At 41.6% G+C, this 288358-nt stretch overlaps 2 protein-coding genes across 3 annotated transcripts; one reads left to right on the top strand and one right to left on the bottom strand.

The window, feature by feature from the left end:
• Window positions 1–5699: 5699 nt before the first annotated feature.
• ASXL3 (ASXL transcriptional regulator 3) lies at window positions 5700–105596 on the top strand. Its single transcript, XM_035125483.2, has 12 exons — window positions 5700–5765; window positions 27251–27333; window positions 57813–57921; window positions 59061–59172; window positions 66007–66128; window positions 76692–76809; window positions 77742–77861; window positions 80615–80778; window positions 89347–89443; window positions 90465–90570; window positions 91971–93879; window positions 94980–105596. Exons 1-12 carry the CDS (start codon window positions 5712–5714, stop codon window positions 98619–98621), a joined length of 6636 nt encoding a protein of 2211 aa, XP_034981374.2. The 5' UTR covers window positions 5700–5711; the 3' UTR covers window positions 98622–105596.
• Window positions 105597–134005: 28409 nt separating this feature from the next.
• On the bottom strand, window positions 134006–262138 carry NOL4 (nucleolar protein 4). 2 transcript variants are annotated; one of them, XM_060277847.1, is made up of 11 exons: window positions 260494–262138; window positions 225106–225255; window positions 217388–217499; window positions 215817–215929; window positions 211631–211763; window positions 173853–174136; window positions 158242–158421; window positions 157335–157526; window positions 145257–145370; window positions 139164–139344; window positions 134006–135065 (listed from the first exon to the last, which is right to left on the bottom strand). In XM_060277847.1, exons 1-11 carry the CDS (start codon window positions 260779–260781, stop codon window positions 134872–134874), a joined length of 1941 nt encoding a protein of 646 aa, XP_060133830.1. In that variant the 5' UTR covers window positions 260782–262138; the 3' UTR covers window positions 134006–134871. The 2 variants fall into 2 exon arrangements, with proteins under 2 accessions (XP_060133830.1, XP_060133829.1); XM_060277846.1 differs by lacking the exon at window positions 157335–157526.
• Between the last annotated feature and the right edge of the window lie 26220 nt (window positions 262139–288358).

The following is a 288358-nucleotide window of genomic DNA, read 5'->3' as shown; positions in this document are numbered from 1 at the left end:
AAGAATACTGGTATGCACAGGATCCTTGCACTCATTTTGTTTTACTTGCAGTATGGCATGGCAATAATTTACTATTAAGTTGATAACATTATATTAATAATTTATTATCTTAAGATAGCACACTATAAATATCTTCAATATGTATAAATATCTAAGAGAGTGATTTTAGCACTATTTTCTCCATAAGATACTCAATTCTGCATGCTCTTTCCTTGATACAGATAGACATTTGGTCTTAATGAATTCAGAGCAGACATGAACCATGAAGTAGATTATTTTTTTACTGTCCATTTTTAATAATTATGTCTGATACACTTTACTTATCATAAATGATAGCATAATTGAGGGATAACAAAATAATTTTAATAATTCCAACTTGCCAAATGAGTTGACAAAGCCAGGAGGCTATAAAAGCAATATTATCTTTTTTAATAGGCATTAGAAATCTTTTATTCCCCAAAACAGCCTTTCTAACAGGTTTTTATTCTAATTAGTGAGTCTAACCTAATAGCCAGTTGTTTGAATAATTGACCTATAAAGCCTACAGCCCACAAACCTTTATTACTTGTTATATACTCTCTTACAATATACCTTATAGTTTTGTCTTCCTGTCCTTGCTATAACCCCTAAGACCCTAGAAAAGGAATCATATAATACAATCACTGAATTGTAGCGTAAGCTGCTACATTTAAAAACATATTTTTACTGGCTGATATAAATTGTTACCATCAAAATTGTTTTAATAATTATTCCAAGTGAAAGACTAACTTTATACAAATGTATACAATTAAATGTTTGTATTTATATTTTCTTCGTGAAGCAGGTAATACACTAAACATGTATCATTTGAAGTGTAATTAAATAATGGGGTTGACTATACCCACGGCCTTCCTGCAGGAGATTTACTCTAAGACCCCTATTACTCAGCGTCTATGCCCATGCACAATGAATGAAATAGAGGACTTCATACATTTCTTTTTCTACTGCCCCATTTATGAGCCAATAAAATCTAAGCTCCTCCTCTTGATCCCGTCCACCATTACATCTAAGGAAGACTGTTTGAAATCGCTTCTTGTGGACGCTAATCCCCAAATTTCACGTGGGGTGGCAATCTTCATAGTGCAGGCTCTGAAACTCAGGGCTACCCTGACAGGGTAGTGTGTCCTATGCCTGGACCTGTTTTAATGCTCTCTTTTATATTTTTAACTCAATGTCTCGAGCCTATTTTGGGCTATTTTATGCTTCACATATACAGGTATCCGCATATTAGATTTTTGGGGCTGGCACCTAAACCTTTGCATCATTGTCTTAGGGTAATTTAAATGCTATTACGCCAACAATACCGCCTTAAATTATGTTTCATTGCTGGTCTCTGGCATGTTTGTATTGTTTTATTTTGCTATGGCTGTATGCTAACGCAATAAAGATTTGATTTGATTTGGGGTTGACTATACAAATATACAAAAATGATACTGTGTCTTCATAGGTACAAGAAGTATGCTTTCAAATGTAAGTTCAAGTTGTTCAATTATATTATATTGAACAACTGCTGAGGACTAAGGCATTGGTTCCCAACCCCTCCCCGCTCCCCAGTCCACTTGAAAATTGCTGAGTCTTGGTGGACCACTTAGTGTTTTCTTTGCCTGTTATAGCAATTGTAATATGTAGTGCTAGGTGCTGTGTGATTTTTAATTGTATTTTTATTGCTTCTTTTATTTCTTACATTGTATTTTACTGTACTGCAACTAGAATTCCTTAGACTTCGTTAAAATTCAAATTGTAGCTGTTTTCATGAGACACATTGCGAACCACCTGAATAAAGCTTGCCATGAACCCTAGTTTGGAAACCCCTGGGCTAGGCCATACCAAGGATGACTTGTAGAAGGTTGGGGGTAATAGTCACATTTCTTATTTACATCAGCAGACATGCTGCTTCTATTTTCTAACTTTTTGTCTGATATCTGAAGTAACGCAGTGGGGGCTCATTAGCCAAACAGGCCAATAATAATAATCACATGTTTAAAGGTAAAAGTAAAGGACCCCTGACTGTTAAGTCCAGTTGCGGACGACTCTGGGGTTGCAGCGCTCATCTCGCTCTATAGGCCGAGGGAGCCGGTGTACAGCTTCCGGGTCATGTAGCATGACAAAGCCGCTTCTGGTGAACCAGAGCAGCGCATGGAAACACTGTTTACCTTCCCGCTGGAGTGGTACCTATTTATCTACTTGCCCTTTGACATGCTTTCAAACTGCTAGGTGGGCAGGAGCAGGGACTGAACAACAGGAGATCACCCTGTCGCAGGGATTCGAACCGCCAACCTTCTGATCGGCAAGACCTAGGCTCAGTGGTTTAAACCACAGCGCTACCTGCGTCCCTTCAATAACATGTTTACACAACCAAATTAATAAAGACTTTTAGTTCATTTTTAATTGTATTTTTATTGCTTCTTTTGGTCAAACTCATGTTTGTAGCTTTGAGAACACTGTCCAACCATCTCATCCTCTGTCGTTCCCTTCTCCTAGTGCCCTCAATCTTTCCCAACATCAGGGTCTTTTCCAGGGAGTCTTCTCTTCTCATGAGATGGCCAAAGTATTGGAATGGAGGCAGTAAGAGATTTTACTTTCTTGGGCTTCTTGATCACTGCAGATGGTGACAGCAGTCACAAAATTAAAAGGCGCCTGCTTCTTGGGAGAAAAGCAATGACAAACCTAGACAGCATCTTAAAAAGCAGAGACATCACCTTGCCTACAAAGGTCCATATAGTTAAAGCTATGGTTTTCCCAGTAGTGATGTATGGAAGTGAGAGCTGGACCATAAAGAAGGCTGATCGCTGAAGAATTGATGCTTTTGAATTATGGTGCTGGAGGAGACTCTTGAGAGTCCCATGGACTGCAAGAAGATCAAACCTATCCATTCCGAAGGAAATCAGCCCTGAGTGCTCACTGGAGGAACAGATTGTGAAGCTGAGGCTCCAATACTTTGGCCACCTCATGAGAAGAGAAGACTCCCTGGAAAAGACCCTGATGTTGGGAAAGACTGAGGGCACTAGGAGAAGGGGACGACAGAGGACAAGATGGTTGGACAGTGTTCTCAAAGCTACGAACATGAGTTTGACCAAACTGCGGGAGGCAGTGGAAGACAGGAGTGCCTGGCGTGCTAAGGTCCATGGGGTCACGAAGAGTCGGACACGACTAAACAACAAAAGTTCATTAACTAGGGTGCTTTAATTTATTAATATTTAGAAGACCAATTAAACAATTAAAGATTGAGTGCTAGAAAATCTCATTATTGGATATTTGTAATAAATTCTGACCCCAGAGATCTTGCTCTTCTTCATTCTTGAAGGACTGTATCCATATGGTTCTAAAACTATTTCATACTGGTGGGTGCCATATCCTCAACTCTCCCCATCTTTCACATAGGAAAAGTCAAAGCAGGCACAAAATATAATTTCTTCTGCCAGCCTGTTGAAGGTTGAAACAACTTCCAATAGGAGGAGCACAAAATCAAAGCAGCTTTGGTCAAGTGGTCCCAGTGAAAATAGAATAGGGTTGAAAGCATTGATCAGTTAATCAGTGAGATTAATGCTATGATTGGAATTTTAAATACAAACTCCAATCATAGCATTAATCTCACTGATTAACTGACCAATGCTTTCAGACCTAGCATAACCAACTTTTTTCAAAAGCTAACAATCAGTCCTTGCGATCCATTCCATTGAAATTATTATGCCCCCACAGCATTTGGCTGTGATCCTAAAAGCATTTACTCATAATTACAGCACACTTCCTCAGCACTTTTGTCTGAAACGGATTTCCACACACCTCAATTTTCATATATGTTTAATTTTTACTTACCTAGTCTTCAAGGCAATATATAAAAACAAATTGCAAAATTATCTAGCATTAAAATGTTTGTGTAAAAGTTGCTGCCATAAATAGATCTAGGTATATAGAAATAACATTTATTGTGCAATTGTATAGTTTTGGATGTGCTGCAATTCCTTTGTTTACCTATTACCCTTGTATTGGGCTGTTGACTAGGCACCTTTAGGAAACACCTGGTGTATAAGGAAAAGCAGTGGGAAGCAACCACTAAATGGTGACTGGAATGGCACTGGAACCGCCTCTGAAAAGTGAGTAACACAGCACTGCCTTGACACATGAGAATGCCCACTGAAATGTATTCATCACAGGAGGGCACTGAGCTCTTTCAATGCAATACTGTACTGGGATGTATTAAGGCTTACTAAAAATAGGGGCAGGCAAGGGAGAGGAATAGAGATAAGCACAGCAAGGAAGAGTGAATGCCAAGAGAAAAAGGCTGGTTCCGTGCAAATGAGGTACGTACAGTAACTGGCTTTTCCCTCCACTTTAGCTCCAAGGGACGAGGGAAATGTTTGTGATCTTACTCTTCCCACAAACACACCAAGCGACTCTAGGGCCGTTGGGGGAGGAAGCTGTGGCAGAGCACCTGCTTTGCGTGCAGAAGAAAAACGCCTGGTTCGATCCCATTCCCTGCCATTTCCAGGAGAAAGCCCAGAGAGCCACTGCCAGGCAGTGCGGACACAGTAGACAATACTGAGCAGAATGGACCACTGGTCTGACTCAGTAGAAGGCAATAGCTTCCTATGTTCCTAGAGTAGCTGGGGGCGGGGTAGGCACCAAGGCCTCCCCGGTTCTGCGTACGCGTGTGTCCCATGTCAATGTGGCCAGCAGCAGCCCCTTGCAGCTGGAACCTGTTCCTTGCTCCATCCCTCTTCTGCTCACCTGTCCCCTCCCTCAGGACGGGGATCTCCCAGGGACCGCAGAATCGTGGCGGCTACAAGGAAGCTCCTGCCAGGGGCAAGGGGGGGGGAGCCCCCCGAGAGCCGTCCCAAGCGCCGCGCCATCACAAGAGAGCCAAAAGTGCCCAGGTGAGCAGGCAAAGGCAGCGACCACTCCTCGCAACGGCTTCCCGGGCTACGAGGCGAGGAGCAGCCCCACTGCCTCCGCCTTCTTGCCTGCGCTCGCTTTGTGGGCGGCCCGGCAGCTGGGACTACTAGGCTCGCGGCGCAGGGGGCGAGGACGGAGGGACAAAAACCCGATCCCGGCTGGGACTGGGAGTTTCTTTCTGACTACAAATCCCGGGATGCAAGATGCTGGCTTTAAGAACAAAAGGAAAGGAAAACGTACCAAGAGCAGCCGCGGTGCACCTTGGGACATGTAGTCTTGTTTCCCGCTCTATGTGCAAAGCGAAAGAGGGCGGGGGGAGCTTGAAAGGGAAAGCGGCGGAGGGGATTGGGAGTGGGTCGAAGCGAGGGTCTCCGGCAGCTCTCGCGAGATCTCGGGCAGCCCTTTCTTCCCTGTGCGCGTCTCGTGCGCTTTGCTCGCGAGCTCGACGGCCTCGGCTGGGATGTTTTGTGCAGTCGCCATTCCCTGGCGTGACGTCATAGTGCATTGTTGTGACTTGCGTAGCGGAGCATCCCTCAAGCTGTCAGCTGTGTCGCCGCCGCCGCCGCTGCGGGAGCGCGAGCCCGAGCCCGAGCCCGAGCCTGCCCAGCCCCCCGCCCGCTCGCCGTCCCCGCGCCCCTCCCTCGGGGGTTCTCGGACTCCACGTCACCGCCTCGTTGTCTGTGCGGGACCCTCGGGCTCCCCCGCCCTCCCCCCGCCCCGTCCCCGCACGTTCCGTCCCGCCCCCGCCCCCCCTAGAACCATCTCAATGAGATGCAAACATGAAAGACAAGAGGAAGAAGAAGGACCGCACCTGGGCCGAGGCTGCCCGCCTGGTAGGTGCGACCGGAGCTTTGTGCATGCGGGGCCTGCCCGTCCGGCTGCTGTTCCTGCGGGCGAGCCGGGGAGGCGCCTGGCGCAGCCAGCCAGCCAGCCCCCCCTCCCGACCCGAGCGCCTTCACATTGTTGCCGTCGGCGGCAGGGGATGCTGCGCTACGCGCGGGGAGTGTTGGAGGCGCGGACGAGACGGGAAGCGGAGGCTGCGTTCTCGTGGAACAATGTTCCGTGCAGAAGAAGTCTCTGCGGAGCGGCTGTGCTCGGGGAGCTACTTTGTTCGTGGACTGCCTGACTGCATGCCACGTCCCGTAGTGAGTTAGTCTACCGCCAGCCTGGAGGGAAGACCCTCCTCCGTCCGGTGTAAGAAGGCCGTACGGCGAAGGGCCACAGGCGGGCGGAGAGGGGATCTACGAAACACGCACATTACCGGACTCATAGTTTCTGAATAGAGATGTCGAGCTTCTTCCGCCTGCCCCCTCCCCACCTCACTTGGTCAAGCCATAAGCACTCCTGGTTATTGATGTAATGTAACCTCACACTGATCTGGAAAATTGGGGAAGAAGGAGAATTTCTTCCTCACCTGGACAGTAACTAGAGCGAGGGGCAGTGTCTCTCACCCCGTTAGAACTCCTCCATAGTGCTTCTTTCATTCATTATCGTCGGGATTCGTGTGTGTCTCTGTGTAGTTGACAGCCTGCAATAGATGTACTCTACTTCATTCTTAATAATGGGTATGAAAGCTGTGATCATTTAATTTGTATGTATGTGCAAACAAAACCCGATATTTTTCGTGGGGCAACTCCCTTTGTACAGCACGTGTGTAACAGAGTAGTGTTTGTGTGTGTGTGTGATGGTCAGAATTTACTTCCATAGCATGTATATGTATTACAAGCAGTGTTTACTGCTATATGTGTATGTGTGTGACTTTGGTTAGAGAAATTTCTCCATGTGTATGAAAGTGAGAGGAGAATTGAGAGTCCTGTATGCACTTTTTCACTCTGTAGAAAGAGATAGTATGCTGCTGGCCAAAATGTTCTAAGAATCTTCCTCCCCATGTTATGTATTAATGAATTTAAGTATCAAATGATTGTACCTACATTTTGGCATGCTTGTGTTAAATGTGAGGGGTTTGCTTGTGCACCGTATAGTTTCCCATCCACCGTTCTTAGAAAATACCTGATTATACTATTCCTCAAAAGCCTACTGTGTTTCTAAGGACACCAGTATTCATTGGCAAAATAAATATTTCTATTCCTTCCCACCCGTTTCTGTGTCCACTGTACTGTTTTAGTGCACATTTTAAAAAATCCTTTCCAAGCTTTGAATTGTCTGTGTTTTGTAATCTTGCAAATTAAGACTGCATTTACCTGGAAGTAAGTCTCATTGGACTCGATAGAGCTTGCCTCCGAGTTGACATGTATAGGATTGCATTGTAAATTGGCTCTGCAACATTGCTGCATGCAGTAAGATGTGTGTTGCTGTACAGTATTGTGTATGTGTTTTGTGAAGTTTCACACTCTGTTCAGTGCAGCAATGTAAATGTCTGTGTGGACTGCTTGAAGGACTGGCTGCTGGCTATATAGCTTGACTTTTGAATCTGTTTTGCTGCCTTCTATTCGATACTTAATTGGTAAATGTGTCTGCGACTATGTTCATTTTTTGTTGCTGTTTCATGTCTGCTGCAAAGCACATTCTTTTCAAAAAGGTGGTTTTGTACTGTGTTTGGTGGGACTATAAGGCACTGCCACTGTAGTTTGATCTTCTGCACATAACTCATATAAAGACAACAAAGTCTTGTGACACTTTAAAAGCTAACAAATTATTATAGGCTTTCATGGACTCAGGTCTGCTTTGTCAAATATATGAGCAGTTATCCTGAACTGCTGGAGCGTAGTATCTCTCTCAGTGTGAAAAAGCAAACAATGAGATCAGAAGCAAATTAAATTTAAAATTGTAACTTATGCTAAAATTACTTATGCTATTGACAGTGACCATTCTACAAGGCAATGTTGGTGATTACACAAACACCCTAGCATTGGTTAACTAATTAGCAAATGTAGCCTGAGAGGAATCCCTGATCTTCATTTGAGCCAAAAGTGATACTATTGAACCTTCTGATAAATTAAATCAATGGTTTCACACTGTAGCCTCAGTTTTGAAGTTTCTTTGTTTGGGAGTAGCCACTTGGAGGTCAGTGGCAGAGTATCCTTGGAGACTGAAAGGTTCCTTTATTGGCTTTTGAATATTACCATATCTGGGGTCAAATTTGTGTCCACTTATTCTTTTGTGCAGAATCTGTAATTGTAACACTTTAGCAACTGGTGTTAATGCAGTGTATACATCATGATATAAACTTGAGCTTTTGTATCAACCACAGTAAGTGTATAGAATAATTGCAGCACACCATTTGTTGTAACAGTGAAATACAGTAATATATGATGCCATAAAACATAGGAAAACAGGAAACACTTTGCTCAACTCAAAATGCTTAAGATTGCAGTCATACGCTCACCTACCTGGGAGTTAGCCCTGTTGAATGCAGTGAGATTTGTTTCCAAGATGGATAGGGTGGATTGTATCATGTGTTTTTCCACTATGATACTATGAATCCTTTCCCCAATGAGTGAATATGTAGTGTTCACTAACTGCCATCTCTAGACTAGGTGAAGCAGCCCCCAGATAGGGACTTTTGAAACCCTGTAACAGAGATGGGAAATACGTGGTCCTTCTTCAGAGTTTGCTGGTCTACAACCATTATTCCTGACCATTGGCTGTGGTGGCTGGGGCTGATGGGGGTTGTAGTTCAGCAGCCTCCTGTTCCCCATCCCTGCACTATAACATATTATCAGTATTTGGTATCTGAAGAAGTATACATGCACACGAAAGCTTATACAAAGAACAAACTTAGTTGGTCTCTAAGGTGCTACTGGACAATTTATATTTTTAAAAATACATTTTGATATTATCAGTATATAATAATAATAATAATAATAATAATAATAATAATAATAATAATAATAATATATTATTTATACCCCGCCCATCTGGCTGGGTTTCCCCAGCCACTCTGGGCGGCTTCCAACCGAATATTAAAACAGTACATAATAATAATAATAATAATAATAATTTATTATTTATACCCCGCCCATCTGGCCGGGTTCCCCCAGCCACTCTGGGCGGCTTCCAACAAAACAGAAATTCTAAAATACAGAAATCCATCAAACATTAAAATACAGAAATCCATTAAACATTAAAAGCTTCCCTAAACAGGGCTGCCTTGAGATGCCTTCTAAAGGTCTGGTAATTGTTGTTCTCTTTGACCTCTAGTGGGAGGGCATTCCACAGGGTGGGTGCCACTACCGAGAAGGCCCTCTGCCTGGTTCCCTGTAACTTGGCTTCTCGTAGTGAGGGAACCGCCAGAAGGCCCTCGGAGCTGGACCTCAGTGTCCGGGCAGAATGATGGAGGTGGAGACGCTCCTTCAGGTATACCGGACCGAGGCCGTTTAGGGCTTTAAAGGTCAACACCAACACTTTGAATTGTGCTCGGAAACGTACTGGGAGCCAATGTAGGTCTTTCAGGACCGGTGTTATGTGGTCTCGGCGGCCGCTCCCAGTCACCAGTCTAGCTGCCGCATTCTGGATTAGTTGTAGTTTCCGGGTCACCTTCAAAGGTAGCCCCACGTAGAGCGCATTGCAGTAGTCCAAGCGAGAGATAACTAGAGCATGCACCACTCTGGAGAGACAGTCAGTGGGCAGGTAGGGACTCAGCCTGCGTACCAGATGGAGCTGATAAACAGCTGCCCTGGACACAGAGTTGACCTGTGCCTCCATGGACAGCTGTGAGTCTAAGATGACTCCCAGGCTGCGCACCTGGTCTTTCAGGGGCACAGTTACCCCATTCAGGACCAGGGAGTCCTCCACACTCGCCCGCCTCCTGTCCCCCACAAACAGTACTTCTGTCTTGTCAGGATTCAATCTCAATCTGTTAGCCGCCATCCATCCTCCAACCGCCTCCAAGCACTCACACAGGACCTTCACCGCCTTCACTGGTTCTGATTTAAAAGAGAGGTAGAGCTGGGTATCATCAGCATACTGATGGACACCCAGCCCAAACCCCCTGATGATCTCTCCCAGCGGCTGCATATAGATGTTAAAAAGCATGGGGGAGAGGACAGAACCCTGAGGCACCCCACAAGTGAGAGCCCAGGGGTCTGAACACTCATCCCCCACCACCACTTTCTGAACACGGCCCAGGAGGAAGGAGCAGAACCACTGCATGACAGTGCCCCCAGCTCCCAAGCCCTCTAGACGGTCCAGAAGGATGTTATGGTCGATGGTGTCAAAAGCCGCTGAGAGATCCAGCAGAACAAGGAAACAGCTCTTACCTTTGTCCCTAGCCCGCCGGAGATCATCGACCAGTGCGACCAAGGCAGTTTCAGTCCCATGATGAGGCCTGAATCCTGACTGGAAGGGATCCAAATGGTCCGCTTCTTCCAGGCGTGCCTGAAGTTGTTCAGCAACCACTCGCTCAATCATCTTGCCCAAGAATGGAAGATTTGAGACTGGGCGATAGTTGGCCATATTGGCCGGATCTAAAGATGGTTTTTTAAGAAGCGGTTTAATAACCGCCTCTTTCAGCGGGTCTGGGAAGGCTCCCTCATGGAGAGAAGCATTTACCAACCCACGAAGCCCATCGCCCAGCCCTTCCCGGCTAGCTTTTATAAGCCAGGATGGGCAAGGATCAAGGAGACAGGTGGTTGGTTTCACTCGTCGAAGCAGCCTGTCCACATCCTCGGAGGTAACAGATTGAAATTGATCCCACAAAACTTGACTAGACAGGACTCTAGCACTCCCCCGCCCCGGCCCTGCTCCCACGGTGGAGTCTACCTCTTCCCGAATCTGAGCGACTTTATCTGCAAAAAACTTTGCAAAATCATTGCAGGAGATCATGTGGCCCGTACTGGGCCCGGATGGAGCAGGTGGTTCCGCTAAATTGCGAACCACCTGGAAGAGTCTCCTGCTGCTGTTTTCTGCAGATGCGATGGAGACGGTGAAGAAGGTCCTCTTCGCCGTCGCCATTGCCACTTGGTAGGCTCGAAGTTGAGCTCTAGCCCGTGTCCGGTCTGATTCAAAATGAGTTTTCCGCCACCGGCGCTCTAGCCGTCTCAACAGCATTAAATATTAAAAACTTCCCTAAACAGGGCCGCCTTCAGTTGTCTTCTAAAAGTAAAATAGTTACTTATTGCCTTGACATCTGCTGGGAGGGCGTTCCACAGGACGGGTGCCACTACCGAGAAGGCCCTCTGTCTGGTTCCCTGTAAACTCACTTCTTGCAATGAGGGAACCGCCAGAAGGCCCTCGGTGCTGGATCTCAGTGTCCGGGCTGAATGGTGGGGGTGGAGACGCTCCTTCAGGTATACAGGACCGAGGCCGTTTAGGGATTTAAAGGCCAGTACCAACACTGAATTGTGCTCGGAAACGTACTGGGAGCCAGTGTAGATCTCTCAGGACCGGTGTTATGTGGTCCCGGCGGCCACTCCCAGTCACTAGTCTAGCTGCCGCATTCTGGATTAATTGCAGTTTCCGGGTCACCTTCAAAGGTAGACCCACGTAGAGCGCACTGCAGTAGTCCAAGTGGGAGATAACCAGAGCATGCACCACTCTGGCGAGACAGTCTGCGGGCAGGTAGGGTCTCAGCCTGTGTACCAGATGGAGCTGGTAGACAGCCGCCCTGGACATAGAATTAACCTGTGCCTCCATGGACAGCTGTGAGTCCAAAATGACTCCTAGGCTGCGCTCCTGGTCCTTCAGGGGCACAGTTACCCCATTCAAGACCAGGGAGTCCTCCACACCTGCCCGCCTCCTGTCCCCCCAAAATAGTACTTCTGTCTTGTCAGGATTCAACTTCAATCCGTTAGCTGCCATCCATCCTCCAACCGCCTCCAGGCACTCACACAGGACCTTCACCGCCTTCACTGGTTCTGATTTAAAAGAGAGGTAGAGCTGGGTGTCATCTGCTTACTGATGGACACCCAGCCCAAACCCCCTGATGATCTCTCCCAGCAGCTTCATATAGATATTAAAAAGCATGGGGAAGAGAACGGAACCCTGAGGCACCCCACAAGTGAGTGCCCAGGGGTCTGAACACTCATCCCCCACCACCACTTTCTGAACACGGCCCAGGAGGAAGGAGCGGAACCACTCTATAACAGTGCCCCCAGCTCCCAAGCCCTCTAGACGGTCCAGAAGGATGTTATGGTTGATGGTGTCAAAGGCCGCTGAGAGATCCAGCAGAACTAGGAAGCAGCTCTCACCTTTGTCCCTAGCTTGCCGGAGATCATCGACCAGCGCGACCAAGGCAGTTTCATTCCCATGGTGAGACCTGAAACCCGATTGGAAGGGATCCAAATGGTCCGCTTCTTCCAGGCGTGCTTGATTGATACCAATTTCATATCCTTTGCTTGCAAAATACATGCCAAATTGTTTGTGTGCCACATTGCTTTCTGCTTCTGATGCCCAATATTCTCCAGAGGGCTGCCTCCCAAAATGTTGCATTATTAGATCTCATCCAATCTATGAATTCCACAGAAGCATGACTATTACTGGGTTCATCAGGGATTTGTATAGCTGAAAGGGAGTTGCATTGTAAGGCTAGAGGTGTTGCTATAACTTAGTGGTACAGCATGCCCTCGGCATGTATGAAGCTCACTTTTCCAACAAACTCTAGCTAGGGGATTGTGAGTAGAAGAAAGGGGATGTACTTATATCAGAAGTACAGGAGCAGTCTGGGACATTTTATGGCTTTAGGCACCTCATATGACCACCACTGCACCCTGCCATGCTGCCCTGCCCCCTCCTCCTCCACAGGCATGCCCTGCCACCACATCACCCCTGGTGCTGCCTCCTCCGTGGGTGCCCCCTTGCCAGGGGCAGCGGTAGGGCCCACCCATGGCACAGGAGAAGGCAGAGCAGCAGCAAGCAGTGTGTCCTTCCGGTCAGATCTGCTGCCTGCGTCCATCGCCTCACCTTGCCTCTGGCCCTGTAGAAGTATATCTACTGCTGCCAGTCAGGTTCGAAATTTGGGTCTAAATGTATGGTCTGCAACAAAACACCTAGTGATCTTCTATTCCCAGGTTAGTTTGAATCTACAGAACAACAAATAATGTGGTGTGGACTTCTAAACAGCAGTGTGTTACATGGAATTTAACAGTCTGATCTCTTATTCAACTCAAAGGCAAGATCCTTAATACGCAATACTTTAGACAGAAAGCAGGAACAACACATATCATCGCTTCCACTGGCTCTGGTATTGTAGTTGAATTAGAGTTTAATCTGAAATCTCTCAAGGCATGATGACGCCACAAAGTGTTCACTGGTAAGCATTTCGCCAGTTTGTTATTCTGCTCTCTTGGGATTCATCAATATTTTATTTCTGGCCTTACTGAATCAATTTCAGTGACAAGCAAACAGTTGAGACCTAATATGTTCTCAAGCAATGACTCCTGTGATAGCTTGATCAATGTTCACACTACAGAATTCCATGAGTACTGAGTTACCAAATGCTTAATCTTCCATGGGCAGGGCAGAGTAACACAAATATTTTAACCATTCATTGTGGCAATGTCATCCCTCAATATAAAGCCACCGTATACTATTAGAGTGTAAAAGGATGTACAGTAGAGTACTCAGAAATGGTAGTTAAAGTTGTCAGTGCAGGTATAACTGCCTTTTGAAGTGTGGCTATGCATATACATTTTAATACATATTTTAATATGCAGGATTTTTCTGCAGGATCTCTTACGCAAATTGGACAACTGTTGAACATTAACTCTGTTTGTAGCCCGATGTCTTGTTTGCACTACACCTCCCATTGACTAATAAATGTTTCCCTTTTATTCTCTTTCCCATTGTGCTATTTGAAATAGTATCAGTGCATTGCAGATAAAAATAGGTTTAGCTTTACAGCTTTATTTGAATTATTAGTTACATTTTGTATATACCAGAACTGAGGCAAAAATTATAGGCCTTGTATGAGAACACAACCCAGTCCTTAGAAGACTTCTGTATCTTTAGGAGGCACTCATATATTTACTTGGGGTGGGGCTGTAGCTCAGTGGGCACAGCTCCTGCTTTGCATGCAGGAGACTCTTGGTTTAAACACTGGCAATTCTAGGTAAGTTTTGGAAAGATGTCTTTCTGAAATCCTGGAGAGCCACTGTCAGTCCATAGACAATACTGACCCAGATTGGGGAATGATCTGACTTGATATAAGGCAGGCAGGCATGGCTATAATAATCACACATAACCCTAATGTTATGCTAATAAGAATAATTAGCTTCACCTTTAACTCCTAAGACATGAAGGAATCAGGGCTCAACAGGATGACAAATGGGGGAGGAAATAAAAAAAATGTTTACGTAAACTAATGTTTATTAAAGATCCCAACGTGTTTCAAGCCCCCGTTCTTTTAGGGGACAAAAATCTTTTAAAATAATCTGTACATACGTACACCAGACATGTACATTAAGTGCAGCAGGCCTTACTTTTTGTACAAAGATAGTTTTGCTCTCTGGATATACTCAAAAAGGAGAAGCAGAGGTGGTCTGTTTTTAAACAAAGTGTTCTTCTTTGGGTTTGGGGTGTTAGGTTGTTTGTTTGTTTGTTTGTTTGTTTTGGTACAATATGCATCTCTGGATCATGTAGGGAAGCTTTTTAAATTATTTCCATGAAGAACAGCTGAGGCTTAAGGTCCTTAGGATCTTCTCATAACCATTAGTTTGAAGTATTCTGTAGCATTGTGATTCTCTATTGTCCCTTCCTCATATGTTAATTCATCAATTGGTGCTCAGCTCCACTTTATTCCTTCAGGCAAACATCCTTCAATTTGTATTGTTGAATGCTTTGGAAACATCATAGACTGTACATCCCAAACATACTATTGCACACCCTATGTTTCTAAGGATTATGAAGCATCTGTCATTGGTGAGCTACTGTGTGACTCAGAATGCTCAGTTGCCAAAAGTACTAAACAGCTCAAAGTCCAGTTTCTGTGAGGGAATGGAAGGTTGTCCATTTGACTGGCATTAAGAGTGAGACCATGGGGCCACGAAGAGTTGGACATGACTAAACGACTAAACAACAAGAGTGAGACAATTGGCCTCTGCTGGCTGATAGTCTTACCTACTCATGTTCTTCCAACATACCACAGACTATGCTATTGGGAGAGACAGCTGAATGAGCGAACAGGCAGAGAGAATACTGACAAAGGTCATGTGCTCTAGTACGTATTATGCAAGCACTACTAATCAACATGATGCATGCCAGTACTGCTTCTGCTCAATTGTACCATTTGTTTGAATAGGCAGAGAACAGGTGCCAGGTAGAGTGGTGAGTGAGATCAATGGCAACTGTAGGGTTTTTTTGTTTTGTTTGGAAAGGGGGTCTATCTAGTGTAAGCTAGACATTCTGACAGGGGGAATGTTAATGCTAAGATAATCAGCTTTTAATAAAGCTGCTGAGCAAACATACTTGTTTTCCATTCCATACAGTATTTTATGGGCAATCTATAGTGTTTTAAAAGGTTAACCTGTATATGCTGACTCAGGCAATCAGTTTGAATACATAACTAAAACTTGACTATATGCAATCTGCTGAACTGTGTCCATGAAATAACATTTTAAATATAAAATAAGATTTGTGCCTTAAGCTGTCTGTGTTTGCATAGGATGGTTAGGGGAGAGAGGCCATATTGGTGCAAGGAGAATGTAAGCCACATGGGACTCATGCACAATCTATATTGAGAGAATTGAGAGAATTATGGGTTGTGTGCTGGCAAAACAGGCAGCTTGAAGGAAGGAGTAGCTCTACACATCATCATGTCTTTTCTTGTGGGTTGCTTTCTGCTCTTTTGGCATTTTGCTAAGGCTGGAATTGTGTGGGTAAACATACTGTGTGGTTACACCCTAATTGGTTGACTTTCCCTAGGGCAGTAGATTTTAATAGATTTACAATCCATTGTTCTCTTTAATTCTCAGTGTGGCTTGCAGTTCTGAAAGGTGACAATAAGACCAAACACTGAGCAATAAAGAAAAGATATTCTAAAAGCAGCAGTAGGAGCAAAATATAAGTAAGCAGGTTTTAGCAAAGGCCCCATGCAGCAAAAATGCTTCTAACCTGGTGCCAAACAATAACAATGTAGGTGCCTGCAGTGGCGGACTTGAGGCTCTCAAATTTCAGTGGCACCCTGTGCAGCTTTAAAACTATTGTGATCTGTTTGACACCATTGTTGCAGTGCCCCCCTGTGGTACCCAGTGCAGCCAAACTACCCTAAAAATGACCTCTGGTGCCTGGTAAATAATCACTGGGAAGGGTGTTGCAAGGTCTGACACCATTACATAAATGGCTTTGCTTCTAGCTGCTACTGGTGCCTAAATTCCAAAGCAGAAATGGGTGTGGGGCATCAGTAAGAAGAAGGTTTCCAATGGTAGTGGAAGGGCATGTTTATGCAAGAGATGACAGTTCAGACACCCAAGACCCAGATTTTTAAACACTTTATAGGTCAAAACCTGCAGTACTAATATTCTCCAGTAAGTGAAAAAGAAACAATGCTCGCATGTCAACACCACACTAGTATGATATATTTGAGCTCCTCAGCTTAGGATCAGTCTAGTACCTTCTGGAGTTGCTTATGTTGGTTTCTGAGTACATGGTGACAGCAGCAATTCCTGTCAAGACATCAACATCTGAAGTTATTGGTGTCCAAACATTCTTTTGTTGTCTCATCTTCCCAAGTATCTTTTGGCATCTTTGTTATTTGTTTGTTTCGCAGATTTTTGTTCTGCCTCTTCAACACAGGGGTTCCCCAGGTGGTTAAAAATCAGAATTGCAATAAAAGATTAGAATTGGTGAATAAAAATGGTTAAGAACAACCCAGGAACAAAAACAGCAGAATATGGTCATAGGAAGTAGGAAGCCCGAGGAAGTCATAGTGTTAATGACAGTGTGTCCATCAAATGAAGACTATCAGTTATGGGAAATTCCCGGTTGTATGTGTATGATTATTATTATTTTTGCGCCCCACCCCCCAAAAGCACTTCTTCAAAAATAAAATAAAAGCTCATTGCAGACTAACTCTGCATGGCATTGTAAAGCAGCCATTTCAAAACAGATGTATGCAGCCCCAGCTGCTCAGTGACATGGGTGGGGGTACAGCAGGCATCCCCAAACGTCGGCTCTCCAGATGTTTTGGACTACAGTTCCCATCTTCCCCGACCACTGGTCCTGTTAGCTAGGGATCATGGGAGTTGTAGGCCAAAGCATCTGGAGGGCCGCACTTTGGGGATGCCTGGGGTACAGTATACCTAGATTGCAATAACTGCTTCTTTCCTCATTCACATGGGGCATGTGTGAAGAGGAAAAGGCATGGATAACCTAATCAAAGATCTAGAATGAATCTGGATTCAAAGTAGCATGTTGAAGATGATCGTGAACGATTACAGTTTGAGTTAAAACTAGGTTGGGGGTTGTATTTGTATTTGTTTTTGCTATGAGTGGATTAGCAATTTAGGAAGAAAAGAGGGGAAATGGGTTGGGGGACGTCCAGTGAAGTTATCTATCCCTACAGGCAGAGTAATGAAGATCTACAAAGCATGCATGGCTGTATGCATGCATATGCTTCCACCTCTGCCCACCACACTTTATTTATACACCTTGAGATCTATCCTTGCACTGTGCTCAGTTTTGGCAAATATTGATGTATATACTAACAATAGTATCTCCTTCAGTAGACCATGAGCAACATTCAATGCAATGCAGCAGAAAGCATGTGATTTTCATTCATGATTAAAATACAGTAACCTGTAACTTAAAGATACCCATTAAGGTTGATAAGCAGTTTTTTAAAAAACAAAAACAAAAACAAACAAACACTAATTGCAAGACAGAGAGACAGAGACCGGCGCATTTACCAGTTAATATATCTAGCTTTTCAAACCCAAATGCAATTTCCTCCCTTCTCTGTTTTGCTGAGATAGTACAGTTGAACTAAATCATATAGTAGTGAGGGAATATTTCACGCTGTGTCTTCATATTTGAAGGCCACGAACGACACCAAAAATCAGTATCATAACTTATGTATAGCTAGAGCTTTGACTTTAATCCCTTTGACTTTTATCTCAAGTGTTGACTCTTGCTACTATAAATAGAATTTAAACTATTGTAAAAGAGTTTCATGCTGTTATAAAATAGGGATTTGATTTGACTTTGTTTAACTACACTAAGGACTTCTTTGTGGCTGGCTTAACACAGACCTTCCATTATTTCCATATTTGTTCTAAATTAATTCTCTTTTAGACATGTAGAAACGCTGCTGCTTTAGGAGGTTTTGATGGCCTTTCTCTTTGATCCGCAATCAAGGCAGCTTTGAAGAGCTGTATTCTATTTTATTATTGTATTTTTTGCCTCAGGGTTTCCTCAGATTTGTTTTATAAGGCTATCTTTGTATTTGTTTGGCATGGTAGTATGTGTGATATTTCTTTACAATGCATAGCTGAAGAAAGACAGAAATTCCTGTTTTGTAATAATTGAGTTTGGTTTGTGATGCTTTGAAGATATTTAATCTGAATTGTGACATATAAGTAGAAGGGCCATTGAATTTTGTCATCTGTATATGCGCTCCAGATCTTGACTGGGTAAAACTCACCTTCCAGAAAATAATCAGATCATGTCCTATTTCTTCTGTATGAATTTGTGAGATGCTGCTGTAGGTACGACTCTTTTTGAAACAGTAGTTCTCAAACATTCTTGTAGTGAACCATTTTCAGTTAAATGGGTTGGGGACACCCTGTGGTATTTTAAGCTAAAGGAGGAGGTACCCTGGTAAGGGGGATAACTAGAGCAAAATAATGATGTCTCATTAGCTGCCTAAGTTCACGTTTGTCCCATAGCTGGAGGCTGGCAACCTGAAAGCAAAGATAATGAGTTGGATCCTGTGGACTTTCCATATGATTAAAAGAACACGAATGAGGGATCACAGGAAACAGTCTGATCAACCCCCCCCCCCTGGACTTCTGATTGGAAAGAGTGGGAAGGGATTTGAATCTGCCCTGCTTTGTGCCCCAGTTCAGACAGGAATCTTTCCCAGCCCTTTCTGCAGATGCCACATATTGAACCTTCCTTTTGCATGCAGATCATGTGCTCTATCTACTACAGAGCTTTAGCCCTTCTCTAAAAAGCACCTCCACCACACACTAGTTTCAGGGATGGTGCAAAGTATTATATGTAGTTTATTGCGCAAGATTTGTATCCCAATTTTCCATCCAAGCAGAAAAGTCAAAGTAGATTACACCCTTAGAAATCATCAGCATAAAACACAATGAAACAGTGCATTAAAACAAAAAACAGAAAACAAACTTTATAATAGAAATGCTACTTCCTTCTGCTCCTGGTCTTGGATATGTGAAATGTGTAATCAAATTTCATATCGTTGATTTTTTAAAAACAGGAGCAGGGACCATGATCTGAATTAGGGCTGTGATACAGGGAAGGGAGAGTTAAGGGGCCCCATGTCATTTCTGCTCCATGCTACTATTTGCTTCATAAGGAAATCTACTATTTGGGCCCATAGCAGTTCCAATGTAAGGCAAATAACAGCTTTTACACACTTAGTGTTGTGATCTCAATCTGGCCCCTATACAGTTTGGAAATATTAAGAGATGAAAAAACAACTACACACTTTATGTACACACCAGTTTAACCCCTTGAGGGTTTTTTTATTAAAAAATCATTTTATATAGTGCCTTTTAAATTATCAGTCCCGTCCTGGAAAAACACTAGTTGTGTGGATGCATTGCATGCTTACATCTCTTCTACCTTCATAAACATTTATATTCATCAACACATTTAGAATCTGGCTATAAGTGGGTTTCTTTCCAAGATGTGCAGCCCTTGCCCATGTTTTATGTGCCATGCCATTCTACACAAAGAATGATGCATGTTTTGTTAGAATGATACATTTTAATGGCCTTCATTTCTATGATAAAAAACAGTTAAAAGGTTGGAAGAAGCATGAAAGGGATAAAAGAGCTGAACTGCACAATCATGCAAAGCCAATATACTTTGACTTTTTAAAAGTTAAGATGCTACTTTTATTCCTGCTTGAGAACTAATTTGAGTAGTTCACAGCTGTGTGTTTGTGGATAATGCATTGGTTGCAAACATAGCTACTTAGAGGGTATGGCTATGCTTTGGGATGCTGTCTCTCATTCCATGTACTGTAGATACTGATTTATCTCCTATGACATTAATCGTCTCATAGCAAGCGATGGAATAACTTGCAGATGCCCTTCCTCTCCTCATTTATGAAGATAAATGTCATAACATGATGGCTGATCTTTGTTATGACACTAACCATTATAACATTTAACAAACGTAGCAAAAAATACCACTGACAGCAAGCAAGAGCATCTGTGTATGTGCGGAGTGTTCTTGCCGCTCGTGCCTCTAGCTCAGAACCCTGACTTGTCATGTTTAGTTTCTGGAATACTTTTAAGTAATAGATTTGGTCTGAGTCAGCAAACAAATATAATTGACTGGCGATACAGTGTTACAATTATATTACTTAATGACCAATAGTTCAATGGTGCTGTGGCTCGAGGGCATAGGAATGAGAGAGAAGACACTCTAGGATACTGAAGAGAGGGGAGAACAGTGGGTCTGTGCTTTTGAGACATCAGAAGTATGGCTTCCATAGTAAGCAAAATCATGGCGCAGCCTTAGCTCAACACATCTGGTTGGAGATGAAATCCAGACGTTTGTCTCACAAGATAAGACAAGCAGAAGTGTAACCGTACGAAGAATCTGCGGGGAAACAGCAGCTATAGCCCTACATATTATATATTTGGAAGGGTCTCTAATTTTTTGTTTTGTGCTCAGATCCCTCCCACAAAAAAATGGCCATTTGCATCTGTCTCATTTTGGATGCCCAGAGAATACTTGGATTAGGCAAAAGGAGGAAAGGGAGTCCAAAGTGATTGTGAACCCTGCTCCTTTTATCCAGAGGGTCTGGGAACATCATAGCCTGAGCAGTTGCCAGGTCTGCATCTGGATCACTCCAAAAACTGTCTAGCATTCATGTTGTATGTTATGAAGCAAGAAACCAAAAGTATTCCCTCCTGCTGGTATTCCAAGATAGAACAACATCCTTTCTTAAACCGGAGGCAAATATTTCATTTCTTTGTGAGCAGATCTTCCTATTTTCTTCTCATGGTCCATGGCTAATGCCCATGAGAATAAAAAATGAAACATTTGTTATCATCATCATCATCATCATCATCATCATCATCCATAACAGGAAGCTTTCCTTCTAGTTTCAGTTTCTCTCCTCACTGTTTTCATATGTAAATTAGGCTTTTCATATAGACAACAAACATGCCTTGGATATCAGTATTTTCTGAGGTGTTCAAATTAAGTCTTTCTTCACAGTTCACTAGCAATATTCCTGCTAGAATTGATCAAGACACAGAACATGTCATGTTTTATGAATTAAGTGAGTAACCCCAGTCCAGAATTGCTATTCTAACAAGCCCTATTTGGACGTTCATTTTATACTGTACATGTGTAAACAAATGCATGAAGGGGGGAGTGGTGGCACACTGCCAAGACCCAACCCTCTTGGTCCACCTTTTAACCCTTCACAAGGCTCAGGCAAAAGTCTGAAGCAGGGAGCCACATTCCCATGTGATTTAGAATTCTGTACATCATGGTTCTTCTGTACAGCACAGGGAACTTCCATGGATGGAAGAGGCTTCCTGCTTCAGACCTTCACCCTCCAATCTATGGAGTACTGAAAAGAGGGTGAAGGTTATGCACCTTAATGGGTGGTGCTTAGTAGCACTCCACCACTCTCCATCTGTTCACAAGTGAGTAAACTGAACACCAAAATAGGGCATATAGTAGGGCATTATTTGATATTGCAGGGATGGAAACTCCCCCAATTGCTGGTCATTATTATTATTATTATTATTATTATTATTATTATTATTATTTTAAATTTGTATACCGTCCTTCATCCATAGATCTCTGTAGACTTTTTAAAAAACAAACAAACCAAGATACAGTAAACTACGGATGTGTTAGCTTAACTTTAGGTGAATTTGTAGAAAGCCAAGAATGAATAGCATTTCTCCACTGAAGAGGAACAGTAGACAACAAAAGGACTGGGTCCCCTGCTAACATGTATGCAGAAGAGTAAAGGTGTGATTTATACATGTGCACTTTTATAATGATTACAAACCTTAATTAAGCAGCTTTACATTAATGATGACCTCTACATTCTGTGATCTAGAGATGTAATATATCCTGCAATTTCTGTCCGTGATCAGCTAGCAGCCCCCACCCACCACTCAGGTGAACATTGCTATACTCCTGATTCCATTGCTGTCCTTAATCTTCTGGAAGTAGTAGCATATGGAAATAATTTTTGTAGGCATCCTCTGATTTAGTAGCCTGTGGCCCTTTCTCCCACATTCAGCACCATCATTATTGCATTTGATGCCTTCTGATTTGATGACTGCAAAGTTCTTAATGTGGGGAGTGCCCTTGAAGACTGTTCAGAAGCTGCAGATAATGTTGAACACAGCTGCCCTAATTTGGCAGGAGCACATTGCACTGTTGCTTCAGAAACTGCACGGACTTCATATAGTATTTGGCCCACACTTCTAAGTGCTAGTTTAAATTTCTGAAATCCTAAACAACTTGAACCCAATATACCTCTGAGACTGACCCCTTCCTTGTTTTCCATACTAAAGTGACATCTCAGTGGTAACCTCTGAATGGCAGCAGTCTGTTTTCAAATCCCCTTCCCACCCTCGCCCCAGATTCCTGTGGTCTTACACTAAATGTCTTCTGGAATTAATATAAAATCTTTTCTTCTTCTATGTGAACATTTTTGTGGGGGTGATTGGGGAGTTGGCGGGGTTTTTCTTTTAGTATCTCTTCTGTTTCTTGTATGAGATGTTGTGCTTGGCTTTGGATAAGCATGCTGCTAATTGTTTCCTGATATATGACTTTCAGGAGAGAATAGGCTAAACATCCAAGTAATAAAGTCTATTGAGGTTGAATATAAGAGTTTTGGTACAAGACCCAAACTCTTATAGTTCAGCAGTGATGCCATGGCAGTGCATTTGTGGCTGAAATATAAGGTGTTCTGCATTTTTAGTCATTATCCACTGTGGTTCCTCCAGTTCTTCAAGAAAGGTCTGAAACCTAATGAGTCTTTTGGTAGGAACACCCTTGAAGTTTCAGGAATTACTTAATGTAGTACACTGTACTATAGACAGTGGCAGAGGAAGCCGCTTGGGCGCCTGGGGTGGCGCGCCCAGGGGCGGGGCAAGCTGCCCATAGGGGTGGGCTGCACCGCGGGGCCTCTGGAGTCTGCCTGCCTCCTTGCACTCAGCCACCCTACAGCTGAGGGGGGAGGCAGGCAGTGGGCGGACCGTTTGGGCAGCGCAGAGCCTGCGTGTGCCCAAGCCATTGGCTCGGCACGCTGCAGGTTCTGCGGTGAGTGCCGCCTGGCATTTCTTCATCCCCCTCAGTGGTGACACCCGGGGCAGACTTCACCTACCGCACCCTCTTTCCTCCGCCCCTGACTATAGAACATATAGGGCACAGACATGAGCACTGAAAACTGCCATCTCCTGTCCCTTAGGGAAAAATTATATTTACCACTTGCCCTTTTAACACTAGTGACAAGATTTGAAGTTGTGAGGGTACTAATTTGTCTTGCTTTTTGAAACTTTTTATTTATTTATAAAAGTTATATTTATTCAGCATTGTCAGGATTATCGTTATTTCATTTATATCCTCAATCTGACTGGGAAGCCTTCAAAATGGAAGTATGCTGGCAATTTTTTGAAAGTGGGGGATGCATATTTTTTCACTCTGTTTTACTAAATGTAGGGCAACATTTTCTTTATCTCACCAGTTTTTGTAGTCTAATGTGATGCATTTTAGCTTGTCATTCCTCATTTTAGATTCAATAAAATTGAAGGGAAAGGGTGCTGGAAAGGGGGAGGTAGGAAGTGTTGTGACTTTTGTTGTTGTTTAGTCGTTTAGTTGTGTCCAACTCTTCGTGACCCCATGGATCAGAGCATGCCAGGCACTCCTGTCTTCTACTGCCTCCCGCAGTTTGGTCAGACTCATGTTCGTAGCTTCGAGAACACTGTCCACGATTGTCTTTGTCCATTGTGTTTTCTTGGCAGGGATACTGGAGTGGCTTGCCAGTTCCTTCTCCAGGTGGATCATGTTTAGTCAAAACTCTCCACTATGACCTGTCCATCTTGGGTGTCCCTGCACGGCATAGCTCATAGCTTCTCTGAGTTGTTCAAGCCCCTTCACCACGACAAGGCAGTGATACATGACTGACTTTTAGTATCAGACATCTGGCCAATATTGTCCTGGTCTATCTTGTCCACTTCAACACCATTTGAAATATCACTGAAATGTCTTAAGCTTTTATTTTCTTTCATAAGCATCTTTTTAAGCTACGTAGATGTTTCAGTTCTCTTTAAAAAGCTGTCTCACTTAATGAATTATATGAGTTGGCTCAGATTACACACAACACTGAGCAAACCATGGGGTTTTTTGGTGAACATGTCAGTATGCAGGTTCCCAGGAAGATTCCCAGAAGGGTTCCCAGTGGTTTACCCGCTGCCTCACTATATGAGACTAAGCCATGGTTTGTCTGAGTATGTCATCCTCATAAAACAATGAGCTGCAAACCAAACAAAATTTGGTTATAACTTATGGTTTGTCTGGGCTTAGTCTTGAATAGCTTGGTAGCAAGAGGACTGGGGGAAGAGGGCAGTGTATGATCTCCTCTCCAAGAATCTGCACACTCCCATATTTGAGCTAAGCCATGCTTTGGCTTAGCATTACATGCAAACTGGGTAACCTTTGTTCTTTCCAAAGAAACTACATGACTCCAGGTTGTTTTTTAAAATGTTCAGAATCAAGAAATGACTCTTGCTGTGGGAAAGCAATGCTTCCCCCTTTCTTTCTTTCTTTCTTTCTTTCTTTCTTTCTTTCTTTCTCTTTCTTTGGCATGGGTGTGTGTGGAAACTTTTTTTTAAGGATTGGATGAATAAAATTCACAATTCAGCAAGATATTTGAAACTCCTGCCCACACTAGTGTATGCAATAACAAGTAATTGACGCAACACGCTATTAATTTGCTCTTTCATATTCAGCCTTTGTGCATCCTGGGATACTGTTGAGTCCTGCCCTGTTTGTTTCCTACTGTAGTGGCTGTAATGGTGCCTTGTTTGATCAAAATCTGTGTGCCGTGTGTGTTGCTTTGTTAGCTTGATTTTTGTTTTGTGCTGTGTCTTTTGTAATGATGCTATTCCGTCTCCATCCCTGTGTCTACCCACTGTTTCCTGCACCAGTTCAGTGCAGCTTCTACCCTACTTCTCCCTTTTTCATGGTCAAGGTGGACATGAGATTGCCTTTCCCTTTCCATCCAAATGTGCTGTAACACCTCACATTACAACTTCCTCTAGAGAATAGGCTGTGATGTCATAGAGAAGGGGACAGGGCTACCCAAATTCTCTCAATTTCAGGGAGGAGCTGCCCAGGTGTGCTGAGGGCCCATACGCGGGAAGAGAAACAGGGAGTCCTCCACAGTGAGTAACCCCACCTTCGAGTGTACCCAATATCCTTCATAGCCTTGTCCAGTACAGTATAGTTCCCTCCCCTCCGTGACCATTTTGAAGTCTATTCAGTTTAAACTCTGGAATATTTCCAGTTCAGCTTGAGTTTCTTTCTTCTTGCCTTATCCTCCATTTCATCTTCCTTCTTCTTGTTTTTCTTCTTCTTCTAAATCTTTTTAAATTTTACTGAGGTCTTAAATCCACTTTATACGTTTACTGCCCGATCTGCAACTAACCTTTTTTGTTTTGTTTTATTTTATCTGAAATTTGTTTCTTTGGAAGCATGGTTTGGATCCCAAAGCTTCTGTGTGGTTTTTAATCTCTGGATTTCACTCCTCTAATGGGTAAGGATCCAAACCGTGATGGGATACTATGATGGGCAGTGGATTGGTATGTGGTCTTGTGAGTTTAAAAGGGGAGAACAGGAAATTTTGAAAAATAAAAGAGTATTTTTATATATCTGAATGGAATGAGACTGCCTTTTACTGCAGCCAATATTAAGGGGGAAGTATTGTTTTCATCTGCAATTTCTTTGGTCTCTGATCTTCAAGTTTTGGAGCACAGCTGTTGCTGGGGAATTGCATTTGCAGCCTTAACAATTCATTGTATTGTAACATGACACACTTGCGAAAGCTCAGCATGATTGGCATGCATCTTTGTAAAATTGTTATACTAGGGCAGCAGTGGAGGACCTGTGCATTCCAACTCCCATCAGCACTAGTCAGCATGGCTAATGATCAGGAATGAGGGGAGGAACACAGATTCTGCATCTCCTGCTATGCAGTGACAACAGACATGACATCTGGAATATGGTGGTTGTGGTGGATCAGCAGCACTTCCTTGAGTAATTGGGGAGTCATAGTCAGTACTTGTTTAAAGAAATCCCTGACCTCTTCTCCAGTTATTAAAGTTCAGTAATTTTTGGTATGACACCATTTATTCCTGGTGGGCAGCTGTTCTAATGATTGTCGTGACATTCCCGGGAGAGCAGCTTAGGAGTGATTGGGTATGGATGATGAGCTAATTGCCTATTTCTCATTGTAGAAAGGCAAGTTATAATAGTGCTAAGTTGGTAATATCCTTAGATATAGTCTATATGCTGTCACCATTGCCTGTACTTGGTTGATTGAATTCCTAGGACCGGAAGTATGACTAAGAAGAAAAATATGGAGGAGGGCATCAACTAGAAGGATAGTAAAAGAGGCAGAAGCCTTCATACCAGTTAGACGAAATGGAAGAATATTAATTGGGACTTCATAAAAGGCAAAGGAGTGGAAAACTTAGCTGAACTGGAAAGTATATTTCAGCAACCAATTATGATGGTTTCTGACGCCTCATTTTCCCATGTTAAGAATTTTTTCATTCTTTAACATTCTGAAATCTAGCATGTTCTTCTAAGAGCTCTGCAAATGGAAGGGTTCCCTGAAAGTGCACTATTAGTGACGATAAACAGTCCAAACAGTAGCAAAATTTACCACCCTTCTCTCCCCGCCTTACAGGAAATTGTTTCTTGCATTTGTAATAATAAATAATAGGACTTGTTCTTCTAGTTCTCTGCCATGTAAGAGTCTGTGCATTTTGTGAGGTTTTCACCCATGATTATCAGTTTAAACCTGTTGTTAGCTAAGGTTGCTTGTTCGGCAGTTGATAAGAGACCCCAGTCTTGACATGACAACTTCCCACTTTTTACACAGCATTATGCAAAGTGCATGACACAAAATCATTTAAATGTATGCAATAATGATTTTTTACCTTCTTACACATATATTTCTTTTTAGGCACTGGAAAAACATCCCAACTCACCAATGACTGCAAAGCAGATATTGGAAGTTATTCAGAAAGAAGGGCTGAAAGAAACAAGGTCAGTATTTATATGATATTTGCCTTTACAATATTTGCCTTTACAGAAACAAAATTTAAGGAAAATATCTAAATTGAGGTTGGTATGTTGTTCATAATTCAGTAAATAGCACTCTGTGTTTGAGCCTATGATTACAGAGGAAACCTAAATATATAATAAATAGATATTAGGAGGGGAAATCAGAGAGAACAATATGGCTGCAATGCTATACATTGGAGTGGAGAAGCATTTATTTTGTCACTGTACCAGATTCCAATATAGTCAACACTTAGGCCATTTTAAACATTCTGCCACTTTTGTAAATTTAAACTAATTTTAAAACAGAATCTCTAACCCCCATAGCAAATCAATGACACACTCTCCCAGACCACCATGCCCAGATTGCTTTGCTCTGAGAAAGGACCCCTGTTGCTCAGAGCAAGACAGAGAGGAATGTAGGAAGTGGACTAATAATGGCACATCTAGGTCAGCATTGTCTACAGCAGGCATAGGCAACCTTGGCTCTCCAGAACTACAACTCCCATGATCCCTAGCTATCAGGGCCAGTGGTCAGGGATCATGGGAGTTGTAGTTCCAAAACACCTGGAGAGCCAAGGTTGCCTATGCCTGGTCTACACTGACTGAGAGAAGCTCTCCAGGGTTTCAGACAGGAGTCTCCCTTAGCCTTATGTAGAAATGCCAGAAACTTCTACTTACAAGCAACTACTCTACCAATGAGCTGTGGCTCTTCTACAGGACAGAGGTGGAAAGCCCTGCGAGAGTTTTGTGTGGCTGCAGCAGCCTCAGCAGTAGCCAGTGAGAGAGATTAGTGAGCAGGGGCCCATATAGTGCTAATCCTTTACATTCACTGCCTGATACATTTGCCCAAGTTTCTCTCATGGAACTACTGGCCCTACTTGTGCATAGCCAGCAAAGCCAACTTCATATAAAAACTATGTATTTGTCCTGTCCTCTCCTTGGCACAGGTCATTAGCTGCAGCACCACGGATAGCTCCGAGTGATCAACTTGCTCCAAAGAAGTCAAGAGTGAACTGAAAACCTTTTATGCTCACAGGGCCAGATTACTTGGAGCCTAGAACTCCTCCTTTCTGGCAAGTTTTTTCATGTGAGCTGCCTGTGTTGATGTGGTGAATTGAGAATGTGAGCTTCAGATGTGGAGGCAGTCAGTTTCTCAAGGAGTGCCGGCTCAGAGGTTACAGACTCCAGAGGGCCTGCCTCTTGTGGTCTCAGATTCCAGAACCTTTGCTTTGTTAGGCTTAGGCTGTGACTCAGCCTTTGGCATGATATGGGGGCCTGGATTATCCTTTGGTGCTGCTGGACTAACGTATCATGTTGGCCTGTCTGAGTCGAGACCCAGGCTGCTGCTCCAGATGCCAGCAGACCCAACCATTTCCCCATCTTTGAGTGTAGACTGATACTTTGAACAGGGGTCCCGAGAGCTTTATAGACGTATGGAAGAATATGGGATTCCTTCTGGATCCCGGCAAAGAAAGGATCACAACCTCCTCACCAGTTGAAGTTGGTAGGACTCCTGTCCATCTGCTGCTTGCAACCTGTATTCAGACACAGCAGTTGATTGCGAAAGCCTTACTAGAGGCTTTGTACTACCTACAAGCCACAGTGGGTGATCCCTCAAGTGTCTGGCGATTAATGTCTTCCAGAAATCATTATAGCTTTTAGCTGAAGCCAGCAGTGTTCAGTTTGTGTGTATGTGTTGCCCCATTCATGGGACACAGGTACATAAGAAGCTGTCTTCTACTGAATCATTGGTCCATCCAACTCAGTAGTCTCTGCTCTGATAGGCTGCAGCCTTCTACAGCTCAGATCTGGATCTTTCTCAGTCCTATCTGAAGATGCCATTGGGTAAATAGTGATGGCCTACATGAAAAACCTATTCTGTACCACTTCTGGGCAGTTCTTCTCAAGGCTTGAGTTCCCTCCCTCATTAACCAGAAGAAATTAACAGAGAGAGGTAGAGAGAGAAAGTGTGTTGTGTTTGCTTTGCATATAGCACCACTTTCTAAGAAAGAATGCAGATCATTTGCAGTTCTACTTGTATTCAGTATAGGTGTGTGTAATAAAATATAATGGGTGAGTTCCTAGAAGGCAACTAAGCACTGTAAGAAGTCACAGTTGTTATATATAGAAGTAAAGATAAAATTGTGCCAAGATTCTTAAAATAGAGTCAGTATAGACAGATGCTTGGTGCAAGTGCCAAATAATTTGGGGAAGAAAAGTTCAGCAAAAAATAATAATAATTAAAATGTAGCTACTGAGTTATAAATAAGCAGACAAGAAAATCAAATGTTGTGCCACAATCATTTCAATTGTTTTGAACTCTTCTCCACTGCTGTTCCTTTCTTATGTCTTTTGAAGTGATTGAACTCTGACTTCTGATACTGTTATTATTATTCATAATAAAAAACAGCCCTCTTGATTATTATACTGTCTTCATCATATTTATTCCCACAGATTTGTATTATTGTACCATTGGAGAGACTGGGTAGTGGAAAAATGGCAAAAAAAAAACCCCACCAAAGTAATTGGAATAAGAAATAAAGGAAACCTTTAACTTTTTTTTTCAAAGAAAAAGCCTCTAGAAAAAAAGCACTGCAGCTAGCTTAAATGGCCCATTCTGTGCTGTAAAAAATGAAAGATAAAAATCAATGCAGTGGAAACGCATAAACTGCCAGTGACAAGTGTAAAAGGAAAAACTGTTTACTCTTGCATGAATTGTATTATAGTGCACTATTGTGTTGTAAACTTGTATACAAATGTATCTGTAAAGTTCAGCACTTACTTTAAGAAATGGTGTTGCTGGATAACTCTGAGATAGAATGGAGAGATTTATGTTTGAACTGAAGAAGCAATGAGGTTGTTGCTATACTAGAGTGTTTTAGCACTGCTGAGGCAGTGCTTTTCTACAATGAGCTGGTTAAAATGGAGGTTTCACAGCACTTTAAATAGTGCTATATTATTCAAAAATTCCCTTGCCTATGGCCATTATCTTTCTATGATGTTTATTCATAGGTGTCCTGTTAAACAAAGGCCCCTTCCAACATTAATTAGAAGTAACCTGCTTGCATGTTCTGACCACTTAATAGTTTCATGTTGGGTGTGGCAGTGGAATTATGGAAGCATAACTTCTTAGCTGCTTCCTGTTGTCAGTTTCCATTCCTGTGGTTGGGGGAGGCTGTAATCACCTAGTTACTTTTTACTAGTTTTCATTTCTATAAAATAAAAGAGCAGTATTTTTCAATATAATAATTAAATGGAAAAAATATTTACTAATATATAAGTAATTAAAGTTTGTCCCCTTGCCCTAATACAGATACCGATAATAAGGGACAATTAAGAGAGCTGTTTCAATAGGAAATTAACAGGCTATTCAGCAGTAATCTTACTCTGCACCTAACAAGAAGCAATAAAGCCGGCAGAACCTACAAACAGGAAACACTTAATTAAAGGTACAAAAGCCTTGAAAGATTTGTTCAATAGCCCTTTGTCTGTCTACACAGGACAGGCTGGTGCTACAATTGCATTTAAAAAATCACAAACTTAAGTTTGAAAAAAACACAGGAGGCCAGTGCAGGAAATAGTGGAACACAATTATTTGTCCATATCTTTGTCTGAATTTTCTATATACAAAGGGTGACTATTGTATTGTATTATTTAAGGCATTTATATGCCGCTTATTCAGTAGCATTTTTAAGCTGTGTGCATAAAAAATAACCATGCAGGGAATAAAACATTGAAAATTAATCATAAAGCCAAGCCTAAATTCAAACTACAGTACATTAAAATGCCTGCTGGAATAAGAAAGTCTTTATCATACACCTGAAGTTGAGCAAAGAGGTTTCCTGTCTACTTTCAGTTGGGAGAGAGTTCCAAAGGCTTGGCCCCACAACACTGAATACACAGCTTCTAGTAGTTTTGAGTTGTACACCTGACCCTTGGGGGACTATCAACAGAGACTCTCCCAAATATCTCATTGATTGGGCGGGGATATAAGGGATCAGACAGTCCTTAAGATATCTTGGACCCAAGGCCCTTGTAAATCAATACAAGATCTTAGAATCTGCCCCAGTAACAAAAGCCAGTGCAAGCTCAGGTCAATCACTGGAGTCCGTCTGGAGCAGCCAACAAGCAATATTGTTCAGAAATGCGTCTGAAGAAAGGAGCAAAAATGAAACAAAGGGACTGGAATCAAAGAGACTGAAGTGGGTGCAAGGAGATGTCTAAGTCTACTCGCACCCACTTCAGCCTCTTTGGTTCCAGTCCCTTATCAGCAGGGAAGGAAAGCAGTAATAGGGTTCCTTACATGAGGCACCAGAGCTTGAGAAGCTGGCCAGAAATCTACAGGTTGACATTTGTCTGTCTTAGGAGTACGACCGTGCAGCAAGACAACTATGTTGTATTAGAGATGCATGTCTACTGTACAGCTAAGGTCAATCAAGGGAACATACAAGAGTCTTATCTGGAAAAGGATCCCTGATTCAAATCATAGCATCCCATTCAGTTTTCTCTGCACAGCAAAGCTGCCCATTATAGTGGGTGACTGGGGCAGTCCTTGTGGGCACTGGGTAGCTCTCAGAAAGTAGCTCTCAAAGGAAAAATGCTACAGAACAAAATGTTTCGCTTCTTCAAAAAGTGAATTGTAAGGAGGGAATCAAAAAGCTGATTGTAAGGAGGCCTGGGTTTAGGCAGACTCTTGACTGGAATGTGCCTGGAAACAACTCTGCTGTGCAAGAAGGATAAAATCTAGCTTTCAGTTTGCTCAGTGTTATGTGTATGAAATCTTCAAGAACTTCCTGCAGAATTTGCCTAGCACATACCCATCTGTCGGTCTATCTATCTCTGTGTGTATACACACTAACCCCCCAACCCATGTGTGTAGTGGGGGGGGCAGCAGGGTTCATAGCCCCGGGTGTAAATTCAGAAGGGTGCAACTAGGCCACAGCGGTCCCAAAGGTGCCATGCATCCACATCAGTCCTGTAAAATTTTAAACAGCAAAAATGTAGCAGCCCATGAGTTCATTAAGATGTGTGAAACCATTATGTGTGTAGAATTTTAGGAAATTAAAATTGCATTACACTTCCAAGAAATAAATGTGATGGAGGACAGGTTTTGGGGGGCTTTTTTATTTGGCTTGTTTCTGCCCTACAGAAAGACTTTAAACAGGGGTTCAAAGAAAGCTATGGTTTCCATAGTACAATTGGTTTCATACAGCCCGGATATGAGATTCAGCTTCACGTTGAATGCAAGCTTAGAATTTGTCTATATGGGAATATTAAGTAATCCTCAGGCAATAGATTCCTTTTTTTTTTAGGGAGGAGAAATTAACTTTGAGAAACGATTGCTTCTACATCTCTGTTGTTGAATGTCTTATTCACATTCTGCTCAAAGAGTAATGCCACTGGCTTACACACTAAAATCAAAACTGAGGGAGGGAGGAATGACTTGTGCACTATGCAGGACCAGCCCTGCCATTATGCAGAGTGAAGCAGCTGCCTTTGGTGGTAAATACTAGGAGATGGGGGTGGTGTTACCCTCCATTGGTTCTCATCATCCTGAGCTGTGTGCTGGCAGTGGTGATGCTTGCTTTTTGTTGTCCTTGGCTGTCTGGCTGTCTCATCTAGTCACATTTTCCCTCATAGGCAATACCAATGGAAAAGGGCTCTGACTGAGTGGACAGGCAGGGGAGCAGCTATTCCAGATCATTCATTCCAGGAGGCACTGCATATGCATGTACTGTATATTCCTGCGTATAAGACTACTTTTTAACCCAGGAAAGTCTTCTCAAAAGTCGGGGGACGTCTTATATGCCAGGTCGTATTTCTTATATGGCGAGTATATCCCAAACTCTATATTTTAACTGGAAAAGTTGGGGGGCGTCTTATATGCCCAGTTGTCTTATACGCCGGAATATAGGGAGACACGGATGGCGCTGTGGTCTAAACCACTGAGCCTCTTGGAAGGTCGGCGGTTTGAATCCGTGCGATGGGGTGAGCTCCCGTTGCCCTGTCTCAGCTTCTGCCAGCCTAGCAGTTCGAAAGCATGCCAGTGCAAGTACTGTAGATAAATAGGTACCACTACAGTAGGAAGGTAAACAGCATTTTTATGAGCTCCAACACTTGTCACCGTGCCAGTAATGGTTTAGTTATGCTGGCCACATGACTCGGAAAGCTGTCTGTGGACAAATGCCGGCTCCCTCGGCCTGAAAGTGAGATAAGCGCCACAACCCCATAGTTGCCTTTGACTGGACTTAACCATCCAGGGGTCCTTTACCCTTGACCTTACCTTACATTGGTCATCTAATGCACTGGCATGATGGATGCTGAATGTGATAATGCCAGAAGGATAGTGTCATTATGCAAATCTATGCTGAAATCACATTTTTAATATTGTGTACAGTTTTGGATCCTGCACCTTAAAAAGGATATTGTAGAGCTGGAAAAGAGGGCAGTGAAATAACCAAGGGCTCAACTATAACTCTCATAATTGAAGACCATTGGCCAAGCTGGCTGATGAAGACTGGAATCCAACAACATTTATAAGATTATAGGTTGCCCGTCTCTGACTTAATATTTAGAAATGCAATTCAGTGTAAGCAAGTGCAAAGTGATGCACAATGGGGCAAAATTCTAACTCCACACATATGCAAATATGAATTTGTGGTGATTGACCAAGGAATGTGACCTTTGGATTGTAGCGGATAGCTCAATGGGGATTTTGATCCAGTGTGCAGCACCTGCGGAAAATGCAAATTCTATGCTAGAGATCAAGGAGCTCCTTCTTGGGCTCCTTGATCACTGCAGATGGTGACAGCAGTCACGAAATTAAAAGACGCCTGCTTCTTGGGAGAAAAGCAATGACAAACCTAGACAGCATCTTAAAAAGCAGAGAAATCACCTTGCCGACAAAGGTCCGTATAGTTAAAGCTATGGTTTTCCCAGTAGTGATGTATGGAAGTGAGAGCTGGACCATAAAGAAGGCTGATCGCCAAAGAATTGATGCTTTTGAATTGTGGTGCTGGAGGAGACTCTTGAGAGTCCCATGGACTGCAAGAAGATCAAACCTATCCATTCTGAAGGAAATCAGCCCTGAGTGCTCACTGGAAGGACAGATCCTGAAGCTGAGGCTCCAATACTTTGGCTACCTCATGAGAAGAGAAGAATCCTTGGAAAAGACCCTGATGTTGGGAAAGATTGAGGGCACTAGGAGAAGATTGAGGGCACTAGGAGAAGGGGACGTCAGAGGACAAGATGGTTGGACAGTGTTCTCAAAGCTACGAACATGAGTTTGACCAAACTGCGGGAGGCAGTGCAAGACAGGAGTGCCTGGCGTGCTATGGTCCATGGGGTCACGAAGAGTCGGACACGACTAAACGACTAAACAACAAATGCTAGAGATTGTTAAGAAAGGGATTGAAACCAAAACTACCAATATTATAAAGATATTTTACAAATTTATGTTGAGTTTGCACTTGGTATACTGTGTATAGTTCTGGTGACCTTACCTGAAAAAGGATATTGTACAGTAGGAGAAGGTTCAGGAAGGGACAGCCAAAATGATCAAGGGGAAGAAGAAACTCTTCTATGAGTAAAGGTTACAAGATTTGGGGGTGTTTAGTTTAGGATGCATCTAAACTAGAGGCACCTCTTTTGCTGAATTTATATTGTTCTCTCCATTTTGAATGGTTTTATAATTGTGATGGTTTTATCTACTTTTATAATTTATATTTCATTGTAACCCTGGAACCTGGAAATTATACAGAGTGTGGTGAATATGGATCGAGAGAAGTTTTTCTTTCTCACACACAGGGCTATCTAGTGAAGCTGAATGCTAGGAGATTCAAAACAGATGTAATTCTTAGTTAAAACTTTAGAATTTGCAGTTATTATGCTCTTAATATTTATTTGAGTGGGTAGTAAACAGGGGGGGGGGTTGTGAATGAGCAGTGATAAGGTGTTGGGAGACAGAACTACCTGTGCTATATAGCCTGCCCTGTGACCTTCTTAGGTCACCTTCTGCCTTTGGGTGTGATGGAGGATGTTGTCCCATCACCCGTGTTGAAGTACAATTCACATGTCAGTTCAGCTGGCTTATGTGTGTGGAACTGGTAGAAGGAACTGTCCTTCGCCTCTGGAGGCAAAATATCTTAGACCTCCTCTTGGGGAACAGACAACTACTTGAACCTCTTGAAGGTCTTCATTTGCTGGCTTGGTTGTGAAGCGAAGGAGGAGAAACTGAGTTTAGGGATAAGACATGCAATGAACATAACCACTAGACCTAAAGTAATGAAAATAGATCCTAGCACAATTCAAATTCTGTTTTTAAAAGGCTTCTTAATTTTTTGAAAAATGGTGGATTGACAATCTCCAAAGCTCAATGTTTTGCCTACTGCATCTGTTTTCTGGGGCAGACCGCCCTCCATTTAGTACTACAACTTTAATTGTAACCTCATCATTCTATAGTTAGTTAAGTAATCATAGTGAAAAATGCATAAAGGTTAAGCCAGCATGCACTGAACATATTTGGCTTGTTTGCACATAAACCATAGCTTGGTGTTGGAGGAGCCTCAGTGAGCTTGAGCGAAGCATCAGACTTGTGCACTCCTCCTCCCTTCTATGCAGCTAGGAAGAGGATTTCTGAAAAGATTGCATTCAGTTTCAGATAATCTTGATTTAGTATTATTTGCAAATAGGAATCCTAGTTAAAAAAACAAAAAATAGGTAAACAAGAGAACTTAAAGTTGGATTGTTTAGCGACTCACCATTGTTTGTTGGTTTGTGTGTAAAGCTAAACTGAGATTCTTTGAAAGTGAAAGTAATTTTGATAGATGTCCTATTCCTATCCACACAGGTGAAGGACAGGGGATGAGGACCATATGAGTCCAACATTTTGCTTGGTCTCACTAAGTATTATCTGAAAAGCACTAAACCATGGTTTTGAATTTTGTGAGAACCAGCCCAATTGTTGTCAGCAGCCGAAGGTGATCACCAACTTGTCATTGATCCCTGAAGAGCTTTCGGCTTGCATTGATTTGAAAGGTTTCATCTCAGAAAACTAATAATAGGTTTTGGTACTTTTATTCACCCATGCAATAATTTTAGGTGGGCTTATCATAGAAATCTCTCCCTAACTATATGTTATCTTGGCTAAAGTTTATTCACTGTAATTATTTTTAAGAAGCTGAAGGTCCCAATTTTAATTTAGAATAATTGGGCTTAGATATTAGAAATTACATTATTTTTGTTCAAAGTCAAATTGTAGCATGAATCTGCCAGACTTTATGGTTCACAAGTTTGTTTCTCTCTCATATCATTAAAGCATTCAGTTCCTCAGATGATTGATTCTTTCTCCATGCCTCAAATATGAGTGCAGCAGGGAGAAAATTAAAAAAGAAAAAAGACTATAAGCCAAAATAAAACCCATACATTAGCATGGACATAATATTTGTTGGAAAATGCACACACATGATAGATCTATATTGTCTGAGACACACGTTTCAGGTTGTGTTGTTGTTGTTGTTGTTGTTGTTGTTTTAAAAAATATATTTCCTGCTGCGACAATCAGTTGTAAAAAGATCCTCATCTGGCCAATTCTCTTCTCAGTATCTGGAAAGAAAAACAGCTTTTAAGGTAAACAGTTTTGGGACTATAAAAGATTGGTGCTCTTTTTTAACTTTGCAAAAAATGTGCTTGGAATTTGAGAAGATGGTAAGAATGAAGAAAGTTCTTTGTAGAACAGATCAGGTCTACCAGGTTCAGGTCTACCAGAGTTCAGCTGTGGAAAAGGAAATGCTGGTAATTTACCTGGCACAAAGTATACAGTGGCCCGATCCTGCTAAACTTCAGACAGCCATACTTCCAAACAAATGTGTATCAGTCTGGATCATAAGTCCTGCTGAAATCAGCTGAAGAACTTAGTTGTAACTGATGTGTTCCATTGCTTTGAATGGGAATTTGTCACAATTAACTAGCATGCTACGAACAGTGTGTTGCAGTGGTAGAAGACTGGCCGGTCTGCCTGTGTGCTTGGAAGCTCCTTCTGCCCATATCATAGCTGCCAAGTTTTCCCTTTTCTCACGAGGAAGCCTATTCAGCATAAGGGAAAATCCCTTTAAAAAAGGGATAACTTGGCAGCTATGCCATATTCATCTGGATGTGACCACAGCACAGCAGGGTTACACTGGCATCTGTGGCTCTGATAGGACCAAAAGGACCACTAGATACTACACAAATAAATCCTTAGGACCTCTACTGCTGCTTTTTGTGCCATTACTCCGTGACAACAAAAGTAGCAAGAGGCCCACCTCAGTGGCATGATTTATGGATATGAAGCAATCACGTATTTCTATGTGTGGTGAAAAAGGCAGAAAGTTGTGTAGCTATTCTTGTGCAAATATTAAACTGTACAGCTCTGAAAGTATGGACTATATTATAGTATGGAGTATAATGAATCTATATGTATCTATTTGTCTTAGGTGTGTGGGTGTGTGCACGTGCATGTAAAATTAAAATTTGATCTATAGTCCATTATATATTAGAGTGATCTGATTTATGTTTCAGCTTTGTAGACTTATTATGCTACTTCAAATCCATGCTCTTCAAGTGACTTTTGCTTTTTTTTTGGTTGCATTTGGTTAATAATATTTGTAGCAGCAAAAGAACAATCATACTGGCATTTCATGAATCCTGTAATTGTCAGCAGCACAAATTGCTACCATTACTATTATTGCTGCTCCTTTCAAGGATGGGTTTTTTCATGATTTTTTTTAAAAAATATACTTCAGAAGAAGGGGAAGAGAACCTAATATCTGTACGGTGCTGATGGGCCAATGTCGGGTGAATATAGCACAGGGATCCCCAAACTTCGGCCCTCCAGATGTTTTGGACCACAATTCCCATCATCCCTGACCACTGGTCCTCTTAGCTAGGGATCATGGGAGTTGTAGGCCAAAACATCTGGAGGGCCGCAGTTTGGGGATGCCTGATATAGCACATGTGGTATATTATAGTATTTGGGTACAAAATCTCGGGTACTTAAGGCACAATATTTATTTTATTTACTTCCTAATTGATTACACATTTTTTGTGAATTTCAAGGCAACATATATGGGCTTCCACATACAGGGCAAACTCAGACCTGCTAAGGTTTAAGCAACTTGCTTCATCATGCACATTCGAGTTCTGTGGGAAAAGGATGATAATTGATAGCTGCTATATGGTAACTTTAGTAGTTGCATGGTTATTTTATTGTGACAATTACAACATATTTCTGAGAAATGTTAGCCAATGCCATCAAAATTAACATAACCACCAACTATCTTCTTGGTTGCTATGGAGGGTTGAGCATATGAAGCTGGCATGCCAGTTCATTTCTCTCTCTAGCCCATTGTTGTCTACTCTGACCAGCACTCACTATCCAGGGTCTCGGGAAAGGGTTTTTCTCAGCTCTTCTACCTCTAAGAACCATTTAACTGGAAATGCTGGGGACCATATGCCCATGTACTGTACTGCTGAGCCAAGACCCCTCTGTGGAAGGTGAACACAAAGACAAAAAGAGTAAGAGTTGTCACTACGTGAATTTCAGATGCTGGCAATATTTTCAGGCTTTTCTTCTTGCTATCCATTTCCTCTTCATTATTAAAGCAGCAACCTGTTTTTACTTTTTCATAATATTTTTTAAAAAAACCTAATACTATCTCAGAAACCAAGAGGGACCACCACCCTACAGATTTGGGGAGGCAGCCTGTTGTTTCTGTTTGGTTCCTTCCTCCTGCTTTGCTCTGTATGTGGAACAATGGTGCAAGATAATTTTGAATGCACACTCTTATTAATTATACACTAGTGGCCAAAATTGTGGAAACCTTTTGGGAAAAGTGTATTTCTGAGATTTGATGGCTCATAACACCTGATTGGCTCTCTAAACACTCATGCTCATCGGCTACATTCAAATGAAGGAAAGCCACTGCATATCATCCTAAGCATGTTGTGTTTCTTTTTTCTGGTTATTTGGGTATAACTTTTGATAGAATTGAGATAATTGAACAAACGTTGTTGCATTGCATTCGTCATTAAATTATGTTTCCATTGATATATAATTATATGGTACTGTATTACTAAAAAAAAAAAGCTGGTGTTATGATCCACCAGACCTCGGAAATACACTTTTTCAAAAAGGTTTCCACAATTTTGGCCGCTAGTGTATAATCTTTTGAGTGGTCACAAGAGATAAGCAATGTCTAAATATTATATATTCTCAGTCTGCAAAATATCAGGTGATAAGGTGACCTGGTTGGTTCAGTGAATCTTGGAACAGGTTGCCCTGATATGATGCAATAAATGAAGCTCAGTGCTGTTCCATGTGGGAAGCTGCTTCACAGAAACACTTTCTCCATGGTGTTATCCTCCCACACAGTTTAATTTTGGGGGCATCAATGCACAACAAGTGAGCATATGAATTTGGGTTTAAGGTCTATTATTTTAACCAACCAAAGAGTTTATTGTATTAACCAAAGGCGACAACAATTTCATTACAATTTGCCAAACTGCAGACCATAACATGCAGCATACAGCAATTACATAATACAAGGCATCAATGATTTAAAGAAAGGGAGTCAGAATTCATAAGTATTGTCTGCTACCTCATCCCTAGCTTAACTTCCTTAGACCTCTGAATCTCCAGCGCAACTTATTGCAATATCATCTTGCTCTCTCTTTCTAATCTTTCTTGCAGCCAGAGCATTAAGCACCACTTTATGTGTCATAAATCTGTTTGGGTCGCACAAAAGAAAGTGAAAGTATTCCTGCCATAGTAAGCCTGCTTCCAGGAATTAGCAAAGGTTTCAGGAAACAATCTCTTGGATCCCCATTTAATGGGGAGATTAGCAAGTAATGTACAGTGTCTTCCACTTGAGGTTGGCCACATATGCAGAGTCTGTCATCATATGGAACCTTATTGTAGCAGCCATCCGAGATGCTGTGGGCATCACTTGGAATATGTGCTCCATAAAGGCATTTCTTAATGCAGCTGGCATGAGTCTGTTCAAATAACATGCTCTGAGATGCTCCATTTTCAGAAATGGGAACCATGACAAGAATCTATAATTCCTGATTAAATGCAAATCCCTTCTGGATTCTATCCAGAAGAGCCAATCCTGAAGTTGTCTCTTATTCATGGTCAGAGCAGAATTCAAGTCTCAAAAGTGATAACTATAAAGTTTTGACATACGGACTTCCAGTGTTGATTTTTACTCCATTTCATATAAAGCAAAGGCAGGAAAATGTTCAGTTGGAAGAGTTGCAATTTGCGGTAACTTAGGTGGGCACAGTCAGCTCTTGCCTTGATTGTTTCCCATCCAGATTCTGTACATGAGAGAACTCTGGAGATTGCTGAAGGGAAGGAATTGTTTCAGAAGCCATGTCTATTATTCAGATGAGGAGGGTGGGGCAGGGTGTGTGTTAAACCTTGTAGTGATGTGGGCTCCTTGTGTCATGTGGAAGAATGTGACAGGTTTGAGCCAGTTAAAGTGATTGTGTTTCGAGATAATTGCATGAAAAAGAAAGTGTAAAGAAGCTTGGGGTTGACCCAAGAAAGCAGAGAGTTTTATCCCATTACCAGTTCTGATACAGCTGCTGAATCTAAGGATGGTTGGGGACTCTGTGCCCCATCTGCTTAACTTAATCATTGATTGATTTCTGAGCTTTTATCTGTTTCAGATGTTTCTTGATATCCAAGGCAGCAGAAATCCTTCAGAATTGCTTCAGTTGAAGAAAACTTACCACATTTATGATAAGTCTCTTGTGTAGGAACTATTGAAGACAGCAGCTTAAATGATCAAGTTTACCTAGCACTAGGTCAGGCACCGGCAACCTCCAGCCCATGGAGACCGTTTATCTGGCCCACGGGCCGCCCATGAACCGAGCCACCCGCTCGGCAAGTCCCCCGTGCGCTGCAGCAAACCGGCATAGCACGGTGCGGGGACTCGCCGAGCAGCGCCGGAAATCGCATCTATGCAGCCGCAGAAGTGATTTCTGGCGCTGCGGACATTTTGGAAATGGACAGCCAGCACCGGAAATTGCTCCTGCGCAACCGGGGACATGCGCAGAAGCGATTTCTGGTGCTGCGTTGCCCATTTCCAAAATGTTCGCAGCGCCACCGGAAATCGCTTCTGCGCCTGTGCGGCCCATGTCCGGTCTATGGACGGTAGTCTGTGGGAATCCTCCGACCCACAAGCAGAAAAGGTTGCCAATGCCTGCACTAGGTCATGATTTGAGAAAGACTGTTTAGCTCAAACTAGAGGGTCCCTGCCTGTTGTCTTTGTCCATGGAGTTTTCTTGGCAGGGATACTGGAGTGGCTTGCCAGTTCCTTCTCCAGGTGGATCACATTTAGTCAAAACTCTCCACTATGACCTGTCCATCTTGGGTGGCCCTGCATGGCATAGCTCATAGCTTCTCTGAGTTATTCAAGCCCCTTCGCCACGACAAGGCATTGATCCATGAAGGTTTTCCCAGTAGTGATGTATGGAAGTGAGAGCTGGACCATAAAGAAGGCTGATCGCCGAAGAATTGATGCTTTTGAATTATGGTGCTGGAGGAGACTCTTGAGAGTCCCATGGACTGCTAGAAGATCAAACCTATCCATTCTTAAGGAAATCAGCCCTGAGTGCTCCCTGGAAGGACAGATCGTGAAGCTGAGGCTCCAATACTTTGGCCACCTCATGAGAAGAGAAGAATCCTTGGAAAAGACCCTGATGTTGGGAAAGATTGAGGGCACTAGGAGAAGGGGACGACAGAGGACAAGATGGTTGGACAGTGTTCTCGAAGCTACGAACATGAGTTTGACCAAACTACGGGAGGCAGTGGAAGACAGGAGTGCCTGGCGTGCTATGGTCCATGGGGTCACGAAGAGTCGGACACGACTAAACGACTAAACAACAACAAGAGGGTCCCTGAACATAAGATTGCAGCTGTTGTAATCCTCCTCCAGTCCTCCTGCTGCTGCTGCTGCACTGCCTTGAACTAAGCCATAATTTGACTTAATATGTCATCCAAACCTGGGCTCATGCTTTATCTCCTCCAGACAAACCATGAGCTGTGGTTTGCCTGGAGTGAAACAAACCATAAGCCTGGGTTCTAACAGCATGCTAATACAAAACATGTTTAGCTTATGTCAATACAATGGAACCAGAGAAAGGACTATATTTGTGTGTGTTAGTGTTATGCCATGGCTTTGGCTTAGCATGATGTGAGAACCAAACATCAGCCTCATTTCAGTTTCCTGATGCCAGGCATGATCTGAATCAGCTGCTGCACAACTCACTGGCACCAGCCCTCCTCTGCATGCTCAAGCAAGCAACGAGTCTTTGGTGGTAAGAGCTGGGAGACAGTGGTGATTACGGTAGGTTGCTGGGCAGTGATGGCAGCAAATATTTTGTAAGGGGCTGCAGATTACTCACTTGACAAGGAGGAAGGAGCAGGAAGGGAAACAGGACCAGTAACTGCCAGTGCTGTCTGGGGAAAACAGATGTTGAAAAGCAGAGAGCCGAGAGACCAGACCAGTCCCATAATGGTGGTATTCATCCCTGCTCTTACGCTGTTGTGGGACGACATGAACTGGTGCTAGGCCCATGCAGAGGTGAGAGCAGCCAGGTACACTTGCCCCAGGCATTGGAGTACTAAGCTGGCTGGGGGAGGGGGTGCTGGATTTATGCTGTCATGCCAAGAATGCTCCATGCTTCCCAGCCAACCAGGGACTTAATGGGCAAAATGGCCATGGGAGATATGCCCATGCTTGTCTGTATGTACTGCAAGGCTTTGATAGTAAAATGTGAACCTGCATTATTGCATACTAGTGTGCAGAGTTTGATCAGATTAGGTGGCGGTGCTGCGGTGCTGCATCTCGTGAACAAGACTCTCTCCAAGCCTCGGACAAGCTTGGCATGGGCCTGTCTGATGCAGTGGGCTTTTTTCATGTTCTTATGTTCTTTTAATTTCTTTTTTTAAAAATAAACAAATCACTAATCCCAGAGCAGTTAACTTTCAACAATATTATGTACAAGATGGAAAAGCCTTGTTTTTATTTTAATGTCCTTTTCAAATCTACAAATATATAGAGAAGTGATGTAGTACAAAAACAAAACAAACCCCAGTTGTGGACTAATAAAATTGTGGGAATATTTGCAGTGCTGCCCCAGCAGATTTCTTTTCTCCTCTTGACCAGATTTCAGGACAAGGAGTGCTAGACCTAATTTAATCATGGCCAATGATTTTGATAGGTCTACTCTGAGTAACACTAGCATTGAATAACACCCTAAGTAAATGTATAGGACACACACACACACATATGAATGACACTGCGTTGTGAAGATGTGACCTTAAAAGTAGCCTGGTAATATAATAGATAGAATTTTAAAAGATACTAAAACCCTACCGAATCCTAACATTTAATGCAGTGAATGGAAATGTAGATAAACACTGAGTTGGATCTTGACTTCTCTACCATTGAGATGGTTCCAAAGCAATGGGAGGGGGTGTTGTTGTGAGGTGCAGGATGGGGGGCAAGATATGAAATGGGAGGCAGTTCCAAATGGCAGGGGTCCCCACACAAAATGCCCAGTTCCTAAATTGTACACCAAAGGTCGCCAGTCTTTTTTTAGCCAGTGGGCACATTGGTGCCAGTCACAAAATAAAACAAAATAGCTGCCACACCGAAAAGAACAGAAAAGGAGATGGGAGCACAAAATGGTGCAGGCATCCCCCCGCCCCATATAATGGTAAATAAGGCAGCTACACCAGCCACTGCCACACTCGGAAAGAGAAGCTCTTTGCATCTCTCCTTAGTTCATAATAGAAAGCAGGGTGGGTGACCAATCGTGGAATCAAGTGAAATGTGGACATATTTCAGAGGGTTCTGTACCATGTAGGAGAGGCTAAGCCAGTGGAAACAGGGACTGAGCAGGGAGAGCAAACAGTGAGAAGAAACAGTGCATTGTAGATTTTTGAGAGGATATTTACAGAAGTTTTATGGGCAACATAAGAGCCAGTGGTGGACACACTATTGTTTGCAGGTGCTATCCTGCAGAGCACATCAGTTGGGTATATAAGAGGTGAGACAATCTTTTAGTCAAGGGCATTGCGTCTCGTTTCACCGCTTGAGGTGAAACGGGAAGTACCGTCCTGCCCAGCCACTGCCACCACTGCCCTCTCTTTGCCTCCTTTGGAGAAGCAGTGCTAGCATTAGCACTGTTTTCCTTCCTGTGAGATCTCACTGATTTCCAGCAAGATCTCATCTCACTGAAATCTCACAAGATCTCGCTGGAAACTGGCGCCAACGCCAGTGCCGCTTTCCCACTGGCACCATTTCTCCACCAGCCCCACTTCTCCTGCAGTAGAGGTGGCAGGGCAGGCGGGCCTTCTCAAGGGCTTCTGCCACCTCAAGGGCTTCTGCCACCCTGCCTTATGGTTGGGCTGGGCCTGCTTTTAGGTATGATAACAATATTTATTAATTAAAAGAAACTTCTAATTGATTTTCTTGATCTGTAGATCAATCAACAGTAAAACTGATTAGTGTGAATAAACTGTGATATTTTAAATATATAAACATGCTCCCCCCCCCAAATTTAGGAAAGTTAAAAACTAAAAGGAACAAAATTTAGCTCATTTTAAAGGTTTTAGACGTTTAAAGCCTTTCTTTACAGAATTAACTTTAAAAATGAATGCAGGACTGCTCAGCAAAAGGATATTGATATGGATGATATGCACTTCCAACTTTCAGCGTAAATGAGACACTTTAAATGCTTGTTACATTTAAAGCTTGCTACTGGGGATATTCATATTACTCCCTGAATTTTACAGCTGGTTTTCTTTCTTGCTGTGAGATCAAATTGCTGTAGCTTCTCTTTGCTTATTCTGGAGCGGGAAAGCATTGCTGAGAACTTGCTGAGAACAATTTTCCTTAATTCTGTGCAGGATATTATTGGAAGCAAGTAATTTTTAGATGAACTGTGTAGAAATCTCCATCTTTCTTGTACAGTGAACAGTTTGACATACCTGTTGCATCATTTTAGTCTGAACTTTTAATTTTAAAAAGTACTTGGGAAACAAAGGGGTTAGTCCAACAGGCAAAAATGAAAACATCCTTCCTTGCTGGATAATACAATACCTTGATTCTACACCCATAGCTGCTTTAAACTTCATGTGCCTTAGAAACAATAATTCACTAATCCTGAAAAGAAATATATAGCTTATTATTACTGCTTATTGGAGTGTTTGAGCGTTGGATGGGGAAGATGTTATTAAGGTCATTGCAAGTTTAAAAGACACTGTAATATATCTGCTACTGATAAGTCAAACAAAACTTGTTGAACTGGAATATGAATTAGATATCTTACTTTCATATACATGCATACTATTCATCTGAGTTTTACTTCAGCGGCTTTGTTCATATAGCCCACACCACCCATCCAGCCCTCTTGCCAAAATTACTTCCCTCCCCTTAGAGTTCACCCAAAGCCTCTTATTATCCTCCTTCTCCTCCCCTTACCCATGCGGAAGTGTAAAGGAGAAGGGCAGGGAGGAGCATGAATAGCTTAGACTTTCTTGTGGCAGCTGATTAGAATAGTCAATCTTGCAGGAGGAGGTGCAGGGGGGAAGGGAGGCCGCCAGAGGCAGTGTGGGTGAGCCAGTGGCGGCAGCTGCAGCAGTGGACGACCAGATTGACCGGCTGCCGCTTCTGCCCACTTTCACCATTCCTGCGCTTTTACCTTCCCGCCGCAGCGGTTCCTTTTTATCTACTTGCGCAGGTATGCTTTCGAAGCACTAGGTTGGCCGAAGCTGGGACAGGGCAACAGGAGCTCACCCTATCGTGTGGATTCGAACCGCCGACCTTCCGATCAGCAAGCCCAAGTGGTTTAGACGACAGCGCCACCTGTGTCCCTCTGAGGCAAATAGTAGCACTGGCCAGTCTGGGGATCTGGATCCTGGAGGCAGGAGCCCCAGGGCTGGCTGACTGGCTAGCTGGCTGAGAAGCCAGCGGAGCTAATGGGGCAGGCTGCTGCAGCCTGTTATGGCTTTGCCTCTGCGACTCACCTGGGCTGCCCATCCACCACATCTTGTCACTCTGTAGTTTGCAGTGCCACCTGTCTGTGGTCAAGCAAAGTGCAGCATGACAGCATTCTTGCATTTTTATGTGTGTGGAACGACAAAGGTTCTGCCTTGTAAATGAATCAGTGTGCATGCACACAAAAGCTCATACCAAAATAAAAACTTAGTTGGTCTTTAAGGTGCTACTGAAGGAATTTTTTTATTTTGTTTCGACTCAGACTAACACGGCTACCTACCTGTAATCATTAAGGTGATAGTCTTGCTCAGGTGAGACCCATTTAAGTTCCTTAAGCCCAGTGATTTCAACTCTGAGTATGAACACTGGATACCAACCCTGGGCTGCAGTCCTTTCAGCTTCATTTAACTCAATTAGACCCTATGATGAGTAGCCACTGTATAGGGTTGCATTGTTCAGCTTTGCAGACAATAAGAAATATTTCTAGCAAGTTTTAATGGTTTTTTTTGGGGGGGGGGTTGCTTAAAATATCTTTCCGTAGTATTAGAAGTTTGGGTTAATCTCAGGAAGTATTTGTGCTGCTTGAATATTCTTAGTTTCATGTAAAGCCAGCTGCTTTCGGTGTGAACTAATGAATGGGCTCACAAGTCAGTGAAGCACCCAGTGACGTGAGCATAGCTGAATAGAGTGTGGCAAGGTGTGTAGATTAAATTGGAAAGCATTGTGGATTATATGCCTGGGTAAAGTTTTGGCTAAAAACTCTGAATCAACCCTCCTGAAATGAATCCAAGGTTTTCTGGTCTTTGAAAGCCCTAAGACGTTTACATGGTGTTTAAAAAAATGAAACAGTAGGGGCACAGCCACACAAGTCTCTCAACATAGCAACATAGGGATGTGCCCTGTACAAAGGCTGACCATTGGTCTATCTAGTTTACCTTTACCGCTGTGCTGACTGGCAAGCAGCTTTCTAGGACTTCAGACAGGAGTCTTTGCCAGGCATTCCTGGAGATGTTAGGAATTAAACCTGGACCTTTTGCATGCAGAGCATGTCCTGTACCACTGAGTCCTTCCCCATAGACTCCAAATACTCCAGACAAAAGAAATGCTTTCTATTTCTCAAAGAGAGAGATTTTCCTGGGGGTTGGGGGAGGTTAAGAAAAAAAGAATGAAATTTTGTAAACCTAAGGTAGAACAGAACAGCTGTTTTCTCATGGGCTGCTAAGCTGAGCAGTGTAGCAAAAGGGGGTGGGGAATCTGCTTGATTTCATCTCCCGCATTTGGGCTTTCAAAACGTTTGGTTTTGAAATCGGTAGAATAACCTTCTAGATCAAAATGCTGTTTCACCAGGTAAAGCACTTATCTTAACTAATAGGATTCAGAATGATGAAAGGTTTAGGAAATTTATCTTGGCATGTTTTCTTCTGATGTTAGGAAAATGTTAAATGCCTTATCTGATTTTAATCCGTACAGTACAGCATACTAATAACAGGCTAGGCTGTGCAAGCCGAGTGACTTCATTACAGGCAGATTCAATATATCAACACTTAAAAGGAAAAAAAAGAGCCAATGTACAATATATCCCTTCTAGGTATATTTCTCTAAGGTACTTTCTCCATCATTATATGAAGGGCTACATACAGCTGAAATGACAGGAAGGAACAGCTGATCTTGCTTCTCACCATGCCATCAGCTGGTTCCGTTACAATACAGAAGAGATTCAGGGAGCGGTCTCAGCTCTGTCAGAGGACCAGGAGATTAGAGATGAGATTGGAAGATGAGGGCAACATGTGTCTGTGGGCCTGTGGCAAAGATCAAGATGAGGCAGAAGTGATTACTATAAAGCCTATGCAGGAAGCTGCTCTAGTTTGGGAGACTATCTTCAGTTTATTTTTCTGCAGTTGGTGAGCATTGAATTTTTTTTGGGAGACAGAGACCTGATTTGCATGTAATGCTAAACCAAACCATGGCTTTGTGTGGATGGGCAAAGATATGGGTTCCTAGAGAGAAGATCACAGCTGCTTGCCTCTTTATCTGGTCTTGTGAGCTAAGTTGTTGTTTGCCTTCACATTACACAAGGATCCAGGCTCATGGTTTATCTTGCTCCAAACAAAGGTTTGTTCTATGGCTTACCTCCCATGGTTTGTCTGGGGGAGATAAGCCAGGTGCCTGGGTTAGGACACAATGCTAAGCCAAACCATGGTTTGACTCACAGCAGTGTGGCAGCAACAGGACTGGAGGAAGAGCAAAGCAACCATGAACTTATTTCCGAAAACCTGCATGTTTGCATGATCACAACAAAGCATGGTTTTGGCTTTGTGTTGTGTATGAAGTGGGCTAGAATTTGTGCTGGGGGGCTGACCCTGCCAACAGGAGGATGAGTCAACCTGATCTTGGCAGCACCGTGAGGAGGGAGAGGTAAAGTGGTGTCTGAATGGTGCAATGAGACTTTCTAAAGCATTGTCTATCATTTGGCAAGGCATTTGGGCTCTGCTTTAGGTAGCAAAATGCTTTGCTGGGTTGGCAATGCTGGCGGGGGCTTCCCTTAGCTCAGCCTAATGTTTTCTGAGGAAAAGGTAAGAAGAGATAAAATAAGGATGCATTTGCAGTTAGGTATATGTTGCACAATCTTTTTGTGGTTTTATGTAAAAGATTAAATGCTCCCTATTACAGTTTACTCTACTGGTGCTTATTATGAAAAGTTGCTGATGCAGACAAGTGCTGTTACCTATTTTCCACAGCTTTGCTGCTGCTGCTGCTTTTTAAACTGGTAATGTGAACAAAAGCATTTCACAAAAATACCTCTGGTACAGTGGGATTGCAGTGCAGTAACTTTTGGTATTCTAAACGTTCTGTACAGAAACTAGTTATGCAATTAAAAACGGAGCCTTTGAAATGAAAGTAGCATGGATGATTTTTAAGCATTTCTTAGGAAAGTAATTTCTTATTTTGCTTATTATTAAAAAAGCAAGAAAAGATGCTTGGAAGTTACTTCAGCAGGACAAAGAGTGCCTTTTACTGTTTTGCTAGCAAAGCCTTTGGGGACTTTTCAACTTTATCGTTCTATAAAACCTCATTTAATTTAATTTTCAAATGGCCACTGTAAAGCATTCTTTACTGCTTTTTTCCATGCTATGTATAATAGCAACACTTTTGACTGCCAAGAGTTTATGTTGTCAAAGGGTTCTCTGTGCTCATCTCAACAATAGTCATTTATTTTCCCTTGTTCTGTTTTTACCTTCTGGCAAAAAAGGGGCTGCCATATCTTTTATAGTGCTGTTTCTGGAAACCATGCCAAACACAAATAGCATTTTGTGGAAATTATCGCTTGGATCTTCCCAAAGCAGAGAATGAGAGAGGTGAATAGAATGGATGTTTTAAATATTTTAAAAATGGGCATTTCTCCAAAACCATATTTTTACTTATTTATTTCTAAAACATATACTCTGCCTTTCAGCATAAATTAGCAGGGCTGGGCTTTGATCCTTCACATTTCAGTGGCGATTTGCACGAGGCCAAAATTCCGTGCTGCTCTGCCTCTCACTTTCTGTTCTGCTCCCTTCACTCTGTCATGGTTGCAAAGCCATGTGGTGCCCTCTAGGCTCGGCACTCAGTGCTGCAGAACTGGTTTTGTTGCCCTAAATCCACCTCGGTAAATTAGCATTATGTAAATTAGCTTACAATTGACCGTGTACTTGCTAATATTAAATCCAGAAGATTAAAGAGCATTGTTAATGCAGTTTTCACAGTAGAGATTGCACTGGTTCAGTTCAGGTGATTTGGAGGTCCCGTCACAACAAACAATAATAGATTGCTGCAGTGGTGGCTGATAACATTTTGGTTTGGTAGGCTGCAATTTTTCACTATGCTGTTTTCATCTCAAGAGCACTTATTTAGAAAAGTGTGCCATTACATGTTTTACAGAGTGCCATTGTCTCCTCCTTTCTAATCCCCCCTCCCATGCATTATTCTCTGCTCTTCTAGGGACAGGTAAAGAGTTTTCATGAAACAGGGCCCAAGTACAGTATGATTTTCAGACAAGATTGACTCCATACCTCTTGTTTAGAAATTAAGCCACACCATATGACATTAGTTTTTCAATCCATCTGTTGCCCAAAAAACTAAAGACACAAAAACTTTTAAAATGTGATGAAAACTTGCTTCCACTTGCATAGGTTTCTTCTCTCCCAAAAGCAATTTAACTATTCATTATTCAAAATAATTCTATTTTTTCTATTTATTTTTAAGTTTTCCAAACCACGCCTCCACCACACACCAAAAAAGATTGTTTAATTTGAGCCATGGCACATCAGAGCACATCAAAACATATTTGAAATGCATAGCTCAGTGAAGTTAATGATCTCTATCCATGTGGAGAGTTAATATCTTCCAGGTGTGGATAAGGATGTGGAGTCACATTCAGATAGGCATAGAGCCCAAACATTTCATTGTGGAACTTTTCCGAGAAACTCACAAAAGAGCAAGGTAGAAATAATTGTGACGTCATTTCCCAACATTCCTGCACATTCAAAATACATTACCCACCAGAGGTAATAGCTCTCCAAAAAGCTAGTCATGGGTTCAACCAATAATTCCACCTTGACTCCAAAAAAGGTAACCAACTAATCCCAGGCTGAAACTGAGGCAAGGGACAACAGCTGTCTGTGCAAAGCGCCAAATAAGCCGTGGGAGGCAGGCAGCCGGGCCTTAAATAACTAAGCGCTGCCACCCACCTAATGGACCAAAAGGCTCCATGTAACAGGGGATGCTAATGTGTCCCCTGTCAATTGGTCATTCTGACTTTGATGGGGACGGGGAAAACCTATTCCTGCTTGAGTGCAAAGAGACAGCAATGCTAGATTGGCAGGGCCTTTGGTCTGGTCCAGCTGGTCTCTTTCTTATGCCCTTGGCAAAATTCGCCACCCGCTTCTGCAGCAGGAGTTTCAATAGTAGTACATCTGCTATGCCAAGTCCCCCCAACTCCACTTATGATCGCTCTGTAAATAGAGGTTATTATTGTATGGTGGTGATAAAGGTAAGGGTAAAGGGACCCCTGACTGTCAAGTCCAGTTGTGGACGACTCTGGGGTTGCGGCGCTTATCTCGCTTTACTGGTCGAGGGAGCCGGTGTTTGTCCGCAGACACCTTCCGGGTCATATGGCCAGCATGGCTAAGCTGCTTCTGGCAAACCAGAGCCACACACGGAAGTACAAAAGCACTATTATTCAGAAAGCCAATAGGAATTATGCCTTGCTAGGGATTTTTTTAAAAAATAGGCAGCTTATCCAGTCCCTGTTTTGTTTAAACATCATTTACTGTGATGATTTTTGACCAATACAAACCACACACATATAAAAATAATAATAATCTACCTGCTCCTTCAATTGTGAGCATAGATCAGCCCTGAAAGATTTCTAGTGGCTGGACGAACCATCCCAGAGAACCCCTTTTTTTACACTTTAATCATAATTGTAATACTAAAGTTAGCATGTTTATGTGTATATTTAGCAAAGTCCACAATCAACATACCAGTACATTCTTGTGTCTACAGATGTGCACACAGCCTTTCCTCCTGCTCCTATACGTAGTCCTTCCATTCTCAGCAAGTTTTAGGATTATAAAAATATTTTAGTTTTGATAGATTTTAACATTAATTTTATTTTAAAAGAACTGGAAAGCCCTTCTTTTTGTATCACATGTAAGTCAATGCCTTTTTAAGAAAATGATAAGCATTCAGTGATTTCATGAAGCACAAGCTGTTCTTAGAGAACTATCCTATGCATATTTACTTGGGAGTGAGTCCCACTGTGTTCTTTGTGTCATTAGCATGTGTTTAGGATTGTACTCTAAGCCCTGTAAGTGATCTCTTGTGTACCGAGAGCTGTGGAGCATTATTTGTATTGCACAGGACAGTGCAATTTCTGGAAAGCTGTGTCTTCAGCGCAGTTAAGTAGAAGACTTTAATCTGCTGATAATTTTTAAAACAAGGTGTTGGGTACACTGCTAAGCGCCCATTAAGATAAAGAGGGATACTGTAATTAAAAGTACTATAACACCTTTGAACAAAATTCTGTCCTTTTTTAATAATAATTTTTATTGATTTTAATAAAAACAAAACAAGGCAAAACATAAAATGTGTACTCCGTCCCTCTATAGAGGAACAAAATTCTGTCCTAATTTCCTTACAGTGCTACTGGAAGGAATTTTATTTTTATTTTTTATTATAGTATTTTTCATTGTGTGACCCATATAAATAAGTTCTGTTTATACTGATTTCCTTTCCTTTAGTTCTTTTATATTTCCTTTAAAAAAAAATGCAGTGTAACTCAATTCAGGAAGCCTGGTTCCTGCCCTGCTCCCTGTTTTGATTACCTTAATCAGCTCCTGCTGCACAGCCCAGCAGAGGGAGCTCAAAGGCACCAGATGCTAAAGGCTTTTTTTCTCTGCAAGGGAGCATGAACAAAAGCTTGAAACGAATAGTGCATTTATTTGTAGGAACCTGGCATGCAAATCATTTAAAAGGAAGAGAGTTCAGAATTAAAATAGGTTTTGAGAAATATATGATTGCAGCAGATAAGTTGATGACTTATTTAGAATTAGGAAGGAATTCTGAAATACAGTACTGTCTAACTAGATTTTTGTTTTTTTGTTTTCTTCCATGTTATGCATCTGGTGGGGTTCTGGCAACTGTTCTTCATTATAGAAAGTAAGTTTGTATTAATGTATGTCATAGCTTCTTGGATGCATTTTTGTTTTAATTTTTGTGTGTGTGAACAACACATTTACACAGTTCTGGTAGAAGTCCTTAAAATATATTTGTGGGTCACCTGGCATTGGATAATGGATTTGATAAATGCTAAACAGCTAAACAGTATTTTTCTGCAGAACTATGCAGTAGAAATATATAAGCTGTGTGTGTGTGTGTGTGTGTGTGTGCGCGTGCGCATGCGTGCTGGGGGAGGGGGAAAATTGCCAAATATAGGGCTGAGGCATTGCTCATGGAATATGCAGTCATCTTACTCGGGCTGTGATCCCTCAGTCCCTCAGCAGCTTCCACAGCACATCCCACATTCTTCAAGACAGCCATCCACACTCCAGAGAGGATCTTTGAGGAGTATAGTGGCTGCATTGAAAAGAGGGGGTGGTGATTTTTTCTTACATGGATTTCCTTCTTTCCTTCTTTGTTTCCAGAATTCATATACCATCCTTTCACATATATTTCTTTTCTCAGGGAAGTTAACATAGGAGTAAGAAACAAAATGTTGTAGTAGTAGTAGTAGTAGTAGTAGTAGTAAATAATAATAATAATAATAATAATAATAATAATAATAATAATAATAGTGCCTTGGAAGTTGAACAGATTCCATTCCAGAAGTCCATTCGACTTCCAAAACATTCGGAAACCAAACACGGCTCCTCATTGGCTGCAGGAAGCTCCTGCAGCCAATTGGAAGCTGCGGAAGCCACGCCGGATGTTGGGCTTCCAAAAATCATTTGAAAACCGGAACACTCAGTTCCGGTTTTTGATCGTTCGGGAGCTGAAACGTACGAGTCCCAAGGCGTTCAGCAACCAAGGTACGACTGTACAACGCTTACAACTAACATGGCAAATTAAAAACCATAAACTTAAAACAGCAACAGCCGATTTTAAATAGGTGATGAAATCAGACTGCTTTTTAAAGAATGCTCACATTAGCAGATTCTAAAACCTGGGAAAACAGAAATGTTTTGCCTGGTATCTAATGATACTACTGAGCTCTATAGGTAGATCTCCTTGGGGAAGTCATTCCAAAGACCAGGAGCCACCACAGGAAATGCTCTCTCCAGCTCTCAGCTTTGGCAGCTTCAGAATGGGTAGGCTGGTTGATATGGGAACAGATGGCCAAACAAATATCCGGGTTCTAAGCCATGTAAGGTATTGAAATTTCACAAGTTAAAATCACATAAAATTCAATTGTACTGTAACCAATTTCAAACTCAAATTTATATAATCAGAGGGTTCAAGGCTGAAGTAGTAGCACTTGGATATTAAATAATGTCTTACCATATATTTCTGTTTACCAAAGCTTTCTGTACCATACCTTGCTGCCCCTGTAGGCAATGCCGTGATTATTTGATGTGCAGAGTAGCAGGAATTCATAATCAGTGCCAACTTACAGGAGCTGAAGAACCTGGTATTATTATTATTTTTTGCCATTGGTGAGGCTTCTATTTCATGTTAACAAGCCTGAATCAACAGATGCTCATGAAAACAAGCACTTTGTTCCCCTCCTTTGGTTTTTAGGTAGTGTTGTTTGCCATGGCAAAGCCATTATCAACTCCAAAGATTTGTGTTGCTCTTTACATTCTTAGATTTTGCTTTGCACATGCTCTGAAAGCTTTGTAATAGTTCCTACTAGAGCTCTTCCTTCTGATGGTAATAAAACTTATGCTTCTTTGCAAGATTTATATGGAGAAGGAAATACATAGTTCTTAAGTCATCATATGAAGTTAACGATTGTGAAAGATTGCAGGCCTGTTTTCTGTTCATAACTTTATATTAATTTCTAATTTTTTCTAGATGAGCATATTGGTACCCATGAGACATATCTTGCTATGTTCATTCATTTTGCTTTGTTTTGTCTGACCAGAAAAATATATCTTTTAACTACTAATCTAGTAAGGGTGGCAATGCAGTCCAGACGTCTTCCTGCAGCTGCTGTTCCAAACTGCTTATTAAACTCAAGTTGGGGTCTGTTTAATGAACTCAGTGGGAAAACAGTGCTAAAGCAATAGAAAGATGAAGCAGGGAAATAGGTTCATATACTGTCCAAAGAGATTATGGCAACTGCATGCATGGACCTTCTGGACAGAGCAGGGATGAAGAACCTGTGGCAAATGACAATGGCTCTCACCATCCTCAAACACAGGTGATGGTGGCTGTGGATTATGGAGTTCAGTAACAAATTATTCACCCTTGGGGTAGATCTGCATAAAAAGCCAAGATAACGAACCTTTCTGGATCAGAGCAAAGGCCCATCTAGTCCATCATTCTCTTCTCACAATGAAGGATGTGAAGCAACACAGCACTTTATCCCAGTGTTCTCCCTAGCAAGTGGTATTTGCAGGCATAATGTCTCTGATTCTGGAGGCACTATACAGCCACATCATGACTACTTGCGATTGATAGCGTTACCCTTCATGAAGGAAAAATGCAATCTTTAATGCTGTTGAGACAATCAAAACTATATATTTCATTCAATTTCACTTGTACTATGACAGCATTTGATTCATTTCCAAGAATCTGGCTTCATGATTACCAGCGCCATTTGAGATAATATATGTATGAGAGAGGGAACGGGGAGAGGGAGAGAGTATATAGTGGGCTGCTAAATACTACATGTAATTGCATGTCAGATACTCACTCCATGAAGAACATTCTGAAGGAAGTCATGTGTTATTCTGAGTTTTGCTACCATAACTCTTAAACAACGAACACATGTTAGTACATCTTTCTTATGGATACTACATTAATAATCTTATTTGATAACTAGTGTTATTTGAGTTCATAAATATTCTTCAAGAGTTATTTGAGGTCAGATATGTTCTTCAAGTGTTTTTCCCCTTGAAAAGCCAAATTTATTTGTTACAAATGAATTTTAAAGATGCTTCACATAATATCTTGCATGAGGAGTTCAGTGGTCTATAATGGAAATTGCATATGCTTGCCAAAAGAAATATATGTTCCATTGAGGTGCACACCATGAATGCTGTGAATCAATAAATTATCATAAATGCAAGGAATGTTGAACTTAGACTGGGGAGACCTAGGCTCTAATACCCACTTACCTTGAAACTCGTTGGGTAACCTTGGACCAGTCTCCATCTCTCAGCCTAACCGTCTCCCAGAATGGTTGCCAAGATGGATTAGATAATAGTCTGTGTATGCCAAGCTAAGATTTTTGAAGGAAATGCAAAAAGCTGGGGATCACAGAAATTGCTTTGTAGTGATTCCTGATAAAATTATCTATCTCAACACTCGCTCATGCATGTTTGAATAAACAGTATTTTATTTATTCATGTGTTTATTAAAAAGACTTATATCCTGCCTTTTGGATTGAAAAGGACGCACAAAGCAGCTCAGAAACCAAAATACCTATTAAAAACACATTATGCAAACAACCAACCATTAGCTAATTTTATTAAATTAAGCAGCAGTAATTCTATTTTAACTCAATAGAAGAAGCAGTGTGTACAAGCCTGCTGAACAATATTGTCTAACAGCAATATTGAGTTCTGATTAACAGTTTATCAGTACACAACAATGATTCAAAATGACAAAAAGACTTGTAATTGACATGTCTGTTTATTGAATGAAACTATTACCTTGATTTAACTGCATTCATTATATATTGGTATTTGCATTATTTAATTAGAACTTACATGAAGAAGAACAGTTGAACTCCTATGTTTAATTAAATGTGAATGACTATAGGCATAATGGATAGAAATGGAGTGCTGCAAATTAATTGTTCTCTTTCCACAAATATTTTCCCCAAATTATCTACATATTGGGGAGGCGAGTAGTTTTCCTGAAGAGTATACAGGGCATTGAGCTTCATTATATATTCTTGTCCAGATTTCATGACTGGAAATCTTTTGACTTCTCCTGCGCTTAAAAATGCCCTTAAGATTCATTTGTGTCTTATACTATGTGATCATAGAAACATAGAATCCTAGAACTGTAGAGCTTTGTCAGATTGGCCTGTCTCTTGAGCAGCAATCGATCCTCATCACTTAATCTGGAAGTAAATTCCCTTGAATTCAAAGGAACTTTATTGCCAGCAAGTGTACTTAGGAAAGTTGCCCATCACATAAAAAGCTTCAGATTACTGTAACATTGTCTAAAGCATACAAGACATGCATGCTTGCATTGGCTGTGTTAAATGCTGTTCATACTTGTTCATAGCTCACACTTGCAATGCTAAATGTGTTCTTCCTGGGGTATTTGCTATTCTTTTGTTGCTTTTCCATCCTATGGGATGCAGCTGCCCTTGAACTTGATTCTGTTTTGATCATTCATGTGCAAAGCCACACTGTCTGTAACATTCTAAAAATGAGGCTTCGTGGTGTTATTTGCAAAGTAATTTCACATAAATATTTGGACTGCAGTTCTTTTTAAATGTAGAGCTGTTTACTGCGTGAAAATAGCATAATTATAATTTGCAGACTTTTTGCCTGAAGCTGAAGGGACAGATGCATATGATTAAGTTTCAACTGGCCTGTTATTGTAATGTAGATGTTTTCAGGGTTGGGAGGTTTTTTGGTTTTTTTAAGGGAAGCATGGGTTTAGAAAAAAATAAAAAGAGGGAAGAGCGTTACACGAAACAGTCCATTGCAGCCTGCTTTATTTTTTCCCAATTTTGTTTTTCAGTGGCACTTCTCCATTAGCTTGTCTGAATGCAATGCTTCATACTAACACTCGTGTAGGTGATGGGACATTCTTCAAAATTCCTGGCAAGGCAGGACTCTACGCACTCAAAGTAAGTTGCATTTTTAGCGATGAAAGTACCCAAAGCCATGAAGACCATTTTATGTAAATCTTAATGAAATGCAAAAGTAAACTAGTTGAATTTGGGGAGGCTGTATAAGGAAAAGATCTGAAAGTTCTTTCTAGCTCTGTTCAGATGTCATTTAAAGCTACTTTACACTTCATTTAAATGCTGGCTGTCTTCTGATAACAAAAGTATATGAGCTCCTGAATTTCTCTCTCCCTTATGTGCTTAGCTGGGTTAAAATACTACCTTCTCAAAGCTTAAAAAAACTTATTTTGTTTTATATGCACTAACCTCAAAAGGATGACTGATGTTCTTAAGACATATTGGACTTGCATTTAAAAGAAGAATATTTGCCAATGTTGTATTTAGGGAGCTTTCACATATTACATTTTACAATCCTGCACTTCCCAAGGAACAGAGATTGTAAAGCCATGGTTCAAATAATGACTTTATGCAGGCTGAATAGAATTCCTTTCTGAGATCCTTAATCAAATCCATTTATTTGATAACTGGTGTGTGAAAGAGTAAATAGGGGTGTGGGCAAAGGGGGGGGAAGCTAATGAGTTTTATGGAGCAGGTTTACTTTACAATTTTTAATTTAAATTTATAAATTTTGAAATTGATACAATGGGACATAGACGTGCAGCAATCAATATGGCATTCATCATGCTTTTTATGTGAATTAAAAATATGTGCTTTTTGATACAAGGTAACAGAATTCAAAGGTAGGTTTTTAAAAAAATAAAAATCCATTCTTGCTATATTTAGATTTGTTTGCAGTCTAGGCAAGGTTTTTCTTTCCTGTGACTTCCAAGTTGTTGTGGAATTCAGGCAATGGCCAATGGCAAAAGAGGAACTTAAGAAGGATATGAGGATTTTCTGTGGCTGGAATTTTTAAACAAGATTGTTTCTGCTGCCTACACACAAAGATGTGAAGTAATCAGCATTTTTATGTATAAACTTTCCAGATGAATATACATTGTGACTTGGCAGAGCGGTTCTTTCTGATTTTCAGATTGTCAGCAATCATATTTTACTTATATAAGAGAGATTTATAGACATAAGATGCAGATTCATTTTTGAAATCTGTCAAACAACACCATCACATGTTTCTTCATATACAGAAGGAAGACTCTACATGCCAAGCAGATGGGACATTGGATTTAAGTTGTGAATCTGAGTTGGATGGTACTGAAATGGCTGAAACAAACAATAGCAATGGAGAAGAAAATGGAGGTAGGTATTTTGGTTTAATTATGTGTAATTGTTTGGGTTCATTTGCCATATTTTGCAATTGCAATAATGATTAAAGTAGGGGATAATGCCCAAGATGTGTGTATATGTGTGTGTTTTGCAAATAAGAATACCCTGATACAATTATTGGCAAGGATTTGGAAATCATGACATATAAAAATAAGTTTCATGCTTCAGGGCCATCTTTTTGACAGCATGTTATTAAATTTCTCTTTGGAAATAGGATGTCAGTTTAGTTTTCTACCATTTCCAGGATACTAGGAAAGGCCTACAGTTTGCAAAAGATGCTTGCCTATAAGATATTAAAGATGGGGAATTCAAACAAACACATTCATCATTGTGGATGGAACTCAATTGCTTTATTTGCATTTTAACCCTGACTTCTTAAAAAGTAGAAGTTCCCAGCTCCCTATGCCTTCAGGGATCTGGAAACATTTCTAAATCGCTCAACATTGTATGCCTTTTAGAAACTTCAGTATATAGTTGTATATAAATAGCTTAAATAAATAATAATAATTTTAATTACTTAGTACACTATCAGAAATTTACTGAAACAATAATTTAAGCACTTTCCTACTAGCATGCAGTTCATTTATTCTATTTTATTGGAGAGACTGGGAAATATTTGGGTGCTTACATTATTCACCAGGTGTTGGATTTAATGAGGAAATTTTTGCAGAGGAAGTATTTTTGATAATATATAAACTGGAAATGAGAATCTACAGTAAGTGAGGCACCCATACACAATAGCATGTGTGTGTGTGTGTGTGTGTGTGTGTGCGCGTGTGCACAAACCAGGGCTAGCAAATCTTTGGCCCTTCAGAAGTTGTTTGTGAAGGAGTGAAACTGCTCCCTGTTTTGTGTTCTGTCTGGTTGTATAGCTTGGGTTGTAAAATTTTTGCCTTTTGCTTTAGGGGCTCTTGTGCAGAAGAATCAGAAGCCTGTGGGTAGAAGCTTTGCCCAGGAGGGTCAAAGGTTTATTGAAGAAACTTGGCAATAAGGGGGAAAGCGCTGAAATGCTTTAAGAGAACTGGAAAATGTAGTTGGGTACTGTGGCAAGGACCTTGAGAAAACTACAAGGGGAATCCAGAAGCTAAACCAGGGGATGCATATTTATAAGTATTGGTCTCATTAGGGAATCTACATAGAAAGGTATAGCCGGATGCATTCATCTCTCTTCCCCCCTTTTTATTTGCTCATGTGGGCAATAACTACTCAAATTGTATAATTAGCATTATTCGAAAATCATTTTCACAAAAACTGTTTAACTTAATGTCTTTCTAAATCCTTAAGTGGCAGCATGCAAGTCACTGTGAATGATGGTCTATAGCAGGCATCCCCAAACTTCGGCCCTCCAGATGTTTTGGACTACGATTCCCATCTTCCCCGACCACTGGTCTTGTTAGCTAGGGATCATGGGAGTTGTAGGCCAAAATATCTGAAGGGCCACGGTTTGGGGATGCCTGGTCCAGCCATTGATAAACACATCGTGTTAGTGTGGTGCTCCCTCCAGATGTTCTTGGGCTCCAGCTCCTATCAGCCCCAACCAGCATGACCAGTGGTTGGGTATGGTGGGAACTGGAGTCCAACAATATCCTTATGCTAGCAAATGTCAGGGAATGATGCCACCACTACTTTCATGCCCAGCAGTGCCTCTCTTTTCAGTACAATTTTCTACCATTTATAATAAAGGTCCATCACTAAGATTCAAATTTGAAGTGAGCATGTAGGTTATCTGCTATCTTGCTCATTTTAAAATCCACTGTTATTTTTTCATGCTACAGAAGTATTGTTCTGCTGCATTGGTTTCTTTTAATGTAACCATGTCATCTTAAAGATATACTGTATCCATATTATTTTTCCCAAAGGGGCACTTGAATGTTGTTAATTAAGCTGTTAGCAGCTTCTACAGAACAGCTACATAGTTTGTTTAAAGCCTCTTGTTGGTCCCAGGTGCATACATCTGTTTGACTATATAGTACAGTTTAGCTCCCTGATTGCTTTCTCTTTCTCTCTTAAAAAGAGCCAAGCTGACTGGCTGGAGAAAAAGTGTTCTGATTTTGCAGGTTAAGCTCTGGAGATCAGAGTGATTTAGATGATTATTTGGTGTATGTGTGTTGACAGTGCATGACCATTTATGTCAATGCGTATATAGATCTGTGTCACCCAAAGCAAAAGTATTGAGTTTATAAGATATTTTAAGAGGTTTATATTTGCATCCTGTTCCTATGGGTGCATTTTGTATCATCCAGGCTGCAGTCCTCAGCACGCTTATCTGGGAGAAAGCCCCATTCAACTCAGTGGGGCTTACTTCTGAGTAGATATGTGTAGGATTGCATTATTATTTTGTTGGGAATATTGGCATGTTTTTTCAGCTTTAGATAAGGCAAAAGAATAGGAAATATTAATATCTGCTTGGTAACACAACTACTTGTAGGCAATTTCCTTCCTCTTACAACAATGAAGAAAAAAGCATCTTCCCATCTTATTCAAATCTGCTTGGTTTGAAATTGAAAACAAGTGTACTGTTACATTTATTTTTAGAGGTTGAAAAATGGAATGGTTCAAGCTTTCTTCTATACATCACCCAAAATTTGCATATTCATTTGAAGCTGGCACCTCTATGTTTTCTCTCATGTTTTCGTCTTCTTTTTTATTATTGGCAGCCTTTTGTGAGCATATGATAAAGAGCTTGGCTGATACTATGTTGGAGGAAGATTTGAACATGTTTTGCTTTACTGCATTCCCATATATTTTTAGTAACAACCCTTTTGTCTGCCTTTATACATCTTCTAGTAATGCTAGCTGCTTCTGATGTTAGAACAGTTATTGATATAAATCACATTTCAGATTACTTAAAAAAAACCAACCACTGCAAAACTGAGAAATATATATATATATTAGTTATTATTTTTTGTCTAGAAAAAAGCATTATGTATATTACAATTTCTTTCCTTTTTTTTACATTTTGGTCACAGTTGACAAAAACTCAATACAGGTGACTCTCAAATTATATGGGGGTTACATTCCGGTGACAGCACATGGAGCCAAAGTATTGTATTGGGTTCAATGGCGGGTGGGATTGCCAATGTCTTTATCCCTGGACATCAGCCCCTTTTCTGCCCCCTTTTAATAAAATTTTTTTTGCCAAGCACATAAATCTGAATGTGCACAAGTTAAATGTGTGTAAGTTACCTACACATCTTTTGCTTTACCTCAGTGTAGGTATGGGAGGGTGCTAATTTGATTAGGAAAGTTGCATCGAGGGAGCGGGCATTTAAACCCACCCCTGTTCAAGCTGATTCCCCTACTGATGGGAAAATAAAAGTACCTACCGGTAGAAGTAGCCTCTTTTGAATGTTTTAGATTGAGCAAATGGCAGAGTGGGGAAGGATTAAAACATACACTCTCCCAGTGATCCTTCCCTGATCCAATGAGCTGCTTAATAAGAACATGAGAAGAAACTGGTGGATTAGGCCTGTGACCCATCTGGTAAAGCATCCTGTTCTTACATTGGTCTATGGGAAGCCCAAGAATTAAACAACCCTCTCCATGCACTGTGGTCCCAGAAGAAAACACCTGTCATTAATTTTTTTTAAACCCCCTATCGTTGTTATCCATTAAAGTAGCATTGACTCTTAGTGGCTCAATGCAAGGGTAGTGCAGCCTCTCAGCAGGTAGATAGTTTTCAAACTGGAATCAACATTTCTGAATGAATACTTCTTTCCTGGAACAATCCCCCTGTCCCACCATCACAACATCACCCATGTTTCTGCATTACATCCATTGCACTACTAACTAGTTTCCCCTCTAACATACAACCCATTTGAAACCACGTTTTCAATCTCTAGTTACACTAAATGTGATTTTTGACCATGTACATTGAATGTGAAACCATGGTTTACTGGGGGAGAGGAGAGCGGTGAAAAGTACCTAGACATAAGGCTGACTGCCTTAGTTGAAAACCATATTTTGCCCAGAGAGGGCTTGAATCAGACCAGTGACTTGTCCTATCTGTCAAATATTCACATCAATATAACTGCTTAAAGTAAATACTGTAATATTCATTGTTCATGTATAATTAAGAGAGCATCATCTTTTTCTCTGACATGAGATCCCCATCCACTTCAAATTAGTAAAATGGTTAAATAAAACAATACATGCATTGTATACAATATTTACATGGTAGACTCAGATGGCTCCTTAGAAACTGTAATTGCCAGTTATGCAATTTAAAATCACTAATTGTTACAGATATTGGGTAGTTAGTTCCTTTATGTATTCGAGCAAGTAAAAATCCTTTTGTCATGGGAGAAATTAGCTACACTGGAGCTAATATATAAAAACCTCTGCAGAAACTATGAGCATTTTGTTTGCTAATTTATTTTTGACTGTCATACTGTGGGCTATGAAGCTACATGCTATGAAGTAAACTATGGTGGAATAAGTGTAATAATTCTCATAGCAAAAAACAAAACAAAACTGAAAGAAATTATCTCATAAAATGTGGGGAACAGGAAATTATTTTTATTTGCTTTGCAATCTGCTTTGATTGGGGTGTGCTAGACCCTGCACCACTTTGAAGAAGCCCAATTCACCTTGGGACTGAAGCTGAGCCTTGCTTTGGGAAATCTGAAGCTTTGTATGTCTCTGTATTGATGATTGGGCGGGGCGGAATAAAACATGTCTCTAAGCCCCCTCCGCCATCTTGACAGAATTGAATGACATCTGAGTGAGGTTGGTGTTGTCATTCTTACTCTAATGTACTTAGTTCTTGTATTCTTCTACTTTTTGGTGCCTTCCCCCCCTTGGAACTCAGCAGTAACTATCAGTCAATTTAGACATAATGGTAGCAGTTATATGCTGTTTTCTTACGCCTTGTGCCAGCTCTATAGGAAGGCTGTAATGTTTACAAGTTGCTTACTTGAAATAGGTTCCAATCCTGCAGAGAGTTTCCATATCAATGGCAAACAAAAATGTGCGATAGTAATGTGAATAAAAAATGAAATGATTCATGTGGCAAGGAACTTGTAAATGTTACAGGTCATGTAAGCAGCCATCATGTAGCATGCATTAACATTTTTAACAACCAGACCTTTAGTGGAGACTGGTTGCAATATTTGAATTAGCTCACAGTTGTGTGTGTGTGTGTGTGTGTGTGTCTGTCTGTCTATCTGTCTATCTGTCTGTGTTTTTTTATATTAAAAAAACACCTTGTTACCTTCTCTTTTTTGCCACATATTTGTAGCCCTAGTGACTGTGTAGTACATCTTCGCAGCTACTATCCCCCCCCCCCAACTGGCAGAGGGTAGAATGAAAATACTGCTTCAGAATGATACTGCAGGCCCTTCCAGTCTGGCATTTTATTCTGCAACGTGTTCTTGACACAATAATAGTGCGTGGATTTATTCCGCTCTATTAATTGTTCTGTGCTGCTTCCCAGATGATACCACATTACTGATGTTGGGGAGTGGGGCTATAGTGCAACAAAAGCAGGACAAAACAACAACCCCAAACATTTGTGTTATGAAAAATTACGGGATCTCAGCCAGAAGCTACAGGATAAGCACTGACTGGAAGTGAAGCAATATGACCACCCCAAAACCTTTGCAGTTGCAAATAGTATTGAAAGTGGGATTGCATACAACCGCCCCAATAGCATCGTGAGTGCAAATCATTACACCACAGCCTCTCGTACCTGGCTTATGTGGCGCTGTTTGTGCCTCTTGATATCTTGCCGAAATCTCATAAGATTTAAAGTGCTCCACAAGACCTTGCAAGTTTTCAGTGAGACCTTATGAGATCTCCCTGGCCACCGGCACTGCTGCCAGCACTGCTGCTCCAGGGACAGCGAAATGGGGGTGGGGTTGCTCACAGGGGCGCTGCCTCTATGGCATCCACCATCCAAGGCGGCTACCTCACCCCGCCTTATGGGTGAGCCAGCCCTGCATAACACAACATACATGAAGTACTGTTAACATTTCAAGGTGCTGTGCTCGATCTATTTATAATCAAATTGCTAGTCAGCACTCTCACAAGATTTAGGAATAGTTAACTTTACAATGTCCTTGCCATTTGATTTAGGAACTTGAACACTGGGCAGAAATTATTTTATGTGTTGTTACCCATTTTCCTCCTGGCTGAGCTTTACCGCTAACCTGCTAGGTCAGGGGATGTCTTACAGCTGTTAAATTCTATTATCCTATTAAGTTCTTTAATGTTTCCACAAGATGATGGGAAACCTTCATGTTTTGTTTCTTGAGTTGGCCATTTTTCTCTTTATTGCGTCCTGCTTAGTTTTGAACTTTGTTGCAGAGAGCAGAGTACATTTTCAAATTGCAGTGAAAGACAGTTCACAGATGTTAATTTGTATGTATCAAGTCATTCACTGGATTTAGCATGTGTTGGCAGTACACAATTTAAAATTTGCATCTTGACAAAATGGAGCTTTGTGTGATTTCATTGCCAGTGGCCATGCAGATGCTGTTTGTAGATAGAGGCCCAGATTTGACTTGGAACAAGAAAAGATCAAAATGATTTCAGCAGGTCTTTAGTTCCCCTGAATTAACATTAGGCAAATATGTGATTGTTTGAATGGCTGTTTCTGCTTGCATCTTACTTCACAGTTGGTCATGTTCTTCCATAAACCACCCTGAAGATATTCCATGTTCTTTGCAATGCAACAGCTTTCACACATGGCAGATCAGCCCAGAGATTTTCTTTCTTAGGGTAGTTCTGTGATCTCTAAATTAAATTAAAATTTGCAGACTGATTTTCCTCAGTTCTCAGTGCTTTGTTTTATTTTTTTATTCTTAGTTTGTACTAAGCAAGCACCTGAAGAAATGTCTTCCGTTCGGGACTCAAGCCTTACGAATGCACCAATGCAAAGCAAGCTAGTGTCTTCCTTCCAACAGCACACCAAAAAGGCACTTAAACAGGTAAGCTAATATTGGCTTCACTATCAAACAGATTTCTTCTGGTGGGCGTTTAAGCTATCCTTTATTTATGTATGTATTGGGAATAAAGGTGGTGAGATTTTATGGTACCATAGCTAAGCTTATTGCCCACCTTGCTTATCTGGCATTGATGTGCTGAATGAGGTCTGATCTGGTTTGGGTCTGGATACTGGGGTATCTCCAGTTACGCTTTTGTGAGTATTCACCCCTTTTTCCTCTAGCAGTGAAGAACCAGATACTTAAACATTAATGGAAATATTGTTATAAAGAGAGGGTCCTGGCCAACCCATGATTCACTATGGAAAAGGTGCAGGGAGGTGCTCTAGAAAGGACTCTGAACCTTTGAATAATCTAAGCTTGCATTTCACTTTGAGGCTTGTGGTGTTAGGAGAGCAATAGTTGGAAACATTACAGAAGGATCTTAACAATGAGATGAAGCCACACAGCATAAATTGTTTGTGGAGGAAGTGCCAGGCAAGACAAAATGACAAAATCGGCTGCAGAAGAAATCCATAAATGCAATTACAGATCCCTTGTTAACATAAAAGTTCAGGAGGCAGCTGCAAATACTTGTATATAGGTAGGATAAGTGCACATGTTAAGGAAATCAATGAAAAGTTGTTCCATTTTAAAAAGATTTTGGTTGTCTGAAATGATGATTATTACAGATCTCAGGAAATAATCCTTTCCCCGTACACACAAATATTGAATGCTTAAGTCAATGTGTTGTGTTTTGGCCTAAGGAGGTTCCATCGTTCCCCACCCTTTTCCTCTTGTGCTACAGGTATTCATTACTACCAGATGCAGGCAGCTGGATTTGATTTAATGCAAAACTGTAAATCCTATCTGATAGGTGAATGAACTTTAAGCAGCAATTTTTGTTCAGAAAATTGCTGTTGGGAGTTAGTTCTCCTACTGTATATCCTCTCTCCAGACTTTCTATTGCTTTTATGGGGGTATAATGTGCTTCCATTCCACTACAAATAGCCTACAGTGCCTCTGAATACACAGAGATGTTAAGCAATTGTATGTGACACTCACCACCCAATATTAACTTACTGGATCTGTTCTGCAATAACAGGAGCTGAACCTTTAACATGTTCTGGGAATAAACTGCTTACATTGCAGAGTGCCAGAAGCAATGAGGAGTTGGCTGTATTTTCTTTTCTTCTTTTGACATATGGATTCCTTGCAGTATAATAACTTTGAAGGGATCAGAAACCTTTTCCACTCAGTATGTTAAACAAAGGCAAACTATTCCAGGTGTTCACACTAGTGATATTTATGTTCGCTTTTTAAAAAGTGTTAGATTGGGGTTAAACTAACAGGAGACAAGGTGATTTAGACTTGATCCACCTCTTTACTGGTAGTTCCCTTCACAAGCTCCTGCTTTGTAGTAGTTATCTTCAAAATAGTAATGGAGGAGAATTTTGCTTGGGCCATATCTTTGAGCAAGGTGATCTGGTTTCCACCTGTCAGATGAATAGGCAGGTCAGAACATGTCCTTAGCATTTAGCGCTTGTCTGATATAGTTCTTGTTTCAAAATACAAAAATGCATATGTTAGCAATATATATATGTTTGTAGGTGTGTGTATTGAGGTAAAAATTGAGGTAAAAATATGCATTTAAATTCGTATTTTGTGATAAAATATGTATTTGACTACATATTCAAATAAAAAATTCATATCGATTTTAAAAATAAGTAAATCACAGGTAGTGTAGAAACAGGACAAAATGGCCTTATGAAAAAGCACTTGCAAAATTGAATCAGACCAGAAATAGACTTATCCATACTTCACACTGTCTTTGAAACAGTGCAGCTAGTACGTAGGGTGTGGACTTTTGCCTTGGTTCTAGTTCCTTCCCATCCATGAAGCTGAATCGGTAGTTTGGGGTTGACCACTATCTCTCAACCGAATCTACTTTGTAGATGTGCCGTGAGAATAGAGCGATCACCCTGAGCTCCTTGAAGAATGGTGGCCTATATAAATAAATGTTTCTCTGGTTATCCTAATCAGAAGCAAACACAATGGGACTGAAGACACAAGGAAATCAGCTCTGCTGCTAGGCCTTATTCCTAGAAAGAGGGATGGGGATGGGAAGAGAGAGACTGATGGTAAGAGGGGAAGGAGATACAGTAGATCTCACGGTCTCCTTCTTGGCAGCAGACTTTATCCTGGCCTTTGCCCCAGCAATAGCTGTGTTGCAGCATATAGCAACAGCACTTTGAGCAACAGGTAGAGGAGGAATGGAGAACCGGTGTCCCTCCAGCTGTTATTGGACTCCAACTCCTATCATCCCCGACCATTAGGCATTCTGGCTGGGGCTGAAGAGAGTTGGAGTCTAACAACACCTGGAGGGCTACATGTGGGGCCATCCTTCAGCTAGAGGGATACAGCAGAGGCGAGGAAGGATTTTCTGATTTTTTGAAGCTGACAGACTTAGGGAAGGTGGCAGTCCTGATTTGTGGCATAGTCACAGACTTTTGTTTGTATTTCAGCTTTCAGTGACATTTCATCAAGTAGACCAATGTATGGTTGAAATGCATTTGGTATTTGTTGTACATTGGGGGTTTGTCATGTAGAAGTATTTTTTCTTTGTCTGTTGTTTGTGCATTGGGTATTTGATTTTAAAATACCTGTGGTTATAAAATTTGATGTATTTCAGTTGTGCCCTCATTTATACATGTGATTTTCTAACTTGTTTGTAGTTTGCTTGGTTTTTGTGGTTGGGTTATAGATATATCTCTTTGCCTTTCCTTTTGCTTTGGATTAGGGCTTAGGCTGATTCAGGGAGTAGCCATGACCTCAGGCAAGAGATGCTTCATTGAGTTCCTTCCTGAGACCCAGCTGCATTCTTTGAGGCATTGACTCTCTTGGCTGGGACAAGGATACAGTTGGAGCTCAGAGGAGCCTTTCTTCTACCCAGTTCTCTCACAGAATGAGAGTTAGACCATTAGTTCATCTAACTGACCATTAATTATATTGATTCAGACCATTGGTCCATCTAACCAGCCCATTGTATATATTCAGTGGCAGGGTTTCAGAGAGGGCCCCCACACACCTTGAGATGCCATGGATTGTAACCCACCATTTTGAAAAAGCAGCTGCTCAGGCCATAGCAAAGCTCTGAGGCTTTGGAAAAAACATATTTAGGGCTTTAGCCTCCTTAGCTCCTGGCTAGGGATGCTTCTGCCCAACACAAATGCTGTCAGTTATGACAATTGGAGGTTTGTACAAGTGTTCCTGGCCACATCTTGATTTGCAAAAAATGAAAACAATCCATGCAGGCAATGGATTATAACTTACTGCAATGAGATTTGTTCCAACAACAAAAAATCTTGTTATTTTTACAGGAGCTTTTTATGTTACAAAATTTGCTTCTCTGTTAATAGAACTTTTCACTTTTTGTTATACAAAACTTGCTTCTTTGATAAATAATATGGATTTCCAGTTTTTATCTGTTTCACATGATTCGCTTTTTCAGTCATACATCTGCAAAAATATACTTAATAACTCCCAACAATTTCCTCATTCATAAACCCAAAGACCCTAGCCTTGTTGCTGAACCAATGAGGTACATTAAATATGTAAAAGTATTGGAATAAATATTCAAGTATTCAAATAAAATTGATTGAAGTTGATACAAATCTCTTTCTATTCTCTTCTATACGAACAACGCTAACATCCACATTATATTACACAAGATACAGACAAACCTTTTTCTGTTGGTGACTCAATGAGGTATAGCTGTTTTTAGATTAACCATTATAGTAAATGGGGTCAGGGCAGAACATCATTTTTAATAAATCATATTTGGTCCCAAATATTGAGTCAAACTGGAAAGATACAGAGCTGCTCCATAAAAGCTTCAGCCTCTTGCCAAATCTACAGATATGTTACATTTTGTGGCAGGTGAACACAAAATTAACTAGCCATAATCTCTGTAAATTTGCTTTCCATTTTGCTAGCCATTTTGCTAGCCATAATCTCTGTAAATTTGCTTTCCATTTTGAAAACTTACCATGGCATCACATATGGGAAGCCAATATTTGAAGTGAGTTTAAAAACCATGATTTTTGCAAAGTAGTGTTTTTGTATGACAAACCATAGTTGCTGTTGCTCAGCCTCTAGAGCAGGGGTCAGCAAACTTTTTCAGCAAGGGGCTGGTCCACTGTCCCTCGGACCTTGTGGGGAGACAGACTATATTTTTTGGGGGGGGGAATGAATGAATTCCTATGCCCCACAAATAATCCAGAGATGCATTTTAAATAAAAGCATACGTTCTACGCATGTAAAAACACCAGGCAGGCCCCACAAATAACCCAGAGATGCATTTTAAATAAAAGGACACTTTCTACACATGTAAAAACACGCTGATTCCTGGACCTTCCGCTGGCTGGATTTAGAAGGTGATTGGGCCGGATCCAGCCCCCGGGCCTTAGTTTGCCTACCCATGCTCCAGAGGCTGCTGCGCCATAGAAATAGGAGTCTGGGCAGATAGAAAATGAAAGCCCACAAGCCATTCTAAACAATGGGTTGTCTATATGTTTGGAAACTAAAACAGTGGCTTTGGTTCTCTGATTGGTTAATGTAAAACATCTGATTGGTATAAATCATAATGTCTGAATTGAGAATGTGTTCAATAGGCAAAAGGGATTTGTACAAAACTGCCATCCTAGCAATATGTCTAGGGTAAATATTGTTCGCTCATTCCCCCTTACCAGAAAATGTGCTACCCAGCCTGTTTACTGAACTTTGGTTCAGCACACATGTTAAAGAGAAACTAGATGGTAGTTCTCTGGTGTTCTGCACCACTTGCTTGACGCCATTGGATTCAGAAAAATGCTGTTTTGATTCTAAACTTGTTTTACTGTTGAAATAACAAACAGCAGTGCCATTAAAAGCAGCAGGGTGCAATCTGCTTCCTAGTTAGTTTGTTTGCTTTTGTGCTGTGGTGGAAGAGATAATATTTCCCCACAGGACATTTTTCAATTGACCACATTAACAGCTTCATACTAACACACCCCCCCCCCCAAAAAAAGTGAATGCTTGTCCTTTTAAAAGAAAAAAGAAAATATGAAGAAGTTGATATACTTTGCCTCCCTTGATGTGAAAATTGGCATGACTACTTAAATTGCACATCCAAGCTTATGCTTGCATTTTCTTTGCTCTGTTGGAAAGCTACCAATAAGTCATTTTTATTAAGATATGAGGAATTTTGTAGCTGTGAACATATGATCAGTTTTTTTCTGTTGTAAAAAAAGAAATAAGAAAAGAAAGAAATTTCAGCTTAAACTTTTGGATATTTATATATTCCTTCACAATTGTGATAGTACATGTTTTACAGAGTAGCCAGCTATAGTTAATACAACTTTGTTTAAAAATAGGGCTAGCAATGTTTGTAAACTTTGGGTTACTTGTTGATAGATCCTTTGGGAACATGTTGAGATAAATCTATGCATTAAACCAGGGGTTGCACTTTGGAGTTTTGAGAAAGTGTCATGGTGCCAGCCACAAAATGGTTGCCATGAGAGCATGGCCTAACACAAAATCACATCATGGCCATATCAGAAAGAGCAGAGGAAGAGAGATCTAGGGTATGGTGTGGAGATGTCACTTCCTCATCAATGGAAAAGGAAGGCACCAACCTCAGCCACCACTGAGCTTGCCCACAGAGAGAAGCTCTTTGCACCTCTACTCTGCTCCAAATATATAGGATGATGGGTGTCAATCCTGGCATCTAGTGCCATGTAGGCAATGTATGAGGCCATGTGCAGTGTAGAGAGGCTGAGTCTGTGCCACAAGGAACTGAGCAGGAAGAGCAAAAAGTCTGTTATGTATTGTGCATTTTGGAGGGAATAGTTACTTAGATCATCAGCCTTCATGTGGTGGCTTGGTGCAAGGTAGATCACAGCAGAAGCACTGCAACCATACAAACAGAAGGTAAAGAAAATAAAAGAAATAGGGGCCCAAATGCCTGTTTGGGTTAAATATGCATACCTGGTCTGAAATGGTTGAAGAGTACTGACCAAGACCTTTAATGGCTAGGAGGTACTGGCACCCAGGGGCACCACATTGGCAATTCCTGCATTAAATAACTTAGAATCATTCTGTACATTACAGAATATAATCTAAAAAGAAGATAGAGATTATATAATTCTCAACTGTAATATTTCAAACCACTACTGGAGGGGCATTCACAATATAGCATACTCCCAACATATATTAAACTAGCACATCAAGAGAGGCCTATACTAAACTCTTCTTTTTTAATTATGTAGTGTTTCTGCCTACCTCTTGAGAATTTATACTAACCTCAGGAACTGCATTGGAAGTTTTAAAACATCCTCTTTGTTAAAAGTGTGACGTTCCCCCCCCCCAACCTTCGGTCCGAAATGGTGCAGTCCAGAATTCTACCACGACAGTCTAGAATCCCACCCCTCCAGTCTCATTTTGTATGTGTAGAATGGTTCTTACAATTCAAGGCATGATACACCTATGGCCCAGGGACCACAACTGCTCTTTCCCATGACATATTGATACCATCAGAAGCCCTGGATCATATATGCTAGGCTACATGTTCATGGTGTGGCTCTTCCCTATGGCGTTGTTGTCTCAGTTTCTAGCAGGAATAATGCTAGTGCGTGGAGAAGTTATAGAATGGGTTCTTCCCATTTGGTCTATGGCCTTTGACATTATATAAGAACACAAGAAGAGCCCTCCTGGATCTTTCCAAAAGTACATCTAGTCCAACATCCTGTTTTCACACTGTCCAACCAGTTACTCTGGAAAGCCCATAAGCAGGACCTGAGTGCAACAGAATTGCCTTTCTACTTCCTGTGCCACAACATTAATAGAACCACAGAATAGTAGAGTTGGAAGGGGCCCTGAGGATCATCTAGTAAAAGTAAAAAAAGGCTAAAGGACCCCTGGATGGTTAAGTCCAGTCAAATCATCTAGTCCAACCCCCCAGAATGCAGGAATATACAGCTGTCCCATCGAACCTGCAACCTTGGCATTATCAGTATGTACCTTGCTCTGAGAACTGTAGCTTCAACCATAGCAAGATTACTTGAGGAATGAAAATTAGGGAATTAAAGCCATGAGTAAACTGATTGTTAAAGACTACATAGCAGATTTATGATAGAAATAACAACTTGAACCTGCGCCCCCTGAGTTGCTATTGAGCGTGTCTTGCCCAGAATGTGCATCAACCCTGAGATTTTCCGTTTTCCTCAATATAAAATATCAGCCAATGGCTCCTGAATCTAATACAGGTTAATATAAACAAATTCATCTTATTTCCTTGGGATTTGAGCTTTGTGTGTGGGAGGATTTTATGAAATGTAGTCAAGGATACAGATGCTTTAGTAATTTTGTAGGTCAGCATGTTTTATTACTCTGTGTTAAATAAAATGGTTGTAGCCTTGCAGACATATTCGGCTTTTATGCTTAGCACTTTGATTCTTTGTTGCATGAAACATGTTACAGAAAGTTTTAAGGGAGGAGTGGGAATTAATGGTTTTCAGACTTGAATTGATGTTGCTAAGCCAAGCTTCAGAATGTGGAATAAATTTGTGATGGTGATGATGAATCAAGATACAGTACTAGTTTTCATTTGGGTTGTGTTGGAATGATAGTAGCTGTGTCCAGGCATTCTAAATCATTTGTGTGATGCAAGAGTGAGGGTGTGTATGCGCTAGCAGCATCCTCCGCAAGTTGGAAGGGTGACTTCTGCAGCAAGGGGCCTGTTTGAGTAGAGAGCGGGTTCCCTGTTTCGGACTTTACCTCTCCAGTCTGTGGAAGGTGATGGAGACAGCAATGAGTGGCAGATCTAACACGCCTTTCCTTTCACTCCCTCATTGCATGAGGGATTTTAGAACACACGAATAGACCTATTAGCCCAAAGTACATTCTACTTACATGTAGGGAATACTCAACTATAGGCTGGAGTGGGGGCATGGTTTTAGCCCCACCCCTGATGTCAGGTCTTCTTCTTTTAACTGCACATTGATCTATACTGCGTAAAAATTTCTGCATGTAGACTTGATGTCTATGGACCTTGTCCCAGTACATAAATGGCAAGTGCAGGCTGCTATTGCTTAATATAATGAAGTGCTACATGAATGGAGATTTGGCTATTTTTATTCTGTCGTTTATGTCCCAAATGGAAGTGTATGCATTTTCATTTTATGTACATGCTGCTTTGATATAGTAAATACCAAGTAAAATGAGAGGGTTGTCTTGTTTTTCAAATCCAGATGTCAAGACGGTATTTTCTGTGGACATAATACTTGATATTTTACATGGTTGAAGTTAGATATCTGACACCCAGTAATCATCACCTTTATATCCAGGAAACTGTTGTTCATTTCTTCCATGATCTGAATTGTTAATGAGGACCTGGGATGGACTGGTATTGTTTTTGAGTGTAATCTGTTAGTGATAGTAGCACATTGAAGTGTAGTATAAATAAGTAAAATAGCATCACTCCCCTCACTAATCCCGGGAACTGTAGTTTGGTAAGGGGCCTGAGAGTTGTTAGGCGGCCCCTATTTCCCTCATGGAACTGCAGTTCTCAGAGTTCCCTGTGAAGAGGAATTGATTGTTAATCCACTTTGGGAACTGTCACTCTGTGAAGGGAATAGGGGACACCGAAGAATTCTCAGAACCCTTAACAAACTACAGTTCCCAATATTTTTGTATTTGTGCAGTAGGGACCCCGGGGGTGGGGGGGGGGGAGAGAGCTATGGTACAGCTTTAAATGCCTAGTGTGGATGTGGCCCTAATGAAGAAGAAAGTTAAAGATGGCCTTTCCTTTCAGTTTGTATCTAAAACTTGTAGATATTTTGCATTTCAGGGAGAAAGCACTATGATTTTTCTTTTAGCAATAACAACCACAGGCAACTGAAGCTGACAGTGCTCAGCTGCAATCAATGTCAATATGTCTTTTAAATCGGGGTCTGCCACAATACTGATGGGATTTGAACATTCACATTTGATGCAGGGTTAGGTCAGTTTAAGAGGAATATAATATATTTCAGGCTTCTAAACTGATGAAAAATAAATATAAAATGTAGCTTTCCTTTCACTAATTAATGGTAGCTTCTGTTCATTGAATGTTTACATTTCCTTGCAGTTAAGAGAAACCATACCCTTCTTTGAATATATTGAAAAAGGTTGACATGGCTTCTTTTTAAAACAACTCTTCTTTATTGTACATTGCCATGTGCCTCTAATTAACTGAAATATGCATAAAATAATCCCACCTGTTTTTTTTCATTGTACCGTAACTGAGCTTGTGCTGCAGAGTATTTTTCAATGAAATAGGAAGTAATTGTTTTTAATTCTTTTGTCTTTAGAAGTGTTGTGTGCAAAGCATTATCGTCTAAGCAGACTACAGCTGTATTGCAATTACAAAATTAACCTCACAAGTCATTAGTGCTCATAAGGAAACAAAGGATATTAATTCATACTAGGCAGGACCTCCGCTGGTGAAGCGTAGGGTTTTCTCTTAAACCCACACACAAATCAAAGATGAGAGAGTAAAATGAAGATTTTAAGCAGGTATTAGCAGCAAGCTGATCTGTTCTAACTTGCTCGGCTCACATATCTGTGCTTGTAAATTCTTTAATGGGCGAATTCTCACATTAATATATTTCCTGACCTTCCTGTCTGGGCTCGTTTACTGTACAAAATATCCTGGCAGCTATTCTGTTTCTGCTCGTGTTTTGTATTGCATTATCATCCCCGTAGCCGATCCAGTTATAAAACACACAGGGGAAAAACCCCTCCCATTTGTAGATATTTATTCTTGTATCATTTTCTCCCAGATTTGCCAGAACACCATCATGTTCGTGTTCTGAAGGTTAATGCCCAAAGTCAAGCAGACAGAAGCCAAGTGCTGCAAGGTTTTCCAAGATTAGGACCGATTCCCTTCGCAGAAATAAATGATTCCTGCCATGTGCAGTGATTTTGTGCAGCACTACTCACGGCTGAGTGAGTGCATCAATACTGTAGCCCTTACATGCTGTACATACTGATGACACTGTGTTAACTTGATTGACTGAGCAGTATACGGGAGAAGATGCACCTGCAAGAGATGTTCAGACACACATTTTAGCCTGGGTTTGAAATATTTATTTTACATTTATTTTAACTTGGAAGCCTTAAGTCTCATATTCCATGGGTTCTCATGTTTCTGCTGCTAAGGTAGAGCAAACAGTTTATGTATGCTTCTTTGTTGTCAAAATTGTTATAGAAAATGATTTGAAGGTGCATCTTCCTTTATCTTTAAAGCCAAAAGCTTTTTTTCCATTCTTATTTCACAGTGTAGCATATGATATATAACAATATATAGTATTTTTGTATATAAAATACTGAAGAAAATAGCATAAAGGGGAACTAGTATGAATCCTGGCAAACTTGCAGCTAGATAAATATATTATGGGGCTCATTTGAATAATAGGCAAATGTTTTGTGTAATTCACTTGTAAACAACATTTTGTGTTATATTTTTCTGTTTTATTGTTTCCTTTGTAGGCATTGAGACAGCAGCAGAAAAGAAGAAATGGAGTGTCAATGATGGTAAACAAGACTGTTCCTCGTGTTGTTTTGACACCATTAAAGGTGTCTGATGAGCAGTCTGATTCACCCTCAGGTAAATAGCTAAAGGACTGTGCAACACCCATTTCTAGTAAAAGAGCCCTCCCTGTGGGCGAGAGCTATAATGTGCAAAATTTAGGATGGGTGGAAATAATGATGTCATTCTCACACAGTAGATTTTTATTCTCATTCTATGACCAATTTTATTAATTCAAGGGAGGAACTGAATTCTGGTCTATTAAGGGGGAGGGAGGGAGAAAAAGGCGTAATAAAATAAAATCAGCCAGCATTACAAAGAGCCTCTTTAAAGGAATGCAAAGAAGCATTTTTGGATGCTGATTCCTAATGAGAGAACTACATACTGGCATGCAGTGCCATCAGGGGGTAAAATAAATAACCATCACAGCTCCTGTGAGAGTATGAATTACTCTTAGTTCTGTCTTGCAATATCAGTTGTCCTTTTTTTTATATGATTTTGTGTTCTGGCTCCATCCTAATCACCACTGTGCAACCCTGACCTTTAGTTTTGGCTGCTACATTCTTCGCTGTGAATAGATTGTACAGATATCTGTGTCACTTTTTATTGTAGATTCCCTGGACATGGGAGAAAATTAACTTTACAAGGGAGGGGTTTCCTTTCTTCCTTTTATTTCTTTGTCCCCCCTATAATGGGAGTATGATTATTTCGAAAGACATCCCTAAGCTATCAGAAGAGGGCTTATTTGTAATGGATTAGCAAACATCTTTATTGACTGCTACATTCAAGGAACTTGTTTTCACCACTTATTCACCACGATTTATGAGCTTTTGCTTCATCGGTTCTGGTGACAGGGCATCAAATTGTCAAGCAGAAAACATTACCTTTAAATAGTGTAGCAGATGAAGTTGTCATTCTTATGGGTGTGTTGATTTTTTTCCCCCAGGAAAGAAATTCTACCTTTGTTTTTGTTCTTCAGTGTAATGTCTTTTTTTCTTTTTTCTGTTAAGGATCTGAATCTAAAAATGGTGAAGCAGACAGTTCTGATAAAGAAATGAAACATGGGCAAAAATCTCCAACTGGAAAACAAATGAGCCAGCACTTAAAGAGATTAAAAAAATCTGGTTTAGGTGAGTATGTCTCTAAAAGGTCGGGGGGGGGTGTCACTTCATTGCATTATATCATAGAAAATAATACACATTCTGTAAACTCACTAGAGGAAGTTTTATAGTGTGTCTCTGATGTTTTGGATTTTCTCACTTTATGTGTGTCTTCCTCGTCTGTTCCTTCATCCCTCTGAACTCTGCAGGAGTTCCCTCTTATTGGGACCTTTCCCCCAGCATGCCTTTCTGCTGTTGACCTTTTCAATCTGACAGACCCAAGCTGTCCTAAATTGGCCATTTTGCAGCCAGCTGTTTCTTGCTTCATCTTCTTCTAACAGGGAAATATTATTACCCCCTGTTACGTTTCCCCCTTATTCCTGTACGGAATAATATATTATTATGTATTTCCCTTGGTGGACCACATTATTTATAAACTAGTATATTATTTATTGCCTGTTGTTAGACATCTAAACACCATGTTGGATAGTGGTTTTTTCCCCTTATTGCTCAATTATATGCAGATATTTATCCTAGGTGACCACATGTCTCAATAAACCATTTGGAAAGGCAAGCAGTTTGCTCTGTTTCACTTAAGAAATAGGTGTTTGGATTTATTCCTTTCTTTGTCTGTTCGCAAAAGTCTTCTGAAAAATAGTAACTGAATAAATTGTTTCCTCACCTCTTAAGAGTGATGGCTACATTTAGTACTCCACTGAATCCTTTGACTTGTAATGATTTAACCGAGTAGCCATCTTGGCTGAGTTAGAAATGGACTTATAAAGAGACTGTTTATCCTTTAAAAAAATCAATTTCCTATTTTTTTCAAGTTCATTCTGAATTGTATACCCAAGGTAACACCTGTGTTCTGAAGCATACATGTTTTCCCTGATAAGAATGATCAAATGTTCTTAAAATACCATTTATTAAAGTACTTAATCTTCTCCCAATTCATTTTGATCCCACAAAAATGCCCTTATAACCCATAATCAATATTTGGAGTGCAGCTGATTCATTGTTTAGCTCAAGTGTGTTGCTTTGAACTGGAATCTTTAAGAAGGGAATGTAAATGGATGAATAAATGGTCTTTTTGTGTCAGTAGTTGAAATGCTTCATTGCACCAAATCTTTCCATAATTTTCTTCTTCTTCTGGATCAGTTGTGTAAAATGTGGAGCATTTCAGCATAAATTCCTTCAAAAGGCTAGAATGAACATCTTACAGAGCTCTGTTTAGTTGTGGTTTTAATTCTGTCTGCTGATATTATTTTTATCATATTAATATATTACTGCTGGCTGAAATAGTAACAAGAAATGATGTTTGAGAAGCTCTAATGCACTTTCTTATTCCTTACAGTAAATGCTTAAGTGAAGTTATTTATTGAATAGGCATTCTCTGCAAAATCAAGTATTCTTTTGTGTGTCCTCTTTGATTCTTAGGAACTTCATAAAGTCTAAGTTGGAAGGCAAGGATATTTGTGTGTGTGTGAAAATGTTATTTCAGACCTAGTTAGATGCATGTTTTAAAGACCAACTAAGCTGAGCATCTAAAATAGTTGAACTTAGAGATCTATCTCCATTATGAAAGCTCTGGATTGTATTTAGCAGTCAGGTAAGCAGAAGGCCACTTGTGCAATTACCTGTAATCTTTCTCCTCCCCTCCTATATACATATATATCCCTGTATACCCCTAAGTACTTTTTCAGAGAGTATGAGATCCTCCATGGGGGAATACAGTGGAGGAGAGAATCACCCAAACTTGGGCAGAGGCGGCTGGCACAAGCAACTTCCCACTCACACAAGCTACCTCTGCCCAATTTTGCACAAATCTATGGAGAATTTATCTTCCAGAGAATCTCAGCTTTCATTTTAAAATTAAAAAGGAGCAAATTTCTAGCTCTATATACAGGATTGGGAACCTACAGCTTGCTAGATGTACAAGTCCCACCACCCCTGACTTTTGCCATGCTAGTTCAGACTTATGGGAGTTGGCCGTTCAACTCTAGAGGGTCACAGGTTCCCCATTCATGCCAGAACAGCTGCAGAAAGAGAGTAGATTTGAAAGTATGTGGGTAGTGTCTCTCATATTTTTAAAAAAGGGGTGGGGATGTGAGTAGGCTATCCAGTGGTTGAGTAAATCAATGTGTTCAGACTGTGCACTTGGCCCTCTTAAAAATACCCGAGAACATGGTTTGAGGGCATATGATGCATGCATCTGACTGAAGCAAAAGGAAAGATACCAAGAACTCTGGCCAGAAATTTCAATGCTAGGAATAAATTTCTGGCCAGAGTTCTTGGTATCTTTCCTTCTGACTGAAGCAGAGCATGTCTGGGTCTGAGTAGTGTCTCCATGGGAGATCTGGGAATCTCAAATAAGGCATCTTGAGTCCCATGATGAAAGCAAGGTTGGAAATTCACTCAAGCAATTTTTGTTTAAAACTACATTTATTTTTGTTCATTTCTATGAAATTTTGCACAACAATTGAAGTTTTAACAGAAGAATTTGATGAAATAATGAGAATGGAAACTGGCTCATTCCCTTTAGTTAGTTAGTTCCATCTTTGAAAGCATTACCTTTAAAATATGCAAGGAAGAATGGATGCTGTAGAAATGCAAGAAGGAAATGATATGTATAGGCAAAAGATTTTATTGGATAAGGTTGCACTCCTCTCCACCACATTGAAAACTACTGTATTATAACAAATATAAATGAAGCTTTGATTTTTAAAAATGTTCTTGAATTTGTGGTAAAGGTAGATTTGTTTTGTTTTGTGTGTTTAATCCAGGACACTTGAAATGGACCAAAGCCGAGGATATTGACATAGAAACTCCAGGATCTATACTTGTGAACACTAACCTGAGGGCTTTAATAAACAAACACACATTTCTTTCCTTACCTCAGCATTTTCAACAATACCTCTTGCTTTTGCTTCCAGAAGTAGATAGACAGGTAAGGTTTTTTTGTTTTGTTTTTAAAGCATACGGTAATTGCTTTCATGGGCATTCTTTTGTAATTGCTGCTTTTCTATAGCTTAACATGATGCATATTGTTCAGACTCACTGACACAAGTAAGTGCTTCTCAACACCATGCATAACTAAATTATGGAATTCACTGTCAGAGGAAGTAATGAAGTGGACTAGCAAAGGTGTTTTTAAAAAGGATTAGACACATTCCAGAAGAAAATGTGTAACAAAAGCTGTTAGCCATGACAGCAAACTATGAAATCTCAACCAGGCTGTGGTGCCTTATAGAAGTTATAGCAGCGGTGCAGGGACCTTCCCCCCCCCCATTGATTCATCTCCCAGCAGTGTTGTAGCGTCTAAAGACTACTTAGCATATGAGTAGGGCTGAGATAAATGTATGTGTTTTTCAGCTTTCATGTCAACATTCACGTGCTTGATAATATAGAACTTCTTGCTGAACAGCTAAGCAAATTTTACAAAAATCAAAAGAATTTATTTGCTGTTTGGATATCTAACCAGTTACATGTCAGATATGGGTGTGTAAAAGCCCACAAAGTCTGATTCTGAAGGTGCAGGGAGCTAGCACATAGAGCACAGATCAGGTAACATCCTGAGCCTTGGAAACAAGGCAGTCAGAGCTTCCCTGACCAAGCTTCTTCCTTCTTCTTCTTTCTTTGGCGATCACTCGTAGCCAAGTAAGATTGTCTTCCACAAACACGGTTTTAAAAATGAGTCCGTAAGTGACTGTGGAGGCCAATTCTGGATCCACATGTCCTTCCACAGTGGGACATAGGTTTCCGGGCGGGAGTTGATCATGGTGAGAGTTTGCCAAGTGTGCTTTCCTCTTAGCACGTTTATCCCTTTCGTCCTGAGTTTGAGTGTCTTCAAATCCCATGACACCATTGCTAAAGGCTGTTCTCCAATTGGAGTACTCGCAGGCCAGTGTTTCCCAGTTGTCTGTGTTTGTAATGCATTTTTTAAGGATTTGCCTTGAGTCTTTAAAGCTCTTTTGTTGACCACCAGCATTACGCGTTCCACTTTTAAGTTTGGAATAGAGTAGTTGCTTTGGAAGACGATCATCAGGCATTCACACAACATGACCAGTCCAACAAAGTTGATGTTGCAGAATCATTGCTTCAACACTGGTGATCTTTGCTTCTTCCAGTACACTGATATTAGTTCGCCTGTCTTCCCAAGTGATGTGTAAAAAATTTCGGAGACACCAAGCTAGGGGATGCTCTGCAACCAGCTGAACAAAGCCTAGGCAGATTTCCTTTATATGCTTTCTGTGAGCCCTTCCCCAGAGCAATGTGATTGGGAGCAGCCCTGCCTGGACCTGCCTTGCCTATAGTCACATGGGTTAAACTATGTTTCAGCTCAGGTCTAGTATGGACTTGTGTAGCTGGCCCCATCCACATGATGTAAGGCCTTCAAATGATACAGCAACACTATGGGAAGTGCGTCTTATGCTACTGCTGTAACATCTAAAGCAAATAACTCCTCCTTACTCGTTCTTAAGAACCAGTAATTTTTGTTGTATTCAGCATGGCACTAAGTGGATCATTCTGTCAGTGCAAGAATGAAGCAGCAACTACTTCCCCAAAACATTGCAGGATCTCACTTACCTATGCAACACTTGCTTCAAATACAGGCAATCTAACTGGTGTTCCACTATATCTGAGGGATATTTATGTCTTTTCTCATCTGTTTCAAAGAAAATAATGATGACACCTGTTTCATACTTGTCCTCAAATGGATTGACTGCATTCTCCAAAAGTTCAAGTCCTGTGATTCATCCTGATCTGTTTTAGGAATTGGAATTATCTGACACTGATAGATCTGATGGAGGCTTACTTACACTTCCTATCAGACGAAGGACTACAGGCCCCCTCATTTCAGCTATGGGGAAGAACAATCACAATTCTAAGCCCTTTTGGTTGGACTCGCCTCCACTTCCAGGATCTTTATTAAAATCCTGGTAGACCAAGTGACTTTCCCCAGAAGCACAGGCATGAGGCAATCTCCTAGTCCGATCATCATCTCGTAACGGTAGTTCCAAGACACAGCCGTGACCTTATTGATGGGGTAACACCATGGGTTTTCATCAGTAGTACATTTTTTCCCTTATACACCCTTTTCACATAGTTTTTCTGCCTCCTGGCCAACAAATTTATATGAAGTCTCCAGAAAAGCACCTGTACAGTGAATCCAAGATCTCATTTTCAGCCTCTAGCCAGTTTACTGTTAATGATGGAATCATGTCTAGATTCCATCCGTTGGACAAATCTATACCTCAGACTGCTACAGACATTCTTCTTGAGGTACAAAGCTTCAAAACACCAACAGTCTCAACCCTGACATCCAGGTCCCACCCAGATGCAGAACTTCTTCAGATTGTGGACCTCAGAGTCACACCTGTTTGGGGGATATTCTCTTACAGGAAGCCAGCTGAGTCTTTCCGACAATAGAAGCTAACTGAGCAATAGGAGAAGTGGAAGTGTTTATCTTATAGCATTGCAAGCAATGGAGAAAGGGGAGGTGACTTTACCCCTCCACATATTGAAGCCTTTGCTAGTCTGATATTGGATGGCAATGTTGAGCAAAACACACATCTGGGTAAGCCCACCTGCTAAGCAAGCTCTACAGATGGAGGATCAAGGAACCGCCTTTGGGTTGAATGGTTTGGCTTCCTTGCCCTTACATTTTGCTCAACAGAATCCACTTTCTCAAGCAGTGCAGCAGAGCTTTGGGTGGCTTATTTTTAGACCTCACTGTAATAGAAGGTACAAAGTCCACTCTAGTCAGCTTTTTAACCAAATTTGTCTTTTTCTACTGTAGCATAAAATCTGTTCTCTTAATGTAATGGGCAAGTGGCAAGGTTTCCCAAAGCACTTAGGCTTCCACACGACTACAAATCAATATGAGTAACCAAGATACAATTTCCATCCCTATCTTTTTTTTCCAAGAAGCAGTCAACCTTCCATTAAAAAGGGGTGGGTGGGAATGGAACAGTGACTTCTTAAGTGCTTTTATGCCTAGGTAATATTGAAAGGCCATTTTTATGTCTGATATTTTAATAAATCATCCCATTACCATATATAATGACAAATTGTTTAAGGTGCTAGCTGCAATCCAGAATGTGCCAGAGGGGTTCTGCCCTTTTATTTTGGTGCTGCAGCTCCTCCATCTCTGCCTGTTCTACACTGTAAACTTCCCTTCGACTAAGATGATGAATTTCTTGCCAACGCTTTTCTGGATTGTGGTCATTATGTGACTGGCATATGGTCATTATGTTTAAGAAACTGTTTTGTAAGCCAGTCTTCTTTTGTTCCTCATGGGAAGGTGTATTTGTGATTACCTGCAAATATTCTTAGGCACATCTAGTTACTTACTCTCCATTTGCAAGTACCTTGGGAATGGTTTGCATTCTGTGCCTGCTGCTAAGTTTCAACTAAGTATGTGCTGCAGTGAGCTGTGGGGCGCAGGAATGACAACTCCATTGCTTTTCTAGGGATCACAGCTGAGGGGTAGAGCACAATGGTTTGCATGCAGAACTCAGGTTTAATTAATGGTAATCTGAGTGAACGGGATCGTGGGTGGAAAGAGCTGGGAAATAACCTACCTGAGAGTCAGCATAGGTGGTGTGTGGCTAGATGGATCAGTGGTCTGACTCAGCATAAGGCATCTTCTTAATGCTTTCATTTCACCTGTTACCTTCTAATTTTCACTCCCTTTTGTGCCTTGCAAGACAGCAGAGTTGCTGCAGTCAAACTACGCATTTTAGCCGAGTTTGGTGTACCTCCGCTTCACCACAGTGTGTGAATTGGCCCACAGTATTGTTGAATTCAGCATTTTTAGCCTTTCTATATTACCGTATTATTATTATTATTGTTGTTGTTGAAGTTGATTTAAAACACCATCTTTATTCTTTACGTTCTCATTGTTGATGGTCCTGCACATTTTATAAGCTTGCTACCTATGGCACACTAACTCTTACCCCACCTACGGTAGCATAAGATGGTTACCAGGGTACAATTAGGTTCTACTGTTCCATTTCTTTCTGAAGCCAGTTTTAAATCTACAGCTCTTGATCTAAAAACTAGATGATGAGCACTAGCTTCTGGCTTTGCAGCTCAGTTGGTTAGTGTGTGGTGCTGACAATACCAAGGTTGCAGGTTTGATCCCCGTAAGGGACAGCTGCATATTCTTGCATTGCAGGGGGTTAGACTGGACAATCCTCAAGGTCCATACCAACTCTATGATTGTATGAGATAAAGCTTCTATGAGCACCCAAATCTCAGTATTTGATTGGTTGATTGGTAGTACATGCTTATACCTTGCACCGTGTTTATTTTAGTAGTTATATTTGTATGCCTATAGGAAAATGTTCTTTTGTTGTACCTAGTTTCTGTACATTTACACTTGGGTTTGATCTACGGTAATTAGTCATGTTTTAGGCCTCAATGAAATCAGTGAGCAAGATAATCTTGTTGATTTCAGAGGGACTAATGCATTTCCTCTGATTCCAACTTATTGTACTTGTATAGTCTAGCGTTCCTACTTTCCTCTTACCTTCTATATCGGGCACCCCCAAACTTCGGCCCTCCAGATGTTTTGGACTACAATTCCCATCATCTCTGACCACTGGTCCTATTAGCTAGGGATCATGGGAGTTGTAGGCCAAAACATCTGGAGGGCCGCAGTTTGGGGATGCCTGTTCTACATCATAGTTTGTTATCCTCCTCTTTTTTTGCATTTCCAATCCTATTAAGTACTAGGGTTCCTATTGGCACACCAATGTACCGTGACCAATATAGGTGTCTCACAAAGCAAGATGAACATCAGATGTGGTGTGTTTAATGTACATGACATACGCTTCTACGTTTGCAATCTGACTTGATATATATCCTCAGTTTAATACAGTGAAGAAAAACAGCTTTTGATTTTAATTTGACTTGGAAAATCATTTCTCATATCCCATTCGGTATGTAAAACTAGCGTAAAGGTTCGTCAGTACAACGTTATGAATGCCATCAAACCTTCTTCTTAATGGCCCTGCACAGTCCTCCTTCAGGATTCAAGACAATTTATGGACCAGTCCAATGCATGATTTTGAAATGTGCCTTGGCATCAAGCAATTACAGAGCAGCTTGGACATTGATTCCCCCCCCCCCTAGCTTACACTTATACACCATTGAAAAATTTCATCTTCATGGAAGTTGCTCAGTTGAACTATTAGTATATTATAATAACCTTTTCTGGGTTTTCTAGATCACATGCTATATGGGCCTGTTTTTTGTTCTGACTTGTCAGTTATGAACACTTTTCTTTTAATTTGGTAATTTTATTTCTTGCCTTTTTGAATCCTCATGATGAAATGGTAGGCAGGCAGAAAAGGGATGTAACATGAGCCCAAATAGTTTGTTTCGCTTAATAGTAGCAAAAGTGTGGTAGAGCTATTCCATCTCTTTTCTTTCTGATGTGGATACACTGAATTAAAATTTGTAACGGCCACACTTTTGTATGACATAGCGAGCTCACATCTCACACATCTGATAAATTGGCTCCCGAGAGGTTTGTCCAAATTCTGAAGCCAAGGCACGATGATTGCTCAGCATTGTTTTACAAGCTTTTCCTTTATATCTTAATAGTACATATGCTTTTAATTTGTATGTACTATTATATCTATTGTAAACTGAAAACCTGTCAACCAATGTTTTGTCTATATTTCTGACATTAAATGTGTTTAGTGACAACCCTCCCTTTTCAAATATCTTCAGGAAATTATCTAAATTTCTCTTTATGGCATACTTCTTCAAAAATGTAAAAATGAAACAGAAGTTTAATGCTTTCTATTAAAAATGAAGAATTCATATTAAATAATATATTGCTAACTTACTGAGGTAAGCTTTTAGTGTGCTGAAACTCAAGCTTTACCATTGTGAAACAGTATAATAAAACCATATATAATTTATTACAGCCTGTGTTAATACTAGAATCCCTGCCTGTATTAACAAAATCTTTTATTTGAGAAATATACCATCTAAATATTAATTATGTAGGATGCTTGAACAGTAGCTTTTATATAAGAGCAATAGCAATACTGGTCAGGGTGAAGGGGGAGAATAATAATGGATTTAGACTGGTTGAGTTTTTCTTAATATATCAGCCATGTAGAAGTGCCCAAACACCTGTAAAATAATGATACATCCTTTCTGAAGAGCATTAGGATTTTAGTAGAAATTCTATAGAAAGTTGCCAAATTCTGTAGCATGCTGGTGCTGCAGTGGTCTTTGGAAACGAGTTAATTTAGGCATCGGTAGGAAATTAACTGACCAGGTGCTGTTCTGTTTACTAATGTTTGACATTTTCATGGCTTGTGAAAATAGCACTGGGCTATGACAAATGTTCCCCCCGTTAAATAGAACAGAAACAATAGCTAAAATGTTTCTAGTGTGAATTCTCTGTAAAATAATTGCTTGAGTTTGAGAATTAACACCTCCATTGTGCTTAATAAGACAAAACCAGAATTCCAAGCCCAACAGAATAATAAGAATAATAAAAATAATAAAATGCATTTCAAAAACATTTGTTGTTCTGGCTCATTAAAGCATTGCCTTTGTTGGACAGCACTTCTTGAAGGCCATAAAAATTAATAGTGTATTTTAAAGTGCTTTATTAGCATGTTTCTCCAAATACTAATTTAGCTTTAGTGGCTAATTGCACCATCTCTATGGCCATGGACTGTTGAAGTAAAACACCTACTTTAACACTCTTTTTTACACTATTTCAAGTAGAAATGCATCCTCTAGGGCAGGGTTTCCCCAACTTAGGTCTCCAGATGTTTTTGGACTACAGTTCCCATCATCCCTGGCCACTGGTCCTGCTAGCTAGGGATGATGGGAATTGTAGTCCAACAACAGCTGGAGACCTAAGTTGGGGGAACCCCCCTCTAAGGTATCTCTTTGATCTTGCAGGTTTTTGATTCTTTGTAGGAATTTTGTAGAACAGATTTCAATTGGATGTAATTTGGCTTATCCTTCTGCAATTCTTCTCCTCTTAGAACAAATTTTGAGAGACTAAGCATGGTTGGAAATGGAAAGTGAGAAACGTGATTTGGTATGCCTTTTAAAATGGGCATCTCCACATTGCAGATGTCCCTGCTAAAGGTGGTCAGCATTCTATAGTTCCCTCATTTGCTGGAGTCCTTACTGTTCTTTTCATTCCTTGGGAGACCAACTTAACAGTTGTTATCATGTGGGATGGCTCTCAGTGCCCCCTCAGTATAAGAAGAGAGATTGGTGGATACCAAGGCCTGGCAGCTAGGGGATAGATCTGCCACTTTCTTGATGACATTGTGGTTACTATTCCCAAGAAGTTCAACAATGTATCCTGGGAAGATGTGATTAACAAATACATCAAGAGTTTCCTTTCTTCTCATTGGTTCCAAGAGTAACTATTCTAAGACCCATCAGTTGTTGCCTCCTTTCCATGACTCACTTTCTGAAAGTCACATTACACTGAATATGTTTCCTTGATTTCTCTGTGCATCTCAGGATCATAGCTGTCAAGTCTCCCGTTTTCTCCGGGAAACCCCCGGCTGTCCCCAGCCGAAAAAATGGATTTTTTTGTTTTTCCCCAGTTTATTCTGGCACGACGGCCATTATGGAACTGGGCAGAGCATGCTCAGAAGCTTTTGATGCTGCTCTGCCCAGTTCCAAAATGAATGCAGCGTGACTTCCGGTATGCTACTTTCGGTCCGGTCCCTTATTTTTCAGAGAGGAACTTGGCAGGTATGCTCAGGATTTTCATTGGAAAGTCGATCAAGCAGGGGCACAGAGAGCAGTAGTATGTTCCTAGTAAGGTAAAGGTAAAGGGACCCCTGACCATTAGGTCCAGTCGTGACCGACTCTGGGGTTGCGGGTTATTCCTAGTACTGTGTTGCTTTACTGGCTTGGAATTTCTACCCTAAGCAATTCTGTGAATTAATTTTTCTTTTAAGGTTTCTTATATGAGATTTCTGAAGTGTTGGTCTCACTATTGGTTGCTGTTTGTTTTAAAAAAAATTCGCAGAAAATGCTACAATGAAGTAACAATTGCTGTTAGAAATTTTATATATATATACACAAACGAACAGTTCACACCATATTATCTTCTGATATTGCTAAAATTACTTTTCGCCGCAGTTTTTGTTTCAGCTTACTACTGTCATGAAAATATGTGCTGGATCAGAAACTGAGTTACATTGCAATCCCAAACATACGCTCCACTGAATACAATGCGTCTTCCTTCTGAATAAACATGCATCAGATTATGCTGTTAGAATCAGTAGTAATTGATCATCCTTAATGTAGGCACACAGATGCTGGGTTAGGCCACTTGCATTTAATATGATGACTATAATGAAAATGCTATTTAAATATTAGATTATCCCTCTTGTTATTCCCACTTTCTATCCTTCCCTTTTTCACGTAATTGGAGCTCTATTCTTATGTACTCTTAGTTGAAGCAATATCTGACAGTGTCTTCTGCTACCACCGGCTTATTTTCTAGATGGGAAGTGATGGAGTTTTGCGCCTCAGTAGTTCCGCTCTAAATAATGAATTCTTTGCATATGCAGCACAAGGGTGGAAACAACGATTGGCAGAAGGTAATTTTCTATTTGTTATTAGATTTAACAAAATAGTGATTTTCCCTCCCCGAAGAGATACCTTCTTGTGTCATGGCCAAGAATACACACACTCAAAATACATTTGTAAGATAAAATGTAAAGTGACAGGACTTAAAAATTATACACTCTAGTTCATCTTCAAATTGATTTAAGCACATCTGTTTATTGCACCTGAGTAGGGGAGGTCACTTGGGCAGCCTTTTTAAAAATACGAACAAGCATTTTCATCAGTGTCAACTTTGGAAAACTAAATGCATGTGACTAAATCAGCCAATATATTTCAGAAATGCCAAAGGTAGTGCTGCAAATAAAATATTATTCTTGGTTTCTCTCAGATTAGTTTTGCACTGAAATTTGAACAAGTAAAGGTTTAATTCATTCCTGCTTCAGAGGCTAGGACCTGAACCAATGGATTCAAGTTAAAAGAAAGAAGATTCAGACTAAGCATCAGGAAGAGCTTTCTGACAGTGAGAGCTGTTCGACAGTGGAACAGACTCCCACAAAAGGTGGTAGACCTTTCCTTAGAGGTTTTAAAGCAGAGTGTTGGATGTCCATCTGTTATGAGATTCCTGCATTGCAGGGGATTGGACTAGATGACCCTCAGGGTCCCTTCCAACTCTATGATTCTATGAGAGCTGAAATGCCCCCCCCCTTACTGCAGACATCCATGCCACCTGAAAAGCTGCTCCCAAAGGTTGGGGGACCTTCTGGAGCAGCATCCAATACAGTACAAGGAACTGCAGCTGGATGAGGATATTGAGAAAGTTGTGGTGCATGTGTGAAACTGCTTGGATATGTGCACTGGAATCTCTGGAACTTGTCCCATCTAAGAAACCTTACAACACAAATGTCCAAGCAATGTTTGCACATCGTCTGTTCAATGGCGCTTCTGCAGAGACCCCCACTCAAATCCCAACTGCACTCTTGTAAAAATCCTTAGGAACTTGTATTCAAATATTTGGGGAACCCATATTCAACCCCCCCTCTTTGTATCTTTTAGGAGAATTTACTCCTGAAATGCAGCTGCGCATCAGACAAGAGATTGAAAAGGAGAAGAAAACAGAGCACTGGAAAGAGAAGTTCTTTGAAAGATTTTATGGGGAAAAGTAAGTATCAAAGTAAAAAAAAAATTAAAGAATTGGCCTGAGATTTACATTAATATATTAATATATACATTAACATGTATTTCTTTCACATAGATCAGTTATTTGGTTTAAAAATAAACTGCCTAGTTAATTGTGGTAATAGTTTTAGCCTCACATTATTATTGGATTCTGACATGTTTTTTGCCCACTCCTGCCATTTCTTTCTCTCAAAACCCACAAATCTCACCTCAAAGACTTATCTAGAAAAGTCTTGCATGGACCATTTCAACCTTTGTTGCCTATGCTTTTCACTATGCCAGCAATCCCCTACAAACTTCTGTCCCCCACTAATCATTTATCAAACCATCTGCTGTATCTGAATTGTAAATTTACGAGCAGGGACAATGTCATTTCTATATTTCAAGGCAGGTTGTTGGAGATAAATGTGAAGAGAGAAGTGTAATTGTAGATAATTTACGGTACTGGCAGCAGCTCTGGTATTGCAAATAGCGGATAAAATTATTGCAGTATGTCAGCAGTTTCCTAAAACGCAGGTCTGCTCCAATTATATTTAAAGTTGGGATGAGCATGCAGTTTAAAGCATAAAGGGGGCAGGAGGCTGACCTTCCGGCGTTCCCCCTTAGTTTTTCTCCCCAGTCTCTTTGCCCTCATTGCTATTCTGCCAGCTTTGCTCACTTCTGGTATAAGCATCTCCCACCCACTTTAATTCACATATCATGTCCTGGTGTTTTACACAAGTTTAAACATTGCCATGCATAATTTTTTTCAAAAGTTGCCATGAAGTCAACAGCGTTCTGGTTTAGTTTTAAATTATTTTCTAATCTGTAAGACTAGGGTCTCCAATGTAGTGTCTGTGGGTCACAGTGCATGTTCTCCACTCTTGTGTTCTGTTCTCTCCCCTTTGTCGAGTCTCTCCAGGGCAGTAGCTCTGAGCAGTGAAGCCACCTTCTTTCATCTTTTCTTATCGGAACTGCCCAATGAGATGCTGCTCCAACCAACCAGAGTGAAAACAAAAAGTGGGCCATAGTCAACCAGGAGGTAGTGATAATTGTGGTGGCATTCAGCAGCAGCAAGCAAGCCCCAGCATTTCCATAGCTGGATATCCAGCCATGCCCCACTTTCTTTTTGTTCTGGTTGATCAGAGATGTGATGGAGCAGTGAGCCCCACTAGTGTCCAGTGGGAAGCCTGCTCCTGCACATCTCTGACCAACTAGAATGAATAGGAGGCAGCCTGTTAATTGGATATCCACCAACGGAAATGCTGGCTGGTGCAGTTCTCCTCCTCCTGGCTGGTGCAGTTCTGTAGTTTTAAGTTTTAAGTGCTTTTGTAGCATGGATTGAAATTAATGCTTTCTCTGAAATGTGATGATTGCATAATTAACTATGTGATTTCTGACTAGGCTGGGAATGTCAATAGAGGAATCTGTGAAGCTCACATCTGTACAAAGCAGTAATGAAGAGCCTTCCCTCTGTGGGTCTTCAGAATTGCCTGGTCCTTCAAGAGAGTCAGCGTTTGATGATCATGAGGAGAAAAGCAACCAGCTGCCACTATTGCCAGAGAGAGATTTTTGCCATTCCCTTTGCAACATGGAACATGTTCCCTCCAAGGATCTAATAGGAGAAGCAGAAGGCATTTTGATATCTGAAGAATCTGTTATTCAAGAGGAGATTGCTGAGGAGGTTGAGACAAGTATCTGTGAGTGTCAAGAGGAGAGCCATAAAGAGGCACATGTGAATTCCGAGCAACTAGTCAGCCCAGTTGGTACGAATGAAGAAACAGAAACTTTGCCACTTTCAGGGAACTCTGATGTAGTAAGTACATTGTGTGAAGTTGAAATTAAGGTGGAGGAGAGATTGGAACACCCCCAGGAAGAAATGTCAGTCATGACTGATCAGCTGGAAAACAGTTTATCACCTTCCCAGTCTGCTTCATCTGCAAACTCTCTAAGTAATATGGAAGAAAAGGATCTGGAATGTGCCAAAGAGCTAAGTCCTCATGGAAAATATTCCCCTGTCCTCAATGGTACCTTATTTACTGGTGGAAGTGTTGCTGTACATATGGAGCTGCAAAGTGACCCTGATGAACAGTCTTCTGAAAATGCTTGTATTTCTGAAAATTCATTTTCCTCTGAAAGTCCAGAGGAACCATGTGTCAGTATTGCATCTCCTGGAGGTGACACACAGTCAACTTCAGAGGAACCTTGCACACCAGTATCTCTGGAAACAGCATGCTCATCTGACATTTCTTGCACTGAAAACACGGAAGCTGATAGTCAACAAAAACCTATTGATGATCATCTAAATACATCTTTAATATCTGAAGTATCTCCCATGCCTGCCTCACCTGTAACCTCAGAAGCATCTCTCATGTCCAATTTGCCTCTGACTTCAGAGCCATCACCAGTTTCCAATTTACCTTTACCATCAGAAACCTCACCAATGTCTGATGTGCCCTTAACATCTGAAACCTCCTCAGTGTCTTCTGTCCTTCTAGCTTCTGAAACATCTCATTCAAATAGTCTGTTGTTACCTTTGGAAACATCTCCGCTTTCAGATTCGCCAATGAGTGAAAGATTTAGTCAGCAGAGAAAATCACCATGTTCATCTGAAGAATCCCTGTCACCACTGAAAGAAGAAGTGTCTACCATTGCTAATAATTCTCAAGAAGATGACCTTGCTTCACAACAGAAACAGATCCAAGGTGTACCTGAAGCCATGAAAGCTGTCACACCTGAGGCTTCAACAGTGGAAGAGTCCCAGTCTAGAAACATTACTAACCAACCATGTAGATCACATACCGAAATAGAAGAATCTTTCATTTCTTCTGTGGCAGAACACTCTTCTCCAGAAGTGATAAAAATTAGAAATCATGGTGCTCTACAAAGAACTGAAAAGAAAAGTACTGTCTCTCAGCTAGAAGTTTCTGTTCTAACAGAAACAGCAGGATGCAAAAATACTGAATCTCTTCCATCTAAATCACATGATAAAATATATACCTCATCCTCATCAGAAAAGTTGTTCTCGGAAGTGGGTAGAAGTAAGTCTCACAAACTTCAAGGGACTGCACAGAGTCGGTTTGAAAGTTCTTATTCAACAAAGTCATCAGAGCCTACAAAGTCACCTGAAGTAAGAGGTGAAAATAGGGACCTGGAGATTCCAAAGAGGAAGACTGCTGAACACCATGGTTTTGGGATCTGCAAAGAGAAGCGAGCGAGAATTGAAGATGACCAGGTACATCGTAATACATCAGCAAGTTCATCTGAGAGGGAGGCACCACCCAGAGAAGAGCCCAGAGTCCCACCTCTTAAGGTAAACTGATAGGGGAACATGTAATGAAACAAAATTGACAGATAAAGGTTTCTGTGGAGTATACTGGGATTTTAGGTAGGGTTTCCATACATCCCTGGACATCCCCGGAATACCGTGGTCGAATGTAGTGTCCAGGTGGAAATTAGCAAGATTTCCGGAAAATCTGAATGTGTGGCAAAAGCTCAACAACTCCCCCCACCCCCCAAAAAAATCTAAAAAACTTTTGTGTCTGGATTTTCACTTTTTGAAATACAGCAACCCTAATTTTAGGTAATTCAATAGAACAATTCCAGCTAGTGCACTCTTTCTTCTATAAGTTTATATTTAAAGCTGAAGATACAAAAATAAGTAACCAGCACATAGAGGAACAGGGATACTAGCAACATTTCAATGGTCTGGTACACTGTATGTAGATTGAGGTCCCTACACCCACCCACCTATACTATACTATACTATACTATACTATACTATACTATACTATAGTTGGACCTCTTGTTACATCAGTCTCCGTTTGTGTTTTTTCAGGATATGAATGCGGCAGGTGTTGCCGCACATGCATGCACAGAAGCATTCTGTGCCTCTCACACATGTGCAGAAGCACTCTATTGCACCATGCGCATGCGCAGAAGCTGCACTCTAGTTGCGGACTATTGGGGGTACGAATGGCACCCCGGAACGGATTGAGTTCATAACTAGAGGTACCACTGTACTGTACTGTACTGTACTGTATACTATACTATACTATAACAAATCTGTCAGTTTTGTGTTCAGCTTCATAGGTGTGTTTGGTCCCATTTTTGGTGGCTTTTTTAAAAACACTAAAAGTTTACATTTCCCCATAAATATGCATTCTTGTATGCATTTTCCCTGCAAAACACACATCTTTGTACCCATTTATTGGACCGAAACTTTATTAAAAAAATTGGAGAAGCAGATAGGCCCCAGTCATCTGGGATTTATACATACGGGTATGGCAAATTGGGCTGCTTCACTTTAAAATGTAGACAAAATTAAAATTTGTCCTCCATCCCTACAGTATTAAATGTATGTATGTATGTATGTATGTATGACAGTTCTTTTTTATTATTATTTCCTTTTAGATCCAGCTTTCCAAAATAGGCCCCCCTTTTATCATCAAGAGCCAGCCTGCTTCCAAACCAGAACCAAGGGCTTCTCCAAGCACATCAGCCAGCAGTGGCAGGAACACGGGGGCTCGAACCCTTGCAGATATCAAAGCAAGAGCCCAGCAAGCTAGAGCTCAGAGGGAGGCAGCTGCTGCAGCTGCAGTTGCAGCAGCAGCAAGCATTGTCTCTGGAGGTTTAGGGAGCCCCTGTGAAGGGGGGAAGACCAGGACATTGGCCCACATCAAGGAACAGACCAAGGCCAAACTGTTTGCAAAGCACCAAGCGAGAGCTCATATGCTTCAGAACAACAAAGAAGCCAAGTCTCAGCATGCCTCTAAGGAAGGTCCATCAGCCCTGGAGATCTCTGCTTCTTCTGAAACAAAGATTGAAGGTTCTACTGGTGTAATTATAGTTAATCCCAACTGCAGGTCTCCTAGCAACAAGTCTGTTCACCTTCGTGAAGCTCCTGCTGTACTGCAGCAGTCGCTTAACGCCCCTACTTTACCGGAAACTAGTACTGACATCTCTGTTCACAATTCTGATGAAAATATATCTGTTTCTCATTTGTGTGAGAAAATGCTTTCATCTACCTCTGCAGAAAGTAACAGTGTGTCAGTACTATATAATAAAAATTCAGTTCCCATGTCTGTGTGTAGCACTACTATGTCGGGAGCAATTAAGGAACTTCCCTTTGCAGGCTCTCTGGAAAAGTCCTCTGTTTCCATGTCTGTTGAAAGCACGGATGCAAAACCTTGCAATGTCAACATGCTGAAATCCATCCAGGGGGCTGACACTCCATGCATTGCCATCATGCCAAAATGCATTGAGAACCCCACTGCACCAACCACAGTAGACAGCACCATCTTGTCCAATTCCATAGATGAGAAACGGTTGCCAAGCAACAATGCAAACAGTGCCATTTCCAGCCAGTACACCAGTGTGCCAGCTTCCTCCATTGCAAGCAATTTGCCAAATCACCTGGTTGGCAGCTCTGTTCTGATTCCTCCTGTGGGGTCTACAAATAGATACTCTGATAAGATAGCCATAGCTGGATGTGGTGACCCTACTTCTTTGTCAAATAGCAATTCCGTTAGGGCAGCTTTACATTGCAGTGAGACACTTCCAGTAGTGGATTCTGTTGGCAGGACTTCCATTTCAGTGTTTGCCAGTAATATGATGACAGTAAGTTCTTACGAGAACCCCACCAAAATGAGTGCTGATGCCTTGGAGAGGAATTCTGGAGTGAGAAGCCGATTAGATCTATCTGGTAAATCTTCAGTGGGTTATGCACAGGCACCCATGAATAGATCTATACCTTGCAAAGTCATTGTTGACCATACAACAACAACAATGAACTCAAACTTGTCACTGGGTATTTCTGTTGAAAACTCAGAAAACAGCACAGATATGCAGAGCAGGCCTCTTAGGACAGAAACTGCCTCACAAAATATAGCATGTCCTCAAGTGTCTGTAATAAGCAGGCCAGAGCTGCTTACTAATGAAAATCTGGAGCACAGCACTGGCTTTAACACTGTTACAGGAAAGCAAGAGGGCAAACGTTTGCAAGCACCATGTACCAGTCTTCGAGAAGTGCCTCTCATGCCTCAAGATAAACGACTTGAAGCTGTTCCCCCCAGCCAAGGTTTTTCAGAACAGTTACGTGGTCCATTGGCTTTCAAAAGTGAATCAGACAATGTCTGTGCCAACCCATATAACCCTACTAGGAGAATCTGTTGGAATGATGAGGAGGCAATGAGCACTGACCAGTCTCTGGTCAGTCATTTTAATACAAATAAGCATAAAGAATATACCGAGCAAAACTGTTTAAAAAATGTCAAAACGGAGCCTTTGGGTTTTGCACATCTAAATGAGATGCATTCGAGGAATATTGTGACAAGCATCACCATGCCTGTTAAGTCAGAAGTGAATGAATCTGACAAATGTTTTCGGATGGACACGGAAGATTTTGCAAGGCCCGAAATGCCTCTCCAGGGTGCAGAAATAGCCACAAGTGCACAGCCAACACAAAACTCCAAGACATCTGTTACACATTCCATGGAAAACTCTTTGACAACAGAAACACTAAAAAGAGTTACAAGTGCTGGAAGCTCTAGCTGCCGTTTGTCTTCAGTGGAAGCCAACAATCCGCTGGTGACACAGTTATTGCAAGGCAACCTGCCACTGGAGAAAGTGTTGCCACAGCCCAGGTTAGGAGCCAAGCTAGAAATCAACAGGCTTCCCTTGCCTTTGCAAGCTACCTCAGTATGCAAATCGGTGACATCTGAGAGGAATGCAATTGAAAACACTTCCAATTCTCCAAATACAGATGGCAGAGGATTTACAGCAGCCACCATAGCCCCACTGCAAATCAGGAAGCGTGAGAACCACCCCAAAAAGAGGGTGGCTAGAACAGCGGGGGAGGTTAAGTGTGAGCCTGGGAAGCCATCGATGGATGCAGTGGGTCCCTGTGTCATCAATTCCAACATGAGCCAACTTGGGCACGGCCAGCTGTTTAAACAAGAGTGGTCCAGCAAGCATGCCATTCAAAGCAGAATCGCACATAGCCCAGAGATCAAGCAGCAGAAGAGGCCTCTGCCCTCATGCAGTTTCCAGCAGAACTTATTTAACATTGACAAAAATGGCAGCTTCCATGCAGAAGCAGGTACCTCACACAGGCAGCATTTCTACCAAATGCCAATGGCTGCAAGAGGCCCTGTTCCTACGACTGCTTTGATGCAGGCAACACTGAAGACCCCATCTGGCTGCAGCGCCTTTGCATTCAGCAGGCACCTAGAGCAGAAGGTTTTGGGAGAGGTCAACATGTCTGCAGCACCTCACCAACTGAGGCTGGCGAGTGTTTTTTCCCCTAACGTTCAAATTAAGGAAGGTGATGACATTTCTAGTGCCTCACAGACTCTGCAGAGTAAAGCATTAGTGCATCCTCCTCCCCCTCTGCCCCCACCTCCTCCCCCTCCACCACCCCCACCACCCCCTCCTCTTCCCAGTGCAGAAGCTCCGTCTGATCACAAACAACCGGCAGTTACCATGGAAACCACTAAAAGACTTAGTTGGCCTCAGCCGGCAAGCATCTGTAGCAATATAAAATCTGAACCCGTTTCTTTTGAGGAAGGTTTAAGCAGCAGCTGTGAGCTGGGCATGAAGCAAGCATCTTATGATCAGAGCGAAGTAAAAGAACAGTTGAAAGCCTTTGCGTTGAAAAATGCCGACTTCCCTTCCTATTTACTTTCTGAGCCGCAGAAGCCTTTTGCCCAATTAACTGCTCAGAAAATACAGACTCAGCAGCAGCAGCAGCAGCAGCTCTGCGGAAATTACCCTACAATACACTTTGGTAGCACAAGCTTCAAAAGGGCAGCATCTGCAATTGAAAAATCTATCGGAATTTTAGGAAGTAGTTCAAATACAGCCCCAAGCCTATCTATTCAGAACACTCAGATTCCGGTTCAGAAATTTGCTGACAGCAGCAGTGCAGATGAGCTGGAACTGAAATGCTCTTGCAGGCTGAAAGCCATGATAGTGTGCAAAGGCTGTGGAGCCTTCTGCCATGATGACTGCATAGGTCCTTCAAAATTGTGTGTAGCCTGTTTAGTGGTTCGGTAGGATCCAAAGTAGAGATGCAGTATCCCTGGTTCAGTGGGGAAGGCAAAGGCCAGAAAAGGAAGAACTGGAATATTTTAGGCCATTTTGTATCTGGATACAAAATGTTTCTGGGGAAGCTTTGTTGAGAAATGAGTTATACCTGCTTGCATGGCTCATCCTAGTGAGAATGACCCCTTGGAATAACGTGCACAAAAAAGTTAAAACATACCACACTTTCGTTAAAGTACTTTGATAAAGAAAAACAAAAGCATTTTCATTTCTATTTATACGCACAAAGTGCTGAACGTTATTTTTTCCCATGTATAAATGTAACATATTCTTCCAGTAAAAGAATTACGAGATCCACAATTCTCCAAATTTCTGTGCATGGAACAGTGCAAGAATACAAGAGAACACTAATCGACAAAGAAGAGACAATGAGCAGGAGGAATAATATTCTGCTATCACTAGCAGGCCATTAGAGCTACTGCAACTTGGCAGTTTTTGTAACAATTACATTCCTGAAGCCACATTTGCCAACCATGGTTGACTTAATACACAGCAAAAAAAGAGGGGGGGGGGGGAATGAGACACTTTGGTAATTTTGGTCCCTTTAGGCTGCTGTACTGAAGGAAATTTTAATTAAGCCAGGTATTGAGGGTTACCTGTAACAAATTGGAGTTTGCATGATTTTAGAAGTTTGGAAGTGGAGGGTTGGGTGGGCAGGGCAGAGAGAGAATTACTACAATGATTATAATATATTAATCCATTTATCTTCCCCAAACCTCATCTATCAATTTATCCTGAAGGGAGATACTCAACTTATATGCATATATGGATCATATTATGTAAGCATCAAGCATGTTCTGAGCAATATCATTTCAATAGCCTAAAACTAAATCTTCTTTGATTCTCTGTGTAGATCCAAAAGAAACAAAAATAATAATGTGTGGTTTACAGTCCTTTTAAATATGTTTACAGCTTGATATATTTTTAAATATTTTACTAAATTTACTTGTAATCACTTTTTTGTGTTAGAGAGTTCACACCACAAATATTTTGTAGGATGGCTAGAGGAATGAAGAGATTTTAAAGGGATACTGCATCTTTTAGCTCTCAGTATTGTATTTAGTAGTGGTTTATGTTGATAGTTATATTTGAGACATATTGGCCACCAAACTAGGGGAGAAGAGCTGAGGCAAATTCCTACTTCTCTTTATAAATAAGGAAAATATTTTAAAGGGATACAAATGTGGAGTTTGACAAGAGGAGATTACTGGTTATCTTGAAAATGGTTTTTCTTTCTTACCATGGAGAAATACGTCATTCGCACCCACACAGTATAAACTTACTGACCTAATGCCTTGCTGTCCATGCAAGAAAATTGACAATTCCTTTCTACTCCTCATGACAGATTTATAATGCAAGGTGCTACACTAAATTCTGCCCAGAACAAATATTTTAAAATTTGAAATAAATTTATGTTTTATTCCAAAGTATTAACTTAGTAAGGGAAATAAAACAAATATAAAATTAAGACATACTTTTCTGTTTTGCATGAGTTTAACTTTTGTTACTAAAGAATAAATTAAATTTTTCTGGCATATCTGCATGTTAGTGAGGTTCAGCTGTTTAGAAATTGTATTTATTTTCTTATTGGACCACATTTAACATGACATCTGCCACTCCCCTATTTTTATTTTTATTAAATAAACTGGAATAGGCAGGGCTTAACATTCCTTAAACCAGAAGTTATATGGTTTGACTAGATTCCTGTTTTGTTTTCCTAGCAAGACCAACAGATTGTCTTGACACTCTTCAATATGAAAGGAATAGATACAGTAATTGCCTTACCGGAAGTGGCAAAGTAATGGGATAGTGTAGCTCAAAAGCACTCATTTGTAAAAGATAAATAATATGCAGTTTCAGCACTTTCAGCTACCCTTGAAGAGATTTTGCCTCCAAAATGCCTATTTTAAAAGCATGTTTTTGTAATGTTCAAAATAGATGGCTAAATGGGGCCTTTGTTAAACATGCATGTGCTTGCATATTTAGTTAAAATTTAGAAGATTTTAACATTAGAATTGTGATATCCTAGTTAATTGCAGTGGATGAAATCCCAGTTCCAGTAAATTCTTAGGAGCAGTGGAGCAAAGGTTAAGTCCAGTTACTGTATCGTTTATCAAAATAACCATGGGCATCAGGTTTTAACTAGAATGTCTTCTACCTGTCCTAATGATTGGCAACTGTAAAGAAAGAAAGAAAATTTACTCTGAAAATATACACAGGAAATCTGGACACCATTCAGTGAAAGTTAAGCACTTAAAGCTACAACCCTATGCATTCTAACATGAGAGTAAACCCAACTTAATTCAATGATTACATCCAAGTAAGGAGACACGGGTCTCTTAGACTTACATGGAATTTGGACTACATCCTTTGTTAATCTATGCTGTGGCTAGCCTAATATTGAAAGGAGTTGTACTTTAAATTATAAATGTTGAAATAAGGACCAGGATGGACAAAACTGCAGCAGATGTCTTCATTAAAAACCTACAGTAGATGTTCCTTAATTATACAGAGGTCTGCTTTGGGAGCAGGAAAAGTGGCACATGTGTAAGGAGCTCTAAACCAGGCATCCCCAAACTGTGGCCCTCCAGATGTTTTGGCCTGCAACTCCCATGATCCCTAGCTAACAGGACCAGTGGTCAGGGATGATTGGGATTGTAGTCCAAAACATCTGGAGGGCCGAAGTTTGGGGGTGCCTGCTCTAAACCCTCCCCTGGTTCTGCTTCTTACCTTCCCATAGCCTCTGCTTCCAGGCTTACTTAATCAGAAATGCCTAGCTAGGAGAAAGGTGCTTCAGTGTGCTTGGGAGATGAGCTGGAAAGGGAAGTTTTAGCATTCCCCCCTACTGTGCCCCTTTGGCTGATAAAACACCTCTGCTTTCCGCACAACTGCAGTAAATCTGGCTCTGTACACACAGATTTGCTACTGTTGAATCTAGTTTGGCACAAAAGGCTAATGACAGAAAATTTTCTCCTCTCTTTGGGTCTGCATGGATGCATGTGTGAGGGTAGGATGGCTGTAGTTGGTTTACTTAGCATATGAGATAGTGTTCTTTAAAAAAAAGGCATGAGACAAAATGGTGCTAGACATTATTACATGTTTTTCAAAACTTCTCCCTAGTGGAGATTAAGCCACTATTCCCTGATGATCTACCTAGAACTCATTTGGCTTACTATTTAGAAACACCTGATGGTGGCAGTAGTGGTGTATAACATATATATTATCTAGAAGAAAACAAATATTCTGTTAACTTTTTGTTATTCTGGCCTTCCTTCTCATTTCTGCCCAAATTTCAATAGCGCTGGACTCTCCTGCTATCAGGCTGTTTGTGGCATGACGTTTGAAAGGTTTATGCATTGGATCTGAGATGGGACGAGACCATCAAAACTCACAACTCTGTGCATAAACGCTATGTTTGGGTATGCCTGCACCAGCACCTTTTGCCACATTTTATTTCAGATCGTCCCAGTTTTAACCTTCGTTCATTTCTTTTACGTATATGGATCCTTCCCCTCAAAATTATGGGCTCTTAAAGTAAAATAAAAAAAGAATACATGCAGCAATTCACACACTTCATTTTAAAACAATGAACAAAAACAAATGAGGTGCAGGTGGGAATGACAGGCTGTCCCTGAAATGTTGAGGTGGCATGAGACAAGGAATGGTATGTGAGAGTTGCCCAAGGTTAAGTAAATAAAGGAGTTCAGCTCATTTAATTAGATACTTAGAGCTGATCAAGATGTTGATGCAGCTACCTAGCTCCCCTGAAGTAACTGGCAGTGCTCTCACACTAGCCTCCTTGAGTATGCAGTGTAACGTCAGAGAAGAGACTCCTGGAAGACTGAACCTCCATCTTCATAATTAGAAGAGGGGGGGAATCAAGATGGATTTTCTCTCATTGCAGAGGGAGGACTAGAGATCTTCCTTGAGTCCTCACCCCAGATATAACACTGCTCCGCTGAGTAAATTGTTTGCATGAGGTTAGACGGCTTCATTAACATCTCCATCAACTCTACAAGTCATTTAGCAATTCATACCAGTGCTGCACTGAATGTTAAGTTTGCTGTTTTTATGAAAAAGTTGCTGTTTTGAGGTGAGGGGAGAATATATGTGGGGGGCAACCCTTATTGTCCAGTCTTCTGCATATATTTTAATTCCTGTTCAAAGCTATTGTTTCCCCATCTGCTGCTGCTTTGATCCTTTTTTGTACTTGAATGGACTTGGGTGATGCCAGCTAGTCAGAAATGTTACAGTATATACTAGAATATCATGGTGCCATGTAGGCAATCAGATTTGGCTACTGGATGATGGCACTGGGGGCAAAGACATTGTCCTCACATATCCAGGCCTCGAATTATTGCAGTTCAAAGAATCATAGAATTGTAGAGTTGGAATGAACCACACAAGTCATCTCGTCCAACACCCTGAAATGCAGGATATTATTTTTTTGCCTAAGGTGGGGCTCAAACCCATGAGCCTGAGATTAAGAGTCTCATGCTCTACCGACTGAGCTATCCAATAGTTTTACTCCTATCTAGCTCAAGTTACGCAAAGGGTGCATTTTGTGGGAGGAAATGATCACAAAATTTCCCATCCCATTTCAATGTGGCACTAGTTTACAGGGCAACTAACATATGTTAGCTATGAGCAACATGTTCACATCTTTAAATATCTGTGTAAGTGCACCTGCATACCCAATCCAGTTTGGGTCCTGAAGCACATGTCTATGGCCATTCAGGCACACATTTATGTCACTCATACATTACAGTGGGTGAAAAGGCACTTGCCACATAAAATGTTGAGATTCTAACTTTCACTTGAAGAACCCAGGAAGAGAAGCCCTAACCAGGAATAAACTGAGACATGAAATGGGATAGGGCACTGAGTGTGTTAACTCCTCTTGCTGTTTTCCACGACTGCAAAAATGAACTTGTGCAGAAGTATCATGTATTAACCATTATGGGGAATGAAGTTTATAGAGTTTTTTTTGGTAAATACCCACAAAAATTTTTCACCTTCATTTCAGCACTTTTTGAAGGACAGAATCTTCCTCCTTGTGTTCTTCTGTGTACTCTCATATATTTTACACATATCCCAGAAATCTGTACGTAATTTTGGGGCTTTTGCTGTGTGCATTTTGTGTTCCTACAAAGAGTTTTCTAAATCGAAATACCCTTGTCCTGTTATGGACATAATGTAAAGATTTGGTAAAGTAGGCACTCCCCAATTTTGCATTCCATTTACCTGCTATGGTGTAGTGCATGAAATTAATCTGGGGGGGGAGGTTGAGCCATAAAGCAAATATGTATTTCCTCTATTATAAATCTCCCTCTAAAAGTGGTATGTGTTGTCAGGGTGAGTTACTGAATTCTATTTCAGGACCATGGAATTTCTTGCTCAGTTTCTTCTAAACTGGTGCATATGGTGCTTTATAATGCAGTTTCTAAAGTGAAATTACCTTATGCTGCAGCCCTTATAAACACGCGCACAATTTCAGAGAAGTTGTTATAGTCTCTGGTTTTGCATAGTATGATGAAGGCCCAGGATCAACACTCAAGACAGCTAAAAAATGGCACCTAATGGGATCATCTTAGCTCACGTATGTGAGGCCATGTTAGACACTGAATGACTCTGTGTGACAGCTTCAGTTCTCTACAACACTGGGGGAAAGGCCAGCAACACTTTTTTCAGTGGATTATCATGGACCTGTGTAGCTAAATGTTTCTGAATCTAAGTGGGAAATCCTGTTGTCTTCGGTCATCATGCTTCGTCATTGTAAAACCAACAAAATAGTATTTTTTGTCTAATTTAAAGGAGCTGCTTCTTTTATAGCACATATTTCGCTTTGTACTATATTTGATAGTTAAAAAATAATTTAGCCTGTAGAATACTTTGTTGTATTTGTACTGTTCATGAATGTTACAAGAAAAGTGCTTTACTTTGCTGCCATAATTCTCTTGTACTGCTGTAAAATTTATTCGTTCCTGCTTTAAAAAAACCTAAATCAATTGCCATTTTTGGTACCGGGTTTTGTATATGTTATTATTATTTTTTTAATTTTGTCAGTATTTGGAATGTTTACATCTCTTTGACACTAGCCATTCAATGCCTTTTTTAGGGTAGTATTTCTCCTGCCCATGATAACAGCAATGTGAAATCAACCCATATCTGTCTTGCATGAAGAACATACATTGTGTGTGTGATAGGAAACCCCTACCATGCATAGATATTTTTCATCTGCATAAAGAAAAATAAAACCTCCTTTCAGTCCTCTACCAAAGAAAAAGAAAACTATTCCTATAGGACAAGTTCTTCAAATTCTCAGAAGGGGGAGCAGTTGATTTCAATGGCATTGCTATAGTTTACTTGTTATGCTTGCTTTATTACCTGACTAAATGTGACTGAGTGGGGGGGAAAGTTTTAACTTTTTCTTTTTGTTTTTAAGAGGCAGTGTTTGGTTTAGAATTCAGGGATCATGCTCTCTCATCAATGGTGCTGTTTGTCTTTCTTTTTAAAAAAGAAAACCATTTGTTGCATACAAAAGTAAGCAAATGAAAATATTTGTTTTGTCTACATTATTGCTCTTTACCCTTCCAGTCCCCTGAAAATAACAATTTGGGCTTCAGTACTGAAATATTCTAAAGAAAATAAAAACAAAAATAATCATGGTTTGTTTGTTTTCTTTCCCTTGCCTTTATATAGTGTGCTATATGAAAACAAGCTATTCATTGTATATGAGGAAGATAGAAACCACAAAAAGGGGGAAATATGCACATTTTCGAACTGGTAATCATCTGCATCTATGTTGTACAAACAGTTTTTCTCCTGTTCTCAAAAATAGCCCCAAATTAACTTGTGCTGTAAAATGACAGCACACGAAATGGATCTACGTACCTATAATAAGCTACAGAAATAAACAAAATGAATTGAAATGTGAAGTCATGTCACATCCACATAGATTTAAGGTCAGCTAGATATATGCTGAAGGGACGCGGGTGACGCTGTGGGTTAAACCACAGAGTCTAGGGCTTCCTGAACCGAAGGTCGGTGGTTCAAATCCCCGTGACAGGGTGAGCTCCCATTGCTCGGTCCCTGCTCCTGCCCACCTAGCAGTTTGAAAGCACGTCAAAGTGCAAGTAGATAAATAGGTACCGCTCTGGCTTCCGTGCGCTGCTCTGGTTCACCAGAAGCGGCTTAGTCATGCTGGCCACATGACCCGGAAGCTGTACGCCAGCTCCCTCGGCGAGTAAAGCGAGATGAGCGCCGCAACCCCAGAGTTGTCCACAACTGAACCTAATGGTCAGGGGTCCCCTTACCTTTAGATATACAGTCATACCTCAGTTTAAGTATGCTTCGGTTTGAGTACTTTCAGTTTAAGTACTCCGCGGACCTGTCTGGAACGGATTAATCCATTTTCCATTACTTTCAATGGGAAAGTTTGCTTCAGGTTAAGTACGGACTTCCAGAACCAATTAAACTCATACTTCGGGTTAAGTACGCTTCAGTTTAAGTACTCCGTGGACCGTCTGGAAGGATTAATCCACTTTCCATTACTTTCAATGGGAAAGTTCACTTCAGGTTAAGTACAGACGTCCGGAACCAATTGTGTACTTAAACCGAGGTACCACTGTATGCTGAAGAATATATTGGAGAACATCCAGTGAAATAACACCAGTCTCTCTCTCTCTCTCTCTCTCTCTCTCTCACACACACACACACACACACACACACACACAGAGAGAGAGAGAGAGAGAGAGAGAGAGCTCTTCAATATGTGACTTTGAGTGAACCATCATTGAGAGTCGGACAAGTTCAGCCACTCATGCTGTGTGCCAGTAGAAATCCCATTAAAAATGTCAATAGGGAGATCATCACACAATTGTGATGGAGATTGCAAATGTGGCCCCCAGCCTGCTCTCAATGCATCTCTGTCATACATACCCTTTCCCTCATTTTATGCTGTGCAACAGCTAGGCAACATCTCTACTTCAAAATGTGGTGGTGGTGGTGGTGGAAACTCACCAGCCAGCACAGTAGTTCCTTTAATATTACCTATTAAACCAGAATTGGGGAACAGAAGATGTTTTTGAGGAAGACATTGAAGCCTGAAGGTTTCTCCCCATAATTAATTCACATATAAATCATTAAAACAAATGGTTTGCAGAAAGAGTCAAGCAACACTAAAACCAACTCCTAAAAGTTATTAAACAAAAAGACAAAGCAAAGACACAACCAGTGTCAACTAAAGCATTGATTTAATTTCCAGAGGCATATAGAAACAAACAATGAAGAACTGAAAGGCATTTCTAAGCCTTGGGGCTATCGCGGAGAAGGCTCTTCTCTTGCTCTCTTTTAATTCTTCTAAACGAGCACATCTTAATATGCAGGGAAGCTCATACAAGAAAAAGAGTTGGGTTTACTTACATGTCCCAGGCTACAAGGAATATTGCAGCCAGCACACTGAATTGTGCTTAGAAACTATTTGGCTGCCAGTGCAGATGTCACAATATAGGTTTGACATGCTGTCACCTTCCCCTTATGGCATCAGGAGAATTGCATGCGCTGAAGTGTTCCAATTGTTTTGAAATATATATTTAAAAAATTCCAGTAGCACCTTAGAGACCAGCTAAGTTTGTTCTTGGTATAAGCTTTCGTGTGCATGCACACTTCAGATACGAATTGTTTTGAAGATATTGAAATACTTGATCTTGCTAGTTATCTGTAGTGTATCTGAAGAAGTGTGCATGCACACGAAAGCTCACACCAATGACAAACTTAGTTGGTCTCTAAGGTGCTACTGGAAGGATTTATTTTATTTTATTCATTTCGTTCCTGCTAGTTACAAATTATAGATAATGCCCTTCTCTCTCAGAATGGAACACACATTGCTTCTTTAGGGTCCAGGTAGGATTGCCTAGGATTACCAGGCCCAAACCCTGAGAGGCTAATTTAAAAACTACATAGAGGTCAGGTGACATTTTCCTCAGCTTTGTAATGTGATGATGGGAAAAGCCACATGTGGTGAAATTCTCCCTTTGTGCAATTATTGTTGTTGTTGTTTAGTCGTTTAGTCGTGTCCGACTCTTCGTGACCCCATGGACCATAGCACGCCAGGCACTCCTGTCTTGCACTGCCTCCCGCAGTTTGGTCAAACTCATGTTCGTAGCATTGAGAACACTGTCCAACCATCTTGTCCTCTGTCGTCCCCTTCTCCTAGTGTGCAATTATTAGATGCATGGAAGCTTTCAGAGGAATCCTAGAAAGCAACAATCCCTCAGTGACCAGGGGAAGGGCCTACATTTTTTTGAATTGACCAACCAGCACAGATCATAGGAGGAAGAGGAGCAAATTGTGGGCTACTCTGCTTAAGACAGCCTCACTCAAATGAAGGAAACGAACTTGGAATGGTGGACTGCAGCAGTGGCCTTGGGATCTATTTTAGTAGGAACTGGCTACTGCAAAGGCAAAACCCACTGCCATATGGGGTAGGGCAACACTGGCCTCTCAAATAGCAGCCTTAGGATTCTTTATTGTTATGCACATTTATAGATAATAGAAAAGCAAACACATAAATTCAGGAGTGAGGAACTTGTGGTCTTCCAGTTGTTGTTGGACACCCAAATTCCATTTAGCCCCAGCCAATATCCAATAAGGATAGGGGGAGCTGTAGTCACGCGGCGGCAGCGGGTCGGCCCCATTAGCAAAAGCATGCCTCATGTTAAGAACTGTTTCAGGTTAAGAACGGACCTCCAGAACGAATTAAGTTCGTAACCGGAGATTCCACTGTAACACCTGGCACAGATGAACACATAAAAACCAAGGTATCCAGAAAATCAGGATAAGTCACATCACCAGAAATGATAAAGTTCCGTTATTTTCCAGGTCTTTCCATGTCTGCTCCAATAGCAAAATAACCTAAACACAATATGAGAGGCAGAAAATCTAATCACTTTGGTCCTACTAAGAACACTGGGAGGGTTAAGCATATGTTCAAGCAGCAATCATATGTAAGCCTCATTGAACATAATGGGACTCACTTCTGAGTAAACAAACATGGGGTTGAATAACTCTCCCATTTTAAAATCAATCTAAATTAAAAGTTCTTAACTGCTTGGACTGTGTACATTGTTATCCATTGCTATAGCATGGTGGTCTCTGCTCCACTAACAAAAATGGATCAACTTGTAAGAAAATAATTTTGTTTGCCTACATGCAAGTTAATTAAAATTTGTCCATTTTATTATTATACTAACATTATTATTCAGCCAGTGTTCATTTGTTTAAGACATTTATATACTGCTTAATCATTCACATTTCTAAGCATTGTACCTCGAAACAGCAACAAAAATGACAGAATAAAAACTATTATAAAATGTAGCACTACCTGCTGGAACAAGTCTTAGGGCTTATCCACACACTTCCATGCTTTCCAGGCATGATCTGTGCTTTAAAGCTCTATATGTCCAAGTACCTCCCCCTCTTTTTTCTCTCTCCAGAGCTTTCCCTGTGAAACAGTAATCTGCAGAAAACCTTCAGAAACGGAGCTTTAAAGCACAGGCTTGTACCTGGAAAGAGTGGGGCAAAAAGAAAGTGTGGATACTCCTTTAGACATGCACCTGAAGTTCAGCAAAGAGGACACCTGTTTACTCTCAAGAGGGAGTTGCACAGACTTGGGTCTACAACAGTGAATGCCCAGCTCCCATTAGCTATGCATTGTGCATCTGACCCATGGGGGACCACCAACAGAGACTCCTGCAAACATCTCACTGATTGGTTAGGGATATAAGGGATCTGGCAGTCCTTAAAATATCCTGGACCCAAGTTGCTAAGGTAACTTATGGGCAGCCAATGCAAGCTTATGTGCTGGGGACAATCTGTCCCCATCAGCTGTCTAGCCAAGGCATTTTGTACCAGATGGAGCATCCCAACCAGAAAGAGTTCTAAATTTACGCTGGCAGGGCTAAGGTAAAGTCAACAGTATGATATATATTAATGAGGTAGAATAAAAGGAGAAATTGAATTAAATGGACATATAAGAATTATGGGAAAACTAAAAGAGGGAAGGAGAAGGAGGGAAGTGGTTGAATGTACTGTTATAATGAAATACTGTATATGAATGTTGAAATATATATTTGAAAATTATAACACAAATTATTCAACAAACAAACAAAAGGACGTGTTCTAAATTTAAGTTTCTGTTTTTCCAGTGTTTACATTATGGCCAGCTATGCAGTTTAAGAATAGAGAATACTCCCCTCCCCTTTTTTTAATAGCAAGTGCAAGATTAACTGTTGTGGCTGTGTGGCAACAAGCTCAGTAAACAATTCCCTAGTCCATCTACAATACATGTTTGTACATGAAGGTGGGTGGAGTTTTGAGGAAGAATAGGGATGCAGTGGGATGGTTTTGAGGCCAAGAACGAAATAATAAAGTGAGACTAATAGCATTTGTTTAAGTCCAAACAGACTGGGGGTATAATCCTAGTTTTATTACTACCACTTTAGCTTCGCACACAAATCTTGTGTTTTACGAGTTCCCTAAACGTAATGAGGCAATAGCGTATGTCTTTGAGGGTCATAGCTGAAGATGCCTCACTGTCCTCTCTTATAAGCTGCTGGCAATGTTTTCTGTAATTCCTGCTCTGGTAGGAAAGTTTAACTAGGCCATTTTAGTAGTAGTGGTGGTGGTGGTAGTAGTATGTATGTATGTATGTATGTATGTATGTATGTATGTATGTATGTATGTTTCCCCAGCCACTCTGGGCAGCTCCCAATCAAATATTAAAAAGACAATACAGCTTTAAACATTAAAAACTGCCCTAAACAGGGCTGCCTTCAAATGCCTTTTAAAAGTAGAATAGCTGTTTATTTCCTTGACATCTGATGGGAGGGCGCTCCAAAGGGTGGATGCCACTACCGAGAATGCCCTTTGCCTGGTTCCCTGTAACCTCACTTCTTGCAGTGAGGGAACTGCCAGAAGGCCCTCAGCACTGGACCTCAGTGTTTGGGCTGAACCATGGGGGTATACAGGACCAAGGTCACTTAAGGTTTTAAAGGTCAGCACCAATGCTTTGAAGTGTGCTCGGAAACATACTGGGAGCCAATGCAGGTCTCTCAGGACCGGTGTTATATGGTCCCAGCAGCCACTCCCAGTCACTAGTCTAGCTGCCACATTAATAATAATAATAATAATAATAATAATAATAATAATAATAATTTATTCATACCCCACCCATCTGGCTGGGTTTCCCCAGCCACTTTGCGGCTTCCAAAGGAAAAATAAAATAATTGATTAAACATTAATTGCAGTTTCCAAGTCTTCTGGTCTTTTAATATGAGGCAGGTTTCCAGTATATTCGAAAACCAAGCCGGCTGGGTTCCAACAGTACTATTTCTTTTTTTCATAATAGCTGTTCTTTTGTCTACCCTGAAATATTCCGTTAGCTAGAATGGATGAACTAGAAGAATGGATGTTAGGTTCTCTGAACCAACTGTTTGCCAATATAAAAATACACTTTCTAAGGGCCAAATTATATGTGAGGAGGGTGTTTTTTGTTCCCAGGGTTGTCTTGTTCATGTATAGAGTGAGAGGAGAGAGAATAGAAGATCACATTTTTACTTGAAAAGGATTTTGTGGATGGTGGGGAGCTTTCCATTTTACTTCCCTACACTCCATCACCCCCAGGCATTTTTCCAGCAATGCAGCTCTGAGGGAAATGTCTGAAATAACAAACTGAGGAGATAAGGAGTATATGTGGAATTTGTTCTGTTCACCCATGATGTAAAAATTAATCACTCCATATACGAATGAAGTAGGCATATGAATAAACAAACATGGCTGCCCTCATCACATTCAATCTGGCTCTCAGTTAAGTAGGTTAATATTGAATTAGAATAGCATTTTATATCTTGAATAATGTATATACACTGACAGAAAAGCTTGGTGACTTTGAAATCACTGTATAATTTCCAACTTGAAATAAAGATCAGACACTAATCTTCTGGGGAACCACTTTTATGTGTCAAGTTAGCCAATAATTAATGAATAATTTAAAATTCATACCAGGCTTAGAGGATTGAAGCTGCCTAAGATGAAAATTTAAGGGAAAAATTGAATTGGGTGTATTAGGGCATCCTCCTCCCACCCCACAATTTCTGCTTTTTCTGGCAGGAATTCCCAAGGCAATATGCTGACTTTGTCTTTGCAAGCTGTAAAAGGCATCTGAGTTAGCCCTAACTAGAAGAATCTTGGCTCATTTTAGCTCTTTCAAGACTACTGCCTCAATCTTTAATCCTCCTTTGAGAAAATATGTAGATTTAAAACACCAAAGAATGAATTCTGTATTATAATTGCAAACACATCTGATTTTACCATTATCTGAGCTATAAAATTAATGGAGTTAGAGGAACGGAAGGGGAAATATCCTAAGAATGACTGGATATCCTGTCAAATAGCCTGGAAAACGAAATGTTACATTAGGGTTTTTTTAGCATAACAAGTTGTAGCTAAATATTCTTTCTGACCCACTGCCCAGTCTGAATGCTATTGCATGTGAAAGTTCATTATATTGTAACAGGAAGAGATAATCCATAGGAAAAGAGAGCAGAGTAGTTTGCTGCGCTTAAAACGTTTATACTCTGCACCAGTTTTGATCATGAGTGCACATTTAAAACTTTTATTGATTAATCTCATCTAATGTATCAACTTTGTTCTGCTTTTTATCCACTGGGAATGCCCTGTGTGGCACTAATAATAGCATGTGTGCCGTCTCAAACACATTAATTTAAATTATCTTTATGCTTGTTTGAATGTTAATCAATTGAGGCTTGACATTCGTATTTTGCCATAGAAATAACTAATCAATAGGGCCTGGTATTATTGACTGGATTGTTTCTAGTGTTGAGAGCATGGATATCAATATAAAAGGATCTATTCAAATATCTAGCTGAAAGCATGAAGATTTCAACTCAGTGTGTTAAGTGATGAGTAGGACACCAATCATTATCCTGATATTTAAAAAGAAAATCCAGAAGGAATTTCAGATGGTTTGATTCTCTCTTTGAAGCAAAAATGGGAATATTGCTCTGTTGACTATCTTCTGGATAATGTAACTTTTAATTCTTTATTTTTAAAAAAGCAACTGTATTTAAATGCATTCACAATTGCTAGTGTACAGATCTCACATATGGCTTTCCCCCAGCTGTAAAACTATGCCCTGTCTTCAGCAAAGGAACCCGTCCAATGTGTAAGGACAGGATATCACACAACAGGCCTTGTGTTGAGGCTAATGCGGCTATGTTGCTAAAGAGGATTCAATCTTCTAGAAAAGCACAACAGCCTGCGTGGCTTCTCAAAACTGTTCCTTCTACTTGAGTGATTCAGCTGAACTGGAGAATCCCATGGAAGTTTGGAAGGTTAGGCACACCAGACAGCCACAATACAAATCTCAATTGGATAACTGCAGGGCCCCACTTCCATTCCTCCTTTTATCTAGGACTTTTGCATGGCTCCATATTCATTGAAGTTTATTATGATTCACAGACTGAAACAGACACAAATGGTCTGCAATAAGGACCTATGAGGTCTTTGAGTCATAGGTTAGATAGCAAGGAAGAGCTTCACATCTTTACTGGAGAGGGAAATTATGTGAGCAGTGACATACAAAAAGTTGTATAATTTTACTGTCTTTCTTCATATCTCTTACAATTATCATTTAATTTTCCTTGGCTGTCTTGAAACAGGCCTCTTAAATTTCACTTTATCACTTTTTTTCTTCTCTTTTCTGAATTGGTGATCCATTTTATATTTCTATAATGATTTTCTGGCTGCTATTGCTACTGCTACTGATTTCCTGCTGCAATTCTATTCCCTTCCCCAACAGTTTAAAAAAAAGGTTTTTCATTTCTGCTTTTCTTGTTTCTATTATTATGCTTTTGGGGGGGGGGGTAGGCTGTTTGCCTGAGCTCCCTTCTAATTCCTGGATCCAGCACCAATTCAATTCTTGGAATAGCCAAGCTAGCTTCCTGGTGAAGTAAGGGCCTAAGTATGGGTTGCTAAAGTACAAAAATAAGTGGCTCAATGCTAGAGCAGCGCCACCTCTCGCAACTTGCTGGTAGTTATAAAGACAAAGGCCAGGGGGGGGCTTCCGGGTTCAGCGCCAGCGTCGATCGGCGGGGCTTCGTCTCGTCTCCGAGACGGCCCGTCTCTGCTAGGAGTGGGGAGGGCAGCGAGAGCGACGCTGCGCCCCTTAGAACCTCGGGAAGGGCGTCCCGAGGGCAATTTGCTCGGCACAGACCCAATCCGGACTCCCCAACTCTTCGGCTAGCTCTAATAAGAGCTCCGGAGCGAGGAGGGTAGAAGTCGCGGGGGCCATTTTGAGCGGCAACGTTATTCTAGCAGGGAGAAGCTTCAAGCCGAAGGCGGAGAGCGCTGGATTCTTCCGAAAATAAAACGATTGGAAAAGACTGTAAGTAACCTCATGATTTGGATTATTATAAAACAATTTGGATCTGGGAGAGAGGGGAGAAAAGAGGAAGCCACCCCCCCCACGGCAACAAAAGAGACAGTAAATAGAAACCCGAAGCCATAAACAGAAGATTTACAATTCAAAGGATCCCTCAAAGGCATCAAAGAGAATCTCCCCTTTGATGCAGGGTGAAAAGGGGAGAGAGACTGCGGTTTATGACTGCCCTGCAATAAGAAGTACAGCTTAAGAAAAAACCTTTCCACTCGGGAGCCGGCAGCCCAGACAACCCAGTGAGTTGTCAGGATTTATAAGTCAAATTTTACTTCACTTTGTATTTCTGGACTTTGTGGAATTTCTTTTTTGGCCTAAGTGTTTGTGAAATGTGAGTTCGAACTTTATTGTCAATAAGACTTGAAGAATGCAGCCAGCTTGTTAAAATGGAGTCGAAAAATAAACTGTGATCATATTCCACCCCACGTGACAAGTTTTGACCTTGGCAGGACTGAAATATGTCAACAAAAAAGTGTTCCCCTGAGTTCCAGCGGTCTGTTTTGACCTTAATGTGGGAAACAAGAATAGAGTTATGTCAAGAGGAGACACGACGGCAAGAGTTACAGGAAAAATTCCAGGAGGTGATGGCGGAATATGATTTTTTAGGAGATGAAGCTTTTGACACTGAAAAAGATGAATGTGAGAATGACAATGATGGGGAAGGAAAAGAAGAAGATGAGGATTGTGATGATTCAACACAAAATGAAGCACACCACGAAAAAAATGATGACTCTACTCTACAAAAAGTTGGATGGAGTGCCCTGCTTTTGAGGGGGGCACGATTGGTATCATTGGAACTCCAGAACGCCCACAGGGAAGAAGGAAAAAATATGCAGAGAAGAGAAGAAATTCAGGGGTCCTGTATGGTGGCCTGGATGACAAAAGACTGTAAACAGGGGGTGGGGTGAAGGGAAAGTGATGTTGTGATTAAGGATGGATTAACAGGTTTATAACTGGTCTGCTGATTTTGGAATTTGCTGGATTGGGGGGGGAAGCCGGCAATCGGGGATGTAAGGTTAAATTGAGAATAGTTATAGTTTTAAAAGTGAATGGATTTTGGAAAATGTGAAAATATGGAGGCTTATAGAGGGAGAAAAAACAAAAAATTAGGCACGGGAAGAGAAAATGGGAGTTTGATTTCTCAGTGATTTGAATATTAGATGAAAATGTTAACAATTGATTTATAAGTTGTATAAGATGCAAAGGTGTATTTTTATAAAGTAAGAAACTGTTGCAGATGATAAAAAAGGGATGAAAACCGGGGAAGGGGGGGGGAGGGGAAGCCCACAAAATATGGTTTTACAACTATGAATGCAAGAAAATTTTTTTGTTTTGTATTGTTTTTTCTTTTTTCTTTTTTCGCCCTTTCTTTTTTTTCCCCCCTTTTTTCCTATTTCTATTTTTCTCTCTTTTTTTTTTTTTTTTTTTTGGTATGACAATAGATGGTTGGATGGATGTCCTCCTGCGTACTGCCCTGGTTTGCTGGAGCTCCCTGGTGGCAGGGGGGGGCTTTGGGGTCAGGGGAGGGGGGGAGGACAGAAACCCAAGCATAAAATGGACCATCTCTGACTGTTCACATACATGGGATACTTCTGTGGCAGGGGAGGACCCATGTGGGTGGGTAGGAAGGAGGTGGAAAAGGGGTTTAAGTATGTACCTTTTTTTTTTGCTTTTTTGTATTTTGTAAAATTAATAAAAAGTATGTTCAAAAAAAAAAAAATAAAGACAAAGGCCAGAGTTGAGGTGTATAAACTACTAGAAGATAGAAGAAAAGCTGCAGGCTGGAAAGCCAGAAAGAGAGTCATGCCTGATTTCTGTTTGGGTGTTAATGCTGTGAGCCTATCCATTGTAGGCTCAGGTGGTGTGCAACACTATAATAATACTAAGTTGCTTACTATGTTTATGCTGATAATTATACCAATGTGCATGTTCCAATAGCACAGGTTCCTTTTGTATGTGAGAAAGCAGGTTCTGTCCATAGGATAGAACATGGGTTGCGGAAGGGCTAACAAGATATCCCAGAGCCTGGTTGGGTGGGTCAGTTTGGATGACATCTGGTATCTGATTGGAGGGAATGGTTGTTGCTGGGGAATTTAGCATGTTGCAATTGCTTGATTGACAGCCCTGGCAATATAGAAAAAAATTCCTTCAGTAGCACCTTAAAGACCAACTAAGTTTTTATTTTGGTATGAGCTTTCGTGTGCATGCACACTTCTTCAGGAAGGGCTTCTTCAGAAGCCCTGGCAATATATATGCATACTGAGCAGTTTGTGCCACCTCTTTGCTGCTCGCATTGAATCTCCCGCCCGCCCTCCGCTATGTTTAGGCCCATTGCACTGACCTTGCGGCGCCTGTCATGAGGTCGCCTGTATTCAGGGGCCTAGTAGGAATTTTGCCACTTGGCTGATTGGCTGGTGCCAGGTGGTTTTTGCCTACTACGCTGCAATTAGTCACAACTTGTAAGGTTGTGGTTAGGCATTGGTTCAAATAAAATGGACGAGGGGTATGGATTTTGGCTGGGCCTGACCCTCATTGATTGCTGCTGCCATATAGAAGTATTCCGTTAAAGGAATCCTGGGGCTCCACATGTTTGTCTGTTTAACCCCGCTAGGGGTCAGGCCGCACATGAGCCTCGGGGAGCATCTGGGGAGAGGACAACAAGAAGGGTGTGTGCCCCCTGCCCCGTCCTCTCTCAGGGGGTGCTTATTTACTGGCTCCCCTACTAGGCTAGAGGGAGTCAGATCTGTCCCAGGCGGGGGACAGATGGCTGGGGAACCAATGCCTAAGCAACCACTCACATTATTATTTGTATTTTAATAAAGTTGTGGCCAAATTTAATGCCAAAAACCTTAAACTAAAATTACGTGTTTGGTGTGAGTTATTGGGGGGATATCTTGGTGCCTCGGCATGCAAACAACAGGACTCATCAGATTCATTATTTATTTGCTATCCAACCTTTCTCCCAGTGTAGGACCCAAGGCGTTTCACAGCATAAATTAAAACAGATGCAAACTAGAGCTATCTTTGACTTCTAAGAGCAGCACAAACAACTTGACTGAAACAAAGTCCTGATTACTGGTTCTCTGGATAAGAATCACTCCAGCTTTTTTGCAGAGTAGCATATCTAACCTTCCACTCAGGCTTTGCATCCCAAAGTGAAATCATTTTCTTCTGTTCTTCTCATGTGGCCTGCTGGCCAGAGGACTTGTGGACTTGCTACTTAAAGAGGAAGTGCTTAACAGTTCCTATCTTAAACAGGTTGCAATTGAAAATTCAACGTGGTAAACTGTTGGGAAAAAATTCCTGGAAGCGAAGATCCAGATTTGAGGCAGCGACTCTTCAGTGAGAGAATCTTAGCGGGGATTTAATATGGCAAAACATGCAACAAAGAAAGGCATGGGGAAATTGGCTTTACAAAATGCCTTTTCCAGTAAATTCCCAAGTATCCCACTTTAGAATCTCCTTCCAAAGTTTCCAACTCGCCCCCAGCACACAGATAGGCCACATGTTTGGTAAGTTATAAAAATGGCTTACTTACAAACTCTTCAGAGGTCAGGTTCGGGTGCTCTTCCATACAGCAGTCAGAAAAGATGTGCAGACAGTAAAAGGTTGCATGGTTGCAGTATGGTAAAAGCTCCTAAACTATTAGTATAGGAAAATGCTAGTTTCAGACTTCATTCTTGTCTGAAACAAAAGAGGTGTGGTTAAGGCTATGTGGCTGGAGGGAGCAGCTCAGGGATCCTCACACTTGTGGACTGAGGGAACAGGTGCTTGGTTGCCTATTTCCTCCCAAAGTGAGGGGAAGTGACATAGGCTAACCTAGTAGAACAGCTGACTCTTTGGTATTAACCCTTTCATGCACTAATAAGTTTCAAGCATGCTGGTTATGTGAGGAAGGTTTAGCCTACAGAAACAGCAGAAGAAGGGGAGGAGAGTGATAGCAGAAGTGAGTTGGAGAAGAATATACTGTTATTTCAGTTATACACAGAGGGAACTCACATGAACTCAGTTCCGGCACCTCTCAGGTGAGCGCTAAGAGAACAAGGGAGGTGTTGAGTTCTGGCACCTCTTTTTCTAGAAAAATAGCACTGCTCACGACAATAAGGCAGGTTTAAAACCCTGCACCCACCAACATTCTAAAGAAATGCCCCCTGAGAATGAAACAGAAACACTAAAAGCTCTTTTAACAAGGAATAAAACTTCTGTGAAAATGCAGGACAAATTTTCACATAGCATTGCCTGCTTCTAACTATATATTGCCACTAGCTGGATCACTCTCCCACTTGTTTAACATACTCCATGATAAAGAACAAATAATATCCACCAGAGTATTGGATTGTGTTTTTATAGGTATGTCTTACTCAGAATATTTCACACTCGTCTCCTGTTACATATAGAGTTGCTAAGGATTAAACAAACTGTAAGAAGGAATAGGTAAAACAATAATATTTCAAATAATATAACTCCTACATTTTCTGTAATGCTTAATGTTACAAGTTTGTTTTACAGTATATATCATTCAACCAGGAGCTACCGGTAGCAAGTAGGGATTAGCATGTATCTGTCTAGCAGATAACCTTTTTCTTATTGCGTCTACTGCAGATTTTTGCACCCTTTGAAGGATCAGTTTTCAGGCACTGGGCAAGTTTGGCTTAATCTGACATTTCTAATATTCTGAAGGAATCACAGTTTTATTGTCAGCAAAGCTCAGATGCCTTTATGTGGCTCTGAAATTTCACAAGGTGGTTCTCAACGCAATGCTAATGCAGTAAATTTTTTAGGAGGAGATGTTAATCTGATGCAAGTGAGTGTTTCTTGTTTTGTTGACTTCAGTGCCAATTTAACTTATGCTGTCTAAAATCCAAGGCTTTCACTTGCTTTGCTTTTATGTAATAATATCTTTCTGGCAACATTTCTAATTTCTACACTGTGAGCTAGTGTGGTGTAGTAGGACTAGGAGCTGAGAGACCAGGGTTTGAATCTCCACTCAGCCATTAACCTCACTGGATGACCAGTCACTGCCTCTTAGCCCAACAAGGTTCTCTTGGGGATTAAATGGGCTGGGACGACACAATGTATGCCACCTTGAGCTCCTTGGAGAAATAGGTGGGATATAAATGCTAATAGTGATAATAAAAATAAGCAAGGATCCTCATGAAGATTTGCAGCTAACTATTGTTTCTGTCCTTATTACCATTTCAGCCTGTGTGTGTGTGTGTGTGTGTGTGTGTGTGTGTGTGTGTGTGTGTAAAATAGCAGGTGGAATTGGCCATAATGCAGAATTCTAATTAGTGGTGTTTTTACTCCTCTTGCCTGAATAGGCTTCTCTCAAGAGAGAGGCAGGGGAAATCATAGCAGAGAAAGGACAAATCAATGCTGATAGACTCCTACTAATCCCTGAGGCCATTGTGTGCTAGGGCAGGGAAGCAGAGTTACCTGGCTGTCACCTGTTTGGTAGAGAGTGAGGTCAGGGTTTGTTCAAGCAGGTGCAGAAGCTGTTGTTTACTTAGCAAGGTTAACAGCTGCTGGCTCAGAGCAATTAAATAATATGTTCAGGAGGAGGTTGCCAGGTGCCGGCTGTCCTGTATGTTATGACAAGCAGGCCAAAATTTCATGTAAACACCTGCCAGCATCCCAGACAAACCTCAGTTAACGGACTGTTATGTACCTGCCATTAAACCATTTGTGGGTTTAGCTGACAGCTTTGTGAGTTCACTGGCTGTCATGTCAAAAGTTTCAAAAGATAAGAGATGCAGTGGAGGGTTTCCTTATTTTTCAACAGGTGTGAGAGGAGAATGTTTTTGAAATCCCATGGTAATTGTAGACTTTGCCATTTCAGTGTGATGAAGACAGATGTTCAGCTGGTTTGAGCCAGCCAAACACCATTAACTGAAGTGGAACGACACCAGTTTACACCATCTCTAAGTCTAGCAGCAGCTAGACTTAAGGCTCTCAGCCATTTTCTTAATTTTTGTTCCACTAATATCAATTTCTCTGCGCCCCACCCCCACCCCCACAAAAACATTTGCAGACCAGATATTGTTTCTTATTGCTTCATAGTTCTCCAAACGCTCACATTTTAAGACATAGTCTCAGCCCCAGCTGCTTATCTGCATTATGAGGACGATTGTGGCACTTAGTTGTAGCACTTATTTCTGAAATGATGCAAGTAAGAGCTTTGGACATTAAAAAAGTGATTAATAACACTCATCTAGCCTTAAAAGGGGATAACAACAATAAGACCACCCCCTCCACTTGTGAACCTTTTGCTTTGCATTTCACCTTTTAAAAGATCGTGTAAATAGTTATACAGCTATTTATTTATTACAATTATTCTCTCCACTGACAGGCTACCGCCTTCCTTAATTAAATATGAAAGTAGTAGGAATCCATGAGTTGGGGTGGCTCTGTGGAGCTACTCTCCCCACACTGATGTGGCTGCAGCTTACCTGGATGGGGAAGTAGGATATCAGTGCTGTTTTTGTGTGGGTGCACCAGCAGAGCCACTACAGTGCATCCACACATCCTTGACCTTGCCTCTATCCTGCCTGCCACCTCAGCTCCATCTTCGCAGCTCTGCCTCACACAGCCTGTGCCCACTTTGGTTTCTCATTGGGGATTGTTGGGACTATTTTGCAAAGGCTGTTAGTGTAGTTGGAGTAGACATTCACTGATCATCCTGATCAACCCTGGTAAATCCAGTTTGAGGTTATACACCCATGAAAGCAAATCAAAGCTGTGTGCATGATTCCTCGGCCTAAATCAGAGGAAGATCACTTATATTCCAGCAAACGGGCTGGACTTCTGCTGATCAGCTCTTCAGGGATTTATGATTTCATGCATTTCATTTTACACATCCTTACCAAATAGCTTACCAAATAGCTGCTTTGTAGCTTCTTTTATCAGACTATAAAACCTGATTAAAAACAGATTATGCAATTCCCCCCCCACTCCCAGATACAGATGTCACAAAAGCGCAAAAGTATTTGAGCTAACAATTGAAGTCTTAACTATTCACACAGGCCTTTGGTCACCACATTTCTGAATGCATATTCTGACTTTATTTATGCTTATATGTTTTATTGATAATGTGATTATATTTTAGTGACATAGTATCTCACTTTGGTAGTGAAAAGTAGGTAATAAATTTCATAAAAAATCAAACAAATATGAACTGTGCTAAGACTGAGGCAATTAGCCTGAAGACTCATTGTGCTTTGTCTCCTGACACTCTGGGGGGCTTGCCCAACAAATTCAGAGACAAAGCACATTCTAATAAGGAGGGAAAGCCTGACATAGAGAATGTAGTTGCTCTGAAAACCTTGATTTATTCCTGTGGGTGACACCAAGGGAAACTTTGACTCCTATTCATTATCACTTGTAAATTACTCTTATAAAATATACAAAGCTTACCATGAGACAGAAACCTATGTGTGTCACTGAAAAACTTTATTAAATACAAACCCAGATTATATGCTGATATAATTCGCAACAGCACTGGAACAGTTAGAGTGCCATACCTGGCTCTTTACTGTCTTCATAAATGTTTATAACAGCCTAAAGGCTGCTCTGCACTCTGCCAGATAATTGTTCTCAAGGGGGACACCCACCAGCTAAGAAGAAATGGTGCACAATAAAGTGTATTTGGCTACAGCTCCTCAATCCCAGCCCAGCTCCTATGCATGGCTCGTTGGTCTAGGGGTATGATTCTCACTTAGGGTGCGAGAGGTCTCGGGTTCAAATCGCGGGCGAGCCCTACCTTTGGGAGATGCAGATGGCACTGTGGTCTGAACCACTGAGCTTGGGCTTGCCGATCAAAAGGTTGGTGGTTCGAATCCCCACGACAGGGTGAATTCCAGTTGCTCTGTCCCAGGTCCTGCCAACCTAGCAGTTCAAAAGCAGTGCAAGTAGATAAATAGGTACCGCTGTGGTGGGAAAGTAAACAGCGTTTCCGTGCGCACTGGTTTCCATCACCATGTGCCGTTGTGCCAGAAGCAGTTTAGTCATGCTGGCCACATGAGCTGGAAAGCTGTCTGCGGACAAACACCGGCTCCCTTGGCCTGAAAAGAGAGATGAACATCGCAACCCCATAGTCGCCTTTGACTGGACTTAACCATCCAGGGGTACTTTACCTTTACCATGGAGAAGTAGCTGATAAGAGTAGAAGATAATTTTGTGACATATGCTACTTAAACATACCAGACTGTTTTCACCACACCAATTATAGAAAATGTCTTTGGTTGCCATTAATTCCAGCAAGACACATTTGATGTCAACATTTGACGCAGATATTCATTATGTATACTGTTGCTGTTTGCACAATCTTTAGATGTACTAATGTGACACAACTGCTGTCTCCTGAATATATTCAGCCACTGTTGGGTGGCCTGTTTTAGCTCAGTGTGGTGATAGTTATTCACCAAAATCTGAAATCCAGCAAAGACTATGAATCTAGCACCACAAATTTAAAGCCAGATGCCCCCAAAGCAATTTGCAATTCATCAACAAATGTCATTGACTGGTTGGATGCAGAGGAAATGGTGGGAGGAACCAGCTGGGGAACCCCCAAGGGAAGAAGGCTCAGAGCCCAGGGATTGGTGGTGGGACAATGATGAGTTGTCAGAGAAAGAAGACTGGGGGGAGGAGGTGTTAGAAGTTGAAGAGGTAACAAGGTTTGGTGGGAAAGGAGAGTCTGTGGCAGAGAGAAGTCCAGAAGCAGAAGCAAGACAGTGGGGTGAGGGTGGCAGGAAGCACGGGGGTCTCCCCCTCCTGCTGCAATAAGCTCCTCTCCTCCCTGGTCTCCAAGGACCCAGAAAAGCATGAAGCTGGAGGAGCAGAGACAGGCACACAGGCAGTCTCAGATTGCTTGGGAAAACCCTGGGAGTGGAGGGCACTGATGTCTCCATAACTGCCTATAAGGGCAATACTTCATTAGGTCTGGCACTCCTTTGCAGATCCTTTTTTTCTAATAAAGAGTTAACTTTACCTACTCTGTGATTTACTGCTGCCTCACTCCTGACAACAGATTGTGGAGGTCCAGATTTTTGGTATTTGGTATTTGGCATTGGAAGATTTCAAATCCATGACCTTAGTTACAAAACAAATATGCTCGTGCAAATTGGAACAATCTTTTTCTTTCTCCTTCAATGAAAGACCACTTTTAAAACCCGAAATCACGCAAAGGGGTGGTGAATGTGTACAGGTATAAATAAACCCAATGACCTATGGATTTTCCAAGAGGGGAATTGATTTCTTGCATGTTTTTATTATTTCTTATTAAAAGCACTTTTCTACCGCTCTGAATTTTCCAGAAAATACCAAAGAGGTTCCCACACAGCATATTTCAACAAATCTTAGTAACAATATCACAGTAACCAAAGACAATAGGAACCAGCACTAGCAGACTTTAGAAAGCCTAGTTAAATGGATACATTTTAATTTTATGGTGGAAACACTTCACCTGGGGTGCCAGCCTTATCTCAGTACTGTACAGAGAGCATTCCATCTGATGGGCACCGGAATGGAAAAGGCCCTTTTCTGGAAGATCCTCACAAAACAGACATTTGTTGTGAGGCAGCCGGAGTATTCAAACATGCAAAGTCTGGAGAGTTATTTTTTAGGAACGGTTTTCGTTTGCAATGAGTTGTCTAAGAGCAGGTTAAACAAGCATTTAACCCATGAATTCCTCGATGTAGGAAACTTCAATTCTGGGTGTATGTACAGTGCCGCCTATCACTGGAGATGAGCTTGGGTATCTTCTGACAATGATTCCTGGTTCCAGGGGTTGGGGAGTTAGGTATGATGACCCATGAGATCCTTTCTGCTTCCTGCTTTTTCTAGTTATGTGACATTAATTATACACTACTGAGGATTTAGCCTTCTTACAGTCACACCACTTGACCTTGTTGTTGGCATCTGTCTGTCTCAAGAAACAATGGAGTGTGCCTCAAGGGGCTAAGCTGAAATTCTGTGTTAGCAGCACCAAAGTGGCCTCCCCGGGATGCAAGCCTGGGCAATGTGTATGCATGTCCTGGGCTGCCCAGGCAACAAATGTGACCTGTTCCACAGATAAAAGGGCATGTCTCTGAGTTCTGCATAGAGCAGCAAGCAGTCCAATATATATTTATCATCAAATTTCATATGATCCAGTGCATATTATGTTTTGCAGAGCTCTAAGAAAAAAATGCAAAAGGGTTCCTTTTAAAATATCATGGGAAGAAAACGTGAGGTAAAGTGCTTCCAGTGCACAATTTACGCAGCTAAAATGATATTTGGCACTGTGGCCAAAATTACCTTTCTATGGAAATGTTGCATACCCTGCTTCTGCCACCCTAGCTATAAAAGAGATGTACAATGGTCAGCTTCAGGAATGGCATGTAATGTCTCCACTCTCTGTTGAGCAACTTGGCAGACTTAGGTTGTCATTTTCACTTTGTACATTTGAGCATGGGCATTTCATTTTAGGAGGAAGGAAGCTCTACTTCTAATTGTGAGAGAAACTCTCTGTAGGAAGGATGGAAATTGGACAATCAAAGAAAATTGGCCTTTCAGCACTGAGGAGGTCAAATCTGAAACTTTTCTTGGAGGTTTGTATTCTCATGGCTGATTGAAATGTGTGGTGTTTCAGAAGGAAACATCAATTCCACTCTGCTATATGTTTAGTTGTAGATGTACAGCAAAAAAAAAAAAAATCCACTGGCAGGTGTAAAAACTAGCCATCAGAGAATATCAGCATGGCTGACAGCAAAGGCCTGCAAGAGGTTAAAATGAAAGGAGAGGCTGCTGGTTGTTAGCAGATGCAATGTTCCTCTGGGGCTTCTAAAATCGACTATAGTTTTGGTAGAACATAGTCCTAGCATCAGAAGCAGATGAGGACCTCTGCCAAGAGCGATCTGCTCCTCTGTTGACAGCTTGCTCTTGCTGGGAGCAAGAGATAGAAAGACAAGAGGGTGTCAGAGAGAAAAGAGGTGAACTGACCTACTTTAGGCTCTGGCCCCACCCATTGCCAGCAGACAGACCCTGAAAGGAAGTGGCCTCTTGGCAGAATTATTTTCCCTTCCTCCTACATTACAGACAGAAATTTGATCAAGTTTGAGCTGAACTTCAAATCCCAGATCTGTTGCGAATGCAAGCTCTAAAAAAGTGACTTCAAGACTGTATCATGATTTTCCAATGACAGTTTCACCTTTTACACATTTAGGCAGAACTGTTTAACGGCAATAATACCACAGAACTAGTCCCACATGTCCACAATCTTCCATGTTTGTTCATGTGATGGAAGTCTAAAGACAAGTTGCTCACTTCAAATATATGTGTGTGTGTGCAGGTCATGTTTGCAACAGGTCATATAGCATGGGGGGCATCTGGCTTGACAGCAGTACATATAAAAAGGATCTAAGGGTCTCAGTAGATCACAAGCTTAATGTGAGTCAACAGAAGCCTAGTGGTCAAATCAAGGGAAGTCATGGTACTGCTCTATTCTGCCTTGGTCAGACCCCACCTGGATTCAAATTACAAGAAAGGAGATTCCCACTAAACACCAGAAAGAACTTTTTGACAGGAAGAGCTGTTTGGCAGTGGAACGGAGTACCTCAGAAGATGGTGGACTCACCTTCACCGGAGAATTTTAAATAGAGGTTGGATAGCCATCTGTCAGGAATACTTTAGCTGTGATTCCTAAATTGCAGGAGGTTGAACCAGTTGACCCTTGGGGTCCCTTGCAATTCTACAGTTCCATGATTCTTGTTTGGTTAAAGCAAGCCCCACTGTTACATGCATTTGGCATCAAAGACAAAGATGAAGGAAGATCAAGCCTCTTACCGTGTGATTTTGATTCAAGTTCTGCTCAGTTCATTCAAGCCTGAAAGTTGCTGGATCAAAGATTGTTAGTCTTATTTCAGTATCTGTTATATGCATAGCCTCTTGGTTAGCATCTCCCTGGCCTCTGATGCCCCAAATCACCACTCTTCTCCAGGTCTTGGACACTGGCCTCACTGCTTTCAATGAAGTTGTGCTAAAGCCAGCTAGGTGCTCAGCACCATCCTGCTTATTATGATGCAGCTGTGATGTCACAAGGTGTCATCTCCATAGCAACATCCCTGAAACTCAGGAAAGAGTTATGGGAAAGTTGGTTAAGCATAAAATGAAAATGCCCTTAGCTGTAGCTTTCATAGCTGCCTGTCAAGTCAAAAGTAATTTTAATTTTAAAATGAAGTCTTGCCAAACCTGTCATTTGAAAATCAACAGTTTGCTATCTGATGTCAAGTTTTGAAGCCAAAATCCAATTGTGTCTTTAAACTTGAAATGTGATGGAATCTGATTGAATGTTTCTTTGAACCGGCTCAACAGAGCAAAGCCAAGAGCACGTCATATAAGTTAATACTGGCTTTTGCTATGAAACTCTAATATAGATGATTAGTATAAATACTGAAAGTAGTACCTCAATCCTGTGATTTTAAAAAAGAGAGGCCACCTTCCTCTGCAGCCAAGAATATTTCTTTTTCTTCTCATTAGCCAGGTAGTATACAGTTTAGGTCAGCTTTTCTAAGATAGGTTTCCTTTAGATGTGCAAATTTAGGTATTTTTTATATTTTTATTTTATTTTATTGGGTTTTATGAACAAGAATAATTTCTTGTGCTATTTTTGTGATATACAAATGACATGAGAAAACTTGTTATACTTATTTGCAAATTTGGGTCTTTGAGAACCTGTCACCCCACATTTACAGGAGAAGAAGGAATAGGAGAGAATCGTGCTTCAAATGAGTCTACTTCTGCATTTGAATGCCTTTGCTCTAAATTAATTTGCACTTACAGTTCTTTCAGTAGCTTTCTTTTTCATAAATTACCCCTAGCAAGCCAATTCTTAGTGGACTAGTTTGGCTCATTCTGTTTACCAGAACTACCTTCTTTAGATAAAATAATATTCAGAAACCCCAGTAATTCAGTTATGCATATTATGTTGCATTATGTGAGTCATTTTCATTAAGCTAATCCTGTTCTTTTGTATGGGATTTGCTTTGCTGGAGTGTTGCAAAAGTCTATCTGTCTTCACTTGTATTCAACTTGTACACTGTAAATATGTTCAAATATTCCAATCCACTGGAGGTATTCTGAGACTCTTCCATTCAAAGGAAACCTGGGTAAATGCTACACCTATAGAACTTTTCACTGCTTGGGAAAGGTTCTTTTGTTGGCATGTGTTTCTATCGACAAACAGTGGAGTGCGTGCGCCTCCAGGGGTGAAGTCAAACCACTGGAGAATCACAGCACCTGCTGTGGCTGCAGAGGCCAGCAACTTGTAACTGCTGCCTCCCACATTGCTGCATTAGTAGCACTGAAGTGACCTCTCTGGGGCACAAGCCCGGGCAGCATGTATGAAAGTCCTGGGCTACCCAGACAAGAAGACCTCCCCCACCCACCCCAGCTTCGCTGATGTGATCCAAAAGAAAGCAGAGCAATATATTTGGCACCAGCCTGGCTGCAGGAGTTGTTGGAAGGAGGCGTACAAGATGCCATTTAACCATCTTAGGGCCTCCACTTTGGCTTTGTGTAAAGTTTGCTCCTTAGTCATATCTTCTCCCCAAGGTGTCCCAAAAGGCAGCAGGTATGTATTTTTCCTCAAGATTTACCTTATTTTTCATTCCATAAGACACACCTTTTTTCCTCCTTAAAAGTAAGAGAAAATGTCTGTGCGTCTTATGGAGCGAATGCATGGTCCCTGGAGCCAAATTGCCCAGGGGCTAAAGGCAGATTGTGCTTGCTTTTTGTTTTGTTTTTTAAGAAAGAGCTAAAGGCTAACAAGAGGGAAATAGAAAGGAACCCGCTCAGCAGCTGATTGCAAGAGATTGGGGAGGGAGATAAGAGAGCTAGCTACCTTCCAGGCCCCTTGCCTAGGCCTCAGTTGTTGTCTGCAGAGGGAGACATGTGACTGGCTGATTAGATTATCTGTCTGGAAACTGTAGAAATGGGTCCCTTTCCTAGAGAAGTTGCAGAACTGTGAGTTGAACCCCATAAAAACAGGATTTTTTCCCTTTGCAAGGAAACTCAGCAACTTTGAGCTGATCCTTAAAAATGGAGCTTTCCCCCTTTGCAAAAAAAATACACAACTCTGAGCTGACCCCCGCCCCCAAACGGGGCTTTTCCCATTTGCAAAAAAGCTGCACAACTTTGAGCTGATCCAAAAAAATGGAGCTTTCCCCCTTCCTCAAATATTTAAGGGGGGGCAAAGGCAACTAGGCCTCTAGGAGTTGGCTGCTATGCCTAAGACCAGTGTTTCTCAACCAGTGTGCCTCCAGATGTTTTGGGACTACAACTCCCATCATTCCTGACCACTGGTCTTGCTAGCTAGGGATGATGGGAGTTGTAGTCCCAAAACATCTGGAGGCACACTGGTTGAGAAACACTGCGCTAAGACAATTCAAGAAAGCAAAATATTTTTTCCCTTGTTTTCCTCCTCTAAAAACTAAGTGCGTCCTATGGTCAGGTGCGTCCTATGGAACGAAAAATACGGTATTCCTGAAGCCTTTTTCGCAAATGAATTTAGCTGCAAGGCAGTGGAAGTTTAGGACCGATTTTCCTTCTCCTTCCCAGGTTGATGAGCCCCATCTACCCCTCATTTCCCTCTACAGCTTGTGCTTCTTGACCCTTGGACCCACTATTTGCCTCATCTGCTCAATCTGCCAGAGCCTGTGTCTTCACATGCAGGGGAAGTCCCAAACTCACTGAAGGCTTGAGACCCATTGGCCACCCTCACCTGGTTTTAGTCCACTAGTCAAAGCCGTTTCCTGAGTGTGGCCACTGATGCATGCTGACAACTTCTAAGAGCCACAGGTGAGAGCTAAGTGCAGGGTGGGGACCAAAAGTGGACTAACTACCCCATCTAGTCCAGCATCCTGTTCACACAGTGGCCAGCCAGATGCCAGATAACATGAATGTAATGGTACTTTCCTTACTTGTATTCCTTGGCAACTGGCAGTCAGAGGCACACCACCTCCGACAATTGAGGGCGTGCATAGCCATCATCACTGGCAGCAATTGACAGACTTGTTCTCCATGTCTATGACAATCCTGGATATGAGAAGCAGTGTTGAAAGATTAAGAACATTCAGATAGTCACATAACTTCTGTCACTGTTAAAACTCAGTGTCATGGTACTTGAAACAATTCAGGCCTACCCACACACCTGTCACTCAATGAAATGTTTTCGAGTGACTGTCCACATTTGCCAAGGGGACCTGTCATGCTGGCAGCAGATTCTAGAGTAGGCATCACATAATCAGTTTATTAACACTGCACAGAAAGTGGGTTTCCTGGAGTCTCACGACAGAATGAAGAGGCATGCATGCCTTTTTATTTATGCCAGGTGGTTTTCAGCCATACACATAGCAGAACTTGCTTATCCTTCTCAAAGTCTGCAACTGAAAGGGGGATCAGCAGCTTCCACCACCAGAAAGATAAAAAGGAAAGCATCTGGTGGGGTGATTTATTTGCTTCCACTAGGTCTCTGAGGGAAGGAAACATGGGGAAGGAAAGCTCCAGCTACCCATCATTACTTGATGATTCTTCATCATCAAGTAAACAACATCTGCTCCAGCCCTTAAGACCCTTTATGCATTTGAAGGGGTTCTACATGATCAAGCGGGAGTGGGATTATGCCACTGGCTGCACCTCTTAGGGTCACATTGGCCCCTCCAGTGATGTCCAAATATTAGACATGAATGCCTGCATGTGGGGGCTGTGGGGAGCCTATACACATAGATTTCTAGGATTCCTTCCTTGCAGATATCCGTGCTTAATTCATTAGTCCCAAAGGTGGAGCTGGGTGGAGCTAGACAATATTGAGAGCGGGACAAGCATTGCAGCACCACTGCCCCTTAATCATGTGGAGAGCATTGGTCTTTGTAGAATTTTTAAAAATCTTCCTTCCATTCATTTTCCCCCTTGGCAAAGGCAGAAGCCAGTCTGTTTCTCCCAAAACTTTTCCTTCACACGCCTCTTCAATTTTTACCTACTCTTGCCACTAACAAGTCCCTCCACCTCATTAAGTGCCTCTGGGTGGGACTTAATTGGTCACCTAGGGTACAGGACCCCAGGCTATCACCAGTTAAGAATTTCTAAGCTACAGGTACACCAAATATGCCATGAGCTGCTGAAAAGACATTGGTTACACAGAACTAATCATGTAGAACTTCACAAAATGGCACTTCATTTGACTTCAGTAGACAGTGAAATAACTGGCCAAAGATTTCTTGCACTATAATTGGCATATGACTGACCTTTGGAAATGCACAGAACATAACTTTAAATAAACATCTAGAAGTACCCAATGAAAGTATAATAGAACAAAGATTGTTCCAGCCAGTCAGACCACACACACACACACACACACACACACACACACACACACACACACACACACGATTGCAGAGAGCAAGAATTACTGTCTTTGCATTTGTCTTCACTGCACAGTAGATTCCTGTACCTGAACTAACCTTCTCAGGAAGGCAGTATGAGGAACAGAAGCAAGAATTCAGATGTGAAATTGCTGATCTGCTTCTTGAGAAACAGAAATTTAGTCCTCCTGTTTTGATTCATTGAAGGTTGAAAGAAAGGCATGAGAGTTTTTTATATAGAACTGCTAGAGAAAGCGAAGGAGCAGAGCCATTTCTATTTGTTTAGGTATGGATATTAGCAACTACTTCAAACAGCAGAAGGCAGCAACTGAGACCTGGACACATTCTGGAGATCCTGATTCATCAGACATTGTGTAAGTAGTACATAATGTGTCTGCCTGCCTCAAAAAAACACAAAAATGTCCAGAGTCAGGGCATAAGAACATCTTAACTGAAATGACTGAGGCAGTCTTAGGGACAGTACAACTTGGATGACAGGTAAAGCTGGATGTATAGAGAAGTACATTATCAAGAGCAAATACTCTTATCAGTGTTAAAATTTGAGGGGCTGGCACAGAAAGTTATGATTTCAGGCACAATAGTATGGGTCCAAGAGCATTTCACCATGAACGACTTATAAAATATTTTCCTTGGCTAACATGCTGTGCTGTTTTTGAAAGACCAGTATGCCTTTATTGCATTTTGTTTCTGCAGCCAGTGGTTTGAGGGGCACAGGGTACACACATTACCAAAGTCTGTGCCAAGCACAAAGACTTCTATGAAAGTGCAAGAGAGCACTCACAAAGTAGATGGCATAATGGGTCACATGGCGATACAGAACATGTTCATTGTACAACAAGCACGAGAGAGGAAAATAAACAGAAGCTGTACTCTATAATATCAAACATTGTGTACTGTGGGTTGCAAGACCTTGCTCTTCATTGTAAGATTGCTACCGCAGATAAAAAAGATAGACGTTTTATAGTTGCATGTCGAGGCAAGGTATTAATTTTTAAAAACTGAAACTTGGGTAGAGCATTCTAAGTACTTTAATATCACATAGGGACATTCATCAAATCAAGCTCCCACCACCTCATTGCATCTGCAGATTGGAGAGAAAACATCAGCTGCCGAATTTCTTCTTGCCACATAGCTGTTAAAGACATGCACAGGAGCAATTGATGACACTACCGCAGAAATGGGTAGAGACAAAATTTGATTAGATTTGCTATTCTTCACTGAAGGGCATGGCACCGTTTTATGTCAAACCATTGTATTCTGTATTATAAAAATACACTATTTCCCAGCTGTGACACATACCTTTATTACCTTATGATACTGGAGAGAGAAAATAATATGATGTCAACAATAATGAAAGGGGTAAGACAGGGGAAGATCTGCATTGGCCTCAGTGCTCCCCCCTCCCACCTTTGCCTCCTGTTAGAAGATAAGAGCCCTAGTGGAGGAAGCCAAAGGCTCATCTTGCCCAGCATCCTTTTCTCTCAGTGTCTAGTCAAATACCTGGCAAATAGAACCTGAGCACAACAGCACTTGTCCTCCCTCCATAGCACACTTTTTTATACACTAGTAACTTAGAGGCATAAGCACTTTGCAGGCCAGTCACCTGGAGAAGAAAGTGGGCTTCTTGTTGCAAATAATGGTTAGTGCATACATGGCAGAAAGCAAGCTTGAGACAGAAGAGGTTCTCATTGAGCCTTATGCTCATATGACTTTGGTGTGTGTAGCTACTGTACTTCTGCAGGGGATGGCTCATTCCAAAGCACAGAATCACTTCCTACTGATTTTCTATACTTGGTTATGTGGCTGAGTTAGAGAATGTAACTTGACTGCTGCAAATGTAGAACAGGGGACAATATATTTTACATAAGGAGGCCAAAGAGGTGGATTTATCATTTGTGATGTGGCAGTGCGCTTTTTGATAAGTTAGTTTACCTTTTCTGTTTTATAACAATTGTTCTGCTCACGATTGGCAGAGGCCTTCCTCTGCTTACCAAATGTACTCGCTGATCCGCTCTCCCTCAGGGTCTTGTGTTTACAAGTGGTCACTGTTGCAGGGGTCTGGAGATAATTGTGCTGCTGTATGTTTGTAGACAAAGTTCAGGAAAGTTTCGGCTTACTGTGAATGGCCAAAATATTGCAGCATTCCTAATGTGGTAAGGAAATAGCCAGCAGGGACCAGGATGCTGGGAGTGTGTTATAAATGCATATTGCAGCAAAGCTCCTTACACCACGCTTTTGGCATATAGAAGGGGAACTCAAAATAGCCAGATTGAGTGGTCTTGACCTCAGCTAAAATGTAGGCAAGACTGGCTGCAAGATTTATGCCAAACATGCCTCTAAATAGTACTTAACTAAGCACTTTACCCACTCAGACACTTATTTCTTTAGCGAATTTCTCCAACGTCTCGTCTAAATTGGATTTTAAACTGCAGCTTCCTGTTTTAAAAGAGAACAGTGTTCAGAAAATATTAACCTTTCAGTATGCTAAAACATTGTTGCACAGGCCTGTATTGAAACACAGATGTTTGTTTATTTACCCAAACAAAAACAGAGGAATTTTTCCCAGCCCTCTTTTTAAAAAAATTTCATTTGAATTTGTGAACTCAAAGTTCACAACTTAAAAGAAAGATTTGTGTATTTAGATATCTCCAAAACACTCATTTCAATAGGCTTTTTCACATTGATATTCACCAACAGTATCACAAAAGTTGTTTTTTTAAAACGTAACTGTAAGCAACAGTAATTCTAGAAACACTAAAGGGGGAAAAGCATAGCAATGTCCACAGTTACAAGAAAAAGTGCACATTACTTTGTCACAATCACAGTCATTACTGTACTTGAAAAACTATATGTAACAAGTAGATAGAAAATATCACTGATGCCTTAAACTCATTGTCAAAAACCAAATTACATAAAAATTGTACACAAAATAAGGCAAATTCAGGAATGCACAAGGAACTTGTTATTTAACAAAACTAAACATCAGAACAGATATTACAATAAGCAAGAACTAAAATACTTCTCTCTAAATACATAAAAAATAAGCTTTCCTTAGCGCACAACAAAAACACAATTGATGTGTATTTGACATCATAAAATAAGAAATTAGGGGTGGGGAAATCAGGAGAAGGGGACTTTGCTTAAGTGGCAGCTGCATCCTTTACAATTTTTTTTACAGTTTTTAGTTCAGTGTTAACATTATAAAATCACATCAGAAGTGTCAATGGCCCTTTTCAGTTATGTATTCATTTAAAAAGAAATAAAGAAATAAATACACACAAGAGTGCAAATTTTCCGATTGTCACTTGCAACCTCTTCACATTCAATCATCTACATCCATTCACTACTAGAAGGACTTGTACAAGACAGCAGCAGCAGCAATCCTGGAGTTAAGTGAGCTAGCTTGTAGGAAACCACTTTTAAAAAAAGAATTTTTTAAAAAATGATATGTCTTTTTAAAAAACAACCCTCACATCTTTATTAATTGCTAATAAAGCTGCAACTCATTATGAAATGGAGGCAAAATGGTTTAGGTTCAGGAAATGTCTACTTCCTTTGGAAGTCATTCCAGAGATATTTATATTGGGATCCACCAGGGAATGGGCTGCCCAGCACGAAAAGGTACTCGCTGTAGAACAGATGTGGATTGGAGAGGGGGACAGAGATTTCAGAGAAGAGGACTTAACAATAACTCCTCAAAATGTTATTTGAAAAATCAGTGAAAAATTTACCAAAGTAAAAATGATCAATTTAGAATGAGAACCAACATTTTTGTCTTGTTTTTTTTCCTATAAAAATTACATTTTCTGTAAAATACAAGATCCTTTCATTGCAATTGCATCCTGTTAACAAACAGGGCATTTGGCAACATTTTGCCATATAATGCAGCTTTGAGTCCACTGAGTCAATAGCACATTCCACTAATATTGCACTTGGATTTTGGACCAATTTTGAACCCCCAGCATCTTCTACTTCCATCCGTGTTAGAACGAGTTTAGCATTTCTAGCCACTTTTTGCTGTTGATGCTGATACACAAAAACAAACAAACATAAAGCGATAGGCTGGATATATTAAAAATACCTCAGAGATATCAGAGGTCCAAGTTCACTTGAAGAACCCTAACACACCAAGAACGCCAAGAACAATGTGGCATTATGGCAATCAACTCGTCAACAAGACTGTGCAGTAATTGAAAGATCTGCTCCGGGAGATCAAAATGTCATTAGTGGAAATTCTGTGATGAAACTAGGCCAGCAGGATGCTGATGTCTCAGTTCTGCTGCAAAATAAGGTTTTCCAGTTCATCTGCAGAACGCAATAGAAATGCAGCTGATTCTCGGTATCCCGCAACCAGTTGCCGTACTGCATTAATTTCAGTTGGACTCAGTTGAGGTCTGGAGCTGCTACTGCTGGAAGATCCAGAAGTGGTTGCTAACTGTCTTTTCATACTGAGATCAGTTGGACCTGCAATTGACAAATGGAAGCTGGTGAAACATCAGGTGATCCTAATTGTGACTTGCCACTTGCCAGACACATCTCAATAAGAGACCAAATGTACAAGCAAAAAAGAGACAAACATGGCTTATGGTGCAGTTGTGTACATGCGTACTAAGAGACAAATCTGACAAAGGATTGAAGGTAAAAAAAATTGACTGCTAACTTATTCCATAATAAATTTGTTAGTCGTAAAGGTGCGTCAAGACTTTGCTCATTTTGTTGCAGTGGACTAGCATGGCTACTCCTCTGTAAATGGCAATTGGTGACTTGTTTCATTAGTTTATATATTACAGTACTTTATTTAGCTTTTACATGAATACCCAAGCTTACCGTTACAATTCTGTTATCAAAGTGATGATGCTTTGATGTGGTTGTGTACAAAACGGTTTTCTAGTTCCCGAAGTCTCAATGTTTAAACCATAAATAGATGACAACAAAGCAAACATGCATGTGTTCAGGGGGTTTCTTGTCTGGAGGGGGTATTGTCATACCCAAGAACAAACTTAAGTAATGCACCCTACATCCTTGCCACTGCTCTTACTGTTTACATAGCACCAAAGTAAATGGCAGTGTATAGGCAGACACTTGCTCCCCTTCACCCTTAGCCCACACTTACTCACTGTATTCTGAGCCATAGGGCGTATGATGCCACATTTATAAAGGCAATGGGGTCTCAGCCTGACCAGTGCCTATATAGAAGAATGCCTGGAAACACTATGTAAACTATTTTGAGCTTTCCAAAGGCACAGTGGGATATGATGTGAATCATCATAATAACAAAGGCAATGTCAAATAGATAGCATCCAGAGGATTGGTTCAGGGTCCCCAGTTTTATCAAGCAGTAAATTTCTGGGCTACCTCTCCTGGAGTCTTACAAAATAGCCCCACGTGGCTTCTAGTATGGCTGCCTTTGATTTGTGTTTTGAGAATGTAAAGCAGTTTTTATTTTTGCATGGTTTGCATTTATTGTTTTTTATTTTAAAAAATACTCCACTCTCAAATGCAAGTTTTGACACTAAAGTAGAAATATGGGGCACCTGCAAAATCTGTTCTAGGGAGTCTTCCTACCCTTCAGTGCAAATTTTGAGGGTGCACACACAGACAGCATTGGATAGAATCCATAGTAATTTGTCTCTGCCTTACCTTCTTGGTGTTTGTGTGTGTGTATGTGGTCGCTGGCCTTGAGATCGTTTAAGTCAATAATGATGACACTTGCATGGCTCTCAATGGCACTTGAATTTATTTCCTCTTGCTACTTGGTACATGTGTATGTGTGTGCAGGCAGAGAACTTTGTTGTAGCTGGCGGCATGGGATCAAAAATCTGTAGCTCTATCAGCTCCAAAAGTCACCAGCTGCCAGTGTTGATTGCACATTTTTGTGAGTCAGCATTGCTGGCTCTCTCATGCGTACAGAAGTACAGTTTCTTCTAGAGCAGCAAATTAAACCTGATGTTAAAAAATCTTCCCTGTCACATCATTTCCAATGCTCACTGGATATCATTTCTCTAGCCATCAGTGAGGTGACTCAGCCAGTCATTTATTTTGTAACTTGTAACTGACTGTGGTTTATGGATTCATTTAAGTTGCATAGACATCACATATTTTTGGAAGCTAAGTAGTTCTTGTTTTAACTAAATCATTCAAAATGCTACAAGCACTGCGAATCTCCTCCAAGAGCTAGACGTTCATTTATCATATTAGCTGCTGAGTAAATCTGACATTAAATACACTGCTGGACAAATGACTTGCAAGATTTAACATGAGGTAGTTATTGCCTCATAAATTACTCATTGGCAGCATCAATTACTTAGAATTCTAAAATGCAGGTCAGATATACGATACGGCAGCTTATTTCACTGATCAAAGCACTGATGGCTCATGAGTAGCAAAGCCATATGTGAGTTATTTCTGCAATAACCCACCTTAGCTCCTAGGATGGGACACCCAGTTGGATACTTAATAGTCTGTTGGAGACAATAGGCCCTGGTAAATCCAACCATTACCTTTAAGTTGATCATTAATATTATAGACAATAATTTATAACAGCAATAGATAATTTTAAAAAGTACAACGCTGTCTAGACACTGTGATAAGATGTAAAATAACTTTTTGGTTCTGCGAATTAACTGTAGCCAGGATCCAAAGAACCATGAAACTGGATTCATAAACTAGGGTCCATTTACACCTTTCTTTAAAACAAGGGGGGAAAGCGGACCCCTATTTGTTGCATGGAATATTGTTTCTGAAATGGAGAAGTCTTTCCGAAACAGTCTGTGAGCAAGGACTCAGCTTGGAAAGGAAAGAATATTAAAAGGTTTTGCATCCAGAAGCCCCTTGCAGAAGCCTAAGTAGATATTTGTTTAAATTTTTTTGGCTGTGATACAGTTTGGGAGATGAAGACGCCTCCTTCTTATTGAAAAAGATGCATGTTGCTTATGTGTTCTACTTTCAGCTGAAAATGTTAGACAAGCAGGTGTTTGGGTTCACCTCCTGTCAGATGCTTTCAGGATGCTTTGGGAATCACAACCACCACCTTTCACTGTGATTATGGAGAAGAATAGTGGAAGATTCCACTCACTGCATTGCTGTTAATATATTTGCAGGACTGGCCAGGCTAGGAAGAACCGTAATAAAACTGGCACGTTTCTTCCTCTTCTCAGCAGGGGTTGGGTTAAGCCGCTCCTACCACGCCTCCACTTAAAACCACAGTGTCCTGAGCTGCTTTTCATTAAAATTTGCATAGTATATATACTTTGTGTTTTCTTTTTAATCAGTTTCTCAAATAATGGAAATAAGATTTATCTATTACAGTACAGTCAGTAAAGCTGCAAAAATTATTTTTAAACTCTGTTTTATTTTATTTTGAAATCAGCATAATTACCTATAGTTTAAAAATACTAACAGTTACAGTAATCCATATCAAATTACACTGCCACTCATTTGTAATTCTTAGAGATGAATTTTTTTATTAATAAGTGTTGCCTTAGTGTTATAGTTATTTTTACCAGTTGAAACAATGGTCTAATACATTTGTCTTTCTCCATTAGGACTGCAGTGTTAAGTATAATTGATGGGAAGGAAGTTCCATTAAACTAACTCAGGCATCCCCAAACTGCAACCCTCCAGATGTTTTAGCCTACAACTCCCATGATCCCTAGCTAACAGGACCAGTGGTCAGGGATGATGGGAATTGTAGTCCAAAACATCTGGAGGGCCGAAGTTTGGGGGTGCCTGAACTGCTCACTTCTGAATAAACATGTATGAGGATCAGGATGAAATGCAGCAGTCATTCTAATATGTTGCTGCTTCAACTATCAGACTAGCACCTGGGAGACCAGGGTTCAAATCCCCATTCAGCTATGAAGCTCACTGGCTGACCTCAGGCAAGTAACTCTCAGCCTAACTATTTCATAGGGTTGTTGTGGGGATTAAATGAGGAGAGGAAGAACCATGTATGCTACACTGAGCTCTCTGGAGAAAAAGGTGGGCTATAATGCAAATCACCACCACCACCACCAAGGGGATTATAATCACTTATATTTGATCCTGTGCCAATCAGGCCTACGTCTTCATGATGCTCTCTGTGTATGAAGTACAGTATTAATGAAAGCATACAAACAAGCCCTTTAAGGTGGCTGTTCTCTATAAGTGGAACTCCCTGCTCCATGAGTTCCAAAAGAATTGAAACATCTTCTAGGAGCAATGCTTATTCCTTTTCAATTCAATGTGAGTGAGCAGTGCATTCCTTTATGTGCATGCTTATTCTAAATATAGCGAATATCTTTAAGCTAGTACTCTCCATCCTATATTATATAGAAATAGATTTTTTTTCTCTTCGAGAAGGAATGGCTGGTTAAAATCATCTGAAGTAATTTGTGCCCATTAAGACTATATTAGCACAGGAGTACTTAAGTCCACAGATATATTGGATAATTTATAGTCTGTAACAAAAACATGTAATGTTTTTCATCTTAAACACTGCCAGGACTTGGGGGTGGGGGAGAGAGAGATCCATGCATGCAAATATAAATACAGAAATCTGGTAAAAATAATAATAAAACTCACCGCTGGTAGAAGCTTCACTGAGATTTAGCAAACCTCCTCCTAACCCTCTGTAACTATGGTAACTGTAGGTCCCATTTCCATTTATGTACAACACCTCCTGTGTGCTGGAAACAGCTGATGTTGAGTAAGTGACCTGGGTTGGTTCCTGTTTATATGGTTTGTCAGCTGGAGCAGTCTCATCCTGCAAGAACAATGGTTCAGCGGACAGTGTCAAATCACTGCTGCATTTTTCTCCTTGAATGAAGAAGACATTATATTGTTATTCAATAGACTTTCCTTGCACTACTTTGAAAACAGGTTAAAGGAAATGTGAAACAAGCACATACAAGTTTTTTAATTGACACTTTTATCTGTCGGAAAGAAAACCTGAGAACTCTGGCAGGTTATAGATGTCTTGTAGCAGAAATGGTCATTTACGGGTGTAGCTACAGTATAGTCAGCTCTATTCAGCCTCTCAATATCCATAATCTTTGCTCTAAAAAGCAACAGTGGAGAATCTCTGGCTTGTGGGCCTAGTTGAACCCAGCAGGATTCCTAATTTGGCCTGCAAGGCTGTTTTCCATAAGCCCCACCTGCCTGCCCTGTACCTGATGAGTCATATGATATGGCTCTATGTTGAAAGTGGGCTTTGCAGACATTGACCAGTGACACTTGCAAAGTCCTGTACCTTTACCCGTGTGGTTTGATTTCAAACCGAACAGGCAAAGGAAGGTTTGCAGGCACCACCAATCAGCTGATTGTTGGTGCCTGCAAAGCACTGTGCGTTTGTCCGTGCAAACTGATTTCAAAACCACATAGGCAAAGAAAATGCTTCACCTGGTGATGTCAGGTGGCTGACATGGGGTAGACTCACACACAAACACACCCATCAAATTGGCTTGTAGGGATAATTCTGGGGAGGTCATAATTCAGCCCACCAATCCAGTTACCCACTCCTGGTTTATGTTTTGTGTCATGGGAAACTCAGCTGTAAATGCAGATATAAGTGGTAGGCAAAGAAAATATATATTATATTAATTTTGGCTGGAAGAATCCATTGAGATTCTTTTGATAAGCAGAAATTACTTTGGCAGCTAGAGAGTTCATCCCCATGGGTGCTAGGAAGTGGTAGAAAATAACGGTAGAGAAGAGAAGACTCCCTGGAAAAGACCCTGATGTTGGGAAAGATTGAAGGCACTAGGAGAAGGGGACGACAGAGGACAAGATGGTTGGACAGTGTTCTCGAAGCTACCAACATGAGTTTGACCAAACTGCGGGAGGCAGTGGAAGACAGGAGTGCCTGGCATGCTATGGTCCATGGGGTCACGAAGAGTTGGACACGACTAAACAACTAAACAACAACAACAAGGAACTTGAAATGATCTGGCTCTCATGCCCTGTGACACACCAACCTGTTATCAGGGTTCAGTGAATTTGTGAAGGGACTATCTGGACTGGATCACACCTCCTTGCCCCCCACATTCAGGTGTATGTTTTCTGCGCCTGACAAAGGGCAGGAGTTCCCATCTCACTAAGGGCAATTCTCTGCATTCTCCTGCTCCCTCTTCCACATGTTCATTGAATGTGGAAAGGCTCTTTCTAATGCCCATAGAGATGGACCTCATGGTTCCGTATGTCATAAACATAAAGCTGGAGTGAATATAATCCACTATGTCTTGAAAGCTTTGCGCTTTAAGACGTCTTAAGGAGTGTATCTTCCTGTATAAACCCACTCACCAGTTGGTCTTGTTAGCAGGCCTTACTGTCTGTGACATCTTCAAGACAGTTTGGACAGTAGTAGCTCAAAATTGGGCTCTTTCAGCAACCATCCTATATTTTTCTCTTCCCTAAGGAGGTGGGTAACCAACCTCTGATGGTTTTTTGAAAGCAGTGTAAAGGCTTCTGACAAGCTTTTTGTAAACAATAATGGCACCTGTGAGAGGGCCTTTTTCGGTGATTTTCGGTGGTGTCTCCTTAGTTGTAGAATGCAACTAAGTGAGGTGCACCTGTCTCTATCATTATTAGCTTTCAGAAGGATTTAGAAAGCATTCCTGTTTACCTAGATATTTGGTTGCTGAAGTATTGTTTTTGCAACTCACTGCATGTGCTAAATTATATAGTAGTAATAATATACCTTTTTCATATTTTTACAGTAATCTGCAAACAATGCACCTTACATAAGCATTCTTTTTATTGAGATTTCGGTTCCCTGTAAGGGGAAGGCTGATGCCATCTGTTTCTGCTTCCTGAACTAAGACTATGCAGGCAACACATATCAACTATCATTGCCATCATTCAAATTTCTCTTCATACATATATGTATATTTTTACTTTGTTAAAAGGAACTATTTCCTCCCTCATGAAAACAGCATAGCACCACACAAGAGAACAGCTCCTAATGGCATAACAGCTACGCTGATTTCCAGATGTGACCTGAGGCTTTTTTTGAATTTACAGTTTGATATTTTTAATACTATATCTCCATAGTATTTTTTTAAATATTTTGCATACTATATCTTCATAGTAAAATTCCAATACTTACAACTACACCAGCCTTTGTAAGTTCATCATTCTGAGTGTCAGCTGATTATAATAAATTATGTACTTGCAGGTGTGTTAATAAAATAACTTACCTGCCTGAATTTTTGGACTTTCATTGGGAGCATGGCTATGAACTCTCCTTGCACATATGGCTATGGGGCTGTCATTATGAGCTCCTGCACTTAAAAAACTACCACTAAACCACAGGGAGTCATAGAAATGTGGAATAGACAAAATGCGCCATCAAGTCCAACTTCCTGTCTAATATTAACCTTATCAAAGATCACTCACCCTAATTTTTTATACCCTTAATACGTGGCAGGAAGGATATGTGGTAACATTTAAGAGGTCTTCCATCAATTCTCTGGCCGCAGTGAGTGCCTTCAACCATCCTAAGCTAATTGCATCAATAACAGTCTAACCTGCTCTAAAAGATCTAAAGTGATTTATTACATAGTTTAATTTTGAATCTGTTCTATTAACAGCTGAATGAAATCTTTTAGATTCTATTTTAGATTCCAGAATAGACTCCCCAGTCAATATCATTAGAGGAAGTGTGGTGTATTGTTTTGGAAAGTCAAAAAAGAAACACTGTATTTAAGAATTCTAAAGAAAGCACTTCTGGTGCAAGAATTGAACTGGAAGGATGCATTTTTCATGTAGGTGGAGATGCATATCCTCTTCCAGTTCCATTGCATGTTACTAGCTGTGTATGACTGGGACAGGATTGGGGGTATTCTGTTTAGTGTTCCCAGTCTCATTGGACGGGGTCATTTTTTGCACATAAACTAGTAAAAATATCTTGACATAATCTTGCGTTTTTCATTAGTTTTAATTCTTCTGGGCTTGACCTAGTTTAAATTTTATGAGCAATAAACTTAAAAACTCAAATTACGGAATAGTGTTTTGGCATATCATTGTGCCCAAGAATTCCTTTCAATTTCAATAAGGTTATAGAGTTGATGTGATCAGTAGTGATGGGAATTTTTATTTCTAAACAGGGACTAGATGCTGTTTGGCTCTTGTTTTGGTTCATTAAACCCCATTAACACTAAGTGTTCTGAGATCATTATCTGCTCCCAGAATAAAAATGCATTAACCCCAGAGTATCATGAGGCAGTTAAACTGTATAACTCAGTATATTTTGACCCATGTAAAATCTGCCCCACCCCACCCCTTTTTTTTCGAGGAGCCAACATAAATAGAATTCGCTACATACCCTAAGTGACTAGGTGGAATAGTTTTCCAGGCAAAATCACACTTGTTCTGGTTGCAGTGCAAACTTTATCTCAGACAATTAGCCCACTTGTACTCATACGTTTGGAGGTCTAGTGGTTTTGTCTTCTCATTTTCTATCAAACTAGAAGTAGGTAGGGGTGGTGCCATAGTCCTGGCCTCATGGCAGCATACCAGGTCCCCTGCAAACCAGGTCAATCCAATGGCAAGGTTGGGGTGCTGTGAAGTGCATTGGCAGCAACTTTGGATCGCCTCCAAAGGTGTGCCTGCACCATCCTAGTACTGTACATGATAGCAATGCTTATGCCAGGAGGCCAGCCCTAGAATGCCACCCCTCCTCATTGGCTGCTGCTATATCAAGCATAGAATGATTTACTAAGGCATCTTCAAACAGGTGTTAGAATGCATTGTAATGACACCCTGACTATGGATCTCTCTGCCCCAAGGCATGTGGTTAGCACGGGCAGGACTGGCCTACCCATGAGGCAAGATGTGACAACCTCAAGTGGCAGGATCCTATGATTCTATGATCCACAAGGGCAGCAGACTACAATGCAGATCTTTCTCCCCCCGCCCTTGTTTCTGATGTAGATTTTCACTTACCCCTTATTCCCTGACAGGGAAGGGGACACCACTTTGTAGTTTGCCTCAGGTGTCAAAATGTCTTGGGCCAGCCCTGCATGGGCTTCTGGTGTCAAATGAAAATACATTTGTTCATCCAGGCATTAGGGAGCATTGATTAGGTTATCAAAGTTTGCAGAATTTGAGGAGTATTATGCCCAAAAATCTGCATGTGCTGATACTTTTGTCCTAATGATTGTTTTATTTATGGCTTATATTTTTATCTGTTTTATTGTTTTCTTAGTAAACCGTTCGGATTTGTTGGAATGAAGGACACTTTAGAAGTGCAACAAGTGAATAAACAATGCATAATAAAAGAAAAATCTTCATATTCAGTTACCTCCTCTGATTATGAATTATCAGACTCATCATTCATCAGCCGGTCACGTTTGTTGTATGGTTTACGCATAGCTATACGTGACTTAGGTTTGTTGTTGGTTGTAATAAAAAAGCAGAACATCACCCTCTAAAATATTTTGATAGCATTGCAGGTACATTTATTGGCCTTATATTATGAATTTGCAATTGGTTTATGTCTGGGATGCTGAAGTGTTTAATAGCACAATCCTATGCATGTCTACCTGGAAGAAAGTCCCACTGCTTTAAATGACATTTATTTGCAGAAAAGTGTTATAATACTGCAATCCAAATGTGATAAATATTAATACTCCTGCTATCCTTCCAAATGGCTAAGAGTTGGTCTACTTAGAAAAAAACAATGTTGTAACCCACGGCACATGTAAAAATACATATAATAAATTGGATCTAGACTGGTCAGTCTGTAAACAGCTTTTTCTGTTTGTGGAAGTGACTAAGAATGTTCCCTATTGTAGAAAGGAGGGAGGTGATATTCATCCTTTCCCGCTACTTCCCTACACACTACTTCTCATGTTACTCAAGAAGGCCATATTCCTTCAGAACAGAGGGAACTGGGGAAAAATAGTTCCCCAGGCTTTTGGACATGAACAGAACTCCATCAATCACAAGACTGGATCAAACTCATTATGAATTATGTAATTTTGAGGGGAAAGGGATTTAAGATATAGCTTAAAATATCCTGGAACTGTTCTCTTCAGAATAATTGGATTGCTACAATTGCAAAAATACAAATGCATATTTGAGAGTTTTATTCTTAATAATGCTGGACATTATTATTGCTATGTTATAGTTGTCCGCTATGTAAGTTTGTGATTATTTTATGTAATTAACAAAAATTATATAGGCCTACCTGTTTGTAAGAGAACCTCTAAGAGGTTTACAAAAATATAAAACGAAACATTAAAATTCTTGATGGAAACTGTTAAAAGCTGGTATTTATAAACATCAAAAGATCAACATTATAAAATGAACACAAATTTATCTTCATTAACAGTTCATATAATATTTTTATTTATTTATTCTACTTTTTTATATAAACTATGATCAGTGTGAAGGCTGGAGGCAGATCTGATATAAAAAAGAGCTCACAGCATGTTCTTCAGCCATGCTACACATTGGCATTCACAATTAAACTGACAGCTGAGCATGCCAGAAAACAAACATTTTGAAGCCCATCTGCCTTGCTACCACTTCCTGCTCTCTCTGTAGCCGCTATGGAGAACCTCTTATCTCTCCACACAACACATCTTACAAAGTCTGTGATTATTGCTTGCTCAGTCCACTGTGTCCTGGGTTGTGGATCATGAGTCTTTCACTCCCCCACCCACCCACCCATACCTGCTGTCGATCCAAGCGCATTCTTTTCGCAGCATTTCTGCTTTCGCTTTCACAGGCTGAAGCCAGGATACTCTCTGCTACTGCTGAAGTAAGGTGTGAGGGAATAGGCCGTGACTATGAAAGAGAGAGAGGGAGGGAGGGAGGGAGGGAGGGAGAAAGAGAATAATAAGAATTACTAGGACCATCGCCAGGTCAACAACAGTGCTTACAAGCAGCACATAGACTGGAGAGTTGGTTCATTGAAATGTATTTTGTTTCAACAGAAAGTGGAAATGGAGGTTATCAAGATGAAAAATGAAAACTAGTTAGAGACTAAAGCTGCAGTTCAGCCACTGATCCTCAACTACATCCCTCCACCAATATTTTACGTGGGTATTATTAAGCCGGGGTGGTTAACCCCGTTTGGGTGGCCGTCCAGCTCCACTCAACGAAGTTTCCTATTTTCCAAGACCTCACTGATTTTGGCAACAGCCAGGAAAGCGGGGGATTCAAGTAGACACAGTACTGAGGTAGCTGCATATGGCCTTGGGGCCAAAAGAGGTTTAGCCATCCTTGCTCGTAAGGATGCATTTTGAAGAAATACTAGACTATTCCCACGACAGACAAGATCTGGTGTAATATAGTGGATATGAGACTGAGCTATGAATTTGGGAGCCCCTGGTTAAAATTTCACCTCTGCCATGAACTCACCAGGTGGCCTTGGTAAGTTATTCTCTCTTAGCCTCAGCCACCCACCCTCTGAATTATGGGTGGCACAACTACTGACTTACCTTTCAATCTTGTTGTAAGCATTGCAACTAGATGATGAATGGGAAGTGAACACCTGTAAGTGCTATAGAAGCATTGGGTAGGATTCACCTAACCAGTGGCAGAAGCCCTATGCCAGGACTTCCAGTTGCAAAATAGGGCTTTCTTTTCCCCTTCTTCTTCCCTCATATGTACCCTGAAATTGCCTTGGGATGTCTGTGTGTCGTGAGAACCCCCAGAGTGGTGTGTCAGGGAAGGAGAGGTGGTATGTTTTCATCTGGCAAGCTGGAATGCTTGCAACAGACGGAACAACTGGAAGAGCACAATGCTGAATTTGGCCCATTATAGGAACATGTCTGATTTGAGTCTTGTTTCATAATCATATTGGCATTGAAAAGCATGCTGTCCTTTTTACTTGAATGCATATCACAGCATTCTCACACATTCTTTGTATGTATTTTACCTGGTCAGTTGTAATGATGACAACATTATTGTTTAAGCAGTATATAATGTTTATTCACTCACTTGGCTGTGAATTTCCCCATCTTCAAAAAAATTACCCCCACCCCAACAACAAACATTAATGGTGTGCATTAGTACTAGTCATCTTTATTATCATGCCACCATTGACTTGACTGATATACTTGACTGATAATCTACCTAGCCTGCTTTTAATTCTAAAAAAGGATTGATACAATCTACACATTCTCTATTGTTTTATTTTTTATTTTTTGCTCAGTTAGTGACCTTGCAAACAGAAATCTATGTTGAACATACAGGATATAAATTAAGTAAAGAAATACAAAATCAGAATATATATTCTTAGATAAATACTCTTTTTTTGTTTATTCGTCCAATTATATTTGATTTGACAATACTTATGTTTTGTACAGTTGATCTTCAGTCACCCCTAAGCCACCCAGTGAAATGCTCAGTGTAGACCCATTGCCTCACAAATGACACTGTCTTGTATCTGCTACTTGCTCTTCAGGAAAGAGTCAGTTTTCACATTAAAATGTAAATAACTGATCCAAAGGGCACTGAAATGTGTCTGAACTATTCCATTCACTTATGTAGTGTTTAAATTATCTGTTGGACATAAATGATGGCAAATCAATAATCAAAATTACACTTAACTATTGAAACATGATGTAGAAATAATAGCTTTTTTTAAAAAAAAAATAATAATAATAGAAGACCCAATTTGTAACAAGCTGGAGCTATTGGAAGTGTACAATCGCCACTGCATATCAAAGTTTGGGACAGTTTATACTGTAAATAGAGGAAATTGGTTTCACAAATACCATATGTGAGATAAGAACCAGTCCAAATTAAATACTCTTAAGGCCCTTTGAGGTAAGCATGTAGTTAACATACTCATTTAAATTGAAGCTTAATCCTGGCTTCCTGTTTCCGGCGGTGGGAAAGGGCTGACTCCCACACGATCGGACCTCAGTCATGCCGGTAATTCAGGGTTGATATGGGGGTAATTAGCCCTGGCAGACTCCCCAGGGTGGGGGAGGACTGTCTCATAGAGCCACAGACCGTCCAAGATTGTCAGCTTGCATCAAGGTGCAAGTGGCAGGATGCTGGGTCCCAGAGCACGACACGGCTGGCACTCTCCGAAGTCACTCTCATAGCCAGAAATATCTGTTTGATAAAATAATTAGATTTGGACAATAAACAGACATAGTCTGGACTGAAGAAGACTGAGAAAAAAACCTGAAAAACTGCACAGTCCCTGGTGTTTAAGCTCGGACTTCAAAGAGATTCTCATCATGGTGTTTGGATTACGGAGGTGATTGGTATGTTCTTTTTCTTCTTTTTCTCAATACCTACAATTGTTTTTCTATGCCAAGCCTCATTAAGAAACCTAATGTTTTTTTTTGAAAAGTACAGATGGACTTCTATTCATAATTAAGTATTCAATTGCGCAGCTTTACTTAGACTTGAAAGACTTGATAAAGATAAAAAGAAGAAACAAGATGGCGCTTGTTAATATGATGCAACACGAAAAAAATGATAATTCCTCCCTTTTCCGAGGGAAGTGGGAAATACTTGCTAGCTGACTTTATAATGACTTGAGATAACAATTTGGGATAACATACAGTGCATCTGTTTGCAGAATTTCTTCATTATGAGTGAGAGAGAAGGCTAAATGGATGTCTAGTAACCCCCCCTTCTAGGGGGATTGTGTGGTCTTCGGGAAAGCTGATCGATTGCCAAATGACATATCTGTGGAATACAGTTCATTTACATTGCAATATTGCAAACATTATGCTCAACAATTTAACAACTTAACAACATGGAAGTTATTGCGTCATTAAATTTCAAACGACAGACAGTTGATATATATATATATATATATATATATATATATATATATATATATATATATACACACACACACACACACACACACACACACACAGAGAGAGAGAGAGAGAGATAAAGCTGTACTCGATGGATGAAAGTGATTTCTGACATGATTGAGAATCACATAGCCAGGGACGGAGAACTTTAAAGCATTAAGATCGGAATGTGGAAAATAGGAGAACAACAAGAAAAAGGCAGGAACGAAGATATTGGAGATATACTTCAGAGGTCCAGACTATGGGAAGCCCGGGAAAATTAATAATTAGGATTGTAATTTGGTTGGTTTTTTATTTTAGTTTATTGTTTTTAATTGGATTATGATCATGATTTGATGGATATGTTAATTGGCTGTTTTTATTGGAAAATCAATAAAAATGATTTAAAATAATAATAATAATAATAATAAATTGAATCTTAATCCACCTTGGGCTGGATTGTGTGCTAAATCAGGTAAGAAATCTGATGTTGTAGTAGTATTAGTAAGGTAAAGGTAAAGGGACCCCTGACCATTAGGTCCAGTCGTGACCGACTCTGGGGTTGTGGCGCTCATCTCGTGTTATTGGCCGAGGGAGCCGGCGTACAGCTTCCAGGTCATGTGGCCAACATGACAAAGCCAGAGCAGTACACGGAAACGCTGTTTACCTTCCCGCTGTAGCGGTACCTATTTATCTACTTGCACTTTGACGTGCTTTCAAACTGCTAGGTTGGCAAGAGCTGGGACCGAGCAACGGGAGCTCACCCCGTCGCAGGGATTTGGACCGCCGACCTTCTGATCGGCAAGCCCTAGGCTCTGTGGTTTAACCCACAGCGCCACCCGCGTTGTGGTATTAGTAGCTACCCTTTTATTTCTGCTTTAAATTTAAACAGGACATAGGGTTTTTTTGTATTTCAATTTTATTCTATAACTTTGAAATATATATTTTTTAAATTAGAGCAGATGTTTCAGAGAGGGAAAGTCCATGTATTCCCCTGTAAAAATCTATCAATTTTACAGCATCTGTTGAAATGTTGTGCATATAGGGAAACATACAGTTGTACTCTCTACTTCAGTTCATTACTTTCATTTAAAATAAAGATGGTCAATAACAGTTCAGTCTTATATGTTTGACGTGCTTCCAGGTTTGTTTGTGTGGGAGTGTAGATTTGAGCATCCTCATGGCACCCTCCAGCTTCTTACTGTCAATGCCCATAACAAATATCAGCCTTGAGCATTGTAGACTGATACTGGAATCCAGTCTCAAAGAACATAGGACTCTGGTGGCTGATCACAATTTTACTGCGTCTTACTCTCTGATATTACATTATAGTGGCCGCACAGTAAATCGTACGTTGCACCCTTCAAATGATGTCGTTTCATGCTGAGTCCACTAAACAGTATTATTGTTTTCTTAAAACCCAAATAATACTATAAGAAAGCTGATACTTTGATTCATCAAAAGACATCTATTTGCATCACAGGATCATTAAATAATATGCCTAAAATAACTCAGATGAAACAAACAGTTTCATATAGCCAATTTGACAGAATGTCACTCAAGAATCTAAGTAGAATGGCACACATACAAAATTATAAACATGCTGTAAATTGGGTATTTGTTTCAGGGAATTTCCTGCTCCCCCTAAAAAGAATCAATATTGTCTTATGTTGTAGGTTCAGTCTGAGCTTCTAAATCTCTTCATTTGGCAGTGGTAATTACTGCCTAGTAAAAATACTATTGATTTGGGTGTAGGATTTTTTTTATATAAAAGTCTCTCAAATGGCAGTCAGGGAAAATTCTATAAAACATTTTCTTATTTCCAAAGGCATAAGGGAAAATACATAGATACAACTGACCTTAGACTGCAATAAAATAATTACATATAGGGCACCCATTGGTTCATGTGCTGCACATCAGATGCTAGTTTTAATAGTGAAACCTATACAGCATGTGTTACCTCATTTGCTTGAATGTATAAAATCACCAGCAAATTCATACAATACTAAGCATTTCTTTTTCAGTTCTATATGTAAATGTGCTTGTGTCCAAACAGCACCATCAATTCAAAGCATTTTGTCTCCCACATGTATATTTGGGATCTAAACCTCTGAAACCACCAACATGTTCTTCAAAGGAACATTTTGTCCTTAAAATACAGATATTTGGTGATTCTAGTTATGGAATACACAGTGGATCTTCTGTTTTATGCATAACAAGTACAACTTCAAAGGTCTAATAAAATATTTTGTCAATGAAACCAGAATACCTCAAGCAGAACATGAATATACTCACCAACATCTTGTTACAGAATTAAGATTGAAAAAGGATTCTTGAGAATCGAGGCATATTAAAACACTCTCTCATACTGTAAAGCATGCAATGTAAAGTAGCACAATGCGCATGTTTGAGCAACATTCTGCATTACAAACTGAAGAACAGCACTGCACTCTGTTGGATGTCCTGATATTGTTCTAATGTAATAGGCTCTTGTATCCCCAGTAAATATATACAGTAAAATGATATGTCATTTTAAGACTTGCAGCAGCACTGCATTTTGACATCAGTTGTAATGCTTTTCATTCATTCTTGTCTGAGAATAAATGTAGGAAGCAAAATTCCAGTAACTGTTGGCAAAACCAGCCAGGGAATGGAGGGATGGATGAGGCACAATAGGTCATAGCATTAGTTTGATGAAGGACCTATAATGCAAGTTAATTAGAGAATACACGTTTAATTTTCAAAAAGAGAAATTCAGTTTAACACACAATCCACTTTGCTTACAATTCTAATGTTCTCATTCCAGACAGTATTCTACTTATAATAGGTGAAAGGGTGTGTGTGTGTGTGTGTGTGTGTGTGTGTGTGTGTGTGTGTATTTGCCACAGACACCATGTTTAGCACAATTATCTAGGCTCTATATGACTGTACAGCAGCAATAATTGCCCAAGGTTACCATCCAACCAAAAAATGTAGTTACAGAAGGAAACAAACACATTCAGGCCAATTAGTAATCTCTTTCCTGCTGCTGTGCATGTACATAATGTCAAATCCTGTCCCGCTATATTCTTGCCTCAGTGAAATGAGTAGGGTGACTTGTAAAAGTAAAGACATACACAATCTGACAGGGCAAGGGCTGGATAATATGCCAGGTATATCTCTTGAGATTTGTGCTTTAGGATTTCATAATACGTTGATGTGATCTTTTCATGAGACAGATGTTCAGACAAGGCTGGTGGTTTGTAAAGGCAGGGAAGTGTGAAGAGGGGCTTGGCAAGCAGCCATCGTCAACAGATAAATGAATGCAGAATACTGTATGTATGGAGAAGGTTTGTATTGTTAACTGAGTATTCCCAAGGCAAGCCAGAAGTCACATGTTCCTCATAGTTTCATTAAGTTAAATGAGATTTAGGTACAGCCTTGGGTATAAGTGTGTGAGCGCATGCATGTGTTAGGCTGATATCTTATTTTCCCCATTTCAGGAACAGCTCTGTCAAACTGTTGTGTTTCTGTGTGTCTGTTGTTGGTTGAGGAAAGGAAAGATCTACTGAGATGTTTGCCTTTCATGACACAGCAAATAGGACACCTGTAGCTGTACTGAGGCTGTGTTCTTTGTTGACTTCGTGTGAATCTATTTCAAGGTGATAAGCGAGCCCTTACCTCAGAAATTACTTGACTCCTAGTATTGCCTACAGTTTCTATATTATCAATACTAGTTTTTTTTCTTAGCAGAGATTCATTTTTTTCCTTAGCAGGGATGATGGTCATCAGATATGAATGTGTGAACATGGCATTCTTTTTTAGGCAGGAAATTATAGCAGCAACAAAACTTTAAAGATACTTAGAGCAGATGTCACCCAAAAGGCACATTTTTAGTCATTTTCCCCATCAACTGCCTTAATTATTTCCTGTGAGATGGGCAGATACTAATGAGAAAGAAGGCCTTTCGTTAAGAACTCTCTCCCAGATGTCCCCCTGCAGGGAACGAATAATGAGGCTATTATCTGAAGGCCATATCTTATTTACCAGTTCAGAATAAGTTGCAGAATCCCCTCTTTTTTAGTATTACAAAATAATTTCTCCCTGGTGACCTGAAGATTTCAGGATCGTTCTTTGATAGAGAATGTTTGAACTCTAGGCTGCTTTTTGAAAGGTGCTTTTGAAGAAAGAGTGAAAGGTTTAAGTTGCATTATTTGTTTTTGATTCTGTTCCTGAGACAGAACAGGAACAGATGAACACATTTTCTTTCTCAGAGCAACCATATATTTGTCACCAATATCTGAATGGATATGGTAGCTAGATATTTCAGGCACAGAAACTGCTATTCCTTAATAACTATTAGAAGAATGATAAATAAAACTCTGCTAGGAATCTTTGACCAAAATAGTCTGATCAATATGTTAATGTAGGTTGCCTCTTCTTAAAAAGAAAAAAAAGTATAAAACTCAGAAGTAAATACACCTTCCAAGACTGCAAGAACCAGGCCTTTGTCTAATTAAACAATGTATGGCCTTTTAAACTGGGGCAGGGGTATTGTTTTTGTTTGTTATAGTTCTTTGTGTTTTTATATTATAAACTGCCCTGTGATCTTTGGATGGATGGTATAGAAATTTAATTAATTAATTAATTATAATTATAATAATGACAAAGCCATGCACACTATGGCCAGTACTAGCCCCAATATTTGGTCCATTATGGAACCTGCTACTGATATTTCTGCTTACCAAAGGAGTGGCTAACCCCCAGTTTGGGGCACTGATCTATTCCCCAAACAACTTGGCAGAAGCAACACTAAGTATAAAAGTAAAGACAGTAGAGCCCAGTGCACTAATGGGGGTGCAAGTTGCCCCCTGCCAGGTCATTAGATTAATAGTTTGCTGAACAGTGAGGGAACTTCAAGTCCTTTCATCTCAGCCAACCTTCTTGGGTCAGCTGAGGAAGGTGGGCTCTGTGTGACAGCCTGTGAATGCATGTGCACATGCAGAAGTGTGCATGAGAGGTTGTGGGGTTGCCACATCTACCACTGGTCTGCAGCTCTGGAAGAGTTGGTCAAGGGAGAACATGGCCCTCAGGGCAAAACAGGCTAGCCATCCCTGGTCTACCATGATGATCTGAAACCTGTGCTTTGAAAAATGCCTCTACAGAAGTTTGTTTCATTTCTTCAGATAGTTTTCGCATCATTTTCATTGTGATCCTGATGGTGTCATTCAAATTAAAAGCAGTATTATAACCTGTTGCTGTGTTATATACATTGACACCCAAAGAAGTTGCTTCAGAATTTATATTATTTTATCCCTACTGTATTTCATAAACTAAACGAAAAATGTATATTTTTCCACTACACTTGCTATACATGATATGGTTTGAGGTAGATCAGAGCAATACACACCTTCCACTAATTAATATATTTACATCTTCCAGAGCGTCTAGTCATGGTGGTTGTTCCATAACTACACCTGAAATGCTACATGTCCTATAAACAATTTTAATTGTTCTGACATTTTTAGAAAGATTTATCAACTGAATCATGTGAAAAGTTGAATTTATGCCCAGACCTTCTAGAAATTTCACTGTAACACCTTACCACCATAATGATACCGGTACAGTGATACAGTCACCATTCCTACATTTTAAGTAATATTAAATAAGCAGTCAGTTAAACAACTTTGCTCCTTGTATTCTAATTACCTTTCAGTTATGTCATTACAGTGAAACAAATTTAAATTACAATCTAGATAGCATCAGGCATTTCAAAATGATATGTTTTACAAGCATGGAGGCCATTTAATTCTTTATTCCTTCATATTGACATATATTAATCATCAGGATTAGAGAGAAGCTTTGGCTGATGAAATATAATAGCAAGTGAAAAGAAATGCTATTCCCGTTTGTCTTTGCAGCACTGCCAAATCTATCAAATTGAAACTGACCTATGCAGAGGGTTTGTGTAATGCCCTTCAAATAATAAGCCCCTCAAGCAAACCACCAAAAAGTCTTTATGAAACCTAGAGAGGCCATGGAGGCCATGTTCACATATCATGCCAAGACATAAACTTTCACAGCACGGAGGAGAGTAGCAAAGGTACCCAATCAGCTTATAAACCATGGTATAGGGCTTACTGAACATGGTCTCTCTGTCCTGACACCAAATGCCTCAGGATGCAGCGAATGTGTGTTCAAACCAGGTGAATGTCTGCCCATCTTCATCTTTCAAACTGGAAGTGATCATTCACATTCTATTCCACTAGTCTATCTTAAGGAAAAGGGACCCAGGTGGCACTGTGGGTTAAACCACAGAGTCTAGGGCTTGCTAATCAGAAGGTCGGCTGTTCAAATCCCTGCAATGGGGTGAGCTCCCGTTGCTCAATCCCAGCTCCTGCCCACCTAGCAGTTCGAAAGCACATCAAAGTGCAAGTAGATAAATAGGGACCGCTCTGGCGGGAAGGTAAATGGTGTTTCCGTGCACTGCTCTGGTTCGCCAGAAGCAGCTTTGTCATGCTGGCCACATGACCTGGAAGCTGTCTGCAGACAAATGCCGGCTCCCTCGGCCTATAGAGCGAGATAAGCGCCGCAACCCCAGACTCGGACACAACTGGACCTGATGGTCAGGGGCACCTTTACCTTTACTATCTTAAGGGAAGGACCATATTTCAAAGCATCTTGCATACAGAAGGTGCCAAATTCAATCCCTACCATCTCAGGTTAAAAGAACTTCAGACAATATGATCATCAAAAACCTCTGTGAAGCGTCATGGAGAGCCACTGCCAATCAGAGTAGATGATTCTGAGCTAGATAAACCAAAGGTCTAACTCTGGTTTCTCATACAGTCACCACTGTTGAGAATCTGGTCTTTCAGTCTCAATGCTAACTGTTACTGTTATGCAATAAGGTTGCTGAAATAAGGAACGTAAGACAGGGAGGTGTACACTCTGCCCAGGAGAAGACTTTGCTTGCTTTCACTCAACCATGGCAACAGCCTTTGGACACAGCTACTTCCACATGCATGAGGGAAGGAGATTAGTCCTGGGTTTTCATGGCCAACAGCAGACCTGAAAAACTTGCTACCCCTACATGCTTTTTATTTGGACAGTTATGTAGAGGTATAAAAAACCACAGGCCTTTTTGAGATCATTCAAGTTTGTAATTGTTCAGTGATGTGTACATGTGTATGAAATTTGGTCATATAAGACAGGAAAAATATTACTTCTTTGTAAATATATATATATATATATGGTATTACACTCCATCTGTACCGATATCAGAGCAGTGTACAAAGTCATGAGATAAAATTCATCAAAGTTACCAAGATCAGACAGTCGCACAAAGACTTTTCATTTTATAAATAACTTAATTCAAACAAAACAAATGTAAAACTACACTATTTACTAGACTTCAATAATATATTGCCCATCAAATATTTCAAAACACAATATAACTCAACAATCAGATTTTCACATCCGATATTTTTTTCATGGTCTCTGCTCCCTTTCAATCTATAGTTCCCTGTTCATGAGCTGACTTGACTTGTATCAATTGTACAAATATGACTTCCTGCATTTTCACTTTTGCCCTAAGCTAGTGATTTCAGCAGATGTGGCAATTTGTTTTGAACACAGTCATTTAAGATTCTGGAACAATGAATGGACATAAGAAGGAAGGAAGGAAAGGAGGAAGGAAGGAAAGAAGGAAGGAAGGAGCGACAAAATATAGACTGATTTGATTGCTTTTATATAAAATACGTTTTTTGGATGTATTTCTTAAAATGATATTTAAAAGGTATATGATGTTTGAAAGTTATGAAAGGAAGGGTCTGAGGTTTGTTTTAGGACTTTTTATGGAAATGCTGAGATAATTTTCAAAGGGGCACTTCTTTTCTACTATAATGGGAAAGGATGCATGTGGTGTGGTATTTTAACATTTAGTTTGATCATGGCAGCCAAAAAATGGGGTTTTTTTGTTTTGTTTCTCACTTTCTTTGAAAAATTAGAAAAGTTAAAAAAGCTCCCCATGATATTAATGTTGCAATTAATAAATGATCCCTAAAAATCTAAATGCTATAAAGCAAAAGTTTATTTTAGTAAATTTATATCCTGCTTTTCCTCCCAGGGTGACAAACAATGAGTAATTTTAAACAATTTTGAAATGCTGAATGCGTGATAATTTGTTCATAAGTGTTTTTCCATAGTCTTTTTCTATAGTCTTACATTGGTTAGGTTACATTGATTTGGTAAAATGCCAAATGTATGTGTAACTGTAGCATTAGCACCATTAAAAGCAGTTTTCCTGTCTCTGACAAATGTTGTGGTAATTATGACAACAGGGCAACAATTAACACGCCCATTCCAAAATATAGAAAGATTCCCTTGCTATATTGACTCACCCACCACTAAGGGCTGGACCAATGATTCTCACTGCTGCATCATGAAATATGTGCCGATCCCTGACCACATGATCAGAACTGTCAGCTTGGACTGTGTATATCATATGCTTGGGAGGAAGGCCTAGATTGAATCCCATTCCACCCTAAAGATAACCAGTAGGTAGCCATGCATACACATGGCATGTCCAGTTTCACGTATGCATCCCACTAATACCAATGTGTACCTGTAAATTCAGGCCACTATATCATCTCTATAGGAGTCAGAATGATGACCCCCCCCCAAAAAAAAATAAAATAAACAAGCCTTATTTCTTTTTTTGCTTGTTCCTTTACATCTTGAGGAGCTCTTCATTTTTTTAAAATGAATTTCTATTTGAAATAACTGCAAACTGCATTTTTGGATTTCAAATGCACTGGAGAAAGGGAGGGGGGATCCAGGTAATATGAAAGGAGGGAGAATAACCTCTGACCTGACATTACCAAAAAATACAAATAAAAAGAGACACTAAGATGAAAACAAAATAGTGTCATGGATTTACATATGGGTTTTTTTGATGGAAACTAGGGCTGGGGTTTGTTTTTTTTAGATCAAAACTCACCATCTCAAAACCACTCCTTTTCATCCGCCTGCAGGACTTGAGGTAAGTACGTATACGCTTTCTGGCACGCTCTTGGTACTCAGGGAATTGTCGCCTGCATGAGTCAATGATAGCCTGGATCTTTTCTTTGGGCTGCTTAGAGATTGGGACCATTCGGTCCAAGTTTTCATCTACAAACAGCCTGACAAACATCTGTTGGCAAGAGGGAGACAGAGGAGAAGGATTTGGAGGGGTGGTGCTCTCTTCTCTTTCTAAGCTTCCTAGCTCAGTTAAAGAGAGGAAGACATTTTCTTTATTTCTTTATTTTTTTTATTAATTTACACAGTGAAGAGCTTTGTAATGGAAAGTCAGAAATGCTAAGCAAGCAAGGATTTTGTTTTAGGATTGACAAAAAAGACAAGAAAAGATTAGGCTGTAGTGTATAGAAATTGTGAGGGAAATAAAACAGATTGTGAAAATAGGCAGCGTTTTCATGTCTGTTATTAACAATGCACTAGGATGCCTACATTGTTATACTGAACTGTGTCTCTTACTCTTCCCCTGCTGTGAGCAATTTTTGCGTACGTTGTCATGCAAAATTATACAAATCTGGAAAATAATAGAAAATAGCTGGCCGCTGGAATACACTCCTGGAACTACACTGCAGCCCCCTAGCCCCCACTGCTGCTGTCCACTGAGCAAACGTGCACACACACACAAAACACACAACTGAGGTAAATATACGTTAAACCTCTAAATCTGGTGAACTGGTATCTGTTTCCAAGTGTTTTAATGTGTGCGGAGGGAGGGAGGTTCCCCTTCTATGAAATAAAGTTAGTGTACCTCTTTTACTGCCACATATACCCATAATAAATGCCTCAGATAAGAACATAAAATTCTGAAGGGCATAGAGCTCCATGTAACTCACATTAAAGGCTTTCAGACGCTCAGCTTCTACGCCATCTGACTCATTGGCCTTCTCAGCATCTTCGTGTTCATCATGATCATCCTCGTCCTCTTCTCCACGGTTCAGGGAGAGGTCTTCTGCACCTCTGTCCATGCTTTCATTCTTGCCAGAATCATAACTTGAATAGCTATGGGCAGGTGACTAGGAACAAAGGGAGCCATTTTGTAAAACGGGTCTGAGGAAATCACCTGCTTCAACCTCAACAAATCCTTGCCTTCTCTACATACTAACAGATTCCCCAAATGGATTTTTTTTGAATAGAAATTGTGTTCAAGAACTCTTTGTATAGGGCTTTAGAGTAAGGCAGCATGTAATTGTACAGTTCATGAGTAATGAATTTTTTTTAAAAAAAACAACAACCCACAATTTAGCCATAACAAGAGAGATATGATCCAATTGACAGGGTGATTAATTTGGACTTGTTAAGAACTAAGTTTAATATTCCAGTTCTGCCATGGAATCAGAGTTCAGCCTAAGGTAAAACAGTATTTGGGAATTCTTCTTATAGCCAGTTGCTCTTATTGTTGTTTTCTGGATTTACCTTCAAAATATATTCAAAATTTATACATGCCTGTGCTCTTCATAACTGGCATGATACACCTGTGTTTCATGTTCATGAAAAGGGTCCTTATTACAATACATACTGTAAAAATGGCATTCCAGTTACATTTTAGCACTCTCTCCCCCCCCCCCCATATATAATAAAAGTGAAAGGTGTCTCAGATGTCTTCATTTTGGCTGCAATTTCATCTCATGACTGCAAAGTTTAGAGTTAATATTATTTCAATTTCTGCAAAGTTAAATAGTTGTCATGTTGAACAAACATTCTTTTTCTTAAACAGGTGTGTGTAAAACAAAGAGAAATCTTTTCATAAGTAACTTCCCATTATGTACAGTTAATCAACTATATTGTGGAGAAAACTGACTTATAAGTAGTATTTTTATGCTAATTCAATTTCACAAGGTGTTTTCTTTTAGTATACAGAATAGTTTGTTTTGATAGCTTTCCCAGAATACTAATAGAGGTGTGTGTGTGTGTGTCATAGCTGCCAAGTTCTCCCTTTTTTTAAGGGAAATTCCCTTATGCTGAATAGGCTTCCTCGCGAGAAAAGGGAAAACTTGGCAGCTCTGGTGTGTGTGTGTGTGTGAGAGAGAGAGAGAGAGAGAGTACTAATTACATACATGGAAAACAAGGCAGAAAGAGAAGCCATTCAGTATTTCAATTGCTATTGACAATGCACACTTATTTAAGTTTCTGTAAACTACATTTAATTCTGGAAATTGTAACATACAGATTGATCCTTTCATTTAACCAAATTCACCAAGGACTGTAAATACTAGAAGTTTTGTCATCTTCAAATTGCCAACAGTGTTTATTTGTGTAACACTTGTAGTTGTTTGACTGTTGTTTTAGTTTTCTCTTTACCTCATATATGTATTTTTATATACAAAGCAATATAGAAATGTCCTGAATAAAACAAATTTTTAAAGCTGTGAGAGAGAAAAAGTAAAACATTTTGTTTTCTCTGCAAAGCTTTTCATTCATCAGGATACATAATTTCCTCTAGGATGGAATCAATAGCTTGGTGGATAAATCACATGTGTCCATTTCATTAAACAATTACTCACTCAGAGTGCCCAAAACTTGGCAACTACCAGCAGAATCAGATACTACAGTTTTCCCCTAACATATTTTGTGTATATTTTGCACAGCAACCCAATACAAGCCAAAACACACATTCAATTCTATCAATATAGCTAAAAGATGCATATGTACCAATTGATGTGTTTAGAGAACATATAAAGTGGCTGCGTCTCTGCCAGTTTATGAGATGTGAACATCAGCATGAGTAAGTTGTGATGATGTACAATCAAGATGGAGGATCTCCACTGCAGATCTGTGAGTTTGGGAATGGAACCAGCTCTGGAAGGCTGTGCTGGAGTCTCACTGTGACTAATTTGCATTGGGCCTATTTCTATTGTACAGTACTATGCCATTCCTTTAGTTGGAGGTATGATGCATCTTCTCAGTCCTCCTCCCACTTCTTGCTGCTCAAAGGCAAGAGTAGGAGGCAAGGAACAGATTAAGTAAAGAGAATTTTTTAAAAAGCAGAGAACACTTGGCATCTGGAAATGAGGAGTTTCTAAGTGCTCAGAATGGGATGGGTAGACAGGTTGTGGGTGGAGAGAAACAGACCATAAAAACCATTCAGTTCTGTTCTGTTCTGCTCTTTTCTTTTTTGCCTCTTTGGATTTCATTTTTTAAACCCTCTTTCTCATAGAATCATAGAATTGTCCAAGGTGGGACTCAAACCCACAACCCTAAGATTAAGAGTCTCATGCTTAACTGACTAAACGGTCATGTTTCCCTTCTGTTCCAATTTCTAGCCTTTGAGCAGTTATCAGCATTGTGTCTGCTTTGCATCCTCCTCCTGAACAGCAGAAAGTGAACTATGCAGAATCAGAATAACAGTAGGCAGTTCTCCTAGTTTTGTTTACACTAAAACACAAATGGATATGGATGGATAAGGGGAGCCTGGAGGAATGTGAGATTTTACTTGCTTACACCTGCCTAAGACTAGTAACTGGAAGCACTATTTTTGTTTGTTAAACTTCAGTACTCAGTCGGACTCCATTCAGGTGCTGGTAATGCAACAGGTTTCTTAAACAGGCTGACCAGATGGAAGCGAGGCCAGCAAACCTACAGGTGTACCTTATTATAATGCAATCCATATCTGCTCATTCCACAAATGATTAAAGGTAAAGGTTCTCTGGCCTCTTTTGCTTCAAGCCACCTTAAGGGTAATATACAATTGCCTGTCACAGCTTGAAATAAACAAGCAGGATTTTGCCTGGTCAAAGGGAAAAGTAGGGAAGAGTCCAGAGGCTTAAAGTGTGCTGCACAGTCAAAAGAGGATCATTAAACAGATCTTACATGATATACAATGAACAGTTTGGATTTTACAATTGATTTCTCTAACAGCATAATCCTCGAGAGTTTAGATTAGTTGGCCTTTTGGCCAATTCCATTTGTACAGTATATTCTTGGGTAAACAGTATCCACTGACAGCAAAAGACAACATTTCTTTGATAATATCTTGGTATATATTACTGTCAAAATAAATTCATGGGGAGAGGTTTTGTATGAAATATACTGAAATGCTTATTTATCTACTATCTACTTCTGTGTACTATTGACTTGTACTGCCCTCTGCTACTTCTACTTCTGCTACATATTTTGGAAAGTGTTTTGTTTGTCTGTCTCTCTGTTCTCTATGCATGACTGTTCATGAGGTGGAAGAGATAGCTTTTGCCTACATTTGGGGGCCATCAGGCAACCTTTTGAACCAAAGTGGCAGACTTAAGTGTTCCACACTACACCAGCTTGGGTGCCTTGGGAGATTTTGATGCCCAATTTGTTCTGACAGCTCCCAAGATTGAGAATCAGGGTTTGGTCTATGCTTGGATACCATTGTGAGCCATTCTGTAAGCATCCCAAGATGGAGGTCCAAGCCAAGGTGGTCTCTGGCATCTACCAGACCTCAGCTTTTGTGGCTGGAGTCTGGGTTGTGGGGCCAGAGTGTCCTTGTGTGGTGAGTACCAGCACCTTTTTTCTAGGTTTTTAATAAGGTTTTTAAAAACCCTAATTAAACATTAGCCCCAAACCCAAATTGATTAGGGGCCAGCTATGGTCTGGTGTTTCAGGGACCCAGGTGGCGCTGTGGTTAAACCACTGGGCCTAGGGCTTGCCGATCAGAAGGTCGGCGGTTCGAATCCCTGTGACGGGGTGAGCTCCCGTTGCTTGGTCCCAGCTCCTGCCAACCTAGCAGTTCGAAAGCACGTCAAAATGCAAGTAGATAAATAGGAACCGCTACAGCGGGAAGGTAAACGCCGTTTCCATGTGCTGCTCTGGTTTGCCAGAAGCGGCTTTGTCATGCTGGCCACATGACCTGGAAGCTATACGCCGGCTCCCTCGGCCAATAATGCGAGATGAGCGCGCAACCCCAGAGTCGGTCACGACTGGACCTAATGGTCAGGGGTCCCTTTACCTTTACTGTTATGGTCTGGTGTTATTGGGCCAGTTTGGGGCCCTGGGGCAGGGGGCAAGACTACACATAGCCCTGAGAGTAACAAATTACACCATCCATTCATAAATCTCAATAATTTTTGGTTTCTTAATTTTCCTGGGCAACACCAGACACTTCCAGCTTGTATTAATATAAATTACCATACTCTGAAAATGTGCCCCTTTATTTTTCCAGAAATGTCTGATAATGTGATTTATTTTTTAGTGTCTTCTCATTTTTATGCAGAGCACAATATAACACAGGACTGAAGCATAATCTTTCCATATTTATTTAATATAATTTCACTTCACAGCTTGATCGAAGGCCAGAAAAGCTAAAGTGATGGTTATATAAAATTTGTTCAAGGCACGAAATAACTCTTTCATGAAACTGATTTGATAGGGGGATTTTTTTTAAGACTCTTTTTGACTAACACAAATCCTCTAGGAAAAGCAATATGACTGCATTTGAGTGTGTTTTCATCAAGGCCAACAGGTATCCAGAGCTTCCTTGCATGTCTAGTCATGTGATATTAGAAGCAACCAGGATTTTTAATTACACACAATTCTCTACTGAAGAACCTAATATATTCAGAATGACTACTAATTTAGTCCTTGTCCCTTTCACATTGGATGGCCAGTGTTCAAATCTGTATTCTGTGTGATACAAGATAATAGCTGGCTACAACATTATATCAGACTATAAACACGTGTATGCATATTTCAGTTTAAAATTTCTACCAATTATATTTTACATCAAGACCTTTTCACAGAACTCATTGAGGAAATTTCCAGGGAGTATCCATCTGCAATGGTGAGTGTTGTTATTTGCACTTATAACAAAGTGAATGGCCCTATACCAACCAGTATGGCCACAAAGCACCTTTCTTCTTCCTGAATACAGAAGGGATATAGCAGGTTTGCAGAAAAATACTAGAACTGCACATGGAACAGCATAGTGCAGAGTGCAAGCAAAGCCCCATCTCCAGCAACAGCACATGGAATCTCCAAGCAGCTGCCAAAGTCCCAGCTCCCTAGTAGGCACATCAGTGCTGACACTGGTCACAGTGAAAACGTTCTTTTAGCTGCAAGTTCTCTGCTGCTTGCTTCTCTTAACAATACTATTTCAAGTGTTTTACTGTATTGGCATACCCTCCAACTGTCCTGAAATTGCTGGGACCATCATGAAAACCCTTGAGGAATCGCGGATTCTTATTTCATCATGGAGAGTTCAGATTTAAGCTGCTCTTAAAGGGGCAATGGACTTGCAGCTAACTTTAATGGCCCCTTTAAGAGTAGCTTGGCTCCCCATCTTCTATACATACCCATTGATACATTTTGCAGTGGGGAATTTTGCAGCCCAGGTGTGAGTGCAAACATCGGTGTTGTAGGTTGTGTGCGAGTGAAGGAGTTTCCAGAGCCTACAGCACCTAGCAGGAGAAGAGAAGAGCTTCTCCCCAGATCTCTCACCTAATTAGCAAATTTTGGTTCTAATCTTAGTATTTGCCTTATAACAACAGTTTTATTATTCTTCCAAAACCTTGCTGCCCCAGTTCCATGGAATACATTTTGTAAATTCTTGGAGATTCTGAAATGTTAGCCTTAGATTCTTTTTCAGTTATGCTTTACCAACTGCTTCTTTTTCCTTTGCTTATGAATTTTAAAAACCACTACATTTTTTTCTTCCATAGTTCTACACAGACTAAACCAAAACCAGACTGCAAGAAAGCCCAAAGCAAATCTCTCAGTGACATCAGTGGGAATAACAGAAGACCCCATTAGTCTCATGCACCAGCAAAGCAAATAATTCTCATTTCATTCTGCTTTTTTACTCTTCCTACAAAACTCTTTTACATTAAAAAGAAGACATGAAACAAATGGCTCCAGGGTCACATATTTGTCCTCAGGCCATTTTATGCAAAACTAATGAATTTTTGTTTCTGTACATTTTTGCCATTGGCTAAAATGTTCCTTTTTAAAGAGGGGTGGGGGAAGCTTTTTGGTTGACACATGTTTCATTGCAACTGCCAATTACTGATGGGTACCGGAAGAAATGTTATGTTAACAGACAAATTTGTATAATCTCCTAAAAGACACACTCTCTGTGTAGTATATGCAGCACAATTTTAAGAGCATGTTTACTCTGAAGCAAGTCCCTCTGAGCTCAATGGGATTTACTGCAGACTTCATCTCTCAAATACGGTATATCACCAAGGGCTATGAATCATTTTTATCTTGCTGCTCTATTAATTTTGTGGTTTGTTTTAATTGGAATATGGTACTTAACAGTTTGGAAAACTGTCTTTATAAGGGATGTGGGTAGCTTAACTCCTTTCATAAGAAAGGCCAGGAAAGAAAATATATATCCACTCTCAGTTAAAGAATTCAATTGGTAGTTTAACAAATATATATGAATGTATGCATAGTTTTGGAATTCTCCCAGTACTAATTTGAACACAAATTAATAAAGGAAATCAGACAAATAAAGCAATGCTCAAATCATATTTTAACTGAGATTAATTGTTTGACTGCTCTCTGTAAAGTCCACAATCACATAGTAGTGGACCTTGACGTCTTAAATTTCAGTGGTGCCATGTGTGATGCTAAAATCCAGTGCCAACCCCCCCCCCCCCATCTTCTGTTGTATGTCATAGTTGTGGTGCTTCCTCAGATGCTCCAGAAGTTCTGTGCCCGGTGTGACCATGCACTAGTTGCATTCCCCTAGATCCACCTTTGCAATCCCAACAAGCTTATGCATTCAGGTGGGTCAGCTACTTTCCTTGTGTGTATAGCTCCTTTTATTATTTTAACAAAATGCATAAGTCTTGTTCACACTGTTAATAGTGCACAGAGCAAGATAATGGCGTTACTGGTATCACACACACCCTGTTTACAGTGGTAGCCTGTAAGTGTTTGAGAATGGTAGGATTTAACAGGAAAAATTGCTCTCTCTCTCTCATCTTTAGCATCACTTTCGCTTAAAGTAGATAAAACCTTTTGAAACAGAGTTGATATTTCAACTCCCTTCGGCATTTTGATGCAATTCTTTCAAGTTTGAGAAGGACTTTGGTGCTGGTTTAACTTTCTGATTTATAACCCAGCATTCCTTTATGCTGACAGAGGCGATTAAATTTTCCCTGTGTTTAACCTGATGTTTCCCAAGAGAAAGAGGATCGGGAACTCTTGAGTGCAAAATGTACCAAGAGGGGAGCAAAAGCTTCTTCCCTTGCTTAGTACTGCCTTCCTGATTTCTTTTTCAAAAGTTTTTATATGGGTATTTTGTAACATAACTGTAAAAGAGGAATATCACTCGAGATTGTAAAAAGAAACGATCTCTGATGGAAGGAATGCAAAAGTGGGGAGTACCTCACCAGCTTTTATTCAGCAACCTTGAAAATAGTTCCCAATGTCTGAGTGAGACAATGACAGCTTGAAAAAGCAAGCATGTTATTGTCCTAGGATCCTACCCAATGAAGGAAGTTGGATGGAGGAATGTGATGTGTGAACCACGAAGGGAAAGGGCAGCTGCTTGTATGCACATGTTAGTGGAAGACCTGGATCTGACAATAGTCATTCATGTTGCCAATCATTATGTCATTCACCATTCTGTGATCTATGTGAAGATGGTCCAGAAACTTCCAGGTGGGTCAGAATTTGGTGGCTTGCCTGAACACGGAACACCTAAATTTAAATATTATATAGGCTGTCTGTCTCCATAACTCAGCTCAAAGTGCTGGTCTTGACTTTCACAGCCTTGGGTATGGGTCCAAAATATGGGATTCACCTAACAAACCTATCAGCAAGGCCTTATTCCTGTGCAATGGGGCTCCCCTCCCCCCTGTGCCTCCTGAAATTGATCTTGGGTGGGGTCAGGAAACCCTCTAGAATAGTGTGCAATAGGAAGGAAGTGGGGATTGTTCCTTTTCACCTGCTGATCAGCTTGCACTGACAGAATGTTTGAAATACCCACTTTTCTGGAACTGCCAGCAGAAGGACATTGGAGAGCTTGTCTCTGGGTTTCAAGATCATCCCTAGGATATTCTTGCCAACTGATTTCCTGTAGCCACTATGCAATAGGCTGAAGTGTGGAATTTTCTGCCACAGGTTATGGTGGTGGACACCAACTCAGGTGGCTTTAAAATGAGATTAGTCAAAAAGAGGCCATCAATAGCTACCAGTCATGATGGCCGCATACTATTTCCAGGATCAGTGTCACTACACCTCTAAACATAAGAGCACTCCTGCTGGATCAAACCCAAAGCACATCTAGTCCAACATTCTGTTCTCACAGTGGGCAACCAATGCCTATGCACAAGGAGCACATAAATGTAACAACACACTCCCACTTCTAGCAACTGGTAACTGAATACATTTGAATACCAGTCGCTGGGGAACAACAGTAGCAGAGGGCTTTAGCACCCACACATCTGGTTGGACAGTGTGGGAAAGAGGATACACAGCTTGAAAAGTATTGGGTCTGATTCAGCAATGCTTACATACATAAAGAAAAGTGCCATGTACACTGATGGCACTTTTAAAATATGGTAAAGGTGAAGGTCAAGGACCCCTGGACAGTTAAGTCCAGTAAAATTTGACAATGCCGTGTGACACTCATCTCTGCTTTCAGGCCAAGGGAGCTGGCGTTTGTCTGCAGACAGCTTTTCCGGGTCATTTGGCCAGCATGACTAAACTGCTTCTGGCACACAGGACACCATGACAAGTGTCAGAGCGCACAGAAACAGCTTTTACCTTCTTGCCACAGTGGTACCTATTTATCTACTCCCACTGGTATGCTTTCTAACTGCTAGGTTGGCAGAAGCTGGGACAAACCAATGGGAGCTCACCCCATCGCATGGATTCAAACTGCCAAAAATATGACCACTGTATATATGAGGAGAGGGATTGGACCTCAGTCCTAAAAAGCTATTCCTAAAAAGCTATTTAACAGAGATGGAATTGGGATCTAAGAACATGCATTGATAGGATCACAGGAAGCGGGTTAGTCCCCATAAACCATTCATAGGTGAACATGTGCATAATTGTTTTGCTTAAGAAAACAGATTATGGCAAGTAAAACAGATTATGGCTAGCTTGTTTGTAGTTTGAAACTGTTCCTTTCCCCCTTTTTTGCATCATTAACTCTCAGTGCCCCTTCAGCATAATGGTAGTGTTTATGATGTAGTCCATTAAGCTGCATTTTTGGTATCTTGAAATTGTTTCAGGAGATTCTGGAACTTTCAGAAATCAGTCATAACTCTTCTCTTTTGATCAGATTTGCCTCCGTAATTGGGATCATATTTCCTCCCACATCAAATGTGCTCTCAGATCCAGTTGCTTTCCTTTCAAACACAGACATAGATTTCCAAGACTGGAGCCTAACTTTTCAGATTAATTATGAATTGGCCTTTGGACTCCTTCATGCATCTGATGATTTAGATGCTTGAAAGAACTACAAGAACTTTTTATTGCCCAAATATGGCCCATCCTGTCACCCCCAATTCCCATCAAAAAGGGTGTAAGTGCCCCAAAGTAAAAGACTTCTGGGAAAAGATGTATAATCAGTTGAAAAAGGTTTTGAAAAACACATTTATTAAAAAACCAGAAGCCTTTTTACTTGGGATAATAGGGGAAGAAATTCCCCAAAAAGATGTTACTTTTTTTCTGTATGCCACAACTGCTGCGAGCTTATTACTTGCTAGGAATTGGAAGACCCAAGAAATACCAACTATAAATGAATGGCAAATGAAGATGATGGACTTGATGGAACTTGCCAAACTAACTGGGAGAATCCGTGACCAGGAAGAAGAGTCGGTGCAGGAAGATTGGAAGAAATTTTAAATATATTTGAAAAAATACTGTAGTATAGTCTGGTTTGTTTTAAGTATATCCAAATATCACGGTACATATTTTAGCTGGGCTTTGTTTTTCATTTCAAATTACAAATTGCTAGGAGCATTACTGAACAGATACCAGTAGGATGTTTGCCATGACAAATCACAGCACAATAAAGAAAAGTAAAACTGCAGAATAGATTATGCAAAATAAGAGAAAATATGTAAATGGACTCAGTTTGCAGAATTTATGAATCACAGAATTTGGCTCTGCTTGGTGCAGGATTTTAATTGCCTGGGTGCAAAATTTTAATTTGGGTTGTTGCTTTTAAAGTACAGCCATTAATAAAATGCTAATGAGGCAATCCGCAAATGGTAGAGGTTTGATGTGGCAGCAGACTACTCTGCTGCATTTTGAAGATGGTGGCAGAGAATTGGATCATTCCAGACATTTCTGGGAAATATAGAAACTTGTTCCAAGCTACCATGGATTTCCCAGTATCTGAGAAATTTATAGCTGGAGGGTTGCTGCAGTTTTATAGCCCCTTTGGATTGTCAAAACTGTGCAAAGATATCAGATTGCAACCAAAAATACCCTCACAGAAATACAGCTCTGCCCAGATCTGAGTGTTGATGTTATTTGTATTTGTTATATTATGATTGTTCATAAGCAAATATGGTAATATATATATATTTTTACAATCCACCCAAATAAGCTGTTCATGCATAAGGAAAATCAGACTTAGTGCTCACTAAGCATCAAATGTTTACGAATGTCTTTTAGAGTTCCCTTCATTTTAATAGAGTTCCCTTAATGCATTTTTAGGCTCACATGGGAGATGAGAATTGGAAAAACTTGCATGGAGAGTCAGCATGAAAAGATCTAGCATCTAAATTATTAAAGAAGTGCAGTAGATATATTTTAAACTTCAACTATAGGCCTATCTTCAAAGAAGCTTTCATAATTAATTAATTAAATTTGCAAACTGCCCTTCATCCAATGATTTCAGGGCAGTTCACACAATAAAATACAGAACAAACCCACAAAGTATATAATAAAAACAAAAACAAAACAACAACACACCCCTCCCACAAAGGCATATAAAAGGGCATAGATTATTATCCAGCCAAAGGCCTGGTTGAAGAGGAATGTTTTTGCCTGGCACCTAAAGCTGTATACTGAAGGTGCCAGATGAACCTCCTTTGGGGGAGCATTTCACAAATGGCAAGACTGCAGAAAAGCCCCATTCTTGTGTTGCCACCATCTGGACTGCTCATGGAGGAGGCACATGAAGAAGAGCGCCAGATGATGATTGCAGTGTTTGGGTTGGTTTATATGTGGAGAGGTGTTCCTTGAGGTATTGTGATCCTGAGCAGTTTTAAGGATTTATAGGTCAAAACCAGCACTTTGAATTGGGCCTGGAAACTAATTGGCAACCAATGTGGTCATCCCAGGATCTGTGTAACATGCTCAAACTGTCTTGCCTTGGTGAGCAACCTGGCCCCTGAATTCTGCACAAGCTAAAGTTACTGAAATGTTTTCAGGGGCAGCCCTAACATGACAGAGTCATGATGGCTGCTTACTACTTCCAAGATCAGTGTCACTACACCTCTAAAGATAAGAACACCCCTGCTGGATCCTCGCCTGCTCTCTGCCCCTTGGTGCCAGAGCATGAAGCTCCGCCACTGGCTGGATCAAACCCAAAGCACGTCTAGTCCAACATTCTGTTCTCACAGTGGGCAACCAATGCCTATGGGAAGTGCACAAGCAGCACATAAGTTTAATATCACACTCCCACTTCTAGCAAGTGGTAACTGAATACATTTGAATACCATTCACTGAGGAGCAACAGTAGCAGAGGGCTACCGGAGCATTGACAACAGAAATTAGGCTGTCCTTGTCTGAGAGGTCAAGGATACATTTTCCCTGTCTCTTTCCAGACATAAGTCATCATTCAAGGCAACCAAAGCTGTTTCTTTGCTGAACCCAAGCCTAAACCCCAATCACTGGCGGAGGAAGAGGAGTGTGGGGGGAGCACAATTGAAATGGGTCATTTTCTGGTGCGCCATCTAAGCCATGCTTGGTTCAATAGGATTTTGTAATTCTAGAGAATGGTAGTGCTGCAGTTCTCTGAATGTCCAGAGAATATAAATCAGAATATATTTTGGGGGATATATCTCTGTTTGGGACACTCTAGCTATCCTGTTCATGGCTTCCTTCAGATTATTATGGATGGTTGTAGTGATATTAAACTATGGGTTGTGCTAACTTTGTAAACTCTGAGCTGTGTTTTGTGTTCTAGAAAATCAGGCAAAATATATGGTCAGTTATGCAGGTACAGTACTTAAGGCTCACAGGGAAAGCAGGCATTAAAGTCTGAATTGAGCAGAAAGCATACAGGACCTTGGACAGCTCCAAAGTGTCCCTGCTTGCTAATGCAACTACTGTACAAGAGAAGTTGTCTCTACAAGTCTCTTATGCAGGGTATCCAGGGTTGATGGGGTAAGTCATGCCTGTCTGGAGGAGCTAGATGACTGGTTAAAGGCCTTTGCATTGTTTTGTAGTCTTTGATATCTGTGAGGCTTGGGGAGACAGAGGTAATGCAGGAAAGTTGTTAGAGAACAGGTAGAATATTAGAGGATGGAGGTAGGGTTGTAACCTCAATAAGTTACTATAGGTTATTCCCCTGAATAAGTGACCGGAATGTCATCTGGATCCTCCACCATGCACTGCATAAACCCAGGTTTGGGTTTATGATACAACGGAATGTGTAGTCTTTCTCTCCACACACACACACCCCCGGTTTCTCAGCTGCTATTCCAAACCATTCAGTATTGCTCCAAGTGTAGCCAGGGGTAGTCAATATGGAACTCTCTAGATGTTGTTGGAATAAAGCTCCCATCAGCCCATCGTTAATTGTTAAGCAACTATGAGTGGGTGATTTTAAATCTCCAAATATTAATGACCAATAACATTTGGAACATAGTGGGAACTAAGATATAGATGTCATCTTTGTTTTGGGTTGTAGGGCTTAAAGTGAAAACCATAACAGATATTGAGTAAAAGAATGAATGGACTTGAATAAATTTCTGGGTCGCACTGAAGAACCTCTCTTCTGTTGGCATCTGTGTATCTCAGGAGACAAATGAAGAGTGTGCCTTTGAGGGTAAAGTCAAACTGTTGGAGAGTTTCTTCTCTCTGTGCTACTCCCAGCTGTCATTGCTTCTCTGGTTACTGCTGTTGACACGCAGCCTGACTGTCTCTCTCCAGAAACTGTGATCATCTGCTAGGAATTCCCACATGGTGGGCTTAATGCTTCCAGCCTTCGTGTCATGTTTACAGACATATTTGTAACACAGAGTTGGTTGGCCGACAGGAACAGACCTAGTGCCAGCTCCCCGTAGAGCGCATCCTTGAGAATCCTGCTATCTTCCATTCTGTGTACATGACCAAGACAGTGTAGATGTCACTGAGATAGGAGTGCAAACATGCTGTGGGAATGCAGGCTTGGGAGAATACATATTTGTTTGAGACTCTGTCCTGCCATGTTATGCCCAAAATCTTCCTGGTGTGGTGCATATGGAAGGCATTGATTGTTAGCATCACATTTTCCGACACCCTTTTGGAGAGGTGAGTCATTGCCATAGCTGCTTTGCCAATATGCTCATCCAACTCAGCATCAATAAAGAGATTGCTGGTTATGGTGGAGTCCAGGTAGGCAAAATCTTCTACCACCTCAACTGTGAGGTCATCAGTGCTAATGCGTGGAGTGCAGCCAGTATCCTTACCCAGGATGTTGGTCTTTATCAGGCTGATGGTGAAGCCAAACTCCATGCAGGCATGGATAAAATGGTTTATGGGGCTCTGCAGGGCTTCCTTGGAATGTGCTCTCCAGACTGCCACCAACATCTCTTGGATTAGAACCCCCCACACTTTTGACTTGGTGTGGAGAAGTACCAGGTAGAACAGACCCCCCCCAATCAAGCTGAAGGCATAGGAGAGCAAGAAGTGGGCATCATATCTTGTTGAGCACTTGAAGAGTCTTTTTCAGCTGACCAGGTCAAAGGCGCTTGTACGGTCTATGAAGACAATGTACAAGGGGCATCTCTACTCTAGGCATTTCTTCTGCAGCTGACGCAGTGAGAAAATCATGTCAACTGCTGACCTCAGAACATTGTGACTCAGGATAAACTCTGTCATTGAGTAATTGCAATCTGTTGAGAACTATCATGGGCAAACACTTTCCTCACAGTACTCTGCAGAGAGATTGCACAGTAGTTGTTACAGTAATGGCGGTCACCTTTGTTCTTGTAGAGGGTTCACAGTGCTGGGGTCACACATGTCTTGTGGCACTGATCCTTGTTCCCAATACTGCAAGAGGAGGCCATGGAGGTGTGTCACAAGGGAGGAATTGAGCCCAGCTTTCAGCATTTCTATGGAGATTGTGTCCTGTCCTGGGACTTTACCACATGTCTGAGAGTGGGAGGGATATCTAGCTCTTCCAAGCCTCAGAGGGAGGGACATCTAGCTCTTCCAAGACAGGCAGAGTTTGGATTGATTACTTTTGATTACTGTATCAGAGACCATGTTTTCCACGAATGCAGTTCCTGATAGTGCTCTGCCCATCACTAGGCCCTCTCCCATTTTTATATGTCTGCATATTGTAGCCTGTTGATTTTTCTGACTCCTTGAGTAATGAGTCTTTGATTAAGTCCAGCATTGAAAGCATTTTTCTGCTACTTTTTAAAAAATATTTTTCAATTTCTAAACATATTTACATCAAGCAAATTACAGTGATTTCAATATCATTTCAGAATACTCATGGAGTTCTCGCATTATTCATGTGGGGGGGGGGATGCAAAACCAAACCAACAACAGAACACAGTGGCACTCAAAGCACTGTCAGGGTTATTTATGATATTTCACTGCTGGTATTAAAATCAGTGGAAATATCTGGATCCAGTACTCAGTTTCAGTGGTATAAAGGTAATAATCCAGTGTGTAGTATCAGATTTTAAAAGGCTGGAGTTTTCAGTGATAGCAGCAGAAACAATAATTGCAAGAATTCTGTTAGATTAAATTCAACTCTTCATTCTTCTTACAATACACATTCATGACAACTGCCTTCCTATCAGGCTAGCTATCTAATCTGCTGGATCTGTCTTTATCTACACATAGTGTCACCTTATTCTCTCCCAGCTAATACAATAGGAACAACCAGGGGTGCTGGAAGGAAAGTCGTTTGGAAATGTCAACTTCTTAAAGCATAGTTCTTGGTTTCAGTTCAGACATGTTCGTACATGTTTATAGATGGCAGTGAAAGCTTTAGTGCCAACTCTGTTGACACAATAAGGATACTAATACATACTGATCATGAACTACATGTGTGATTCATCCAACAGGAAGATTTCACAGGTCTTCTCAAAATACTGTGTAGTATTTCAAATCAGAAATGAAAAACTTGCAGAATGTATTTCTGGTTAATATTGGTATTTGTTAGTATACTAATATACATGTGAGAAATAGGCAGTGTGAGCACAAAATAGCAGAAACAACTAGGTGTCAACAACAGTTCCAATTTCCTAATTTGCAAAACCCTTGAACTGTTACAGTAGACTTTTCTTCTTCCTAATCTATGCTCTTGTAATATCTTGTGAACATGGAAGCATCTTACCTTGCTTCCATTTTCTTTTGCCTCTTGCTCCATCTTAAGATCAGATACTAGGATGTTCTTGTACTTGTTCTTTCCATCACTGCTTTGGTCATCTAACCTGTATTCTGACGTGAGCTGAGCAGAGAAGGGACTGTCACTCAGATTCAGCGGCTGTTCGTCCGGTTCCAGAGGTGCTTTGCCATTACTGTTGGCTTCTGCCACTTCCCTGCAGTGTGTTCCCCCTGAAGCATTGGAACTGTGTCCTGCAGTCTCATTGCCGTTAAAACTCTCTGCAGCTGAATCATCTATGAAACACATGGATTTACAGGTTTTCAATGGCATGTCATCAACATTATCTTTATACCCAAACAACAAAAAATTACAAAAAAACCCCTACAACCTGTTGCCACTCACACAACATTTCCAACAGTTCAGCTGAAAATATTTGTGTGAATACCAGTCACCATCATAGCTGCCAAGTTATCCCTTTTTTACAGGGATTTTCCCTTATGCTGAATAGGCTTCCTCGCGAGAAAAGGGAAAACTTGGCAGCTATGGTCACCATTAACAATCACAGAACAGTAAAGAAAATTTCAGCCAGAGCAGATTCTTTAATGACCTAGGCAGGTGGAAAAGGAAGGGCTTATCTTTCCACTTTATATGTGACATCATGGCTCACTTGCTTAAGTTATAGGGGGGGGGAATCTTTATATATCCCAGTTATTGTGAATGATAGTTATTTAAACCAGCAAAGTTTACAGTATTGGAATACAAAGTTCCCTTCCTCTGATGGAAGGGTACTTCCTCCAAGGGAAAGACTGCTTCTATTAGAGCAGGGGTCAGCAAACTTTTTCAGCAGGGGGCCAGTCCACTGTCCCTCAGACATTGTTGGGGGCCAGACTATATTTTTTTGGGGGGGAATGAACAAATTCCCCTGCCCCACAAATAACCCAGAAATGCATTTTAAATAATAGCACACATTCTACTCATGTAAAAACACGCTGATTCCTGGACCGCCCGTGGGCTGGATTTAGAAGGCAATTGGGCCAGCCCCGGCCCCCGGGCTTTAGTTTGCCTACCCATGTATTAGAGGATAATGCTCATTCCATCAGTTGGAAGGAAGGAACTTTTATATTCATCCTGTTGGGAAAGTCTGGATGATCATAGCTCAGCTATGGATGAGCCTTTTGGCCTCTTGGCTCCTCCCTTCAGGGCAGGAATAAACCAGGAAGTCTTCCATTAACTATAGTCTCCTGTTTCATCCATACTGGGGACCCCAGGGTTAACAGCTTTGGAGCAAAGCAGACTACAGTATTTAAACCAACCGTAAATCATGACTTAATACCTAGGCTTGTCACAAAGTTCTCCACTATGGTTTCCCTGTTTGGTTGAAGTGGGAAACTATAGTATCTTAAACAAAATTGTGATTTAAACAAGCTTTTTGTTCTGAAGGCATTGCTGTAAATAAACATGATATGAAAAGAAAGTACAGGTTACTTCTGCCTTTCATGTCAATCCTTTCCCAGGTCAATCAAATAAAAAACCCCAGCCAGACCAGACATGTCAGGACAGCATCAGGACGGTTACAGCAATAATCACAGCAGCTGCATAAAATGTGGGGTGCTGGAGGGTCAGACATGGAAATAGACTGAAGGACAGAACATGGATTTACAAGTGAGGGAGAGGGTGATAAAATAGTACAGAAAGAGGAGGGGCTGCAAGGGAAGACAGAGAGGTAAGAGAGAGTAAGAAAGGAATTCTGGGTTTGTAAGCCCAGTGATGAGCCAGTAAGAAAATAAAAGGGGGAGTGGTGGAGGAAGTGAATTACTACCGTGTTTCTCATATTATAAGTCATGTCTTATATTAATTTTTTCTTCAAAAAAACACGACATGGCTTATTTTTGAGGGATGTCTTATTTTTTAATAAAGTGCACGCGGGCGCTGTTTGCCGGGCTTGTCAAGCCCAGCAAACAGCGCCCGCCGATCTTCGGTGACAGGCGGGGGTGGGCGGAGAGCGGAGAACGATCTCCGCTTCCCCCCCACCCCCGCCTGTCACACAGCACAGGTCGGCGGGCGCTGTTTGCCGGGCTTGTCAAGCCCAGCTAGGAGCGCCCGCCGATCTTCGGTGACAGGCGGGGATGGGGGGAGAGCGGAGAACGATCTCCGCTTCTCCCCCACCCCCGCCTGTCACACAGCACAGGGCCGAAGATCGGCGGGCGCTGTTTGCCGGGCTTGTCAAGCCCAGCAAACAGCGCCCGCCGATCTTCGGTGACAGGCGGGGTGGGGGGAGAGCGGAGCACGATCTCCGCTTCCCCCCACCCCCGCCCGTCATACAGCACAGGTCCGAAGATCGGCGGGTGCTGTTTGCCGGGCTTGTCAAGCCCAGCAAGGAGCGCCCGCCGATCTTTGGTGACAGGCGGGGGTGGGGGGAGAGCGGAGAACGATCTCCGCTTCCCCCCCCCCCCGCCTGTCACACAGGACAGGTCCGAAGATCGGCGGGCGCTGTTTGCCGGGCTTGTCAAGCCCAGCAAGGAGCGCCCGCCGATCTTTGGTGACAGGCGGGGGTGGGGGGAGAGCGGAGAACGATCTCCACTTCCCCCCCACCCCCGCCTGTCACACAGGACAGGTCCGAAGATCGGCGGGCGCTGTTTGCCGGGCTTGTCAAGCCCAGCAAACAGCGCCCGCCGATCTTTGGTGACAGGCGGGGGTGGGGGGAGAGCGGAGAACGATCTCCGCTTCCCCCCACCCCTGCCTGTCACACAGCACAGGGCCGAAGATCGGCGGGCGCTGTTTGCCGGGCTTGTCAAGCCCAGCAAACAGTGCCCGCCGATCTTCGGTGACAGGCGGGGGTGGGGGGAGAGCAGAGAACGATCTCCGCTTCCCCCCCACCCCCGCCTGTCACACAGCACAGGTCCGAAGATCGGCGGGCGCTGTTTCCCGGGCTTGTCAAGCCCAGCAAGGAGCGCCCGCCGATCTTCGGCTCTGTCCCCCGATGCGCGACGGCTCGGGGAAGCAGGCAGGGAGCTCCTGCTGGGTCCCGCGCCTTCGCCTCTCGCTCGGTCGGGGCTACACGACATGGCTTATTTTCGGGGTATGTCTTATTTTTCACCAACCCTTAGAAATCCTGTCATGGCTTATTTTTTGGGGATGCCTTAAAATATGAGAAACACGGTATGTTACAGAAAATAGAATGGTCAAGTGATAAGATTGGATCCAAACCTTTTAGGATAAGGGAGATAGTCTGGGGCTGTGAGGATTATTGGGACCTTAACAGGGAATTCTGAGTTCTATCAATATGTTTAATATGGTTTTCCTAACAATTAATGCATAGCTGCCAAGTTATCCCTTTTTTAAAGGGATTTTCCCTTATGCTGAATAGGCTTTCTCGCGAGAAAAGGGAAAACTTGGCAGCTATGATTAATGAATTGTTTGTGCTGCTGAAATAAAATGTAAAGTCAATATGCCGGCCATAGTTAGCCTTCTAATATTTTTCACATTGCTTTGTAATATCAATAGTATTTATGTTATTAATTGCTTGATTATTGAGACCAAAAAGCAAAAGTAGTTTACAAGCTGTCCCAACATAAAATTAGGAACACTTTCTTGCTTTTAAGAGAATAGTGATGAAATGCATTGGGATTGTTTTGAAAAGGTTCTATCACAGAATTGGAAGGGATCCCGAGGGTCATCTAGTGAGTCCAACCCCCTGCAATGAAGGAATCGTTTGCCCAGCATGGGGCTCAAACCCACAACTCTGAGATTAAGAGTCTCCTACTCTCTTTACCCTAACAGCAACATTTAAAAAACCCTAAAACTAAAAATCATGGCTCAGTTTCTAACTACACAATATAGAAACAGTTAAGGCTGTTTTTATAGGGACACCAGCAGATAGCAGTTATTGGGGATGTGCTGGCTCCTAACATTCAGGTATAAAACATCCTATGTAGCCTGGATTATGTTAACATTACACTAATTATAACCTGTATATAGAAAACATGCACGTGAAATCTGGGTGGATTATACAAACAAATTTAAAAAGTTCACCAAAGTCCTAAGCAACCAGGATGATGTGGAACAGAGTAGCAACAGATAAAGAATGAGTGAAAAAAGACATCACATGCATGGAATTCACACCACTTGATTTTCCGTTCTCTCATTTTATTTGTTTTAATTTCAAAAAGCAGGCTCTTGTTAAGATTCTGAAATCAAGCAGTTATTCAAATCAGAACTGTACTTTTGCTGAGCTAACTTTGCTTCCAGCACTAATTTTAGTATACAGAATTACATAATAAGAATAAAAATGAACCACCAATTAAGAACATATGACATAGTCTGGCTTTTGTTTTGTTCTTACAAGATGAGACGTTCTAAAGCTGTGCTTTCTCCCCCAGTTTGCAAAATACCTTTGCCTGCTCGTGGAAGAGTGGTTTCCGTAGCTTTTATGTGCCGTGCATGAATTTCTAAGAAATTTTAGAGGAGGCTGACTTACCCTACAGTTTTATGGAGAGGCTGATTGGTCTTTCCCCCATCTTTTTATGTTACAGTTTCCCCTCCCCAAAAAATCCATAGTTGTAGCGGGTGACAAGGATATCTCTCCAGCCTAGTTCTCAGGGAACATGAATCATAGAATCATAGAATATAGAGTTGGAAGAGACCACAAGGGCCATCCAGTCCAACCCCCTGCCAAGCAGGAAACACCATCAAAGCATTCCTGACAGATGGCTGTCAAGCCTCTGCTTAAAGACCTCCAAAGAAGGAGACTCCACCACACTCCTTGGCAGCAAATTCCACTGCCGAACAGCTCTTACTGTCAGGAAGTTCTTCCTAATGTTTAGGTGGAATTTTCTTTCTTGTAGTTTGAATCCGTTGCTCCGTGTCCGCTTCTCTGGAGCAGCAGAAAACAACCTTTCTCCCTCCTTTATATGACATCCTTTTATATATTTGAACATGGTTATCATATCACCCCTTAACCTTCTCTTCTCCAGGCTAAACATACCCAGCTCCCTAAGCCGTTCCTCATAAGGCATCATTTCCAGGCCTTTGACCATTTTGGTTGCCCTCTTCTGGACACGTTCCAGCTTATCAGTATCCTTCTTGAACTGTGGTGCCCAGAACTGGACACAATACTCCAGGTGAGGTCTGACCAGAGCAGAATACAGTGGTACTATTACTTCCCTTGATCTAGATGCTATACTCCTATTGATGCAGCCCAGAATTGCATTGGCTTTTTTAGCTGCTGCATCACACTGCTGACTCATGTCAAGTTTGTGGTCAACCAAAACTCCTAGATCCTTTTCACATGTACTGCTCTCAAGCCAGGTGTCTCCCATCCTGTATTTGTGCCTTTCATTTTTTTTGCCCAAGTGTAGTACTTTACATTTCTCCTTGTTAAAATTCATCTTGTTTGCTTTGGCCCAGTTGTCTAATCTGTTAAGGTCATTCTGAAGTGTGATCCTGTCCTCTGGGGTGTTAGCCACCCCTCCCAATTTGGTGTCATCTGCAAACTTGCTCAGGATTCCCTCAAGCCCATCATCCAAGTCATTGATAAAGATGTTGAACAAGACTGGGCCCAAGACAGAACCCTGTGGCACCCCACTAGTCACTACTCTCCAGGATGAGGAGGAGCCATTGATGAGCACCCTTTGGGTTCGGTCAGTAAGCCAGCTACAAATCCACTGAATGGTAGCATTGTCTAGCCCACATTTTACCAGCTTCTTTACAAGAATATCATGGGGCACCTTGTCAAAGGCCTTGCTGAAATCAAGATAGGCTACATCCACAGCGTTCCCTTCATCTACCAGGCTTGTAATTCTGTCAAAAAATGAGATCAGATTAGTCTGACATGACTTATTTTTCAGGAACCCATGCTGACTTTTAGTGATCACAGAGTTTCTTTCTAGGTGCTCACAGACTGTTTGCTTAATGATCTGCTCTAGAATCTTTCCTGGTATTGATGTCAGGCTGACTGGGCGGTAATTGTTTGGGTCCTCTCTTTTCCCCTTTTTGAAAATAGGGACAACATTTGCCCTCCTCCAGTCTGCTGGAACTTCGCCTGTTCTCCAGGAATTTTCAAAGATTATTGCCAGTGGTTCTGAAATCACCTCTGCCAGTTCTTTTAATACTCTTGGATGTAGTTCATCTGGCCCTGGAGACTTGAATACATCTAAACTAGCCAAGTATTCTTGTACTACCTCCTTACTTATCCTGGGCTGTGTTTCCCCTGCTGAATCATCTGCTCCATATTCTTCAGGTCGGGCGTTTTTTTCTTTCTTGGAGAAGACTGAGGCAAAGAAGGCATTGAGGAGTTCTGCCCTTTCTCTGTCCCCTGTTTGCATTTCACCATCTTCTCCTCTGAGTGACCCCACTGTTTCCTTGTTTTTCCTTTTGCTACGGACATACCCATAAAAGCCCTTTTTGTTGCTTTTAACCTCTCTGGCGAGCCTGAGTTCATTCTGTGCTTTAGCTTTTCTGACTTTGTCTCTACACGTGCTGGCTATATGTTTGAATTCCTCTCTGGAGATTTCCCCCCTTTTCCATTTTTTGTACATATCCCTTTTAAATCTTAACTCAGTCAAAAGTTCTTTAGATAGCCAGCCTGGCTTCTTTAGGCACCTTCCATGTTTCCGTCTCATTGGTATTGCCTGAAGTTGTGCTTTTAATATCTCCCTTTTAACAAACTCCCAACCATCATGAACTCCCTTCCCTTTTAGTATTACTGTCCATGGGATTTCACCCAGCGTTTCCCTAAGTTTTCTGAAGTCGGCTTTCTTAAAGTCTAGAATTTGGACCTTAGTATGCTTGGTTGCTCCTTTCCGCTGGATAATAAACTCCAGAAAAGCATGGTCACTCCCACCTAATGATCCTGCCACTTCTACCCCACTAACCAAGTCATCACTATTGGTTAGGACCAGATCTAAAATGGCTGATCCTCTTGTTGCTTCTCCCACTTTCTGGACAATGAAGTTGTCTGCAAGGCCAGTGAGGAATCTGTTCGACCTTATGCTCTTGGCTGAGTTTGACATCCAACAAATATCAGGATAGTTGAAATCCCCCATTACTACTATCTCACTTCCTTTGGAATGCTTGGCCATCTGTTCCAGGAAGGCATCATCTGTGTCCTCAGCTTGGCTTGGGGATCTATAGTAAACTCCCACAATGAGATCACTGTTGTTTTTCTCTCCCTTAATTTTGACCCAGATACTCTCCATTTGGCTTTGAAGTTTTAAATCCTGGATCTCTTCACAGGTATACATATCCCTAACATATAAAGCTACTCCTCCTCCTTTCCTGTTTGGTCTATCTCTCTTAAATAGATTGTATCCCTCTATTACTACATTCCAGTCATGAGACTCATCCCACCAGGTTTCAGTGATGCCTATTATGTCATATTTAGTTTGCTGTACCAAGAGCTCAAGTTCATCTTGTTTATTTCCCATGCTCTGTGCATTAGTATACAGACATTGAAGACCGTTGATCATTCCCCCATGTCTCTTATTTAAGGATATTTTCGTCCCACCACTAGGTCTGCATGCTGCTTGCTCCATTTGGTCCTTGACATTCGGATGATCATCTTCAGCATTTGATAGACTCCTACCTTCAGGACCACTGTCTCCCTCCCCCACATAAGTCAGTTTAAAGCCCTCCTGATGAGGTTTTTGAGTTTCGTGGCAAAAACATTCCTCCCAACTTTTGTGAGGTGCAGTCCATCACTTGCCAGAAGTCCATCTTCAAGAAACTGCAGACCGTGATCTAGGAATCCAAACCGTTCCTGTTTGCACCATTTGCGAAGCCAGTTGTTCACTTCCCCTATTTTTCCCTCTCTCCCTGGGCCATGTCGTTCAACTGGGAGGACAGAAGAGATGACAATTTGTGCATCTAATTGCTTCAACTTCCTGCCCAGAGCCTCATAATCATTTTTGATCTTCTGTAAGCTATGGCTTGCAGTGTCATTGGTTCCCACATGCACCAAAAGGAAGGGGTATTTGTCGGTGGGTTTTATGATTCCTTGCAGCCGTTCTGTTACATCTTTGATCTTGGCCCCAGGTAGACAGCACACCTCTCGAGACATCTTGTCAGGCCCACAGATTACTGCTTCTGTACCCCTCAGTAGGGAATCCCCAATCACCACTACACGCCTCTTCATAGGCTTGGTTGGGATTCTTCCATGTGCTTTCCCTTCCAAGGTTACCTGCATATTCCCAGAGGACTGACTTGGTTGCTCGTCTACATATTCCTCATCAACTGTGATGAGGGAGAGATCCTCAGGTGGAGTCTGTTTCTCGTCTTCCATGAGCACTTCAAAACGGTTGTGTAATTCTAAGCACTCAGAGCGATCCCTGGGCCTTCTACTTCTATGAGTCACGTTCCTCCATACATCTGGCTGCTGTGTTGGGGAACTGACCTCCTCCTCAGGGAGATCCCCTGTCTCCTCCTTGGTGCAGACAGTGTGCTCTGCTGCATCCAAGAAAAGCTCCAGCTCTTTAATTCTCTGGAGCGTAGATACACGCCCCTGAAGCTGCTGCACCTTCTCTTCCAGAAGGGCAACCTTGTTTTCTAGTAGGGCAACCAACTTGCAATTGTTGCAGGTGTAGCTACCCACATCCTTTGGCAAGAAAACAAACATTGCACAGGAATTGCAGGTGACAACGGTTGTCCCCTCCACCTCCATCTTGAAAACCTTGAGGTCAAGGGGGAAAGAGGAAGAGGCCTAGGTCCCCCCTAACAAACAAAGAGGCCTAGGTCCCCCCTAACATGAGCTAGTAAGAGGCTGGAAGGAGAGTTTGTATTAATTTTGGGGGGGACTGCCAAATGGGAAAAATGGGGAAAGAAACCCTCAATCAGAAGGTAAACCAATCCCTACAACTATCTCATACTCACATCCTAGAATTTACAGAGTTTCATCTATCCCTGTTCCCCAATTTACTGAAACAGCTCTTGTTCATTCCATTCAAAAAATGAATATTTACCATTCATTGGCCTCAATTCAAAAATAGTCGTAGAACCTATAGCTGCATGTTACAATCTATTTTATCTGGCAAATGGGAATGTATATTTCACATGACAATTGGGATTGAAAGCACATTTCATTATTTACTTCAAGTAAGCTTTGCCTGTTAATGTACCGGTACCTGAGCTACAACTGTTAAGTATGCTGTTGTGTAATATGTGACAACATAAATGATACTTTCACATGGTTAACAAATTTCTTGCTCATGTAGAGTAGAATCTTAATAGTGACTTTAAAAAAGAAATCTGAATAAGAATACCAAATAAAAGCTCAATGTGTTTGGCTGAGTTACAAAATATTGGACCAAACACCTCAGCTCTCAATAAAACAAAAGTTTGTCTGTGGTGGCAGTGTGAACAATGGGCATACTGAGGACAAGGAAATGGGGATTGAGGACAAGGAAGATAAGTGCCTGCAGGTGGTTCTGTGGTCTAAACCACAGAGCCTAGGGCTTGCCGATCGGAAGGTTGGCGGTTCGAATCCCCGTGACGGGGTGAGCTCCCGTTGTTCGGTTCCAGCTCCTGCCCACCTAGCAGTTAGAAAGCACGTCAAAGTGCAAATAGATAAATAGGTACTGCTACAGCAGGAAGGTAAACGGCGTTTCCGTGCACTGCTCTGGTTCGCCAGAAGTGGCTTAGTCATGCTGGCCACATGACCCAGAAAAGCTGTCTGCAGACAAACGCCGGCTCCCTCGGCCTATAGAGCGAGATTAGCACTGCAACCCCAGAGTCATCCGGGACTGGACCTAATGGTCAGGGGTAGCTTTACCTTTACCTTTAAATATGGAGAGAGAGCCTTTTCTGTGGTGGCTCCTCACTTTTGCAATGCTCCCCCTAAGGTGGCTCACTTAGAGACGACATTACTATCATTTAGGTACAAAAAAAGCATTTCTCTTTCCGATTTTAAGAAGGGCTTGTGACAGCATTCTTTAACTTAGTTGTATGATTTTACCATCTATCTAAATTGGCTGTTGCTGAATTTAGCTTATTGTTTTTAATTTTAATCATCATTTCTTTTTATCCACCCTGGAAACATAAGTCTATGTTGAAGGTGCATTATATATATATATATATATATATATATATATATATATATATATATATGAGCCCTGATCTCATTAATTAACCTCACATTATTGTGGAATGATTAGTCTGGATAGAGACAGTAAAGCCAGGAGAACTGGGATTCAATAAAAATAGCATAGATCTCCATTGCCCAGGCATCAATGGTCAATGTAGTCAAGCATCTGTTGAGGGCACACAACCTAGCAAGGGGCCTATTGACAGGGCTGGCCTAAAACGTTTTGGCACCTGAGGCAAACCACAAAATGCCACCCCAGCCCTCTGGCCAGGGAAGAAGGGATAAGTGAAGAACTCCACCAGCAGTGGCAGATCTTAGCACATGCTTCCTCAACCTCAACCCTCCAGATGTTCTTGGCCTACAACTCCCATGATCCCTAGCTAGCAGGACCAGTGGTCAGGGATGCTGGGAATTGTAGTCTCAAAACATCTGGAGGGCCGGTTGAGGAAGCCTGTCTTAGGGTCTCAAATGTCAGCAGCAACCTGTGTGACACCAAAATTCAGTGCCCCCCATAGCTGTCAAGTTTTCCCTTTTCTCACGAGGAAACCTATTCAGCATAAGGGAATTTCCCTTAAAAAAAGGGAGAACTTGACAGCTATGGTGCCACCACCTCTTGCCTTCCATTTTGCTTCATGGTTGTGGCATCTGTTGCGGTGCCCCTGAGGCTCTGTGCCCTAAATCCGCCTCTGACATCAGGAACGGGGGGGGGGCAGCATCTCCTATTTGCCAAGAGGCTTCTGTAGAGGTGGTATGAAAGGGGGCTGCCAAGGAGGAGGCAGATATGGCCTGTATGGAGCACACCGCACAGACCTTCCAAGTGTCGCTATTTTCCAGGGATATCCCTGATTTAGAGAAGCCATCCCAGTTTCTTATTTGATCCTGGGAATGTCCTTAGGATGTCCCTATTTTCATTGTAGAAATGATTGAGGGTATGGCATTATCTAACCCCCAAGCCTTCTAAAGGCGATCCTGCACATGGAAGTTTTTAAAAAATGTTTAATGTTTTATTATGTTTTTATATATGTTGGAAGCTGCCCAGAGTGCTGGGGCAACCCACGATGTGTAGCGTATAAACAGTAAAATTATCATTAAGGAATGTGACATCCCTATTTCCATCAGAGAAATGTTGGAGGGTATGCACCACAGCATTTCTTGGGGGCTGGATCTGCTGCCCCCGTGGATCCCACAGGAGGTTGCCTCGCCTTGTCTGATGAGTCAGCCTGCCCTGCCTCTTGGCAAAAGTACCCTAGACCTGCTGCGCTGAGGGTCTCATGGAACCTTCCAGGACCTGGAACTGACATTGCAAATGCCAGGTCTCAGAATCACTCTGCCTTCAATTAAAAGAACCAGCAGATAGTGGCAAGTATTTGCTTTACACAAGGAATATATGTTCATTGCAGGCAAATTATTAAATTCACTTTTTATTTCATTATAAGCCACTATTCTAGATTCTTTCCACTTTGATGAAAGAACATTCCATTTAATAGAATACTAACCTTGACAAGGTTATTTATTCAAAAACAACTATTGAATGGCCATGTGACTGCTGGTGGAAGGGGGAAAATGCTTCCTCCTATGTTTATCCATGTCATTTGTGTTCTGTGAATTACATAAGGCTGAAAAAAGAACATCTATTGGAACATATTGATGGCAGTGCCTAATTTCCTTTGAGAGAGTTCTTAAGCTTTTAAACATTCACCATTGGATCCTTTCTTTGCAAAGGTCAAACTGCATCTTGATAATTGTTTCAATAATGTATCAACAGAACACGTGCAATTTGTTTGCATGGAAATGGGATGTGTTTATTGCTTCAAAATATGTTTTAGAAATTTAAACTGACATTCTAATTAATACTGCCAATATTAGCCTTTAATAGAAGGAATCTAATAAATATTGTAAATTGTTCATAATGCATGTAAAAAGAAACATGCAATCTTGCCTAAATTTTCATTGACTATTATAACAGAATTTAAATTCCGTATAATGTACATTGCAACAATATAATTAGTGTTTTTCACTAGAAACAAAAATCAGCTCATAATCCAAATGTTGTATTTTAAATCCTTCATGTCTCTTGTATTGCTCATAAATATTTCAATTCAAAATACACACACACCATGATAATCCACAAAACATTTCTTTTTTTCAAGGCAGTTTGTGCCAAAGCCTTGGATAATGCTTGGTGGTTTACACCCATCTTTTTTAGAAAAATAAAGGGGGGTATTGATTTCAGAGCTTGCTATAAGGTTTATGGCAGAATGCCATAATACTAAAACTGTTTTGGGGAATAGCAACAAAAACCAGATAAACACAAGGCACCTCTTTAGCCTAGACTGAGCTGAATTTATTTTTAGAATGACATACCAGGAAATTGTTAATGTGGGGGCATTATTTGCTTTTTTAAAACTAAAATGAAGGTTCTGTATCCTGCCCTGGTACCTTATGGTGAAGGGTGGATAAGAAATCCAACCAACCAACCAATCATTTGTTAAAAAATGAACTAATAAAATACTTGCTTTTTATCCTACCACTAATATAATGGAGAGCTGCAGTAATGCTTATGTTATGTCACAAAAACATCACATGTCACACTGTCTTAATCTTATGGTACTTTTTTTATTCCCTTTTCATTTAAAAATGGCAAGGAAGATAATAAATCAATGCTAAAATAATGTATAAACTTGCATGTTCAAAATGAATTGTTCAGCACTTTGAGAAGTGGGAATTGCTTCAGTACACACAAATAGGTTTTCACATGCATTCTCACTTTCTTCTCAGCCTTCATGAACTTCAGGAATTTCCAAGTGTTCAAGAGATGATATATTGAAGCATTCAGTGTGTTGAATGCCCACTCCAGTTTGTAAAACATGCTCACTGCTTCTACTAAGCAAGAATTGCTAAGGTTTTTAGGTATACACCTTATGCTTTCTCATTGTTTGTTGATAAAATAAAGCTTTACATCGCTATTGAAAATGCCTTTAACTAGTGGATATATTGGTATTTCAAATGTAGGTGCCTGGTGTCATTTTGTCTGAGCATGGTCATGGGACATTCTTCAACAAGACTTAGAAAACCTTGATTCAATATTCCACTCAGGAGGAGCTGACACTTACTGTGAATTCTGCTCTTCAACTTAAATACCAAAGTCTGTGGCAGGCCAATTCTATCATTGCAGATACAGCATCCCTCGGGCGAGGTCCAACCTTTTTCTTGCAGTGCACCCAGGGATTAGCTTGACTTCCCCTACATTCTCTCCACTGCACAGTAAGAGCTAATCTTTCCTGCATGAAGCAAGAGATGGTGTTGCTATGACAACACATTCTAGCAGTGGGACTACTGGGATGAGCTGAAAAGATGACAGGGAGACATGCACCCAGCCTTCCTCCAGGGCTATGGACTCCTTCCTCTAGGATTTAATTCTCCCATGTTTACTGACAGTTTGGGATGCTAATTATCTATGAATTTTGTCATTTGGAGATTAACTAGTTAAGACTATGGCTGAGTTATTAGAGAGTACTTCACTGAAAATTGTTGTTTTTCAGTGTGTTATATATTGAGTAAAATGTGGCCACATTATAAACCATTATACAGTTCTACATCTTTTCTCCAAATTAAGAACTCTCTGTGTGAAAGAATAAAGAAGACACATGCCAAGCCCAGTCCTTTAGCACCTGCCTCCTCCATAACCTTCCTTTTTGAGTTTGCCTCTTATACCTCAATATAACAGCTATAACTGCAACATTTGAGCAACTAAATTTCTCCAGGCAGGTCGAGAAAATGCCAACAAATGCCTCATTTTTACATGAGCTACTATAAGCCAAACCAAAAAAGGTTAAGAGAGCCTTCTAACAGCAAGGGTAAAAGAAATCCAGTCATTAACATATTCTATGTGTAACAGACACTTAACTTCCAGAGAAACCAACTTGTTCTGTATTTCCCCCCCTTCAAATATAAAGAGCCTTTTAGACTATTTTACTATGTGATTTGTTCAATATTAAAAAAATGGCTTAGCTGATTTCTGGTGCTCCTGCCTCCCAGAGCACATTCCACAGAATTTTCGTCTTCATTTGACTTGAATAGCCTTTAGCCATCTAAAGAATGGGTGACCATAGAGTTTGTTGCCTTTCAGAGTGGCTTTGGGCATTCACTGAAAGCAGTAATTAATGAAGCATGATGCTTCCTCTAAGATTGCTTCTGCGATTTGTGCCAATGATGGAAGGGAACATGTTTATATCCACCTTGGCAACATAGCATGTTCTGTCTATGAAAGGGATTCTGCTACTTTCCATGAGATCAGGAAACAGAAGTGTAAATGATGCACGATCCCTCTACCATTGCATTTAGCTACCCTTTATCTCCTCATTTAATGCTAAATGTTGAAATTGCCACTAAGTTTTCTTGCCTTCTAATGTGTGTTGCACGTGCTACTGTGATCATAATAAAACAGCAAGTCTGTGTGGACCGCCATAGTTTAGCACTGAGACAGTTTGTGTTTCTTATTATTAAAAATAAGCTCCTGGCAATGTGAGGTTCCAAAAATCAAACACTGTACAGTCATACCTCGGTTTAAGTATGCTTCAGTTTGAGTACTTTCAGTTTAAGTACTCTGTGGACCTGTCTGGAATGGATTAATCCACTTCCCATCACTTTCAATGGGAAAGCTCACTTCAGGTTAAGTACGCTTCAGGTTAAGTACGCTTCAGTTTAAGTACTTCGCGGACCTGTCTGGAACAGATTAATCCACTTCCCTTACTTTCAATGGGAAAGTACGCTTCAGGTTAAGTACAGACTTCCAGAACCAATTGTGTACTTAAACTGATGTACCACTGTATTTGATTCAGGTCCCTCTGTGACTTGTACTTGTTGCTGAATTGTTGCTGTTGTGACTTTATACCTTAAATGTTTTGTTATTTTGTATGAATACTTAGGGGTGTATGGAGTGTTGGAGGAGGGGTAGTACTTCAGGAGGGGTAGTACATCATGCTCCTTCTGGGGTAGTTTGTCCACCTTTGGTTCCCACTTTGCACTTAGCTCTCACCTGTGGCTCCTAGAAGCTGCCGGCATGCAACAGTGGTCACATCCTGGAAAATGTATTTGACTGGCTGGCTAAACCAGGTGAGAGTAGCCGATGGGTCTCAAACCCTCAGTGAGTTAGGGACTTTCCCTGCATGTGTAGACACGGTCTGGCAGATTTAGTGGCCGAGACCAATAGTGTGTCCAAGGGTCAAGAAGGTGGTTACTGCATGTGCTGTCGAGGGAAATGAGGGGCAGATGGGGCTCGTCAACCTGGGAAGGTAGCCCATTTGGGAGAATGAACAGTCTGATCCTAAACCTTCACTGCCTTGTGGCTATACTCATCCATGAGAAAGACTTCAGGAATTAACCCCAAGGAAAAATCCATACCCTACACAAATCCAGAGTGGAGTACCTGAGATGGTTGTTTTGTGTCTTGAATGCCTTTGGCCAGCTGGTGCCAAATGTATTGCTCTACTTTCCTTTGGACCACATCAAGGCTGAGAGTGTGGTCTTGTCATCTGGGCAACCCAGGACCTCCATACACACCGCCCAGGCTTGTACCCCCGGGGAAGTCACTTTGCTGCTGCTAGTGTAGCAAAAACAATGAGGGAGGCAGCAGTTATGAGTTATTGGTCGTTGTACTCAAAGCAGGTGCTGTGATTCTCCAGTGGTTTGACTTCACCCTGGGAGGCACACTCCATTGTCTCTAGAGACAGACAGATGCCGCCAACAACAACAAATGAATACTTATCTATTGGTTGTTCACCATCCTAAACTCCAGAATGGAGGAAGGCAGAATCTTGACAGATCATCAGTAAAATTATACCAAACTCTTAGATTTGCCTTAATTTGGGGTTCCGGTTTCCGCCGGCAGGAATGGCGGACCTGTTTTCCATCTCTCTGACCTTCGTAAGGAATTTGGCGGTTGCTAGGGGAGTAAATGGCAACCCCCTACCCTCTCCGGGGGTTACGGAGAGGGGCCGCTGGCCCGCGATGCCCCCAGACCCACTCTGACTGTTTTTGGAGTGGGGGGAGCTTGGGCTGAGCACTTACGAGGGCCAGGACTCCCGGACGCTAATCTGCATGGCGGGGATTTCCATGGTTAAAGAAGATAATTAGGCTTAAATCTATGGACATACTTCAGAAGGAGGGGAAGAAGCGCTGTTTACTGCTGAGAAATTTATGCTGCTGAGAGAGAGGAGTCAAAGGCTGTATTTCATCTGAAAGAAGGATTGATGGGGACGGAGCGATAAGGGAAGTGAGTCCTTTTTTATTTTTCTTCATATGAGTTACTTCGTACCTTCCCAGACGCGATGTCCTGGTTTGTTTGGAGTGAAAGAGAAGCAAAAGACTGTGTGAGTTGAACTTTATAAACTGTTGTTACTGAGCATATTTTTTAAAGATGTGGAGTTGCCGACGAGAAAAGCCCCCCTCTAGTTGGACGGAAGGAGTCCTGGACGCGTTCGGAGGATTTATGAGCTGTGACGCACTTTGAATTGGAGCAGCGACCTGAAGCTAAGTTCAGCTATAGGGCAAGGAGATCCATTAATTTACCAAGAGTCTATGGTTTGATGTTTGGGTCTTCTGCCTGGAAAAGCTGTAAATTTTATATGAGAGAAAACGAAAGTGTTTTGAGTTTTTTTAAGATGGCGCTGCTTCGTGTTGACGCAACAGGGAGCTCCAGACCAAGAAGATTTATGGGGAGGCTGGACTGATTAACCCACACAGGAGAAAGAACATTTGTGAAACCTTGTTTGATATTTATCTCAGCAGCTGGGAAACAATCGGTTGAAAGTGGAAAACATCTATGTGATTATAAGGGAAAGATTCGGATTATTATGAACTTGGAGAGACGATTTGAACTTTAGAAAAAAGACGGCAGTGGACAGTTGCGAGGAATTCCCAATTTCTTGAAGCATGGGAACCCAAAAAAAATTTTTTAGATGATTTGGCATAATATTCGGTTTGATTGATATATATGTGTATAATTTGAAATAACGAATGTGATATAATTGGTTTTAATTGGAAAATTAATAAAAATATATTTAAAAAAAATAGATTTGCCTTAATTTGAGAATTGGCATGCCTGCATACTAGGCATATACACAACATTTTTTTTTTAAAAAAAATATGCCTTTGATTGTATTCCCAGAGTAAGTCTAAAAGAGATTAGTATAATTCACAAAACAGCTATTGCACCTGCATTTGGTTTTTTTTATTTAATTAGCATGAGGAATTTTTAAAAGCATTTTTCTACCCTTGTGCTCTGTAGTATTGGAGATAGGCCAAAACTTCAACCAACATATGATTCTGCAATTAGAACCAATGAGCCAGAATCCAAAAGCATAGAGGAATTTATTTGCTAAATAGATTCCCCTCACAAGGCACTATTTTACACATAGGCTTCTAACCGGAAGTTCTGATATAAAGTTCCAGATTTTTTCCTGTCTTGGTGTTTGAGAATGTAATACAAGGAATATTACTGAGCAGAGGTCTGAGCCTTCTATAGAGTAGACTGAAGAGGCCATCTCAGGTGACCAATTTAGGGTGCCATTAAGGAATGTCTCAATACCTGCAAACATCCCCAATAAAGTCCCCATAGTCTAGTATGGTTAAATGTTGATTGGGCTGTGTGCATCAGAAAACAATAAGCAAACAATTGAACCCATCTCTCACAAAAATTGGGCCTGACTTGTACTACAATGACTCACCCTAGTGCCAGTGCTCCCTGCCACTGCTGCCCTGCAGGGTGTTTATTGATGCCAGTGAACCTGGGAAGTGAAGTTTCGAATGGCTTTCTGGTTAAGAGATTCAACCAGGAGGTACTGGGATTTCCATTTTGCAACCTCGACCGTATCACCAACAATATACCTGGCTTAAAGATGTTTCTTTCACTACTGAATCTCTCCACACCTGCCCTGCCAACAACTAGGATAACGTTTCAGAAGGCAGCAGGGGAGACTGAGGGTGACCTCCACTGAGCATTGCCCTTTTAGGAGTCATCTGTCAACTACTCAGCATTTCTGAGGACCTCTGCTTGTTCCCTCAAGACTCAGCAGTCTCAAATCTCTTAATATCTCCTTATTGTTTACTCTGTCCTTTTCCACACAACAGGGTCTCCTTTCTTCTCCCTGCCTCAACCAACACAAATACTGAACTCCCTCTTGGCCTGCTGTTATAATTAGGTTATAGTTTGGCAGAAACACCACCTGCTTTCCCCTGTATGTTAAACGGTACAGCAGTTTGAAGGGGGTAAAAACAGGACAAGAGTGCCATGTAGTTTTTTGTGGCATGGAAATATTTGTGGTGATGCTATCAGTTGAAAACCTTGTTGGAACTTAAGGCAAACAAAGAGAAAAACACTGCGAATCCATTCATAATACAAGTGCAAGGCCTATTGTGGTATTCCCTGATCCAGTATCCATGATTTATGGAAACAACTTTTCTGAGCTTTATTGTAGTCAAAAGTGGGAAAGCTGCTCCCTGTCTTATTGACAATATAAGGTGAACATTGTGAGTTGGGTTGTTGTTATGGCAACAAGAGTTGTTGTTATGTAACAATGAAACTGCTGAGAATGTGCAAACGGAAGCATCAGTTATCTTCATTGACCATGAGGTCAGTTAATTTTGATATAATGCTGCACAACAAGGTCTGTAGAAAGCTTATGGAACAGAGGCTTCCGATTCGTCGCGCTGGTGAAGTTGGACGCAGGGACTTCGTGCTCCGAAGTCCCTGGCTTCGTGGAGGGGGGGGGAAGTCCGCAGAGCGAGCGGACTCCCCGAAAAAACACCGGGTAGAGAGTCCCGGTGACATAGTGCGCAGCTGTTTGCTCCGGACGCGAATCCTCTGCTGCCCGAGAGCTCAGTAGAGCAATCGAGAGCCAGCGGAGTGGAGTCGCGGGAGCCATTTTTGGGTTTCATCTTACCTCCTTGAAGTGAAGTCCTCAGCCTGCAAGCGGCGGATTCTTCCAAGGAAATAAAAGACTTCTTCAAAGTAAGTCAAATCTCCATTCGGATCTTAAAAATTTTAAATTTGAAGATAGGAAGAGATTCTAAAGTAACGGAAGCCGATCTCTTCCAAATGGACAATCGGGAGGCGCATTAAATATTCCCAAGCCGAAAAGGGAAAACTTCTTTCAAGATTGCGGACCCGAGAGAAAGAAAGGCTTTTCCAAACCTCCCCAGCCCCCGGTGTCGTTGCCCCTTGAGGTTCAGCAGCAACAAGGGGGAGGACGCTTTGACAGCTGTCAAAAGCTGTCAAATTGTTAAAGGACTAAGAAAGACGCTTTTATTTCTGTGAATTGGAAAAATTGATTCAAAAGGTTTTAAAAGGATTTAAGTGGACTGTAAATTTGAAATCTGATGAGGTTAAAGACAAAGGATAAGAACAGCCAAGATGGAGCCGACAACGTGGTAGAGAGGAATTTTCCAGTACCCTTCTGCCCTTATCTCTGGTCTGCCTGTGGTCAAGTGAACTATGAAAACAAAATTCTCTCGAGCTTTCCAGGAGGCTGTGCTGGGCTATCTACAAACATGGGAAGATATCTACAAGGAAAGGCAATGCTTCAATCCAACAGAAAAGGAGAATGAGGTGCAAGAGCAAGATTTAGAGGACAATTTTGATTATGAGATTGTGTGTGAGGAGCAACAATTTGAGGACAATTTGGAGACTGATTCAGACTATAAAAAATATGTGTTGGATGATGAAAAACAAAGATCAGAACAAAGAGATGAGGCCGACAAGGAGAAGCAAAGTGAAGAGAAGATTGATGGAAGTGAAAATCCTAGAGAGACTGAAATGTTGAATGGTGTTAGTGAAGGGAGGGAAAGGCAGAAAGAGGGAGGAGCAGAGGTCTGGAAGTGGATGTGGGAAAGAATTGGTGTGGGGTAAAAATTTTAGTTTAAGGTACTTTTTTTGGTTTATGAACAACGGTGTCGGAATCTTGGCCTGTTAAAGGATATGCTGATCCAATTGGGAGGAGGGACATTGGGAGGGGGGGAAGGAGAGATTTTTATAGTTTAAGGTTAAGAGCTTTCTGGAGGGAGTAAAAAGAATGGCTGAGGAAATATGCTTAGAGTTTGTTTTTGAATAATTTTGGTGATTAGGAGGTGTTTGGGTGGAAAACTGCCTGTCTCCCCCTTCTTACTCTTCGTACCCAGTGGCAGGGGGTGCCTTGAGGGGAGAGGGAAGGGTGGAGGGAAACCCAGACACAAAAATGGAACCTTTTGACTGCTGGACTCCTCGGGCTACCCCAGTGGCAGGGGGGGGGGCTCAGAGGGGGACAGCATGAAGAAGGAGGAGGATTGTGTTAATATTATAAGAATAAGATTCTGAATTGGATTAGAAAGCCCGCCATAACTATGTAAAGAGGTTGGGAAATCCAGGAGGAGGAGAGTCGTGGAAGCCATTAATATTTTTCCTTTTTCCTTTTTTTTTCTTTCCTTTTTTCCCCCCTTTTTATATTTTTGCTTTTTTTTCCTTCCTTTTTTCCTTGTTTTTCTTTTTTCCAGTACAGTGAAGAAATAGCTGGGGGATAAGCCAATCCCCAGAGATCCTCCGCCTTTGTCCTCTCAGTGGCAGGGTGGGGATGAGGGGGGAGGAAGGAGGGGGGAGGTCAAACCCAGCTTAAAATGGACCCCTTTGTTCCCCAATACCCATGGGTCTCACTGGTGGCAGAGGTGGGCTTGTGGGTGGAGGGAAAATGAAGGGACAGAGTTTATGTTGTATACTTTGTATGTGTTTTCTTTTTCTAAAAATTAATAAAATTTATTTATTTTTTTAAAAAAAGAAAGCTTATGGAACAGGTAAGAATTATTCTGCTCCAGATAACAAATCCCATCAAGATTGCCGAGCCCCCTTGTCAGCACAGGGAAAGACACAGGGCCATTTATTAGTTTATTTGATGTACTATATTTTACCCCACTGTTCTGAAATACCATATTCAAGGTGGCTAACAAAATATTGATTTATATTTCATGGTTACAGGTAGGTAGCCGTGTTGGTCTGACGTAGTCGTGGTATCTGAAGAAGTGTGCATGCACACGAAAGCTCATACCAATGGCAAACTTAGTTGGTCTCTAAGGTGCTACTGGAAGGAAATTTTTTATTATATTTCATGGGTTCAGGACAAACGCTAACATTTTAAACAGAATATTCCTCCTCCCCCTCCCCTCCCACCACCTGTCTCCACTGTCTAAGTATTAAGTTTGGATGTCCTGAAAATACAAAGGAAAAGAAAGTAAAAATAATGAAATCCACCCACTCCCTTGCATTTCTTGTTACTATTACTTCATTTACCCCCAAACAAGGCTGACCTACATCTCTCCACCTTCCTCTCACAAAAAGGGAATGAAATAATCCTTTAAAAAACCCAAATCAATTCATAGCATGTCTTTTTCCTATCAGATTGCCTGTGTAATCAAGCTGTACTCTATATATCTGACCACTCACTTCTCTGTTTCTGATTTGTCTTTCAGATGGAAGGCAGAGAGCAGGTCCTCCAGGACTCACAGCAAGGTGGTATCTGGTCTCCTTAGCAGCCTCACCTTTTTGTGGATGGAGTGAGTCAAGGCCCCATTCCAGGCCAGGTGGAAATTGCCTGCAATTTCTGTGGCCTCTCTGCTTGCAGGACAGACCTAGGTAGACTTTGCAAACTATCCTGGTCACCTTAAACTAGCCTGCTGCTTCAGATGCAGTGGAGGTTGCTACCCTGTTACTACTGTTGAAGTGAGGTTCAACTCATGATTTAGCCAGCTCTGCAACTGGAGTGGGGTGGGGGACGGGGTGGACATCTTATCATTTACCTCAGGCAGCAAAATGCATTGGACGGACCATTGGGTGAGTAAATCCCACTGAAAATTACAGTGGTGACTGTGCAATACTATACCTGTATTTTGAGGATGGATACATGCTTAGGATTGAGCTGTAACTTTACTTTCTATTGTCCACTAAAACAAATTCATAGTGGAATGTATTATTTAGTGTTCAAGAAAGATAATGTAAAATTAAAAGCTGGGCAGAAAACAAGTGCAAAGAAAATAGCATTTTTCATTTGCATATCTCCCCCTTAAAATGAGGCTGCAGTTATCCCTCAAAGAATCCATTGATAAATATTTGCCAGGAAGTGGTGCTAGTTTTCTGTGGCCAATATGTTTGTATATATGACTGATGAACAGAAGATTGTATTACTGCTGTGTTTACTGGCCATGTGTTGTGGATCAGTTAAGGACTTCAGAAATGCTGTCAGTGAAAGTCCATTCTCCATTAGCAAATTAGTTTATATGCAGCAACTTGTGACAGAGCAGTTGGAAAACTGGGGTCCCTCTGTTACTGGTATCCCATGCCACAGGGCTGTCTCTAATGCAAATGCTGCATTTATAAGCAGCTTGGAAAGGCCAGGGACAATTCAAACAAAAATAACTCTTCCTTGATAGTGTGGGGTGAAAAATTTATGACAGAGAGCTGAAAAGAGAGAGACTTAAAGTCCTGAGAAAGATGCCAGAGCCTGCATTTGGTTTCCCTATTTGTCTAATGCTTGACATTTCAAGCTTGACTGTAGATAGCTGGGGGAAATAGATGGTTTTATTCAACTTGAGAGAAGATGAAATCACTTGAGTGAATCAAATCACTTGAGTGAATCTCCTAACTAACACTATCCATTGGATTAGATTATTTGTCCCGATACGATACTGTATAATTAATATAAATCCAAAAGTTGCTTTTGTTTTTACAAATGATTAAATACCCAGAAAGAATATTGGCAAGATGGAGGCAACTATTAATCCTAGCTCAGCAAATCCTCAGAATGTAGCTACCTGGAACAGGAGGAAACATTTGCTGAGAGCTTCAATTTTGTATCCTATCTGAAACTTTGCAGTAAATTGCCTAGCCAGCATGAGAATACTTCAGAGACTTTCCCACTGAGTGAACAGGAAAATGGGAAGAAAGATGGTGAAAAATTTAAGTGAGGAAAAAGTGCAGGCCTTGGAATAACACAGCAGGTTTCTGAACACCTGGCTATGTAAAAATAATAATAATGTGTGGTGTTAGAAGGCATAATAAGCAGAATTTAGCAAATGCACCTGCCAATCACCTGTCCTTGAGTGTAAGTATATTAAAATAAGGATTTGAGGCAATAGTAATACTGGAATAATGAAAGACAGTATGAGTTGGCAGTTTTTTAAAAAAACTGTATGAAAATCATTCCTGACCACTGGCCATGTTGGCTAGAACTGATGGGAGCTGGAGAACAACATAATGTGGAAAAACACAGGCTGCCCACTTCTGCTTACAACTGAACAACAACACAGTATGCCCTCAACTCCTTTGAATTTTTACTTCAGTATAATATCTATACAGTAGAAGGAAAATGTGTACAGACTCTTTAAGAGCCAATCCTAAGAGTCCCCGGGGTTGCTACAGGCCATGTGAGTGAACAGCAAGAACGTTTTTATTTTTGTAGCATTATCCCCTCACGGGGCAAAAAAATCATGGGCAAAGATGGACTACTAGCCAGGGTCAGTTCTGCATTAAGCTGAATCCTTCAGCCAGGTATTCTGCTATGGGTTTTATAAAGTAAGTTGAAAGCAATGAATAGTTGAAATTATAGAAGTCAGGTGTGGTGCTGTTTTCACAAATATAATAGAAAAAGACGTAGCTACATCTATCTGGATATAGCTCACTTTCACTATGTTTTATAAAGTAACATCAGTGGATGTGTTCTTTCTAGCCTTTGCTTCAGATATAGAAAATTGTTATATGAAAGCTGAATGGCACCTCAAGCGGAACTAAAAGTGAGGAAATTAGTGCAATTTTGATTTACAGAAAATATGATATCAATTATCCAAAGTTTTACATCAAACTTGTCCAAAACTTTACATGAAAATTGCTATTTAATGGTATAGTAAAAGTATATAATAGTGTAATAGCTGGTGTTCTCAAGAATCTACATGAAAATACATTTAGGTAATATATCACTCTCTGAAATTGGCTCTTGAGTGGAAATATTCCCTCTCTTCATTAACGTCCTGGAGGACAGTAATCATACCGTCTTAACCTTGCCATCCTTTAGCATAATAGGAGCAATATAATGTGGGGTACTCAATCAAGTTGGAATAGTTCTACAAACATGTTATTAGGCTATCATAGTGGTGGGGAAATGTTTTAAATGAAATTATGTTAATAGGCTATGGCCAATACTCAGTATTACAGCAAAGTGTGATAAATTGTCACTTCTTTTATAGCCCTAATCCAGGACCATTGGCTTTCTTCTTGAGTTTACAGGAGGGCATTGTATTTATGCTCCATTTGTTGACCCTGAGGCAAATGGAAGACATTTGGGACTAAGGACATAATGGTGCCCCTTTACAGGTATAGAATGTTTCTGGGCTGACAGTTGTTGTTGTTTAGATTCCTTACTGACCCTTTACCATAACATATAAGGCATATCCATTTGACTCCTGGAACCATTTGAAAACCATTTGAAAACCAAGGCATGGCTTCTGATTAGCTGCAGGAGTGTCCTGCAGCCAATCGGAAGCCACAGAAGCCGCACTGGACGTTCAGTTTCAAAAAATCGTTCGAAAACTGGAACACTCACTTCCAAGGCGTTTGGCAACTACGGTAATGTACGACTGTAGGAGGAAATGGACATAGGAGGAACAGTCAGAATACTGCCACAGCTGCCCCTTAGCACCTGCCACCTATGGTGGTCACCTCATTTTGTCTAATGATAGAGCTGACACCCCCCTTCTCTATCTCCCTCTCCCTTCCTCTCCCTGTGTTTCTCAATTATATAAGAGTGAGGGCTGCCTCAAAACCTACAAATCAAGGAAATGTAGATAATTACACTGGGCATTAATTTTTTGCTGCAGGTATATGCACATAAGGGGACGCGGGTGGCGCTGTGGTGTAAACCACTGAGCCTAGGGCTTGCCGATCGGAAGGTTGGCGGTTCGAATCCCCGCGATGGGGTGAGCTCCTGTTGTTCAGTCCCAGCTCCTGCCAAGCTAGCAGTTCGAAAGCACGTCAAACTGCAAGTAGATGAATAGGTACCGCTGCAGCGGGAAGGTAAACAGTGTTTCTGTGCACTGCTCTGGTTTGCCAGAAGCGGCTTAGTCATGCTGGCCACATGACCCAGAAAAACTGTCTGTGGACAAACACTGGCTCCCTCGGCCAGTAAAACGAGATGAGCGCCGCAACCCCAGAGTTGTTCGTGACTGGACTTAACTGTCACGGGTCTTTTACCGCTACCTTTTATGTGCACATAAAGCACAAGCACAAAGTGTATCTAGTGTATCTAGCCTATGAAGTGTGCCTATTGTAGCAGCCTGTCAGATCTCTTTACAGGTTCATTCTAACATTTGCAAAAAAGTAGAGATGCTGGTATAATAACTTCAGGAACACTTCAGGGGCATGTAAAAGCTGTCTCAAAGAAGAAATGAACTTTACAAGTCCTGAAAATGCAAGCTGGAGTACCCAGCCTTCAGAATTATCTCTCATACACTTCTTTGCAAACAGGGTTATATCCACATGATCAGGAATTTTGAAAACACAGAATGGTGTGTCTGTTTGAAAAGAGTCCTATGGTTGTATACTTGTACACATGTAGGTTGTAGGCAGACATTAAACTGTATGTGTGAATGTCTTAAGCAGAAACAGTCTGTGCTATCTCTTCCACCCCCGGCTACACACACATTCATCATAATGTCTGCACAGGGCTTGTGTTTGAGGAGGCAAATTTTGAACCAAATCAAATAGCATTATAATGGCACCTAGTGATGGAATATAAGCATTGCCACAAACATCAGTGTGAGAAAGGGAAAGCACCCATACGTTCCAATTCACAGAGAAGCAAAAGTTGAAACAAAAGTCTACACCTTAAATTAGTCAACTTATCAAGAAAACACAAATCCTTGTTAACAGCTCTGATTATGAGTAATGCGGGGGGGGGATATGTATGAAAATACTTTAGACAGAGTTCACTTTGCAGAAATAAATTCACATTGCCTAAGTTTTGAAATCAGCAGACCTCTAGTGGCTATTAATATAAATGTTGATTTCTATCTTTTTACTATTTTATGTAGGAAAGGCTGCTAAGTTTACAAAGAAAAGGAGGAACTCATTCAGAAATATCATATCGAAAGATCATTTCAATAATTACTCACAATGATGTATCTCTTTTGAAATAGCTTTACACTATCATTAGTAGTCACGAAGTCATTTCCTAAGAACCAAATGTCTAGAACAGGCACCCCCAAACTTTGGCTCTCCAGATGTTTTGGACTACAATTCCCATCTTCCCCAACCACTGGTCCTGTTAGCTAGGGATCATGGGAGCTGTTGGCCAAAACATCTGGAGGGCCGCAGTTTGGGGATGCCTGGTCTAGAACATTACCAAAATGAGAATTCAGAACTAACCCAAAATTTCTCAAAAGAGATTTTTCTGGAGTGCGAATATTTTTTTTGCCCCTTCCTGAAATGGAGGACAATTTTTTTTGGGGGGGGGCTATTATTTGAATAGTCTCTGCCTCTAATACACAATGCCTCTTAATAATGCAAGGCCTTGGGCATTGTGAGGGGTGCAAAATGGTGGTCAGGCTGCTAAAGGAAAGAAGCTGTGTCATTGTTGTTGTGCTGCGCTTCCCCAATTGAAGAATTTCTGCTCCCACATAGACTAATGGAGAATATTTGGTGAAATGATACCCTCAATTTTTCAGCCTTCTGGAGTGGAGAATTAAATCAAGCTGTCTGGGATGAGGGGTGAAAGGCTTTAGGCTTTGATTCTCCAAGCAACTGCCCAAGCTGACATTAGCAAGAACTGGCTGGGCTGGTAGGTGGATCAGGGGTCATGTTTCCCAGTTGTTTTGCAAGTGATTGTCCTGTTCCATAATTTTATATAAACATTAGTATATCTGAGAAAAGTAAAGTATACCTATTTCCCTGTGATATCATTAAACACAACTATCCCTCGGAGCTTTCAAAATGCACATGCCTCACATCTGTTCTGAATGCTGTGCATTTGTTTGTTTTTCCCTGGGTTTCTACGGTAGAAAATGGCAGGTGAGTAACAGTCCTTCATACAGAGATGAAAACAAGAAGCAGATAGCTCCATGGAAACAACCTACAGAAGCCTCTTCCTACTCAAGACAAGTGCAGTCAACTTATTTTCTCACTTTCAATTTAGACAGATTTGAAATGTAATGATTGTGGATTGCATAGATCAGTGGTCAACATGCAGCCTGTCAGTTTGGGTCATACCCTTCAAGTTTGCACAGTGGAAATATAACACAAGAGAGTTCAATTTTTTATATATATAAAAAATGACCTGTCGTTTCTAATAATGCTATTATAGCATTGTCTCCAGTGTGGTAGATAAAGCTGCACCAGCATTCCTGTTATAGAATCCATAGTCAAGACAGAAAATTCTTTGGAATGTAGCACTGAACTATTTACTAGATCCATTTTGATGTCATAATTTGTTTTTAAAAATCTATGTCATGATTATAGATGGGTTATCTATTTCTAAAAAGCTATCTAAACTACTTGCTATTGCATTTTGTAGATTCTACTGCCAGTCACTTTCAGTAGGTGACTTTGAGTCAGTTCTGAAGAGGGTGGCTAGTGTCCCTGAATGTTGTGTGTGGTTCTCCATGAAGGAGATTCTTGCACCCATGTCAATCACACCCTTGATTTCAGTGTTCTGTTGCTCTTTTCTGTGGAGGCAAACATGATTTCATCCTAGGTATGAGACCTCCGATGATGTTCTCATTTGCAAACCAGAGGAACTATCATGAACACACACACCACAATGAAATACACATCACAACATATTCTATTGGCTAAAATAGAGCACTTCTTTCAAGCTTAATTTCAGCAGGGGAAGGGAGAAAGGGATGGGAGACACTAAGCACCAGGAAAGGTCCCTGCAGGAACATGTGCACAACATCAGTGAACTCCTCTGTAGAACACAGGCAAGTTTGTACAAGCTGTTCCATGCAAGATAAAAGACACCACAGCTGATATATTTTTTATACCGTGAAAATTTTGCATCAGCAAGATGTACATTTAGATGTTTCATGGATAGCCAGTGAGATCACAGCTTATTACCTCCTGACATTCCTGTAGCATTATGCAGAATATCCTCTAATTTCAATGTTCACCTCAAAAGTAGCACATTCAAGAGTCCAGCAAGTTCTTCACAAAATACTCATTTTAGCAAACATTTATGATCCTTCAGTGCCATTTGCATTGTTTTGTTTTTAAAGCTGCTGAAGCTTTTTGTTTTCCCTGTAGCGTCCTTGTTTGCATTAAACAGCTTAGGGCTCCTGCATTAGGGCGTGTTGCATAGCTGCCAAGTTTTCGCTTTTCTCGCGAGGAAGCCTATTCAGCATAAGGGAAAATCCCTTTAAAAAGGGATAACTTGGCAGCTATGGCGTGTTGAATTTTCCATCTTTAAAAATCCTGATTTGAGGGGTGTTAAAAAGTTGTGGTATGATTAGGTAATTTGAAATCTATTTTGGTTACTTGTAAATATTTAGGTCTTGCTTGGTAAATATCTATGTGAAAAGTTCCTACTTTTTAACATTTTTTTTAAAAAAATGCTGTCATTTAAATGTATAGGTTATTCCCCAATTTTCATGAAAACAGATGTTGATAAGTGCCTAAAATTGATTACAAGATACAGTGGTACCTTGCAAGTTGAAAATAATTCGTTCTGCAATTTGCTTTGTATAGCAAAAAATTCATCTTGTCAAGCATGGTTTACCATTTTCCTGGTTTACGGTCTACCCATTTAGTTAATGCGTTCCTATTTGTCTTGCGAAGCGCGGTCATAGGAAACTTTGTCTTGCGAGTCGCCTCGCGCAACGCAAAACGCTTTCATCTTGAGAGTTTTTCGTTGCATGAGGCATTCGTCTTGTGGGGTACCACTGTATTGTAGTTCTCTTATATATGTATTGTTGTTATCTGTACTATTAATATTAATATTATACAACAGTATGTGATATCTTTTTTGCTTTCTACCACCAGTCCACCCACTGAGGTCGTTGGGGTTTCAAAGCCGAAATGCTCTGACAAGTAGATTTCTCATCTATCTGAGATGGACAGAATGGGGTGGCATGAGGACATCTAACCAGCCCTAGCAATTGTCTTCTGTGTTGCATTGGAGACTGGGGGCTGGGGTCTTGCTTGAATATGTTACAGAGTATCTCTGGTACCAGAACAATTGTGTGGTCATCAAAGGAGCTGGGATCCTCACCCACCAACATCATTTTATTATACTATACTATATTCTCTCTCTCTCTCTCTCTCTCTCTCTCTCTCTCTCTCTCTCTCTCTCTCTCTCTCTCTCTCTATATATATATATATATATATATATATACTATATTCAGCAGAGAATTGTGACAAGTTTTTTGGCTTGGTGGTGGTGGATCACTGTGACTGCCTGCTATTTTTTCTTCAAAGGTAGAGGGTCTCTAAATATTAGGTAATTCCATTGCCTTAAATTTCTCCCCTCCCCAGTCTTCAGCCCTCTGTGTCTGCATGTGTTTAACAGGTTGCAGCCACAAAAGGAGTTAGACTAGTGAAGGAGCCTTCCAAGCTCCTGGAGCCCTTGGCTCACCAACTGCTGGTTCTGGATCTGCAGTGAATGAAATTGATGAGAGTATGAACACAAATCCTTCTTTTTGCTGCAATTTTCTAGCTTTAGTAATACACACTATTGTGTATTACACAATATTAGGGACACAGGTGGCACTGTGGGTTAAACCACAGAGCCTAGGGCTTGCTGATCAGAAGGTCGGAGGTTCGAATCCCCGTGACGGGGTGAGCTCCCATTGCTCGGTCCCAGCTCCTGCCAACCTAGCAGTTCGAAAGCACGTCAAAGTACAAGTAGATAAATAGGTACCACTACAGCAGGAAGGTAAACAGTGTTTCCGTGTGCTGCTCTGGTTCGCCACAAGCAACTTTGTCATGCTGGCCACATGACCTGGAAGCTGTACGCCGGCTCCCTCGGCCAATAACGCGAGATGAGCGCCGCAACCTAATAGTCAGGGGTCCCTTTACCTTTTCCTTTACTATTAGGTCTGGACATAGGGATAAAGTCACTCATTTAAGCCTGGCTAACAAGGGCAGTGGAAGTGATGATATTCCAGCTATTTAAAATTTATTTAAAATTTTAAAAGATGATGCTGTTAAGGTGCTACACTCAATATGCCAGGAAGCTTGGAAAACTCAGCAGTAGCCAGAGGATTGGAGAAGATCAGTCTACATCCCAATCCAAAAGAAAGGCAGTGCCAAAGAATGCTCCAACTACCGCACAATTGCACTCATTTCACACACTAGCAAGGTTATGCTTAAAATTCTACAAGGCAGGCTTAAGCAGCATGTGGACCGAGAACTCCCAGAAGTGCAAGCTGAGGAACCAGAGACCAAATCGCAAACTTGTGCTGGTTTATGGAGAAAGCTAGAGAGTTCCAGAAAAACATCTACTTCTGCTTCATTGACTACGCAAAAGCATTTGATTGTGACTATGGCAAGTTCTTAAAGAAATGGGAGTGCCTGATCACCTCATCTGTCTCCTGAGAAATCTCTATGTGGGGCAAGAAGCTACAGAACTGGATATGGAATATCTGATTGGTTCAAAATTGGGAAAGGAGTACGACAAGGCTGTATATTGTCTCCCTGCTTATTTAACTTATATGCAGAATTCATCATACGAAAGGCTGGACTGGATGAATCCCAAGCCGAAATTAAGATTGCCGGAAGAAATATCAACAACCTCAGATATGCTGATGACACAACCTTGATGGCAGAGAGAGAGGAGGAATAAAGAACCTTTTAATGAGGGTGAAAGAGGAGAGCGCAAAATATGGTCTGAAGCTCAACATCAAAAAAACCAAGATCATGGCCACTGGTCCCATCACCTCCTGGAAAATAGAAGGGGAAGAAATGGAGGCAGTGAGAGATTTTACTTTCTTGGGTTCCATGATCACTGCAGATGGTGACAGCAGTCACGAAATTAAAAGACTCCTGCTTCTTGGGAGAAAAGCAACGACAAACCTAGACAGCATCTTAAAAAGCAGAGACATCACCTTGCCAACAAAGGTCCGTATAGTTAAAGCTATAGTTTTCCCAGTAGTGATGTATGGAAGTGAGAGCATGACCATAATGAAGGCTGATTGCTGAAGAATTGATGTTTTTTAATTATGGTGCTGGCGGAGACTCTTCAGAGTCCCATGGACTGCAAGAAGATAAAACCTATCCATTCTGAAGTAAATCAGCCCTGAGTGCTCACTGGAAGGACAGATCGTGAAGCTGAGGCTCCAATACTTTGGCCACCTCATGAGAAGATAAGACTCCCTGAAAAAGACCCTGATGTTAGGAAAGATTGAGGGCACAAGGAGAAGGGCACGGCAGAGGACGAGATGGTTGGACAGTGTTCTTGAAGCTACCAACATGAGTTTGACCAAACTGCGGGAGGCAGTGGAATACTGGAGTCCCTGGCATGCTCTGGTCCAAGGGGTCACGAAGAGTCGGACACGACTAAATGACTAAACAACAACAACAACAACAATGTAAAAAGAGGAAAGTGATTGCACTGAAGTGTCAAAAATATTTCTTTGTTGTTTACATTCTGGGGTATTGTTGGTTAAAATATTCACTTATGTAATTATGCAGTAATAACGAAGAAGTTGATTGTAACCAACCGTTGGTAGATTGTTGCTAACAAGTCAAACATGACAAACAATTTTGAAGCAATTATTGTCATGATAAGCCACATTCAATTGTTCAGGGCAGGAGTAATAGAAAGTGACAGTTGTGCATCTGGGATAGCTGTGTGGAAAATGTGATTGTTCCCTCATCACGGTGGACCAGTCACAACTCAGCATTGCATTTGCTAAATACATAATTCATGTCTAATAATATTTTCATTTACTGAAAGCAAATTACAGAGGAAAGGAAAACATAAACAAGCATACCTCCCTCCTCCCCACCAAAAACTCCCCAAACCAATTGGAAAAGGGATCAACAAGCATGTGCATTTAGAAAGTGTATGATTATTAGCTTTTTCTGTGTATGTTTTATTTTTTTTAATGACTTTTCAAACTGCTTGGAGCAGCAGCCAATCTAGGTATTGGTATATCAAGAAGATCATCTTAAAAATTACCCTACATTTATTTATTTTATTGTACTTTAACACCGCCATTTCTTCAAGAAGCTCAGCAGGGAAGGGCAGTGCTCTCCATGCCAACTGCAGCATCACAAAATCTCTGTGGGGCAGGCTAGACTGAAAGTGAATTCTCAGTGGTCTGTCCGCAAGCTTCATGATCAACTAGACCTTTGATCTCAGGTCTCTTCAGTTTTTGTCCCAAACTCATTAGCTACTAGGATCTTGACACATGCATTTCTATCTATCTGATTCCCCCCCACATATACTGATTGTATGGAGAGTGAATGGGCAGGTTCCCTGAGCCCCAAGGCTATGTACACTTGGCTGTATAACCTCTGAGCAGAATATAAGAGACTAGCAACTAGGGAGCTGTAACAGTAAGGGCACCAAAGCCTGCCCAGGAACAGAAATTTCCAGATCTAGGCAAGATAATGTGTAGACAAATGAAAATGTTTGAAATTAACATGATAACTGAATATCTGAGCGGTGTCACATAATGCCATCTATCACAATACCCATTTTGGCAATTCACTTCCCACCACAGGCTAGGCGCAGGCTGAATTAAATCCCTATCCAGAGTATCTGACTCTGCTGTCTGTTTCTCTTAGGATATGTTCCAGGATATACTAGAACGAACTGGTGCTGCCTGTTTGGTTGACTCTACCAGTCTGCTTATGCAGTATCCCTGATGAGGGATCCACTTCTGATTTTGTTCTAGGGAAGTCAGTACTTTGTTAAAGAGGTGAAAACATCCAAGCAATGCTTCTTATACTTTATGTTTAGAGATTGCAAGGGACATTTTTCTTGTGAATAGGAACTTCAACTTGCCGTTTCAAGTGGCAGTCAAAGTCATACCTGCCAAGTCTCCCGCTGAAAAATGCAGGATCAGCAGTGGCGCGGCACTGGAAGTTGCGTAGAAGCAACTTCCGGGGCCGCTCTTCCCATGTGTGGGCACTGGAAATTGGGCAGAGCGGCACCGAAAGTCGCTTCTATGCATGCTCGATGGCCATCTTGGTGACGGCCGCCGGACATGCGTAGAAGCGACTTTCGGTGCCGCTCTGCCCAATTTCCAGTGCCCACACATGGGAAGAGCGGCACCCAAAATGGAGGCTCCCTGGCAGGTAGGAAATCCGGGGGATTTCCGGGATTTTTCTCTATTCGGGAGAACAGCAGGAAACGGATTAAAATCCGGGGGTTTCCCGCGAAAAACGGGATACTTGGCAGCTAAGGTCAAAGTACTTGTTTGTAACTTACTTATTATTGGCCTTGAAAGTACCATCCTTGCAAACTTGGAAGAGCTGGGGAATGCAACCCTTGGCTCTTTCAGAAGAAAGGGCAGGATTTAAATTCACTAAATAATAATTTGAAATAATGACATAAAAGTAAAAAGGGAAGAAATGTAAGAAGGAACATGTGTGAGCACAGTGTAAGAATTTGGGAACCTCAAAAGAAAGGAAGTATCAGCAGATCTCCTTTATACTATAAGCTTTTCTGTTGAGGTTGGAGTGAAATTTCTATATACTATAAGCCAGAGGATAGCAAACTGCATCTCAGGAGTCCTACTTATCTCTAAGGACAAGCATCTATTCCTGCTATGGCAACTGACCTGATTCAAAGAGCAATTCACTCTTCCTTACAGACAATCCTTAGTGTTTTGTCACCAGCTAGAAATGTTGCAGGTTATCCGATGACTTCAATATCTATTGCTTTATCAGTAATACTTTATCTGTCTTCAGCTGAACAATCATTCCACTGTCACTTATATTAGCCACAAAGAAATAGTTAAAGTGTCTGCAACATGTGCTACAAATGTGTTGGTAGGTGATAGTTATTTAGTGTTTTCTTTTACAGTTGATATTAATTTGTGAAACTCACACTGCACCTCAGAAAGCTCAATGGACGCTACTCATTTCTTTGAAGAAACTGAATATAATTTAAGTCAGTGAAGTAATGATATATGCCAGCTTCACTTAAATTATTCACAGGTGACAAAGGCATTAATTTTCTTCGACACAGTGATATTATTTACTCCCAGTATGAAGAAACTTTTGTGATGTTGCTATGAAAAAGATAACACTTCAATTAATTTTCAGTTCAGCCCTAAGGCTTATTCTGAAACATGCAGATGTAAATGTTCAATTTCTTTTTCTTTGTGGACAAAAGAATTCAGTGCTTGTGAAAGGTGGCATACTGACAATCATGGAGGCAGAGAATGTATTTTTATTTTCAGAGCTGGTGCTGCACAATAGAAGCAGGGAGGTTCTCTACATTATTCTGCCAGCTTACTTTAGCCAAGGCACTTCATAAACTTGATTGTCTGGTCCGCAAATTTTAATGCAACAGAAGCAGCAGAAAGCCTAAGTAACTATCTTAAATTCTGACATACAACATAGTTTGTTGTCACCATAAGACATGTTATTTAGGTAGATTCCTCCCCCCATGTTCAATTTTTAGTGCATGCACTACTTAAAGGTAAAGGTAAAGGGACCCCTGACCATTAGGTCCAGTCGTGACCGACTCTGGGGTTGTGCGCTCATCTCGCATTATTGGCCGAGGGAGCCGGCGTATAGCTTCCAGGTCATGTGGCCAGCATGACAAAGCCGCTTCTGGCAAACCAGAGCAGCACATGGAAACGCCGTTTACCTTCCCACTGTAGCGGTTCCTATTTATCTACTTGCATGTTGATGTGCTTTCGAACTGCTAGGTTGGCAGGAGCTGGGACCAAGCAACGGGAGCTCACCCCGTCACAGGGATTCGAACCGCCGACCTTCTGATCAGCAAGCCCTAGGCTCAGTGGTTTAACCACAGCGCCACCAGTCACAAATACAACTGCAGCAGATAATAGGAAATCTGAAATGTACCTAATTTGTATAGAACACTTGTGCAGATCTCAGGTTTTGAGAAGGTTTTCTTCATTTCAATGGAGAAGAGTTTTTATCTGATGCATAAGAACCCCCAAAGCTGTGTAAGAATGGTGCTTTGTGCTGATCAAACTGTTATATCACAATTCATATGGCACATTAGTTTATTACAAATGGATTACTTCCTAAAACTAGGTATCTAGGAACTGCATATACCCAGCCTTAAACACGCTTTCATACATGTAATAGCATTTTCATGCACACAGGTATGTTTAGATTTGGGGTAGTAGTGATTCTTTATAATGAGCGATTCATGTTACCATTCTGTTCTAATCATAGGTGCATCACAGTCTCATGCTACTGGTGACTTTGATATCATTAGGATTTCTCCTGAAAGGTCTGGAATCCAGTATGATCACTTTTCAATTTTATGGCTTTCTTTGAAATTCAGATAACAATAGGAACCTCTGACTGAATTTTCTACTTCTAGTTATTCTCAGGGCTACTGCCCTTTGTCCATCCCCTGAATTTAAGAATCATCCCAACCTCTTTTGTGGGTTCCGAGGAGTTAAGAAGCTGTGCCTGCCATAGCAAGTAGTCAGAAGTAGGCCATAGACCAGGTGAGTCAACAAAAAACAATCTCTCTACATCACTAGGAAGAGATGCACAATTTTTATTCTTGCAAGCACAGCTAGGTCCCACTTCTTAATCTTAACCCTCTCAGAAAGTCTTATATTTTCAGCAATGAACCCTTGAATAGGGAATTGTCCTCGCAAAGCACAGGTGTTTTGTTTTGTTTTGTTTAAAAAAAACCCTTACATGGCAAGTCTATTGTTTTCCATTTAAATTGTTTCCATTTAAATTGTTTTCCATTTAAAAACAATACAGTAATGAACTTTGTTTTCAGACAAGGAATTTTACTGAACCTGCTTTTAGCTTTTACTTCCAGGTAGCCCTAGTGGCTCTAACACACTAATATTGTGAGCTGGAATTCCCCCAAGGTAGAAAAGAGAAACAGAGCCCCAGCTGCTAGGCTGGAATGCAGCTTGTGAGTAAGTGACAGAGAATTCTATCAGAATGAATTAGTTTAGGGCAGGATAGGAAGCCACAAGGGAGAATAGTCAAAGATTTAAGTAGATTCTTGAAGTGGGCATATTGTGTGCCTGCCACCTAGAGGGGCAGAAGTATAGAAGGGTGCACTGACAGAGCTATGACACTGAAAAAAAATGATGGCAGCTTTAAATGAACACTAGGAAATGGAAGGAAGTATTTTAGTGGAGTGCATCTGTACACTGGTCTTAACAAATTGTGTTACGCTATTCTCTGTACAACAGCAAAGAATTTAAACCTTCATACTTAGAGAAGTAGTCTTAGGCTTTATTACAAGGTTTCACTGCATCCTTGCATTTATAATAGCCATTCCCATGCACTGCATTAAGTGCATTGAGTTGGGGAGTGGGGTGGCACATGCTGTTATCCTTCCCAACCTTCATGTATTCAGCTGAATTTCTGCATGGATGCTACATTCATAAAACAGTTTGCATGTAGGGCTTTCTTTGCATTACCGAGAAGCTGAAACACAAATGACCTCACTTGTTTCCCTCCATACACATTCAGTGTTACAGGTGAAGGGGGCACACATATACTAGTTTCCCATTCATTCATATACAGTAGTTCTCAGGTCTTGGCCTATCTCTGATAGGGGATGTTGCTAGGATGCAGGATAAATAAAGTTCAAAAGGGTAATAGATGTAGTCGAGAGCAGCATGGCAGTCAGGCGCTGGACTGCTATATTTTAGTACTGGGGGGACAAGATCTTGCCTCCAATTGGACACTCATCTCCCTTAGATCACAGACTTGGAACCACAATTGCTTCCATTTACTTAAAATGAACCCTAATCCACTCCATGCCAACCTCAATTTTACACGAAAAAGACTAATAAAGTATATTGTGGATACCATCACTACTAAAGCAGACTCTATGTCAGAAGCAAGACTGAAAGTCCTCTGTTTGACTTCTCTGCTACTACAAGCTTTTTTTCATGAAGTCCTGCTTTTTAAAATTTTTTGCTAGTGTTTAGAAGGGAGATGTATATTTTTCAGTAACCTTGAAGACTCATGGGAATCTGTGGCCCTCATTATTTTGTTGGACCATCACTCCCATCACCCCTGATCATTGGCCATGCTAGTTGGGGCTGACAGGTGTTATAGTTCAACAACATCTGGAAAACCACAGATTCCTTGATGTACATTTAGTGCCTCTATGTATGGTTGTTTTGCCTCCATGTACTGCAATGTCTCCATGTGAGTACTTCATATTTCCCCATAAAAATAAATGGCAGTTTACTTTTATGAAAGAAACTAAAGGCGTGCACATTTGGAGATGCCATTGTCTCTTCATAACATATGTTATATATAAGGCTGAATATTTTTGCATCTTTGGGAAGTGGCACAAAAGTGAGCCATGTAAATCATTTAGACACAAAACAGTACTTAAAGTTGTCTACAGACACAATAAATGTGCACAGATCAGAAGCATCATAATGAATAAGTAGCAGAAATGGCTTTGTTTACTACCCTATACCCCACATCATTGACAATGAACAAAAGAAAAAAGGAACTGATCAACAAAACTGAGCTTTATTTGCCGAAAAGTAAGCTTACCATCTTGCTGGCCCTGGAGATTCTGCGGACTTTGAATTCTTTCTTCAAGATTTGAACTGAGGTCAGAGTTCACAGCAGACATCCTGGTGGAGTCACTCAGATCAAATTCATCACTTTCTATAGAGCTTTCATCCTGAAAATATAAAATTCTGTATTACAAGCATATTAACAAATGTCAAGATAATTTTCGGGCACAGTGTTCATATAGATTAGGGTTTACCAAGCAATTACTTGGTTTTGTTCAGCCTAGAACTGACAACCTAAAATGCTTTGATTCTTTGTTATTTAACTAAAAGATCTATACAAAAGTAATTAACTGACTGTTGTGCCCAGTTACATGTGCTTAAATCCAATTGATGAGTGTAAATAGACTCAGGATTACAGCTACTGCAGAGAAGGGCATGGGAATTTGAGTGAAGAGAAGCAGAATTTCTATAAGTAACTGAGATACTATGATTGATAATCACTGATTATCAAAATAGAACAGTTCCAGATAGCTGAGGTACCCTCACCACAGCTCCCCCCCATTTCATAATATGAAACACGACAGTGTAAAGGTTTAGTGTCTCTGTACTGAACAACTCTCTTTGCACTGCGTAATGACATGTTGCACTTTTTCAGTTTATGAGAGATTCCAAGAGGAATTCTGCTTCCCCATGTGAAATACGTTTTTTCCAAAATTAATGTGGTTATCAAGATGCTTATCCCACCCCAAATTCATAACGGCAAAGTTTGGAGTCCAGATTTCCCTTGTTAAGAACTTCCAAGCTAATTATGAGCTGAGCTTAAACTTCTAAAAAAGTTGGGCTCTGCTCATAATTAGTAAAGGCTTGGCTCCTGGCACCAGCCCTGTCCATTGCTGCAGTCCTCTTCCCTTTCCCACTGAAACCTATTTTGTGGCAGTATCAACAGTGAGGAGAAGGGTTGCTGCTGCCGCTGCCTTTATTAGGCTCTGCAGCAGCACGGGGAAATGTTCTGGGCACAAGAAAACTGGTGTCCAAAAACATGTTCAACAAGATTCCTGGAGGCCAAAGTTTCTTTAAGCGAATGACTCCTTACTAGGGACCCAGACACCCCAGGAAGGTGTTACTCCAGGGATCATGGAGCCAACAATGCTATTCCTGCAATCAAGGTCACAAGAGTATACCTTTGTTGCATCTACCAAGTAAATTGTGGTGGGTGGGGAAGAAAGGAAGGTAGTGGATTGGGACTCATCAGGAGCTTGTGGAGGCCTGCAGTCCTTGTTATATTCCTCCAGGGTCTGAAGACCTTGTCAATCTCCAATAACACTATTGGGAGCATGCCAAACCCAGAGCCCCCCAATTCAAAGGTACAATTTTGAGTCCAATTTGAACCAAGACAAATTTATTCATTTTAAGTATGTCCTTTCTGAATCAAGCCCAACTCATTCATCAGTAGCAGTATTTTACACCATTACATATGTTTGCAACCTGGCAAAGGGGACAAAATGCCTAAAGATTAGCCTAATTTACACTGAGCTGTTAATAGGCTCTGTACGCACAAAGGCCTTCTGGGCCATTGTGCACATTTGGGAGGGGGGAATGGCTGCTATTGGGGCATGGCATGACACAAAATGACTATTTTGGGGGCTGGTGTAATGGCTGCCACATCTAAAGAGCAAAAAAAGGAGAAAGGGTCACAAAATGGTGTGGCCATGCTCCACCCCCAATCACTCCATCCATGGAAAAAGACACCTACATCGGCCACTACTATACTCACAGAGGGAAGCGGCTTGTAGCTGTTTTCAGGTAAGCCCATATCTGGAGATCCACTAATATTGGAGGCAACCTACCAGAGCAAAATTTACCAGAGGCCCCTTCAAACCTTTAAATAAAAACTCTTTAATTAAAGAGTTGACTTTTTTTCTCTTCGCATAGATTGCTCCTGCTAGACAGTGAGTAAGGTCAGAAGCTCTTACATAAAACAGCTACTGGCTACTGATGTCCAGTCAACTGTATTCTACTCAGAGTCACATTTTTCTGAAATTCCCCTCTTCCACCAGCAGTATTCAGTTGTTAAATGTGTTCCATGATGATAGGATGCAGGAGCAAAGCCAGTAGACTTGATAAATAGGACCTGCAGCTAACAGTAGCAGTATGGAGTCTTGTTATTATTATTCAGTTCCTGTTTACTGGTCCAGTTAGTCAGCACTCCTCCACAGTGGTCTGCCCTAGGGGTCGCCAACAGGGTGCTAAATGAGACCTAGAGTCCAGCACCTGGAGGGCATCACATTGTCTGCTACTGGTAGGAAGGGAAGGAAATAGAGCAGGGTTAGCCAGTATGGTTGGCCCTGTGCTGCTCACCTGACCTCCCTCTGGCTGAGTTGCTGGTGCATTCCAGGATGGAGAGGAGTGGGGACCAAGACAGTGCAAAGTCAGTGTGGATCAATCCACCTAGGTTTCTGACCATCAGTATTTTGTAGCTATTCTTGAGATCTCCCCATTCAAGTTTTTACTTCAGATATTTTTGTTTACTTCTGCACTTCTCCCACATCCTGGGAAGCTGCTGATACCTCCCTGTTGTCTGTGAAAGGTGCCATTTTAACTACATAAGCAATGGCACTCAAAGCCTGAACATATTAAATAGAAGGAATGGTGGTGGGATTATGGTAGAAGATGCCAGTCTACTTTGCCTTTCTATCACATGTAGCACAATACTAGACACATCTACACTGAAACTGGTCTTACTAAGTTCAATGGGACTTATTCTTAGGTAAGCAGGTACAGGATTTCAGCTTAAGCCTTTCATCAACTAGCTTGCAAACATGAAACCGAACAGAAAACATTACATAATTCAATATGATCTTAATAACTGCAAATATCTTACATGACCTTTGAGACCCTGTCCAAGCTGCAAGTGACCCTATCCATCTAATTATTCTACTAAATTGTCAGATGGTTTAATGTAAATCAGAGAAAAGGCAAAAATACTAAATCAGTTTTCCTTTAATTCTCCCAGATAACCAGATCAACTCTTCGTTAAATGTCTTCTGCTTATCCCACTCAGAAAACCCCTACTCAGAAAAGCTATTAAGCATGCTTAGCTTTAAGCATATTCTGAAATCCCACTTGCATAAGGCCAGACTCAAGGGTTTTGCTGTAAATTTAAGTAGCGGCTCACTTTTGAAGCTGCGCTAAAGTGCTTTATTTGGCAGGGATCATTTAAACACATGCACACTAACATACACACTAACAAACCATGTGAACTGAACAAACTAGGTTCAAGACCTAAGCATGCTAGTTCTTAAGACATCTACAGAAATTTCTGATGGACTTGGTTGATAATAACTCCTAAATGCACATGCTCTCTCATACCCTTCCCAGGCTTCAGTACTGCCTCCAGCAATAGCTTTTACAGTTTCACTATACATATAATATTAAGCCAAACCATGACTTAGATGAATGAACAAATATGTATGCTTGGCGAGGAGGTCACAGCTGCTTTGTATCTATTCTCGTTCTGCTGCTGCACTGGGTTGAGTTAAGTCATGGTATGGCTAGTTGGTCATCTGAACGTGGGCTTGTGGTTTAGCTCTCCCAGAAATGCCAAAGTTGTACAAATCTTGGCTAGAGGTCATGGTTTGTCTGGAGACAGCTAAGCCCCATGTTCAGATGACATGATGAGAATCCCAAGGATCAGATGGAGAGTCCTAAAGGGCCACAATTGCCTTCCTGACCTCCCACTTCTGCCTTGAAATTGAACTCTTGAATATATGCCATCTAAAATATTTGAAGAATAAACATTAACATGAGCCATCAAAATAGCTCTTCCATACTTGAGTATTGTTAAGAAAAAGCAGATCAAGTCAAGCCCAAGAAGGGAGTGAACAATCCAGAAGAATGTCCTTCCCAACTACCTTTCCCCTTCTCTCTCATTATTTGAACATGGGGAGACAAAACCATAGAAAACCCCATATGATCAGCTCTCAAGATTGAATATGTCACATACTCTATGTAGAATCATAAACTATAAATAGCAAGGTATGATTTCAAACCTATGATTAAGTGAATGTTTTCCATTCCTCCTGTGTCATTACAGCAAATGAAGTTGTAGCTTTAAAAATTACTCTTAATAGTAGACTAAACAAATTGCTAATGTAATAAGGTAACCGTAGATGAGCGTAGTCCACCACTACTGTTACTGTGAATTAGTCTTAGATATTTACCTCATCTTGCTGAGAATTTAATAACTGTAGCTTCATGTGCTTCATGTAGGCCATTGTGATTGGCATGTTGTAATCAATCATGCTGGTAACCAAAGTTGGGGGCTTCCCATTATCTGTAAGAATAAACATAGATTATGTATGCTTTTATGGTTATGGAGTTTTCTATAAACAAAATAATTACAAATAAATGGTATATAGTACTTTCTACTCTGGGTGTGTTTCATCAAGGAACCCTGCTTTACAGCTGCCATGATGTGTGAACTGGGTCTTCTGCAAAAGTCCTATGTGACAATGTTTTGGTGGATTTTAGCATTTACTTATTATATTCATATTCCCCCTTTCTTCCATGATGACACTCAAAGCACAAGGTTTTCAGGCATTATTTCATCCAGTTACAAGTCAATCCAGATATCTTTAGCATCTGCAAGGTCACCATATTATGTGCCAGAATAATAGAATAGCCTGATTTAACTAGCATTCTAACTGTGCTAGCGAATAAGTCCAGCAAGGGGAAAGACTGGATGGAATGGATAGGGGCAAGGAATGCTTCCTGTGTCATTCAAGGACGAGAAAAGGCTTCTGAGAAAATTTACTCATTTATCAAATTTCTTTGGGCTTCCCTCAAAATTTCTCCTGAGGAGGAATCGCCTCATTACTCTAAAATATTTACTTTAGTTGGAATTCTAATGGCAGTAGTACTATGTATAGGTTTGTGTGTGCATAATAATAATAATAATAATAATAATAATAATAATAATAATTTATTTATATAGAGGACTACAAAGGGGGTATTGTGCTTTGTCTCAAAATATACATTCAGTATAGGGCTCCTTGGTACTTTAAATGAGCCCTCATTTTTACCTTTATTTATTTGTTTATTAAAATAATTTCTAACTTGCCTTCCTGGACATTCCACACACACACCACCACCACCCCACAAGTTGCTTCACACACACAAAAATCCATGAAGTCACATAAACAATTAATGGAACAATCCCCCTGTTAAATGAACAGCAGCAAATAAAAATGAGTAAGAAACTACATTAGTCTGATCGTCACCCTGCCGAGGGCATCAACATTCATGAGAGCACATTCATGAGAGCAACATTCATGAGAGCCTTTACATTAGGGGTGATACAATCTTCATTTGCTGGCATCTCAGATTCCTGTAGTCCCTATTATCTTTGGTATTTTAAGCTGCTCCATCATGTTACCCTAACAGAAGGCATCTTTTTAGATAAATATTTTGAGTTTATAAATCCAAAACATTGTGACTATTCATGCCACTATCTCCTCCTTGGACACACAAAAGTGGACACACAAAGAGGAAGAGGGGGGGAGAATGTTTACCTCAGGTAAAATTACCTTTTTAGCAGGAACATTGTATTACGCATAATCCTTTGAGAGAATGCAGAAGACTACTATATTGTGACTTAAGTGAATGAGACAATATGACTTGTTGAACCGTTCTAGTGTACAATGTTTTATGGGTCTTCATTTAAACCAAGGAAATATAAATGGGCATTATGAATAAAATTACTTTACATCCCACTATTTGACACTAAAGTTACCTTTGTGATCTGCTCCATCTGGGTTTAAATGCATTCTTTTCTGGCACTCTGAGCAGCTCATTAGAAATCGTGTCACCGCTTCTCTTGGTAGAAAGGCATAGGTCTCTGAAATCTGAAATGAATAGCAAAATATAGGCATCATAAAAGTTGATTGAACACGATTTAACAGAACTCATCATTGTATTTCTTTAAAAAGTGTTGTTGTTTAGTTGTTTAGTCGTGTCCGGCTCTTCGTGACCCCATGGACCAGAGCATGCCAGGCACTCCTGTCTTCCATATTATAATTGCATGCGCTACACAATTTTTTTAAAAAAAACAACAACAGCAATTTAATCTGTCTGTTTATCAAATAAGGATATGTTTATAAACTGGCTGTTGACAAAGCCTTCAGTTTTGGCTGAATTATTTCAATTTAATAGGGGGCTTTCTGGAAGTTACCCTTAGAAAACCACTGGGGATACCTTGGACTCTTCCAGACGTCCTCTTTAGTTAGCATTCGTGGTGATCTGTGGTCACGATGCTATGGGGTCGGGGTGCCATATACTTTCAATACTGTCTGCACCTGTAAAGGTTTTTGGGGTTGGTCACACTGCTTCTTTTTTCATTTATTGCATATCCAGTAACTTTCTGCTGAAATCCTGTAACTTTTAATAGCCCAAATGTCCCCCTTTAATTTTGTCCCACTTTCTGTGCTATAGCCCCCCAGAGAGAAATAATGTAGTGTACCTGGGGAAGTTAATAACTAATAAAGCAGAACAAGTCCACCACTGATGCACTATTATTGGGGCAAGAACATGTGGCAGAATATACCTGCAATAAAACACCAATCTGCTAGGGCCCCTTGTTCAGATCTTGGGGAAATGATTTGCCAGTGATAGCATTCTTCAGGGTTCAGAACAAGAACACACACACACACACACACACACACACACGTACAAGTCTCTAAAGTTAAAACTCCTGTGTGGGAGTCTCTAGCACACATTCATTTAAATGGATTTGTATGAACACTAAGGTGCCATCATGCAATGCACAGTGTGATTTTACACAGCATATTTTGAACTTTTAACAGCATAATGCCAGGCAATTATGTTTTATAGCCCATGTGTGGATCTTCAAAAGAATATTGGCATGTGGAGTACTCCTGTTCAGAATTACAGCCAGTCATGCCTTCTTCTAGCATAAGCCAATCCATTCTCCCTTCCTACCATTTTTGCACCCCAATAAACAGCATTATTTGTGCTCATTCCTCATGGGGCTACTTAAGAGTTTTGTTTTCCTAAAGATTTTCCTAAAGAAAATTTGGGGTTCTTCCAAGCCTTCAAATACTTTCATCTTGTGAGTGGATGGTGTTGTTCGGTTATATAGGCATCCATGGTTGCAGAATCAGTTCAAAGTAAGTTGACTCTTTAACCAAGGGAACCCTCACCACCATGGCTTTTAAAGCAATGAGATGGACAGTTTGATAAAGAATATAGCAGGTGAAGTACAGATTTTAACAGTGTGTAATGGGGGAAGGTATGGGGCTTGCAAAGTGATCTTTGGTATGAGAATAGAGTATGAACAGGATGCATAGATTTTCACCTGTGAAATACTGGAGGGCAGGGGCATTGTTAGAGGATGACCTAGTGGGCCCCAGGCCTGCATCTTTTGTGCCAGGCCCCAGAACTCCTGGCCCTTTCCCTCCTTTTAAAATGTATAGTTAAAATCAGGGGTCCCCAAACTAAGGCCCGGGGGCTGGATGTGGCCCAATTGCCTTCTAAATCCGGCCCACGGACAGTCCAGGAATCAGCATGTTTTTACATGAGTAGAATGTGTCCTTTTATTTAAAATGCATCTCTGGGTTATTTGTGGGGCATAGGTATTCGTTCATTTTTTTTTTCAAATTATAGTCCGGCCCCCCACAAGGTCTGAGGGACAGTGGACTGGCCCCCTGCTGAAAAAGTTTGCTGACCCCTGGTTAAAATGATTCTTTAAAAAACATTATAACTGAGCTTGTCACAACATACTGCCACTGAAATCCCACCCATCATCTTAATTTTCCCAGAGGCCTTTATTTTATTTTTAATATATTCAAAAGCAGCAGTTCTTGTCAATTGTGTTTCGGGTGGAGGGCTCAATAAACGTACAGTGTACCAGAACCAGAAAGTCATGTTGGGACACCATAGCTCAAAGTAGGGCTTGACTAGCGATGGGCAAATATGTCAATTTCAGATTCTCTTGGTTTCTCATTTTTCCAATCTAGGATTCTCCACATTTCCACATTTGTTTGTCAATAATAATATAAATAATAATAATATCCTCATGAAAATTAATCTGCATTTTAGTGTGAATTTCTTGTAATAGACTTGTTTTATGCATTTTTTCTGATATACACATTTTTGCAAAGCTCTTTGCCCAATGTAATGCATTTTTGTGTGCTGTTTTAGCTAACACATACATATAAATGCATAACATATACATTTTACCCTAGAATATTCATTTTTGTACACATTAGTTGATCAGAAAACTGCATTGCAAAATTCAGGGAAATGTGAATTTCAAAGAAAGGCTATGTTTCAGTTTCCATATTGTTCCAGAAAGTATGAATTAAGTAGGCTTGGCTTTAAGTATTAACTGAGTCAAATTTCTCCCTCATCTCTATCCTTTTTTTCCTTTCTGAAAGCCAGCCTAAATTTTCATCTAGACATATAATTTAAACTATGCAAATATTATGCAAACTCATGCAGTGTCTTTTTAAGTACCTTACAATGCCCCGTTGGAGGGAATGCTTTTTCTCATAAAATAAGAGTGTTACACAAACCTCTCTTTATATATTCCACTGTTCAAAACTGGAGACTGTCACTTATCACCCAGCAACATTGACAATCTCATTCACCATTCTTGAAGCTGCTGTTGACATAGCAATGGGGAGTTAGCAGCCAGGTAGGCACCCATCCACCATGGTTGGACCCCACTCCAGCAGAGAACCCCCCTGCCCCTGCCACCCATCAAGCAAGCAATTGCCATCCTGATGCTGTGGCACTCAGACAGAAGGAAGGCAGGTAGAAGTCATGCAACCATTCACTCTGCCAGTTCCACACTTTGCAGCAAGTAACAATCACACTAGATGCTGCCAAGCTGCTGCCAGGAAGACTAAATGAATGAATATTTAAAATAGAGATGGAAAATAATTAGAACCCTTATACATTCTTTAGCTGCACTTTTCAGAATTTGGCTGCACCGAAATTAATGGAGCATACCTTTGGATTCATTAACAGTCTGGATTTTGGGAGAGAATGCTTCATTTATTTTAATGGAACATTCCTGTTGGGTTCTCAGTCCACACAAGTAGGATGGCAATCTTGCATGGGAAACAATAGAACTAAGTCTCTGAATTGATACTTGTCCAATTCATTGAAATGTAATCTCACATTTCACAAATGCACATTAAATTTGCCTTCATAGCAGAACAATTACACCTGATTCTCTGAGAATGGTACAAAGAGAGGCTGTTTTGCTATCCTTCACTAACTACTCTCTCCATAGCACAGCATATTCGCTTGCTACAGAGGCAGCCAATGGAATTTGAGTATGTCTTCAGTGCTGTCTGGCCATAACCTGCTTTGTTTCAACCAACTTAACAAACCCTGGATCATTCTGCAATGGATACGTAACAAGAAGAATTGAAGTGACATTTCTCAACTCTCCACCCACACTCAACACAGCAGGTACAGTTGTACAAGATGTGCTTGTTGAGTCTTGCTAGCAGTGCTAGTCACCAAATAAGAGTGGTGGGAGGAAAATGGGAGCAGAGACAAGGTCATGCCTGCATCCATCTCTCTCTCTCTCTCTCTCTCTCTCTCTCTCTCTCTCTCTCTCTCTCTCTCTCTCTCTCTCTCTCTCTCTCTCTCTCTCTCTTCCTGCCCTCTCTAAGCATACAGGGATTCCACTGCAGGAGCATGCCATGGAAGTGGATGCCTATAAAGACATGTTGTGCTTTTCCTAAGAAAAGCATGATGCTTCCCTGAATGCATTCTGTAGTTTACAACTGTACTAAGAACAGCAATGTCCTTTGTGTCCTCAACTGGCTTCAAGTGGTTTATTTGGGTGCATTGTAGACTCCACTAACATACTTTCAAATTAAGCCTTTTCTTATCCATAACCAAGGCTGCTACAATATTTTATTTATAATACTGTTGACCTGGAGAAAATAAGAGGGTTTATATCTCTCATGGTGTTCTGAAAGAGGTGTGTATGTTGTACATATGAAGGACAATCATGTTGAAAATGTTTTCACTTGATTCAGCAACCAAAAAAACTAAAAAAGAGGAAAGAAATTCCATAGCTCCACAGGGCAGCTTGAACCACTATCAAGCCATTATAAAAATTGGACAAATAGCTCCTGATAGCTGCTTTAAATTTGCTCTGCTGCAACTTGAACCCATTGCTTATTGTCCTACCACTCACACTGCTTTCAGTAAACTTGTATTTGTCTATCTTCTATAGTGTGTGTTTAAAGCATGTGCACTCTTTTTATTCTATTCTTTTGTGCCATGCTTCTCAGTTCCGATGTCATTTTAACTGCTGTCTTCAAAATCCTCTCCAGTCTGATTATACCCCTTCATACTGGTATGCATCCCTCAAGATGTTTGGTTTTTAGCATATACAGTATACAATCTTCACTCATTGCTGAAATATACAGTGGTTTATTTACAGCATTGGGGAAATGATATTATGGCAGAAATCATGCAAGACCCATGGAAATGCATTTGGATGGCTAAGCCTTCTAATTCTTTTTGTCTAATCTTTAGAGAACTGTCATTAAAAGGTGTTTGGTCAGACTCATGTTGTTCGGTCAGACTCATGTTGGTAGCTTCGAGAACACTGTCCAACCACCTCATCCTCTGCCGTCCCCTTCTCCTTGTGCCCTCAATCTTTCCCAACACCAGGGTCTTTTCCAGGGAGTCTTCTCTCCTCATGAAGTGGCCAGAGTACTGGAGTCTCAGTTTCAGGATCTGTCCTTCCAGTGAGCACTCAGGGCTGATTTTCTTCTTGCAGTCCATGGGACTCTCAAGAGTCTCCTCCAGCACCTTAATTCAAAAGCATCAATTCTTTGGCGATCAGCCTTCTTTATGGTCCAGCTCTCACTTCCATACATCACTACTGGGAAAACCATAGCTTTAACTATACGGACCTTTGTCGGCAAGGTGATGTCTCTGCTTTTTAAGATGCTGTCTAGGTTTGTCATTGCTTTTCTCCTAAGAAGCAGGCATCTTTTCATTTCATGTCTAGGTTTACTAGTAGATTTACTAGTAGGTTTACTAGTTTACTAGTAATACTAGTAGATTTCAAAATCTGCAATTAGCAGGTAACCAGAATAAAGCATGTAAATTGATATTAAATGAGGCATAATCTTTAAGGATTATGCAAAAGACCGTATCCACAAAACTGAAGTTTTTTTTTTTGTTTTCTTAAGAACTGGGTTTTCACATGAAACAATTCTGAACCTGTCAAATACAATTTTTACAAAAGTGCTTTTGATGGTATTGTGAAAAAGAAAGCAAGTTACTCATACTTTGGCTGCACAAACAGAAAAGCTATGCTGTTGAATAGAGCAGGTAAATTGCTAGATGCTAGGAATGATGGCATACAACTACTTACCTGTTACAAGTGGCATCCACTATGAATCATCTGTTTGACTGCAAACTGCCCTACAGGAGTAATATATTTGAAGTGACTGTACTCTTGTGACCTATAGATTCCTCTCCCAAGTAGTTTCCCTATTTTGCAAAAATAGTTGTAAGCACAGAATCACATCATAAGGTACTGAGGGGCCGAGACTAAAGGCCAGCACCTAGATTGGTATCCATGGGCGGGAAGGTGTGTACAACATAATGTGGAACAACTGCTCTGTTTCCCTTGTGACACTTATAGGAGAACTAGAATTCATGCTGAGCTTGTTCACAATTGAAACCAAATCATGGTGTGGCATTACATGAGCATGTTTGGGGCTTATGCACTCAATCATCATCAGGTCTTGTGAAGTGCGTGGGGCTTCCCAAGTACATAGCTGCCAAGTCTCCCGTATTCCCCGGGAAACCCCCGTTTTTCCAGATGCCCCCAGCCGAAAAAACGGATTTTTTTTGTTTTCCCCCGGTTTATTCTGGCGCGGCGGCCATTTTGGAACTGGGCGGAGCATGCTCAGATGCTGCTTTGCCCAGTTCCAAAATGGCTGCAGCGTGACTTCTGGTGCGGTGGCCATTTTTGAACAGGGCAGAGCATTATCAAAAGTCGCTTCTGAGCATGCTCCGCCCAGTTCCAAAATGGCGGCAGCGCTACTTCCGGTCTGCTACTTCCGGTCCAGTCCCTTATTTCTCAGGCCAGAACTTGGCAGGTATGCCCAAGTACCATTGATGAGCTGATCGTTGGGTCTTGAAAAGTCCCATGTACCCACAAGTCTCCACAAGACCTGGTGATCAGCACATCATTACTGGGGAGCTCCAGTTCAGGTCAGTAAGATTAAAAAAGGCTACTCTCTACCTTGCTTCATGGCTCTGTATCCCTCTGCTCTTCTGGATTCAGGTCTTCTGACTAATTCCTGCCTGTTCCTCTCCAGCACAACTGCTGCCATATTGTTCTGCTGCTGTTTGCTGTTTCTCCCTTGTTTGTTTGACAGCTGATGATGGGGAATTGGGGAGGATTGATGTTCAGAGCCTAGTATTTTGCCTAAGCAGTCAGCTTGTTTGGCCTCAGGCTGGTCAGACTCTAGACAGCTTTTAAGCCAACAGCAGCCAAAGGAGAGCCTTTTTATTCACCCTTGCCTACAAAGCCCCATTGTGATGTAATTCAGAGGCATAATTCAGAGGCATCAGAGTGTGGGGGTGAGGTAGGTAGGGAGAAGAGAGTTCAAGAAAAAGACTGTTATTGGGATGAGGAAAGCTGAACCATTAAAGCTAGAACATCAGGAATGAAGTTCAGTAAAGGGTCACAGGACACCTTCTGAACAGGTCCTTTGCTAGTTGGAAAATGAAAGAACCATGCACTGAAAATGTAACCCCATTATCTTAACTTAATATTGTTTTCCTCTATATTATTTATATATTCTTAGTTAACTGCTACCACAAATAACTTTTGTTTCAAAAACTTCAATAAAAATAAAGTTTAAAACCCATAGGAATCAGTTAGATGTAAGCACATAGGTTTGTATAAGCATCATATATATTTATTTCTCAACCACTTATACAGACATGACATATAATGCCTTCCTGAACACATGAGAATATATAAGAAACAATACTGAAATATATTTAGCCAATGATTTTTACTCTGCTTTGATCCTGGTATGTCCTCATAATTTCCACCACAGAAACAAAGTCAGGTAACTCACTATTTGGACATAACATAATGTAGCCTATATAATTTCCCCTTAAAATTGGTAAGTAGGTAAAGGACCCCTGGATGGCTAAGTCCAGTCGAAGGTGACTTTGGGTTGCAGCGCTCATCTCACTTCAGGCCGAGGGAACCAGTGTTTGTCCACAAACAACACAAATTGGTAAGTAGCCAGAGATATTAGAGCATATCTACTGTATAGCTTTTGTAAAATGTTTTAATAGAAACCTATGTTATTAGGAATACATGGTTTGCTAAGAGTAAAAGACAAATTACAGTTCTAGCAAGGTAATCTTGATAACAGATTAGAGTTGCACAAGTGCTTTTGTTTTGTAAGGTTGTTTACTTACTGCTTTATAAGTTCTTTTTTGTCCTGCATGTTTTCTGATTTGTTCTCCATTGGGCCCCGTTTCCACATGCATGGAGTAGATTATGTCAAAGAAATCTTCAACAACAGCTACCCGTCTTAAAGACAGTTTCTCATCTACGCCAACTCCATCCTAGGGGGGGAAATGATAGGGAGCACAAGATGAATAGATAAAACTACCAGGAAAACACATCCTGTTACTTAGAGTTGATTAGATAAAGACCCTTGGCACTGACATCTAAAGATCCCTATCCAAGAGTAATACTTAGCAGCTCAATCAATGACAGCAACATTATAATTGCACAATAAATAAAGAATTCTCTGAATAAGATTCTAAGTGGGGAGGAAAACCTTCAAAAATGGATAATTTGGGTTATCTTAGCTTTTCACTGATGGCGATTTCCATGTTATTTAAAGCACTTCAAACTTGCAGGAAGTTGATGCAAAATCAAAAAAGCATTTTTAAAACTGTGTTATAAACATGTTCACTAATTCTTAAGTGGAAAAATAATTGCTTCAGTTACACTGAGGTCTGGCCACAAATTTGTAAAAAACAACAGTACCCTATTTGTAATATCATTCTGGTTATGAAAAGATATAGTTAAAGAAAAGAGGCTGCATCTTTACTTCTGACCAGAATAAATATAAAGTATGCCTATGTATAACCACATCCTCACAAGGAAGAGGAGTTAGAAAGTTTCATCTAGCGTTTGTATGCAGAAATGCTGCACATATATTTATATTTGAAATAATAATAAATCATTATGTGGTCTCATACCCACCAACATTCCTCAGATGAAAATAGGGGCATTTCTCACTCCCCCCCCCACAACTGACCCTCCTCAATCCCCCTCCATTTTTTTTGTCCCCTATCAGAAGAGGATTTCCTGTCAGAAGAAGGGTGAGCACGCGCGCACACACACACACACACACCACTGTCCTTTGGTAGATTTACAAAAAGAAAAACACACACCAATGATATATTTTTTAGAATATCAAGACTCCTTGTACTCTGTTCTGCTCCCCCTTTCTTCCAGCCCAGGACAACCCAGCCCTCTCCCTGCCCCTCAGAGCTGGTACATCATGTGGGGCTGGGCCTCAGTGGCAGCACTCTCCCCTCCTTGCCTGCTTTCCAGCAGCCACTACGAGCTGCCCAAGGGAGGAGGCTGGTAGCAGCGGCCAAAAAGAGGCTCCTCCTCCTCCCCAAGCTTGGCAGTGGCATGGGTAGCAGGGGAAATATTCCCAGGACATTTTGGGATCAGAGCAGAAGCCAGGATGGCTTTTGTAATTCTGGGCCTGTCCCTGATTAGTTGGATGTTCCAGTCAATTGGGAGTTAACTGTCAGTGAGAGGGAGGCAGTTTGGATTTTGATGGCTGAGGGACTGGTGGGGGAAAGTTGTGAGGAATAGCTGAGGGAAATAATTGAGGTATGGATATCAATACCGTTTGTTGAGCTTTTTTCAGTTTTGCCCAGAATTGTTGAGCTTTTTAGACACAATTGCACTGCCAACACAGGCTGCCATACATCTGGGTTTCCCCTGACATTTTCTGCATTCCTGTCCAGACACTACTGTCGACTGCGGTATTCCAGATATAACCAGGAAAATCCAGATTTATGGCAACCCTAGCTTTGGGGGTACAGAGACAGATTGTCTGCTGTAGCAGGACTGGGTTGTGGGATGGAGGTTTAGGGAATTTGGCTTGAGATGAAAGCCACTTAGAGGCTGCTGTCAGCAACAATGTCTCTTGAGTCTTCAGAAACTGTCAACAAGCACCTTTTAAGATCCCAGTGTATCAGTATTCCCTTATGTACATGGTATCCCTTTAATAAACCAGCAATCTTCATCCTGTCTATTTTATGCCTATGCCTGAAATTCATGTTGCTACGTTTTGAAAGCATTCTGAGTTGATGGCAGTGGAAAGTTAAAGAAGTACAGAGACATGAATCTGTGTTTATACAAAATGAGCCAGAGGGAACCTAGAATCCCAGGTAGATAACTCTCAGGTAGATACTGAAGCTTAGATCTATATAGAAACACCACCCTCTGATCTGGAAGCCCTCTTCCCAAATCCTTGGTGTGGGAGGACTCTTTGTCATTAATCACAAATTAATCCTGGCTTAAGCTTCCTTAAAAATCAAGTTCATAAATGCATAAACACAATGTTCAGCACACCTCCTTCACTTACTCTCATTTTGAACAGACTGTTGATGTACATTTACAGTACCCATCTAGCCTACTTTTCCCACTGAATAGTGTCACTAAAGCAGTGTTTGTAAGTATCCACTAGTTGCTTTTACTGTGTGAGAGAATTTGACTTTATAAATTCCATAGTTAACAGTGCCACCTACATCTCAAAACCTTGCAACTGATGTTCACATCATTGAACCAACTAGCAAAGACACCTCTGAATCAACTTGTTTTTTCTGCGACTTGAGTACTCTTGTGCAGATCCCATCCATATTTCACAGCACTGGCTAACATGCAAGGATGAAGGTGCATACCTTCAAACAATGGTCCCATGTGACAATATTCTTTGTGGGTGCTCTCTTATTCAGTCATTCCTTACACATATATGTTAAATTCTAGCTGTCCAGCCCTAAAGACGGTTCCAGATAAGGAAATTTTTAAGTGTTTGGCTGCTAATACATGTATAAAGTTTGTGCTCCCTGTCCTCCCCCCCCTCACAAATGCATGTACTTACTTCATTAAAGAAATGGAATAAGTACCTTTTTCCAACCATTGTCCTTTATCCAGTGCTTTTTTTCTATTAAAAAATGTTTAAGGGTACTCTCATTTTCCTACTCATATTGAAATACTGTCCCTCAATGAGGCTAAACTTAGATTCACAAAATGTTTAGGGGTGTGCGTACCCCTGTGTACCCCCAGAAAAAAATCACTGCCTTTATCTAATCCATGATCAGTGCCTGGATGTAATCATGGGCTAGATAAGGGCTAATCAACTGCAACTGAATATTGACAATACAGACACACCCTATGAATCAGCGCTTCCCAGGTAGAGGAATTGGGTTGCATACTTGCCCTGTATGGCATTGCACTCTTTCCAAAGGAGCAAGTGTATGGTTCGGTGGTGTTCCACTATCACTAGAGACCCAGGTGACTTCAGTGGCTTGGAGTGCCCATTGCTAACTGGCTGGTGTGACAACTATGACTGTTCCTAGACAGGGGTAGCCTTGCTGTAGGGGTCCATGCATCAATAACCTCCCAATTAGACTACTGTACGTGGGGCTATCCTTGTGCCTGGAATGGTTTATGTACTACAAAATATGATCCATCAAAGTCAGTTGGATTTACTTCAAAGCATATGAATTTAAAATCGGGCCACTGGGTCTTGTAAACTTGTATAACCATATGCTGGACTGATCTAAAATTAATTTAAAAATCCATTCATATACTACAAAGAGAAGATAACATCTATTGATAATACACAATGGCTGTGTATACCCTTATACATTGTTGTGGGCATCCTTCTGACATCTCAAAAGACAATGGTGTGCACCTCCAGTGAAGTCAAACTGCTGCATTAGCAGCACCAAAGCGACGTCCCCAGGGTGCAAGCCTGGGCAGTGTGCATGGAGGTCCTGGGCTGGCCAGGAAATAGCATCCCCATCCCCTTGGCCTTGCTGATGGGGTCCAAAAGAAAGCAGTGAAATATATTTGGTGCCACCTTGGCTGAGGGAGTTGCCAGAAAGAGGCGTACAAGACATCAGCTAACCACTTTAGCAATCCACTCCAAATTTGAGTAGGGCTTACTCCTTAGCCTTTTCTTATCCTGAAGATGTCCTGCAAGATAGCAGAGGTTTAGGGCCAGAGTTTTCCTTCTCCTAGATGGGCTACCTTCCCAGGTTGACGAGTCCCATCTGCGCCTCACTTCCCTCTACAGCACATGCAGAAACTGCCATCTTGACCAGTGGACCCACTCTGGGTCTTGTCTGCTCAATCCACTGGAGCCTGTCTGCATGCAGGGGAAGCTCCTAACTCCCCAAGGGTTTGAGACCCATCGACTACCCTCGCCTAGTTTAGCCATCCAGTCGAATCCATTTCCCAGTGTGTGGCCACTGTCACACGCTGAAAGCTCCTAGGAGCCACAGCTGAGATCTGAGTGCAGGGTGCAGGGTGGGGACCAAAGGTGGACAAACTACCCCAGAAGGAGAATGACATATACCCCTCCCCTAACACCCCATACACCCCATTAAACATTAAGCATAGATTAGCTTGAGGTGTGAAGCAGGCCAGTTTAAACATCTTAAATAGTGTACTAGTAGTAGTAGTAGTAGTAACAACAACAACAACAACAACAACAACAACAACAACAACAACAACAACAGAACTATTCCGTATACAGTCGTACCTTGGGTTACGACCACCTCAGTTTGCGAACAATTCGGGTTACGAACTGCGCAACCCCGGAAGTGTTTTCGCCCTGCGCGTGTGCGCAGAAGCGGTGCGCGCGGTCTGCGCATGCGCAAAGTGCAAAAATCGCAAAATAGCGCCTTGCGCATGCGCAAAATGGTGCTTCGGGTCGCGTTCGGGTTACAAACTTTTCGGGTTACGAACTGCGATCCGGAACGGATCGTATTCGTAACCCGAGGTATTACTGTACAGTCCTTAACTACCAACATGAATTTGATGAAAACTGCGGGAGGCAATGAGGTCAAACTTAGATTCACAAAATGTTTAGGGGTATGTGTACCCCTGAGTCCCCCCCCCAAAAAACCACGGGTTGTATAGTTAGGTGGATTATTCCCTGAGACAAAAAGATGAATTGGAGGAAATCTTACTGGTACCTTTGGTCACTTTTCCAACAATGGAAAACTACAGCGTATTACCCATGTGTCAAATCTGAAATTAATTTTTGAAATTTTACAAGCTAAACCAAACGGCAGGCAGAGTGACATTTATAGAGCAGAGCCAACTCAACTAAATGGAAATGGGGGCAGTGGCAGAGCTTCATGCTCCGGCACCGGGGGGCGGGCGGAGAGCAGACGGGGGCGTGGCATGGCATGCGTCAAGGGTTATGGCGCACCGCCCGCAGAGGCGTGGCATGATGGCACCCCACCGGGATCACGCTGCCGGGGCATAAATGTCATTTTGGAAACATTTGTAGGGTTTCAAACTATATTCTTTAAAAAAAATCACGTATTACTTTAAAGGGTTAAATTGGACTGTTAATTTCAGACTTCTTATGCACCATAATATTTTCAGGTTTGAAGTTACATATTTAAAAAATAGTCAGCTGCAGCATAAGAGCATCAGAAAGCTCACTGATCCATCCTTATAATGTTTACACTGCAAAATATAAATGGCAAGCATGTTTTCTCTATATTAGAAGATAATATTTTCATAGTAATGGAAATATCAGCCAATGTTAAGTGCCGACCCACTTGTTTTATTTTTACTATTTCCACCATTTAACACTGCAAAATCACGGCAGGATCATTGCACTGAGCATGAAAAGATGATGTATTTGTTATTAGATAAAAGCATTAAAAATGGAACTTGTTGAAAATTCTATATCTATTGTATTTGCAAACTTCTAGAGAAAGGTTTGATCCACACTTAATCTTACTTAAAGTACAAGTGTTGAAATCTACCCTAAGTATAACTCCAGTCTAATATGTTCACACATGCATAATATGCAACATGACTGAAATCTTTTTTAAAATATCTATACTCAAATGTGCATTTAATAACTTTATTGAGTCACAGTTTCCCAGAGTATGCACCATTGAACATAGTGGAACTTACTTCTGAATAAACATCCATAGCATTGTGCAGTTAAGCATATTGACACACAAAATCATTACATAGATCCGCAGAATTAACAATCTCACCTATCCACAATCAAAGAGTCATTTAAAATTATTTGCACCTTAATGGACTGAACTGTCAAGGCATAGGTAACATAGTACACAAAACTAAAGTTAAAAATATAAATTATCGCTTCTTGCAGTTTTTAAAAGTCAAGCGGGTTTGCCAAAGGATCTGTTCGTCTGACTCTGTATTGATACCAAAGCTGATCCAGCTGGGAATACAAAACATCAAACCATCATTAGGATTTTATTTCTCCAATATGTGCTGAATGAGGTGAGAAACTTGTGAAGCAATAACTTTCCACAGGAATCAGAACTGTATAATAAATGTGATAAGTCTGGGATTTTATCAGATTTATATTAGTGTAACCCATCCCCAAAGATAACACATAGATAGAACTATGCGTTTACTGTTAGATCTTCAGTAGGTATGAATCAAAGTATCCTGGGAAATCAATGGAGTTTGACAATTCATGATCTGTCTCTTCGCCTGTGGCAGTTAGATAAACTAGACCTGTACATCCAGATTACAGCCTTGAAGTCCTCCAGTTAGATATCATCACCTGTTTTCATCCTTGGTTCAATCACAAACCTTCTAAAATGGGACTTGACTTGATGACCTGACAGAATTAGGGGAAATAATATATTTTATTTTCAGAGTACAGACCTTGTTTCCTTGTTATGACAACACTGTTTGCCCTGCAGTTTTCTCTGCATATCATGCCTGAATAAAAGCAGATACAGTATACGATTATGGAGAGGAATGCTAGAAAACTGGTCACACTACTCAGGATTTCTGTGGGTTATCTGTAGGAGGTTTAGTAGCGCGGTCATACCCCATTTATATATCGCTCTGATGCCTTCAGTTTTATATTTTTATATTTTTATGTAACCCTCTGATGCCCTCAGTTTTATATTTTTATATTTTTATGTATCCCTCTGATGCCTTCAGTTTTATATGTTTATCTTTGTATTGAGAAATGTTTTTTTTGTTGTTGTTGTTTCTGACTATCGGTCGAATAAAGTATATTGATTGATTACTCAGGATTTCTTTCTCAGATTGTGAGAGTACTTTAACTTAATAACCAGCAGCTCACAACCACTGGCAGGTAGAAAACCATATATATATATATATATATATATATATATATATATATATATATATATATAGGATGATGAGTAAGTTAGAAAAGTAACGGTTATAATTACAAATGTAATAAAACAAATGTAAGAGCTGAAATAAGGAGAAATGAAAAATGAAATTTTTGAAAGTGAAAACATAGAAACCATGTGAGCTAAAAAGAAAGCAGTGACAAACATTCCAGAAAAGTGGTTAACAATTTAGAAAAATAACAATGTGAAAAAAGAATTTAAAATACATAAAAGTTTTGCACAGAGTAATCGATATAAATAAAAGTTTAAAGTAAAATCGAAATGTTTTATTAAAAGAAAAAGGGTTACAATATGGCCACAGCAAAAATAGGAACAAAATATACAGACTGGGGGAAAAAACCCACCAAGATGTCAACACCCTCAATTCAGCTAGTTCATTCGTTATTCAAAAGTTATCAGAAGTTTGAGAGAGGGATACAGCTGCTTGTCAAATTGGCAGTGGAGAAGACCTTTGACTGAGGCACTGGTCCTCTTGTCTCCTATCATAGACAATAAATTATGTTTTAAATTAAAGCATTGGCACTGACTCTCTGTTACTGGTATCAGATTCTTTCCTCTGATCCAGCTCCATAGCTAAATAACTTGAACTTTCTGAACCAGATTGTGGCAATAGCAAGTCGGGTCTCATTCTCAAACTTATACGTGACAGATTTGAGCTAATTCTCTTTCTCTTCCAACTTGTGACTGTGCTGGAGGCGTCAATCTTGTAATGTCAGCACTAGATGACCTAATCGTCTACATCTATGATTCTGAAATGCAGCAGCTGTACAGCAGTTTGTTGTAAACAGGTTCATTGTCTCCATTCTGTTCCCAGTAGACAACAGTCTCTTTCCCAAAACCATTGCAGTAACAAACTCTTAATTGGCACCTATGCTAGCAGTCTCAAAGAAAGCAAAGGGCAGTTCATTAGGTCCAGCAGTTCTCTACCAATGGCAATTGAAGCTCTAGGCAAGCAAAAAGCCCTTGATGATCTTTTGTCTACTTTGTACATCTTTGATCCTGGCCCTCTCAAGCCCACCCCAACACACTTTTTTTTGTTGCCATTGCTACAACATGGATCAGTTGTGGTAATTTGCACTCAGCTGCAAATTGAATGGGACAATGCTGGCAAACAGGAATCCTGGATATAATCCTAATTGTATGATGCAGAAGGAAGGAAAAAATAGAGCATCAAAGTAGGCGCCCCAATAGCCATTTTTGAAAAGATATGGAATCTCAAATCTTTCCCCTCTTACCCACAGCATATTTAGACACATTAGCAAGCAATAAAAAGCAAAGCCTAATTACTTTAGAGGGGCACAGGTGGCACTGTGGGTTAAACCACAGAGCCTAGGGCTTGCCGATCAGAAGGTCGGTGGTTCGAATCCCCGCAACGGGGTGAGCTCCCATTGCTCGGTCCCAGCTCTTGCCAACCTAGCAGTTCGAAAGCATGTCAAAGTGCAAGTAGATAAATAGGGACCACTACAGCGGGAAGGTAAACGGCGTTTCCGTGTGCTGCTCTGGTTCGCCAGAAGCGGCTTTGTCATGCTGGCCACATGACCTGGAAGCTGTAAGCCGGTTCCCTCGGCCAATAATGTGAGATGAGCGCGCAACCCCAGAGTCAGTCATGACTGGACCTAATGGTCAGGGGTCCGCATACCTTTTTAATTACTTTAGGACAGGTTACCTGAAGGACCATTCTCTCCAGTATGAACCAACCCGCCTATTAAAAAGTTCAGGAGAAGCTCTCTTCTGCATTCTACCCACATCAGATGTGGATTTGGTATAGATGCTAGAGAGAAGCTTCTCTGTGGCTGTGCACAGGCTCTGCCATTTCTGTCCCTCTTTGATGGCAGTCTACTTACATGATCAGACATGATTTCAGCAGGCCTTTGGCCTGTTGAGTTAAATAATCTGTACCCTGCTGCACTGACTTCACCCCCAAAGGCACACTCTTCCATTGCTTCCTGAGATGGACGGATGCCAACCACGATCATGCTGCATTGACTACTGGCTTTCATTCTTAACTGGCTAGTGTTTTGTGTGTGAGTGAGTGAAGCTGTAATTTCATCGTTTTATTATTGCTAGTCACCTTGGGCATTTAGCATGGAAAATCTGAGTATGGTTTTTCATAGTTAATGCAATCGATATTGGTATAAATTGATATATATTGCTATATTGCTAATGAAGATGTTATTGGGAACTTTGGTGGTCCTTCTCTAACACATGTTGTCAGGAACTCTGAAGCTAGACACCCCTCACATATCTGATATGATTTATACAGTGTGCACTATGCATCATATGTATGTGAGGCTTTAAGAAGTAGTTTCTGGTGGATGTTTAAAAGTAAAGTTTGTCAAACAAAGTCCTGCCAGTGTTCTGGTTGCAGGTTGATACTGGCTAGAGCACCCTGCTCCACAAGTGACTGATCCACCTGTTTATAATTTGAATTTAAGTTTTTACTTTCCCACTTTTCTACACTCAGTATCCAAAGCAGCTAAGAAGACAAATGCAAACAATGCAAACAACTGTCCAAGGTTAAAATATTATATAAAACAAATTAAAGTAGCGGGAGCCAAAACTGGATGCTAAACTGGGGAATGAGCATAACTTAGTGATAGAGCACATGCTCTGCATGCAAAATGTCCCAAGTTGAATCCTTGGCATCTCCAAGTTGGACTGGGATAGACCTCTCTGAGGACAATGTAGTTTCAAAGCTTTGGCACGGCGGGGTGCATATCCACACTTTGCCCTGTGTTTTCTTTCACTTGTTACAGGGCAAATTAGTACCACCACAAGTATTGTCCAGGATTCTGGGTCCTCATGCCACACCTCAGTCCATACTTTTTCAAGGAGGCAACCCTAAAAACATGCAATATCCCCTTCTTACCTGAGTACACAGTGCACACTGCTAGTGTGCTCTTTCAACTGCTCCTATTGACCTGGAGGCAGAGGAGGAAGAGCTGAACAGCATGTACTCCATCAGGGGAAGAAGAGCTCAGAATGCTGCCCAGCTTGGAGATAATGTTTTGGGTCTCCAAATGGGTGCTAGCTCTTGAAAAGTTGAAGGCCATCAGTTGTAACTCAAACTCATAACAAACCATCAATACAGTGGTACCTCAGTTTATGAACACAATTGGTTCCAGAAGTTTGTTCATAAACTGAAGCGTTCATAAACTGAAGCGAACTTTCCCATTGAAAGTAATGGAAAGTGGATTAATCTGCTACAGACGGTCCACGGAGTACTTAAACTGAAGCATTCATAAACTGAAGCGAACTTTCCCATTGAAAGTAATGGAAAGTTGATTAATCCGTTCCAGACAGGTCCGCGGAGTACTTAACCTGAAGCGTACTTAACCCGAAGTATGGGTGTAATTGGTTCCGGAAGTCTGTTCGTAAACTGAAGTGTTCATAAACTGAAGCGAACTTTCCCATTGAAAGTAATGGAAAGTGAATTAATCCGTTCCAGATGGGTCCACAGTGTTCGTAAACCGAAAATTCATAAACCAAGGTGTTCATAAACCGAGGTTCCACTGTATTAGCAAATGCTGTTTGCAATGGCGGGTGCTGTCCATTGGGACTGGTGGGGCATAAGGCAGCAAGTCAACAATGAGTGCAGTCAAAGCCACTAACTGATGCAACCACAACCAATGACAGGCGGGGCCAACTTAGTCTAATTTTGTCCCCATTCTCCTCCCTATTGAGTTGTACAAGGGTAACACTAAGACTAAAAATGAGGAAGCTGGCAAAGAGTTCCACACACTGGGCTGACTGTAAGAGAAAGCAGGCAGGTGGGGCTGGCTGAGGGCAGCCTGAGATTGCTAGACCAGCCTCCACTGTTTATCTCTTTGAACACATTGTCTACACAGTGTGAAAATACTGCATCTTTTGAATGACCCACACCTGCCACCCAAAAAAATACTTTAGACCCTGGGCAGGTGGCACTAAGCAGGTGGTGTATGCAATGGCAAAGAAAGACACCACTTTCACAAGGAAATAATTAAATATTTTCAACAGATGGTGTTGAAAGTTGGTAACTTTGTGGTATCTGAATGATACCACATTAGGCCAGCTTCAGAAGTCTCTTTTAGATAAAGCAATACAGATATTTATTCAAACAAACAAAAAATGAAGCTGATTAAATAAATAAAGGGGTCTGTTTTTAAGTAGGCAGTTAAATAACCAGCAGCATTACTGTTAATATAACGTGCAACTTAGCTTGTCAATGTGATATGTTCGCTTAAAAAATATTGGCCCAAATACTGTTTTATTAGTTTACCCAAGCTGCATTGGTGATAAGTAAATGTAAGAAAATGTTCTACCAAAGTAATTTTAAGTAGTGCACAAGAAAGGGCTTCATAGGGCTGTTTCATCTGATTTTGCACTGGAGCACTCAGTTGATCTTATTACAAGATGCATAGCAGCAAAGTTTACCTTTTCTCTGTTATCCTACAAGAAACTTCCAGTAGAGGGAGTTGGACATTTCTACTGAAATTTCTTTGAGGGAGTTTTCCTGTCACTGCGATGAAGATCCAGAGATCAGCAAGGGAATGGGTGTGGAAGTGTAATGCTTTTCTGAATGCCATTTAAACACAGTGTCACAAGATAAAACACATGCAAGGTAAGCCATATATACTCCAACCTACAGCTTGCTTTAAATGTTTTGCAGTCTATCAACAACCCAGTCCTCTGCATGTTTACTTGGGAGTATGCCTAATTCTCTTCTGTGAGGCTTATTTCCTAAGTAACTGCATGAGATTGTGACATAAGGCAAATGGATGCATTAACCACTGCATTGTGGGAGCCAGTTCCTTGCAATTTCCTCCACACCACTTTGTTAATGTTTTGATCCAGGAACCAGAGTAGGTCAATAGCATGATTCTTTAACACCTAATCATCAATGAGATCAATGGATGTTTGAAGGGCTAACTGATCTAAACCCTGGACCAGCACATTACAGGGATTAAGGACTGTGGAAGTGAATGAGTGGAATACTCTGTATGGGAAGAGAGCAAATCCTTTGTACAGAAGGGGAGGGTGTAACAGTGCTCATCTCTCCCCTAGGGACCTGTAATTTCCTTGAGCTAGCATTACTACTTTTAACTTGCCACACAGTCTTTGCTGATATTTAATCCTTATTTCATGTATAGACTTGACTGAAGCAAGGGGGGGAGTCACAAGTGGGACACAATGTGCTTCTTTATTAGGGACAAGTCCAGTGTTAATGGGGCATCCGTATGCTGGGTGAGGGCATCAATATGGTCCAGGACCCTGTGATTCTTACCTCTTGGAATGATGCATTGAATAAAATGAGTGGCTGACAGCTGTACATCCTGGTCTATGAACAAACCCCACCTGCCCAAGTGCTTACCCCTGCTTCAAACCCTATACACTATAAAGAAATGCTGCCCAGCCACACACCCTGAAGTTCTGGAAGAAGCCACCTACATAGCCTTTGCCCTAAAGCCTGTCTCCACACTCAGGACCACTTTAGCACCCTAAGGTTCCATTGGTCTCCGTTTGCCTAGTGTCAGTGGCAGATTGGGGGCTCTCAAATTTCAGTACATTGCTAAAATTTGGCACCCCCGCCTTTCCCACTCTTTTCTACAGCATTGTTGTGGCTCCCCATGCAGCACAGCACCCAGTGTGGCCAAACTGGTTGCACTACCCTAAAACTGCCTCTACTAGTGTGACCATGTGGCTTTACTTTATAGATGACAGTTCTCTGGCTGAAGGAGTCGTCTGTTTGAAGGGGTGTCTGGTACAACTCTAGTTTAAAGATAAAGAACCATAAGCAGAGCAGGGGCCTTGAAGTTGTCCATCAACAGTTAACACCTGGACAGCAGAGTGAGCAGGCACATAGGTCATAGTCTTCCCTACAATGGTGAAATGCAATGTAATTCTATTCAAATCATAAAAATATATGCAAACATTACACGAATCTGTGTTTTTCAGGTGAATCTACTTCCCTAGCTTGTCCCCTCGATTACTCATAGGGGGATGTGTTCTTTTTGGCTAAGCATATTGAAAACATCTCCCTGTTGGCTGATGTGATTATGACATCAATGGCCTGTTCTTCCAGATACTGTTTATCACACTACAGCTATTGAACTGGGTTTTCACACTCCTGCCTTCATTGATTGCTGTCACCTGGCAGGCCCCCAAGTCTTTGTCATCAGCAAGAGAAAGTTACAATGCTTATGTGGAGGGAAGATGGGAAAATACTTTCTTAGGGACCCTGATGGAGGCTGAGTTTTGTTTTCTGTTTTTTTTTAGCCTTTCCTCCTTTTGCTGTGGTCCCAAGCCAGAACTGGCCTCCCGCACCTGCTCCTTGCATTGGATGAAAAGCTCCGTTTTTACCCATGGAAGCATTCCTTTCAATGTAAATTGATTTAGAGGACCCAATCCAGATTGGGATTATAGCAGGAGGGCAAAGGATTAAAGCTGCCAGCTCTTCCAGAATCCCGGGGTGGCTTCCCCCAACCTCTCACACCTGCAATTTACGTGTGTTTTTTTTTGGGGGGGGGCTAATTCATGCAGTTATTGGTTCTTTGAAAAGTGGAATGCCTAGTTTGACTTTCAGATGGATTTTTGCTGTCTCTCTCCTTTTGCTGGGATACTAACTGGGACGTAACATAGGGGACACAACTCACATGTGCTTAAGGAGCTGCACTGGTTTCCAAACAATTTCTAAGAACAATTCATAGTCCTTATACTTATCTTTAAAGTTCTATGTGGCTTAGGACCTGGTTACCTGAAGGACAGGGCAGCCCACCCATGAAGCAACGTAGGGAAACTGCCTCTGGTGGCAAGATCCCCAGGGGCAGCAGATCCAGCCTCCAAGGAATGCATTGCTTGCTTGCTTCCTTGCTGCTGCTGCTGCTGCTGCTGCTGCTGCTGCTGCAGTGGCACCAATGACTGCAGTGTGTTCCTTGGAGCCGGATCTGCCTCCTCCTCAGCAGCCCCCAGTTCCACTTCAACAGTTGCCTCTCAGTGAATAGGAGGTGCTGCTAGTCTCCTCCCACATATGGAGAGGAAATAGTAGGGACTGCCCTCTGTGGTCCCAGCTGACTGGCACTGTCTTCATGTTCTGCTTTCAGGAGGGATCAGCTACTCTCAGGAGCTCTGACTGGGTGCTCCAGAGTAAAACCAATCCCAGTGGGGCTTGCATTTGGTGCCAAATTTAAAATGTTCCAAATACAAGCCCTGTTTGCCAAGGGACAAGGCAGCTGCCTCTTTACCTGTTCTGCAGTTGACATCATTTAGGAAATCAGGTGTGGGGTGTGGGTGGGCTTGTGGAAAACAACTCAATGGGTCAAACTGGGACCCACAAGTCAGAAGTTGACATCATCCCCTGTTTTAACACATACCTACTTGTGGGCTTTTGGGGAGGGGGTTACTGACATAGAAAAGAATCATAGAACTGTAGAGCTGGAAGGGACCTCGAGGGACATCTAGCTCAACCCTCTGCATTGCAGGAATCTTTTGTCCAATGCGGTGTATGAATCCACAATCCTGTGATAAAGAATCTCATGCTTTAATACTCTTATTTTAACACTGTAAATCAACTTGGAAACTCTTTTGAGGGCTGAAATGTGTCATTAAAATTGATTTTTTTTCTTTACACAAACACACAAATGAAAATATGCTGGAATCTCAATAGGTATAGGTTAACAAGCAGTCCAGGGATATCAGAATAGTCAGACTCACCTGTTTCCAGCCAAACTTTAAAAGCACATTGTTGAAACTTCTAAGAACTATGGGAACAAATCTTGTTCCTCTAGCTATTAGGTATGTAATTGATGAAATTATGGGATGGACACTGAAATCTGAGAGAGAGGAACAATATCAGAACCATTGCTGGTGAGAAGCCTTATCCTTTAGTGGAATTCTAACTGAAGCGATTAGGCTTATACAAATAGCACTTTAGAGTAAAAGTATTAAATCGGTGGTGATAGTGAGAGTAGCAGTAAAAGTAGTGTGAAACTGAGATTCTGACATACCAGGTGGGAATAATAATAAAGGCTGAGGGTGTAATCCTGTGCCCACTTAATCTGAGAGTGAGCCCCACTAAATTCAAAGGAACTTACTTTTGTATAGGCATGTATAGAATAGTTGCCATACTAAGATGACTAATAATTAATGAAGTAGATGCTGCCATGGTACTTGGGGCCTTTTTCTGGTATGCGCTTCTATAGTTCAACTTTCCTGTCAGAGTACGATAGATTCTGAATGAAGAGAGTGATCTAGCACTTGCCTTCATAATAACCTTGCACTTTACAGCTTCTGCCAGTAAAAATAAATAAATTGGCAGTTTTGTGGATAGTGTCCGAGGTTGTACTCAGACTATAAACAGAATTTGAGTCATGCTACACTAAGATTGAGTCTTGGAGCTGTTTTCAGCAGATGATCTAATAAGGAATAGTAGTTTGTGCAGGTGCAAAATGCTGTTTCCTTACCATTGATTAACCACAACTGCCCGCACACATCTTAGTTTGGTGGGGTCTTCCAGGTCACAGGCATAGCTGCCAAGTTATCCCTTTTTTAAGGGATTTTCCCTTATGCTGAATAGGCTTCCTCGCGAGAAAAGGGAAAACTTGGCAGCTATGGTCACAGGGTACAAATTAAAAGCAAACTAGCCCTGGCACTTTTTATGTCACAAATTAAGCACTTCCAGTACAACAGAAGTGACCCAAACTCTTTTTTTATGTATCAGCAGTACCAACATATAGATCTGCATTTTTGATGTGAGTACATCTGCATAAGAAAAATTAACGACTCTAAGACAGTGAGAAAACTTTGGTGTGGATAGTATCAAGTCTCTTCTGTGTTTACAGAATCATAGTGTTAGAAGGGACCTCAAAGACCATCTGGTCCAATCCATTGCTGATGCAAGAACTTTACTACTAATCCAGCATCTGCTTAGAAACCACTTATGAAGAAGAAGAGTCCACAGCTTGTCAGGGCAACCAGTTCCATTATCAAATAGCTCAAAATCAGGATGCTCTTCCTAACATTTAGTTGGAATCCTTTTTCTCATAATTTGAAGGCATTAGTTTGGGTCTGTGAAGAAATCCTATTTATTTGTATTAAGTTTTAATAGGTATCATGTAATGTGTTATTATATTTTGTATTGTGACGTACATTGGTAATGTATTGGATGTGTGTGTCTGGTCTGGAGAAAGTCAGTTTAACAGTGGCTTGGGGCCTTAACTGACAGCTGTGAGGAAGGGTTGCTGTTAGAATTCTCAGCGTGCAAAAGAATGAGAGAAGTAGTACCAAGTCATGTTTGTATCACATTAGTAAGATAGTGTGGACCTCCAATGAAAAAGTGGGCATGTTTTCTCTGTGTGTTTGTGTTCCAGTGTCTTTCTGGGTGGTGACATGTCAGGGTCAATGCATATGAGAACATATTGAGGGGATTTCCCCGACACATGTAGTTTATACCTCTACTACATCAATAGATATGTGTATGCCAGGCATAGGCAAACTTAGCCCTCCAGATGTTTTGGGACTACAATTCCCATCATCCCTGACTATTGGTCCTGTTAGCTAGGGATCATGGGAGTTGTAGTCCCAAAACATCTGGAGGGCCGAGTTTGCCTATGCCTGGTGTATGCCCATCACAGTCTGTACCAGCATCATTTTGTGTTAGTATAAGAAGAAGAGTTTGGATTTGGTATCCCGCTTTATCACTACCCAAAGGAGTCTCAAAGCGGCTAACAATCTCCTTTCCCCTCCTCCCCCACAGCAGACACCCTGTGAGGTGGGTGGGGCTGAGAGACTTCAGAGAAGTGTGACTAGCCCAAGGTCACTCAGCGGCTGCATGTGGAGGAGCGGAGACACGAACCCAGTCCCCCAGATTAGGAGTCTACCGCTCTTAACCACTACACCACACTGGCCATTTCACACATTGCACTTTGCTGAATTAGACCACAGACCCCCAACCCTCACCCCTTCCCAAGTTATCCACATGCTCCAAACCCCAAGGTTCACACATTAAGCATGAGCACCTGAAGGAAGCAAATGCATAGAGAACTATTTTGGGGGGACCTGCAACCTTTTAAATGCTGTCATACTCCTATACCCAGTGGCTCCAGCAAACATGACCAATGATCAGGATTGATGAGTTGTAGTCCAACATCTGGAGGCCTGCCGGTTCTTCACTCCTGACATAGAGCTTCTACACATGTAGAAGCATGTAAGCTTCTACACAATCTGGAACTCTAATGCCACATGGTTCCAGAGTGCATGGAAGCCAAGCACACAGAATTCTACATGTGTCAGATTCCCTGCTCAGATACTTGCCGTATGTCAATGCTGGGGATTGGGTTGCACATCATCAAGGGTGGACGAACCAGCAGTGTGTCAATCTCTGTTTATGAGGATAACATGTGAAACAGTTTCCTTCAGCATTCCGTTTCCAACAGCAACCTGCCAAATGCCTAGAAGCTCACAATCGGTACATGAAGATGACATGCAATTCCTGCTGCTTGCTCCCAGCATCTGATACTCAGTGGTACATCATTGCCTCTGAGCACCAAATGTCCATCTCCATACCTGCCTTTCTATGCAGGACTCCACAAGCAGGTTATCCCATCCCATGAGGTGATTGTATTGGTGTTTGTGTTTTGCTGGGCATACAGATGTGTGTGAATCACACACACGTACAACCAGCACATGGGACAAGGAACACGTGGGATGGCTCAGTCAGTAGAGCATGAGGCAGTTGATTTCAGGGTCGTGGGTTTGAGCTCCACGTTGGGCAAAAAATTCCTGCATTGCAGGGGGTTGGACTAGATCAGGCATCCCCAAACTGTGGCCCTCCAGATGTTTTGGCCTACAACTCCCATGATCCCTAGCTAACAGGACCAGTGGTCAGGGATGATGGGAATTGTAGTCCAAAACATCTGGAGGGCTGAAGCTTGGGGATGCTTAGACTAGATGAAGCTCGTGGTCCCAACTCTACAGTTCTATTATTCATGGTCCCGCCTCCCCTCCCCCCCGCAACGATTGTCAGAGCGTTCCATGCTGCTAAAGCATGCATTGTGACGCAGCGCTGATTCTGCCGGCTTGTGCTGTTTGTGCCACAATCCCTGGTTGAGTCAGTTGGTCCAGTTTCAGAGCCATTCTCTGGTTCGGAATGTGTCAACATCACCAGTTCTCGGGGCGGGGAGCACGAGAGAGAGCGGAAAATTGAGGAGGGGGCGACCGCGTGCTGGCCTGTTCTGTTCGATGTTTTGGGTCGGCACGTGGGCGTGTTTCCTGTCAGCCAGCGCCTGTGGCGGCTTGGCTCCGGCTCGCTCGCTGCCCATCCAGGTGCCGCTCAGCTGGCTCCTGCAGCTCGCCGACCCAGTCGCCATGGGAACTCGGCGGGCGGAGGGGGAGGGGGCGCGCTCTGCCTTCTGCTGCCGGGCCTGCCCCAGCGCCGCGCGCGCTTCTTCCTGCTCGCCTCGCTTCGGCTCTCCTCCCCCTCCCCCCCTCTCGCCTCCACCAATCCGGAGAGGAGCCTCGGAGCCCAGCTATGTGTGTCCTGGAGGTATTTCAGGGTTACTATAGGAACGGGAAGGGAGAGGGGGAGAACGAAGGCATGGGGGGGAAGCTGCCCCCCCGCCAGCGCGTGTGCACACACACTCCGCCACTAACCCCCACCCCCACCCCGATCCTTCCCATCCCGCCCCTTCTCCCAATGTCCCGAGTCAGGTGCCATTCCGTGCCCGGAATCAGGGGGAGCGGCTGCGAAGTCCGGGGGGGGGGTAGAGGAGGCAGCCGGGCCAGCGCCTGTCCTCCGCCGCCATCCTCCTCGTGCCGTCCCAGCCCCAGAGCCTCGCTGCTGCCCGCCTTCGCCTGCCCTGCACGCGGCTGGGGACTCCTCCTTGCAGACCCGCTGCCGCGCCACACGCACACGCGGCGGGGGAGGAGGGGTGCGGTGGCGGAGGGAGGGGGATGAGGAGCGTCTGTTGTCGGCCTTCCCTCCCTCCCTCCCTCTCCGCCCAGGGTGCTTCTGTTCATCGCACCGGGAAAGATGCTACAGTTGGGCGAGAGGGAGCCTGGCAACGCCACGGACCCTGCGGATGCCAGAGCTGCAGCTTGGCTTTGAGGGAAAAGGGAGCGTCGGGCAGGAAGAAGGGGCAGTCGCATCCGAATAAAGGGCATCGAGGTGGCATTTTGGGTGCGAAGGGGGCAAAGGCACACAATGGTGTCACACAGAGAGACGCGCACCCGGTAGCATGGGCAGCTTCAACCCCACCCGCACCCCGCCCTGCGGTATGCCAACTCCCTACAGCCCGATCCTGTGCGGAGTGTTTTTCTTTCTTTCTTTCTTTCTTTCTTTCTTTCTTTCTTTCTTTCTTTCTTTCTTTCTTTCTTTCTTTCTTTCTTTCTTTCTTTCTTTCTTTCTTTCTTTTTCCTTCCTTCCTTCCTTCCTTCCTTCCTTCCTTCCTTCCTTCCTTCCTTCCTTCCTTCCTTCCTTCCTTCCTTCAAGTAACTCCGGCCAACGGGACTTACTCCCGACTCAGTGTGCTGCACAGGATCGCAAGCCGGCCCCAACTCCTCGTGGCTGACACGATGCCAGGCCAGGTTTGGGTCAATTTGTGCCCCCAAGCGCCACTAAGGCTGCTTTCGTTCTCGTTCACTCCGCTGCACACTTCATATAGGAGAGTATTCCAGATCTCATTTTTGCCATCGTTTTTTCTTTTGTTTTGCCCAGGCTTGCAGTGGGTCAGGCTGGCCTAGGGAAACTACTAGAGCAGCCAAGCGCAGCATATGGCCCCCTTCTAAGCTGCCAGCAATAAGCCCTTTGATTCATCCTGTTGTGCATCTCCCCCAAGGTGTATGCTAAGCTCAGGGTGTGCAAGATATTTTTCTACATTTTTATTTTAATGTTTTAGGCAAAACAGGTGAGATGTGGGAGACAGACAATTTTTTGCAAGAGAAATCATATAGAAATTGGAGGTCCAACAAATTATCTGAACTATAGTGTTGAAAGCCCTTTGGGTTTTTGTTGTTGTTGTTACAACATATGGTTTATTGACTGAGGGTGGAGAGAGAATTGTCTGCCACTTGCTAAACCAATAGTAGGCAGGCAGGCAGATTTCTCTAAAATAATAACCTGAAGTTAAATATGAAGTGTGTGAGAGTTTGCACACACATGGACACACCACATATTTTAGCCAGCGCAGAGGTTTTATGTTGTTTTTGACTATTAGTTTCAGTTCTTATATAAGACTAGTACCACAGTATAAAAGGCTGCAGTAAACATATTAGACAAACATAAAAGTCTGGTTTCCAAAGCAGCACTAAAGTCCAAGTATCTATTACTTTATCTCCTCCCCCCTTAATTTACAGAATTTTGGATGGCCCTCAGAATTTTTATTTGAATCTTGTTTTTGTTAGAATGTATGCAAATTGTGTATTTATTGAAGGAGGAAAGCACAGTGTCAAGTATAATTCAAATCAGGGTTATAGAACTTTTGTTACTGAGCTAAATGTGCCCCTCTTTCCATTTCCACTTGGCCTGTAGCAACTCCTTCACAGCCTTAATTAATATGCCCCCACTTGGTTTTTGATCTGGTCCCATTCCCATTACTGTGGGAATATAACTGGAAGACCTGGGCAAGATACAAGACAAGAAATCTTTAGTTTCTAGGGGAGAAATAACTAAAAAATGGGAAATCTGTTCTTGCCTCCAGTCTCTGCAGCAAATATATTATTGGAGTTGTTCCACACAGTCCCTAATCAAGCTGGTGCAGATGAAGGAGGAGGGAATGATTACTTATGTGTGCCTGTATGAACAATTCTAGAAGGATAATTTGAGAAAAGTAATTTGTGTCATTCCTTGTGCTGTTGGCCTGGTAGTCCAAAGAGTAGATCTCAGATGTCAGCACTATCATTGCAAGGAGCACAGTCTAAACTATGGATTGTTGCCCAATATGACACTAATCTCTGTGTGTTGGGTGGGGGTGGGCAGATAAGACTTCTCACATTTCCCAGGCACACAATCTGCAGTGCAGGGAGCTGCCATCTTGATGCCACATCCAATATGGTTTTCAACTAACTGCAGTTTGTTACTTCATCCAGATTCAGACAAACTATGGTTAGTTATAATTAGGGCTTGTCGAAACAAACATACATCAAACAGTGGCTGATGATGAAAACTACCCACACTTCCTGGTTCAGACAAAATGACAAACTGGTTGGTTCAAAATGGAAGTAGCTGCTTCTGATTTCCTTCTCACAGCCCCACCAGAGGAGGAGAGGGGATCAGGTCTATGCATATTAACTCTGATTAATATAGGGGCCAGGATACCTGTGGCCCTCCAGATGTTATTGGACTCCAACTCCAATCATCCTTATTGCCCATGCTGACTGAGGCTCATGGGAGTTGGAGTCCAACAATGTTTGAAGGGCTGCAGGTTCCTGAACCCTAGATTACCATTCCATCCAGACTAGCCCAAACAATTAATTAATTTTATACTCCGCCCTTCATCTGACGAACTCAGGGCAGTTCAGAAGGGGGGAAAACCAGGATAGAAGCACAAAATAAACACTGTAGTTAAAACAAAGCAATAACCCCCACCTCCCACAAACACATTTATAAGGCTGTAGAATATTAGTCAGCCAAAGGCCTGGTTGAAGAGAAACATTTCTGCTTGGTGCCTAAAGATGTATTATGAAGGTGCCAGACAAGGAGAGGGTTTCACAAACAGGAATCCACTGCAGAAAAGGCCCGTTCTTGTTTGGCTACCCTCCAGACCTGTCATGGAGGAGGAAGGGCCTCATATGATGATCACTGAGTCCAGGTTGGTTTATATGGCCGGAGACAGTTCTTGAGGTACTGTATTATGGTCCTGAGCACTATGCAAGTTTTTCCTGACCCCTAAGTTTGATCAAATGAGCAAGCATTTGATCTTGCCTCAATCCCTGTGTTCCATATTATTTTCATCTACTGTATGTAAATGCCTACACTGGTGGGTTATGTTTGGGATTAAATATTTTGCTTCATTCAAGATTCCGCTTTGGGATCAGCATGTCTATGATTTGACCAGAATAGTTATTTCTTTATTCAGTATTTGGTTTTTCAAATTTCAGTGGCACCCTGCGTGAGGTCAAATTTTGGTGCCCTCTTGCCTCTCACCTTCTGTTTGGCTCAATTCACCATGTCATAATTGTGATGCCCTGTGGCACCCACTAGGCTCAGCACCCAGTGTGGCAGAACCCTAAATCCGCCTCTGGTATACACAACATATCTCTTGCTTTGCTATCGTCAGTTGTCAAAGAGGTTTTGCAGGTTTTTGAAGCGCTATAAAAAACATGAATACCCAGCTTGATCAGAATAAAATAAATTGTCTACATACTATGAACTATCAATGGCTCTGTCCTACCACTTTCAGCTCCCTCCCTTCTTATCCCCTGTTCTCTGTACCCAGCCTTCAATAATAACCCAGAAATAAAGTAATTTGATTACTCTGTTACAGTTTTCTTAAGTCATCTAAAGTTTTGCTAAGAGAAAGATGAAATACTGCTACAGATTGCTGTGGGCGGACTGGACCTTATGGGATCATATGATAAGTAGTGTTTTTATTTTACTGTATTCTAGATTTAGAAAAAAAATCTCTCATAGAAAGTTTAGATTACATCTCATTAGCTGCAACTTAATATGTCCCCCCAGGCAACGATTTAGCAATTAGCATTCAGCTAGCACTACTGTATTGAAAGACTGGTCTTACTGCCTGTTGTTTTGTATCCTGGCATTTGCTTAGTTTTAAGGAACAACTATTATTACTGTGTGTGCACATGTCTGATAAAATATGCAACACCCCTTGTCTTAGAGTAGGCTCATTGAAATCATTAGGACTGACTTCTGAGTTGGCATGGTTTGGACTACAACAGGGGTCCCCAGACTTACCGTGCGGCGGGCCGGAGGGAGGGGAGTGCGCGCCCGTGCGCATGCGCACACGCACACGGGCGGGGGAAAAATCGTCGAAAATCGCTTGTGTGCATGCGTATGGGCCTCCCCCGACCCGGAAGTGCACCAGAAATGACCTCTTCCGGGTCGGGAGAGGCCCATACGCATGCGCACAAAGGATTTTCGGCGAGTTTTTGCCGATTTTTTAGATCGTTGCTGCGCCGCGCGCCATGGCAGCGGGCGGCAGCGGGCGGCGGGGGTCGTCGTGGGCCGGATTGGAAGGCCGATTGGGCCGCATCCGGCCCAGGGGCCGTAGTTTGGGGACCCTGGACTACATTGTCTGAAGCTAAAGACAGAAGAGATTTGAACCTATAGACATTTGCAGATAAGGCTTTTGTTTGTAACATCTATTGGGTCCATTCACTATTCATTCTCTCACTCACAAACCATTTCACACTATTCACACACTCCATTCATGTCCCACACTGTCTAATCTATAGCATCCACACATTCATTTGAGTATCATTGTGTTGGGTCTCTCTCTAGCCCTTCTCTGCACCCCTTTCCACCAACAGTTTCATCTGCTTCTAAACTTAGTGAGAAGTTGTAATGTTCACAAACATTTTATATAGCATTTAAATAGCTGAACTAATTTCTGAAGAATTGATGCTTTTGAATTATTGATACCAAAGAATTGTTGCTTTTGAATTATGGTGCTGGAGGAGACTCTTGAGAGTCCCATGGACTGCAAGAAGATTAAACCTATCCATTCTGAAGGAAATCAGCCCACTGGAAGGACAAATCCTGAAGCTGAGGCTCCAATACTTTGGCCACCTCATGAGAAGAGAAGACTCCCTGGAAAAGACCCTGATGTTGGGAAAGATTGAGGGCACAAGGAGAAGGGACAAGATGGTTGGACAGTGTTCTCAAAGCTACAAACATGAGTTTGACCAAGCTGCGGGAGGCAGTGGAAGACAGGAGTCCCTGGCGTGCTCTGGTCCATGGGGTCACGAAGAGTCGGACACAACTAAACGACTAAACAACAACAATTTCTAGGAAGATCTTGTTTCAGTATGCTAGAACTCTTAGCAGTCAATAGCTGTACAGGGTTCGGTGTCTTTGAGCTATTACCCCAGGCTCTTCTTTGGTCATGTATTCCTGATTTACAGTCATGTTCTATGTTTTAGAATTAATATGCCTCTCTAAATGCAAAGCAAATTACGCAAAATTTTGGTTAGATGTCCCAAATAAATATTCTTATTCTGTAATGGCAGACACATTTTATTACTACTGTAACTTCCAAACATTAAGCACCTAAATCCACAATAATAACAATTAAATGCAGTGATAGATAGATGTCAGGAGGCCCATTTGTGTTTATATGGATTTTATAAATAAAAAAAATCAGTACATTCCCAGTAATCACTGCAATGCTCCTGTACAGTAGGTCTCATAATCTGGGCGTGAGGATGAAGGACTACCATTTTCCAACCAGTCAAATTCAATTGAGTTAAAGTGAATCAAGGGCATGCCTTTCTCAACTCATTCTCTTAATTGCTGTGCTACTGCATGGGTGTATTGAGAATGAAGGAGGACTTTATTGAATGAAGGAGCTCTTTCTGAAACTTCAACATTTATATCTGTCTCCACTAGCTTACAGGGCTTGTCCTCTTATTGGGCAGAGTGAAGGAACTGCCTCAGGTGGTGTGTGCTGGGAGGCAGTGGTGCCCCTCAGCTCTTCCTCCTGAGCTCCCTGTCCATACCCTCCTGTTGGGAGAAGAGAGCTGTGTGTGTCATGCCTCTTGCCCTCCACCTTTATAATTACCCTGCTGATCTCCCTCAGGGGCAGTGCAGTGCTCCATTACTTATACTGAAGTAGGATTTACTGCTATATGTGGCATGGATGCATGTGTGTGCCATTTTGTCCTTTGCCTCAGGTAGCATAATATCTTGGGCCAGCCTTGATAACTTGCTTTTAATCTTACTTATTTATTTATTTAGTCGGTCAGGTAACCCAAAGCAACTTACAGCCAGACAATAAACCCCACATAGATACATTAAAACCAAGAGGAAAAAGAAATACATACAAAACCAAGAGGAAAAAGAAATACATACACTCACTTCTAAAAGACCACAGGTAGTTAAAGGCTGGTTAAAGGTCTGGTTATAGAAGAAAGTTTTTGCCTGGCACCTAAAGATATATGTAGCGCCAACCTTCACAGCACTGCATTAGCACACAGAGTGGGAGCCCATTGAAAACTTGAATACTTTAGCCATATTCTGGCATTCATCACTCCAGTGTTGAACAGCATGTGAACAAGGAATAGGTCTGCACCAAGTAGCCCTTTCTGTGATGTGGCATGCATCTAGGTTGCAGATTCCTCTCACCATAGACATTTATACCAGACAGCCTCTGGGCCAAATTAGACCTGATAACAGGTCCCAGTTTGACTATGAGGCCATTTCTCCCAAACCACAGCCATCTCCCCCCATGTCTGACATTTGTGATATTATGTGTGAGGCAGGTAGACACATGGCTTCCACAGAAAAATTGGGAACCTTGAAGTGTGTTCCAATTGTTTCTTGGCAAGCAGCAGGCCTTGCTGTCAGCACTGATCAGCTGATCAATAGTGACACCAACCCTAGTTGAGATCTGCTGTGCTATGGAGTTCCTGGCTGGGAACACAAGTGCCAACTCCCTGGGACCCTGGGTGCACCCACAAAATTCCCCATGAAGGGACCAGGCACACAACATTTTTGGTGCCAGGGCCATGTACGCTGCATAGCTCCCACACCCCGGGCACCCACCATCACGGGGCCAAGATGGTACTCCTGCTGTAGTGCAGCCAGTCCCTGTGCAAAATGGCCTTGTGGCAAGTATGGATTTTATTCATGAGCCACCTTGACTTTGTTTTCAAACCCTGTAAAGCCAATGCCAGTCAGCATGGACAATACTGGCTAGATGTTCTTTTGGTCTACCTTGGTATAAGGCAGCTTCCTACATTCCTAACAGTGGGGAGGGAAATTGGCACTCTGCAGCAAGTAGGTGAAGTAGGCGGAGGCAGATGGAATCCTTTCCCTGGTAGTGTTGCTGCTCCAAGTGAGCCCAGCAAACACCAATTGTAGAAAGGGAGCCCTTCAACAGTGCTCAAGGGCTGTAGTGTGGAATCAGCCCTAAAAAGAGAGCTACAAAACTCATTCAAAATCCCAGGAACTAGCATAATATTTTAGAAACTCAGCCTCAAGTTTTAAGAAAGAGTCCTGCAAAAACCAAGTAAGTATTACAACGTTCTTGTACTAACATCAGTTTTCTAGGTACCCATGCACCTTGATTTCCTACCTCACTTCCACCTACAGGAGAAGTGGCTACATTGCTACCTTCTAACTTGATGATGGTCAAAATTTGAGTGTGGCCACCTCACAGTTGGCATGCCATACATACCCCACACACATTTTGCATGCACATCACATAAACAGCAGATCAAGCAGGCATAGAATAATAGAATCATAGAATTGTAGAGTTGGAAGGGACCACGAAGTTCATCTAGTCCAACCCCCTGCAATGCAGGAATCTCTTGCCCAACATGGGGCTCAAACCCATGACCCTGAGATTAAGAGTCTCATGCTCTACCAACTGAGCTATCCCAGCAGGATAATCACATGTATATTGCATACACACTATGGAAAACACATGTACATACAGAGAGACGCACTTTACATACAACGGACGAATCTGGTGAGCAGGGGGAGAGAGATATATCCCAATCTCTCTCAAGCCCTTCAGAAAGTGCTTGCTGAATGCTGCAGAGGTGCTCCACAATGAGGAAGCAGCAGAGAATCAGGTGGTGGTGGTGGTGGTGACCTATCAATTTGCTTCACCACCAAATTATGAAGCAGGGAGTGACAAAAGGCTTTGGGGGCTGGATATGGCCTGGGGGCCATAAGTTATGGTTGTCATTCCTGGCCTACAGTATCACTAAACATCTGTAAACACTCTTTGATGGCGATCTAGAACAAGTGATTTGTGGATAATACTTTGTGGATGTTCTGTAGAATACATTAAATATTGGCTTTCTTTGGTGGCAGTATGTAGAAAAGCATGGGTGGAGAGAGAATAAACATTTGGGTCAGTAACACAATGAACAGAATTAACAGATGATCACAGGGAACAGGACCCATAAGAACTCAGTTTGCACAATTGATTAATTTGGGACCATAATATAGACACAAAAGCACAACTTTTTGCACAGACAGAACACTAGTTCAGTTTATGTAGAACAGATAAAACTGCACACTCACTTCTTTGAGCAATAGGAATACTGGTTTTGATAAAGTTCATTTCATTTGGAAGAGTAACCACTGTAGATGTGTGTGTTCTTGCACATATCTGCTTATTTTAACAAGTTTTACAAGTAACTAGGTATGGGAAAGGGACACAGGTGGCACTGTGGGTTAAACCACTGAGCCTAGGGTTTGCCAATCAGAAGGTCGGCGGTTCTAATCCCCGCGACGGGGTGAGCTCCCGTTGCTCGGTCCCAGCTCCTACCAACCTAGCAGTTCGAAAGCACCTCAAAGTGCAAGTAGATAAATAGGTACCACTCTGGCAGGAAGGTAAATGGTGTTTCCGTGTGCTGCTCTGGTTCGCCAGAAGTGGCTTAGTCATGCTGGCCACATGACCTGGAAGCTGTACCAATAACACGAGATGAGCGCCGCAACCCTAGAGTCGGTCACAACTGGACCTAATGATCAGGGGTCCCTTTGGGAAAATGAATACAAGGAGAAGGGGAAAAAGGTAAACCAAAGCACAGAGATGAAAAATTTCACTTGTTTGTTCTGGTGATGATGTCATCAGCAGTACAGGACCCCAGTCTCTAGGCTGTTTTCCTTCTGCTTAACTTTTTCACTGATCACCAACTTGTTGCTCACTCCCTCAAGCCATATTTTCTGCTTAGGCCTGTGCCCCTTGGTGAATGATCCTAGGAATGCCACTGCCTCATTTTTCAGTGAGAAAGTGAAAGGGAATCGTGGAATAGTAAGGACTGTCTCTGTCTACAGGGGAGAGAACAGGAACTGGTGGTTTATGGTGCTTTGGGTGTGGAGCGCGTCCTTACACACAGATGAGCCAAAGTGAAAGGAAGCTCTCTTCCAATGTGATTACAATTGCATGGGCCATAACGTTGGTGGCATGCCCGCTAGCCTTATCCCTGCAGCATCAGTGGCCTGGCTGCATTGCTTGTCCACACACTAAAGCTGAAAGTCTGAAGTAGGGAGCTTGATGTGTAGCCTCCCCATGTGATTTAGAAGCCCATGCAATCAAGGTTCTAAATAAGTCAGGGAATCTCCATGTATATAAGCTGACTCGACCCAACACATGGACAGTAGCAGGGTCAGGCCATTGAGGATGTGCTGAGGGGGCAAGGCAAGTGAGTGTGACCCTGTCCCCCCCCTTACATGACTGTAATCATGTAAGGACATCTGAAGAGGGTTTCACAAGGGTGTGCATTCAGATATCTCATCATCTTCCTTGCCTCCCCCCATGGCAACAGCAATTCTCTCATGTGAATGGAGGCAGAAGGGATGAGCTGAGCCACAAGGATCAGCTCTGCTTCCTGCAATGGAAGTATAGCCAGTGGCGAAGCTGCATGCTCCACTACCGGGAGCGGAGAGCAGTCAGGGGCATGGCATGCCACCCACGAGGGCATGGTGCACATTCTAGGGGCGTGATGTGCTGCCTGTGGGGGCGTGGTGCCCAGCGCACGTGCAGGTGCACAGTGCATGTCCAGGGGGCCTGCCCCGATGGCACCCTACCGGAATAGTGGTGCTGGGGGCGGTCCGCTCCCTCCGCACTACCGTTCCTCCACCAGTGAGTATAACTCTACCTTTCTACCCCTCAGTTCCCAACATTTCATCACACTTCTAACCAAAGACAGGAGCAACTTGATTCTCAAAGTCTGGGATTACTGGAATCACTGGAGGGTTTGTGATTGATGGGAAATTCCAAATGGGCACTGAGAGCAGATTAGCTGAGAGAACCCACCAGCAGTATAACCACAGCCCTGCCTCTATTACTCCCCCTCCCTTTGCTGGTCACTACACTGGAGACCCAGAGCCACTGAGGGTCTCAAGTACAGTCACACTGTTATACAGAAGTCCAGAAGTTATGCTTTGATGGTGATTTGCACATTGAAACATATACACTAGTAAAGTGCTTCTTATTAAGAACATAAGAAGAGTCTGGCTGCTGGATCAGGCTAAAGGCCCATCTAGTCCATCCTATTCTCACAGTGGCCAACTAGATACTTATGGGAAGCCTGGATTCAAGTGCAGCTAGTATTCAGTGACATCCTAGGACCGGTGGTACTCAACTAAGTTTTGCTCAGAGTACTCCCATTTAAATTAATAGGGCTAATTTAGTCATGTTCATTAATTTCAATGGGCCTGCTTTGAGTAAAACTTAGCTGAATAAATGCCATCCCCAATGTGTGTGAGGTATGTGTGTGTGTGTAAATGAATACACATGTAAATAAAAACACATGTAAAAATGCATGTAGATAAAAACAAAAAATATATACGCATGCACACTTCTGTTCTGCATGCCAGTCATTTACAGCAATTCCTAAATGCAACATACACATTCTTCATGAGGTAAATGTATTGTGTTTTCTGTCCAGAACTCCCATAAGCTCTAAGTTCAGTGGCAAATATTGACTGTATTTCCACATCCTCATACTGTATTGGTTTGTACTCTGACCATTCCTACTCATGTTCACTTTCACTGCTAATTTCTAACCTTCGAAGAGGAATTTTGTACCGCATATCATGTATTTACAAAAGTCTATCCTTGTTTTCTAACATTCTTTGGAAAGCTACATCCTGAAATATTGCAGTTACCATATTTTTTTAAAGTACTGCCTGAGATAGTTTTGTGGCTATAATTTAGCCATGTAATAACGGATTTTTTTATTTGTGAAAATCTACATTAAAAAATACCAGTTAATAAGCCATGTCAATGTTTAGAAGAGTTTTACATAACTGAACAAGTTTGACATAAAGATGAGGTGTAAAGCATAGCCAAAGTGAAATTCTTATTCCATAGAATTTTAAGATAAAAGTATAACTTTTATATAGAGGGTGTGCAGAAAACAGAGTAGCTATATCCTAATGCTTTAACTTTTTTAGTTTACAAGTGGCACATAGACACATTTTACTCTTGTCATGAGGATTGATTATTCTAAAGCATATTACAGACTAAGAACTCAGAAACAGAGAGTGGTAATTATTAGGAAGTTGCCTTGTACTGTACACTGATAGCAGCTTTCTAGAGCTTCAGACTGGACTGGAGTCTTTCCCATCCCTGACAAGGATATGCCAGAAATTGACCTGGAACTCTGCCTCTATTCTACTACTGATCTATTGTTGAAAAATAATAGGAACCCCAAGATGCATATTTACAAACCTTCAATAACATTTCCACAATTGTATTGTGCTGACACTTGTGGCATGTTAAAGTCCTGTATGTTAATAGTTTTCTTAATAAGTATTTCACAAACTTCTATGCTCTTTACAGTTATCACTGCAAGTTAAAGGGGAGAGTTTATAATAAAGATACATTTTTTAAAGGAGCATGACTAGCAGTCCAGTTCTAGGCATTTGTCCAGATGGTGTGTCTGCAATAGCATCATAATATCACCACAACTCTTGTGTAGTTGTACTGGCATAATTTTTGACACCCCACATCTTAAGCAGTTACAAACTGATGCAGCAAGTCAGGAATGGACCACTGAATCATATGCAACTTAATTTCCCTTTAAAGTGTAATTTAAACCCCAACAACTTTTATGCTAGGGTAACCAAAATATTGGTCTGTGGAATCGATTAATTAGACCTTCATCAGGACACACTTCTGAACTAGTGGCATAACATCCACATAGTTACTTACACAAAAGATAGCAGGATACACATATTTCTGTCAAATAGGGATCAAGAGCACAGTCTGCTTTCATATACCGTAGTATTTCACCTGGCCCTCAGTGCTTATCCTTAACTGCTGATTTGTGGCCCTACCCCTAACTAATTCACAAATGTTTGAACTCTAGGAGGAATGGCCAAACTTGGCCCTCCAGCTGTTTTGGGACTACAATTCCCATCATCCCTGACCACTGGTCCTGTTAGCTAGGGATGATGGGAGATGTAGTCCCAAAACAGCTGGCGGGCCAAGTTTGGCTATGCCTGCTCTAGACCATAGACCTGAATTCACATCCTTGGCACGTCATTCTGTACACATGAGAACATTTGATTTCAAGCTGGATACTATAATTTGTACCATTACCATATAACATTACTGATGTTTTTCATGCTTTCCACTTTTATTTTCAAACATATATACTAATTTAGTCAGAAATCTCATAGAAGCTGTTCATAAAATTATCTGTAGAATTTCAGTCACCAGCCACACTAAGGATAGTGTTATGTGTTGCTAAGTGACTGTGAGTATCAAGTATTAAAACTTTAAACTAATTATTGTCAGCCATTTGGCATATTTCTCTGTCTTATGCTTTCAATAAAGCCTCTTGATTAGGCATCGTTTCGCTGCTCTCATAAACTGCAGTTTGGGCTTAATGAAAGAGAGCAGATGACAAAAGAACAACAGTGGGAAGAGTTAGCTGTGGTACAGTATATTATTCATTGAGCTGCACATATAAATACTCCACTGTGTGTTGTCCCACTGTAGACCTAAAATGGCCGTATTGCAGGATGTTGTTGCCTGGTGACCAAGAGTGCATCTCCTACACCACAGAGGGCTGTGAAAACAGGGAGACTGATTTGCTCCTTTTGCTCTCCAGAAGACTGAGATACTGAAATAAATTAAATCAGCATTCAACAAGCTAAATATTCCCTTTCTCTGCATGCTGTTTAAATTGAATGAGGCCCTGGGAGCCTGAGGTGTTCACCAACATGCAACAGCAAACTAGATATAATATATGTTCAGGCCTTTGTATTTCATTTGCTGTCCATGCCATTTAATAAACAGATAAGGGCACTGCTACTGTAAGCCTGCAAGTTATTCTTGCTTCAATGAAGTCTGTGTTGCTTGTCTGGTCTGTTCCGGTGCAAACTCCCACCTGCTATCAGTCTCTCTTTCTTTCATTAAAATCAAGTAGTTAATTAGCCCCAGCCTGTCCTCTCCCCTTCTCTCTTTCCCTTTAATGCAGCAGTAATGATGTCTAATTACCAGCAGCAGTGGATTACAGAACCTTCAGGAGCAAATCTCTCTGCCTGACAGCAAAGCTGAGCAACAAACCTTAAAGCTTCAAGGAGAGAATAATTCTGGACAATGAAGGTGGTTTGCATATTAATTTTTCATCAAGCCAATTGCTTTGATGTTAAAAATGTTATTTTGTACATCTGTTAATTCTGTACTGACCAGAATTATCAATAGTGTTTGATTTTTAAAAGGAAATACTGTACACTACAATGACTTTTCTGGTAGTGGGAAAAGTTTTTTGATTATATAGTATGGAAGTTACTGTCTCTGTGCACTGTAGCAGCAGATATATATGTGACAACATTGTCAAGTGTATGCAGCAATCAGACAGAAGAGTTAACAAGGAGTGATAGTATGTGATTAAACTCTTCTATGGCCACTGGATATATTGTGATGAATGAGATGCTACGAAACAGAGTGAAGCTTCTGTCCATGGTGCCAGTGAGTAAACTTGAATGACTTCACATAAATGTTAATAGCAAAGTGAAAGTGAAAACACTTCCAAAGTCAACCATTGATATGTATCCAGCATGTCCAGTGCTTCAAATGGAGTAAGATGCTATCCCACATCTTTTCAGGCTGCCTCCAAACTACCTCACTTCTTCCAATGGATGTTATTGAGTCTGGCATAATTTGAAATGAAACCATTCCACTTCGAGCCACTGAGTGCACATTAGAAAAAATCTAATATTGTCCATAAACTAAATGTCTAAAATTGTCCATAAACGATTGATGCATCCTTGTGAATGGGGATATATAAAGTTTGAGGTGATCATGATTCAGTAACATCTGTGCCTGCTGTTTGAAATTTCTGTTATGGAGCAGATTTAGGAAACTAAATATTTGCATGCACTCAAGATTGAATATTTTACCAATGCAAGGAATGCTGTTAGATTTGAATCATAGAATTGTGGAGTTGGAAGGGACCCTGAGGATCATCTAGCCCAACCCCCCACAATTCAGGAATCTTTTCCACAGCTGTCCCTGGGTGGGTTCAAACCACCAACCACACACTGAACTATTGTGCCACTGATAGTACAGAGTAGTGTGTACTGGGCATAGTCCAGTGCACAGACATGCATGGGCATATACCAACCTGCATTGGATTTGGTCCATTTAATGTAATATAGAAATTTGATGGGCCTTTTAATAGTTTTGTTCCCACATTATTGCACTGTTGTAGAGGTGATCATTTCCAACATTGTTGCTGCAAACCTACACACACTTACCTGGGAGAAAGTTTCACTGAACTCTTGAGTAAAGGATTGAGTATAGGATTGTTCTGTGCTTTTCTGAGTCAAGCAGACAAATGATTAGGTGAAACTATGTTTAGTGGGTGAGTATATCAAGAAAAATTATGGGCATCAAATTGTGACAGAAGCAGGAGCCAAAAGAGTGGGGATATGCAAAACCCTTTAGAAACAGCACAAATGTGGACTTAGTAAATGCAGATGTTGTATGTCATTTATACAATGCAATCCTATATATGTCTACTCAGAAGTAAACTCTGTTGAATTCAGTGGTACTTACTCCCAGATAACTGTGCATAGGAATACAGCCATGAAGTCACAGAATAGTGCTTTATTCTAACTAATTTTTCTAAGGTTATCCATAAATTCCATCTTCCTTCAAACATGAGTTTACCTGTAGCTTTCCAAGAAAGATGCTGTGAGACATAAAGGATGCTTCCCACAACTCCATTCCAGTAAATCAGCATTAATTGAATTAATCAGCATAGATGCAAAAGTATATTAGTAGAGCTTTTCTTGAAATTTGGTTATACTTTATTTTTATGGAATTAGGTACTTGAACCATAGTAAATAGTTTGGATACAGGCTTATAGTGGAGAAAATCCACTTTTGAAATAAATGGATTTATGCAGGAGTGCTCAGTGGAGTATCCAAAGGTACAAAACTTTTACAAAGTAATCCCAATAGGTAGCTGAAATCCTGAAACCATAAAATAATAAACACAGTATAAATTATTTCCCATTACTTTCAGACAGTTATTTAGTATTATTTCATACTTATTTCATTCATGGCCACTGGCATACAAATACTGTATCTTGATTTGCTGCTGGTGATTTTATAAAGCACATGGAATCCTAGCATTCTACAGCCACATCTTAAATACATTCTACATATAAAATCTTTCACTGTGTCAAAAAAAAAAGGGAGAGGCAGGACACTTTTTCTTAGTCCAACAACCAAAAATGTATTTCATCAACTCCAAATGCCAAAGGCAAGGTTTTTGCTATTGCACACACTTCCACAAACCAGAGTAAAAGGTAAAGCTTGGAAATCAAGAAAAACTAAAGGAAGGAGAGGAGAATGCAAACCTACTTGTAACCAACAGTTCCCATCTTCTGAACCAGGAAATTCTGTTGCTCCTGCCGCCACCACTACTACCACAACCTAGCATAATAGCACTTCTGCTGTGAGATCTGCAGCTAGCTTTTCAGCCTCCAACCTCTGGAAGGCTCACAATACTTCTGGGCTGGAATCAAGTGAGACTTGAACAAGCGTGGAGGGTGGGGGGGGGGGGGAGAGACCAACCAATTCCCCCATTTAGTCATGTGCAAAAGCCTACAGCTCTTTTGTTGACCCCCCCCCCTGCCCTCCGCTTTCTGCAGTGAGCCGAGCACATCTCCCTGATGCTCAGAGGGATATGGGCTAACAATGAAGGGAAAAAACACAAGCTGCTATCCCGGGGAAAGCCCCAAGCCAAGGGCCGCCCCGCTTTGTGCCAAGAAGGACCCGCGGTGCTTTCTCGCTCCGAACTCGTCTGAGATGGGGAGCGCGGAGGCGTAGGACACGCCGCCGCCCCCACCAGCAGCCCCCATCCCCACGACGCCCCCTCTCAGCCCCGGGAGGCGAAGGGAAGAGGCCGCCCCCAACAACTACAGAAAGGAGATCATGGCAAGGGAAAGGCAGGAGGGCGATCGCGCTCAGGGTGTGCTTGGTGCGTTGGCCGTGCAGGGAAAGGGAAGGGAGGCGCACAAAGCCCAGAGCCGTGCAGAAGGTGCCAGGCAAAGGCAACGCTGGCTTGAGATGGGGGGGCGGGGGGAGGAGGCGATTGGAAGGAGGAGGGGGCGGAGGGAGGCGAGCAGCCGGAGCCCACGGGTGGCCGCGATGTGGCGGCAGCAGCTGCTGCTCCTAGCCACTCTCCCTCCCCGGTGCGACTCCCAAACAAGGCAGGCAATTTCTCGACTCACCGTGGTCTTGACCGGCACGTAAAGCACTTGCTTCCCTCCTCCGCCTCCGCCGCCACCACCAGCGCCAGCCCCGCTGACCTCGTCCGGATGGCCGAGCTGGAAGCCTTTGGATTTGACCCAGAATTTGAATTTGGCGTTATCCGTGGAGCTGCTCTCGGAGCCGTTCAGCAGCTGGACAATCCGCTCATATTTCTTGCGGGTCACCGTCTTGGTTTTGCCAGAGTCCCCGTAAGTCCGGAGGCACCAGTCCTGGAACTGGCGGTACATGTCCCGGTCGCCGCTCTCCATCGTCCCCCGGCGAGACACACACCCCCAAAGCGGACCGGGGCACCTGTTCACCCCGGGCTCATGGAGGAGGAAGATGCAACCAGGAGGAGGAGGTCCCGCGACAATCACACCCTAGAGAGGGCTGAGGGGTGGGGGTGGTTGGGGTGTGCGTGTGCGTCTGCTGGGGGGGGTCTCCTCCCCCCTTTCTTTGCTGGAGGAGCGATCGGGGTGGATGAGGGGCTGGGCGATCAATTCCAGAGTGGCTCAGCAGTCCTGATCATTTTTCAACTTGATCATCCCAACCGCCACCCCTCCTCCCCACATCCACTAGACGACCAGGTCTTGCTTCTCCTTCCTTCCCCAGTACGTGATCCGTCCCTTTAATCTTGTGGCCGGCAGGACTATCCCAGCGTCTCCAGCAACGCCTCTCCCCCCACCCCCGAGGGTTGCGCCTTTATGGCCCTGAAGACATGGACCCTAGCTGCGCGAAGAAAAACGGAAAGAGAGAGCGAAAGGACAGATCATGGAGTCGGATTCTTCTCTCCCGGGCATCCGCTTCAGCCTGGATGGTGCAGGTTGGAGGGAGGGGGGGCAGAGAGAAAAGCCCACCCTCCACCCCAGCCAGCCAACCCTGGGCTGCCTTCCTGTGTCTGTCCGGGAGGACCCTGCTTCTCCCACAAGCAGCCTCTCCACGCAGGATGGAGGAAAACGCTGAAGGGCAAATGGGTCTCTCTTCTTCTGTTCTCCTTTATTCCATCTTAGGGCTCCATGCTTTGGATGGGAAGCTGTTGGTGGGATAGAAAGTTCTTTGCTGCCTAACAAATCCAGGGTGCATCACGGAGTGAAATCTTGACAGATCCTCCTCACAGGCTTTATTTAGCTATTTTGGGGGGTGGGGGTGGAATCCCACTAAACCGAGTAAAAGAATAATGATGATAACAACCTCGACCCTTCTGAAGGTACAAAAATTAGGCTTGGGACCAAAGGAGGGAGAGCTGAGTCCTGGGAGGATGTTGGCCAGCGGATGGCGGCCGTCGGTGGGGTTGCGCATGTAAAAACGGTTTTTCGCCCATTTAGCGACTCGTCCAGCCGAAGGTATCTGGTGGTCTCCACCGGCTGCGAGGCGTTCGAGGAAGTTTGGCGTCCGGATGCTTGATGGAGAACCAGCGCCGCCCGTTTCCTCGCCGCCGCCTGCTTCCCTCCCTGCTCGGAGCAGCCTCGATTATTGTCCCTGTCTTGGCCCCAGTTTCCGTTACCCCTTGAAACCCGCGCCGCCTCTGGGCCGCGCCGCCGAGCCCCCACTCCTCCTCGGGAGCCCAGTTGCCAGCGCCTCGCGACGACGACCCTCCGAGCTGGCGAAGGCAGGCGGCAGCTGCTCCATCCGACACCTATTCGCCGCCCGGGAAAGGGAGTTCCCCTCCTCCGCCTCCGCCTCCTCCTCTCCGCCGCGCGAGCCCAGACACACTCCCACTCTGTCTCTCTGCGCGCGTCTTCTCTCTCATGGCTCCCGGACCCGTCCAGTCCTGGCTCCTCTCTCTCTCTCTCTCTGGTCACCTCACACGCCAATCCCAGCTCCCTTTCTCAGACCCTCCTATGGCTCGTTGCCGTGGGGGGTGAGGGGAAGGCACTGAACGGCTCTGCCTCCCCTCTCCACGGCTCTCCCTTCATCCGAAAGGCGCCGTGAGGGAAATGAATGGGCCGCCTGGCACCTTGCGCGCGCGCCGCGCCTCAGCCTTGTCCCAGGCAGGCACTTGCGAAATGGACAGTGCCCGCCTGCCTCTCCCTCCTCCTCCTCTTCCCCCCTCCCCCCACCCCGCTCGCTCCCTCAGTCTCTCTCTCCCTCCCCCGCCTCCCTCTCTGCCAGCCGCTCTCTCTGCTCAGCGGCTCTACTAGAAGGTCTCGCGGCGCAGCAACCGGGACTGACAGCCGGCAGCGCGAGCCGAGCGCGAGCAAAAGCTCCTCGCGGAAGCCCTCTCTCCCGCGTCGGCTCCCCGCCTCCCCTCCCCTTGGCCGCCCTCCGCTGATTGGCCAGCGGGACAAAAGTTTCTGTGGAGACGGCGGAGCGGCGACGTGACGGACAGAATTGTCCCATTTAGGGATGCCGGGCCGCGCGCATGCTGCGGACGGGCGGCGGCAGGTTGGAGAGCGCCGGGCAGGCAGGCAAGCGGGGCTGGCCCGAGCAGCGGGCGGCAAGGTGGCGCAGGGGAGGCGGCGGGAGGAGGAGGCGGCCGCTCCACCACCCTCCCTGCCACAGCCAGGTGGGGGGAAGGGGGAGGGGCGTGCGAGGGGAGCGTTTCCATGGAGATTTCTCCTGGTCTAGCCTAGCTTAGCCTCCCTCTCTCTCTCTCTCTCTCTCCCCTAAGTCCCCCACACCTTCCACCTCCCTCCCATCAGATCAGCTGACACGTCATTAGCTTAGGACCTAATTATTGCTTATTGGAGCAACAAATGAGCGAGAGGGCCAGCTGCAGGAGACTGACGGTGTGTGTGTGTGTGTGTGTAGGGGGCAGCTCCCCCCACTCGGAGTCTGGTGGGCCAAGAGTCCCGAGTGGATTCTTGTTAACTTGCACGGCTCCTCCCGCAGCCGCAGCCGCCCCCTTAGCAACCTGCAAGCTCTCAGCTCCGCTGCTCCGCCGTCCACCTCCTCCTCCTTGCCACTTTTGTTGTCGTTGATGACTGAGAGGGGGGGACAAGACGATGCATCTGACGGAAATCTGGCCCCCGTGGACCCCTCTGTGGCCCGCAGGCAATGGAGGGCTGCCGCCGCCGCTACCGCGGTTGCAAAACAAAGCACGTGGACCAGTCTTGCCTTCAAATGGACCCGTGCTCAGTTATCTTTCTCCAAGAGCCAATGCACACTTGCTGTTGACAGTGGGGGGAAATGCCACCGGATGTGTGTTGTGGGGAGGTCTCCATTAAGATGTCCCTTCTGGTATAAGGATGTTGCTCACCTGGTAAGTGCGAGGAGGGAACTCCAGAGAGAGTTCAGTTCCTGCCTTTCCCATAAGCCAGGGGTCAGCAAACTTTTTCAGCAGGGGGCCAGTCCACTGTCCCTCAGACCTTGTGGGGGGCCGGACTATTTTTTTTAAAAAAAAATGAACGAATTCCTATGCCCCACAAATAACCCAGAGATGCATTTTAAATAAAAGGACACATTCCACTCATGTAAAAACATGCTGATTCCCGGACCATCCGCAGGCCGGATTTAGAAGGCGATTGGGCCGCATCCGGCTCCCGGGCCTTAGTTTGGAGACCCCTGCCATAAGCTGTTTAGAGCTGCAATTCTTGCACTAGGAAGGAGCTTCCCCATGCAACCAAAAACTATGGACATTTTCCTCACAGGTAAATTCTTCTGGTATCAGTGGGACTCTTCAGTATCCATTTGGGACACTTCATGCCTAAGATGAAAATTATTTTTGTAGGGGAGAAAATGTGAGGCAAAGCTACTCAATGAGGATGTGGAAAGCCCTAGAGCTCAATATGCTTTGTGAGAACAACAACACGTTTGGCTTAGTGTTCAGATGATGACCACGTAAAAGGTAACGGTAAAGGACCCCTGACAGTTAAGTCCAGTTGCAAACGACTCTGGGGTTGCGGTACTCATCTCGCTTTACTGGCCGAGGGAGCCAGTGTATGTCCGCAGACAGTTTTTCCGGGTCATGTGCCAACTTGACTAAGCCGCTTCTGGTAAAACCAGAGCAGCAAACAGCCGTTTACCTCCCTGCCAGAGCAGTACCTATTTATCTACTTGCACTTTGATGTGCTTTCGAACTGCTAGGTTGGCAGGAGCTGGGACCGAGCAAACTGCCGACCTTCCGATTGGCAAGCCCTAGGCTCAGTGGGTTAGATCACAGCACCACCCACACCCCAAAACAATAATAAAATTATGATGATGATGATGATGCTACCCATCTGACTGGGTTGCCTCAGTAAAAACACAACATCACGTACTAAAATCTTACCTGACTTCCCAAGGATCATTTGGTAAGGTCATGACCGAAGTCAGGATTTGATCCCAGGTCATAGTCATCATTGTCCACTGGGCCACACTCAGCTCTGTATTTAAAAGTATGGGCTATATGCCACTTTTATGTACTTACCAGCTTCATCAGTGGCTGAAGATGTTCCAGCCTGGATTTAGTTCAGTGGCCAGTTTGACACACCTGGTCAGGTTCATGCAGGAAAAATATTAATATTAGATGCTCATTTCCATATTTATTTAAAACATTTTTACCATGGTGGCCACCGTCCCTAAGAGGTTCATCAGGGTCTGCATACCAGCAGTGGGTGGGACCATAGCCCAAAGTGAAGAGAATCTCTCTTTCTTCCAGCTCCTTCCCGCTCTCCTCTCTCCCCTCTCCCCACCCAATCAGCTGCCAGGGGAGGGACAGATTCTTCTTGCCAGTTGTCTGAACTGATTTCTTGCAGGAGGTTCCCCCACAGGCTCCTCTTTCCATCAATGCATCAAGTTCAACTTTTCTCTCTGCTTTTTGTCCCATACCCTCCTTTCTACTGGGCTCCCCCCCCCACCTACTCAAAATTATTAAAGCTAGGGCTGCAGGTTGCTCACCTCTGAACTATGTCTTGTCCTTTAAAAAATATGAGGCCACTTACAATAAAAATTTAAAATAATCGCAACATAAGAATCTTCATATAAAGTATCATCAGCATAAGAGGACAGCACAAATAAGACACAGCAGATAAATCGTACATTTAAAAGGCCCAAGGAAAATAAGAAGGTCTTCACTTAGTGCCAAAACAAATCCATGAACACTCCAGCTGAACCTCCATGTGGTGAATATTTCATATTTCAGATGCCAGAATAGTAAAATTCATTTCCCTAGTCACCCCACTGTCCACCACAGCAGCAGATGGCTGCAGCCCTCACCTGACCTCCATCCACATGAGCTGCAGCAGCACAGCAGGATGGAGTTGGAGAGGGGCATGGTGGTGAGGTCAGTGTGGTGCAAACACACTGGCAGGAGTGCCAGATCGTCTCGGTGTGTTTTGCATTTTTGTCATTCTCAACACTATACCTCTCTTCCTCTCCATTCTGGCATGCTTTTGACTCAGCTGATTGGAGGCCAGGTGAGAGACACAGTCTCACCATACCTACAGGTAATATGGATTCAGTGATTAATATTATGATACCCAAATCACTGACCATTTCATATAATAATATATGTTAATATAAGTCAAAGAGTTATTGTAGTGGTATAAATTTTAATTATAGTTTTGTAAGATTTAATGTATTTTGTATGCATTTATTTTGTTAAGTTTATTGTCTGTGTATGTGAATGGCCTGATTGGCTAATGAGCAAATAAAATTTTGATTTCGAATATGATGATACTTCATTATTATCTTATTATCACATTATTAAACACAGTAATCAGGAAAGCCTACAACTTATACAAGATATTGGTACATAGGAAGTGGGGAGTAAAATGAACAGGGAATATTGAGAAATGTTTTGTTGATTCCAGATTATTACTCGATATTAAAAAATGAAATGTGCTGTGAAAACATACAAAATTTAAAAAGCAAACTCATTATCTAGCTCATGCATACATGATCCTCTCTTCAAGATTTCTTTGTTGCTTTCCTGGATCTATGATCTCCTTCAGAACTTTAACATTTGATGGTTTAATTCATATTGTCTGGGATTCTGCAGCATAAATACAGCCTCTCTGTAACTGCTCACTTTTAAAGAAATATTTTTTAATCATGGTAAAGCATGAAAACACATTTATTTATTATTATTTTGGTGCAGGTGTTATACTGGAATAGGGCATTAAAATTACCTTTTATTCTAACAATGTGGTAGCTTTCCCCCCCTAAATTCTCACACTTCAAGACATCATCAAAAGGGCTTGGAGGCTTTGTATATTTATTTATTTAAATTTAATCAGTCACTTAGCAGACAGCCTAATCAAAAATCTTCCCAGATTTCCTTTTTGTATGTTTATGATTCATTCTGCTTTGTGACTGAACGGACCACTAAAATTGCGCGCTCTCTCTCCCTCTCCCCCCCCCCTCTCTCTTACTGAACCTTATTCTTCAGTTATTCTTACTGAACCTTAGTAATTTGACAAAAAGTTGCATTCAAGAAAAACTTTAAAATAAACAAAATTACTTTTGTCCTCCTGTTGGTTGGATGTATTTTTAGTGGTCTTGTTTAGCTTTTGCTTAGTGGTTTTGTTAATTATTGTATTTCAATTGTGTAATTATATTTTTTTTGTAAGCCACTTTGGTGCCCTTTTCTAGGGCTGAAAAGCTGGGTATAAATGCACTCACATTTTAATATAAGTTTTTCAAAAAGAGTGTGTTTTGTTATTTTCCAGTTTGGGAACAAATAAAGGTTTGATACAGTTTCAGTTCACATTCTATTCTTTAAATTCAACATAGGAACCTTGGAGAGCTCATAATTTTGAGGATTTCTGTTCAGGATCAGTAGTCAATGTGTTGCTATTATAAATAAACATTATAGTCTGATTTTTCATTTAAGTACCATGATCTGTGTGGTTGTCTTCTACATTCTGTAACCAGGAAAGTCACAGAAGCCTTGTGCAAAAGAAGAGTAGAGATAACTGAAGAATGACTATCAATGGAGTGGCAAAAACTTTTAAATTTTTTGTTTCTCATTAAGAATTGACAGAAATTTCCAATTCAGGAAAGCTGTTTAGCCATGGTTGCATTCACATAGTGAGGTACCATCCCCAACTCCTTGTATTTAAGGCCAATAAGAGGGAAAGAGATTGACAATCCTCTGTTTCAGCTGCACTGGTCCTCTCCCTCCATAGGGATGCTATAAAAAGATTTTGCTAGTCTGTGATGTAGTGAGGATAGATCATTAAGCCATCAGCTAATGCAGAGATCACATTTGGCAGGAAGTGAGTGGCCAGTTGTGCCATGGAATCTTGCCCATTCTGGTTGAGGAAAGCCAGCTGGAAAGAAATGGGCTCCTTGCTTGCTGGAGCTATCATTGCTTCCTTTTGGAGAGGCATGGTATTTAACATAATTAAATATGCAGTAGTTAGGCCCTGTTTTTTTTCAAACTAAATATATGTGCTGCAGCTACATCTGACAAGATCTGAGCTTCAACAATTACACTGTAGAATCCAGACAATATTCTAGAGGCCGTAGGCACTAGGAGAGGATATAAAGGTAAAGGGTAAAGGGACCCCTGACCATTAGGTCCAGTCGTGACCGACTCTGGGGTTGCGCGCTCATCTCGCATTATTGGCCGAGGGAGCCGGCGTTTGTCCGAAGACAGCTTCCAGGTCATGTGGCCAGCATGACAAAGCTGCTTCTGGCGAACCAGAGCAGCACATGGAAACGCCGTTTACCTTCCCGCTGTAGCGGTTCCTATTTATCTACTTGCATTTTGACGTGCTTTCGAACTGCTAGGTTGGCAGGAGCTGGGACCAAGCAACAGGAGCTCACCCCGTCACAGGGATTCGAACCGCCGACCTTCTGATCAGCAAGCCCTAGGCTCAGTGGTTTAACCACAGCGCCACCTGGGTCCCTGGGAGAGGATATATTATTTAGTTATTATACTTCTTTGCTCACAGGAGTAAGTTCAGCAGAGTACCATCCTCTGCATCTTTAAACCTGGAAGTTTTTTCCTTCTAGAAACAATAATTCAGGGTGCTTTAAGGCAGGCTGGGTTTTACCCCTTTTCTCCTCCTTAAAAATAACAACCACACCCACTTTGTTTTGTGAAGAAGTAAAAGTAACATTTACTTATGTAATCTAGGACAGTCTGGAAGCAGCAGTTATAGTAACAAAATGAAGGCAGGTTCATAATTACTACAAGTTACAAAAGTATAACATCTAAGTTCAAATTGCAGAGCTCAAACATGCACATGTGGTCAGCTTGGAGGCATGATGAGGAAAAAGAGAGATGTTCAGGCAGGCAGAAAGTATGTAGTGTTACAGCTTCCTCCCAAGGCAGACAAAGGAAGTGATCTCACAGAGTTCTGTCTATCAATTTTTTTTCTGGTAAGCTCTGTGAGCCTCAGCCCCTTCAGCTGCCTATTTGGCAAAACATGAATTGTTGGTTTGACTGTAAGAATGTCCCACAGAAGCTAGCTGAGAGACAAGTCAAGGATCATAAGGGGTGGTGATGGTGGAAGGTCATTATATCTGTGGCTCTTCCTCCACTGTCTTTGCTCCATTTCTCTCCCATTTCCTTATGTGGATGTATCATATTCTATTGACTTGCATGTAGAGTGATCAGTATCTTTTGCATATGAAGTAACACCCAAGATAGAGCAGGCATTTTGTTCTTGGTATTATCCTTTATTTTATACAGGCATGCATCATGTTTTGTTGTTGTCCACCCCTTGTGGATTCTGAAGGTCAAAGTAGAGGTTATGCAAAACTCCTAAAAATAGGAGCCATGTGTTTCCTCCCCTCTAACACCACTGTAATTATATTCAGCTAAAATGAAAATTACTACCGGTACATAACATACAAAGTTGGCCTACATGAATTTTAGATTGGTCTGGGAACACTTTTATTGTAATTTCAGCTGCAAAGTCAGCAACCTAAAGAATCAGAAGGGAAAATACAGAGTCAGGGCAAATGTACTCAACAAGAGAAAAATTATTAAGTTATAATTACCATCCAATTGAGTGTCACATTTCTCTGGAAGAGCTGCATTCTTTCGCATGCGACTGAAGCAATTATTCTCTCTATCCTGCACCTTCCAGTGAAACAGAAAGTTAATCCTTCTTTGTTTTCTAGAAAGTGTGGTGCCACACACCACTTGAAATGTATTTCTCCGTAAATAAGGTACCATTTCAACCACTGTTAGTACGATGCGATTTTTATAGCCACAAAATAGATTTGGCTGCCAATCTACAGTGTCTTGATGGAACTGTTACCAAGAATGATTTCTAACTGGAAGCTTCTCAGCACTGTTACATCACAGTGATATCATCATTTTATGTTTGACACAGGTGTGAGGTCACAGAATGGGGGGGGGGAGGAAAACAGGAAGATTATATCTATGAGTGATGCTGTATTCATGGCCACTATGATGATCCATTTCAAAATTGAACAGCAGAGCAATGCTACTTTGAGTGGGGAGGAATATAGTAGCAGGATATAAGTTTTGAGATGGCCTATCCTGGAATGCTGTTTTCATTATTGATAAGGACTTGCCAATGGCAGAAGTTAATCCAAGTGAGAAAAACAAGCAGGTAAGGTCTTTTACCATGATTTTGTTGTAAGGCTTATTCCTATATTATTCCAGATTATCACAGAAAGAGTAAATGTGGTAAAAGGTGTTGTAATGCAGTTGCATTACTCCTACTCAATGTCTTTTGTTTATGAAAGCTTAGTGACTAAAATACTTAAATAAATCATGATGTTCTTGGCTTGAATCACATGTCTGCCATGAACTCACTCAATAACTTCAGACAAGCCATGTATATCAGCTTCAGTCCCTGCCCCACATGTCCAATACAGTCATACCTCTTGTTATGAATGCTGCGGGTTGCGTACGACACGGGATACATACATGCCGAACCCGGAAGTACGTGGAACGGGTTGCTTCCGGGGTTCAGCGGTTCGTGCATGTGCAGCCGCGATGAATGACGTCATGCGCATGCGCAGAAGCGCCAGATCGCACTGCACACATGCACAGACACGACACTTCATGTTGCTTACTGCTCATGTTGCGTACAGGGCTCCGGAATGGACCCAGTACGCAACATGAGGTACCACTGTAGGTGGAATAATACTGATTTACCTTACAAGGTTGTTTTAGAAGTACAACTAGATCATACATGTGAAGTACTTAAGACACCTGAAAGTGCATCATCATCATCATCATCATCATCATCATCATCATCATCATCATCATCTCACCTACTTTCCTCCATTTCTACAGATAAGAAAGCAACAGTTATAACTAACTAGATTGTATTAGAAATAAAATTCTACTGAAATCAATGGCATTTCCTTCCAACAAAACTTGTTTAGGTTCTAGGTATAAGAAATTAAGCCACCAGACTTAAGTTTTACTGCTGAACATCATTTCCTAATGTCCAGTTCATCCATCCCTTTTGACTAGCATTACAATCTTCTGTGTGGGAGTGGGTGGCGCTGTGGTCTAAACCACTGAGCCTCTTGGGCTTGCTGATCCGAAGGTCGGCGATTTGAATCTGCATGGTTGCTCTGTCCCAGCTTTTGCCCACCTAGCAGTTCAAAAGCACAGCAGTGCAAGTAAGATAAATAGGTAGCACTGCAGCATGAAGGTAAATGGTGTTTCCGTGTGCTCTGGTTTCCGTCACGGTGTCCCGTTGCACCAGAAGTGGTTTAGTCATGCTGGCCACATGACCTGGAAAGCTGTCTGTGGACAAACGACGGCTTCCTCAGCCTGAAAAGAGAGATGAGCGTTGCAGCCCCACAGTTGCCTTTGACTGGACTTAACTGTCCAGGGGTCCTTTACCCTTTTTTAAAAAATAATAATCTTCTGTAGAACATGAAGTATGGTTTAAAAAGAAATGCATTCTTCATCTTCAGTATGAAGATTGCAGCATATCTAATTCAATTGCAGCATATCAAATGCACTGTGGTAACATTTTCTCAGCAGCTGAATTTAAACAACGTTAGGTCAAAGATACATGAGCTTTGCCATTCATTGCAATACCTGTAATGCCTTCAAAAGTAGATCATCTGATCATTCCATGTATAAACTATGGGGAAGGATTATAAAACAGGTAGAACACTGTTTATGGAATAGTAAATATCAGAAACATGATGAGTGTTAAAGCAGTTTTAGGAAGCCCATGGAAAATGTCAGAAATTCAGAAAATTGTGACCTTTATTGTATCTTCATTTTATCAGATGCGTGTGTCACCTGTGCCAGAGCTTCTAGGTAAGCTACCACATACAAAATCACAAATACAAAGTTTAAAACACAAAATTACATCCCATTAAACAGCAACCATTCCATTGAAGAAAACTAAATAAATGAGGAATCCCATAGCAAAGTAACATACACACCAGGTGCACCATCTAGGGGGGTAAGCGCATGAGCCCCCCCCAAAAAAAAATTCATGCCGGGGGCCAGCCCCCCTCAATATTCTGCGGCCCATTTGGCCTTCCCATGGCCATGACAGGCCTGTCAGGTCTACCTGTGGCCATAACGGGCTCTGCCAAGCTTTCCCACGGCTGCAACATGCCTTGCTGGGCCTATCTGCAGCCACGATAGATACCCTCCAGTATTGATTCAACACCACTTATTCCAACTGATGAACTCCCACCCCCATGCACAAAAATAGTTTCTCTGCCTTATCTGGATTAATCCTCAGTTTATTAGCATTCATTCAATTCATTGTTACAATTAGGTACCTGTCCAGCACCCCTATGAAATATCCACTGAGATAAAAAGAGAGGTGGAGTTATATGTCATCTGCTTATTGCTTCCATTGTACTCCAAATCTCTAGATAACACCATTCAGCAGTTTCTTTCCATTTTGGTCCCTTGGGGTTTGGGTTATTTGGTGCAGTGCTTCCCCGCTCTTGCCTAGTTTGTAATGTGCTTGGATGCCGCAATTAAGAGTTTCCAGAGAGAGGAAAGTTAGTTTGTTAGTTTGTTGCAGCAAAGACCAAGAGACATTTGGTACCTTGAAGACTAACTTTGGTTTATTAATGCATAAACTATTATGGACTACAGTGAAGTGCACCAGATGCAGTGAGGTGTTATCCTGAATGACAGTGGCAGAGGGAGTGGGAGATCGACACACCAGGTAATGAGAAGAGAGGTTAGGCAGCTGGAAGGCTATTACTGCTTCTAGTCTTTTGGCCAGGGTCCCTTTGATTGTCCTGTTGTCACTCCATTTGGTCTCTCTAGGTGTTGTTGCTGAAAGCCAGGCAAAGAAACAGGGCAACATCCAGGCTATGATATAGGATAAGCACATTGACCTGGCATGCATTGTGGATATATGAAAAAGGTTGGGATTTAGTTTTCACAATTTAATACAGCAGGTTTATCAGTGCAATAGAAGAGTAGATAATGCCCAGTACCTACATTTTATCCACTAAAACTTGATAGGATTAGACCTAATTGATTAGCTTTCCCTGACCTCTCACATATATCTGAATATCTGATAGAAATACTATAAATATTTCGGTCAGGTATGGCTTTCACAGTACAATAGATTTACCAGCATACTGCTCTACCTTGAAATACTTCCATGTGAATAAAGCAGCAATAAAAAATAGTGTGGCGCAAGAAACAAGACACAAATGTGTTGTAAATATGTTATAAGTAGTGCATGCAGGTCAAAATCACACTACAGTAATGATGAATGGCTGGGCAGCATTTGGTTAATGTTGTGTGTTGCTAGCAGTCTCAAAATCTATGCTATAAAACTAATTGTAATAACATGATAATGCCAAAAAGGAACAGAAATAGACATAGCTTATTTTTCTTTAATTCACAGCAGCTACACAGCTGAAAATTCTTAGAGTTAGCTATATTTTTGTTCACAATGTTTTCCTTCAAAACTAAAAAAAGGCATGTTCCTCAGCAAATTAGTGAATATGCTATTTCACAGTTAAAGAGAAACTGTATGTATTTATTATTAGTGAACTGTATTTATTTATTTATTATTAGTGAAATAGCTTCATATTCACTAATTTGCTGAGGAACATGCCTTTTTTTTAGTTTTGAAGGAAAACATTGTTGTGAACAATGGTATTTCACATACCATTCTAGGCTGCATCATCAGAAGTATAGTGTCCAGATCAAGGGAAATAAGAGTACCATTCTCTTCTGCCCTGGTCAGACCACACCTGGAATACTGTGTCCAGTTTTGGGCACCACAATTTAAGAAGGTTATTGACAAGCTGGAACATGTGCAGAGGAGGGCTTTATGAGGAATGGTTGAGGGAACTGGGTACTGGTATTAGCCTGGAAATAAGGACACTGAGAGGAGATATGATAGCCATCTTTAAATATCTTAAGGACTATCACATGGGAAATGGAGCAAGCTTGTTTTCTTCTGCTCCGGTGGGCAGGACCCGAACCAATGGCTTCAAGTTACAAGAAAGGAGATTCCGAATAAACATCAGGAATAACTTTCTGACAGTAAGAGCAGTTCAACAGTGGAACAGACTACCTCAGAAAACGGTGAACTATCCTTCCTTGGAGGTTTTAAAGCTGAGTTTGGATGGCCATCTGTTATGGATGCTTTAGCTGAGATTCCAGCATTGCAGGAGGTTGGACTAGAAGACCCTCCAACTCTACAGTCCTATGACTATTATTTTAAGAGAAAAGGGAAAGGATAAGCCTGTTAGGACATGAGGTGGCCAGGTAGTTGAGGATTTAAGTGGGTCGGAAGTGATGAAGAAGCCCTGGTGTGTGTGTGTGTGTGTGTGTGTGTGTGTGTGTGTGTGTGCGCGCGCGCACACACGGGGAGCAGACCCTTCAGTATCCTGATTATTATGAGTGGTGGAAGGAACAAAAGGAAGATGGCCAACCAGATGCCTGGGAAAAGCCCATAAGCAGGCCATGAGTGTAATAGCCCTCTCCCACTTTCAATCCCTGGCAACTGATATTCAAAGACACACTGCCTTTGACACTAGAGATAAAGTATGCTTCCTGGCTAGTAGCTTTATGACCTGTGTGCCTGATCAATCCGCTGCCCAGGTGCTAACTGTTGATGGGCAACTTTGGGGCCCCTGACCTCCCATCTTCAACTGGACTTGGACTGGACACCCCTTCAAATAGAATACTTCTTCAAATAGTGGGCTGCCCTATGTCAGGTAGGACAGGTGCCCACCTTAGAAGTTAAGCTTCTAGTAAAATTAGAAAGCAGGTATTGTGCCAGTTTTCACAACCCTGTTGGAACAGCAAGCTGGAGGCTGATTACTCATGGTGCCTTTGAATCCATACTGAAGTCCTCTGAGCAGTGCGTCCTGTACCCTAAGCACAGAACATGCTGCTCAGCATGACCACACAACTCATATAAAGTAGGTGGCACAAGGAACACATCCAGTTGCAGTCTGCGGGAAAGAACTTGAACAATTGCTTCATTGCAATCTCAAGGGGAAACACAATTCCCTCTCACCCTCTCAGTAGCAAGTACATCAGCAAGGAAGCACTTCAGGTGTTTTGTGGATGAAAATAGGCAAGATGTGGCTGACCACGCAGAGTCACTCTCCTCAAACTGGGCGAAAACTGAATCTCCACTAGCAAAAGCTCCTTTGCAAAAGTTTTACTAGGAGGGGTTAAATAAAGTTAGAAAGTTCTTCTGCCTTAAAATGCCAATCAATGACAGACATTTAATGCTTGTTTCAGCTCAATTATATCTCTATTTATTTTTGTTCATATTGTTGCATGCCACCCCAATCTCCAAGTGGTTCCTGGTGCTAAACCTGGGTTCAGTTTCCTCAGAATGAGGGACAGTGGAGACTGTGGTGTCTTTATGATATATGGTTTATTTAGACTTATAGTATATGCAACCTGAGCCTATGATAGAGGAGGGGATCACAGCATTAACACCTCAGAAGGTCTTTCTTCTCCCATGACCACAGCCTTGGATTCCAGCAGAAATCAAGCATGGCTCTTCCTCTCAGGCTTCAGCCTACAGCAGGCATCCCCAAACTGCGGCCCTCCAGATGTTTTGGCCTACAACTCCCATGATCCCTAGCTAACAGGACCAGTGGTCAGGGATGATAGGAATTGTAGTCCAAAACATCTGGAGGGCCAAAGTTTGGGGATGCCTAGCCTACAGCCTGCTTCTAGCTCTCTCACACAAACACACAACTCGACTTTGGCTTTTGTCTTCCTATCACCTAGTTGAAGAAGGGGAGGCCCGCCTAATTGCTTTCTAGCACAGAACTGCTTCCTTTGTTACCTTAACAAACCAGTGCTTTTTTCTGGGGGGACGCAGCGGTACACATACCCCTAAACATTTTGTGAATCTAAGTTGGACCTCATTGAGGCAGTATTTCAGTATGAGTAGGAAAATGAGAGTACCCCTAAACATTTTTTAAGCACTGTAACAAACCATACTTAGGCAACCATTACCAAGAAGATAGCCTGGCTATTCCAACAACTGAATCCTTGCTGGATTCAGGAATTAGGAGGGACTCAGGCAGCATAGCTGCCAAGTTTTCCCTTTTCTCGCGAGGAAGCCTATTCAGCATAAGGGAAAATCCCTGTAAAAAAGGGATAACTTGGCAGCTATGCTCAGGCATACAGCCTAACCCACTCACAAAACTATTTTTAGAGTAACAACTGACATTTTATGGAATAATATAAAACATTTTAAATAAGCTTTAGGTGATAGTCATAAATACTGATAACTTTAAAAGTGATAACCAAAACACTATGATTTAGAGTTTTCCACCAGGGGGCACTTGGAAATCTTGCATGATACCGTTTCAAAAACAGAAAGTGAACTCATTACAGAGAGTCTTAAAAGAATGCACACATCTAGACTTCCGGCTATGTAAGTAGGGCTAAAAGGGCTAAAGCCACCACGCCTACATTATAGAACATGTGAGCCACTCCACACATCACGTTTTCCCTGTTTCTAGGCAACCTTTCTCTCAATTTTAAACATAAGGTGAATTACAAATCTGAGGAATCCTGAAATATTATTCCTATCTGTCTCCTAACAACCTGTGTAATTACCCCAGAGAAAACAATATTTGTGCCACACATTAAAGCAGGGGTGGGCAACATGGTGCTCTCTAGATGTTGTGAGCTACAATGTGTTGGTACAAGGGGGGGAAATAGGTAAAAAAGGAGAATTCCTGGATGCCAAGATTCAAGTCTGAGACAAGTACTCTTTGGTGAGAGAACCCCAGTAATGATTTAAAATCACAAAATATGCAGCAAAGTAAAGTTTGGAAATATAGGATGTTAGACCTTTAAAATATGCCCATCTGAATTCCCTCCAAAGTTCCCTCTTCCCCAACATAGAAAAAGACCACACATTTGGTAAGTTAAAAATAGTTTACTTGCAAACTTTCCAAAGGTCAGATTTATGCGCTTTTTCATACAGCGTTCAGAAAAAGTTGCAGAAGCAACTTGGCTTAGTTACAGTGGTGAGGTGAAAGTTCCTAAATTATTGGTATAGGATCTCAACAGTGGCTTGTAAGCGCCATGCAGTCTGAGCTGCAGCAACCAATTCAGACCTCCTCACATGTTGAGCTTCTTTAATAGATTGGGGCCGGGGAGGCTTGATTACCTAGATCAGGAGTCCCCAGACTTACCTGGCTTTGGGCCGGAAGGCAGGGGAGTGTGTGCCCGTGCGCATGCGCACACACACTTACTGGCGCGGTGGCACGCTTCCAGGTCGAAAAAAGCGCCGGAAATTGTTTGTGTGCATGCGCATGGGCCTCCCCCGACCCGGAAGTGCACAGGAAATGACCTCTTCTGGGTCGGGAGAGGCCCATATGCATGCACTCAAACAATTTTCGGCGCTTTTTCCCAACCTGGAAGAGCACCACCGTGCTGCGCGCCGTAAGAGCAGGCAGCAGCGGGCGGCGGGGGTCGTCGCGGGCCGGATTGGGAGGCCAATTGGGCCGCATCTGGCCCACGGGCCGTAGTCTGGGGACCCCTGACCTAGATCCTCCCAAGGTGACCTATGCCTGGTAGGACAGCTTACTCTATGGTTTTAACCCCTCATGCATTAATGAGACTTAAGGATGTTGGTTATATGAGGCTGGTTATCCCACACATCACCAAAAACATATGGAGGCTACCATGTTTCCTGTCTCTGCTTTAAACAAAGTGGACTATAATCTTTTTCTGACATTGAGAGTTCCTGACTTGTGTTCTTTTGCAGTTTAGCCTGTTGTGCCCCCCTCATCTCTTCATTTTCTTTCAGTTGTCAGTTAAATAAACATATGTTTGAATGAGCTATATAATATATTAATGAGTAGCAGCTAAAATCCTACACACACACACACACACACACACACACACACACTAAAAAACAGGTAGCAACCTTAGATGCCCTACCCGCTAATTTGCATATCACTGTTCATGTCCACTTTTTAAATGCCTGTTCACTGGACAGCAGGATTAAAAGAAGTCAAAGAAGGCCTGCTTAAACAGCAAGCCTTGAGGAGGAATGCAGAGTCTAATTGCTATCATTAAGGGCAAGATTGCACATTACAGTTTTGCAAATGAACCATTGCCATGTACTGAAACCATTCCCATATATTTAGATGGATGATCATAATATGTGGCAGCCAGCTCTGTATGAAAGCCCCATGAAATCAACACTAGAATTCCAAATTTGGCAAATCCGACTCATATTACCAATTCACCCATTATTTTAGTGCAAAATTACAAAGGTGCTCCTTAAATTTAACCCTAACATGATGAGGTGAATAATAAAGATATACATATATACAATAATATATATATAATATTACAAAATAAAAATGAATACAATACATCCATTATTTAAATTGCAAATATATGAAAGTCTAATAAATAATAAAGTCAAATATTCTCAACAGGGATATTAAATTCTGCGATGGTCATTATGTTGTCTTCTCAGCATAGACAGACATTCACTTATCCACTGCATGATTGAGGGAAGAAGGAAGTATTCTTATGACATATGGGTAACATTAAAATTACATTTTCTGTGGTAGCAGAATTCCCTGCTTAGGGAGGTTAGACCAATGGACAGCAAAAGCGTTTTTATTCTGCCTGGCTTTCAATTTCAATTTGAGATTGAATATTTTAACTCTGCTCATCTTTGTTTTCCATGTTATGTTTTAAACCTGTTGCTGTTTATACTACTTTTGTAATTTCTTGTAGACCACATTGGGAGCACTTGCTAGGGCCAAAAGGCAGTATTAAATATCTTTTAAAAATAAAGAAACAATATAACATGAATGAGAGAGTACAGAAGACACTCATTTCTGAGGCTGAAACTAGGCATTATATGCCGAAGTGTGCAACAATCTTTGGATGTTCTTTTTAAACAAAAACAAGTTGTGAGATTAAGAAATATTAATATTATTAATAATAATAATTTTATTATTTATACCCAGCCCATCTGGCTGGGTTTCCCCAGCCACTCTGGATGGCTTATAGCACATAAAAATGGTAAAATATCAGACATTAAAAACTTCTTGATACAGAGCTGTCTTCAAAAAGTCAGATAGTTGTTTATTTTCTTGACATCTGATAGGAGGGCATTCAACAGCGCGGAACCACTACCAAGAAGGCCCTCTGCCCGTTCCCCTGTAACTTCACCTCTCGGAGTTAGACCTCGGTGTCCGGGTTGAACGATGGGGGTGGAGATGCTCCTTCAGGTATACTGGGCTGAGGCCATTTAGGGCATTAAAGGTCAGCACCATCACTTTGACTTGTGCTCAGAAACATACTGGGAGTCTATGTAGGTCTTTCAGGACTGGTGTTATATGGTCTCAGCGGCCACTCCCAGTCACCAGTCTAGCTGCCGCATTCTGGATTAGTTGTGTTTTATGGGTCACCTTCAAAGGTAGCCCCACGTAGAGTGCATTGCAGTAGTCCAAGTGGGAGATAACTAGAGCATGCACCACTCTGGCGAGACAGTCTGTGGGCAGGTAGGGTCTCAGCCTGCGTACTAGACGGAGCTGGTAGGCAGCTGCCCTGGACACAGAATTGACCTGCGCCTCCATGGATAGTTGTGAGTTCAAAATGATTCCCAGGCACGCAGCTGGTCCTTCAGGGGCACAGTTACCCCATTCAGGACCAGGGAGTCCTCCACACCTGCCCGCCCCCTGTCCCCCCAAAAACTGTACTTCGGTCTTGTCAGGGGTCAACCTCAATCTGTTAGCCGCCATCCATCTTCCAACCACCTCCAGACACACACACACACACACACACGATCTTCACTGCCTTCACTGGTTCTGATTTAAAAGAGAGGTAGAGCTGGGTATCATCTGCATACTGATGAACACCCAGCCCAAGCCCCCTGATGATCTCTCCCAGCGGCTTCATATAGACGTTAAAAGGCATGGGGGAGAGAACGGAGCCTTGAGGCACCACACAAGTGAGAGCCCAGGGGTCTGAACACTCATCCCCCAACACCACTTTCTGGACACGGCCCAGGAGGAACGAGTGGAACCACTGTATAACAGTGCCTACTTATCCTTTGACCTTCTATGTATTATTCCACTCAGTCACCACCCCACAATATTTTCTGTCTGTAAGAGGAAATCCACTGGTACCAGGTATTTTGTAATAATAAACTCACGCAACACATGGACTGTGTTGTCAAAATGCAAACTTTCCAACGCCTCAACCATACAATTCGCTATTTTTTGCTTAATCTTCCTGGTATAAGAATTTGCTCTTATTGATAATCATTTCAAATGGCACTTAAATGTACTCAGAACTGTACATTCCTTCGTGTATTCACTCCTCAAAGACTAGGAGCTGTGGGTGTTTTAATCCCTGTTTCACGGGTGCTGAACTGACATGAGAGCCAAGGGCATCCATGGCTACTTGGAATGGTTGGGCTGAGTTGATTGTGAACCAGCCTTCAGGACTAATTAACATAAATCTCACTGCTACTTGAGCCTGTTTGCTGTCCTTGAGATTAGTCCCTAGGTGCATTTACATTCTCTTTCACTTCAGTACCATTTACACTTTCTGTTTCAATGTGTCAGGAAATTAGCAAGAATAAGCCTCATATATATTCAGAGCTTTGTTTTTTCATCATAGTACCGGACTAATAGCACATGAATACAGTTCAGTCAGAGTTGAGCTTTTGAGGAATGAACATAGGCTTCAGTGTTTTGATTCCCATGCTTTGGGTGTGCTAAGCTAAGCACATCAGTTAATAGAAAAGGGGAAACTGAAGAAGGCTTTATTTTTTCTTAATTGCATCATGCGTTAGCAAAACCATTCACTAAGCTCTTTAAAAGAAATTATCTTTCATCATAACTCCTTGAACAAATTAAAAGCACAGATCTGAGTGGGCTTTTGAATATGGCTCGCTACTTATAATTTCTTATTATTATTTAAGGAGCAGTTCCTGGCTAGACTTTTTCTAGAAAGCATCACATGCCACAAATAGTTTCACAGAATGTTATCAATCTCCCCTCCTGGAAAGTATAGAAGCCAAATGCCATGTGATATGATAATCAAATGTGCCTTTCAAATGGCAAAGGAGTTATTTATGCCCCAAAACTGGTTTAGTGAATGAGAAGATAAGTATTAAGATATATTGCCTTTTTGTTTTTCAGCACATATAAGAATTACGGTATATGACAAAATTTGTGAATGTGTACAGGGATAGATAGAATCCAGTAGTTGTGATTGGGGGAAAATTCATGCAGTTCACATTTTAATATGAATCTACTGAATTTACACTTCCCAAAGCAATATATGAAATAAAACACAGCTATCCTTCAGAATCCACAGTTCTGTCCAACCACATGGAGCACTGCAGAATATGTCCCAAATATATAGCTTTGCACTAGATTTTAAAAAATTACCTCCCAATCATGCCATGAGATTTAAAAACCTTATGGCTGCAGGGATATTTTTTTATTAAAAAATGTTATTTTTTAAAGATTATGGAGGCCCTCAGGATTGTAGTAAGAGCCTCTGGGCCATATTTAATTAGCTCTGGTTTATTAGTTAATTTGCCCTTTCTTTCCTTGCCCTTGGTAATTCTTCAATTGGTTGTTACTGTCTTACACTTAAAATTCATTTTCATTTGCTTTTCTTAAAAATCAATAATCCCGTTATTTGATATTATCTTTTGTTTCAGGATAGTGTTTTTACCCAAGGACTGATAGTTTCACAAAACAATCAACCTTAATTTATATTACAGGTAGCAAACAGTTAAGTCCCTGAAAAGATCTTCTAAGCTTTAAGAAACGAACATTATGAGTATATTTGCTGGATATTTAAATATTAGCTATTGACCTTTTTCTCCAGGGTGTTGTTGTAATTAGTGCCATGAGAAAGAAGGAAGGAAAGAAATCGTTTGCAGAGGTGACTGAGTACTTAGGGACTCTTGTTTCTCTGAGATGTATATACCCTGATTCATAAGACATTTACGGCAGTGTACTAGAATTCAAGCCAATTTTATTGACTTTCATGGGATTAAATTGGCTGAAAATCCTTTGATTTAACAGGGTGATTGATTGGACAGTTATAGATTAGGCAGTTGGTTTATTTAAAACTTTTGCAAAAAAAAACCCAACAATAACAACTGTTAAAATTACAGGTAGGTAGCCGTGTTGGTCTGGATCGAAGTAAAATAAAAAAATTCCTTCAGTAGCACCTTAAAGACCAACTAAGTTTTTATTTTGGTATGAGCATGCACACGAAAGCTCATACCAAAATAAAAACTTAGTTGGTCTTTAAGGTGCTACTGAAGGAATTTTTTTATTTAACTGTTAAAATTATGAGAGAGAGAAATCTATCACAATAACTAGCATTTGTTCCTTATTTCAAACTGTGTTTTTTGGAAACCAATAATGTTATTTTTATTTAAGATTTTCTCCCAGTTTTTGTGTATTTGATCAAATAATAATATTATAATAATAATTTATTATTTATACCCCACCCATCTGGCTGGGTTTCCCCAGCCACTCTGGGCAGCTTCCAACAGAAAAATGAAATAAAATAATCTATTAAAAATTAAAAGCCTCCCTAAACACTAAAGAAATTTAGTGTGCATAAATACCAGAAAGGTGAGGCAGCCATCATGTTATGTCTCTGTGTGTGCACCAGCTGAAGAGCCAGATTGGCCCCAACCTTGCCACTGCCTAGCCTTTTCCCTTCCTGATCAATGGCAGCAGCACCACTGCTAGGAGACTATTATTGTGACTCCACCTCACCAGATGAACCACTCCTGGTTCTGGTCCATGAGAGCTAATGCCACACAGACAATACTTTTGTTCTTTTTTTATCTGCCACATCATTATTTTGTTGATTGTCATCATTTGTTCTGCCCTTTCTCCAGGATCTCAGGGCAGTGTACACAGTCCACCCCTCCCCACAATGTTCCCTCTCATGACACCCCCTGAAATAGTTAAGTTGAAAGATAGCAACTCTCAGGTTCGCCCAGTGAACTTCATGACTGAAGAGGGATTTAAACCCAGCTCTACCTGATCCAAGACTGGCACTCTGTCCTGAACACCACATTGGCTTCCTGTGCTATATGGGTGCAATCAGTGTTTTTTTCTGGGGGGACGCATACCCCTAAACATTTTGTGAATCTTTGTACTTTTGTCCATTTACTGCATTTATTTTTTCTGATTTAACTATAAAATGGTGATTTTCTTGAGTCAAAATGAGAGTACTCCTAAACATTTTTTTAAGAAAACAAAGTACTGGGTGCAATGCATAGCTGCCAAGTACCCCGTATTTCCCGGGAAACCCCCCGTTTTTCCTTACCATTTCCCGGAGGTCTCCCGTTTCAGCTCCTCTCCTGTTAATCTCCCTTATTTTGGTTCCTGTCGGCAGCCATTTTTCTGGTGCAGCTTTGCCCATCTATGGGCACCAGAAAATGGCTGGTGCCGGCTCCGGAAGTCGCGTCTATGCATGTCTGGAAGTGCGTAAACGCAACTTCCAGTGTCAGCGCCAGCCATTTTCTGGTGCCCATAGATGGGCAGAGCGACACTGGAAGTTGCGTCTACGCACTTCTGGGCATGTGTAGACGAGACTTCCGGCACCAGCGCCGGCCATTTTCTGGTGCCCATAGATGGGCAAAGCGACACTGGAAGTTGCATCTACGCAACTTCCGGTGTCGCGCGGCTGCCGATCCCGGATTTCTCCGTGAGAGACTTGGCAGGTATGGTGCAATGTTATCTAAGAACATTAGTCTGTGCTAGTAAAGCTGTTGCTAACAACATGGTTGTTACAGTCTGCAGTTCCAACAGAGCAATTATAACAGTACACGACTACCTTTGACAGTCACTTTCTTCTGTAAGAATAGAATTGACAATCATATGAAGGAGGCTAGGGAATGCTGAAGAGAGTCCATTGTCAGAAGTGACACTTAATTCAGATGTGTGGGTTTTCTTTGGGGGGGGGCATGTTTGCCAGTGTGGTGAATGAAAAACCTGCACTGACCAACACTGACACACTTTCTTATTACAGCTAGGTAGCCATGTTGGTCTGAGTCGCAACAAAATAAAAAATTCCTTCCGTAGCACCTTAAAGACCAACTAAGTTTTTATTTTGGTATGAGCTTTCATGTGATGAAGTGTGCATGCACACGAAAGCTCATACCAAAATAAAAACTTAGTTGGTCTTTAAGGTGCTACGGAAGGAACACTTTCTTATGTACACTCACATAGTGTAGATTTAGATTAATCAACTTTTAACTTAATGTCAGGTGCCATTTATTCTACTCCACTTTGATAGGTTGGAGAACTCAGGTTTCAAAAGCATTAGACCAGGGAACGGGAGCAACTGGAGGGTGCGAGACTATGAGCCCCATTCATTCTGAGGGTATTGATTATTCAGGGTATTGAGCTGTGATTGATTTAAAGTGCTTATAGCTTATAACTGTTTGCAAAAGGAAAAGGCAAAATTTCATAACAAAGCTGCTTAGAAGTTGCAGAAGTCATAGAATTAGAAGATCATCCCTTCATTCATTGTTTGCACAGGTAATAAATAACATATGCAATATACAAATTGCCTTCGATGGGTAAGTTTCCAAATATTTTAAACCTGGAACTACTCTCACATCTTAAGAAAAATATATATATGTATATTTTGTTATTCTATAAGGTGGTTGGGGGGGGGAGACTCTTTAAGAATTCATATTTGTGATTCTCCCTGGTTGCAGTTTTTCGCAGATAAAATAAACCTTTTAATTTATGTATGGATTTGTCACTTGCCTAGTTTTTAATTTACAACTGTTTAAGATAATCAAAACATGCAAATAACCCCTGGCCACAGTTCTTCCTCCTGCAGGAGGAGGAAGAATTATACTTGATACTGTACTGAGAATGGAGTGCTGCCTTTTAGCATGTTTGAAGCCTTGGAATAGTTTGCTTTCATTTTCAGTTTTCTAGGCCACTGTTTCAACTCTAACCTAAATTGCGACAGACCAAACATTGCTATGTAGTTGCACACTATTAAACTATGCAAACAACTCAATGCTCTTGTTACAGTCCAGTGGTTGTTAGGATCTTTTACACACAAGTAGGACCCTGGCAGAGACATATGCCCGACTGAAATGTTTCCTCCCTCCTGGTCAATCATTCAGGAGCTTCAAAAGCCTTCTCCAGCCCGAACATCACAGCGACTGATGCCAACAGACATCAGCACACTCAGGGATTCACAGAGTTTGTGCAACTGCATAGCAGAACTCAGTAGCACAGCATTTGGCTAATCTACATTTATTTACATAAAATAAACTCGGAGCACTGCAACATGGCTCCCCCTCTCTCTAGCATCAGAGAGCAAAGAGAATGAACAAAGGACAATAGTCCCACTTTACGGAACACAGTAACACAAACATCCTGTCTCCATCATGTCCCACTCTGTGGAATGAAAACATATACCATCATGTGATAGACAACAATTCCATGAATGCAAACAAGGGGGATGAATCTCCAACAGTGCTGTCCCATTTTCTTCAACTAAATATTGTTACCAGCAACCCCAATCTCTGCCGAGCAGCAGCCGAATTCCAGGGGCCTTGGTACTTAACCAGGATTTGTGTTTCTTTAGAATGAGAAACAGTGGAGAGTGTAGTGTCTTTAAGCAATAGTATTTGTTTACACATATTTACAGCTGAGGTTCGGTGGAGGGAATGCAGAACATTACACCCCAAGAGTTTCTCTCATTGCTCCACTCTTAGCTTCAACAAGCTTGAGTCCAGAGCAGAAGCCAACCCAGGCACTCGCCTGCCATTTTCTCACCCCCCTTCAGTCGTGACACCCAGGGTGAAGCGCACCCACCACACACCCCTTCCTACGCCTGAAATTTCTGGGGGTTGATGGGTATTCACATCCAGCTTTCCAAGGCTATTAGTGTCCAGTATGAATGAATCTATATCTAATAAAGGTAAAGGGACCCCTGGCCATTAAGTCCAGTCATGACTGACTCTGGGGTTGCGGCGCTCATCTCGTGTTATTGGCCAAGGGAGCCAGCGTACAGCTTCCAGGTCATGTGGCCAGCATGACTAAGCCGCTTCTGGCGAACCAGAGCAGCGCACGGAAGCTGTAGTGGTACCTATTTATCTACTTGCACTTTGACGTGCTTTCAAACTGCTAGGTTGGCGGGAACTCACCCCGTCGAACCGCTGATCTTCTGATCAGCAAGCCCTAGGCTCAGTGGTTTAACCCACAGCGCCACCTGTGTCCCTTCTATATCTAATACTGGAGTTCATTTACCAATGGTGCCTGTTTCCAATGATGGATGCCGCCCACCTGACCTCCCTCTGGCTGAGTTGTTGCTGTATACTAGGATGGAGAAGCATAAGGTGGCTGTGAGGTTGGTGTGGTGCAAACATGGGAGCAGAAGCACTGCATTGGCTCTGCCAGCACATTTGTACATCAACCTCACCACCACCACCACCTTGTCCCTCCTCCTCCTCTCTGTCCCAGCAGCAACTTGGCCAGAAGGAAGTCAGGTAAGAAGCACAACCCCCACCATGCCATTCCTTTTTAAAAAAAAAAAAAATGTATAGAAATTACAGATTGCTTCTTTGGTAGTCTGTTAGGCATTTTGAAAATTCTGCATATCTTAATAATTTTGAAGTAGGATGGTTGCTAACATCTATGGCATCTAAATGCCAAAAAAAAAAAGCTTTATGATTTGTCGGGAAATGCAAATCAGGCACAAAAGGATTGCATCTATTGCCAGTGCTTTGACAAGCATGCTACTACATCTCATGAACGTAGCTCACTCATTTTGCATTGCTCAAGCTAACCTTGTGAATCACCAGGGTTTGTTTAGTTTTTTTCAACACAAACTGTTAGATGCATTTGTCTTTCAGCACTCTTTATAGCTTTTTGCACCCTGAAGCAGTAACAAGTAGGCAAGATTTACAGAACACAGGCTTGTGTATCCCCCATGTAATCTAGCTATTCCTAAAGAAGGAAGTTAAATGTCACTCAGCTCTAGGTCAGGAGAGCTGAATCCCAGATCTCTAGTAATCATCTGCCTTTTAAAGTCCCTGTTAGCTAATTACTGTTTCTAATCTAGCAGCAGGAGTCCACCAGAAGAATTCAGGACTGCTGGAAATGTCAGGAGGGAACCCGAAGGCCTTTCTCTGTCAATGGTACAGGACTAGTTCTGTTTGGAGAGAAACAGAGGAGAGAAATCAAAACGCAGGGGGAGGGACTTTGGGCTTCATTAAAGCCATCTCCTGTTGTTCAACATTGGAAAGGCACTACAGTTGGAAATGCTGCTGTGGCTTCTCATTCAGCACCAGCAGCTGCCGCGGTTGGCAGCAAAGCAAAGAACTTTTGCTACCCTGAGAAGGCGCACGATGGGAGACTAAGAAAACAAGCTTAAGTAAAGTGTTTCCCAAAGACCTCGCAAGATGCTCTAGAGGGATAATGGGTTTGCTTTTGCCTGTGCAGTAAGGAATTTGTTTCTCTGAAAGGAAGTGGTCATTAATTGGAACACAACCAGAGTGCCACCATGTGGTGCTTCTTTTGTGGGCTCCGGCAGGCAGAGGAAACAAAGCAGGATAAGCTTATTAAATGCAAACATGGATATTCCGGAGATAAGGTTTCCACAATGGTGAAATAATATCTTATTACAAAGAGGTTCCCCCCCCCTCATTTAGCTTATAAAATACTTTAAACACATTGCTTGATTTTGAATAATGCCTTATAAACTTTTCTAATGTGGAATTACAGACTAGAAAAGTATTTAGTATGACTTACTGTTTTAACGCGAGATGTTCTATGCATTTAACCACACAACCTCCCACATCAACAAATGCATTTATTTATTTCATCCTTCCTCCAAAGAGCTCATGGCTCCAACATCTCCCCCAGTTTTATCATCAGAACTGTATAATTATTATTATTATTATTATTATTATTATTATTATTATTATTATTTATACCCCACCCATCTGGCTGGGTTTCCAACAAATACCAAAATACATTAAAATATCACAGATTAAAAACTTCCCTAAACAGGGCTGCCTTTAGGTGTTTTCTAAATGTCAGGTAGTTGTTTATCTCCTTGACCTCTGATGGAAGGGCGTTCCACAGGGCGGGTGCCACTACTGAGAAGGCCCTCTGTCTGGTTCCCTGTAGCTTTGCTTCTCGCAGTGAGGGAACCGCCAGAAGGCCCTCAGCGCTGGACCTCAGTGTCCGGGCTGAACAATGGGGGTGGAGACGCTCCTTCAGGTATATAGGACCGAGGCCGTTTAGGGCATTAAAGGTCAGCACCAACACTTTGAATTGTGCTCAGAAACATACTGGGAGCCAATGTAGATCTTTCAAGACCAGTGTTATGTGGTCTCGGCGGCCGCTCCCAGTCACCAGTCTAGCTGCCGCATTCTGGATTAATTGCAGTTTCTGGGTCACCTTCAAAGGTAGCCCCACGTAAAGCGCATTGCAGTAGTCCAAGCGGGAGATAACTAGAGCATGCACCACTCTGATGAGACAGTCTGCAGGCAG

The sequence above is a fragment of the Zootoca vivipara genome, chromosome 8 (genome assembly GCF_963506605.1).
Source record: "Zootoca vivipara chromosome 8, rZooViv1.1, whole genome shotgun sequence".
Taxonomy (NCBI): domain Eukaryota; kingdom Metazoa; phylum Chordata; class Lepidosauria; order Squamata; family Lacertidae; genus Zootoca; species Zootoca vivipara.
The sequence above is the reverse complement of the archived record's forward strand: the minus strand, read 5'-3'. Positions and strand labels throughout refer to the sequence as shown.

What these genes read in the sequence shown, in the direction of transcription:
- NOL4 (XM_060277847.1), bottom strand. Translation starts at nt 260,781, where the DNA reads ATGGAGAGCGGCGACCGGGACATGTACCGCCAGTTCCAGGACTGGTGC. An exon ending in AGATGGAGCAGATCACAAAG is followed by an intron (nt 215,930 to 217,387) that starts GTAACTTTAGTG and finishes TTATTCTTACAG; the next exon opens with ATAATGGGAAGCCCCCAACT. An exon ending in AGCGTCTGAAAGCCTTTAAT is followed by an intron (nt 157,527 to 158,241) that starts GTGAGTTACATG and finishes TCTTGCCAACAG; the next exon opens with ATGTTTGTCAGGCTGTTTGT.
- ASXL3 (XM_035125483.2), top strand. Translation starts at nt 5,712, where the DNA reads ATGAAAGACAAGAGGAAGAAGAAGGACCGCACCTGGGCCGAGGCTGCC. An exon ending in CAGGACTCTACGCACTCAAA is followed by an intron (nt 57,922 to 59,060) that starts GTAAGTTGCATT and finishes CTTCATATACAG; the next exon opens with AAGGAAGACTCTACATGCCA. An exon ending in CAATGGAGAAGAAAATGGAG is followed by an intron (nt 59,173 to 66,006) that starts GTAGGTATTTTG and finishes TTTTATTCTTAG; the next exon opens with TTTGTACTAAGCAAGCACCT.